We start from the raw sequence: 288358 nt of genomic DNA, 5'->3' as shown, positions 1-288358 counted from the left end.
TATGACTTTTGTAAAGCTTTAACAGGCTAGGCTCCTAACAGGGTGAACTTCAAAAGAGTTCAAATAGTTATCTTGTGAGTCTCATCTCACTGTGGTTTTTCCCATTTGGGTTTCCACATCAAAAATATTGTGTCAAGTGGTGAATGTTTTTGTGGTTATGTTCTTATGGTTGATTTTCTTAACTACTTAATCTACTTTGATAAGTCATGATAACCAGAAGCATTGTGAAATGAAGTTTTACTGACATAAGTAAAAGCATTTGGATGTTTATGAGTTTGAAGTTGTTTACTGTTAATTTGTTGTAACAGTCAACCGGTTTATCTTGAGGGTTTTTATCTTGACAGTAATATTGCATTGATAGTTCTAAGTTTACTTTGAGAGATTGATTTTGAGATTGGTGAAGTTAGTATTAGTTTTCTATCTATTGATTCACCCCCCCTCTCAGTAGTTGACCAGATTCTTATTCTTTCATCATACCATCAAGATGTGTTACCAAAGATCAAGGTGGACCCAAATTCTTTGGCAGCCTCCTCCTTGTTCATCTATGGTTTCAATAACAGTGGTAAGACCACTGTGGGGACTGTCATATTGTCGTTGAAGGTTGGACCAATCACTATTCCAACCCTTGTGCACGTTATTCCAAACCCTTTATCATATAATATTCTTTTAGGTAGACCATGGCTACATGCTTTGGGAGCTTTTTCATATACACTTCATGGATCCGTGAAATTCATGGCTAATAATCAGGTTGTTTCAGTTAAGGTTGATCTCAAGGCTACGCCATTATGTCAAATAGCCACAGTCGATCAAGCTTCTGTTACACCTTCATTTCAAAATTATGTACCCACCTCATCTTCTTCGATCGTAACTTCTGCTTCTGTCTCATCCCCTAAAAAGGAAGAGTGCAAGAAGGAAGAAGTCACTAAAGAAGTTGTTATAAAGGAGAAATCACCGAAGAAGTAGGATTCTTCGAAAGAAAAATCCCCAAAGCTAGATACTCCTAAGGTGAAAATGTTGGAGTCTACACCTATAAAACCTTCCTTGGCTAAATCACCTTCAAAAGTGAATGCATGTTTAGGTGATGATTGGGGTTCTTTGGATTTTACCGAATCTCATGTTGGTGAGTACAAAGTAGACTTTGTCCATCTAAGATTTCCTAAGATTTCATTCACCTCGGCTACGAAAGATGATTATGCATCTATAAAGCCAGGTGATGCTTATCATGTCGATCACCTTTTCTAGATGAAACTGCCATCATTCAAAGAATTACAAAACATCTATGGCCCTGGATACAAGCTTGTGTCTCAGCTTGGGCATGATGGAAAAGGATTGTGGACCTAATGAACAAGATACTCAGATTCCTTTTTGAGCCTGAGCCTCATCACCACAACATTGGACTAGGATACCGTCATACGGGTCGAAAGGCGAAACCATGGATAATTGTTAAGATAATTTCAGTTGATCCCCTTCCTTTAAAGCTTGTTCATCCAGAACTCATTGATGTTGGTGTATCACCTAATGAGATTCCCTTGGATCTTTTCCCTTCATAAGAATCCTTGAATAAATTTTTGGGTGCACACGATGGGCTGCCTTCTTACCATCATAAACATCAATTCCCCTATTGCTTGAATGCTCAGGCATACTTTGGGGAATCTATTTTGTAGGGGGCACCTCTATCTCACAATGGGGAACAAATGTCTACTCCTCATCCGAAAGATTGTAGTGCGCTCCTTAGTGGAGAAACTACTAACATCATCATGAGCGATAAGACTCCCGACAAGGTCATAAAAGTGGGAAAATGCTTATCCTCAAAAGAATTCAAAGAATATTCCAACTTGTTACATCAATTCCCTGACATCTTCGCTTGGTCTTACAAGGAGATGCCTGACATTAAGGAGTTCATTGTGGTACACAACATTGTGCTTAGTCATGATGCTAAACCAGTGAAGCAAAGATTCAAAAGATGAATCCTAAGGTGACTTTATTAGTCAAGGTCAAGATAAAGAAGCTCCTAAAAGCTAGCTTTATCCCCCCCATTGACTATTCACCTTGGATATCGAACATTGTCCCGGTAAAGAAACTCGATGGTCGCATCCGTATTTGCATTGATTTTTGGGATGCGAACAAAGCCTCCCTAAAGCATGACTTTCCTCTCCCAAATATCAATATGATCGTGGAATCCACTGCGGGGTATGCTTTACTCTCATTCATGGACGGTTTCTCAGGTTATAACTAGATCCGTATCAACCCAGAAGATCAATATAAAATCACTTTCACAACCCCTTGGGGGACCTTTTTCTATGTCATCATGCTGTTTGGGTTGAAGAATGCGAGATTGACCTATCAATGAGCCATGACCTTGATATTCCATGATTTCATCCATAAGGTCTTAGAATACTATGTTGATGATATCTTGGTAAAATCCTTAGCATGTGAAATTCATATTGAAAATCTTTGTCTGGTCTTTGAAAGACTCTGGTTGTATAAAATGAGATTGAATCCTCTTAAGTGTGTCTTCGGTGTTGATGTCGGGAAGCTCCTAGGATTCATTGTCTCCAGCCGAGGAATCAAAATAAATATACATAATATCAATGCTATTGTGAACATGAATTCACTTGAGAATACCTCTTAGCTTCGTAGCTTGCAGGGGAAGATCTAGGCCATTCGTTGGTTCGTGGTACAATTGGCTAATCGTACCCTCCCTTTTAGATGATTGCTGAAGAAAGATACCCATTTCAAATGAAATGAGGAATGTCAAAAGGCATTTGATTCCATCAACGATTACCTAGCTAATCCTCCTATCTTAATGTTGTCTATGTCTGATAGACCTTTCTTCCTGTATATTTTAGCCTCATCTCATGCTTTGGCGGCATTATTGGCCCAATGCGATGATGAAGGGCGGGACAAAGCACTCTATTACTGTAGTGTCATAAAATTGCGACCTTGCAATTTTCGACCGCATTTGGGTCTTTACATTGGTGAATGAATCCCTAAGCTTGATTCGAGACTCGAGACATGCTCACACCTCCCAAAACCTGCATTTCCTCGTACCCTGCATTGCCTATTCCTTCTTTTTGTCCTAAATTAGGGCTGGACAGGGACATGGTGCCCCTATCCTTGCCCTATTTTGGGCCCCCTCCACTTAAACTTTGCATTGGGCTTATCAATTTTGAAGTGGGAAAAGTTTCCCTATGTCGGCCTAAGACGAAAAGTTAGTAAAATAACCCTAATTGATGAATATATAAGATGTATTTTTCCCCTCCTATTGGCATAAGTTCGATAAGTGGAAATTGCAATCCTAAGCGAAATTGCATAAGCAAAATCAAGCATTCAAGCATTCAAGCACTCAAGTGTCCATTCAAGCATCCATTGAGCATCTCAAGCCTCCTTTCAAGGCTAAGTGTTACATTCAAGTCAAGGATTCAACCATTGAAGTGGAGATCTCTTTTGATATTCAATTCTACATATCCTTTCAAACAACTCTATCAACATTTCAATTGCATTCTCTCTCGAGGTGAATTCTACTTCAGTCATTTACTTTCATTTACTTGCAAGTACTTTTCATCATTTGGTTAATTCCAAAACCAGAGTTTGACCTGAAGGCAAACCCCCAATCCCAACAACATTTCCTCTCTTTTCTGTGTGTAGGTTACAGGTGCGCAACTGTATTTGCAGATTTGGACTTCATTTTCAGAGACCGAAAAAACCCTTTTCGATGCGCAGTTTTTTTCAAAGGACCGAGTACACTTTCAGCACTGTCCCAATGAATTTCGCCCAAATTTTCAAGGGAGATTCATCTCAGCCTTTTACTACTAATTCTAGGTGAACAAATTCATCCCACATTTCTATCTCAAGTTATAATCATTTCTTTGTCATCTTTACACTTAGTCTTAAATCGCATAATTCAACTTATCCATTCTAAAAGAGGGGTTAATATCACTTTCTAAATTCATTGTCAGTTCATTTAGCATTCAATCTCCTTTTGAGATTGGATCTAGTGAATTTCCCACCCTCTTTTAAATGTAATGTGTGTGAGAAGTTGAAGGGAATTCTTTGCGAAACTTTTACTCCTTTTTTTGAGGAGAGAAAATCTTTCCATTCGATCTCCTCTCATCACCTTTTTACACCCATTACATTTTGGTGAACTCGACCTCTTACGTGCTTGACATTACAAATTATTGCATATTTTTCATATACAAGTTTAATTTTCTTGCAAATTTACAAAACTTGGTGATCAAAACCCTAGTTTTCAAAAATGGAAATTGAACTTGTGTTTTACAAAAAATGCTATCTATTGTTTTAGATTTGAAAAATTGTGTTTCTTATAAAATTCAATTTCTTCATTGTCTTGTTCAAATTGCAAATCAAATTTACAAAATTAAGTGATTAATTGTCAAAACCTTAATTTTCAAAAATCAACTTGAACTTGTGCAAAAATTGAATTCACATTTAATTTTCAGATTTGTCCTCTTGTCTAAAATTCAAATTTTCAATTTCCCTCCTTTTTTCAAAATTCAAAATTTAAAAATTTAGTGGTTAGGTCTTAAAACTCTAATTTTCAAATTTAATTGGATTTTGTGCAAATTTCAATCAATTTCAGTTTTCTAAGGTGACCTTATCCATTAGGTTTGACCTTTTTCAAATTTACCATTCAATTTCTTATCTTTTTCAAAACCCTAATAAGGTCCTATTTTGAGATTCAAACCTTAATTTCGCCTATCTAAAATTTGTAAAATTAACCAGTTTTTTGGGTTAGCTTTAAAATCATTGTAACTTTCATCCTTGAAAAATTTTCGAAAAAGTTGGGAGGACTGTGTGCAGCTTCAACCAGAGAGTTTTTTAGTGGCGAATTCTGCATGTTTTTGTGTTTATTTTTGTTGGAGGAAATGGCGAATAGCCTAGGGCAAAAATCGTGGTCAAATCGCCTAGAATTTCGGGGTTAACGGTACACTGTATTCTGGCTTCGCCATTGACCACACACCGTTCGACGTGCATGCCCGTAATATTCACCTGGAATCACTCGAACATGGGTTTTAGATAACCTTCATTATTCGCTAGCAATAGTAACATGACCTAATTCGCCAATGGTAAATTAAATGTTCATTGCACGCGTCGGCCAAATTCGCCAATATCAATTAAAACATTATAAGCATTCGAGGACCCATTTCACCCCGCTTAAATTAAATGCTCATTGCATGCCTGCGCAATTCACAAAAAATGCAATCATGGATTGATATAAATACACACTTTCTTACAATTTATTCATGTCTGATTAGTAAATTTGGGAGCTCTCGATTCACATTCCGCAATTTGAGTTGGAATGTCAAAGTTCATTGTAGGGCAGAGGGCCAAAGTTACAATCTTGCAACACAGGCCCAGGCATTCTTGATTCCTGATTCAGAGAATTGAGAAGGCATAAAGGTGAGTAATCATTTCTTCATACTTGATAGTATTAGTTTTAACTTTTAATTTGTAGTGAGAGGTCAAGACTCAAGATGTCTCAGTCAAACATGGGTGAGACTCCTCAGGGTGGTGAAGGGATTGAGATGTCAGACAAGCGTGAGACTGAGACTCCTTAGGGGGGTGAAGGGATTGGGATGTCAGATAAGGGTAAGACTCCTCAAGGCGGTGAAACTGAAGGGATTGGGAGGCCATCAAAATGCCCAAAACTTAAACTTAAAGGTACTACCATAAAGTCTTTCTTTGGAATTGGCAAAGTTTCTGGTCCATCAACTTCTACAGTTGCAAAAGCCATTCACAGTAGCTCACCACCACCACAAGGTGGGATTGTCATTGAGTTAAATGCATCAAATGAGGATGAAAATATCGACACGGTAGAAGATGTTCTAAGGGATACACACAATGATATAATTCACTCGGATGCAAATGCTAGTACTGAAGATGATGTTGGTAGGAAGAAAAGAAAAAGGAAAGTAAAACTGGGGCGAGAGTGGGAGATGACAAGGAGTTTTAAGATTGATTGGGTAGCAATGTACCCATTCATTGAACCAGTCCCAAACAATGATGGACAACCCACAGAATGCAGGTGTAAGATTTGTAGCTGGAAAACTAAAAGAGAAAAGAAGATGCAGCTAAAGCTTGACACCATAAAAAAACATATTGGTAAGGTTTATGAAAAATAGATCATAGATGGAAAGGAAACACCAGTAGTAAGATGGAAATCAAAGGAAGAATGTCTTCATGTTAAGTATGTCACGGAATATGAAGAGCATAACCACAAAATGACACTGATTGGTAATAGTGGATTTGGAAATACAATCAAGGCTGGGCTTGAACATGCGGCGAAAGATGCAAACCTGGCAAAGACTGTTCAGATGAGTGTTATTTTTCATATTCTGTCGAGAGGGCGTCCTATGAAAGATTTCCCAGAATTTAGTATTTTATTATCTTTTTTGAATGTTTCTCACTATCCTATGTCACATTGGTCAATAAACATTGGATGGAAAATAGCAAATTGTCTCGCTGAGGTGGAAAAGAAAAATTTACAACAGAGTGTTAAAGAGTCAAATTTCCTTTCATTATCCATAGATGAAGTTACTGTAGTAGATAACAATGCTTGGGTTTGTATGCATGTGTATATCATAACAGAACATGTTCGCCAAGCTCATCTACTCCGTGTTCGTAAAATGAGGGGCAATTCAAGAACATAAAATTTATATTTGGAAGTTAAGAAAGCTTTGAATGAAGTTGCTGGTATAGATGACTTGACAATTGCCAAGAAGTTGGTGTGTTGGAGCTGATGGAGCTGCAGTAATGCAAGGTCAAAGGACTGGTCTTTGCGCAAGATTGCAAACTAGTATTGCACCATACATGCTTGGAATTCACTGCATGACCCATCAAATGAATTTAGAATATAGAATTGTCAGCAATTTCCCTACAGTGTCAAAAGTTGAAGATCTGGTCCACGAGCTCCACTCATACTTCTGTCGAAGTCCTAAACATTTTGCAAAACTTCAGATTTTTGTTGACAGAGTAACAATAGGAAACAGACTTCTCAAGGATGTTGAGACCAGATGGATCTCCTTGCATGGACCAACAGAATGAGTTCTAACAGAATATCAATCCTTGATCAAAATAATGTATGAGCAATGCCTCACAGTAGACAAAGCTCCTGATCTCTTACATAAGTTATGTGATATAGACTCTGTTAACTTTAGCTAGTCTTCTCCCCATGCTGGATTCAATGAACAAACTTGTTAAGAAATCCCAAGACATAACTATGTATATCAATGAGTATAGCACTCTACGTAAAAATGGCATGCTTGAGCCTGGATGGTCTATATTTAGATCTAACAGGGCAAAACCCAAATTTTTTTAGGTGGCAAATAATTACAGATTTGAATCATGCTGAATTTTTTTTACATTTCAATACAAAAAATGAGTTATGTGTCTTTGTAAAAGGATTTTAGATACCAATGCACCAATCTAAGATGGGCAAGCGAGACAGAGCTCTACCAGTTAAAAAGGAAGATTTTGACAGGATTGTTAAATCTGTTAGTGATAATTTGAAGTCTATTGCATATGAACTTTCAACTGAGATTCATGAAAGATTCCCTCGAGAAGAAATACTTGAAGCCATGGGTTGTGTGCATCCTTAATTTTGGCATTCAATTGGAGATAATCCAAATGACACAAAGATGTTTCATAAAAAACTAGAGGAATTGATATTGACATTTTCAAAAGATGCATATTGCAATGGACAGCCAATAGAAGGAATTTTAAATTCAGATCATCTTAAAAAACAATGTAAACACTTTGCATTTTTTATGAAACAACAGTTAGTTAACTTGGATAATCCATTTGAACCTGGATCAATCACAAGGCTTTGGAAAAGGATAGATCAAAGTGAAGGATTGTGTATTGCAATACCAGAATATTTGAAACTTGCTGATTTATGTCAAACAATGATATTGGGGTCGGTGGAAGATGAAAGAGTTTTTCAGTGCATTAGGGCTTTTGAAATCAAAGATCAGAAACAAATTAGACAAAAATTTGGAAACTTGCTTGAGGTTGTTTGTAACTCAGTATAATGTTAGAGATTTTCCATATGATAGGGCACTGGCAATCTGGAATTCCATGCGTGAAAGATGAGGGTTGTGCAACACTTTAAAAGCTGGCGGTGCTAGTGCTAGTGCTAGTGCTGAGACAAATGATGGATCGCAGACTCAGAGTCAGCATGAAGATGAAGAAATTTTTGAATACCTGACTCAAAACAAAGATGAACCTGTTAGTACTATTCAGTTTCTGGATCTTGAGTCGATTTGGGATATATAAGCCTCGCACTGAGTCACTGAAGTGAATTAGCAGTCAGTTTATAGGTATTTATAATTATACTACAGTTCTTGAGTCATATTACAATTTCAATTTGCAATACTATAGTTGTCATTGATGATTTTTGATATTGTATTCCTTGAATTTGTCAATCAGAACAGATACTTATTTCATATTTTTAATTGTGAATTTGAATTATTAGTAAACAATTATAATTTATTTTCTAAATTATTAGTAAATAATTAAATTATTAGTAAATTGGTTCCACATTATGTTCAACATGAAATGCAACAATTTGTGTCACAAGATCCATAAAATTATTCATATTGCATAGCTTTTAGAACCTTTCTACTATTCTACATTAAATGCTTAACGTGATGTTCATGGTGATTAGGGTTTTGTGTTTTTTTTTTGTCTTAGTTGGCTAGTAAACCGAAGTTGTCGTGCGTTGAAAATCTGAGTTGTCCTCTCTTTATTTGTCCGTGTCAATGTCAAGTGTGGTCAAACGGTTGGTCAGACAATGAGACATGTTTAATGTTTCATCTCTAACTCGCAGATAAATTTCATGTTTAACAATTTAAGTGGCGAGTTAGCGAGTGTTGGTTTGGGTTTAAATAGCGAGGTCTCTAGTTTTTTGAGTGTTAGCATTTTATGTTAGCGAGTTGGAGATTGTTAATGAAATTGCTTTGGTCGCGAGGTCTCAAATTGGTTTGATGCCATGCATTATAGCCGCGAGAATTAGCGAGTAAGTCATTAAAGGTATGTGTGTCACTGCTCGTGCCTGTTTATGACGGTAATTAACATAAAACATCAATTTTTGTTGGTACTCGCTGGGTCGCTGTGGTCAAGAGAAAAAGTTTTGAGATTTTATGGTTATCACTAGCTCGCAGGTCCTTTATCATCAAGTCAGTTTAAGTCACGAGCTTGTGAATACTAGGAGATTTTAGTTGTCGCTACCTCGCAAGATGTTTTGCACTTGATCATTTTATGTTGCGAGGTTGTGACTGGGTATGATTTTATGTTATCGCAAGGTCACAAGGTGTTAGTGGTTAAGTCATTTTAATTTGTGATCATGCGATGTGGTTGGTATCGCAGCCTAGTTGGTTTCGTCTCTTGCTCGCAGGTTTTGAAGTTGTTTAGCATTTTATGTTGCGATCTGGCGACAGGTAAGTTTTGGTCTGATTTTGTGGTCATCTCATGCTCATGGGTTTGTAAGTCCTAAATCAAAAAGTGTTGCGAGCATGCGATGGTGGTTAAGTGTCTTGTTGTCGTGGGGTCGCAAGGGTTTAAGTCAAGTTAAGTTTCAAGTTGCGAGCTTGCAATGAAATAAGTTGTTTTGATAGATTCGCAATGGTCGCCAACTCATAGGTAAAGAAAGAATATTACAAATGTTGTTGCGAGGTTGCGACTAAAGGGCTTGATGAAGATCAACAGTTGTCACTCACTCGCGAGATTCTTTGAGGATTTGTAAAAAGGGTTGCGAGCTTGCGATTAAGAGGATTTGGTAGCATTGTCGCTAACTCACCGGTTACTTTCCAAATTGTTATAACCGATTGCGAGTGTGCGATTAAAGATGGGGATTGACATGTGGACTTGTTTGTTGGGTTTTGTAAAAGTTTTGAATGGAAATCACCAATCAAATAGAAGGGCATGAATTCAAATTTCGCTCAAGTACTTCATTTTTGAATTAATGCCACAGTAGCTAGTTCATGCAAGTGCGGTAATTAATGAGACTTGAGAGAAGTGATGGTGCCCAAATACCATAAATTGCATGATCAAGCCAAGATTTTGTATAATTACATTAATGCATTCTATCTTCGAGGTAATCCAGTGAATTGAGCTTTGCAACAACATTGGAGAATTCAGAGTGTTGGGTGTGGAAAAATTTCAGAAAATTGGTTAAGTTTTTCTCCTGTAGCTAAAATGAGCAAGGCGACGAGTAGGACTGGAGGTTCCAAGCCCAAGGCCACGACAAGTGGAGGACCTGGAGGTTTCAAGGCCAAGGCCACTGAGGAAAAGACGGTTTAGAAATACAAAGAAGAATTTGTAGACTTGCTGCCAGGGACTTCCGTCGCTTTGAATACAAATAATTTGGTATGGAAATATTTATGGAGCCAATGCAGAAACCCGACCATGCTTCATATGACTGGTTCTGCTCTGTTTCATTATTTCTGGAATAATAGGGTTAAGGGTTTCCCGATGTCAAACCCTTGGTATTTAAATATGGCAAAGTTAATTGTGCTAGATGTGTATGTTGATGTGGATTTGGTCAAAGAGTTGGCCAAATGATATTGCCCAGTATCTAGGGTAATCAGAAGAAAGAACCAGTCTGACCTAGTTTCAATTAACAGAGCTAGCTTTCTTGAAGCTTTCTAGATTACTGGTGCTGCATGTACAGATATAGATTGGAGTGGATTGCAGAGGATTATGACAAATACAAAGGTGTTATCAAGAAGCATGCAATGCCTAGATGCATGCCTAGGGTGAATAAGAAATCGGTTATAATTACAGATAGTATCGAACCACCATTTGACATCACACCTTTCCACCATTATATGCATTTTACAATCTATGTATTATGTAGAGTGTTGGGTTTTGATGGAGATTCGACAGTGTCAGCTGAATTACTGATGATGGCTATGGACATTCAACACCCAGATGTTAACAAAGATTATGATTATGTGGGCTATGTGGTTGAACACATTCATAATGCTCTAGTTGAAATTCAGAGTGGTGCACCCAGCCCTACATTCAAGCATTATTCATTGTTGATGCATTTAATCTTGTTCTATAATGTTGAGTTCATGGATAAAGAATTAGAGCTTTTCAAAGAAGAATTGGGTGTCTTAATGCCAATACAAAGATGGACCCAGCTTTGGGACAGTAGTTCTCCCCATACTTCTTTCCTTTTCTTTGAAAATTGGATTGTTTTGCCAATTATGGAAATGCTAGGAATAAGTAGGGAACGATTGTCAATTAATGTTAGGAGAGTTTTGAGACCATACTAGTATGTTACAAATTGGTCTATTTCACATAATTGGGGGGGCTTTTTTTTTGTTGATAACTTTACTGTGGTCAGAGTCTATGGGTGTCCTCAGCCTCCCCATATTTTACCAAAAATTGTTCCAATTAGGATTGCTTTTATGGAGTTTATCTGGTAATTGACCCTAGCTGAAAAGAATACCCTGACAAACATAGGAAGGGTTCTCTTCTTCCTAAGATTTGGGTTGTGTCTGATTTTACCATTGGTAGGAGTTCCTTTGATGAAGTAAACAATTTCCTTAAACAATATAGGTTGGTTAATGATGTGTCTAGATTCTGTGATCCTGAATAATTTATTAAATGTGCATTGCCAAAAATGACACCTTGGGACACAATAAAGGACCATGAACCATTGGATGATGAAGATGTGGTTAGAAATTTGCTGAGAAAAGAGGAAGTACAAGAAAGGAGAAGAAAATGGAAAAATTTGATGAGTTGAAGCAAAATTGAAGGTTGTTGACCCTAGTTTCTTAGGTTTTTGCCCTGATAACCCATACTTGGAGAGGATTAACAAAATGTTGAGTTTATATGAAACTCTGATGGAACAAATGCCTCAAATTCCAGAAGTGGTTGCTCAACAGCAAGACCCCCAAGATGGATATTCTTCACATTGCTAGAGGCCACTTAGTGTGTCTGTTGATGATGTAGAGAGTGGGGATGAAGTTCAATCTACACGAGTGCCAGTTGCAAAGAAACAAAAAACCAAAGAGGTCGGTACAATTGTGAGGAGAGACCCTGCTAGAGAAATTATTACAGAACAAGAACACTACTTTCATCAAATAAGGACACATCTCACAGAAGCAGGACATAATGAAGAACATGGAGAAACAAACGAAGCCCTTGCTGAAGGCTTTGATGAGCGTGTGATGTTGTCAAATGAGTTCATGAAAGATGATGACTTTATTAAGTCAAGTGAATTTAATTTTTTTTGACAAGGTTGAAACAAAATCAATTCAGACAAAATCTGATCATAGAGGAAGGAAATGTAGAAAAGAAAGAGGATATCATCAAGGCATTACAGAAATATGATCCTTACAGGGATCAAATATCTGTGGAACATGAAAGACAATTCATTAAGAGTACTAGTATGATTATGATGCATGACTGGGATATCCAGTCTATTTTTATTATTGATCAGATTAGGAAGCAAGAGGACCCAATGTTTAAAATTGAATTTGAAATTGGAGATGTAATAAGAGGATCAGGATTTAATCCTAAGTCAAAGACACTTGTTGCTTGGTCTTTGGCCCCTTCCACTCAAAAGCCCCACCTTCTAAATATCCAAGTAGAAAATAAAGCTGACGGAATGATCTGGAATTTGTAGAACACAACTGACACGGAGATTGCCTCATTTTTTACTCAAGTTTCTTTCATGAATTTATCAAAAACATATGACTTGTCAAGAAGATACATAGAAATATATAGCCAATTGATTTCATTATCTAAAAAATATGAAGAGACACTGATGAAGAAGGGCGCTCTGGAGGAAGCGTTAGTGGAGTTGAAAGAAAAAATTGCAAATGAGCCCCCTCCAATACAGATTACAGAACAAGTACAGGAAATACAAGCTAATGTGACAGAAAAATGGAGTAATACACTAAGAAAATTGAAAATCTTGAAAAGAAACAAAATGTCAAGGCTATCTCTGTTGTGTCAGGAATTCTGATACACAGGATTAATGTATTGAAAGGAAAATTGATGGTAGTGCATGTTTTGCACATTTCTTTGAAAGAGGCAAGTAAAACATCCTCTGAGGCTGTCGCTTTTCTTGGATGTTTGTTTAATGTTTGGTCAGGAAGAAGTAGATTAATGGATAAGCTAGATACTGCAATGATGTATAGTGACGAGTTCCCTCCCAAGATCAGTGACACTAAAGACATGGTGGAGGTAATGAATGTAGCTTATGCATTTTTCACAGGGAAGGATGTGCTTATAAATGAAAAATTACAGACATTTGGGGAAGGTTATAGTAAATTGGTGCCTTCAATTTATGGTAGTAATGGAGATTTGAAATCAGTTTCTAATTGGACCAATGAATTTGATTTGATTCTGGAGCAAAATCAAGCATATAGATGAACAGGTTGATGTTGATTTCCTTAACGGTGTGCTTGATTCACTGTTCAAGGTTGAGGTTGACCATGCAAAGTTTATTGTTGAGGCTTGGGTAGTTACAGATGCCAGATGGACAGATTCAATTGCAAAGTTGGAAGAGGTAAAGGCATTCAGTTGGCCAATAGACAAAGAGGTGGATAGGTGGCAAGCCATGCTAAAGAAAAAAAAAATGTCAGGTTGCTACCTAGGATTCCTCACAGTAATTCCAAGCTTGTTGAAACGTCATCTTATAAAAGGATTCCAAGATTAATTTGAGAGGGATGGTCGCTTTTTCTTTTTGATCGGTAGAGAGGGATGGCCAGTTGGCCACTTTTATTGATGTTGAAAACTTTGATATAGTCATAATAGTTCAACTGTTCAAGAATTTGATAAGTGCATAGTTGAATCACATTCTAAATTTACTTTCTGATATCATTTTGAATATAATATCAATATCATTTGCAGTTTGAGATCTTCACATAATTCTCTTTGTGTTGAATTTATGTTTTCACTATGAATTGAATGGTCAAGGGTTTTTTAGTTTACGTATGAATCTGGGTTGTGTATGTAATGGCATATTCATTCCTATTTATCTGCAAATGAATCTTATTGAAGTTTATTATCAGGTTGTCTTTGAATTATAAGTGACTCTATGATAAGTCACTGGTCTATTGTCTTGATGTTGACTTGGTGAAGTGACCTTCCAATTATAATAGTTGATTCATTATGGGTGAATATGTTTTCTTATTTGCCTTTTATTATGAAATTGTGATTTGTCTATAACATCTATCATGGAATTGGATCCTCAAAGGATATTCCCTTTAATTGAGTTGCATGCATGTTTTACTAATTATGTTGTATTCCTATCTATTGTGGTGTTTGATACTTTCATTCTTAATACTCATGATTTTATATGCTATGGATGTTTATGTAATATATATGGAGGTGTTCTATGACTATCATGTACATGTTTTCCCTCATCCATAAAGTTGGCATTTACTCATACCTATAATCCGCCCACCAATTACAATGAGGTGAATCCTTAATATGATTCCAGACTAACAAAAAATTTGCATTCCTGGGCATTAAATGAAAAAAGTTAAAACTCGTGATTTTGATCATTTGAAAGAGATAGAATTATACATCAGAGAGAAATAGATCATAATTTAATTTCTATTGAATAGAATTACTACTTTCGTCGACCGCCACAAAATAAATTTATATATAACTCCTTCAAGAACCTGCACAAAGCTTGACACTAAATGCTTTTCATTTTCTCTATAAATGACTATACAACTTGCTCCCTTCACCTAGAGTTTTGAATCACCGCTGGAACCAGAAAAGGAACCCCAATGACTATACAACTTGCAAAACTACTTGAGCCTTGAGCCACGCCATTATCACCCTGATGCCTTCGGATGGAATATGAGATGTTACATTATATCCAACAGATCATTTTCATGCCCAGGAACATAGAAAATGGAAAGAGGAGCTGGAGCCTTCATGCCCACGATCAGGGAAATTGGAAAGAGGAGCGTTAGGGTAAATGTAATATGTTCGGGAGGGGTTTCAGCTTCCATGTCGTCACAAAGATGATTGGCTGTCACTCCCCTCCCAAACAAATCCTTCTTTCATTCCTCTTTGGGCTCCTTCTTCAAACCCCCTGCCATTATGTGGCAAAGTAGAAGCAGAGGATGTGCCATGCTTGTCCTTTCTTGATAAGAAAAGGATTTCACACCCCCTCTGGCAATCCTTCTCACTTTCACAACCCCTCTGACAATAAACAAACTCACATAGGAGAAAATTAAAAAACACCCATCCGATATCACAAAGAATACAACAACTCCATGCATGATCCTCCCCAAACATCATCTTCCTTTCTGAGGAAAAAACCACTTTCAGAAAATGAAAAAGGTTTCTTTTCTCTTCTACCAATTAAGTCACCACTCCATTGTATTTATAACCTTTTAACACTTCATTTGGTGATGCTCATTCACGTGAAAAATGATCATTTTGGTGTTTTTCAACATGAATGTAGACTCTAGAAGTCATGCCTATCAAATCCATTGCATCTTGCTAAGGCTCATCTATTGTGAATGATTTTGTTCTAATTTTATTCCTCCTTGATTGGACAAATTTTGCTTCAGAATCCCTGAATGCAAGCAACTTGAGCTCTGATTTCTCAGAGAAATCTGTGATCTCCCATCTCTAACTCAGAAGCTATCCAATCCTTTTACGCCTCTGAAACTGTCATCCTCGCTTGTCTAATCAACCTCAACTCAGGAGAAACCTTCAAACTAGTCCCTCAGGAATGAGTCGGCATCCAAGCCTTAAAAATTCCTCGTACATATTAGCTTGCCACCACAGTTGTCACTAATTCTCATGTTTGTTTAATGTTAGCATTTTTAGGTTGCGAGCTAGCGACCAGATAGTTTGTGGTTAAGTTTTATGGTTATCGCCAGCTCGCGAGGTAAAATGTCTGAAGACGTGATCAAGCCGTGAGTTGGTGACAAGTTATTTTGGGTTTACATCGCGTGGTCTCTAGCTTTTTGGGTGTTAGCATTTTATGTTACCGAGCTGGAGATTGTTAATGAAATTGCTTTGGTCGTGAGGTCTCGAGTTGGTTTGATGTCATACATTATAGCTGCGAGAGTTAGAGAGCAACTGATTTCATATAGTTGTCGCTAGCTCTCATGTTTCTTTAATGTTAGTATTTTTAGGTCACAAGCTAGCGACTAGACAGTTTGTGGTTAAGTTTTATGGTTATCGCCAGCTCACGAAGTTAAATGTCTGAAGACCCGATCAAGCCGCAAGCTTGCAAGTGAAGTGCTAGCAGTTAAGAGATAAATAATTTTATGTTGGTGAGTACGCAAAAATGGTTAAAGTTACCACTATCTCCAAGTCGTTGCGGTGACGAGGACTTAACATTTATGGTCAAGAATTGGCGAGTGGCAGTTCAATTTCCCTCAATCGCAGATCTCGAGGTTTTGAAGGCTTGGCATTTTCAGCTTGCGAGTTGGAGATAGAGTCGTAAGGGCTTGTCGCTAGGTCACGAGATTTTCTAATGGGCAGTCTTTCAGGCAGAGAGTTGATGACTGTGTGCCACATGTTTTAATGACTTAATATCTTGAAATCGCCAGTATATTTTTTTTATGGTTTGAAAATAGCTTGAAATAGCCAATATTTTATTTTTATGGTTTGAAAATAGGTTGAAATCGCCAATATTTTTTTTAATGGTTTAAAAATAGGTTGAAATCGCCAAGGCAAATATTTTTCTGGTTTTAAAAATATTACAATTCACCCATGCAAATATTTTTTGATTTTAAAAACATTACATTTCAACATGATTTTTCACAAACTTTGAGTGATCATGGCTAATTCGCCAATGGAGATTATTATTTTTTCTCCGTAAACTGCAAAAATTTGCGAGTAAAATTAAAATTTTCCTCGGGAATTATACAGCTTTCGGCAAGTTTTTACACCTTGTCCAAGGGGGGGATTTCTTAAAGTTTTCCCTATTTATCAATGTGTGTGTGTTGTGTCTGTATATATATTCCACCTACTAGTACCAGGCAGGTACGGGGTATCGATTCCACCTGGTTTCATAGGTCTGAGCATGCCTTATATGTCCGATGGGAGTGGAGGAGATAGTTGTTGGACCCTAACTTGAGCCGTAGTTACACTCGTGTGAGTGTTGTCAGTCGGTTATCTTCACCATCTAGTCGATATGCGAGTCGTAGTGCTTTGGTTTGGTCATTTGTGAGTCGTCATTTGATCATCCTTCGTTGTGCATGTCTTCGTTTATTTAAATGGTTATTTAATTGAGTAGATGATGCTATTTCTATGTTGGCGTAATTAGTTAATTAATATACCATGAGATTATTCATCCAATTAATGATTGCTAGATTAAATGGTTAAATGGCTTATTTTATTGTGTAAAGTTGCATTAATATATTTTGTGGAAGGAAATAAATGATTGCCTAGCCATTTAAGTTTTATATGCTTATGTTAAAGGAATGTATTGTGAAAAAGGAAATAAAATAAAATAAAAAGCTTTTCTTTTTTTACCTTTCCATTGACTTTTGTATTTTATTTATTGGAAAAGTTTTTTTTTTGGAAAAAGAGTAAATCTGATTGCTTTTTACTTTTTAAATTATTTAATCTGACTAGTGGAGGAAACTTTTAACCTAGAAAGTTTAGGTTGGAATTATTTTCCCCATATATTCCTCGAAATTCATGGGAAGAGAAGGCAGAAAATTTGGAAGAGAAATTTGGAAAACCATTTTGAGGGAGGAGTTGGAATTTGATTTGGTTTGCAAGGACTGGGATTCTTCCATCATTTTGCTTGCTAGTTTGCTTCAAGGTTGGATAATCTCTTCTTGTTTTGAAATTTAAATTTGAATATTTCAGTTGCTTCCTGTGTGTTAAAAGAATGCAAATCTCTTTGTAGATTCTTGTGGAATGATTGGAATGGAAGAAAGAGTGCCTATTATTGTTGATTTTGAGAAACTTATATCATATGTTTACTTATAAGAAATAAATGGTTCATTTCTCTATTTGTTGTATGTCTTTGTTCTTGACAATCAACTTCTTGAATTACCTCTTCTATTGGGAATAGAAAGAATTAGATTTAGATTGTTGTGTGCTTTCTAGTATCTAATGGCCCAAGATTTGGGGTTTATCTTGGCAAAAATTGGTTATTGCCTTTTTCTAGATGCAAGGAATTCTTATCGTGTATGGAAGTAAGGAAATTTATTTTAACCCTTCTCCTACCTATTGAATTATTCTATTGTTGCCTAAATCATTATTTATTGGGTTCTTGTGTGATTTTATTTCACAATTTACCTTATTGGTAAATATCCCTTTGTAATTTAGATTTTGGCACTATGTGTGTGTCGTGAAATGATCAAGGGAATGAATCATTTTCATGTTAAATCGATTTTGTATCATATTGATTTTAAATGCTATGGAAGCATGAATTTATTTTATTAGACGTCCTTACCTTACCTCGTGGTGGGCTAGTCCCACCACGCGGGTCGGTAGAGTTTGCTACCTGCAAGTAGCAGTACTACCGATCGATAGAATTGCTACGTGGTAGAAGCATTACCGGTCGGTAAGACTGCTACCGGCGGTAGCAACACTACCAGACGGTAGGCCTACTACCGATCGACAATAGTACTACCTGCAGGTAGTGCCTACTACCTCGATAGTAGAACTACCGACACGTAGTGATTGCTGCCTCGGCAGCAGCACTACCATGGGTAGGCCTTGGCCCCCGCGTGACCTTGTACCCTTCATGATACAACCTTTTTCATGCACCGTGAATTTAATTTGTTATAAGTGAACTATTTTTAAAGTTGGTTTTTAATGTTAAATAATAAAAATAGTAATTTTCAAAGTGATTTTATTATGTGGTTTAATAAATTTATTTACGAAAATCAAGGCATGAATTAGTAATCCAAATTGGTAAATTTGGATATATTTTGGAAATGATTTAAAATGCCTATTTTGAATTCATGTTTTATTCGGTTGAATATTTAATGTGGATTTTATTCTTGATTGAATATTGATTTGGAAATTGAATAGATGTGAATGTCGTAAAAGAGAGTTTTATTTAATTTTCAATCAATGAAATTGCAAGTGCTTATGATATTGATTTTCTCAAAGATTGTCTGAGTGCGGACTTAGTGAAATTAGCTTTCCTTGCAAAGAGTTATAATTGAGTTATTTCTCATTTGTGGTTCACTCGTCCTATGGTGGCGTATATGGTACCCTTGACCAAGTGATATATGATGACTTCATTGTCTTAACCATATAGTGTCTTTTCCTTATGGTTAACGAAGAGTTAGTATGTACTTTTTTTGACCACTTGTTTTTGGATAGTGGTGTTATGGCTGTCTGCTTCGCCATAGGGTCCTCGTGGGGTGACCATGATTGCTTAGTGTCCTTTGAGAGAGTGGCTTTCGAGTGGGGGTTGCACCCAAAGTGGTTGGCAGGATAACCCATCGAAAGTGAGATAATAAGTGATAATATAATTAATTGATTGAGTGGGTAGTTCATAACATCAAATAAGATGTTGTACCTCGCGCGTAGGTGAGTTCTTGTACAGGGCTCATAATGTAGTGAGAAGGCCTGGAATGGCAAACCGACCACCTTGTCTTCACAAAAGGCTTGAAGGGTTCACATGAGACTTAGTTGGAGCCGGAGGTTTGGGAAAGGTTACCAGGATAAACCCAGGATGGGGACTGGGACTTATGGAGGCCGACCATGGTAACCATCATAAGCTATGCGATGACACTCTCTCTTTAGGTTCACTTGTGTTTTGTGATGTCGAGTCACTTGTGTATTTGTGATGTTTAGTCACCTAGAATATTATGGAGTCATATTATTTTGTCGACCATGTCATGCTTTTTCCTACTTGAGGGTCCTCTACTATCTCCTAGCATGGTGGGGTAATTTCCAGTTTGGGATCACATGGTCCGGTGGTAGTGCCACTTCCCATCGGATGTTCTTTTTGTACCTTCATGCAAGGATTGGCTTCATAGGTGTTTCTGTGGTTCGTGGCTCATGCTTTATCTCATGTTTGGAGATTATTGTTATTTGGAGACCTATGTGGTCATTGTATTTGGTTAAGCTGTAACTTATATGTATATTGAGAGCCATGTATTGGAAGAGCAATGTAATGCTTAGTTTGGGATGCTATTTATCAATTTTCTTTATGATTGTGTAAATGCTTATTGAAGAGAGATTATACTGTATCCTTTCAATCTTCCAATGGTGTAATCTGTTATAGTATATGGCTTAATCTGTTCTATAAGTTTTGGTGGATAATTGGATTAACTTTAATTGTGGAATTTAACTTTTGGTTTTAATTCTTCATTGGTAACCCTTAAGGATTTATGGTGAAGTCTTCCGCTTGTGTTATTATCATTCATGTTGTTTTTTATGCACTTATTATGTTTATACTTAAAAAAAATAAAATTGTTTCACCCTTGATGTGGGTTTTCCTTTGGGGTTCTTGGTGAGGCATTACATTTGGTATCAGAGCCCATGTTTCAACACTAGGTACTCTGGGTTTGTAGTGAGCCCATCCACCTTGACCTTTTGTGTAGGTCTTAGTGGTTGTGACTTCCTTGTTTCTTTCCTTGCCATTGATCTGAACCTTTTTCTCTTGTGCAGTGTTAGGTCATGGCTAGGAAAGCCAAGGGAGGTGGTTGTGTTGGTGGCTGCACTAGAGGCAGAGGAGGAGGACGGGGTCGAGGTTTCGACCGCCATAGTCCTTCATCACCACCCACTCATGTGAGTGTAGATCTAGATCAGTTTGTTCATCAGGAGGAACCGCATTTAGGAGAACAGGTTCCTGAAAGGGAAGAGTTGCGACAGATGTTTCAGGAGGTGCTAGCTAGACTAGGCCCCAGACCTGAGGTGGATCAGCCCATCCATGCCTAGGTAGAGGAGTCGCATCAGCAGATTCCAGAGAGAGAGAGAGAGATATCTCAGAGGGAGAAAGGTTCCAGTGGACTAGGATCCAGCTAACATGGGGTACATGAGGGACTTGATGAGGTCCAATCCTCCTTTCTTTGATGGTAAAGGTACCGGTCTTGAGGCAGAGACCTGGCTTATCAGTTTAGATCAGTGTTTCTCCATGTATCCATATGGAAGCAACACCAAGGTGAGATGCGCTATCATGCATCTTGAGAGTTTTGCATCTATCTGGTGGCAATTAGAGGAGGAGAGGATCAGTGTAAGCATTAACACCGTGTCATGGGAGATCTTTCTGGAGAGATTCAGGGCACGATTTGTCTCACCCCAGTGGAGGCAGTCACGCACATATGAGTTCTATGCTTTACACCAGTTTGGGCTGTTAGTAGATCAGTTTGAGCATAGGTTCTATGAGCTCAAACAATATGTCGCGATAGGTAATGATGAGGCTATGCTTGTTCAACACTTCTTGAGGGGTCTTAACGACCGCATCAATGGAGGAGTGAGAATTTTTGAGCCTGCTTCAGTAGAGGTAGTCGTGGCAAAAGCCAGGCTAGTAGAGAAGAGCCTTAGTCATTCTCATGGTGGCCAGTCTAGAGTTCAGATTGACAGTTATACTTTCAGTGGGTCTAGAGGGAGAGGGAATCAGTCCTAGACTAATGCACCTCTTAGGGGTCATCAGGCACCTGCTAAGGGTGGTCAGCAACAGTAGCAGTCGTGGAGACTGAAGCAGCCTTAGGGCCAGCAGGGAGGCAACTCCTAGTTTTAGAAGACCAGACCTGGAAGAGAAATAGGCAAACCTTTCCAAGGCAATCCTCTCAGTGTGCATCTCAGGCCCCTAGTGGGGAAATATTTCAGCAGTCCAGTGGGTCGTCTGGGAGTAGAGGACCTGTTAGAGGGGCTTGCTTCACCTGTGGTCAATTTGGGCACAAAGTCGCTCAGTGCCCTTAGCATCCTCACCAAATGAGTAGTCAGAGGCTAGCTGCATCAAAGCTGACAATGGGGGATGCAGGTAGATCCCATAGATTATTTGCAGGGGTGGATGACTGCTAGGATGAGCATCAGAGTATAGTGATTAAGACTACATGTGTGTTATGTGGTATCCCTATCTCTATACTTTTTTATTCCAGTGCTTCAGATTCTTTTATTTCTTCATCCATTGAGGAGCGGTGCAGGCTCGCGTTTGCTAAGTGGGTGGATAGGTGGCAAGTAGAGTTGGCTATTGGTGTGCGTGTGTTTGTAGATGCCTTCGTCCCTAGTAGTGAGTTAGACCTAAGACCCTTTGTCACTTCAGTTGACCTTCAAGTGATTCCTTTGGGGTCCTATGGAGTTGTGTTGGGGATGGATTGGTTATCATCTCACAATGCTCGTGTAGACAGTTGTCTGAAGACAGTAGAGTGTTTAGATGACCATGACAGGAGAGTGGGGATCATTGGAATTTAGCGATCGATATCCTCACGTATGATTTCCGCTATGCAACTTAGGCGGTGCATGCATCAAGGGTGTCAACTTTTTGCAGTTGCTCTTGAGGATGTGGATGAGGAAGAGAGTTGATAAATCGCTCTTGATGGTCACAATATTCTTCGAGAGTATGCTGATGTGTTTGGATATTCGGGTATGCCTCCGAAGTGAGACATAGATTTTTGCATTGACTTGGTTCCTGGTGCAGAACCTATTTTGAGAGCACCATATCGGATGACTACTCATGAGCTGAGTGAGTTGAAGTTGTAGGTTGAGGAGTTGTTGGCCAAGGGGTTCATTCATCCTAGTGTTTCTCCTTGGGGTGCACCAATTATCTTCATTAAGAAGAAGGATGGTTCTCTTCGGTTATGCATTAATTACCGACAGTTGAATAAGGTAACCATCAGGAATTGATATACATTGCCTCAGATAGATAATCTTTTTGATTAGGTGAAGGGAGCCAAGGTGTTCTCTAAGATAGATATGAAATCTGGGTATCATCAGTTGCGCATTCATGATGCAGACATTCATAGGACGGTGTTTCATACTCGTTATGGTCACTATGAGTTCGCAATGATACCATTTGGGTTGATGAACACGCCTTCAGTGTTCACGAGTCTTATGAATGGGTTTTTTCACAGCTACCTTGACCATTTTGTCCTCGTGTTCTTGGATGACATATTGATTTATTCTAGATCTATGGAAGAGCGTGAGGGTCACTTGCGTTAGGTATTGCAGTGATTGAGGGAGAATCAACTTTTTGCGAATTTGGTGAAGTGTGATTTCTTTCAGTCAGAGGTGATCTATCTTGGTCATATAGTTTTGAGAGAAGGTGTATCTGTGGATCCTTCTAAGATCCAAGCCATTGAGTATTGGCCAGTGTCGACCAATGTTTCTAAAGTTTGGAGTTTCATGGGTTTGGCCGGATATTACCCTCGCTTTGTGAAGAGCTTTTCTCGGATAGGCCACCTGATTACTTCTCTCTAGAAGAAAGGAAAGAAGTTTGTTTGGTCAGAGCAGTGCAAATTATACTTTTGTACCTTGAAGGAACTCCTTGTTAGTGCTCCGATTTTGGCAGTTCCTGAGCCATCCAGAGATTTCATGGTATGCACAGATGCCTCTCCAGAAGGTATAGGTGTGGTGCTTATATAGGATGGACGTGTGGTTGCCTACAAGTCTCGCAAACTCAAGGATCATGAGTTGAACTATCCAGTTCATGACTTGGAGTTGGTAGTGGTAGTGCATGTGTTGGTCAGATTGAGACATTTTCTATTGGGGCATCGGTTTGAGTTGCATAGTGATCACCGCAGTTTGCAGTATATCTTCACGCAGCCGAACTTGAATGCTCGACAGCGAAGATGGATGGAATTCCTCTATGAGTATGATTTTGAGGTTCATTATATTCAAGGGAAAGAGAATGTGGTGACGGATGCTTTGAGCTGTAGGCGGCATGAGGTTGCAACATTGTCCCTTGGTGTGGACTTGAGTGAGAGAATTCTTGGAGTTCTTCCTCAAGACACAAGGTATCAGGATGTTAGAGCCGTGGTGGAGTCTGGAAGACCATTGGAGGGTAGATATTCTGGATATACTCTTGAGTCAGATTGTCTTCTTCGACATCTTGAATGGATCTATGTACCTCCTTTGGAGGGTCTTCGCGTTTTGATCATGATTGAGGCCCATCATGCACCTTATTTGGCACACCCTTGTGTCAAGAAGATGCACACAGATCTTAGATAGATATATCATTGGGCTGGTATGAAATGTGACATTGCTGATTTTGTATCGAAGTGCTTGGAATGTCAGCGGGTGAAGGCAGAGCATCAACACCCTACAGAGCTTTTACAAGTGAATTTGATATCGGATTGGAAATGGGATATCATTTCCATGGATTTCATTGTGGGGTTGCCTATTTCTTTGCATTTTCATGATGCCATCATGGTCATTGTTTATAGATTAACCAAATTTGGTCATTTTGTTCCTATACGATCTTCTTATACAGCAGCAGTGGTGGCGTGAGTCTTCTTGGAAGATGTGGTCAGGTTGCATGGGATCCCTAGGTGGATCATTTCTGATAAAGACCCTATCTTTACTTCAACACTGTGGACCTCACTTCAACATGCTTTGGGAACCCAGCTGAACTTCATTTCAGTTTATCACCCAGAGACCGACGGTCAGATAGAGCGTGTGAATCAAGTTTTGGAGGACATGCTTCACATGTATGTTATGGACCAGTAGTCGCACTGGGAGGAATATCTTTGCCTTGTGGGGTATTCTTATAACAATAGATATCATAGCTCCATAGGCATGTCTCCCTTCCAGGCATTGTATGGTTGTCCTTGTCGTACTCCTTTGAGTTGGGATCAGTTGGAGGATAGGGTTTGTTTAGGCCCAGATATGCTCCATGAGATGGAGCAGCAGGTTGAGAAGATTTGTGGGCATTTGGTTTCTCCTCAAGATAGGCAAAAGAAGTATGTCGATGCCCATAGAGTAGACCGTCAGTTTTCTGTTGGCGACCGTGTGTTCTTGAGAGTGAGTATGCGGAAGAGTCTGATCCGTTATGGAAAGGGTTCTAAGTTGGCACCTTGTTTTGTAGGCCCTTTTGAGATCTTTGAAAGGATAGGACCTGTTGCCTACTGTCTTGCCTTGCCACCAAGTCTATCATGCATCCACGATGTCTTTCATGTTTTTGTTCTTCAACCTTATCATCCTGATGTGACCCATGTTCTTGATTGGAACACTTTGCAGGTCGAGGACGGGCAACTCTCCATGGAGCCCATATGCATTCTTCAGTGTCGGTATTTGACCCTCAGGGGTCGTACCATTGAGTTTTAGGCTTCCAAGAGTAATCCTAGGCTTGGGGGGAGGATTTAGTACCCCTCTTTGATCAGACTCTTTTTGTATGTTTTTGATTGACTTTCGTGGAACATTATTGTATATTGATTCAGATTTTATGCGATGCTATTTCATGCTTTATTTGGATTTGTGGTGTATGATTTTATGCAGTATCTTAGTGCTTATGATTAATGTTATTTTATAAATCATTATCATGGACTGACACTCTTACCTTATATGTGCGATGCGTTATTTATACGTTGCGTGTTTGCAAGTGTATTGGGATGAGAGGAGATAATTTTCCTTCACTCACTCCGGTGAGACAGGGGATGTCACGATTCTCCTTCATCAGTGTGTGTGTTGTGTTTGTATATATATTTGTCTATATGCACATATGGATTCTTTGGTGCAGGACATTGTACGTACTAGTGTCAGGTAGGTACGGGGTATTGACTCCACCTGGTTTCATAGGTCTAAGTGTGCCTTATATGTCTGATGGGAGTGGAGGAGATAGTTGTTGGACCCTAACTTGAGTCCTATTTACACTCGTGTGAGTGTTGTCAGTCGGTTATCTTTCTCGCCTGGCCGGTATGCGAGTCATAGTGCTTTGGTTTGGTCATTTGTGAGTCGTCATTTGATCATCCTTCGTTGTGCCTGTTTTGGTTTATTTAAATGGTTATTTAATTGAGTATATGATGTTATTTCTATGTTGGCATAATTAATTAATTAATATGTCGTGAGATTATTCATTCAATTAATGATTGCTCTATTAAATGGTTAAATGACTTATTTTATTATGTAAAGTTGCATTAATATATTTTATGGAAGGAAATAAATGATTACCTAGCCATTTAAGTTTTAAATGCTTATGTTGAAGGAAAGTATTGTGAAAAAGGGAATAAAATAAAATAAAAAGCTTTTATTTTTTTACCTTTCCATTGACTTTTGTATTTTATTTATTGGAAAAGAATTGTTTTTGGAAAAAGAGTAAAACTGATTGCTTTTTACTTTTTAAATAATTTAATTTGATTGGTGGGGGAAACTTTTAACCTATAAAGTTTAGGTTGGAATTATTTTCCCCATATATTCCTCGAAATTCATGGGAATAGAAGGCAGAAAATTTGGAAGAGAAATTTGGAAAACCATTCTAAAGGGGGAGCTGGAATTTGATTTGGTTTGCAAGGACAGGGATTCTTCCATCATTTTGCTTGCTAGTTTGCTTCAAGGTTGGATAATATCTTCTTGTTTTGAAATTTAAATTTGAATATTTCAGTTGCTTCCTGTGTGTTAAAAGAATGCAAATATCTTTGTAGATTCTTGTGGAATGATTGGAATGGAAGAAAGAGTGCCTGTTATTGTTGATTTTGAAAAACTTATATCATATGTTTACTTATAAGAAATAAATGGTTCATTTCTCTATTTTTTGTATGTCTTTGTTCTTGAAAATCAACTTCTTGAATTAACTCTTCTATCGGGAATAGAAAGAATTAGATTTAGATTGTTGTGTGCTTTCTAGTATCTAATGGCCCAAGATTTGGGGTTTATGTTGGTAAAACCTGGTTATTGCCTTTTGATGTATGCAAGGAATTCTTCTTGTGTATGGAAGTAAGGAAATTTATTTTAACCCTTCTCCTACCTGTTGAATTCTTCTATTGTTGCCTAAATCGTTATTTATTGGGTTCTTGTGTGGTTTTATTTCACCATTTACCTTATTGGTAAATACCCCTTTGTAATTTGGATTTTGGCACTGTGTGAGTGTATCGTGAAATGATCAAGGGAATGAATCATTTTCATGTTAAATCGATTTTCTATCATATTGATTTTAAATGTTATGGAAGCATGAATTTATTTTATTAGACGACCTTACCTTACCCCATGGTGAGCTAGTCCCACCATGAGGGTTGGTAGAGTCTACTACCCATACGTAACAGTACTATCGGTCGGCAGTACTGCTATGCGGTAGCAGCACTACCTGTCGATAGGATTGCTATCGAACGGTAGCAGTGCTACCGTTTGGTAGCGCCTGCTACTGGCAGTAGCAACACTACCTATTAGTAGGCCCGCTACCGGTCTGTAGTAGCACTACTTTTCTATAGGCCCGCTACCGGTCGGTAGCAGCACTACCTGTCGGTAGGCCTACTATCGGTTGGTAGCAGTACTACCAACAGGTTGTGCCTGTTGCCTCGGTAGCAGCACTACCGCGGGCAGGCCTTGGCCCCCACGTGACCTTGTACCCTTCGTTGTACAACCTTTTTCATGCGCCATGAATTTAATTTGTTATAAATGAAATAGTTTTAAAGTTGGTTTTTAAAATAGTAATTTTCAAAGTGATTTTATTATGTGGTTTAATATATTTATTTATGGAAATCAAGGCATGAATTAGTAATCCAAATTGGCAAATTTGGATATATTCTGGAAATGGATTAAAATGCCTAGTAGGAATTCATGTTTTATTTAGTTGAATATTTAATGTGGATTTTATTCTTGAAGGAATATTGATTTGGAAATTTAATAGATGTGAATGTCGTAAAAGACTGTTTTATTTAATTTTTAATCAATGAAATTGCAAGTGCTTATGATGTTAATTTTCTCAAAGATTGTCTAAGTGCGGACTTAGTGAAATTAGCTTTCCTTGCAAAGAGTTATAATTGAGTTATTTCTGGTCTATGGTTCACTTGTGCTATGGTGGCGTATTTGGTACCCTTGACCAAGTGATATATGATGACTTCATTGTCTTAACCATGTAGTGTCTTTGCCTTATAGTTAACGAAGAGTCAGTATGTAATTGTTTTGACCACTTTTTTTTGGATAGTGGTGTTATGGTTGTCTGCTTTGCCATAGGGTCCTCGTGGAGTGACCATATTTGCTTAGTTTCCTTTGAGAGAGTGGCTTTTGAGTGGGGGCTGCACCCAAAGTGGTTGGCAGGATAACCAATTGAAAGTCAGATAATAAGTGATAATATAATTAATTGATTAGGTGGGTAGTTCATAACATTAAATAAGATATTGTACCTCACGCATAGGTGAGTTCTTGTACAGGGTTCATAATGTAGTGAGAAGGCCTGGAATGTCAAATCAACCACCTTGTCTTCATGAAAGGCTTGAAGGGTCCGCATGAGACTTAGTTGGATCCGAAGGTTCGGGAAAGGTTACTAGGATAAACCTAGGATGGGGGCCAGGACCTATGGAGGCCGACCATGGTAACCATCATAAGATATGCGATGGCACTCTCTCTTTAGGTTCACTTGTATTTTTTGATGTCGATTCACTTGTGTATTTGTGATGTTGAGTCACCTGGAATATTGTGGAGTCGTATTGTTTTGTCGACCATGTCATGCTTTTGCCTGCTTGAGGGTCCTCTGCTATCTCCTAGCATGGTGATTTGATTTCCATTTTGGGATCACATGGTCGGGTGGTAGTGTCACTTCCCATCAGATGTTCTTTTCGTACCTTCATGCGAGGATTGGCTTCGTAGGTGTTTTTGTGGTTCGTGGCTCATGCTTTATCTCATGTTTGGAGATTATTGTTATTTGGAGACCTATGTGGTCATTGTATCATAATCTTATGTAACCTTGTATTTGGTTAAGTTGTAACTTATATGTATATTGAAAGCCATGTATTGGAAGAGTAATGTACTCCTTAGTTTGGGTTGTTATTTATCAATTTTCTTTATGATTGTGTAAATGCTTATTTAAGAGAGATTATATTGTATCCTTTCAATCTTTCAATGGTGTAATCTGTTATAGTATATGGCTTAATATGTTCTATGAGTTTTGGTGGATTATTAGATTAACCTTAATTATGGAATTTAACTTTTGGTTTTAATTCTTCGTTGGTAACCCTTAAGGATTTCTGGTGAAGTCTTTCGCTTGTGTTATTATCGTGCATGTTGTGTCTTATGCACTTATTATGTTTATACTTTAAAAAAAAAAAATCACCCTTGATGTGGGGTTTCCTTTGGGGTTCCTGGCAAGGCATTATAGGTTTGGTCACTACTGGTTTACTCCTCTTTTAGACTCAATGGCCGACTATCGGCTGCCTCACTCTTACTGATTGAACACTTCAACCCAATTCTCTCTCACTCGGTCCCTCCTCTGATACTCATTGATCACTTAACTGTTTTCTTCTCTCACATGCAGCAATAACACTCTCTCATTTGGCAACAAAAGCAATATCTTTGGCTCACCTACTTATAGCCATATTTTCTCGCCAAGACACGAGTTTAAATATTGGCACGGTAGGGTTTATGCTATGCACTGAATCTGCATCTGATCTTATATCTGATCATCGTGACATATCAAATCAAATCTGATATCCTTTCCTTGATCAATTCTCAACACTCAATCAATGAGCATCGTCCATTTGTTTACCTTGCAAAACACGTCTTCTCTCTTTTGTCGACTGTAGCATGTTTTTCGGTGTTTTGTCTGATCGATCATGTGAGTGTTGTAGTTTTCTTTATCCTCCTCAATCTGCAAGATTAGTCTTTACTGGATCTTTGTTGTTTCCTTCATCTCACATCACAATCATCAGCTTTTCTTCCTCGAGCTTTGCAGTTGTCAGAAGTGTTGGACCAGACACCAACTACCTCACTGACACATCACACTGACCTGTGCATGCTTGCCACTTCACATCTACGTGGCCCCTTTATCAGCATCCACCTTTGCTAGGCTGGTTATGTCGATCTAGACAAAATCACCGACCAACCACGCACCTGGGTTATCTACTGGTTCACAGACTCTACTGGTTATACCCTAGCCAGTCTGCCATCACCTTGCACTTGGCTTCTCTTTTGATGGAGAACCTTTTTCGATTGCCAAACATATCATTCCTCCATATGCTCATCTTCATCGGGAAGGAGCACATCACTTGGCCTTATTGCTCTCTTACCGGTTCTCATACTTACCGGTAGGCACCCTTGATGACACCATGTCATCAACCTTCAATTATTTCCATCTGAGGCATCTACATACCGGTTGTACTCTTTATCTACAGCTTCTCAACCTTGCCTTCTTCATCATTAGCCCGGACCATATCTGAACTGATTTGTCAAAGTGACAAACCCATCACTTCTTTACTCTTCTTTCTTTGTCTGGTAGCACATCATGTCTTCACATGCTAATCCAGTGCACATCCCTGATCTTATGCACTTAAGGAAACTTAGTGTTTCACCTATTCATCTAGTGTGAGCCTTCAATCACCTGCCTTCTACTCTTCTCTCCTATCTCGATAGACTATGATGCAATTCATACATAATAGGAGATAAGCTCCACTTATCGGTGGGAGTGGATTCTTGCCATCTGCATCCTTCCATGCACCAATGTGGCTTCCCTTTTTGAGTAACATATCTTCAAACAGACACATGTGATCTAGTTTGGGCACTCTTACTGTCACTCTTCTCTTCATCTGGTGGGAGTCTTGTTGATTGACATCCACATAGCTTACCGGTGGCCTACACACACCTTCTCTTTCAATGTTGATATGATTTAGATAATATTCCCCCTCTTCATAACAATCAACCGACCAACATCTTTCTCTCTTACAGATGTCATCATTTACCAGTTGTTATATCATTCTGGTCTCTTGTCCATATGTACAACACAAGTCAAACACTAACTTGTGTACTAGTGACTCCAATGGCCATTGTGTTCAATGATATTCTCTCCCTTACCGGTGACCTACTAAGCTAGGTGACATCAAAGACATCACATCTGGTATGAATCAATGACAGTGTTGCGCATACATCTCTTATACTGGTATCCATCCTATACCAATTGACATCAATTACAACACAATGCCAACAATCTCTCCCTTTGGTATTGATGTCAACACATGTAGTATCTGACATACTACATATTCTCTCTCCCCCTTTGTGTGATCCATGGATTCTCCCACATGTCACACATGTAGTATGCAATATACTATAGAATCTCTCTCCCCCTTGGAAAACAATGGCAAAGGGCATTGTCAGGGTTTCTCTCCTCGTGTCTACCAAGCACTGACAGAGATTTTTCTCCCCTTTTGCTCTATCGGATGCATCTTCTCCTTTAACCATATTTTTGCATCCTCTCAAATCACAACATTTGATATGGAGGGCTCGACCATCAAGTAATACCAATTTCTCAGCACCCAAGTGCATATGCAAACTAGAACCCTAATGCATGTGCAAGAATGAAACCAATTGAAGGCCCATGTGTCAGTGAATACAACATGCCTGCCGGTCAAACTGCATCATCACCCTTCTTATACCAATTGATCTTAAGAATCAAATGTGATTGTACTATGAGTGCTACCAATTGGGAAAGTAGATACCCTTAATAATGAAACTATCTTGGGTATTTCTACAATAATTTCATCTTCTATAGTTGATGCAGCCAGTACATCCATAAGTTCAAGCATGTCGGTTCTGCCTAATAAGTACTTGAACTCCCCTTGAGTCATACATCTTAGGTCTTCATTTCCTGTCAAGTACAAAACTGGAGCTCCAATCTTCACCATATACCAGTTGAGTTGTGAAAATGCGATGATTTGATGATCTTTCAGCTCCATTATATCCACCATAGCCTATGACATTATCTTGGATGTACACAATGCCATACAATAGCATCATCATGCCATAAATCAAATCGGTTAGCCCAAAAGGATTCAAGCGTACATGATCAACAATTGGGCCAACATATGTCATTCAGGTCTTTATCAACACCATCTAAGACATAAACTCCTCATTCCATGCAACCAGAGTTAATGCAATGATCCTAGACCTCATTGTCTTACATAACTTGCAAGTACCTGTTAGCATTCATACTGGTAACATCCTGCACATACCGGTTTCTTGTAGCGGTCCATCATCACAATCGAAGCATCTTCCTGTAACTCCTAACTTCCTGTGTCAATTTGCATCTGATCCCAATTACAAATTTTCCAACCATTGACACATGCCCTAGTGATCCATCTTCCATCTTTAGGTGTGTAGCCAAGGCAACCTACACACACTTATCTTCTCATTTCCTTCCTTCTTACCGACAACATCTTGTTCTTCCATGTGACTTGTTCCACTGAGGGGGTGAAAGATAAGGTCAATGTACTACTCCCCCTAAGGTCCTTCATCTCCTTTAAGCCTTAGGATAAATTACATGTGCATTAAATGCACAGTGCCGATCCAAGGTCCTACTCTCTTCTTTCTTCCTCCATACCTCCATGACTTAACTTTTCTTCCTAATTTCAGTCTTTGGAGCAGGTCTTAGCTTCTTTTGTTGATGGTTCCTTCCATTTCTAGATCCTACATCATAATTGAAAGTAGTGCTATAGTAGCACACAACATCCATGCCAATCTCATGACTGGGGAACCTTCTAACATATCAATTTTCTCTTCCTTTCTTGATCATTCCACTGTAGTCAGTTGTCGATCTACATGTATTCCTTGCATGCGCAGGTACACTTATCATCTTGTCCCATGCATATCTTTGTCATTTATATGCTCTGTATCCATTTCTATGTTGATCATAGTTGATATACCGACTTCCATATGACTACAAGTTCTTCTTCCTGCATTCAAACTCTCTATGGCCAATTCTATTGCAGTTATAACAAACACTATTCGCATAACCGGGAGAGGAGATATGCATGTTTCTACTCCTTGATACATTTTTCTCATATGCATGATATCTATGAAATCCTAGATTATTCCTTCTAGATCCTTTTCTAAATTCTTCTGCCCTATTGCCATTACCATAACATGCAAAGCAATAACCAAAGAAGGAAGGTTTATAACTTACAAACTTATTCTACCATGCATGGGGAGATCTTACCCATCTGGCATCTCCATTTTGTTTTCTCTGAGGATGGATCCTAGGTTTTTCATGTTGATTAGTTCTTCCATCTCAACCTTTTCCCTTGGGATCTACATTATTTCTTCTTCTTGCAGCATCTGTCTTCATCCTTGTTTGCATGTCTTCACCGATTGTGGTTAGAACTACCTTCTTTTGGGGAGCATTTCAGGCAGTGAAGGTTTGTCCCTTGTTATCTCCATTGGAGGAGACAAACAAAATGTCATTATGAGGGACATTCTTGTTGGTGGAGTATTCACCGACACCACTTCCTAATCCTTCAGTGTCCTTGGCATGCTTTTGCTTTTTTAACATTTTGTCCAAGGTATCACTGTTGTTATCATACTAGATTCTTACCTTGAGTTCATCCTGACATTTCTCAAGGTCATGTCGGAGAATCTCCATTTCTCCTACCAGTTGTTGATATTCTTTATCTTTTACTTCTAGCTCAAATGCTATATCTTTACACCAACACTCCTTGGTGTCTTCTTGTTGAGTCTTCAACTCTAAGGCATTTCTCAGATTCTTCAAGGCATTTGATCAACCGGTTCTGCTCCACTACTGCAACATTCTTGAATAACTTGTATTCATTTCTTACTCTACTGAGTTCTTCAAGTGTACTTATAAGTTCTCCTTCAAGATCAACTTTTGCTTCTTCTTCTAATTCACCTTCACTATCACTGCCAAACACATCTTGCCAGTAGGAGTTATTTGCATGATCATTCTCAGATGTGTGCCTCTCCTCTTATGATTCTTGAGCCATGAAGAGGTGAGTTCCTTCTTCATCATTGTTTTGGTTGCAAATAGATCTACCTTCATCATTTGCAGATGCATGAGTTGCATTTCTCATTTTTCCTTCACAAACTAGTTCTATAGTAGTAGGCTCATTTCCATAGAGCTTTTTCAATCTGTCCCATAGGCTTTTTGTTGATTTGCACTTGTCCACTTGGGAAGAAACATAAATAGATAATCCACTGAATATAGCCTCCATGGCTTCTTCATTGCACCTAGATCTTCTTTCTACTTCAAGATCGGTGGGAGGACTCACTTTATTCGAGTGGCCATTCAATCGACATCCACACATCAAACCCTAAAGAGGATAGGTATACTTCCATTCTATAACTCAAAATGGAATAGTTTGAACCATCAAATACCAAAGCAGAGATTGACACTAAACAGACCATTGTGTCCTTAAGCTAGAATCTACCCAAGCTATAGAAAGTTATCAATCGGGAACCTATGCTCTAATACCAATTGCTAGACATAATGTGCCACTGAGGGGGGGGTGAATCAATGGTTTACAAACTTTTCCCTTTATCTATCCTATGTGTGTATACCAGTTATCAGATATACTAGAAAGCAAACTTACCGATTAGATGGGAGATTTTCAAAAATGCACTCACACATGAAAGGGACATCACATAACACCAACATACACGAGCAAAACCCAAGATGGGAAAAATCTCAGTGAGAAATGTTGCTAGAGTTTGCTACTCCAATCCAGCTTCACAATGAAACTCTGATTAGAATTTTTAGGGCACCAACCTAAGGAGCACCAACCCCTGATTTAGGGCACCAACTCAAGGAGCACCAACCTCTAATTTAGGCCACCAACACAAGAAGCTACAACCACTACACCGAGCTCCAACTCAGTGGTCTACTATGAGTATATTTAATTACAAAAGTAATAGTCTTATTACAAATGTATTTTGTAACTCTTCTGAAAATCTCTCTACCATTTCTCCTCTCTCCAATTCTTTGTCGGTTCTCTGCTTACCTCTCAGCTGCAACTCTATCTCTTGATGCAACTTATTCTCTACTGCACCTTTGTTGATTAAGTCTCTTCTTCTTTGTCATTTTATCTCTCTATCGGTTCTTCTCTCTGTCGATTCTCTCTTGTCTCTGTCACAGTGCTGCTATTCACCACAAGCCTTGATAACTTAGTCATATGTCTATCATCTGATCCTTGCTGGTTCTCAATTTTACTTCTTTGCCATCATCTATGATTCTTCTTTGTCAGTTTGGTCACTACCAGTTTAGTCCTCTGTTAGACTCAATGGCTAATTGTCGATTGCCTCACTCTTACTGATTGAACACTTCAACCAGATTCTCTCTCACTCAGTCTCTCCTCTGATACTCATTGAGCATTTGATTGATTTCTTCTCTCACATGTAGCAACAACACTCTCTCATTTGACAGCAAAAACAATATCTTTGGCTCATATACTTATAGCCATATTTTCCCGCCAAGACGCGAGTTTGAATATTGGCATGGTAGGGTTTCTGCCATGCATTGAATCTGCATCCAATCTGATCTATGATCATCGTGACATATCAAATCCTATATGATATCCTTTCCTTGATCGATGCTCAACACTCAATCAATGAGCATCGCCCATCTGTTTACCTTGCAAAACATGTCTTCTCTCTTTTGTCGTCTATAGCATATTTTTTAGCCTGTTGTCTGATCGCTCATGTGAGTGATGTGGTTTTCTTTATCCTCTTCGATCTACAAGATCATTCTTTACTGGATCTCTATTGTTTCCTTCATCTCGAGCTGCAATCCTTTGCTTTTCTTCCCTGATCTTCACAGTCGTCAGAAGTGTTGAACCAGATACCAACTACCTCACCAACACATCACACCGACCTGTGCATGCTTGCTACTTCACCTCCACATGGCCTCTTTATCGGCATCTACCTTTTCTAGGTCAGTTATGTCGATCCAAATAGGATCACCGACTGACCACTCACCCGGATGATCTACCGATTCACAAACTCTGTCGGTTATACCCTAACTGGTCTGCCATCACCTTGCACTTAGCTTCTCTTCCGGTGGAGCACCTTTGTCGGTTGCTAAACATATCATTCCACCATATGTTTATCTTCATCAGGAAGGAGCACATCACTTATCCTTTTTTCTCTTTTACCAGTTCTCATACTTATTGGTAGGCACCCTTGATGACACCATGTCATCAACCTTCAACTGTTTCCATCTGAGGCATCTGCATACCGGTTGCACTCTCTATCTATAGCTACTCAGCCTTCCTTCTTCATTTTCATCCTAGACCATATCTCAATCGATCTGTCAAAGTGACAAACCCATCACTTCTTTACTCTTCTTTCTTTGTCCAAGTAGCACATAATGTCTTCACATGTTGATCCAATTCACATCCCTAATCTTATGCACTTAAGGCAACTTAGTGTTTCACCTATTCATCTGGTGTGAGCCTTCATTCACCTTCCGTATACTCTTCTCTCTTGTCTATGTGGACTATGATGCATTTTATGCATAATAGGAGATAAAATCCACTTATCGATGGGAGTGGATCCTTGTCATCTGCATCCTGCCATGTACCGATGTGGCTTTCCTGTTTGAGTATCATATCTTCAAATAGACACATGTGATCCAGTTTGGGCACTCTTACTGTGAGTCTTCTCTTCATCTGGTGGGAGTTTTGCTGATTGACATCCACATAGCATACCGGTGGCCTACACACACCTTCTCTTCCGGTGTTGATGTGATTTAGATAACATTCCCCCTCTTCATCACAATCAACCGACCAACATCTTCCTCTCTTAGAGATGCCATCATTTACCAATTGTTATATCATTTTGGTCTCCTATCTATATCTTCAACACAACTCAAACACTAACTTGTGTACTGGTGACTCCCACGGCCATTGTGTTGAATGGCATTCTCTCCCTTATCGGTGACCTGCTAAGCTAGGTGACATTAAAGACATCACATCCGATATGCATCAATGATAGTGTTGCACATACATCTCTTATACCAATAGCCATCTTATAATGGTTGACATCAACGACAACACAATGCCAATAAAAATTGCATACCTCATAAATATGAAAGTGTCACCTTCATTCGTCACTTTTTGACTTTTTGACACTATTCACTGTAGAGGAGCCTACTTTTTTGCCATCATGCCTCAGTGCCGACCCAAGTGACCTATGCGGATAGAGATCCTGCACTGGTCCATAATCGCCAACCAATCCTTGGATGAGGTGAGTTGACTTGTCATGGACTTGTCTTTGACTTTTTATGTTTGAACTGAATTTGATGTTGAATAATGTTATTGCTAAGATCATGCTCATGCCCCTTGTTTGCACACCATGGTCTCCTAGGGCGCCATGGTTCTCCATGGGTGCCCTGGCCCCATGAGGATGCCTTGGTCCTCCTAGGGTGCCATGGTCCCACTTGACCACCCTGGTCCTAGGGGGCACCTTGGTCCCCTTAGGGCGCTCTAGTCCCTTTTCAGGGCAGCCAAAGGGTGCATGGGATCAGGCATCAAACAGATAGAATAGATTGATGATGTCTTTTATTGGATGATTATGATCAATGATTGATTACTAATGATTTGATGTTTCGATTTGCAGATTCTTCCATACATTCATGAGCACACTGCCAGTCACACCTTTCAGAGCCTTTGAAATCAGATTCTGAGGCTCACACCGGGGGAGAGAGAGTTGTTCCATGTTGTAGGCTTATGGTACGTGATGACTATGCCCGCCATCAAGTTTCATCTTGTGATGCTGATGGTGTTGACGGAGAGGTGGGATGTAGATACGTCAACATTCCTCCTACCTGTGGGAGAGATTATGGTTACCCTTGAGGATGTATATCGTATTCTATGCCTTCCCACCAGGGGGGAGACTGTTAGATATCGAGTCGATCTCTCTGCTAGCGAGTATAGAAGGGAGTAAGTCTACTGCATACGGATAGTGATGCTTGACAAGATGAGGGGTCACATCATGGTCAGTTGGCTCCTACACCCTACCGATGAGGTTCCACTGGTGAGGTGGCTCATGATCGCTACCATTGCATTAGCCATGTGCCCCAATGGGCACGACACCCACATGCATGGAGGTCTCACCTACACGATTAGGGTCATGAAGAGACATCAGAGAGTATACTCTTGGGGTTAGAAAATGCTTGCACATCTCTATCACAACCTTGGAGAGTGTGTGTTTGGACAGGGGTGCAGTCTAATAATCTGCACACTACTACAGGTGTGGATTTTTGAGCATATCACGTGCACTCGACCTGTTGGAGTCCCTATGGACTTAGTTCTAGAGCAGCCTAGGGTATTTTCTTATCCACTTACCCATGAGTGGTGGTTTGGGGATCTACTTCATTATAGATTGAGTCTGGATAGATTGACAATGGGTATGATCATATGGAGACCTTACCTAAGGATGTATATGTGGGCAGGGATACACAAGAAGTTATTTTGCATGCAGAGGAACCATCTACTTGAGGGACGGTATAATCACATAGTCATTCTCTTCTACTTCGACTGACTTCGGCGGTAGTTTGGATTCAAGTAGTGTGTTCCTACTGATGTGCATGTCTATGTTTGAAACTCACGCGTGACTCCTAGGTTGAGAGCTATTCCGAGGCCTACGAGAAATGAGATTGACATCACGAATTCAGATGGATCTGGTTGAGATGTTGTGATGGATTATAGAGATGATGTGGGTGCTCATTAGCAGTATAGTACATGGTGGGGGAGGATATACCTTGGAGCCATCATTCCAGCAGACTATCCTAGAGGGAATCTTGAACCATGGAGACAGATGGGGGACAAGGAGGGACTTTATACATCCGAAGAGGGCATAGATGATTAGGCTAACGATGCAGGTCATCATGAGGTGGGTAGTGATGGAAATGATTTTGATATAGGAGAGGGAGATCACGATGGAGATGATCAAGAGGATGGAGATGAGGAGGAATAGGATGAGGATGAGGATGAGGAGGAAGAGGACAAAGACGAGGAGGATGAGGAGGAGGTTGAGGAGGATGAGTCAAATGCAGTTCCTCATCACTGCAGGGACACCATCATAGCACTAGATCCATCGAGCCTCCCATCGTAGGCAGAGAAGGACCCTATAAGGGATCCTGATTCTAGTCCCCATCGAGCCATACCTACTATGCAGAGATAGTACGAGCGCAAAGAGCCTAGTGGGTCCTAGTCTCAGGCGGTTCCTTTCCACGACCCCTACTGCACGAGAGGGAGATCCAGGTAAGGTGTTTTATGATTTCCTTATTTATTCATCTTATTTATTTAGAGTTGATGAAATGGAATGTTACTGATGAAAACTTCTGCCTCTCTCTCTATAGCTAGCGTCTAGGAATGGTGCTCCATTATCCAGCATGCAGTGATAGACCTCATCATGTCTACACACATCCCCAATTCCTTGCAGATAGCACATAGATCATGGGGAAGGACAAGATGACATGAGGACCTATTCACCCCCATTCGGATGGAGATGGAGGTCTGGCGAGATACAAAGAGATCTTTGCGAGAGAGATTACAATAGACAGAGTGTGATCTAGTAGCATCTCAGATAGAGGCACCCACATACCACGATATTATGATGGAGAGGGATCGCAAAAACTCCTCACGGAGTTACTCGTGTTCCATATCATGATACACACCAATAGGCCCACCCCCACGACTAGATCAAGAGGGGACATCTAGTCATAGTCCTCCAGCTACTAGTCCTAGGGATAGGAAATGACTCTACTTTATTAGGAGACATTTTGTTGATGTATATGTTATGACACTCATGGATATCTATGTATTTATGCTCATGTTATATCTCAAAACATGTTATTTTAATACTTAAACAATGTATGCATTGCTTAGATTAAAAGTAACACATTTGGTGATGAACATGTATGTCTACTTTAATTTCCATGTGATTGATTTCTCAATGCTTCATGATTAAATTGATACATGTGTGATTTAATTAAATACCTAAGTATTTAAATACTACTTTGATGATGTAGAACAGAAATGTGTTAAGTTTAAGAACTATATGACTATTGTGATTTCATAAACTCTAATTAAACACAACATGATATAATCCTACTTAACACGTAAGAAATTGTATAACATGCTAGCACATATAAAATATAAATCTGTTACAATTTACATAAATGAATCCAAGACAAACAATAAAGTAAAGAAACATGCTTGTTAAAAATGAAGTAATGTAGACTAAACAATACAATATCATTTAATACCACATACTTTAATGAAGATATGCTAACACGATATCCAATTTTGAAGAAATAAATGGTACAAAGAGGGAGAACATAAATGAGAAAGAGAGAAAGAGGGAGAGAAAGAAAGAGATAAAGGTTAGGCATGGTATCTACGAAGGTCCATAGCATTTATAGGTTCCTTGAGAGGCATACCTTCCACATCTGCTATCTTGTAAGCACTTGATCCATAGACTTTGATAACAATGTATGGTCCAAGCCAATTAGGGCTGAATTTTCCTTTCTCCTAAGGTAGAGTATTCACATTACGTTGATTTTCATAAAGCACTAGATCACCCACTGAAAAGGAACGTGAAATGACTTTATCATTATAGATCCGTTGTAAAGTTTAATGATACGCTTGAATATGCTCGAGAGCATTTATACGTTGTTTATCGAGCATCTCAAGTTGTTGAAGTCTTTATTCTCTATAGGAATCATCATCCACTATACCCCTAAGAGAAACTCTCAAAGACATAATTTCTAACTCCAAAGGCATAATGGCATCAGCACCATAAACAAGATTATAAGCGGTAAAACCCATAGCAACATGTACACTTGTCTGATAGGCCCAGACAACATAATTTAATCGAGTATGCCAATCCTTACCATGCTTGTTTACAATCTTTTGAAGAATTTGTTCAATTATCCTACTAGAAGACTTGGCTTGACCATTTAACTGAGAATAGTAGGGTGTAGAAAATTTATGTTGAATATGATATTTCTCGAGGAACTTCTTCAATTCCTTATTTTTAAATGATGTTCCATTATCTAAAACTAAGACAGAAGGTATTCCAAATCGGGAAATAATGTTCTCTAGGATGAATTGACAAATTACCTCAGCGGTAGTGGATCGAAGGGGAACTGCTTCCACCCACTTCATAAATTAATCAGTTGTAGTTATGATCAAAGTATGTCCCTAGAATGAAGCGGGAGACATTTTACCAATGAAATCCAAACCCCATGTAGAAAAGGGTCAAGACGCTACTTGAGATCAAAATTATTGAGCAGGGGCATGGATCAAATTGCTACGTTGCTGACACTGATGACATTTTTTAGCAAACAGAAAGGAATATTTTTCCATAGTCTGACAATAATATCCCATTCAGAGCAAAGAGTCAGGAAAGGTACCATCATTTAAATATCTCATGATATGTGAGTACCATTCGTCAGAATCGATAATGCAACAATATGCCACATCACTAGGATTATCAGTGATAGCCGGTGTAGTGAGGTTGTGAATGATGAATTTAAGATCTACCAAGGGATCCTCTAAAGATACAAGAGAAGCTACACATGCCATTGCATCAGCATGTCGATTATCTTTTTTAGGAACAGGCTCCATGGTATAAGAATCAAATTTATGTAACAAGGATATAGCTAGATCTCTATATTGTGATAATTTGTCTTGCTTAGCTTGATAAACTTTCATCACTTGTCTTATGATTAGTTGAGAATCTCCATAGATATTTAGATGTTTTATATTTAATGCTAAGGCTACTTTAATTCCAGCTACAAGAGCCTCATATTCAGAAATGTTATTGGTACATAAGAAATTGAGACAATATGATAAGGGGATAGGCTTCTTTTTAGGAGAAATTAAGACTACCCCTACCCCTAATCCTTTATGACATCTAGATCCATCAAAATATAATTCCTAAATCTCATCAATCTCAATAGAGAAAATGTATTCATCAGGAAAGGACTCTGGATTAGGTAGGGAGAAGGGTGGAGGAGCCTCAACTAAGTGGTTAGTCAACGCTTGACCCTTTATTCCCTTTTGTGAGACAAACTTAAGGTCAAACTCAATCAACATCATAAACCACTTAGATGAGCATCCCAAAAGGTGAACCTTAGAGCAAAGATGTTTGAGAGGGTCAAATTTAATGATAACATGGACTTCAACATTCAAAAGGTAATGCCTTAAATTTTGGGTTGCAAAGACCAAAGCAAGGCACTGCCTTTCTATTGCAAAATATCAAACTTCATAATCGAGTAGAGTACGACTTATATAATAAACCAAACATTCTCTACCATCCTTATCACAATGTGCCAATAAGGTTGCAAGAGAATGAAGGGAAGCATCTGTGTATAGAAAAAAGGGTTTAGAAGGGTCAGTGGGTTGAAGAACATGAGGATTGGCCAAATAAGTTTTTAGGTCTTCAAATTCTTGATGACAATCCTCATTCCACTGAAAGGTGATATTATTTTTAAGCAATTGAGTAAAAGGAAAGGTACGATCCGCAAGCTAAGATACAAACCTATGAATAGCTTGAATCTTTCCTTGCAAACTTTTGAGTTGGGAGACATTTTTAGGAGGTGGCATATTAACAATGACATCTATCTTTTTCGTATCCACCTCAATTCCGCGATGTGAAACTATGAACGCTAATAGTTTTCCACTATCCACACCAAAAACACATTCGCAAGGATTCAAGCACATGTTATACTTACGAATTCTCTCAAAGACCTGATGAAGAATCTTAACATGATCTGTGCGAAGGACGGATTTAGCAAAGATGTCATCAACGTAATCTTCTAAGGTCTTATGCATATAGTCATGGAAGATGAGAGTCATAGCACGTTGATAGGTCACACCTACATTTTTTAATTAGAAAGGAATCATAACCCAACAAAACATGCCCCAAGGGTTGGTGAAAGCAATTTTGTATTGATCTTGAGGATTAATGAAGATTTAATTATATCTAGAGAAACCGTCCATGAAGGATAATAAGGCATGACCTGCTATAGAATCCACACTCATATCGATATTCGAGAGAGGAAAATCATCTTTTAAAGAGGCTTTGTTTAAATCATGAAAGTTTGTACACATCCTAATCTTATTATCAGAGTTAGCCATAGCCATAATGTTTGAAATCCATGGGGAATAATCAATAGAACAGATGAATCCAACATCCAACAATTTTTCAATTTAATCTTTAACAACTAATGCCACTTTAGGGTGAATCTTTAGAATATTTTGCTTCACAAGTTTAGCATCAGGAATTAGGACAATACTATGAGTGACAAGCTTAGGATCTATGCCAGGCATGTCAGAGTATATCCAAGCAAAGATTTCAGGAAATTCAAGTAATAACTCATAATATTGTTTTTGCTCTTCTTCGTCAAGACATTTCCCTATCTTAATGATTTTATCTTCAACATAAGGATCTATCTTGATATCAATAGTGTCACTTATTAGGAGATTTCTTTGTTGAGGAGTGTCTTTTAACTAAGGAAATTCTTTAACTATCTCATTGTTATTTCTTTCTTTCCCAAAGTAAGCTTCTGCATTTAGACAATTGGGAAAGCCACGGTTATGGTGATAACGACGAAGGTTGTCATAAGCTCCTATGAATTCGGCTAAGGAATCATCAGTAGGAAAAACATCCAAAGCGAGGACACTAGAAGAGTCACAGTCAATATATCTGGATATTTCATTGAGAGAGAGGTGAAAATGAAATTAACACTAATAGATGGTCTCTTAGAGACTTTAATACGCTTAAAAGGATCATAGCCAAGCCCAAATGTCATATCATGAAATTTGTTTTCTAAGGGAACCTTTATCCCTTGTTCTTGAGCACCACATCCATTACCATTATATCCACACCTAGCTAGGATGTGAAAACCACGACCATAAAGGTTAGCCATTTACGAGAGAGAAGGAGGATTTTCATAAAGTGAAAAGTCAAAGTCCTCTAGGTCGGAAACTAAGGGAGATGAAGTTTGGGAAGCCACCACAAAGTTATTACTCAAAGGCCCAGACATAGTGGATTGCTTTTTAGGCTCTTCTTCTTCTTCCTTTCTTTCGACCTTAGGTTCTCTAGGGGGAATTTTATATTCCCCTACGAAGGTAGGATTAAAATAAAGGAATCCCTAATTGTCTTCTGCAAGAACCTTTTCAGGAGAGAAAGTGTCCTTAAAAGTAAAATCAGGTTGAGAAGACTCTTCCTCAAGAACTTTAGGTCCACTTGAGGAAGTATTGGGAAGTGATTCAGAAGTAGGAAATTGGTTTGATGAAGTGTACACCCTAGAAGATTTAGAGGAATCATCTAAACTAGTTGGGGAAAAATCAATTGAAGAGGATTTGGAAGTTGATGTCTGCAGACAAGCCTGAAGATTTGTGTCACCTAGAAAGGTATATGTCTCATTGTTGTAAATGAACTTAACTTGCCTATGTAATGTAGAGGGGACAACTTGCATGCTACAAATCCAAGGTCTCCCTAGTAACAAGTTGTATGTTAATTCTCCAGATATGACATGGATAGGTGTGGGTAAAGTAACAGGACCTACCTTAACAGGCAAGGTGATGATACCTAATGAAGATTTAACAACATTATCAAAGCCTCAGATAGTGAGAGAATCGGGCTTAATAAGAGATGTATCAGCATTGATCTTATGTAACAAGTTAATGCTACAAACATTAAGGCAAGAACCATTGTCCACTTGTGTTCGTCTTATTGCACTATAATTTATAATACCCACAATCATTAAGGGATCATATTGATGTTGAATTTCACTAGTGGGTAGCTCATCTTGTGTAAACACAATTTGAGCCTTAGGAGCTATGATAGAATTAATCAAGGAGGCCATATTATTAGATGTCACTGCGGGTGGGACATTAATTATTTTCAAGGAATCTTGTAGCAATCCATGATGAGTTGAAGAAGTCTTAATCAAGTCCCAAAAGGATATCTTTTCAGGAGTGGCTTTAAGTTTTTCAACAAGATCATATTCCTTACCAAGAGTTTGCGAAATCTGAGGTGCTTGAGGAAGACTAGGTTGAGGATCAGGAAGAGAAGTTGGGATAACCAGACGAGGATTAGGTTGCCTATTTTTTCTTGTGTTATAAGTATGGGAAACAACATTGTAACTCTCTTTAGTTAATTGTTTAACATAGCTATAAGGACTCTTAGTGGGATTTCCTCCTTGTACAGTGACGATAGGTTTGTTCGAAGTGCTAAAGGAATCATGACTATATCCACCTTGAACTATGAAAAGGGGTTGATTAGAAAGAGGTGAGGAAGGATAAGCACCTTGGATTGCCAAAAGAGGCTTACTACATGTTCATTCACATTGATCATGTTAATTAACCATTTATATGTATTGTTTTTATTTGGAGGTTTAGGTAAAGACATAAAGTCATCAAGGGAATCTTCCAATAAAGCATGGTCATATCGATTGAAAGGTTTATCTTTGGACTCAAAAGGAGACATAACCTCATAAAGGAAATTGTTGTAGGAACTCATGTTGCTAGATATAGTGGAGGAGTTGATAGGAATGTACCCATGAGAGGAATCATTCAACTTATCTTTCTCATCACCACGAAATGGCATAGTAACAAGGTCGATTAGTTTTTGGCAAAACGAGGGTTTAGAAGGATTAGGGTTCAAAACTCATCTAGAGCTTCATCTAATTCATCCTTACTAAACTCATAATCAACAAAATTGCAAACATCGTCAAAAGCATGAACATCTTACAAATAAAAATATGACATTTTGAAATGAAAATTGAATGAGATTTAAACACACAATGCAAGCAAATAAAGGGAAATATCTCTTCTTCTTTTTTGAGTTTTTTCACTCTTTTTTTTTTTAATTTTATGTTTATAAAGTAAAATGGAAAGATACCAAATCTAGATCTAACAATGCAATGCAATGAAAATAAAATTGGATTCATGTCGGGTTCACCAAAATGTGTAAGGGGAAAAGTGAGACTAAGTATGGAAACCCTAATCCCACCCTCATACACACTCAGAATATGAAAGAGAGAGTTGTGGATTGCCTCTTAGGTTTTCTATTCATTTGCTACAAATGAGGGCGAGAAATGATTCAAAATGCAATTTAACGTAAAGTGCAAGTAAGCAAGCAAACCCTAATCTGGAAATACAAAATAGAAAACAACTGATACACTGCTGAAAAGTATAGATTAGGAAGAAAAATCAGAGGTGCACCAGTGTCTAAAATTTGAGCCAAAATGTCCGGGACCTAGGTGCCACGCCACTGTCCTGATTTTGCAAGTCTGAAGTTGCAACTGAAAGACTAGATCCTGGGATCTACAAAATATTGCATTGCCAAATGTTGCTGAAAATAGGCAGGACCGAGGCGCCACACCCCTGTCCTAGGGGTTTCTGATGAGTTTTGAACCCTGGGACAACCTCTATACGTTATGTCGGTCCTAAAACTTCTAGGGACACTCGGATCCGAACCTGTACCTGTAGCTGAAAAAGAGGGTTTCAGGTGGCTATGTAGGGTTTTGCCTTAGTCAAACCCCTATTTTGGTGATTTCCACCTCAACAAATAGCCGATAATGTATTGATAATGTGTGTGCTAGAATCTTGTGTGTGTGCAAGATCCTCAAATGAAAGAAAACAATCTAGAGCAACCCTATAGAGTAAACCCTAATTGCTTATAATTGACAAACTAATGCTCTAAATCCATGATGCAAAGTGATCTAGAGCATGAATATGAATCAAAATGAAGCTCATATAAAGACATGGAAACAACATGAAACTATGCTCAACCCCATGGGAGAGGTACAAGCCAATCTTCAGTCGGTGATCTCCTATTGCTCTCCTACATCTTCAAAATCACCCAATTGATGAAATGATACTTGATGACTGTTGAATGTTGTTGACTACTTCAAAGATCTACTCTTTCGCTGCAAAGAAGGCTCTTTATGCTCCAAAAACCTGCTCTTAGATTCTTAGAAGAAGACCCGTTCAAATGAAGAAAGAGAGCTCTTAAGTATGAAACCCTAGGTGTTAATTTCATGTTTAGGCCGACCTAAGATTTGAATTTCCCACAAATCTTTTGGGGTTAAGCATTATTATATCATAGGATTATGCTCCTGAAATTTTGGGAAAAAAGCTGAGGACCATGTGCACTTTTAACATGGTCCAATCAAACTTTCACCAAACTTTCGAGGCCGTTAGACATGATGATATTAGAGTGGGTCCCAAAGTTACAACTGATTTCGAGATGTTTTGATATGCGAAATTGGGCCTTAAAGATCGAAATAAGGCATAATTAGGGTTTATGATTAAATGATTTATTGAAGGAATAAAAATGGGCACACTTAGGATAAAGGGCGCAATTTTATAACATGTGAAGAGATGAAATATGAATTTAGATTAAATTAAATCAATTAATTAAATGCTTAAAAGAGATTAAAAATACAAGATGCAAAACACACTAAGGCGAGTGCTAAACTAAGTGTGAAATTGTACCACCCTAGCAAGGGTGTGCAATTTACGACACTACAATTAGTATAATAGATATAACTTAAATATAAGTAATTTTTATTTATTTATAATAAATGAGTGGGTCAATGTCATAATTCCTCTCCTATCGCAAGTGTTTCTCCACTAAGTGATTATTGCATGCGACCTCCTTATAAAAATTCCACTTGCCGACCATTATTAGTCTCCCTCACAATATGTTTCATTTTCCACCTTTATTAGTAATATCTTCTAGTTTAAATTCGTAACTAAAGCTCTTCAAATGCATGCAAATAAATAATCATAATTCGCAACTCAAAGAAATAATTGATAACAATAAATTATTATTATGAAGTTCATTTTTTTTTTCACGCAATAAATACAATTCAAAAATCATTTTTAATTTATTAATTAATAAAAGAAAAAGAAAAATCAAGGTTGTGACAGGCTAGGAGGAAAGTAGATAGGGGCAGATAGGGGTGATTTGTTGTTTGCGTAGCTAGTGTTGTTGGGAGGGGGAGAGAAGATTGAAAAGTTTATGAAAAAAGAATAAAATAAAAATTGGGGAGGATATCGTACCCCGTCCTAGACCCTACCAATGTAATCCTGCAAGCTGCAAGGTACCGACAATACCTTGCATTGTAAGTCAACAATGCCTACAACATAGGGTTGTCGATTTGCATGGTTGGCAGGGTTGGTGGGTCGTACCCCCTATATGCAGGCCACCATGGGTGGCAGGTCCCACTCCCCACTATGGTGCATTGTGCCATAAATAAAATAAAAAATATGTGTTCGCCTTTTTAAACATTTTTTTTTTAGTTATTTTTTTAATAATTTTTTTTGAAATTAAAATTTAATAAATTTCGCACAAAAATTTGTCGTTCAAATTTTTGTAGGCCCAATTTGATTTGTGGTCGGGTCCACTTGACCCTAATTAATATTTTTTTTTAAAGTTTGAAATTGGAAGTTAAGGCACATTGGAAAAAAATTTGGGATCTATTATTTGCAAATGTAGTCCAATAAGCAAAAAATTTCCATGGAGCATAACTCAGTTGTAACATGTCGAATTTTAAACTTCTTATAGTTGTTGGAAAGTTGACTTAGTGTACTACACAATGATAAGATCAATTTTCCTAGATTTTTTTGTTTGGGTAAAGAAATGTTAGTTGGAAGTGGAAAGTTCCCTTTTGACTTTGAGAGGTCATAACTTGAGAATATGGAGTTGATTTTTAGACTTTGAATAGTCAATGTAAGGTCTTGGAGAGCACTACACATTGGTTCATATTTGGAGCAGTTTTGGCATGCTTTATTTGTTGATACATTTATCTCAGTTGTTTATGGGTTCTTTTGGCTATGGTGACATTTTATATATATATATATATATATATATATTTGACATGTTACATATTGGAGATTTGGAGTTTATGTCATTGCATACTCAATATTGTATCTTAGATTTCCTTATGTTGACATGGTTAACAATATTTGATTTGAGTACGTATGTTGCATTGTTGGGTCTACAAGTTGCGCAATGTTGTAGGTGATCTATACTTACAAGATTGCATTTGTGGCTTGAATATGGGCAATGTCTATGCCCATAGACCTTTCGTTGTCGATGCATATTTAGATTGGTGATTTGGTTTAGTCACTGCGTTTGTTGATTTTGTTGTCATGTTGTGGAGGAGAGATATTGTTACTAGGTATAGTCATGATGGAGGACCTACAGTGTTGACTATGTGACGCTTACAAGTTGGACACATTGGGTGTTAGATGCTTGTTTTGTAGATGTGATAATGATGTCATAGATGTTCCTTATGTTTAGGTACTTTGGCATGACATGATTGGATTAGTAGGTGCTTTCATGGGTGATGATTTGGTTGGATTCCTGATTGGTTATGGTGGTGTATCTTCTTGTTTGAGGATCATGGTTAATTTGGCTTTTGGGAGCTCATGATGTGCACTTTGAGATCTTTGATTATTAGATGGATTTGGTTGATTCTCATGTTAGAGGATGGTCCTATTATGATGTCATGAATATCTTGTTTATTCAATTTCAGTGGGAGATTTTGAAGATGACAATGTGGTGGTGTAGGATTGGTTCCTGATTGGTTATTGGTTGTTTTGTATCTTCTTGTCTTGGAGCTCATGGTTTACTTGATGTTATTGAAATTTTAGTTGTATGTATGTAGACCTAGATGATCTTCATTTAGGAGATGATTATCATGATGCTATGGAGATCTCGATATCATGGTTCAGTGGGAGCTTATGGAAGTGATGTGTATTCACCATTGGATGGTGGATGAACTTAGTGTGCAGATGTTGGAGGATGCCTTAGATCTTATTGTTGCCTAAGGGTTTTTCACATTTGTAAGTACACTTGTAGGAGATGATGATCTTCATGATGTTTGAGTATGTGGATATCTTGGAGGATTCATGAAGTTCTTTGGTTGGGGTGTGGTTTATGCTTTCATTTGAAATGTTATCCTTGTTTGATAGGATGGTTGACCATATTGTTTCATGTTATACTCTTGATGCACATTTAGATTTTTGACATGATATAGTTATTTGATATCTTCATATGGAGCATGTTATCTCCTTGGAGGGGATGGCTAGATCATGTTGTCATGCTTATGCTCTTAGTTCTATGATTGGAGCTTTGACATTGATCTTTATGGTTCTCTTTGTACTAGGTACATGATTATTTACTTGATCACTTCATGATGGTTCTATGTTGCATTGGGTGATTGACATGGATTGATTGGTTTTACGTGCTCATGAATACATTGAGACATAATTGATGCTAGTATTCTCTTGTGATCAGAGATATGTGTTGAGACAACTGATGGTTTCAATAGGAAGACCGAGGAGCATTCACTTGGTATAGACTTGAGAGGAGATTGTTCTTAGTATGAGTCACATGTGATGACATTGGATAGCTTGATGAGAAATCTCATTTCCCACTCGTGGTCTACTTGGTGGTCTTCTGATTGAGAGGTATTGCCCATTGTTCCTTTCAAGTGCATTATGTCTATGCACTTATCTTTCATATATATGGATCTTGAGCTATGGATAGATGGTTAGTTCTTGAGGATTCAATTATGAGAGATGGTTGAAATTGGTTATCTCCTTGTGCATTTGAGTTATTACATTGTCATTCATTATTTATTGATTTTGGGAGATGGTTTATCGAGATTATTCCCTAGGATTGGAAATGGTATTAGTTTGATCTTATTGGCTATGAGAGGTTGAGTTATTACATTGTCATTCATTATTTATTGAGTTTGGGAGATGGTTTATCAAGATTTTTCCCTAGGATTGGAAATGGTATTAGTTTGATCTTCTTGGTTATGAGAGGATTACATCCATGTTGATAATATATTTGTTTGGTCCAAGGGATTGAACGGGTTTGGGTGTTGTTATGGCTTTTCATTTGGGGTTTTATGGAGGAGATCATACTTGACAAATTTGGCATTTAGAGGTGTATGTAGAAGAACATGCTATTTATGATGTAAAATGTCGTTTTAATGATGATGCTTAATATTGTTTGATTCTTAAATGTGATGATGTATAATTCATTTTTATCTTGATCTAACGAATTGTTGTCGGGTATGAGCTAGTTGCAGTTTGACCGTTGAAGGCGGACATATGACCGATGAGGAGTTTGTAGAATTTGAGAAATACAAATCCACAGAACCCAAAGAAACCTGCATGCAAGAAACCTGTCACAGAGAAAGAGAGATAACGAAACAAGGGTTTTGGCTCTGACAAAGTGAAAAGATATATTATCAAAGAAAAAATGAATCAAGAAGTAGAAATAATACAAGAGATCAATCCTTATAAAGGAGATCAACACCGAAAGGAAAACCTAACCCTAAGGTGAGTGCATTTATTAATTAAATATTAATTATTAAATGACTAATATATGCATAAAGTGAAATCTTAAGAGGAGAGTAAAGTTAATTAATTACTTTACTCTAACACCCCCCCTTAAGATGAGCTGCAATGTAGCTACAAACAATGCAGAAGAAAGCAAAGGAACTACAATGCAATAGAGGGTCTCAGCAACAAGGCCTGATCCGGTACCCGAATACAAGAAAATATCTATAAAGCGGAGTAAAGGAGAAAACCCAGTGGGAAAAAACTCCTCTCCAAAAAGAGATAAAGAATTATGCTGAAAAGAAAACATGAAGGAAGGAAGGCCTCACTGAGACCCCCTAAGGACAACTTCCTTCACCCCAAGCATGGATCGCAACTGAAGATAGCGCGAAGATGCCAAAGGTTTAGTGAAGATGTCTGCAACCTGCTCCTCTGTAGGAATGTACTCCAAGATGAGAGAACCATCCAAAATCAACTGTCTGATGAAGTGCATGTGGATTTGAATGTGCTTTGTCCGCTGATGCTCCATTGGGTTGCGAGAAATGTGAATGGCACTCTGATTGTCACACCAAAGAATAGTGGGACAATTTGAAGGAAACCCAAACTCTGTCATCAACTGCTGAAGCCATAAAACCTCCTGACTGGCTAACACTGTTGCATGATACTCAACCTCTGTAGATGATAATGCAATAGCAGACTGCTTCTTGCAAGACCATGTGATAGGACCAAAACCAAGGCAAAAAACAAAGCCAGAAGTAGACTTCCGATCATTGACATCACCAGCCCAATCGGAGTCAGTGAAGCCAATGATGTGAGGGGATCCTGAAGTGTAGTGAATGCCATAATGAGTGGTGCCCCGAATGTACCTCAAAATATGTTTGGTTGCTTGCCAATGGCTCTCATGAGGATCATGGGAGAACTGAGAGACAAGGCCAACCGCAAAGGAAAGATCAGGACGAGAATGTGTCAGGTACAACAAACTGCCAACCAACTGCCTGTATAAAGTGGGGTCTACTGAAGGAGTAGAGCAAGTGGAAGACAAAACAACACCTGACTGAAATGGAGTGGGGGCAGACTTGCAATCAAGCATGCCAAATCGCTGAAGCATATCAAGAGCATACTTCTCCTGAAATATGGAAATCCCATCCGAAGACTGAATAACCTGTAGACCCAGAAAGAAGTGCAAGAGACCAAGATCTGTCATCTCAAACTGCTCCATCAAAGCTCTCTGAACACGCTGAATCATGGAGGATGAGCTACCTATGAGGATGAGATCATCTACATATAGCACAAGAATCAAAAGATGACCCTCCTGATGCTGAATATACACTCTGTGATCGGAATGACAGCGTGTGAAGTGAGAGGAAAGCAAGAAAGAATCCATCTTCTCATACCAAGCCCGAGGGGCTTGTTTGAGACCATACAATGAACGTCGAAGTCTGCAAACCAAATAAATTTCCTACACAAATCCCTGAGGGTACTCCATATAGATCTCCTCATGTAGGTCTCCATGCAAGAAGGCACTCTTCACATCCATTTGAAACACTGTCCATCCCTGTGAAGCTGCAAGTGAAAGTACCAGGCGTATAGAATTCATCTTGGTGACAGGAGCAAAGGTCTTAGAGTAGTCAATACCCTCTACCTGAGAAAACCCCTTTGCAACAAGACGTGCCTTATACTTATCAATAGAACCATCTGCAGCATACTTGGTACGATACACCCACTTGCACCGAACCAACTTTCTTCCCTTAGGAAGAGGACAAAGATCCCAAGTATGATTCTTCATCAAAGAAGAATACTCCTCATCCATGGCCCTATCCCACTCAAGGTGTCCTGTCGCCTTTGAAAACTTTTGAGGATCATCTGAAATGGCATGACTCAAAAGACTAGAACCAGATGTCTGAGCACGAGTGCGACGAGTATCTGAAGGATCACCTGCCAAAGAACCAGCTGCATCAACAGTGACACAGGCCCACCTCGGCAAAGACAGAGCAACTGGTGGTGGTGGAGATGGTGGATCATCATCTACATCATCCTCAAGAGATAACTAATCCTCAAGAGATGAAGAGGAAGGAGTAGGCAATGAGGGAGAAGCTGGTGATGGAGAATCCATCTGAGGATAACGCTCATCAAACTGGACATCCCGTCGAAACAAGACCTCTCTGGAATCATTGATCAAACAACTTGTATGCCTTAACATCCTTACAGTAGCCAACAAATATGAGTGGTCGACTCTTCGTCTCCATGGCTTTCCGTTGAGCATCAGGAATAAATGCCCAAGCCTCACTACCAAAAACTCAGAATGTAAAAACATCAGGCTTGACATGGGTCCAAGTCTCCTCAGGAGTCATATGTCACAATGCCTTATGAGGCATCCGATTCTGAATATAATTGGCACAATTGACTGCCCCAGCCCAAAATGAAGAACTCATAGCTTGAGACTGTATCATACAATTTTCCATCTCCCATAAGGTTCTGTTCTTTTTCTCAGCAACACCATTCTGCTAAGGGGTGTAAGGAACTGTAAACTGATGTTGTAAACCATGCTCAGTGCAAAAATCTCTAAAAGCCTGATTAACATACTCCCCCCCATTATCTATGCATATCCTCCTGATAGAAAGTCCAGATTGCTTCTCCACAAATGTCTTAAAAATCCTGAATGAGTCAAAGACATCAGACTTGTACTTAAGAAAGTACACCCATGTACGTCTGGAGAAGTCATCAATAAAAGTGAGCACATAACGGGCCTCTGAAAAGGAAGGAGTCGGAAAGGACATAAGATCACTGTGTACGAACTCTAGGGCTGCCCTAGCATGAGAGGCTCGACCCTTAGGAAAAGGATCTCGATGATGTTTGCCAAGGACACAACCACGACATACACCATCAATACAAGAAATTTGTGGAAGCCCAATCACAAGTGTCTGTGTACTCATCTGTTGTAGATATCTGTAATTGACATGGCCAAAACGCTCATGCCAAAGCCTGCTCACTGAATCTACATGTGCTATAAGAGAGGAACCAACAGTGTTTGAACTCTCAAAGCCATCAAATCTATATAAGTGAGATATAGAATCCACACTCCCAGTAGCCACAACCAAGTCAGGATCATGAAGATCTCGAATAACCACATCATGAGGTGAGAACTCAACTGTCTTACCAGAGCCAGAGTGGCAAATCTGATAAATGGATAGAAGGTTTGTCGAAATGTTAGGAACCAAAAGCACATCCTGTAGACAACCACCATCTAATGAAATAGTACCGAAACCCTGAATGGAAAGTTGTGCTGAGTCACCAACTGCAATATGTTTAGTTCCTGTAGGGGCAAGAGCGGTGACCAAATCCTCTGTGTGTGTCATATGGTGAGAGGCACCAGAATCTAGAATCCAAGTGGATGCTGAGGACAATGCTCGTGCAAAAAGAGCATGACCTTTCCCTGTGGGCTGTGAAGGAGGCTGAGGGGCACTGATATTATGCTGCTACATGGCTTCCTCCAAAGCCTCTAAACGTTTCCAACACCTGGAAACGGGATGTCCTTCCTTGCCACAAAAACTGCAAGGATCACCAGATTTCTTCTTAGTCTTGGAGGAAGACGCACCAGACTTTGAAGATTTGCCTTGTTTAGAATTGGACTGTGGTTTTGAATCAGACTTAGGTGGTGGCTTGGAGGGATTCTCACTAGCCTCTGAATCTTTCTTAGGCTTTGGTTTTTGCTTCTGTTTTCCTTTGGAGGACTGGTTTACCAATGTTTGGTTCTGTGAACTTGAAAGTGAATCCAACTGCTTAAGCTTAGCTTGCTCACGAGTCAGACGATCACAAAATACCTCAAAAGAAGGCATGACATGTCGAGCACCCAAGGCATCCATGGTGGAATAGAAGGTCGAAGAGAAGATCTGAAATGGACCCTGAATTTTGGAGAGGATCAGGAAAATGCACTCTATATTAGTCTTAGTCTTACCACAACCCTGCAAGATAGATCTTTGCTGTTTGAACTTCATCAGAAAGTCCTCAATAGAGGGAAACGAATCAGGTACCAAGGAAGTTAACTCTGCCTCAAGCTGCAAAGCTTTGAACTTGTTGACAGTACCAAAAAGTCCATCAAACTTGGTCCAAATGGCTCGAAGAGTGAGACAACCCTCAAGATGAAACAGGAGACTATCAGAAATGTGTAAAGCCATCAATCCCATAGCCTGATCCATATTGTTCCTGTGTTGCATAACCTTAAAGGCACGTGTCAACTGAGGCTGAACCTCATCCAAACAGGACCATAACCCTTGAGACTGGAGAAGAGTCATCATGTGACCCTTCCAAGTGTGGTAATTATGCGGTGTGAGAGGTTCAATAGGTCTGTCAGCCATCCTGTGAACTGTGCCTCAACTGCTCTGAATTTTTTTAATTATTATTAAGTGGTCTTGCAGAACTAGATAGAAGATGCAGAAGGGGTTTGTTTGTTTTGTTTTGGTGTTTGTAGATTCTGGTTTTCTGATGTAAATAACAGAAAGCAAGAAAAAAAACACCCCCCACAATGCAAAAAACTAATCCCCAGTACGAACTGAAAGCCGGAAAATGATAGAAAGCAATAACTGGTTGAGACAAAATTTTGAGTACTTAAAGAATTTACTGATGAAACAGACTACAGATCTGGAAAGAGCACAAAACCACCTTTCCAACGCCTATTCGCTTTCAAAAAATGGAGCAAAAACGAGCAAGTTATGCCCCTCGGAGTGCAAAAAGGCTCATCGGACTTTGACTGCGAAAAAAGGCAATCAAACTAGAAAAATATGAAAAAATTCTTACACCATTAGAACGGGCTCGGAGCCAGCTTTCCAATGCCTATTCTTTTTCGAAAAACAAAGATCGGACGCCCGACTTATACCCGATTTTGTAAAGCAACTCCAAAAGGTCCAGTTTGGCCCTTCTAGCCCTCAGGGGCTTAAAAAAAATGGACCTTGGTCCACTGGGCGACCAGGGGCTGGCGCAAGAGCTGGTGGCGTGGGGGTGGCGCCACTAGTGCTAGTGGAGGGTGGGAGTCGCGCGGGCGGTGTAGTGAGCGGAGCTCTCACCGACAGCGGTGGCCGGGCAGTGGTCGTCGGGTTGCACACTGGCGGCGCGGTGGTTGAAACGGGCGGCACCTGATTTTTTTCAAAAACTTCGTTGTTTTTTTTTTTTTTTCTCGCCTCGAACTGCGTGCCCTAGGGCCGTACGGCCTTGGGGAAAAATTTTTTTGCCTTCTGGAGCAACTGTGTCCGAATCGGACGTATATTATATGAAAATAGGGGTTTTTGGGTACTGTGAGCTCAACGGTGAGGTCCGTTTGGGCTCAAAGTGCACCAAAAAAAAAAGTACCCCTATTCCAAAATAAAAAATAGAAGACAAACACAGATCTGATGCAACCAAAACCTAGATCTCAAAATCTTTCAAAAGACTGAACAAGCTGCAGCAAATCTGGCTCTGATACCATGTAGGATTTGAGAAATACAAATCCACAGAACCCAGAGAAACCTGCATGCAAGAAACCTGTCACAGAGAAAGAGAGAGAACAAAACAAGGGTTTTGGCTTTGACAAAGTGAAAAGATTTATTATCAGAGAAAAAATGAATCAAGAAGTAGAAATAATACAAGAGATCAATCCTTATAAAGGAGATCAACACCGAAAGGAAAACCTAACCCTAAGGTGAGTGCATTTAATAATTAAATATTAATTATTAAATGACTAATATATGCATAAAGTGAAATCTTAAGAGGAGAGTAAAGTTAATTAATTACTTTACTCTAACAGAGTTTTCTAGCTTGTCGATAATGACCTAAGGAATGGGACCCTATGCAAAACACAAATTAGATAGTAATTAATAAATTAAACTTAGGAATTTTTAAATCATTAAATTGATCAGAAAATTAAACAATTAATTAAAATATAATAATTAATTATTTGAGAGTTAAATTATAAAATTATAAAATATAAAACTATTTACGAGATCTAAATAAATAAAGTATAATAATTTTTTTAAAATATTTAAAGTTATAAATTAAAAATACTAAATTAGAGAAGATCAATTGTAAAAATAAATAAATAAATAAAATATAATAATTTATTCGAAGGTTAAGTTATTAAAATCTAAAAATTTAATTTTAAAGATTTAATATTATACATGCACGAATATTGATATTTAAAGAGTTAAATAAATAAAATATATTTATTCAAGAGATAAATTAAATATAATCAATTTTAAGATTTGCATGCATGGATTAGATGGTAAAAATAATAAATAGAGGATAAATTGTAAATTTAAAGGAGAAATTAATGATAATTAAATAAGACAACTTCCAAGAAATAATAATAGAATAAAATATTTGTTACAAAAATATAATTATTTTTCAAAAAAAACAAACTAAAACTTAGCATGTATATGCATTCGAAAATTAATTAGTACAAATAGTTTTTAATTAAAATTAATAAACTCATTATTTTAAATTCATGCATTGGAAATTATAAATCATTATTTAATTAATTTAATACATGTATCCTCATGCATTATTTCGAACTTAGCCTAATTATTTATAAATATAGGGATCAAACCTCTTATGGGATCATCCAATTCTTCTGAGCTTCTTGATTCTTATGATTGTTTTAGTTTGCAAGTTAATTTGGAGGCGATCGTCTAAACTTGGGAGAGGCTTGTTTTTTTTCCTCACCACTAGACTTCTTCTAGGAAATCGATTGTTTGGTAATTGTTTTGATTTTTTTATTTATCAGCAACATTAATTGTCCTTTTGTAGATTTTTTTTTACCATTATTGAGTTTATTGATTGAAAGAGTTTGTTTAATTAATTCTATTGCTAGATAGTTAAGATGCCTTGTTGATGTTTGCCAGTTGAATTCTTCCTGGAACATCACCCTTTCTCTCCTTGATTCCAATGGCTCTCGTCATCTTCCTTTCCTTCTAGCTAAATTGACTTTCTATTTAACACTAAGCACATTGGTGGATTAGCCTAATGAAAATTTCCTCTAACTATTTTCCCCGCCTCTCTACCTTCTGTCATGCCCTCTTCTTTTACCAAACACGGCGCCTTAGATTGTTGAAGCTACAGGTTTAAATTTTGGGAATAGGCGATATGTTTGGGCGTGGGAGAGTATGATCTCCCACACATTTCTCTTTTCGCTTCCCTCACGCCTTTCCCTCTTTCTCTTCCTCCCACCTTTCACTTGGGGTTTTCAGATAAAGTGGAGGGGAGGGAAGGCAATGAGTTTAGAAGGGGGGGGGGGGGGGGGGCGGGAGCGTTGAATCTCCTACCACGCCTCACCATAATCTACTACATCTTCTTCACCTCCCTCAATCAGCGCCTAAGTTAAATAAATTTGCAAGTTTTAATATTTTGAATAAGGCAATGGGTGTTTAATCCTCACAATTTCAGATTTCTTTGGGTTGCAGAGATTTAAGGGTTCGATTAGGGAGTTAGGAGGTTTATTTTTTAGTTTAATGTGCAGATTTTAAATCAGTAAGTGGTGAATTTTGGACGTCTTTACCGGTTTTCCCTTCTTCGTAATTGATTGAGGGTATGCCACTAACATATAATTTGTTTGATATGCTATTGCGTCTATTGGGACTTTTGTTTAGAGAATAACTCATTGACATAAATTAGTCAAATCAAATCTTGAATACGGAAGTATATATATATATATATATATATAACATTAATTGAATAAAATTATTTATTTAAAATTTTGGAAAGATTATATGAAATTTTTTAATGATATTAATTTAGGAGGGGTTAAATCATAACTTTCATGTCTATGAGGAATGTTATGAAAAAGTGTGCTTGTTTATGGGTCAACTAGGGAAGGGTTATTTTTCTTCACCTCCCCAATAGGATAATGATGGCCATCAGTTTATTTATTTTTCTGCCTACCATAACACATGTAGTTAGTTCAACATGATGGGTTGTTAGTTCTACATGCATGCACAGGTTTCGTTCCTGTCAATTGGTACCGACTTGTTAGGATACTCCGTCCTGAGGGACGAGAGCTTATCATGAGCACCAAGAAGCAAGTATGCTTCATTTGGTTGGGCGGATAAAATGTCTGGGTCATATGTTCGTCATCCAGTTTGCGGGTGGAAGTTTGTCTAGGGCAATGGAGACGACACATCCGGAGACAGAGAATCAGAGATTCTAGATAATTTTTTTATGTAATTATTATATGATGTATATTTTATCTTATTGTAAAAGACCAGAATCATCACACGTAAAAGTTATGTAAAAGACTTACAAGGTCCATGATGTAATGCGACAAAAAGTCACCATGTAATGTAACTAATAGAAAAAGAATATAAAAACTAATAACATACTAGCCTACTAACATGCATGATTTACTTTCCGTAGAATAACTTCCTTTTCTACATGCATGCATGATCATATTCAATGTTCGGTTAGTTGATTTAATTATGCATTTTGCATGTTAATTTAATGACTCATGCAAATGTTACTTCTATTTTATTTTATGATCGTATGCATGCACTTAACTCGATAATCCACTACGTCTTCTTCACCTCCCTAAATCAGCACCCGAGTTAAATAAATTTAAAGGTTTTAATATTTTGAATAAGGCAATGTGTACTTAGCAATGGGTGTTTAATCCTTACAGTTTCAGATTTATTTGGGTTGCAGAGATTTAAGTGTTCGATCAGGGAGTTAGGAGGTTTATTTTTGAGTTTAATTTGTAGATTTTAAATTAGTAAGTGGTGAATTTTGGACGTCTTTACCAGTTTTCCCTTCTTCGTAATTGATTGAGGGTATGTTGCTAACATATAATTTGTCTGATATGCCATTGCATCTATTGGGACTTTTGTTCAAAAAATAACTCATTGACATAAATTAGTCAATTCAAATCTTGATTAAAGAAGTTCATCAATATATATAGGATTAATTAAATAAAATTATTTATTTAAAATTTTGAAAAGATTATATAAAAAATATCAATGATATTAATTCAGGAGGGGTTAAATCATTACTTTTCTATCTATGAGGGATGTTATGGAAAAGTGTGCTTGTTTATGGGTCAACCAGGGAAGGGTGATTTTTCTTCACGTCCCTAATAAGGTAATGATGGTCATCAATTATTTATTTTTCTCCCTGCCATAACACATGTAGTTAGTTCAACTGGATGTGATGTTAGTTCTACATGCATGCACAGGTTCCGTTCCTGCCAGTTGGTACCGATTTGCTAGGATACTTCGTTGTGAGGGACAAGAGCTTATCACGAGCAACATGAAGCTTATACTTCATTTGGTTGGGTGGATAAAATCCCTGGGTCATATGTCCGTCATCTAGTTTGTAGGTGGAAGTTTATCTAGGGCAACGAAGACGACATATCCAAAGATAGAGAATTTGAGATACCAGATAAAATTTTATGTAATTATTATATGATGTATATTTTATCTTATTGTAAAAGACCAGAATGGTCACATGTAAAAAGTTATGTAAAAGACCTACAAGGTCTATGATGTAATGTGATGGAAAGTCACTATGTAATGTAACTAACAAAAAAAGAAGAGAAAAACTTAACATACTAATCCACTAACATGCATGATTTAGTTTCCGTAGAATAACTTCCTTTTCTGCATGCATGCAAGATCGTATTTAATTTTCAGTTGGTTGATTTAATTATGCATTTTGCATGTTAATTTAATGACTCATGCAAACATTACTTTTGTTTTTTTTATGATCGTATGTGCACACTTAACTCAATATCATTGATAATTACAGTTTATGCATGTTATCTTATCTTCATGCGCACTTTACTTCGCTTTTGTTATGTTGGATTAAGTTGCATGTTAGATGTGATTCACATAAATTTTAAATTTCACTTATTATTTGCATGTCAGATATCATGAATTTTGCATGTGCATTAATGGTTGTTTAATTTAATTGTGATCATGAGTTGCTATGGTGGTTAAATTAGGGTTAGGACAAGCAGGTCCTTACATTTTGGTATCAGAGCTTAGGGTTTTAAAACTAGGACCTTGAGGATTCTACGCTAAGACTTAGTTTGTTGACTTTTAGGATATTTAATAAGACAACATGGTGCAAGCAGGGAAGAAAGCTGGACCTAGTAGTGGACCTAGCAATAACTCTAATGAGAAGCCAGATCAGATATTTGAGCTCCCCAACCATCAGGAAGCCCAAATGAATGGTATGGAACAAGATATGCAGAGGGTTCTTAGTGGGAATCCTAGGATTGAGTTAGCTGCCAATGAACAACCTGCTAATGAAGAACCTAGGACAAAGGAGTGAGGCAACCTAGGGTGGAAGAGGAACCTAGTAGAGGAAAGATATCTGAATAATTGGGAAAGGACCTCAACAAGTGACCCCACCAGAATTTGACGAAAAAACCATAGGTGACAGTGCAAAGGCATGGATCATAGAGATGGAGAAATACTTTTAGCTTCGAGACTTATCTGATGAGAGTAGAGCTATATAGGCTGCCTACCAAGTTTCAAAAGAAGCCGCTACTTGGGGAGACAATGAGAGAGCACAACACAAGTTTCAACCTAGGGAACTCACTTGGGAAATTTTCCTTTGAATTTTCCAAAGCAGGTGGCTCCCATAGAACTTCTTCAACAGTAAGATAAACGAGTTTCAAAAACAAACTCAAGGAAACATGATAGTGACTCAATATTGGGAAAAGTTTTCTCACTTATTGAAGTATGTGCCACAATATCAAATGAATTAGAACTTTAGAATTTGTAAGTTCATCTTAGGACTAAAACCTCATATAGGAGTGGAAGTGGAAATGCATAGTCCTAAAACCATGGCAACAACATTTGAGAAGGGAATTATGTAGGAGCATGAATTAATACAGATATATGAAGCTAGAAACCACAAAAACTCAAAGTTCAAGAAAAGAAAGTTTCAAAAGAATAATCAGAAGGGTGGAACTCAGCATATCAGGAACTTGAAGAAGAACAACACCGGGGACAATAAGGGCCATAATTTCAATAAAAACTTCAATAACATAAGGAACAATAATTATGGCAATAACAAGTATAATGACAGAAATAACAATGGGAAGGATAAGCCAGAGTATAAGATGGGACCTAAAGGTGGATGTTTCATCTCTGGAGGAAATCATTATGCTAACTAGTGCGATCAACACATAACTAAGACATGAGGGAAGAGACAACCTCAACACTAGATTCATGCTGCAGTTGACAACCATCAAGAAGACTTCCAAGCCTCACCTATTCAGTTTAATGGTAAACGTTTTGGTCATGCAGTTTCCATTCTTATAGATACAGGTGCTACATAATGCTTTGTGGATCCTAGAATTGTATCTAAGTTAAATATTAAGCCTAGTTATATGTCTAAGCCTTGGATTGTTCAATATGGAAACTTGGCAGAGCGAAGGGTAGACAGATGTTTGGCATGCAGTGAATTACAACTTCCTAACTGAAGTCAATCTCTATGTAGCCCCATTACGAAGTTATGATGTCATTCTAGGAATCAATTGGTTGACTGAGCATAAGGCTATAGTAGATTGTGAGGATAAACTTGTAGAGTGCCTTGACGATTTAAGCAATCAAGTGGAGATAAGAGGGGATAAGAAGCGTTTACAACTTAGACAAATTTTTTGCAATGCAATTTAAGAGGGCCCAAAGGAAGGGTTGTGAGATTTATTCAGTTCACATCAAGGATCTAAGGGAGGATAACACTGGACTTGACACACACCCTATCCTTCGAGAGTATCAAGGTGTCTTCCCTGAGGAATTGTTAGGATTGCCACCAAAGAGGGAATTTAATTTCATTATTAATCTACACCCAAGGATTGAACCACAATCTAAGGCACCTTACACAATGACAACCACAAAGTTATATGAGCTGAAGGTACAATTGTAGGAGTTGATGGACAAGTGTATAATCAGATCAAGTGTATCACCATGGGGAGCACCCGTAATCTTCATCAAGAAGAAGGATGCCCCGATCTAGTTATGCATTGATTACCGAATGTTGAACAAAGTCACCATCAAGAATAAACACCCACTCCCTATAATTGACGAGTTGTTTGATCAGATGAAAGGTGCAAAAGTATTCTCCAAAATTGATCTCAAGTCGAGATACCACCAACTTAGGATAAGAGATGAAGATATACATAAGACGGCCTTCCAAAATCGATATGGACATTATGAGTTTGTGGTGTTACCCTTTGGACTGACAAATGCTCCTGCAACCTTTATGAACCTTATGAAAAGTGTTTTCAAAGACTGTCTAGATGACTTTGTCCTTATTTTCATAGATGATATCTTTATCTACACTAGATCTTTAGAAGAGCATGAGAAGCACTTGAAGATAGTTTTGTAGAGGTTAAGGGAACACAATCTCTATGTTAAATTGTCTAAATGTACCTTCTTCCAAAAGAAAATCCACTACCTAGGGTATATTATTTCTGAAGATGGAGTCTTCATTGATTCTGGAAAGATCGAGGCAATCACAGAATGGCCAACCCCTCGAAATGTTCCCGAGGTCCGCAACTTTAAGGGGTTAGATGGATATTATAGGAAGTTTGTAGAAGGGTTCTCCAAAATTCCAGCCCTTATAACTGCACTCTGAAGGAAGGGAAGAAATTTTGACTGGACAAAGGAATGTGAGCAAGCTTTCAACTTATTAAAACAAAAGTTAACCTCAACACCTATACTCACCATACTCGACCCAAATGGACCATTTACAGTTATCATCGATGCATTAGGAGAAGGAATGGGACGATTATTAATGTAGAATGAATAGGTGGTAGCTTAGGAGTCCAGTAAGTTGAAGCTACATGGAGTCAACTATGCACCACATGACTTAGAATTGGTTGGTATTGTCCATGCCCTCCAAATGTGGAGACACTACCTATTAGGTAAGCCATTTGAACTCAAAATTGATCATCATGGGTTGAGGTACATCTTTACCCAGCTAAATCTAAATGGAAGGTAGAGAAGATGGTTAGAATTATTGAGTGAGTACGATTTTGGGATATACTATGTCAAAGGGAGAGAAAACATAGTGGTTGATGCTTTAAGCAGAAGAAGGCACCTAGCAGTGATAGCCACCACCAGAACTACCTTGAGACAATAGGTGTTGGATAATCTTCAAGGGGATGAGCACTATGACTTAGTAAAAAATGCCTTAGAGACTAATCCTTCTGACCACCATTTTGATGGGTATGCCTTAGAACTAGATGGACTTCTTAGATACATAAGGAGAATATATATTCCCAATAAAGGAGGATTAAGGGATTTGATCTTGGAGGAAATGCATGACATTCCTTATTCTGGACACCCTGGTGTGAATAAGATGGTTGCAGATATAAAACCCTTATACTTTTGGTCTAGAGTTAAGAAGGATGTTATTGCCTATATGAGGCAATGTTTTGAATGCCAAGGAGTCAAGGCTGAGCATATGTATTCGGTCGAGTTGTTAATTTCACATCGTGTGCCGAATTACAAGTGGTAAGTGATCAGTATGGATTTTATTCGAGGACTACCTATGTAAAGACATAAGCATGACATGATATTGGTTGTAGTAGACAATTTGACCAAGGTAGCTCACTTCATACCTGGTAACCTTAAGGATGGATCAATAGTTTTGGCACAAAAGTTTGTTCAAGAGAGTTTTTGGTTACATGGGGCACCTGAAACAATAATTTCAAAAAGGGATGTAAGAATAACCTCATGATTTTGGACCACCCTGAACGTAGCCTTGGGGACAAGATTGAACTTTAGCATAGCCTATCATACTAAATAGATGGACAGACTGAGAGGGTAAGTCAGGTAGTAGAAGACCTACTGAGGATGTACTGTATGGATCAACAATACAAATGGGATGATTTTCTTGCCTTAGTTGAGTTTGCATATAATAACTCTTATCATTCCTCTATAGGCATGGCACCGTTTGAGGCTCTTTATGGGCGTAAGTGTAGGACACCTGCAAGTTGGGACCGAGTAGAAGACATAGTTTTAGTTGGACCAAAATTACTTAAGGAGATGGAAGAGCAAGTGGTGACAATAAAATCTAGACTTAAGGAAGCAGTCGATAGATAGAAGAGTTATGCAGATAAGAATAGGACTTTTTGACAGTTTTCAGTAGGAGATAAGGTCTTCCTGAGAGTGAGACCTCAGAAGAGCTCCATTTCCTTTGGGAAGTCTTCGAAATTGGCACCTAGATATGTTGGATCTTTTGACATCTTAGAAGTGGTTAATCCAGTTGCTTACCGACTTGCCTTACCACCTGCTCTCACCCTGATCCATAATGTTTTTCATGTTTCACTACTTAAGCCCTATCATCCCAATATTTCTCATATCCTTGATTGGCGTTTACTACAGGTACAAGACCCAGGGGTGGTGCTAGTGGAGCCCACTCGAATCATTGATAGGCACACTATTAAGTTGCGCAAGAGAGAGATCTTACAATATAAGGTCCAGTGGGACCAATATTCAGAGGGCAGTGCCACATGGGAAAACGTTGAAGATATTGAGTGTTCTTTCTCACATTTACTTTGATAGACTCAGTTATTACTTTCATGCATGTTTTGTTTTGTAATAAGACATCGGGGCGATGTCTCTTCCTAGTGGGGAAGGATGTCATGACCTAATTTAGACCACCTAGTTAGAGATTACTTTTATATCTCAGATACTTATACTGTTGACATTTTTGGACGTGATGACTTTGAATAGATAAATTAATGATGTTAGATGATACTATGTTGCTTATGATGTTAATGATGATAGATACTATTTATGATATTTCATGTCATTTTAGCTATTTAATAATGATTAGTTATTTTTATGATGATGTTTGATGCTATTTATAATGTTAAATGTTGTTTTAAAGATGATGCTTAATATTGTTATATTCTTAAATGTGATGATGTATAATGCATTTTTACCATGATCTGACGACTTGTTGTCGAGTATGAGCTGGTTGCAGGTTGATTGTTGAAGGCGGACATATGACCGAGGAGGAGTTTTCTAGCTTGTCGATAATGACCTAAGGAATGGGACCTTGTGCAAAACACAAATTAGATAGTAATTAATAAATTAAACTTAGGAATTTTTAAATATTTAAATTAATCAAAAAATTAAACAATTAATTAAAATATAATAATTAATTATTTGAGAGTTAAATCATAAAATTATAAAATATAAAACTATTTATGAGATCTAAATAAATAAAGTATAATATTTTATTTAAAATATTTAAAGCTATAAATTAAAAATACTAAATTAGAGAAGATCAATTGTAGAAATAAATAAAATGTAATAATTTATTCGAAGGTTAAGTTATTAAAATATAAAAAATTCAATTTTAAAGATTAAATATTATACATGCGCGAATATTGATATTTAAAGAGTTAAATAAATAAAATATAATTATTCAAGAGATAAATTAAATATAATCAATTTTAAGATTTGCATGCGTGGATTAGATGGTAAAAATAATAAAAATAGGATAAATTGTAAATTTAAAGAAGAATTTAATGATAATTAAATAAGACGACATGCAAGAAATAATAATAGAATAAAATATTTGTTATAAAATATAATTATTTTTGAAAAAAAAAACTAAAACTTAGCATGTATATGCATTCGAAAATAAAATTACTACAAATAGTTTTTATTTAAAATTAATAAACTGATTATTTTAAATTCATGCACTCGAAATTACAACTCATTATTTAATTATTTTAATACGTGCATCCTCATGCATTATTTTGAACTTAGCCTAATTATTTATAAATATAGGGATCAAACCTCTTGTGGAATCATCCAATTCTTCTCAGCTTCTTGATTCTTATGATCGTTTTAGTCTGCGAGATAATTTGGAGGGGATCGTCTGAACTTGGGAGAGGCTTGTTTTTTTTCCTCACCGCTAGGCTTCTTCTAAGAAATCGATTGTCTAGTAACTGTTTTAATTTATTTATTTATTAGCAACATCAATTGTCCTTTTGTAGTTTTTTTTAATCATTATTGAGTTTGTTGATTGAAAGACTTTGTTTAATTAATTCTTTTGCTAGATAGTTAAGATGCCTTGTTGTTGTGAACAATGCCTTTTCTCTCCTTGATTCCCACGCCTCTCGTTCTCTTCCTTTCCTTCTAGCTAAATCGACTTTTTATTTATCCTCAACGCATTGGTGGATTAGCTTGCTGGAAATTTCCTCTAACTATTTCCCCCACCTCTCTATCTTCTACCATGCCCTCTTCTTTTACCAAACATGGAGCCTTAGATTGTTGAAGCTGCAGGTGGGAAGTGTTGAATCTCCTACCACGCCTCACCATAATCCACTACGTCTTCTTCACCTCCTTAAATCAGCACCCGCGTTAAATAAATTTGCAGGTTTTAATATTTTGAATAAGGCAATGTGTACTTAGCAATGGGTGTTTAATCCTCACAACTTCAAATTTATTTGGATTGCAGAGATTTAAGTGTTCGATCAGGGAGTTAGGAGGTTTATTTTTGAGTTTAATTTGTAGATTTTAAATTAATAAGTGGTGAATTTTGGACGTCTTTACCAATTTTCCCTTCTTCGTAATTGATTGAGGGTATGCTGCTAACATATAATTTGTCTGATATGCTATTGCATCTATTGGGACTTTTGTTCAAAAAATAACTCATTGACATAAATTAGTCAATTCAAATCTTGATTAAAGAAGTTCATCAATATATATAGGATTAATTAAATAAAATTATTTATTTAAAATTTTGAAAAGATTATATAAAAAATATCAATGATATTAATTCAGGAGGGGTTAAATCATTACTTTTCTATCTATGAGGGATGTTATGGAAAAGTGTGCTTGTTTATGGGTCAACCAGGGAAGGGTGATTTTTCTTCACGTCCCTAATAAGGTAATGATGGTCATCAATTATTTATTTTTCTCCCTGCCATAACACATGTAGTTAGTTCAACTGGATGTGATGTTAGTTCTACATGCATGCACAGGTTCCGTTCCTGCCAGTTGGTACCGATTTGCTAGGATACTTCGTTGTGAGGGACAAGAGCTTATCACGAGCAACATGAAGCTTATACTTCATTTGGTTGGGTGGATAAAATCCCTGGGTCATATGTCCGTCATCTAGTTTGTAGGTGGAAGTTTATCTAGGGCAACGAAGACGACATATCCAAAGATAGAGAATTTGAGATACCAGATAAAATTTTATGTAATTATTATATGATGTATATTTTATCTTATTGTAAAAGACCAGAATGGTCACATGTAAAAAGTTATGTAAAAGACCTACAAGGTCTATGATGTAATGTGATGGAAAGTCACCGTGTAATGTAACTAACATAAAAATAAGAGAAAAACTACTAACATACTAACCCACTAACATGCATGATTTACTTTCTGTAGAATAACTTCCTTTTTTGCATGCATGCATGATCGTATTTAATTTTCAGTTAGTTGATTTAATTATGCATTTTGCATGTTAATTTAATGACTCATGCAAACATTACTTTTGTTTTCTTTTATGATTGTATGCGCACACTTAACTCGATATCGTTGATAATTACGGTTTATGCATGTTATCTTATCTTCATGTGCACTTTAGTTCACTTTCGTTACGTTGGATTAAGTTGCATGTTAGATGTGATTCACATAAATTTTAAATTTCACTTATTACTTGCATGCCAGATATCGTAAATTTCACATGTGCATTAATGGTTATTTAATTTAATTGTGATCATGAGTTACTATGGTGGTTAAATTAGGGTCAGGACAAACGGGTCCTTACAGTGACTGGTTGTGTGGCTTTCTCTTTGGATGACCTCTTCTATGTGCAGTGGTAGTGGCATGGTGGAGGGTGAGAGCACTCACGTATGGGATAGTGGTCACTTTATTTCTTGTTACAAGTTTCTTGATTTAGCATATGGAACACTTTGATTCCACGAGGGTATATGTGCTAGAGGGATTGTTCCCTTGTTAATGTTGTGGTTAGCTATTGCCCCTTATGCAATGTATACAACAAGTGGGAGAATGTTTGGAAAATAGGTGTTGTACACGTTACACAATGATGTTTATTATTGTAATATTTTATTTATTATGTGAGTTACATACAGACATGTAAAGTGTAGAGATTCCCTTGGAATATTCTCGGGGCCACTTGATGAGTTGTATTGTAATATCCAGATATATATTGTATTTGTTTAATATTGGATAAATTAATTTAATAAAGTACCCAATATTAGATGTGGGGTCAATGAGGTAGTTAGCCCATGGAATTAGCATATGATTTTGATGTAATACCACTTAATGGTTTTGTGGGATATTGTGTCCATAAAAACAACCATAGGGGTAGTTGTTTGGGTAAGCCAAGTTTAGCATTTGTTTTCAAAAGGTAGGTATCTAATCCCTCCACATTTAATTTGCTTGAATAACATTCAAATATTTTAATATTTTACCCATCTCAACTATTTAGGCTATCAGGTATTTGTTGATTGCATTAATTAGTATAGTAAAGAGTATTTTTCCTTTACTTATATATGCATCTTGAAGATTATATATACTTATTAACTTGGAAACACAATATTTAACTATGGCATCAATGGGAGAGAATGAGAAATAATCACATAAAAGAGCATACTAGAACTTGTTATAAAGTGAATTGAGTCTTGTGTATAATTAGGAAAGAAAAAAAGAATTAGATTTAACAACAACAACAGAAAAAAAACCCTAGAACACGTAAGTTTATTTAGGTTCCATAATATATATATGAAAGATAAATTAAATAATTAATGATGATAAACAACTCACCCTAAAATGAAATGCTAGAACTAATTACATAAAAAACAAATTTATGAATACACATGGAATTTCATAAATAAAACAAGGATAGTTAGTTTTCTATGTTTGATGTGACTAACATTGTTATAGATGGTACCTTGTGATTCACCTTTTTGTCTATGTTTGAATACTTTATTTGATTATTAATGATAAGTTGCTAAATTCATTATTTCTTTAGTTAGCTTATTGTCATCTTGTAAATTTTTTTTATAAGTTGCTATCCGATATGGGGGCACGAGTCTATAGACTAAAACCTCTCTGGCTAATAGCCAAAGATTAAGGGGGCACGATCCTGACCTCATCCCTTATGAGGTCGGAGCCTTGCATTCAACATGAATTGATCCCAAGTGGACTTATTTGGAAGCATTCAACTTCACTAGTAGACCAAAAGCCCATTGACATATCTTATAAATTTGAATCAATTATATTTATACTTTTTTTCATAAATTTGACCTTCATTTTAAAAAACCTATATAGTTTTAAATGCTTAAAATTTATTCACTTTCATATTCAAAACTTGTAACGTTAATGGACATCTTCAAAAATCTTCCCATCAAATTCCAAATTAAAAGACATGCCAAACACATCTTCAAAAATCTTCCCATCAAATTCCAAATTAAAAGACATGCCAAACACTCAATACAATATTGCCCAATATAGAGACCTTCATGATGTTGTTAAGGTACTCTTTTGTGTTCTATTTAGTCAAAATCTGACAAAGTTGTTGAAGGAAAACAAGTTGTCATCGTTTTCCAGGGGCAGAAACAGGAACACAGAGCTTCATCAATAGTTGTACTGCAGAATAAAAAGTCATAAACCAGTTATAAACCTGAATAAATAGTTGTACTGCAGAATAAATAGTCATAAACCAGTATAAACCTGAACAAATAGTTGTACAGTCTTATATCTCTGTACCGCGAATCGAGCTAGCAGGGAGCGGTACGGTCTATATGAAATTGGTGGGCTTATCAGCTCTAAAAAATAATACAGAAGAAATGGCGTCTATGGCGACCAGAAGATTAGCGACCAAAACATTAAAAATAGGAGCAGCATGGAGCCGCCCAATTCGCTACACGAGGCCGGCTGCTTGTCTTCTTGTCCAGGTCCTTCCTTTTATTTCGATTATAAATGTAAGGAAATGTAACTGCAAAGGAATCGATGCTTAAATCAGTTTTTTATTTTAATCTAACAGATGCTCGCTGCACTATTATTATTATTCCAGAATTTGCAGAGTGTTTCTGGAAGCTTTGGGGTGGAACGGGGCTCTATTTTAAAGACTGCCTTGCAGTTTCCCCACGTTCCGGCATGTTCTATTGTGGGTTCATCTTTTTCTCGATGTGCAATGTCATCGTCATCATCGAATGATGCTACTGATGACTGTGTTATTTCCGCTGACTGGCTTCATCAAAATCTTAGGCAATCCCATATTAAGGTACATTTCCTTTCCCTTTTTGTTGAATAAGGTTAAAAATGTAATTGTTTTGAGGTTGGATTCGATCTCTGGATTTTCCCCTCTCGAACAAACCCTGGATTTCGTCTTTTTTTGTATAAATTATGGCTATCCAGCTAAACGTATTTGTTAGATCTTATTAGGTAACTCTTTAGTTAATTCCTTCGGTGCTTTATTTGTTTTCTTATGCAAATCTTTGGGCGACGTTACATGCTGCCCTTTGGTACCTTGTGGGGTAAGCTGGTATGTTTAAATTAGGTTTAGTTAGATTATTGATATCCACTGATATCATAGTGCTTAACCAACTCTGAAATTATTTTAAAAATGATTCAAGAAAGCCAATGGGAGTTCAAAAGAGAAAATCTATAGTAACGGAACCCAACTCCAGAGTGTTGTGATTTGATCTAATTCTCTACCACGCAAGAGCGGGAAGAAGCTAGTGCCGAAGGTAAGGCTGTTTGCAGAAAGATCTGCAAGGTCTCACGGATCTTATATTTGTATCCTCTTCCTGCTAGTGTTGGGCTTCGTTTCAAGTGAGTGGTAATAGACCTATTGCTTGTAGATAAAGAACAATCTTTGAGAACACTCTGCTACAAATAGAATATCACATGAAGAATCAAAGCGTATAAACCTAGTGCTTGTAGGGAAAGAGCAATCTTTGAGAACGTTTTTCTAGAAATCCAGTAGAGAAAGAACAATCTTTAAGAATGCTACGAATCGAACGCCACATGAAGAAATAAAACATAGAATACTTAAGCTACAAATTGAACATCAAATGAAGAATTAAAACATATAAACCTAGTGCTAGTAGAGAAAAAGCAATCTTTGAGGATACTTTTCTACAAATTGAAATCACATGAAGAAATAAAATATATAAACCTAGTATTGGTAGAGAAAGAGCAATCTTTGAGAATACATTGCTACAAATTGAGCTCACATGATGAAATAAAACACTTTTTGGTTATTTGGGAGTTTGTAAAGAACTATTATATCTATGTATATGCATATATGCATCTAGTTATAATGTATGCATATATATGCATACGTTTATTTTGGTATATATACATATATTTGCAACACATACTTATTTTGCATATATATATTGAAAAAGTGATTGCTCAAAATAATCGGATCCTCCATTCAACGATATACAATTGTATATAAAGAGTTTACAAGACGATGTTCTAAATTAAGAACTAGTCATTTACGTGAAAACTAAAATGCTTAAAATACTAAATAATAAAAAGCTAACTATGCATCTTTAATAAAGAAGCAATAGTTTCACTTAACGCATTGAAAAAGATAAAAAGCTAAATAAGTTGACTAAAAAGCTAAATATGTCGACAACTAAGATGACCATTAAAGAATAAGTATTAATATTATTTTAATACCCTCCCTAATGGTCATCGTACTCAATACCCTACATAAGACACTGCAGGTGTTTTGATCACAAATGCAAAGAACACTCTACTGCTATGGAGACCCTCCTAGGATTTGTAGAATGTATATGATCAAGAGTTCCAGAAGCTATCCAAGTTGATGTTATCCTCACACGCGAATTAGAGATCTGGCACACATGAATTACTGAAGCTTAAAACCATGATTTTGAGGAAAAATCAACAAACCCTTTTGTAGAAGAGTACCGAGCACTGTGTGCTCTAACAACTCCAAAACAAACGGCAAGATACCACGGTTGCAGATGTTTGCCCTGGCAACTCCAGGTGCAACACAAAACTGACTATAATAGAGCACAATTTTTGTGGAAAAAAACCATCAAACCCTGAGAACTTCGTGTATTACATATGATTTTTGAGGAAAAAACCGAAAAAACCAACAAACAATTTTTATGGAAAAAATAGTGAAAACCAAGAGATATGAGACAAATCATCGTTTTTGTGGAAAAAACGGTAAAACCTAGATAACCAAAATCACACGCAAACTTTGCGGATTATAGATGATAATTTTTAAGGAAAAATTATAAACCTTACGAACAATTTTTGAGGAAAAAATAATGAAAACCCTGTAAACAATTTTTGAGGAAAAAATCGTGAAAACCCTAAAATGTCGTGCGGCAAAATACCAGACATCACGCGGCAAAAGCCTAATTTTTGAGGAAAAAATCAAGCAAAACCCTCTAATGATTTTTTGTGGGAAAAATTAGAAAACCGATAGACAATTTTTTAGGAAAAAATCGTGAAAACCTTGGGACCTGTAGGACGAGAGGTCTGGCCCAAATCAATCTAATCAAGGCAACGATATTCAAGTATCGTCAACATGCGTTGTTTCCAGGGGTTGTTGCAGCTGTTGAACTCTTGATTGTGGTCCAACATGATGTTGGTCAAAGATGCCATCACGGAAACCGAGGTTGAACAAGGTCAACCTAGTGAAGGCACGAGACAAAAGAATTTGATTTAAAATCAGAATAGAAGCAGCTGCAAAATGAATTTGAAATCCTAGAGTGGAATTTGAGGCATGAACCCTGTTGACGTGTTTTTTGTACACTATCAAACACAGAATAAAATACCTAAAGGGTACCTTATCCTCTCTTGAGTAAAGCCTCTGAATGCTGAAGATAACGCGAAAAGGATCAATCAGGGTGACTTCAAGGTTCTTGTATGTAGGATCTCTACGTGTGGATAAGCTCTCTGTGGTATGATGTGATTTGCTGGAATCACAAGGGGACTTACATTTGATGATTGAACTTCTGATTTGCTTTGAATATTGCTGGAACACAGGCTCTTACTAGCTTTGATTAAAAAAAAGGAAAAAAGATGAGGGCGAGGAAAGGATCTAATCCTAACACTAAGAATGTAAGAGCAATGAATGATCTTTGATGAAATTCTAACTAAGTCTTGTTTTGACATCACAGGACCATCTCCACAAGGTTAGTGCGATCTTCGAAGGAAAGCTTTATGATGTTCAAATCATCACTGCAGGCATAGACACCATCAGGTTGATGCATATCAATGAAGAAGCGACAATTGAAGTTAAGCTTAAGCTGAATGATTCTAGTTGACTACACAAGGCAAGTCTGCAATCAACAAACTGCTAGTAGTATGGATACACGAATTTCACCATCAATCAAGCACATTTCTTCCATTCATCTAATCATAAAATCAAACATGAGAAGTATAAAGACCATGCAAATTGTTGAATCGACCCATAAATTTCACCATTTCTTCAATGAAGTTACAAGTCTTTTACAACAACATCTTGGCAACAATCTTTGCCTTCTCTCTCTATTCTACTCTAATTGCTATTCTATCAACTAGCTAACTACTCTCTATCTGTCTTCTAACTGCTTCCAACTATTCCCTTTACAAAATGAAGAGCCGGGGCTTATATAGTGCCCACAATACAATTCAATGGCTAAGATCAATTTGAGATCAATGGCCAAGATTTAATAATGAAAACCCTAATTAGGGTTTGTTACAACCATTACATAACATTTAATGCTTGACCAATGAAATAATTGTATTGCTTGGACACATGTCCTCTCTGGAAAAATCGACCAATGGATAGCCGGGGTAGGTACATCGAAGTTTGTGCTACCTTCTATGAGTTAGGTACATTGAATCTGGACATTGTTGAGGTGGACCAATCCGACTGGAGGAGTGATGACTAGGATGCCAACTCGTCTGACACTTGTAGCTTGGTAGATATTCAATTTGATGTTGTTGAGAAGCTAGCTTTAATTAACTCATCTGGAACTATCTACTTCTTCAACGAACCCTTGCTCTGACTTCTTGTGTCCTTGATGTGCAGGATGATTGATGTACCTCACCTTGGAATGCTGGATTGGAAGAGGTCGCCCTTGTTGATGTTTGATCGAAGAAAGCCATCCTTGTCGATGCTAGACTGGAGGAGGTCGCCCTTGTCCTTGCTTGATCTTCTTGGAGGAGACCGTCCTTGATCTGGCTTGATTTTACAACTTCGGGATCTCCATTTGATGCCTACACAAAATATTAAAGTTAGTCTTTTGAGCATCAAACCTCAAAGCATGAAATTTAAGACCTTTCAACGGTAAAACTTAAGATATTAATTTGAAAAAAGTCATGATAAATCAAGAACTTCACATTTTCAAATTAATAATGAATGGAATTTGGATCTTCAAGACTTAGACTTTACAAAATTGCAATGGGATCATAATAAGTCTTGAATAAGAACTTCAAAAAATGATTCTTCATACCTTCCCTTTGAGTATTTAAGTACAAAACCTTGAAAAATGAAGGAAGAGGACCGGATTTTGTTGGGCAAGATTTATAGTCCTTCCTTGGATGAAGTACGCCTCCTCTAGTTTGAAAAAGAATAAACTCCACTAGCCTCTTCAAAAATTTGGAAATTCGCCTTCAAATGTCTTCAAAAAATCTGGAAATTATCCTCCAATCTAGCAAGAAATTCGCCTCTCCAATAGCCTTCAAGATGAATTTCACCCTCCTTAGTCTCCACACTTTCGCACTTTAGAAGGGATGAATGAATGATTTGAACTTGAAACAATGCCCCCCCTATTATATAGAGCGCTCACCTTCTTTCCTCCAAGAGTCCGACCTAGCAAATAAGCCTTAAAATAAAATATAAAAAACACTAAGAAGAAGGCCGACTTGATAAATAAAGACAAAATAATGCCTTGTGCGCTCAACTTTTAATTTTTTATTTCACAAAAATTAATTTTAAATGCCTTTATAATAGAAATTCAATTTTTTGAGGCCCAAAATTAATTTATTAAATGCCAATTTAATTAATTTTTTCAAATATTCCAAAGTTAGCAATTTGGCATCTAATGCGGTTTGGAGGATATTAACGCCCAAATATGGTAAAAAATAATGAATGCCATTAACTTCGCTCTGGTCCCTTGGAGAGGGACAGGAGCACTTTTTCATTTTTAGGCTAGGATTCTCAATTTTTTGAAGTCAAACCTTTGTTCACCATGCTTTAGAAGATCTTTCCCATCTCACACAACTTTGCCTTAGCATAATCTCGGAGGGAAATTGTTGTTTCATAAAAAGCGCCCTGGTCCTTCAGTGAGGGACGGGAGCACTTTTGAGTCCATTGCATGAATTCTTGATCATATCAACTTCAAATTATCCTCCAGGCGTAGAATATCACATTTCACTCCATCTTGAGCCTTGGTAATAAAAATATCATTTCAAAATGCAAGGTAAATAGTCATATTTGGAAAAAGCGCCCTGGTCCCTTGGTGAGGGACGGGAGCACTTTTGCCAGTTGTCGTCAAAATTTGCAACTCTCGCATCTTAATTCCACTTCAAGGCATTTTAAACACTTTTTCAAACTTGCGCCTTGGCCTCAATTTGTCCAAAATTGGTGAGAAAGGCTAGATAACATGTTAAGCGCTTTGGTCCTTCAGTGAGGGACAAGAGCACTTTTTCCCTTTAACCTTCAAAATTCACCATTTTCATGCCTTCAAAATCTTCAAAAGTATCAAGTCACGTCCAATTATCACTCCGGGAGACCCTGCACAAAACAAAATAGAAAAGTCAGTGACAAATATGCATTAAATAACATTTTCGCCCTGGTCCTTCAGAGAGGGACAAGAGCGCTTTTGTCCTTTCTAGCTAATCTCCATCATTTCATCGTCTTTGATCAAGTCTGGATGCTTTATCATGTTCATTTCGTCCTTCACTATGCCTTTGATGTCTCAATTTAACCAAACAAGGCCAGGAATAACTCCAATAAGCCTTTTCGCCCTGGACCCTTGGTGAGGGACAGGAGCGCTTTTGCCTTGGTCCTCCTGAGAGGGATAGGAGCGCTATGCGCTTTGGATCCTCAGTGAAGGACAGGAGCGAAATTTGACTTTTCGAACTCTCCGACAGGATAATTTTTATGGAATATAACATTTAAGTATAAGAAAGAAGAAAGATAGAAGTTTTCTTATACTTTAAGTTATATTCCATATATACTTTCAGGATGTTTGAGAGTGGTTTCAGACCTCCAGGAGTTATATTGCAAAATCTATTTTTTTGAGGTTTTTCAGTTTCCAGACTTAGTCAAATTTCAGGATCAGGACATTCCAGACTTAGCCAATTTTCAGGATCAGGACTTCACTCAAGCAGGACCTACTATCCATGATCTCCCCGACAACACTCAAAAATGCAAAGGCCAACTGACAATACCCTAAAAGACCTAGAAAACAAACCCTAAAAAGCAAAAAACATGGGTCCCCATTTGCAATGGGGCGATGTGTGAAAACGTCACAACAAACCCCAATGCGCAAATTTCGAGGTTTGCTGAAAAACCTAGAAATTAAAATTTCCCGCAGACTTAAAACCTGAAATTTTCCTGAACCTAATCAGAAAAATAATAATTTGCAGAAAATAAATACCTTTGATTTTTGTTAAAAAAATAGAAAAAAATAGCCGACTTTTTGTTAAAAAAAAACATAATAAAAAATAGGAGCAGGAAACCCATAAGTGCAAAACAGTAGATCGTGCCCTAGATGCGAAATTTCAGAGGCACAAAATCACGTGAAAACCCTAGCCGCTACCTCAGAAAGTTTGCAGAAAGCGCACCAAAAGGCCGCAAAAAAAAATATCCCACCTCTGCCCATAAAATCTTGCTGCGTAAACCCTAGTTGACCCACAGAAATTGTGAAATGAAAATCGCGATCTCAGAAAAATTGCGCAGGAGGATGCAAAACGCAATTTTTACCCGCGAAAATCGCGACCAAAAAAAACGCGTCGCTTAGAAATCGGGAAGGGCTGAGAGTAGATCGAAGGTCGCGGAAATAGCACGAAAAAAAAACAGTTGTCTAAAAATCACACCAAATAGAAACGTGACCCTACACAAAAAAATCTGCAAAAAAACCTACAAAAAAATCTGTAAAAAAACCTTCACGAAAATCTGCAGAAAAACCCACGAAACCTGCGATTTTTTCAAAGGAATAAACCTTAAAAAAAAAAATTCTAGAAAAGAATGCCCTAAAAAATTCATCTAGAAAAGAAACCCTTAATTCAGATTTTTTTCATAAAAAAATCTTTTAAATTTTTTATTTCTAGAAATTAAATCCAGGTAGGAAGCCTTCAAATTTTTATTAAAAAATTTGCCAAACTCTAAAAAAGCCCATCGACCTGCTCTGATACCATGAAAAATTGATTGCTCAAAATAATTGGATCCTCTATTCAACGATATACAACCATATATAAAGAGTTTGCAAGACGACGTTCTAAATTAAGAACTAGTTGTTTAAGTGATAACTAAAAAACTTAAAATACTAAATAAAGCTTAAAAAACTAAATAATAAAAAGCTAACTATGCGTCTTTAATAAAGAAGCAATAGTTTCACTTAACACACTGAAAAGCTAAAAAGCTAAATAAGTGGACAACTAAGATGACCATTATAGAATAAGTATTAATATTATTTTAATATATATTCATATACATATATACACACACATATACATATGGTTATATATGTATGTATATATGCATTCATTTATATTTGTATATATATTCATATACATATATATTTTGGTCGGTAATATAGATTTTTCTTTATTAATATATGAAAATATACGATTACAATTCAAAAGGGGCCTATATTATGCCCAGAGTATTACAAGCAAGCTATAAAGAGATCTGCCTATCCCTATACATTACAACGATACTGCAAACAAGGCTGAAATTTAAACGCCTATGAGGGCTTGGGTCACAAAAAAAAAAATCATGGGTCACCATCCATAACTACAAAAACTGTCTTGCTAACACAGTGAGTTCAAATTGGCAAAAAACGATTCACTTCATAGATGACTGGAAATTGCATCTGAGACTGCGCTAGAGACACAAAAAACTTGCAGGCTAGACCTCTCCTATTCAGGCCGTAGGAGAAAAAACCTTCCACGCTCAAAATTCAAACCTGGGGTGGTCGTTGTCTTGCACTTCGTCGTTTCCTCGGGATGAAACTCAAAAACCATGGCCTCCGCCTCTCTTGCGCATGCTGATATGTTCTGATCGCTACCATTAAAGAATTCCACCCCGCCCTTATATGACTTAGATAGAGTCTCTGGTTCACCATATTCGGCCAGCGGACAAACGACACGAACCCCAACTCTTCCATTGCGATTTGACTCTTGAAGCACTCACTGAAATTAAAGCCATATCCCGAGTGCACCCATTCAAGAACATAATCCATCCCAGATATTAGTTCTTGTTCAAAAAGAGAGTTCATGACCCAACGGATATCCTCCTCGACAATCCCCAATTCTAGGCCCCAGGCCAAAATCATGGCAGCTATATCCACATTGCATTTCCACCGATGTGTGGCTTGCTGGAAGAAAAAGCCCAGTGTCCCCTGCACCGCTTGTATAACTTCCTCTGATGGGCATTTGAGCAGTAGTCCAAGTCTTCGATTTTCCACCGGTCCATAAAGAGCTTTTTGCTGCTTCTTTTCTTTGGAAGGTGAATGTAGCCTCCATCCTGTCGCCAAACAGTACCTGCACAAAAAAGAGCACACACACCAGCTAATAGAAGAACGATGAAATGCATCAAGTTTGGCTTCTTAAAAAAGGAAGCCGGCTCGTGCGAGTAGTTAATCACAATACTGCCACGGCCCTTGATAGTTATTACTTGACGCTGTGAATATCACGTCATCACCCGCTCGCATAGATGGAAACATTATAAACGAGAGCTTGTTGTAAGGAAGTACATGTAATGGTTCACATCACTGCCGTCATTGCTATCATTCACGCTCACAAAAACAAAGAAGCCGAGGAGTAACACGCTTGAGCTGCCAATCATTACAAAGCAAGAGTTAATGACCATCAAAATTGTGATTAACACACATCATATATGTACTTTGGGAAATAGAAATTATCATATGTTGTTTGAGATCATGATATGACCTTGTCACGTCATCATTTAGAGTTCGAGTTTTAGCTCATCTTATTCTAAATGCAACTTGCTGTCAAAAACTTCAAAAACAAAATCCTCAATTTGATTAAAGGACATAGCCCATTTAGACAATTTATCTGCATCTGTGTTGCCCTCCCGTTTGATGTGGCTAACCATGACTTCTTCAAAATGACTCAAATCCTCTAAAATTAGTGAGATAAAATTTTGTAGGTGCCATGCTTTAATTTGGCCATTTTTTATGGCCTGGATTATGATCAATAAGTCCCCTTCCAGATGTAGTTTTTTAATCCCCATTTTTCGAGCACATCTAATTGCCAGCCACGCTGCATAAACTTCCGCCTCATTGTTGGTGCCCTATTTGATACGCTGTGCTCCCAATTTTACAATGCTGTTGCTGTGATCTCGAAAAACCACTGCCACCCTTGACAGGCCCCCTCCACGTTGAGCTGCCCCATCAAAATTGGCTTTGATCCACCCCAGCTGAGGTGGAGTCTAGACTGTGGGTGAGTTACATTTCTTACTCATCTGCCTAGAATGCCAAGGCCCATGTCTTATTTTGATATTAGGCCATGCTTTTTGTATTTTCATGTCCTCTATGGTGAAAGGGTTTTTCGTTGAATCCATCTGAGAAGCTGCAGCCCCTAAAGTTTCCTCCACTACCTGATCAATTCTACTACACATCCTTCTAACATCCTCAGCCTTGTCTTGGAAAATCCTTTGATTTCTTTCCTTCCATATTTCCCATATCACAAGTGATGGGCATATGTTCCATATGCTTGAGAAAGTTGATTTCTTGTTTTGTCTTGGCCAACTATCAAACACATCTTTGAGCGAATTTGGCAATGGGCTTTGCCATTGCAATTTACCTTTCACCAAATGCCAACATTTTTGCGCTATCTTGCATTGTAACAGGAGGTGATCAAGATCCTCTTCAACTTCCCCACACATAAAGCACTTGGTTGGTCCTGCCAATCCAAGCCTTTTCCTCCTCTCCCTAGTTAGAATTCTCCCTTTTAGGGCCAGCCATGCAAATGCCCCTGCTTTGGGTAGATAATGCTTATGCCAAATTAAATCATTAGCTGTCTTGCAGTCCCCTACCATGCCTTCCAAAAGCTTATAACTTAATTTAACCGAGTAGTTCCCATCTTTTGAACCACACCAAATTACTCTGTCTTGACCTTTTGTGAGGTAAATCTTTCTCTGATCCAAAACTTGTTTTAACAGCATTTGTTGTTGATCCGATAGCCCTATGTCTAAGAGGTCTTTCTAGCACCAAACTTCTCCCAGGTGACTTTGTTTGCTCACCAAATAGTCACCGACCTTGTCACCCCAAATCCTGCATAAAAGAAATTTTGCTTCGGAAAAATCGGCCATGTGTTTTATAACAAGGTACGCCACCCAAGAATCATCCTAGAATTTAACTGACTTTCCTTTACCAATATGCCATGAAAGATGATCTGTGAGTACTTTCCTGCTGCTCACCATGAAGTTCCAAATTGCAGATCCCCTGGGTGGGTTTTTGATTGTGAAAATTCTGTGATTCTCCATTGTGTCCAGGTATTTGGCCCTCATAACCTTTACCCATAATTGATTTGGGTTAGTGTAAATGCTCCAAGAGAGTTTAGCTCCTAGAGCCTCATTCATAATTTGCCAATTCCTAAGCCCAACACCACCCTTCACTTTCGAACTGCAAACTTTTTCCCAAGCCAACAGAGGGATCTTATCTTGTTCATTAGCTCCATTCCAAAAGAATTTTCTCATTTTCTGTTTAATCACATTGATGATTTTGCCGGGAATTTTTAGACATGTCATTGAGAAGATGGGGATGGTTGAGACAACTGTTTTTAACATCAAAATTCTGCCTGCCAAAGTCAGCCATTTACTTTTCCATCCCTCCAATCTGTTGAAGCAACTTTTTACCAAATTTTTCCAAATTGCTGACTTATTAGTGCCTCCAAATAAGGGAACACCTAAAAACTTACTTGGTAAAGTTCCCAGCTTCATGCCAAGAATTCTACTAATTTCCCTCTGTTTGAGAGGTGGAGTATTGAAGAAAAAAATCTCAGATTTGAGCCAGTTCACTTTTTGACCTGACACTTGTTCATATTTATCTATCACTTGTTTTACAACTCGAGCTTCCCTTGCCGAGGCCTCTCCAGCCAGGAAAGTGTCATCAGCGAATTGTAGATGAGTCAGAGGATCCACCCCTGCAACAATCCTTATACCCTTCCATCGGCCAGCATTACAATCTTTCAAAATCAAACGCCCCAGCACTTCTGCCATAATAATGAAAAGAAAAGGGGACACTGGGTCCCCTTGTCTTAAACCCTTGTTGGAAGAGAAGAAACCCTGAGGGCTTCCATTGATAAGGATTGAGAACCGAGGGGATTTAATACAACTTTCTATCCAGGCTATCCAAACCATGTCAAAGCCAAATTTTGCAAAAACTTTTAAGAGGAAATCTCTATTAACCTCATCATAGGCTTTCTTGATATCCACTTTTATCATCATATTCTCCTTTTTAGATAGATGGATGGAATGAATTGCCTCATGTGCCAAAATAATACCTTCATAAATCGATCTACCGGGGGCAAAACCACTCTGTTCTGGGGAGATAACCTCTTCCAGATTACATTTTAGCCTGTTAGCTATCACTTTAGAGATCACTTTATAGATCGTGTTGCACAAAGAGATGGGCCTGAAGTCATGGAAGGTAGATATGTTTTCCTTTTTTGGGATCAGTGCTATAAAAGTATTGTTAAAGTCCTTAAGGATGAAACCACTTGTTCTAGACCCCACTACTTCCCATAAATCATTTGCCAAAATGTCCCAGAAATGTTGAAAGAAAAGAGTTGGGAACCCATCCGGTCCTGGAGCTTTGTTTGCCCCCATGTCAAAAATTGCAGCCTTTACTTCCTCCATTGACACAGCCCTGAGTAACATTTTGCTATGTTGCTCCTTCACACAGGAGGGTAAGATATCTATGATAGAATGCAACTCTTGGTCTGCCCTTGCCTCTCCATTGAAGGCACTCGAGAAGAAGTTCACCGCCTCGCTGTTAATGGAATCCTGGTCGGTTAACAACTCCCCTGCCATATTGTGCATTGAGAAATTTTTTTTATAATTCCTCCTAACCTTTGTAGAAGTGTGGAAAAATTTGGTATTCCTGTCACCTTCCTTCAGCCATGTCTCACGGGATTTCTGTCTCCAAAAGGTTTCTTCTCTTGCTAAGACTTCAGAGTACACCTTATTAAGCTGTTTCTCTCTCAAGAAGGCCGATTCATCCATGCCTTGTAAAATAATTTGTTCGTGAAGAGTTTTTAAATCTTCCTCTAGACTCAATTTCTCATTGAAAATGTTTTTGAAAGACTCTCTGTTCCACTTTTTGAGTTGTTCTTTTACAAATTGAAGTTTTTGGAAGAACATAAAAGCCTTATTACCTGGATTTTCGGGGGGCAGGTTCCACCATGTCTCCACCAAAGATCAAAATTTGTTATCCCTTAGCCACATAGCTTCAAATTTGAAAGGGCATCTATCAGGGGCTCTTTCATCCTGAATTCAGATGCCAATGGGGTAATGGTCTGATCCCGTGAATGGCAAAACATCAGCTCTACACGTCCACAAATGAGAGGACCAATCACCAGCTACGAAGAATCTGTCCAGTCTTTCTGCTATGTTTAAAAATCCACGTCTTTTGTTTGTCCAAGTGAATTCCCCAGTTTTGAAGGGGATTTCTATTAATCCTGATTCGGTGATGAAAGAGCCAAAATCTAAGTTACTCTGCCTCATCCAACCATTGCCACCCATCTTGTCCGATGGTCGAATCAAGGCATTGAAGTCTCCACCTATAAGGAAAGGTGTTACAGTGTCCTGTCTAAGGCACCCTGAGATATCATTCCACAGTTGTTTTTTTAAGGAGGGGCTATTTGGGCCTTAGACATTGATTAAAAACAATTGCAGCTGAAGTTGCTTCGAGTAAATTCGCACCCACTGCCACTAGTGTCCCTGGTTAATGCTGCTGACATCCACTAGGGACTCGTTCCATAGAATGGCTAAACCACCCGAGGCTCTTTGAGCCTCAACTAAGACACATTTCCATTTTTTGAATCTACTATAAAAGGTTTCAAAATCTTTAGACTTAATTTTGGTTTTCTGTAGGCAAACGAGATCCAGGCGAAACTGATCAAGGCATCTCTTAATCAGTCTAACCTTGTCAGGGGCATTGCAGCCCCTGACATTCCATGAAAGGAACCTCATTGCTTTCGGGAAGAGACCACGTCCCTTCCCGATCTAAGCCTGAGTTTGCTTTGGCCAGCAACCTTACCTGCAATCTCCAATCTAACTTTGTTGGATTTAGGTCCTCTTTTCTTACTCTCGCCTGTCTTTACCTTAGCATTTTGAGCCAAAGTCATTTTCAGAGTTCTCCTCTTTGAAACTCCTCCTATAGAAAGAAGTCCCATGTCATCCTCTCCCTTTGGATTATCAGATAGTTCTCCCTCAGATTTTGACGAAATCAGGTTACCTCCACTATCTTTCACCCCTTCAAAGGATGCGTCTAGGTTTCAGATGGGAGAGATTTGGATATCCTTAAGGACCGTTTCCTCCACAATCTGATCAATTGTTAGAGGTGTAGAGGGGAGCTTGTCATCTTGTAAGTGTGTCCTTTCTTGAGGCACCTCATTATGTTCTTTAGGAATATCCTCCATCTGAGTCTCTGGGACTAATGTCTCTTCCTCATCTGCCATGGAAACAATATGAAAAATTTGTGGGGACACATTGCATTCCTCTTCAGTATGGTCAGCATTTTGCTTATGATTCTCTGATGAGGTTAAATCCGGAGCACTTAAACCAGTGACAGGGGCCCAGATGTTTCCCACTGCATCCATCACCTTACTCTGCAATTGAGGATCATTATATTGGTTTTGGATCGTTACTGAATCTGATCCGATAGTGTTTGTTAGGGTTACCAGGTGCATTGTAGATGACTCAGATGCAAATAGATCGTCAATCAGTCCTTTTCTAGAACAGAGAGATGCTATTGTGTTTAGATCAGACCCATAACTCTTCCTAGAATGTTGCAAAACATCCCAATCCAATGTTTCCCATTGATGTTCCCAGTCCTTGGATTCCGAAAGCTTGATTATATCCTCTGCGTGTCCATCTTGGATTTTAGACTTAACTTTGTCTCCGATTTTGCAATCCCCTTTAGCATGGGCAAAGGAGTTGCAATCTGAGCATGTTGCCATCCTTTCTTCCAGGACCACCTTCTGCGCTTAGATCCCCGAGCCAGTTTTGATTTCTATTGTGTCCGGTAAGTTTGGAGCGTAGGGGCATATTGAAGGAACCATCCTCCTTCAATCTCTTATCTTGCTTCCTCGACACTACCTTCCACCCATCCTCTTGGGTTTCAATTATCTAATCCACTCCACAATTTTCCCAATAGGATTGATTTTCCTTTCTTTCCATTCACCTTGAGGTTTCTAGTCTATCCACTTTCTCCTTCGTCAAGTCCCTCACAACAATATTGCTGTCCTGTTCTGGTCTGTTTGCTTTCTCCATCCTCGAATCCCTCATAGCAACACCTTTGTCCTGTTTTGGATTCAACCCCCTACTCGAGTCATTTAGATCTTGTAGTTCATCAAGCTGTCCTCCAATACAAACATTCTTGTCAAGCCCAACCTTTGGATTGCTGTCATGACAAAGCTCTTCCTTCTCTACCAAATAATGAGTGGGAGAGACATCTTTCCACCAAGGCGCCAGTTTATCTGACTTATGCTTGGCACAAACAGCAGCAATATGCCTTGTCTAGAAACATCTTCAACATCGAAATAGAATCCCTTCATAATCCGAAGGTTAAATCCAACATCCTTTAGCTGATTTCAACAAAACCTCCTTTGGGAATTCTTTATCCGTATCCATTTCCACCAAAATATGGGCATAAATAGTGTGCAAAAAATTTGAAGAATCCTTATCCACAACCAAAAATCTGCCCAAAGAACTACCTACAACAACAAAGAAAGAATCGAACCAATATTGCAGAGGAAGATTAGGGAGTCTTACCCATATTGGAATCTTATCAAAAGATTTGGTGGCAAGGTTAAAAGTCGGGTATCAAGGTTTAACCATCAATTGGTGTTTGTCTTCCCAGCTCCACTGGTAATCATAGAGAACCTTTTTTCTGTCTAGAACATTGTCAAAAATAACCACAAAGAACCCTTGCACACCAGGATAGATTTGAACATCCCCATTTAGGAAAGGGTCCCAAATTTTTGAAACCATTTATTTAAATCACTGAGGCTCGGCCAGAAACCTTTGAACTTCCCTATCAAACCTAGTCCTGCAAAAATGTCGCTCATTTTCAACCATCTCATTTTCCATCTCCTCATCTAAAATAATCATTGCACAACTGACATTTTGGTTTGGCATAATTTGTCATCCTCCTCGGGTTCATGCTCTTTACTACCTTGCCTCCCCATATCCTCTACTTGCCCTCTTTCTTTTTTCCATCTGTTCCAGTTTGGCTGAAACTTTGTGTGAGTCCTATATCTTTCAGCTCTAGCACTCAAAAACACCTGATGCATGTCATTCTCCCGCTGCAAGCTCCAGACCTGCTGTTGCTTTCTTCCCCAAGGTATTTTCACCCATTTTCCACCATTGCTTGTAGACTAGCGAAAAATCCTGACATTCCCAGATTTAGCATTCCTTCCGAATGAAACCGCTGCAGCATAAGATTGAATGCCCATTTTGGGCAGAAAACGATTCTCGTTGATGCCACCAAAACAATTTGTTGCTCTGAAAGTGCAGGTTCCTTGGAACCCTAGAAGCCACAGTAGTGCGGAACGACATTATTTCTTCTTCAGTTCATATATATATATATTCATATATTATTTGTATATATATTCATACATATATGTACGTACACATATATACATAGGTTTATATGTATGTATGTATACATCCATTTATATTTGTATATATATATACATATTACATACACACATATATATTTACATAGGGTTATATATAAGTATGTATATATGCAAACTCTAAGAGTACTTTGTTTTTTTTGTTGGGCAAGTTTTTACAAGTTTAACTTGCGAGTTTTTACAGATGTAGGGAAAATGTGGGTAAAAATGCCTACGCAGGTAAATTTTTGGTTAAAACATGTTTTTTGCACATTTTTGTTATAAAACTATGCATTGTCTCTTTCGAGATGTCAATGTTTAATTAATATACTGTGTAATTGAATTTTGCAAAAAAATATGTTTTCTTCAAGAATATTAGTTTTTAGTACTTCCTAAATTGCCCAGTTTTTGTCAAGTATTTGTTGAGTTTTTGCCGAGTCAAGATTTTTGGGCTTGCTGAGTACTCTGTAAGTCTGAGTCTGCAAACTATGATATATACATTCTTTTACATTTGTATATATCATAGTTGGTACACTTTGACCCAGCAAAACCCAAAGTTTTTGCAAAAAATTGCTTAAATTTCTTTAGAAACACATTTTTTTTGCAAAATTCAATCATAAAATGTATCCAATGAGTCCATAAAGGAGTAGAAAAGTGTTTTATAGTAAATTTGATTGATTTGAATACAAATTTAGTACAAAATTGCATCATTATGTAGAATCCTAATATAATAGATTGCTGACAATTGTTATGATTTATGAGTTTATTATGATTATCCTTAATCTACATGATGTAGAATCCTAATATAATATATTGCTGACAATTGTTATGATTTACGAGTTTATTACGATTATCCTTCATCTAGTGAAAACTTGGGGAGTGGTTGAGGTTCTTATCTTTGGAGTTTGTTGTGGCTTCTCACTTGGCATAGAAGTTTGTGCTTGTGGGTTTGGCTTGACCTCCATCCTACTAGTATATGGCAATGATTCCTCCTTTGCCTCATCAATGTCATCCAATCCTATAGCTCCTGGTGCACTCACATCCTCCATTGCTTGCCCCTCAAAATCAAGAATCTCATCTTCAGTAAACATTGGTAACTACTTATCTCACCTTGTCCAATCACTATAAGGATCAATGTCATCCAAATCAAGGATCTCCTCTGATTTGTACTCTACCCTTATTGTGTGAAGCCAAAGGTACATTGCACAAAGCCAAGGTCATTGAGGTGTTTTTGAGTTAATTTGTTCCTCTTCTTTGTGTGGATGGCCTCAAACCAACTCCAATTGTGCTCGTGGTTGACACAAAATGTAGAGGGCTGACCTTTGAAAATTTGGGGTATTTGTACATGTAACTATCCGCCAAGACTCTACAGATAAAATATTAAAGAGTTAGTAAGCAAACCATATTTTATTGGATTATCAATAATTGTAAATTTGAAATTTGTAACTTGTAAAATGCATGTGACGTAAAGACTCCAATTTTGTTACCTAGTGACTAAGTCGTTCTTTCTCAAATAGCTAGTTTTGAAGAAAAGAGCATACCCTTACTAGTCATGTTATTGTGCAATTTTTGAATAATGAGGTCTCTTGTCTCTACTTGGGGTGTCATCTTCTAAATGCAGGTTGTGAGGCCCTCTATAACCTCTCCATTAGGATCTAAGAAGCTATTTGAATGGAAAAAACCAGGGTTGAGGAAGTACCCTATTGCATGGATGGATCAGTGGAGTTGATTGTTCCACCTTTGATCAATGATCTCCCAAATGGGATCAAATTTAAGGTTTTTCCTCTTGTAATTGTTTTAGATGGACTCTTTGGACCTAATAATGGCCTCATAAATGTACCTATTGGATTTTTATTGCCATCTACCAAACAAAGAACTCTAACCAAGGGCTCTGACACCTACAGTTTACAAATATAAAAATACTAAAGTTACAAATTTATAATGAAAGACTAAAATTAAAAAATAAAATATTCTATTTGAATTTAACATTGAAGTGTTCAGATTACCTTCACGATCTCCGTAGCTCTTTGTGTAAAAACACTATCAAAGACTATCCTTGCGACCCTCTTTCCTTCAAACTTCTTTGAATATGATAAATCTAGCCATGATTGACTCCCAAACATCTATTTTAAGGAATTCAGCAAACCAATAATGCTTTGTAATGTTAGGAAAATTGTTGCAAACCTTGAGACACCCATTGCAAACTGTAATTCCCCTCTTTCCTTCAAACTTCTTTGAATATGATAAATCTAGCCATAATTGACTCACAAACATCTATTTTAAGGAATTCAGCAAACCAATAATGCTTTGTAATGTTAGGAAAATTGTTGCAAACCTTGAGACACCCATTGCAAACTGTAATTCCCTTTTTTTAGCACACGTTGTATGATGTCGTCGTTAGCCTATTTCTCCATGATCCCGTAGGCTAACCAGGACTTTAAGGGATCTTGGTGATATTTGGCCTAGGTAGTTTCAATTATAGGTGATTCTGAGGTGTTTTGATGTGTTTTTTTTGGGATACTTACTTTTTATAGTAAGTCAGTTGGGCCAGGTCAAGATCATCAGTGGTTCATGAATGATATCCTGTCAATGGTTATTGATGATATTGAGTTGATATTTTAATAATCATTTGCGATTATAAATAAATTTATCAATAAAGTTAAGTTAAAATATTTAACTTTATTGATGTGGGAACTTAAATTAAAAGGGAAAGTAATTTAAATATTAAAAGTTCTCTTTATTACATTGATTGTAATTAGGGAATGGCGGATTCCAATTGCCTTGGGCAACATTGGAATCCGCCCAAGGGGCTAGCCCCTTCTTCAACATGTAGGGCTGAGCCCTATATCTCACGACACTTCATAAAACCCCACGCTACATGCAAGATAACGTGCTAACATGAATAGGGCCGACCCTATCTAATAAAGCATTTTGGTTAAAGAGATACAATAAATTAAAGGTTATTAATTTGTCATAGGCCGACATAAATGGATCTTGCATCACATATAAGTAAAGACACATTCACCTCATTCAACACACAATCAATATCCTTCTATGCGAAATATATCTCTGCCTAAATGGGAAATTGAAGAAGCAATATTAGCGAACTATATCTGCCATTAAAGGTGCGAATTTCAAGTGCAAATATCATCATAAGGAGAGCAAACTGATATAGGTCAAGGTGCTAAGGTTGCAGTCCAGCAAAGGTGCAGACTTCAGATGCAATATAATGCAGACCTAGGGTGTGGACCTGATTGTTGTTTAAAGTGTTAAAGGGGGCAGACTTGAAGACTTGATGTTTATGAAAGTGCAGTCTTGTGGAAGACCTTATCAGCCCTAAGTGCAAACATCTTCAAGTGTTTGAGATAAGTGTTGTAATCATTATATGACTATAATCCATAATCAGATCTGAGGATCTTTTCTGGTTGGGTTTTTCCTCCTAGGAGGTTTTCCCAGGGTAACCGTGTCTTGTTCTTATTTCTTTGTTCATTTCTATGTTATGTCTAAATCTAGAAATCTCTAAATCTTTAAGCTAATCAAGCTAGTTAGAAACTAAATTTTGATTTATGAGTTTATATTAATCTGAAAGTATTAAAATTAACATGGTATCAGAGCTATAGGCTAGATCAACTTTCAGATTTCAGAATTTGGTACTCGTTTATTTCCAGATTGTTGTCTCATTCACAGGTCAGGTCAATGGGGCTGAAAGTTGAAGATAGGCTTGATGGAAATCTCAATTTTGCTGCATGGAAGGTTCGAATCATGTTGGCTCTAGAGGAAGAAGATCTTCTTCACTTCATAGAAGCAAAAGAGCTAACTGAACTTACGGATGCAACTGAGCTAAAACAATTCAAAAAGGATGCTGTCAAGGCTAGAAAGCTTCTCATTGATTCAGTTAAAGACCACCTAGTCACCTCCATTGCCTCATTCACTACTGCAAGGGAAATGTTCAGTCATCTACAAGGTACCTATGAAATTAACAATCTCAGTAGGGCAATTATTTTAAGACAACAACTACTTAATATCAAAATGTCAAAAAAAGATTTTATTATTTCCTATTTAATGAGAATTTCAGAACTAAAGAATCAGCTAGGTTCAATTGGACATAACATGGAAGACAAGGACCTTGTCATGATTGCCCTAAATGGTTTACCACACTCATGGGAGTCTTTTATACAAATCATAAGTGGTAGAACTGAGTTACCTACCCATGATCGCCTTAAGAATGATTGCATTCAAGAAGAGTCTTGTTTTATCACAAGAGGGCAAACCAAAAGTCCTCATGTAGATGACCAACACATGCTTGCAGCCCAATGCAAGAAAGGCGGAAATTGGAAGAAGCATTATCCAAAGAGAAATAGAGAATTCAGACCACCTAGTTCTCAGCACTCTTGGAAGAAACCAAGAGATATCTCTCGTGTTCGATGTTTCAGATGTGACAAATTTGGTCACTATGCTAAAGAATGTCAGAATGATCCTACTCAAAGAGAAGCCAACCTAAATGAAGTCTCAGAACAAAATGATGACTTCTTATTCATCTCTGCCCTGTCAAGTAGCATACCTACAGACAGTAATACATGGCTGATTGACAGTGGTGCTTCCAGACACATCAGAGGCTACCGTGATCATCTTTCAGACTTAGTAGAAAATGATACTAGTCTTCACGTGGTAATTGGTGATGATGCTCGATATTCGGTAAGAGGTTCTGGCACTACTTCTTTAAATTTAGGCTCTGGTATTTCACTTCACCTTAGTGACATCTTGTTTGTTCCTGGAATTAAAAGAAACTTAATTTCCATTTTTGCTCTAGAAGATAAAGGTTATCAAATTGCATTTTCTGAGGGAAAAGTACTTGCTTGGCCTAAGAAATCTAGTTTTAAATTTGCTCGTGTAATTGGTAATAGATATGATAGTTTATATAAGCTCTCTACTAACCCTGTTCAAGCCCTCAAAAATGAGGCTCCCGAATCCTGTGAGCTATGGCATAGAAGACTTGGACACTTACACTATCAAGCACTTCCCTCCCGTGAAAAGTTAGTCAAAGGTATGCCTAAACTCAGTCAAATTCATGATAATACTTGCAAAGGTTGTGCTATAGGTATAAATGTTAAAAGCCCCTTTCATAAAAGTGAAATAGAGCTAAAGATAAACTAGAACTTGTTCACTCCGATTTATGTGGTCCTATGTCTATAGCATCTCCTAGTGGATTTCTTTATTACGTAATCTTTATGGATGATTTCTTTAGGAAAACTTGGATCTACTTCCTGAAATCTAAAGAATCCGATGAAGTCTAAGTAAATTTAAAGAGTTTAAGGCATTGATTGAAAACTCCTCTGGTAAAAGAATTAAATGTTTAAGATCTGACAATGGAGGTGAGTACACCTCCGGTAGCTTTTATGATGTTTGTGTTGAGTCAGGAATTAAGAGGGAGTTTTGTGTTCCATACAATCCTTAGCAAAACGGAGTTGCTGAAAGGAAGAATAGAACTATTGTTGAGGCTGCAAAGGTTATGATTCATGATCAAGATTTGCAGACCTTCCTATGGGCTGAGGCTTCTAGAACAACGGTATATATTCAGAATAGATGTCCACACCGTGTTCTAAAGAACATGACTCCTGAAGAAGCCTTCACAGGTTCCAAACCGGACATCAGTCACCTCAGAATTTTTGGAAAACCTGTTTATGTTCATGTGCCCAAGGAAAAGCGAACCAAGTTGGAGCCCTCCGGGAAGAAAGGCATGCTAGTCGGATATTGTGAATCCTCTAAGGCCTTCAGGATCTATATTCCTGGTCAAATGTATGTTGAGGTAAGTAGGGATGTTACTTTTGAAGAAGATATTGCTTTTATGAAATCAAAAGGTTCTTCTGTTATTGATGAAGCTAATGACAATCAAGATATGAATGTTGATACTAACCTTGAGATTCAGAGGGAGCCTGTTGAAACTCCACCTCAAGAAGAACATAATGATCCACCAGAGCCTATGGATCCCACTGACATACCTAGTGACATTGTTGTTACCAAAAATAGGCCACTTTGGGTAAGGAACACCATTCAAGAAGCCGAAAGATTTGCTGCTCCCAGTGGCACCTTCCGAGTAACCAAGAGACCTCAAGTATTTTCCAACTACGTTGCATTGATGTGCAATCTCATTGAATCTGAACCTTGCAATGTTGAAGAAGCCTTGAACCATCATGTCTGGAAGCTTGCTATGGATGAAAGGTATCAATCAATCATCAAGAATGATGTTTGGGACATTATGCCCAGACCCAAAGGTAAATCTGTTATTTCCTCTAAATGGTTATTTAAAATTAAACATAATGCTGATGGTAGTATTGAAAGATATAAGGCTAGATTTGTAGCTCGTGGTTTTTCTCACAAGGAAGGCATAGATTATGAAGAAACATTTGCTCCTGTTGCTAGATATACCTCTATTAGAACTATAATAGCTATTGCTGCTGCTAGAGGTTGGAAGCTACACCAAATGGATGTTAAGACTGCCTTCCTTAATGGTGTCATTGAGGAAGAAGTCTATATTGAACAACCTGAGGGTTATGAGATTCAGGATAGAGTAACTCATGTGTGCAGATTGAAGAAAGCCCTGTATGGCCTCAAACAGGCCCCTCGTGCTTGGTATGAAAGAATTGATAAATACTTGTTAAGTTTAGGATTCTGTAAAAATGATGCCGACTCTAACATCTATTTTAAGTTATCCAAGGATGAAATGCTAATTCTAGTTCTATATGTGGATGATTTATTTCTTACCGGTAAAGATGAACTAATCATTAGATGTAAGAAAGAATTAGCTTCAGAATTTGAAATGAAAGACTTAGGTCTAATGCATTATTTCCTAGGTCTAGAAGTATGGCAAATATCTAACGAAATTTTTCTAAGTCAAGGAAAGTACACTATTGATATTTTGAAAAGATTTAGAATGATGGATTGTAAACCTATGTCTACTCCTATGGAATCTAACTTAAAGAAGTTAAGTGTTTCTGCAGCTAATTCTGATTTTGCAGATCCATCAGAGTACAGGTAGTTGATTGGATCACTAATGTATCTAGTTAATACGAGACCAAACATATGCTTTGCAGTGAATGCTCTCAGCCAGTTCATGAGCATGCCCAAACATGTTCATCTTGTTGCAGCCAAGCATATCCTAAGATACTTGCGAGACACAGTTGGTTATGGGCTGAAGTATCCACTTAACACTTCAATAACCTTGGAAGGTTATTCAGATGCAGATTGGGCTGGAAGTGTCAAAGACAAGAAAAGCACCTCCGGCATTTGCTTCAGCTTAGGATCCACAGTGATCTCTTGGGCTTGCAGAAAACAATCCTCAGGTGCACTAAGTACTGTTGAAGTTGAGTATATTGCAGCAAGCCTAGCTTCTAGAGAAGCAGTGTGGCTTCGCAAGCTTCTTGCTGGGTTGTTTGGTTAGCCTTGGGATCCTACAGTTATTCATTGTGATAATCAGAGTTGTATCAAAATGTCTAACAATTCAGTGTTTCATGACAGGTCAAAACATGTGGAAACTCATTATCACTTCATTCGAGATATGGTGCAAAGAGGTGCCATCCAGTTGAAGTATGTCAACATTGATGAGCAGGTTGTAGATATTCTCATCAAGCCTTTGTCCAAAGTGAAGTTTGTGTACTTCAGAGGCAGACTTGGTGTTTTGGAAAATGAAACCCTGATTGAGAGGGGGTCTCAACCTCAGTGATACATTGTGTTGTATCAAACCACCTTCTGCAGGCAATGTAAGGTGGTATTGTAATCTTCTCAGGAAGAAGAGTTATTGTTGACCATCCTCTGCGGGCAATGTAAGATGGTAGAAAAGATCCTCTCCACCCTCTGCGGGCAATGTAAGGTGGATTTAGTCTATACTTGTGTGCGAACTGGAAGATTATATCATGTAGTTCCATTGTATGCTTGTGTGCAAGATGGAAGACTACAATATTCTGATTATGTAATCCATTCTTTGCTTGTGTGCAAGATGGAAGATTATGGTTATGTTTCTCCTCCCTAATTAAGAGGGAGTGTTGATTGTAATTAGGGAATGGCGGATTCCAATTGCCTTGGGCAACATTGGAATTGGAATCCGCCCAAGGGGCCAGCCCCTTCTTCAACGTGTAGGCTGGGCCCTATATCTCACGACACTTCATAAAACCCCACGCTACATGATAAAACCCCACGCTACATGCAAGATAACGTGCTAACATGAATAGGGCTGACACTATCTAATAAAGCATTTCGGTTAAAGAGACACAATAAATTAAAGGTTATTAATTTGTCATAGGCCGACATAAATGGATCTTGCATCACATATAAGTAAAGACACATTCACCTCAATCAACATCCTTCTATGCAAAATATATATCTGCCAAATGCGAAATTGAAGAAGCAATATTAGCGAACTATATCTGCCATTAAAGGTGCGAATTTCAAGTGCAAATATCATCATAAGGAGAGCGAACTAATCTAGGTCAAGGTGCTAAGGTTGCAGTCCAACAAAGGTGCAGACTTTAGATGCAATATAATGCAGACCTAGGGTGTGGACCTGATTGCTGTTTGAAGTGTTAAAGGGGGCAGACTTGAAGACTTGATGTTTATGAAAGTGCATTCTCGTGGAAGACCTTATCAGCCCTAAGTGCAAACATCTTCAAGTGTTTGAGATAAGTGTTGTAATCATTATATGACTATAATCCATAATCAGATCTGAGGATCTTTTCTGGCTGGGTTTTTCCTCTTAGGAGGTTTTCCTAGGGTAACCGTGTCTTGTTCTTATTTCTTTGTTCATTTCTATGTTATGTCTAAATCTAGAAATCTCTAAATCTTTAAGCTAATCAAGCTAGTTAGAAACTAAATTCTGATTTCCGAGTTTATATTAATCTGAAAGTATTAAAATTAACATATTAAAGTATGTGGAGAAATGAATGTTAAAGGGATTAAGTATATCTTTTATCCTACATTGGCTGGAAAGTGTGTGAGCTCTCCTAAGAAAGTTATAAAAGGCTCTTAAGAGCTCATTTATGGATATGCTTGGTTTATTGTTTCTCTCTTGGAGAATTTGGGAGCTTTGGTTTCCAGCAGGTTTGAGGATGGAAGCCCTCGAGCGTGGAGGCAATGGATGGAAAACCATTGTTAGTTGGAGATATCATTCAGGTTTTGGAAAGTTTTTTAGGTTACATTGAAGGTTCGATTGTTTCAAGGGGTTTTGAGGATGTGTTGACGTGTATTTTGTACACAATCATACACAGAATAAAATACCTAAAGGCATCTTATCCTCTCTTGAGAAAATAGTCTCTAACTGCTGAAGATTCGCGTAAAGGATCAGTTAGGTAGACTCCAAGGTTCTTTTAGTGGGGCCTCCACGTGTGGACAAGCTCCAGTGGTATGATGTGATTTGCTGGAATCACAAGGGGACTTACATTGAACTTCCGATCTGCTTTGCTGGACACAGGCTCTTACTAACTTAGATTTGAAAAAATGAAAAAGGAAGGGCGAAGAGAGGATCTAATCCTAATACTAAGAATGTAGGAGCAATGATTGATTTTTTGATGAAACTCTAACTAGGTCTTGTTTTGACATCAATGGAACATCTACACAAGACTAGTGCGATCTTCTATGGGAAGCTTTATGATGTTCAAATCATCACCGCAGGCATAGACACCATCCAAGTTGATGCATATCAATGAAGAAGCGACAAATTGAAATTGAGCTTGAGCTGAACGATTCCAGTTGACTACACAAGGCAAGTCTGCAATCAACAAACTGCTAGTAGTATGGATATACGAATTCCATCATCAATTAATCACATTTCCTCCATTCATCTAATCATCTACCATCTAAGCTTGAAGACTCAACAAGAAACCATGCAAATTGCAAGAAAAACGACATATTTCACCATTACTTCAATGAAAATGGAGTTTGTTTACAATCAATGGCAACAATTTCTTGCCTTGTCCTCCTATTCTACTCTAATTGCTATTCTATCAACTATATTCTAACTCTTCCAACTATTTACAACTCTCTCTAATCATCTAAAATTAACCCTTACAAAATGAAATGCCTGGGCTTATATAGTGCCCACAATACAATTTGATGGCTTAGATCAATTCAAGATCAATGGCCAAGATTTTACAATGAAAACCCTAATTAGGGTTTGTTACAACCATTACATAACATTTAATGCTTGACCAATGATAAAATTGTATTGCTTGGACACATGTCCCTTTTAGAAAAATCGACCAATGGATAGCCGGGGTAGGTACATCGGAGTTTGTGCCACCTTCCATGAGTTAAGTACATTGAATCTGGACATGCTGAGGTGGACTTCACTGACTGGAGGAGTGATGACTGGGATGCCACCTCATCTGACACTTGAAGCTTGCTAGATATTCAATTTGATGTCGTTGAGAGGCTATCTTTAATTAACTCTTGTTCTAACTCCTTTTGTCCTTGATGTGCAGGATGACGATGTACCTCGCCTTGGAACGCTGGATTGAAAGAGGTCGCCCATGTCTTGGCTTGATCGTCCTGGCGAAGACCATCCTTGATCCGGCTTGATTTTCCTCGAAGAGACCTCCATTTGACGCCTACACAACATTTCAAAATTAGTAACATGATTTCGCAATGAATAGATAGAGAGCAAATTTTAGGAAACTTAATGATAAGTCCTTTATTAATCATTTCCTAAAAACAACTGAGCTAAGGCAAAACAAAATTTCAAAATCCAAAATTAAGGAAATGACGATCAACGTTCAAAATCAAAACAATAAATCCATATCGTCATACCTCTTTGAGAGCTTAACTCTAGAATGCAAAATAAAGGAATTCGCCTAGGCAAAATTTGAAATTCGATAGTCTTGATGTGATCTTCAAAAGAACGTTCCTCTTATCAACTTCGCCACCCTTCAAGTCTTGGACGTGATTTCCTCTTCAAGTTAGCAATTTCGCCATCTTTGATATGTCTTTGACGTCCTAGGCAACTTCGCTCAAATGGAAACTTCAAGTTCGCCTCTCCTTTGGATAGTAGTTTCGCACCACCTTTGATTGAATTCGCTCCTCTTCTTGAATGATAATTTCGCCCTTCCTTTGTATGAAATTCGCTCCTCTTTTGCCTTCTCCAAGTTGCATATGAGAGATGATAAATGATGATGTGAAAATGAAATAAACACCTTCCTTTATAGGCGCTCACCTTCATATTGACCTTAGGCCGACTTTTTGCAAAATATAGCAATTAAAACGATTTTTAAATAAATAATAAAGGCCGACCTTGACAAAATAAACCCAAGCGCTCCCTTTTGATTTTTATTAAATTAATAATTAATTATTAAATGCCTTTATTTTTTAATTAATAAATTTCGATTTTTTACAAAGGCAAAAAATAATTAATAAATACATACCATGCGCTATTTAAATGCTTTTAATTAAATATCGATTTTTTTCTAGCATTTAAATAAATTTAAAAAATGTTTGTTTAGCGCCCAAAAATGAAAAAGTGGGAAGATACGTACCTCATCGCCCTGGTCCCTGACTGAGGGACAGGAGCGATTTTGCTCTTGTGGGCCTCATTTCACTTCATCACCTTCGAAAATTATATTCAACGGATTCGCAATGCCTCCTTTCATTCATTCATGCCTTGAGATCGGTTGAAATTTGGCGAGAAAATCATCTACAACAAAAATCGCTCTGGTCCCTTCTTGAGGGACAGGAGCGAACTTAAGCATTTTGGTCCTTTGTTGACGTTTGATAATCTTCAATTTGTCTTCAACGGGTTCGATTGACCTCCTTTCTTGCCTTCGAACATAAAATTTGCTTGATCTTTGCCCAGATCGTACCTTATGAAGAACTTCGCTCTGGTCCTTCAGTGAGGGACAGGAGCGAATTTGACCCTCTAGGCAAAACTTCATCATTTCATTGTTTTTTGATCAAGTCTGGATGTTCTATCATGCTCATTTCGTCCTTCACCATGCCTTTGATGTCTCGATTCGTCCAAACAAGGTCAGGAATGGCTCAACTAAGCATTTTCGCTCTGGTCCCTTGGTGAGGGACACGAGCGATTCGCCTTGGTCCCTTGGAGAGGGACACGAGCGCATTTCGCTCTGGACCCTTGGAGAAGGACACGAGCGAAATTTGACTTTTCGCACTCTCAATCAGGACAATTTTAATGGAATATAACATTTAAGTATATACTTTCAGGATGTTTGAGAGTGGTTTCAGACCTCCAGGAGTTATATTGCAAAATCTAGTTTTTGGAGGTTTTTCAGTTTCCAGACTTAGTCAAATTTCAGGATCAGGACATTCCAGACTTAGCCAAATTTCAGGATCAGGACCTCACTCAAGCCGGACTTGCTACCCTGTTGATCTCCCCGACAGCACTTCAAGTTATATTCATTTGATAAAATGTACCTCTTTGGACCTTCTCACATCGTCAAGACGTTAAAATCTTGCAAGGACAAAGCAAAATTGGATTTGTAGCTCCGGTCCTTCACTGAGGGACAGGAGCGATTTAGGCAATTAGCACTGTTATGGACGTCCCAAAAATCTTCAATTTATATTCAACGCATTTATCTCATGTTTTTCCTTGTTTTTGAACGTAAACTTGCCTTGACCTTTGTCTGGATTTTGCATAATGAAGGAAATCGCTCTGGTCCCTGGGAGAGGGACGAGAGCTACAAGGTACCTCGCCCTGGTCCCTTGGAGAGGGACAGGAGCGATTTGGTCAATATAGGTCATTCTCCTTCGTTTTTGCATCTCAAATTATATTCATTTGGCAAAGCATCTTCCTTTGGACGTCCTCAAATCATTAAGTCATCAAAATCTTGCAAGGACAAGGCGAAATTGAATTTGTAGCTCCGGTCCTTCACTGAGGGACAGGAGCGATCTTTCCCCTGGAGGCATTTCTGTGCTCATGAAAATCTTCAATTTATATTCAATGGAAAGATCTCGCCTTTCTCCATCACTTCCAATTCGTAATTCATCTTGACCCTGCAGGAATAGTAAAATATTTGAAAACGAGCTCCCGTCCTTCACTAAGGGACAGGAGCGATTTTGCTTCTACAGGCCAAAATAACATGATTTTACACATTTTAACACTTCACAAGGCGAAAACAAATCATTTGAGATGCCTAGGATCAAAAATCAAAAATGTCAAAATTTGGTCAAAAATATTCAATTGGACAAAAATTCACATTTCATCTTCAACACTTAGACAAATTTAAGCTCTGCATCAACATTCCAATTGAAAATTAGACCATTCTGGCGAATTCATTTCATTCAAAATTTGCATTCTAGAAAAGGAAATTCAAAAAGCTCCCAAAACTGACTGGATTTTGGTCCGAAAAGACGGTAATTAAAACCCTAAGGCTTGACCCTAAATCCAGACAACTAACAAACTAACCAAACCCTAAAAAAGCAAAGCGAAAACGAACAAAACGAGCAAAAGAAACATGGGTCCCCATTTGCAATGGGGCGATGTGTGAAAACGTCACAACAGGATGAAATCCCTCATTGCTAACAATCTCTACGTTGTTGTAATACACAATCTGGGGATTCATACCATTTCAGCATTCAGGTGATGTTTTGGAGTTCAGTTTGCCATCTTTTAGTTTGTTATTGTTGTATTTTCGAATTGGATTGGTGGCATGATTTACTAAAGAGGAAAGGAGGACCGTTTTTCTATCCATTACTGGCTGTACCATTTAATACTGGGTTGTACCTCATATACCTGGGCCTTACATTCTGCTGTAGCTGCAAATCTATTGCTAGCTGTCCCAAAACTATCTTGGCCGTCCTCCATATTGCTGGAGTCTGAGCTCAAGGGCTTAATGCAGGGGTTGGAGGAGGCATTTAAAAATGTCTGAAGTCTTTCTTTGCTGCTGCTAACTTCTTAGTAGGGCTGTGTTTATTGCTGGAGCTGATTGTATTCACAGGCTGTCCCAGTCAGACTAGCCACTCCATGTAATGCTGGTAATATTTTGGAAATTTCTGAAGTTTGAGTTCTGTAGCTGAGTTGTATCTGGCTGTACCCGTGCTAGAGTTTACAAGGACTGTGTTTTGGGTCAGAGCACACTTATATGAGTTGTTGTAAGGTCGACTAGAGGGGTTATTGTCATTTCATCAACAGAATGTCTGGAGTTGCTGCAAGGGTGTGATGGTTATGACTGATTTTGGTGAACAGCTCCGTGTCTTCCATAACAGCAGTTAATGGGTTGACTGTGGGCAGAGTAGTGAGGGTGTTGGAAGAGAGCTGAAGCAGCCACAAACTCACCAAAGCAGCCATGTCTTTCTTGTTGCTGACCATATGCCTATTGCCTTCCATTGGAGCTGAAACCCGTAACTAAAGGGAACTGCAGGGATGTAGGAAAGGTTAACACAGCAGCAGTTCAAAGTATTAGTGACTGGTTTTTACCAGCTGGGTTGAGCATTGTTAGCTGCAACCCTTCATTTGGTGTCTACTACTGGTATGTGAACTTGTGCATGAGTTGGGCACATCATTGTAGAAGAAACTTGAAATTTCCAGATTGTAATAGGACTGAAATTTGAAGAGATATTTCTGTTTCCAGTTTGAATTGGATTTGAAATAAGAGCAAGCTTATGATTTTAGCTTTATTATCTTGTCATTGTTATCTATTAGTCATTGTATTCAACTCTTTTTTAAAGCAAACATTGCACAAACTAAAACCACTGAAACAAAGGAAAACTCAGAAATCAGTCCTAAGAAGAATACATGCCAAGTGTTTGACAAAATGTCAAACCACTCAAACTGAAAAAATAAGTGCAGACAGGACAGGGGTTCCTACACAAACCTTATGATGAGTCTAGCCATGCTTGATCTGCTCGATTGCTGGAAGGAACTTCATGCCTCCCTTCAAACAATTTGCTAGCTGCCACATATGCCATTGCATTGTCAGTTATGTATTGAAGTACATTCTCTGTTTCCACCTCCATGACAACTTCCAACATTAAATTCAATGTTTTTGCATTGATTTTAAAAACATTACCTCATTATTTGAAGCTACCAAAAAGTTGATGATGGTGTGGTTTTTTCTGTCTGTCCACCCATTTGAAAGAGTAGTGCAACCATACTTGCGCTATTGCTTCTTCTATTTTTCCACTATTAACTTTACCTCTTCAGTTGCATCCATGAGCAAGCTCCCACTTAAGTCTTTTTCGAAAAAGGTGCCTCGTAGACTTTTCTTGTTATTGTCAATGTAATTACCAAATTCTTCCATTAAGGATTGCTTGCGATTTTGAAGGGAAGGTTGTTGAAGTTCCAAAAATTGGCGCATGCCTTATTTGCTTCTTGATGCACCTCCCTATTCCACCCTATACCTTCTAATGATGATTAAGCTCCATGTATGTCTCTAGGTACAAAAAATCTATGTGGTGTGCATGTAGGTGTTGTTGCTCTACTTGAAGTAGATGAAATGGATGTTGATGTGGTTTGTATGCGTGGACCATGAGCCCACTATGCCTTCACATGTTGTATCTTCATTTGTTTCTACTTGCATTTGAGGACTATGACCACTAGCTATGGATGCTGCTATGTCTGCCTTTGTCTTCTCCCTTTGTAATTTTGGTCTTCTGTCAATGCAAGGTGGGCATTCATCTCTTTTTAATCTCTTCAGTGGTGTCGATACAAGGCTTGTCATCACGACGAGTAATTTTTGGAAGATGGTATTTGAGGCTATATATGCCTCCATTATATAAGTTTTGGGATCTTATGCAAACAATTGTTCCAAGTTCCAGTCCTTGTATGACATATTTTCAAGCAAGGTCTCTAGTTCAGCAAGATGAGTGCTTGTTAGCGACGTTGATTGGGTTGACTTGAGATTGAGCCTAATCTAGAAGCCTTTTTATTTGCTAGTGTATCTAACTTGCAAGGACAAAGTGAAAACACTAACATTTTAAATTTTGGCATACAAAATTTTTTGCCTAAATTCAACATAAATTACTAAAAATCAGCATAAATTTAGCATAACATTAGTTTAAATCAGTATAAATTCAATATAACCTAATCATTTTATTCCCAAAAGAGGGTTAAAATAAAAGAATAACTTGTGTGTACATAAAACAATGAATTCATTAAAAAAATCAATAAAAATGATAAAAAAAGGGTGATAAATCATTGTTTTTGGAAGTTATGAAATTGTGAATTGTTTTTAACCTACATGCTAGATTTTAGCACCAAAATGAACTAAAGTGCTTTCAAAAACAAAAAACAAAAAATTTATTAATCTGCCCTTGAAATTGTTCATATTTGTGCTTCAGATTTGCCAAAAAAGCCTTACAATCTTCTCACAAGGATGCGAGAGTTTTGTTTTACATAGTGTTATCGGTGACTGTATCTTTAAAGGGCAAAAAACTGTGTCTATATAGCATTTATGGTGAGTTTTTGGTGCCTTTTTTTTTCTTGATCCAGGTTTATTTAGCGTCCTGTGAGTTTTTTACTCAAACTTGTCAATTTTTTGGCAAGTACTCATTAGAAACTCAACAAGTTTATTTATTGAGTTAAAATGGCGATTACTTGTTTTGCAAAAGACTTAGTGAGTACTTGCCGAGTCTGCAAACTATGGTATATATACTCATATATATACAACTCATGCTTATATTTTTTACTCATATTATTTGCATATGTATGTGTGTGTGTACATGAACATCCACACTCAATGGCAATTAGGTATACATATATAATTACTGTCACGTCCTTTACTTCTTTCTTTTTAGATTAGGTCCTCCATCTTTGTGTTATACATTTTCTGCCCCTTTCTTGATTTTTAAAATTTTTCAGTTTATTGTTCTGTACCGTCTAATTCATTGTTTTATCCTTTGGATGTTTGTCATTTCTCATCATTTTGGGCTTAGATTTTTTTTCCTTTATCAATATTGCATTTTTGATTCTCTTAATTTTTTCTCATTTTAATATGCTTTGTTTCCCTCTATATTTCCTTGTTTACATTTGCTTATTTCATTATTGTCTATCTTACCTTGTTTGATTTTTCTCTTACGTATGCCTTTCTCATATATGTTTTTTTGATTGATAAGAGATGTATTTTATTAATAGATAAAAAGCAAGTACATCAATGTATGCCCTTGACCCAAGGGGTGTAATAGAAACACCTGGGCTGTCAACATATCCTACTACAATAGCCATACTAAATTACAACAATCATTCAATTGTTGTGTTCTCATTGGGCCCCTTCTCTAAGAGGCTTCCACCCTGCCCATAAAACCCCCCTTTTGTGGCAGATCTGAGCTGCATTTGTTGCTTACCGGGTTGAGATTTCTTCCTTTTGACCTCTATCCATCCATGCTCAGTGTGAGAAGAGACCAAAGTGTTTTGGTAAACTTCCTCAAGGAGATTCTTCCCCTCCATAACTCTAGAAATTTGTTTTGCTGTGCCACTTTATTTGGTAGCAAAATCCCCCATGCAAGCCTTCGTAGAGAGAGTTAGGGAACTGAAAGAATCAGAGATGTCTTCCTTCCTGTAGTGGACAATCTTCTATGGAGATTTTGGGGTTGCTGGAGTCTATGAAGAGATAGCCTCTAATAACGTTTGCATATTGCACCCATCCTATACCTTAGCTTCTTGTGAGGAAGCAGCCTGTATGACTTGAGGGGAATCAGGTTCCTTCCCATGAAATTTTGAAGGAGCATCCATTGTGTAATGTAGTGGAAAGGCATTGGTCCACCAAGACTGATGCTCAACTTTGATCTTGGGTTTGGTGCAGCAGTTGGCCACGTGGCCAGTTTCAAAGCATCTTCTACACTTGAAGGGCAAACCTTCATAATCCAAGGGCTGAGTCTATCTACGATCAGCAATCTTGGAAGTATTATCTGCCAGAAGATCTCTTGAAATGTCCATGTCCACAAGGATGTTGGCCAATGTGGTGTGAGCGAAATTAGAGGTGTCTATGGCAATAGCCAAGAAGTCTCCCAAAGAATCACTAATAGCTTCGAAGCAATCCTCAAACCAAAATTGTAGTGAGAGGTTTGGGAGGCGGACCCAAACAGGTTTTGCTAAAAGAGATTGCTTAAGAGGGTTGAAATTTGGATACCAGGGTTTGAGGAGTAGGTTTTGTCCCCAACACCATTGTACCTGGAGGATGGCATCTCGATCTTGTTTACAATCAAACACCACAATAAAAAAACCCTGCGCACAAGGGTGAACTTCCACATTACCTTTGAGTAGAAGCTGCCATGCACCTGTGATCCATTTGTGCAGATTTGCAAGATTTGGCCATAATCGATTGAATTGGCCAATCAAGCCTTTGGAGATGTAGAATTGCTCTCCTTCAAAAACATCCTTTTTTAGATCCTCAGTGAAGACTAAAATGATGGTGAGGCCTGCTTGAGGGGGGTTTTGTGTGAATCCTAGAAGCCCTCGACAAGTCAGAGGCCGACCCACCCTTTGCAGGCCGAGCATCCCAGGCCAATATTCTGAACCTAGTGAGCACATTCTCGTGGGTGATGACATTGTTGTACGAAGAGCCTTGTGCAGTAGTATTCGTCACAATGCCAGAAGAGTCGGTAGCTGTAGATGGAGGGCCAAAGGAAGCATTCTTCCCACTAGAGACAACCCTAGGAGAGGATAAACTGCACACAGGGAGAAAGAGCATTGAGGGCTTCCGGCTGAAGCTAGGGCACGACGTAGGCTGTTGCGCAGAAATGAAACCCGCGTAAGCATTGTCGACAACATCATCCTTTCCAGATCATGAAGAACCATTGTGAAATGTTAATGCAAATTGAACTTATTATAGATATAGATAGATGTGAACTAAATCAAATTCAGTCTTCTATTTGCAGGTAGGTATCTTTAAATTCAGTTCTTTAACTTCTTTAGACTCAAGTAGAGAAAGACAAATCACAGGTATGTAAAGATGTCTTTAGAATCTAATATCAAAGAATGCAGTAGATGATTTGCAACTAGTATAGAATCAGTTACTTATCTGTACTTTGACTGATATGAAGCAGTGCCTGATATATAATATTGCTCAAGTCCACCTTGATCACCGATAGACCTCGCCCAGGTAAGTATACAGTAATGTCTGATATGATGATTAATTCACTAATAGTGAATGCCCAACACTTGAAAATATATATTCAATCTGCAGTATAAACTGCCCTTAATATGATGTTGATCTGCGATATAGAATGCCTTGGATATTGTTATCAATCTGCAATATCAAATGAATATATAATGTCGAACTATATCTTGTGAATATATGAGTCGCTGGGATTATCTCTGCTGAAGAATACAAGTCATTTATCAATTTCGATGATTGCATTCTTCCATCGAATGAGGCTATATATGAATTGTAGAACCGATCCATGATCGATTGTGTCTCTTCAATATCAAACGGTATGTCTTAATAATTACTAACTAACCCGAATCATATGAATCTGATTAGTTAGTAAGTACTAACTAACTATTAGTATGTGAACAATACAAACATGGATCGAACTATAATTCAATCGCATCTCTAGCACTTAACATTTGATATTGATTCATATATGTCTCAAGTTCATCTTAGATGTGAAGATATTAATCCAAGTCTTACATAGGTATGGTCTATGCTTCAGTTTGTATATATATATGTGAATATATGCAAGGCATATGTTCACATATATATATACAAATAGATCTCAGTAATCTGACCATAGCTACAATATCTTCAACACTCCCTCTTAGCTAGGGAAGATTAACTAAGTATGAACAAGTTTAGATATCACACTACTCGTGATATCAAGGAGTATATTAAATATCAAGTCAGCATGATATTTAAATATCTTGGTTATGGTATGTGTACTGACATCATGATGTCTACCATAACTCATCATGGCATATTTATGGATATTAAGTCTGCATAATATCCACCATGATTCATCCATAAGGAATATTGATACATACTCGATATCAAGTCAGCATGATATCTATCAATAATTCCAAAGGATGATAACTATCAAGACATTTCCATAAATATCAAGTCAGCATGATATTTGTCGTGATAGTAAGCATTGTAAAGTCGTCACCTTACAATACTGAATACAAGTGTTCATTATTAGAAAGATCGCCACCTTCCCATAATGTACACAGGAGGGCAGGCCCATTAAAGTCATAGAGTCAACACATATGACAACAAAGAGTTTACACATTAAACAACTTTATATATATATAAGTACAAACAAAACAATTTTGAGACTGTGTCTCAATTACATTTCAACCATACCAAGTTTCTACCTGAAGTGCTCCACTTTAGCTCTTGAAAGAGGCTTGGTGAGAATGTCTGCCGTTTGATCGCTTGTACTAACATATTCCAATTGAATAGCATGTCTCTCCATGTGTCTCTTACATAGTGATAGGGGATATCAATATGCTTGGATCGATCATGGAATACTGGAATTTTAGAAAGCTTTATACAACTTTGATTGTCACACAGAAGAGTGGTAGGTTTTAGAGGCTTTCCAAATAGTCCCACAATCAACTTCCTAAGCCACACTGCTTCTCGGGCTCCCATAGAGGCTGCTATGTATTCTGCTTCGGTAGAGCTTTGAGCTATAGAGGACTGTTTCTTGCTTGTCCAAGAGATCATGGCAGATCCTAGACTGAAACAGTATCGAGAAGTACTCTTACGGTCAGTCACACTTCCAGCCCAATCTGAATCTGTGTATCCATGTAAGTCGAAATCAACTTTCTCATATTTAAGGCCATATCCAATAGTGCCTTGTAGATATCTCATGATATGTTTTGCTGCCACAAGATGTATTTCTCGAGGTTCACACATAAACTGACTTAAAGCATTAACTGCATAGCATATGTCAGGTCTAGTGTTATTAACCAAATACATAAGTGATCCAATGATCTGTCTATAATGAGTAGGATCCACAAATTTGGACTTTGTTGTAGCTTCCTTCAACTTGTGCAAGTTTGTTTTTATGGGTGTAGACATCGGTCTACAGTTCATCATTCCAAATCTCCTCAATATATCAATGGTGTATTTTCCTTGATTCAAGAAAATACCATCAAGTTTTTGCCATACCTCCAAACCTAGGAAGTAGTGTAAGAGTCCCAAATCCTTCATATCAAATTCTGTAGCTAGATCCCTTTTACACTAGACAATGAGATGGTCCTTACCTGTGATTAGGAGATCATCTACATAAAGTATTAGGATCAACAAGTCACCATTAATAACCTTAAAATAGAGATTTGGATCTGCAACATTCTTTGAAAATTCTAAGTTCATGAGATAGCTGTCAATTCTTTCATACCAGGCTTGGGGAGCCTGTTTTAGCCCATAAAGAGCTTTCTTCAGTCTGCACACGTGTTGTGGCATCATGAACTATAAAACCTTCAGGTTGTTCCAAGTAAACCTCTTCTTCAATAATTCCATTTAGGAAAGCAGTTTTAACATCCATTTGATGAACCTTCCACCCTTTGGATGCTGCAATGGCTAATACTGTTCTAACCGAGGTGTATCGAGCTACTGGTGCAAAAGTTTCTTCGTAGTCAATACCTTCTTTCTGTGAGAAACCTCTAGCAACAAACTGTGCCTTGTGTTTTTCTATACTACCATCTGCAGCATGTTTAATCTTGAATGACCACTTGGAGGACACAACTGATTTTGCTTCAGGTTTGGGCACTATGTCCCAAACATCATTTTTCAAGATGGATAGGTACTCTTCCGTCATGGCATCTCTCCATGCTTGACTCTTGAGGGCTTCACTAACACTTCTAGGTTCTGAGTCCAGGATTTCATTCATCAGTGCATCATAAGTTAGTTTCCGAGGCCTCTTGCTTTCTCTGAATGTACCATCAGATGCCGCGAAGCTTCCTGCTTCCTCTACTATTTTCCTAGCCCATAGTGGTTGTTTCTTTTTGTTGATATTTGGATTTTCTTCTTGATACTCCCTCTGAATTTCAGCTTCAGGTGGGTTTTCATAAGAAGTGTCATCAAGAACTTCTGTCTGAACTTCAGGGAAGGAACATGTTTCCTCGTTTGAGGGAGCAATATCCTCCTCAAATATTACATCCTGACTTAGCTCTATTTGTCTTTGTCCAGGAATGTGGATTCTGTAAGCCTTTGTAGTCTCACTGTATCCCACAAAAATACCTTTCTTTCCGGAAGGCTCCAACTTTGTTCTCTTCTCTTTTGGAACATGAATATATACAAGACAACCAAATATCCTTAAATGACTTATGTCTGGTTTCCGGTCTGTAAATGCCTCCTCTGGAGTTTTGTTGTTAAGATGAGAATGTGGACATCTGTTTTGGATATAAATTGCTGTTCGAGATGCTTCTGCCCAAAATGAGGTATCTAAGTTCTGATCGAACATCATTGATTTTGCAGCTTCCACAATAGCTCTATTTTTCCTCTCAGCTACTCCGTTTTGTTGGGGATTATAAGGTACTGTAAACTCCCTCTTGATCCCTACGGTTGCACAAAACTCTTTAAACAATTCTGAAGTATATTCTCTCCCATTATCTGTTCTCAAAGTCTTGATTTTCTTCCCGGATGAGTTTTCTGTCAAGGCTTTGAATTCTTTGAATCTATTTAGAATTTCTTTAGATTCTTTGCACTTTAAGAAATAGATCCAAGTCTTCCTTGAAAAATCATCCTCAAAAATCACATAGTATAAGGCTCCACCTATGGAGGGTTTGGACATAGGTCCACACAAGTCTGAGTGGATTAGCTCCAATGTAACTTTGGTTTTGCTTGAGCCATTTTGAAAAGAACCTTTGGTGTTCTTTCCTAGAGCACATCCTTTGCAGGTCCCACAGTGCGAGGGGTTTAACTTAGGTAATCCTGTTACCATCTTGTCTTAAGAGTTTAGAGCGTGAAAATGTAAATGCCCTAAGCTTCTATGCCAAATTTCACTCAAGTTTGTAGTTTCATGAACAAGGGCTTGTTTAGGTTCAGTGCACAATTTGTAAAGATATCCATGCCTCTTTCCTATAACTCGAGCTTTCTTGAATGTAGATGTTTTAGGCCATGCCAGGACTTTTCCATCCATGAAGGTGACCCTATAGCCATTATCCTCAAGGGCAGAAATGGATATCAGGTTCCTTTTGATTTCTGGTACATATAGTACATCCTTCAACTGAATAGTTATGCCTGATTCTAACTTGATTATACAGGTCCCCACTCCTTTCACTGGATGTGCGGAATCATCTCCAATGGTAACTTCCTCATCAGTTTCTTCCACCATATCTTCCATGTTTTCTCGATATCTGGTGATATCTTGGGATGATCCACTATCAATCACCCAGGTGCAGGATTTGTTGGAAACTTGATTTGAAAGTGCTGTGTAGAATGTGAGCATTTCAGATTCCTCTTGAGAGTATGTTTTTCCAACCTTGGCATATGTTGCTTGCTTCTTTGTTCGATCTGGACAGTTAGCAGCATAGTGTCCATATTGGTCACATCGGAAGCATTGAATTTGAGAGACATCTTTTCTTGGTTTGCCCTTTCCATTAAATTTTCTCTTCCTCTTGAAATTCTTCTTCTTTCCCTTCTTCTTAGAGTTGGAATTAGTGTTAAGAACATGAATGTCCTCATCTAAACCCTTTTGTTTGCTTCCTTTGGTGAGTAGTCTAGTTTCTTCTAGAAGACAGTCAGATCTTAGTCTGTCCAAGTTAGGAAGTTCAGGTCTTGCACTTATGCCTTGCACAAAAGGTTCCCATGAGTTAGGTAATCCACTTAAGGCAGTTTAGGTTAATTCGTTTTCATCAATTTTACATCCAACTGAAGATAGTTGATCTCAAAGTGCTGTTATCCTCGTGAAGTAAGCATTTATAGTTTCATCTTTATTCATGCTTATGTTGTTTATTTGCCTCTTGAGTGCGAGTGTCCTGCTGGTATTATTGATTTCAAATGCATTTTCAAGTGATTTCATCATGAGATGTGCAGTTTCTTGTCTTGCTAGGATTGGAACAGTGTGATCTCGAACAGCATCTATGATCAATCTCATGGCCTTCTCATTGTTTTCTATCCAATGAGATTTTAGGTTCGGTGATTTTATCGTATACATATGAGTATACTTTGTTTTCCTTTAGCAACATAGTGATTCTTAGCTTCCATGTTGAAAAGTTATTTTCTCCATCTAATCGATCCTCGAATCTGATCGTGCTTGCCATGTTTGATGAAGGAATTTGATTAGTCTTCAAATTATGTTATCTTTAGTTACTCAAGTTCAATTTAGGATCAGATTATATCCTAGCTCTGATGCCATGTTAATGCAAATTGAACTTATTATAGATATAGATAGATATGAACTAAATCAAATTCAGTCTTCTATTTGCAGGTAAGTATCTTTAAATTCAGTTCTTTAACTTCTTTAGACTAAAGTAGAGAAAGACAAATCACAGGTATGTAAAGATGTCTTTAGAATCTAATATCAAAGAATGCATTAGATGATTTGCAACTAGTATAGAATCAGTTACTTATCTGTACTTTGACTGATATGAAGCAGTGCCTGATATATAATATTGCTCAAGTCCACCTTGATCACCGATAGACCTTGCCCAGGTAAGTATACAGTAATGTCTGATATGATGATTAATTCACTAATAGTGAATGCCCAGCACTTGAAAATATATATTCAAATCGGTATGGTCTGTGCTTCAATTTGTATATATATATACAAATAGATCTCAGTAATCTGACCATAGCTACAATATCTTCAACATGAAAGGCAATGCTAGAAGCCGCCAAATGGTGAGTAGATCGCATAGCAGGAATGGAGCCGAGGGCACGCAAAGGCACAGTGTGGAAGATTTACCTTTCTCAAATATGTTGCATTATATTGTTGGTTTTTTTTTTCAGCTTCCTCTTCTCTTTTGTGTTTCCTTTTATTTTAGCCTTTTTCCTATGTTCTACGACGTTTCTGGGACAGCTGGATGGTAGGGGACATGTTTTGGGGAGTTATATATACACAAAGAGAGAAAGAGTGATAATCAAATCTCTACAAATTAATGGACTACAGTATAACAACAGCAACATGACATGACATTGCTAAAATGATGTTAGATGATGTTTGTAGAAGCTTGCATGTTGACCACATTCCAAAAGGAAATTGTTTGTTTGCACTTCTCACACAATGCCGCACTGTACCAGACTGTGGCAATGCACCTTTAATCTCTTTTGCAATTGACAAAAATAACTGACTCTAATACCATATCAAGAATTTTGAAGTCTGAGACTGTTTTGAACAATGAAATCAGAAATCCAAATTATTTGCTGTTAGTGTCAACTGTTATATAACTTATATCATTAGCTATGAATCTGAATCATGATATATTTATTGCCGTTACACTACTGTTATTGCGCACTGCAGTTACGAATAATTTAATTGCTGTTTACAGCTGTCATGATATGTTTATTGCTGTTGTTATAATACTGTCATGTCATACTGCTGTTTTTTAAATATATAATGTTGTCACGATATATTTAACAGTCTTTTTTTAATGTTATGAATGATTTTCTTTTAAATATTATACAAAATTGCTTTGCTTTTGGGGACATCTGGCCATCCTTGGGATGGTTGAAGGATGTCTTAGATATCCCCAACCATCTTGAGGATGGTCAAACTTCCCTGTGGTGTTTTCTATTTCTCCAACATGTTTCGAAAACATATCAAAGATTTGAAGATTTTGGAGACAGCTAGGGAATGTCCCTTTCTGTCCCACTGTACCCAAAATATCATTGGGGATGGGGACAGGGACAGGGGGTTTGAGGGCAAGGAATGCATCCCTATGGAACACGCCTTTTTTTCTATTTTAATCATCTTGATTACTCTATACATAACATTGATATGCATATTCTAGTTTTCTATATCTCTACTCTCGTTTGCCTTTTTTCTCCACTTTATTCCTCTTCCATACATGGTCTCCTTGACTATTTTCGTATCTTTCTATGTCTTATTCCTTTTTGGTACATTTTTATCATGTTTTTCACCTCATTATTGTTCCTTGTTGTATTTCATCATATAATGTTGGTTTCTTATAATAGATAGATTATATTACATAGCAATATTTTTTTATAATTTTAAATGGTTATAGATTCTTGGGATAATTTATCCACATTTGTTTGTGTCATGCATGCATTCATTCATTCCTTGTTTCTGATTTTTTATATTTATTGGTTTGCATTATCATATATTTCATATCTTTTTTTTTTGCTAGGTAAATAGTGGGACTGGGGCCCACACCCACTAATATAACAAATAAACATATAGACTGCTTCAGACCCACGAATGGGGAGCACACAGAGTAAAGATCTAGCTGAATATACCTAAACAGACCTCAAAAAACTGAAACAGCGCTAAAGCCGAGACAACATAAAAAACAATGCTACTAAAACGCAAAACCTTAAAGAAACACTACCAATCAGGGGATCCTCAAAAAGCCTTTTTGCCTATCCCCTTCCTCTTGCTCCTAGTGAGGAGGGCATCCATAGTCCATTGTGTGCCATCATCAACTGCATCACGACCTTCAATACGAATCTTCTCAGTTTCAGATTTGCGTTTCTTCCTTTTTTTAAAAGAGATGTTAGGTTTAGAGATGGCACTAGCTGTTTGTGTGATGGTGCACTTTTTCACAGGAACCACCACATCATCTATGTCACAATAGTTAGCAAAATCGTTATCCAAATCATCCATAAAGGGATAAGAGCCCTCAGAGTCAAGCCCATTATCAACTCCATCAACCTGATTAAGACCGGGAGGGTCTTCAGTAGGGATGGGGACATCAATGGGATGAGAGGGAGTAGGATCCACAACAGAGGCAACCAATTCAGAAGCCGCAAAAGTAGGGTTGGAAACCCCATTATTATTAAAAAATTTCTCATGGTTCCACCAAACAAAATCAGGACTAGGGGTTCTTGGCTTCTTGAGCCACTTTTTGAAACTAAACCTCTTTGAAGCAGATTTTGATGAAGAGCACCTGACCACTTTGTGACCAAGCATGTTGCAGCAAAAGCATCTGGAAGGAAGGCCTTCATAGTTTAAGAATTGGGCCCAGGTGTCGTGAGAAGAGTGGATATGAATAGAATGGTGAACAAGTTTAGATATGTCAACGATGGCACAAACTCTAGTGTATCTGCAGAGTGGTGCTACCGATTCTGAAATCAGCTTCACAAAAGTGCCGATTTGCCTGATCAAATCCTTAATAAGCTCTGAATCTCGCATAATTAAAGGAATATTATATAATCTGATCCAAATGGGAACAAAAGTGATAATAGCAGCAGTTGGGTCAAAAAATGGATGCCAAGAGGAGATAAATAGGTTCGACTTCCCAAGAAACCAAGGGCCATTTTGTTTAACAAAAAGCAATCTTCCATAGAGGCGAAATGAAGCTAGAAAAAACCAAAATCAAGGATGTCAAATTCGGGAGTAGTCATGTTGCACTAGGTAACCTTCATCCACTCAACAAATTGGTCAATTGGAGGTCGCCTACTCATGCAGTGAATGAGAAGGGAGCGACACCCGATATTGACAGAGATTGAATCGATGCAAGAATCTGAAATGTGGAAAGTGGTAGGTTCAATAGCCATCCACACCTCAAAGTCTTCCATTGTGCAAGTTTGCAATTCCACCGGGGTCTTATTAGGAGAGTTGCCGAGGCCCGAAAATGGTGGGTCGTGTGAAAGATTTGGGCTCTTCTTAAGCATCCGCAAATGGCAAAAATCGTTGCAGAAATGGAATGGATTGCTTTGGTTCTTGCAGCCATCGACAAATAATGGAGACAATGTAGGAGTTTTGATCGGAGCAGACAAAGGAGTTGGAATGGTACCCCCCGCAAAAACCCTAAAAGTCTCTGCAAGCTGATCTCATTTCTTGTGCTTGCTTGAGCGATGACCAGTGCCCTTCTTATCCACAAACTTTGGCTTCCCTTGCTTGACAGCTTGCACCTCCACCTCCATTGAAAAATCTTGCTCCAAACCCATGTTGGGTGAGCCTTCTCCCAGCTTTCCATGCTCGTCGCTTGCTGCCACTCCTCCTTCGTTGTGTGTGCAAGTATTTTCGCTCATCTCCAAGTTAGACAATGCTTCTACTCGATAAATTGAAAAGATTTTATATATTTAATATCTTATTTGTACTATGCTTTATCATATCTTTTTAGTTATTAATTTTCCGATACATTTCATCCCTATATTTCTTTTTTTGTTATATATTCAATCCTATTATTCCCTCCTCTATCTTTACCCCACTTTTTCCTCCTTTCTTGTCCTTTGTTTTCCAGTCCTATCTACTCCCTACTACTGCTATTAAAGGTTATGTCTGTAATCTAAACCATTATTCTCTTCCTGATGGATCATTGAGTGTGATTCAAAATGTTGACAGAAAAATATGCACAGTTGAATCCAAAAGCAATCTTATACACAACTTACTGGACTTTGGGAAACTTATGCCAAGTACTCCTATTAACCTTATGTCACAGGTGAAAATGAGCCTCACTAGAGGACTCAAGAGAGAGTGGTAGTTTTATATCTATATTTATTTTCCATAGAAGAGACAAGCCTCTAACATGCCAAGATGTGCCAATGCCTTGTTGTACAAGTTACATAGAAGATTGAAAAGCCAAATATAGACCCCTGTTTTGTGTTGTGTGGGAATCATCCCTACATTGAGTTTGATAAATTATTGTCACTGCATTGAAGATGATAGAAATATCAAATAAGAAATGGCTCAACACCAAGTCTTGCAAAAATAATAAAAAAAGGGATTGATATTGTGGCATGAATATGCTTTGCAAATATGTACATGAGATATATCTTTATGTGGTTACTCTTAAGAGGATTAGTAAAGTATGGAGTCCAATTATCATAAACATAGAAAAGAGATTACCAAAATAAAGAGATGAAGTATGTAAAATGTATCCTGAAAATGTAACTGGAAGCATTGTCTAAACAAACTGCGTGAAAGGGCAGCTTTTTGTTAGACAAGTTGAAAGCCACAACCTTTGTTTTTCAAGATAGACCTCTGCTCCATTCTTAAAATTTTTGAAGACAACAACACAATGTAAATGCACAAATACGTCCCATAGGTGTTACACAATGATCTAACCACATGCTTGTTAGTGTTGTGGACCTTCGTATTGCATTTAGGATGATTCAGTGAGAGCTCCCTACTACCATTACACCACAATACCTTGCAATACACTTAATACACTTATTCAATGATGGGACATGTCATAACACTTTCAAGTTTCAACCATTGCTTTTTTTTCATAGTCAATTTTAAAGACAAAATACCTATGTTACCTTGAGTTTCCGGGATGGGGGGACGGGGAAACGGGTTTCCCAGATGGATTTTTTTTTTTGGCATTCTAGGGGACGAGCAAAGGGGACAACAATATTAAAAAAGGGAAAATTTAAAATATATAGGGAAATTTCAAATTTCAAATTTATTCATATGATACTATTGACAAATGAGAGTTGAAATTCATAAATTCGTAAATTCATATTCATGATGTAACTTAATACTATGTAACTATAGTTAATGAACACATCATATATGAATATCAAAATGCCCATCTTATATGAATATCAAAATGCCCAAAGGCTGCAAGTTTCACATATCAATGTATCATATGTCAAGACTCAAAATACTAAAAAGTCTCAAAAGAGTCAAGAGACTCAATACTCAAATGTAAAACGAAAAGGATGCTGCTGCCCCCTATCTTCATCAAATCAGCATCACTGCCATTGTCAGCCTCAACCTCAAAGGTTGCATCATCCAATGGAACCCCAACCAATCCCTCTCGTGTCTCCTCCTCATCCACCTGTGTGGCATCTTCGAGATTAATATCCCACCGTAAAGTTGGACTTCGTCGATACTCTGGAGTCTGACGATCCCTAAATCGCAAAGCACTATGCAAAGCCACTAATTTCTTCGCTTGTCTAGAGGTAAGCCTATTCCTCTTGACAGAGTGGATAAAGCTACATGTAAACCAATTCCTCTTTGTAGCAGAGGAACTAGCAACCTGTGAAAGTAGGTGAGTGGTAAGCATTCTTAACTCTGCTGCATCTTCCCATGCCATTCCCACCATCCCATAGGGGCTTTTTGTGCCAATACTGCTCTATCCATCCTCGCCTTTGGTGTGTTGAAGTTTGGACCATCAAGATTTGAGAAGGCAACCCATTGCCCACAAAGTATACCGGCCTGCTTAGGTAAATACATCTTTTGAAGTGCCTGCATGAACCCACATGTCACCTCAATATCATCAGGAGTGCACCTTCTTGGCATGGTCTCATACCATATTGGATTTAGTGCATAGACTGCCATGTGAAGTGGAGGGTTCATATTGTTCCACCTTTGCATGACAATGGGCTTAATATACTCCTCATATAAGTCCAAATTCTTATCATTAGCCAAAATGACATGCTTCATCTTTTAATTCATGTTGTCAAATGTCTCATATATCTCTTGAAGATTAGGAGAGTTCATATCAGCATATTTGGTGACATCTACAACAGGTGAGATGATGGAGCAAACATATCTGTAGAGTGTAAAAAAAGATGAAATTTCAAATAAGAATAAGATTAAAGAATAAGAGTAAGTTAATTGACAACTAGGAAACTTAGAAACTTTGAAAGATTCAACAATAAAATTAAAATAAAAATATTAAAATCTGAATCTTTTTTAATAAAATATGAAAATCAGCAATGTCTTACCTCACAGTGGACCACCAATCATCATTAAGGATCCTTTGTTTGACGGTTTTTCCTTCAGCAATGCTTGCATTAGGCCATCTATTCAACTCTACATTCATCACCATCGATTGTAGAGCATCATACACCTCAATCATCCTCTCTAACATAATGAAGTAATTGACATATCTCGTCTCTATAGGTTTGAGAAAATCCTTCTTTGAAAGTCTTGAAGCGAGCAAGTGAAGTGTGATAATTGCCAATGAACATTTGAATATTTCTACCTTGTGCCACCACTTCCTTTACCCAATCTAATTTCCCCATGTCCTGGAATGCATGAACACAAGGAGTCCAAAAGATGTGCTTGTAAGCACCCTGCACCATCAAGCCGGCCAAATTGCACACATGTGCTGAATTAGTGATCATGTAAACAACATTTGAGTCCCCAACCTCCTCTATGGCCTCTCTCAAAATGCTAAATTGAAAGTCTGCATCCTCGTGTTTCCCTGAACAATCAATGGCTTTAAGGAAATAAGAGCCAGCTGTGCATGCGACTATGATGTTGATAAGTGGCAGATGTCTAATATTGGTCCACCCATCTATCACAATAGAACAACCTGTCCTCATTCAAGCATGCCTCATGTCCTCCGTCATCGAACTCACCTTAGAATATGCTTTGTCAAGGAGGGTAGTGCATAGTTTATGATCTCCAAGGGGATCAAAAGAGTGATCTACATTAGCCATTTCTTTGACCATTTTTTTGAAATAAGAAGAATAGGCCACATGAAATGGGATGGCATGGGCATGAATTATTCACTAGTGGAAGTCTCTGTCATTTCCTGTGTCTGCACAGTGAACATATTTGAAATTGACCCTAGCTGCCCACTATCACTAGCCTTACTCTTTCCTTTTTTGACATCCACACTATGAATAGCACTACCACTGGATGACGTAGGCTGAAATGTGGATGGCTGTGAAGGAAATTGCATTGGCATGGGCACATTTTTAGTTTTAACCTTGTTTTGTGCCTCCATATGTAATCCATAACACTATCTTCTCATGCTCCTTTATATCTTCACAAATTTAACATTGTTGCTCGAAACACCCAAGAAATGAACCACACCCTTGTGTAGCTCCCTTTAAAATTAGTATTGCATATGACATAACCACACCCTACTCCCTCCTGAGTTTTTCTTTTTGACATTTGTGCTATGAACAAGGCAAAGAAGAGGTTTTTTGGGGTTAAAAGGGCCCTGTGCATAGGGTCTTAAGGTAGCCGAAGGGCACTCAAATCGGTTTTGTGGATTTTTTGCTTCAATCCCAACACCCTCACTCCCACCCCGAGTTATATTTTTGTTAGTTTCAACTTCTTCAACTTCTTGGTCACTACTATTGCGGCATTGCCAATGGTGCTGCTAATGTTTTATTAGTGTAATTTAAGTTTAAAGTACTGAAATATGAGGAAAAACAAAAAAAAACAGACATTTGATGGACTTTTCTTCTTTAAACTTTGAAAAATATTGAAAACAAAAACCCTTTAGTTCCTCCTTTCTTTCTATCCTTCCAAGTTTCAAACCCTGCGGGCTGCTGCTTGTTTCTCTTTTTTAGTTTCCTTTAAAATGACAAAATGAGACAGTAATGAGCAAATTAGGTTATTCTACCCATGTAGGGTTACCTAGAGGGTGTGGGGGCCACTAAACAAAACAAATAAAACTTTTTTGTTTTAATTGCTGAGCATTAGTTTCTTTTAAAATCACGTTGAAACTGTGGGGGATGGCCGGTCGTCTCCGGGACGGTCGAGGGACGTTTGGGACATCCCCAACTGTCCTTGGGATGGACAACAATCCCCCATGTTTTTCGATGCCGTCCCCTCTTGAAGGAAACATCCCCACTATTTTCTGCCTATCCGGAAACATGGAGGAAACGTACACTGCTGTCCCCCCCATCCCCGGACTCCTTCCTGTCCTCGGAACTCCATGGATTCACCCAGAAATGCATCCCCGGGTTTTACAGCAAAATACGTTTTTACATATATGATGTTTGTTCAACTCAATGTCTATTTTTTGATCAATAGAGAAAGACAGTTTATGTTATGTTTACATTAAAAAAAATACAGTAATAATTTCTCTTACCACAAATTTAGAGGAAAAATAGATGTGATGGAGCAAATGTCATGTTCCCTTTCTCCATAAGCTATGTTGTAGTCCAAATTGTCCACTTCCTATCTCCAACGTCTCCCATGATCCAAACTTATGTATGAGTTCTTCCCCTTCATCCCCCATGTGTTTGCCTAAGGTTCCCAAAATTTCCAAGTATGACTGCACGGCCAATCTTGTAAGTCTGTGTAAGCTGTCAGCAATGCAGAGTCTCCCTAACCAACATGATTTTCTTCCCAAGGCCGCTTTCTCTTCTAGCCCTTTTGGAGTGTTAGACTTCATCCAAGCATACTGTTTGTCCATCCCCTACTCATTTCCTTGGTATCTCTAATCCCCAAATTTTGAAATTCCCACCATTTGCACAATTCATCCACCAATCTCCTTGCATGATCAGATTGCCATTAAATTTTAATGCTTAGGTGGATGATGTATTTAATAGAAGGTTTATTGTAGGCATAAAATAACCATTTAATAATGGGCATGTGGGTCCATATGTACCTCCAACACCGCTATGGAAGATGTGATCTTCGGTTGCCATTAATGAGTTAGGGTTTAAAACCCCAAGGGACCCTCACCATTATGGTCGAGGACAGTTGTAGTTTTCAAGGCACATTCCTCGATGCTTTCCAAGCACATGTTCATGCATGTAAGCACAATTTTAGTCATGAATCAAGGGGGAAATAATGCTTGATCAGTATAGGCTTCCTTGTTGCTTACTAATCTTGAGATGGCAGTTGTTGTAGATTTCGACACCCATCTTGGGTGTATAAGGGGCCAAAAGGAAAACAATGAAGGGCCTGGAAACAGAAAACCACAACAAAGACTAACCTGAAATTGTAGTGAACATTCTTGTTGAGGCGTTTAGATTTGAGGATGAAAAACCATAGGTTTGTTAAGGATATGAGGACGAAAAACCCTTCAGGATCATGTGCGATAGAGGAAAAAACTCCTTTGGCTAGAGGAAGAGCTCATCCAAAGTTTGTATCATAGCTTCATGGTCATGAATCTCATAGGCATGGAGATCCCACACTACAACAGTTGTGCGTGTGAGCCATCATGTTCTAGTCTTTAATGGTTGTAGCAGCGTAATGTCATGTATATGGTCCCTTTCATGCAGTAGTATTTCCATAGTGTTCTATGTACTTGGGAACTTGATTATTGCGGGTTAAGCGTTGTAAGTTCAAACGGTTTATGTCATTGTGATTGCTATGGTTATTATTTTTTGTAATTGTATGTAGACTTGTGTAATGGGGAAATCTTTGTGATGTGTGTAGCAATCTTTTGGACGGTTTTGTAAAATGGGTATTCATTATTAATGCAAAGTTTCGTATTTCGTAATCTGGGTTCAGTAGAGTAGGGCAAATATCTATTCTGCAATCTGTCCTCCATTTGTGAATCTGATCTGCAGTTTAGGTTTTAATGTTATTTGCATGGATGTAAGACAGATGTTTTGGGTTTGCTAGAGTTCAGCAGAAATCGATTAGGGTTTTTCATGTTCAGTTAAATATTGAAGTTTGAAATGTATAATCCTGAACTTCAAATATTGCTGTGTAAACATTAATTCATTTAAGGGGAGTATTATGAAGTCTGAAGTATACTTTTGAGTTTTGAGTTGTTAATGTGACTTTTGAACATTGGTGTTAATTTTAGGGTTTGTTTGGTGCTGACTTAAATATTATTAAATTTGTCTAATATTCACCCTGTTATAAGGTATATCTGGCAGCTGTTCATAAACAATATTTGTAGAAGGTTTTTTGAAATATTTGCATTAAACTTAGCTTGGAGGATTATAATGGTATCAAAGCATATCACTAAAATTCTATACCTTGCGAGGGATTAAGGTATATTAGCATAAAAATTTGTTGAGGATTTTAGAACAAAGCTACAATTGTATGATAATGGTCAATCAGGGGCTGGGAGGAGGCGGAATTTAAAGAAAGGGGATAGCTATACTAGTTATAGAATGGTTGGTTAGTAAGTCTATTTTGAACATACAAAAATTATACACTAATCACTAATAAATATGAATTTGGTGAATTCAATAAATTTATGTATATTTTACATAAGAAATTAGTAATTGGTTAATATTTTTAAAGTGCTTTGCCAGCTGGTGAACATAAGTTTTGAAATATTAATGAGAAACCAGTCAATTGGAAAATACTAGCTAAATATTCTTCTCTGTCCAAAAGGCCGTAGACCAACTTTGCCAAAATGCTAGCAACAACTAGACATGGACCAGAAACAAGGAGAGAGTAGCAAACTGGTCTGTTGGCCTGGTTATCCTCTTTGTTAGGGTTCTCCAAACTTCATGCACTTGCAGCAACTTCACCTCTCTAGATGTGCATCACTGATGTTGGTATGTATTAATATAACCGAACTCCTTTTCTGCAACCTTCATATTGTGCCATAAATCCACTAAGTTATTATAATATTATTTGGTCCCCTGCCTAGATGTTTTGAACTTTTTTGTAAGCATAATGGAATTAATAATACAAGGTTTTCATGATCCACAAAATATGAGTAAAAAGCCCTTTGCAAAAGTTTCAGTAGAAGATTTTGCATCAATATTTCAGATCACACTCTGTGATCCATCATCATGATGAAAATTTATGGATCATGGAGTGTGATCCAAAATGTTGATGCAAAATCTTCTACACAGTTTTCTCCAAATGCTTTTTACTCAGTATTGTGATATTTTCAATTGTGCACTTCTGTTGATTAGGTCCATTAGAATTTGTTTTCATTAGGCATATCTTTTTGGTTTATTGTGACCTTTTGTGGTAACATTGGGGTCAGTATTGTGGTCTCAGTAGAAAGTATCCAATATACGAGAGCCAAAAGAGTTCCAGTAGAAAAATGTCACAAATACATTCTTAGATAGTAGAGGAGCATGCTTGGAGGAAAACAATTCTGCCCAGTCTGAAGACTGTTTGTATCCAAGTGTTGCATACATACTGCTCTTAGACTAGGCATGTGTTGGACTTGGTATCTATACCTTCTCAAGAAACTTTTTCTATCTTCTATCAATGGTTCATATCTATTTTATAAAATACAAAAGCTCCGTTTCTTTACTGTTTTATAAATATGAGTTTTATTTAGCTTTCTATAATTTCAGATTCAAATCTATACTGTTACAGCAGTTTCCAGTAGGCTAGTTTTTAAACCTTTCATTTTTTTTTCCAGCTGTTATAGTTGTAGGTATTTCAAATACGAGAATTTTTGTTATGGAATCAGTTTTTATTGAAATTTTCTGTTTTGGGGAATATAACAGTGGTTCATGGAGGAAGCCCCATCATCCGTTGATGCTTACAAACAAGTAGAAATATATTATGCCTTCAGTGACTAGTATCTGGGTATGTGGTAAACATATAGTGGGAAATCTATTGAGGATTCTCTTCTCAGTCTACGTCAAGCTTTATGAATCAGATAACAAGAAGTAGTTATTGGAATCTAAAGAGATTTCTGAGCCCATGGATAAGGATGAAATAGTTCAGGCTATGAAGTTCTTGATAAGCATCCTGATCCAACACTAGGGATAATCTTTATGAACATGAGGCTAACAATGAAGAATTGGCTAAAATTGTGCTCAATAGTTGTGGCAATCATCCTGTTACAGTTGTGGCAGTGATTCTCTCATAGTTGTGGATACTTGATATCTCTAGTAAAGAAAAAGGAAAAAGTAATTATGGCTCTATGGTCAAGAAATATTTTTGTTGGATTTGCATTACATCTAGGGGATGAACCGATGTCTAATGTTTTCCTCAAAGTTGAATGGCCAGGTCTAGTTCACGAAAAAAACCTAGCAGGAGTCTATGCTCATCACAATGCATTTTTTGCAGTAAAACATATTTCAAACTTTGTATAAATGCTTCGCGAGGATCAGTGATTGTATTGACTTCTAATACATATTTTTGGAGGAGGAAAGTAAATATGAACTCTATAGCTGATAACATGAAGATAATAAGGTCAATTCATAGAAATGTGAATATTTGGTTGTCAATTTACATTTATTTTGTAATTTAAACTTTTTTCTGACCTCTGGAAAGTTTGCAGGTTGTAGATGCTTCTTGGTACATGCCAAATGAGCAGAGAAATCCACTGCAAGAATTTCAGGTTTAGTTTCTTATCAATAATGTGTCTTTTTGGTTAATAACTGCTAAAATGTTTACCGTGAGCATGCTATCAAATATATCCAAATTCTATGTTCCAACTTCATACATTCACAATATATTCTCTTTTGTGCCACGATTCACTTCTTAAACTGAAAAAATGATTTTTTTATTACAGAGAAGAGCTTACGAATTCCTGGATATATTAATAACATGAATAAGCGGTTCATAAGATGGAAAAATCTATATATATATTCTGTAATTGGCTTGGATATTTCAATGTCTTCCAAGAATCAAAACAGATCTAGAATGCTGATCTGATGAAAATTGCTACTGAAACCAATATACAAGACCAAAAATTAATGTGCTACACATCTATGAGTTGTCATCTACATCTTTTATTCAATTTGCAACTTGTAGTTGCTCATACACATGCATAAAATGCCATGAATGATGTTAAACTTCATATGCTACTGGCAATACATTATTCTTTCCCTTGCACAAATTCAGTGGTGTAACAGCAGATGTATGCTGGTGCCTTAACTTGTGGGTCTCTGATTTTTACTTCCAAATGTTGTTGTAAACCCAAACATATGCTTGAAATGAAATCATCTTTGGTTACAATTATAATGTTTGCTTAAAGTGCTGTAAATGAAAACCACACAGAGGAAGTGAATAATTGAACAAGTAAGCAACAGAAAACAACATCACATAAGAGTAGGGACACATGATATGCTCTGGAAAACCCTGTGTGGAAAAAGTTAAGCAACACGGGGTTGTGCTTTCTCATGTCAACTGAAATCAGCAATATTATAAGCCAAAGCTCTTCTTTGGAATCATCAAGAACACTCTAGGTTCACATCAACACCTCTAGAGTTTCCTGATAATTGAAAAATTCTTTATCTATTAGTTTGCTGAGTTATTCCCTCGAAATATTTTTGCTGCTATTCTTCATACCATCCCTTACACTCAGCTGGAGTACATGTGGTGCCCATTGATGCCATTGTAAGAGTGCAATGAGCATATATATGCAAAATTGAGTTTACAAGCAGTCACAATTGAATCCAGCAGCCTATACATCATATCAGTAAGTAGTATTGCTTCATCTTCTGATCTTGGAAGTAGTTCCTCAACTATGTTGTATTGGAGAGCTTTTGCAGTGGCATATGTATATAACATGTGGGGTTGAATTTGTCAGTTTTCAGCTTGTTTACACCCTATGTTACTGGTTCACTATTGTTACCCCCGGATCTGGGTCTAGTTCATTTCTAATTAGGGATCCAGGTCAATCCATGTTCAGATTTAGACGATCGCTTACGAACCCTGTAAACCTAGACAGAACCATGATGAACCTGGAGTGAATCCACTGTGTTTTAGCCACTTTATTAATTTTTTTCCTCATATATTAATCACTCTTTTTTTGTCACATTTTACAGACACAAAAAATAATATTAACCCACCATTGTAGTAAAGTGTCCAAGAAAACCGTGGTGAGAATATAGACAGTTTCTCTGTTAATGGCACCATCATACGATACACCCCAAAGCTTCTCCTTCATCTACTTCTCTGTCCAATGAAGGTGGATGAGTGTGCATAAAAAATATGGAGTTTTAGAGGTGTTATTATCTTGTGTCGCCACTGTTTTGAATTTGTCGAGCAATTATTTGAGCCTCTTTAGGGGGTTTTTGGAGTATTAATGGCTTCACATTATTAAAAACAATGCATGCTTTACTTTTTACAGCTTTTAAGTGTCCAATGCATTAGTAATGGAGTTAATTTTTTTTATTTTTATACTCTTCTTGGGGTCCACTCAAACAGGTTTAAGTTTTTTATATAGGCCACATATGAATTTATGAAATTTTATTATTTTTACGATTGTTTTATTTATTAAGTGCATGCTATGTTGTTATCTCCGTTTATTGGTTAAATTTTTTTATATTTTTCTAATTTAAACGTGTTTTACTTTTTGGTATGGATGAACCCAAAACAAACCCAACTCCAAAAAGACTCTGCTGGATCCGCAAACCAAATCTATGAACCCAAACCTGGTTTTGAACTAGAATTGGCAATTTATTGTGCAAGTGATATATTTTGCTCAAGCCAAATAAGTCACTTTTAAAGTGTTTTTCCTATTATTTCAGAATGAGAAGAGATGAATCAACCTCAAAGGTTTCGAATCATCCTCGAGGCTTTTCCTTCTTCTCTGGACTTCATAGTATCATACTATACCTTCGACAATGTGGATTCATTTAAGTCATTTGGAGTGTGAGTGCAATCAAGTATATGTGAGTGTCTTTATGATCATACAGACCATAAAAGCACTTGAAGAGAAGTGGCAAGGAACTGCCATATACCTCTTCCTCTTCCACATCTGTCTTGTTGTAGAGGACCTTTGATTACTTTTAGTTGCCCTCTCATTAGTTGGTATAGCTTTAATTATTCTATTTCAACCTCTTCATTAAGTGAAGCTGGGTTTCCTCACAGAGGGGATTATCCACTATTTATAATAAAATAATTTCTTTTTTTTTGTCTGTTTTACTTTTTGAAAAAAATATGCACAACTTTTATCACTCATGTGAGGGTCTTTTGTTTCTCATTTGTTGAGGATGCACCTTCATCTTTGCAGAGTTCTTTTTCTGTATCCTAGGCTGGAGGCAATTCTTTTCAAGAACCACGAACCGGATTTTATTTCCTAATAGCCTTTATTCCAATAGCTGTGTCTAGGTCTTCCTTAAATCTGATTGTCTTTTGCCTATGATATTTAGCAGTCGCATGCAGGGTCAAAATTTGCTATTTACTTGCCTGAGGATTGGATTTGGGATTTGCTGTCTCCTTTTTTTTATGTTGGAATGTGTTTTCTCTTTCTGTCTGAGGGGTAGGGTCTGCACAGTGCTCACTGCCATATGACAAGTATGGTTGCTTCCCTTTCAACCAGTAAAGATGGGATCTCTTCCACTTTAGGCTTTTCTGGGTCCTCTGCTTTGTCATTTTGAGACACACCAGCAATGATTGCATAGTTATTCATTCAAATAGAATCATAATCAAAGTGTTCTATCATCACAGCCAGAATCGTAATGGAATTTGCCTTGAGTTGCCGTTTCTTTAGGCTAGCTATCTCTTGAATGCCTTAAAGATATTTGTTTTCTTGCATTCCTTTTTGTTATTTCCATCATTAGCTTGTCTTGCTTTGGTTTCTTGTCACCATTACCATTCATGATCCCCAAAAAGAGAAAAGACAAAGTGCCTAGGAAGACTATACAACAGGAGCTTATGGCAGGGATGAAAACCCCATCCATCTATGCCTCCACTGCCATTTGCATAAGAACCCACTCGGGGAACCTATAAAATTAGGACATTTTGATTTTACATTTCAAAGCCAGAGAACCATAATCTGCCGATTGAGGGAAATTAACTCCATGAATAACCTCCTTATGCTGAACCAAATGGGGAAGAACTGCAACCAACAATGGGCGAGTGAGAACCTGGTGACATCAAGTTCCCTTGGAGTGAGTAACCAAGAGATGTTGTAGAAAAGAGTGAAAGTCCAATCACAAGGATTGCATATCCATTAAAACTGAAAATGAACCATGAGAATTTCCTCGTTAAGCACATTGACATCACCCATGGAGATATCTTGCAAAGTAGACTGAGATGAGAAAGTAGGCACTGCCACTGAATTCACAGCTAAATACTAAGGAAGCAGGAACCATTTGTTGGCATTGTGTTGTCATTGATGTCAACCGGTATAGCATGATACCGGTACAGCTTGTCACCGGTAAGAAGAGGATGTCAACCAGCATTGTGGTCATTGGAGTCACCAGTATACAAGTTATTGTTGGAGACATAAGTTGATGTTGACCGGTGAATAGGCATTGGAGATAGTTGGCATTATGGCAATGCCAACCGGTGAGTGATGAGTTGGCAGTGTGTTGTTGCCAACCGGCAAGCATGTGACCAGTAAGCAAGCAAGGTTGAGCTAATGAAGAAAGTGTAGGCAACCGGTATGCAGTTGGGTGTCATACAACAGGACTCCCACCGGATGAAGAGAAGAATGATAGAGAGTGTGCTGCCTCATGTTAGCAAGGAAGACATATGGGAAGGTTACCGGGTGTTGGCATGTTTAGTGCATTGGTCCATCTACTCCCACCGATAAGTGGTAATACTGAGCTTATCTCCCAACATGCATGGAATGTATTATAACTCTCTGGGATAGGTCAGTCAAGAAATATAAGGCTGTTGGTTGAAGATGACCAAAGTGAAACATCAGAAGCCTCTAGCATGTGAAATCAGAGATGTACATCGGATCAGTAAGGGAAAGTATGATGAGCTACCGGGACAGGAAGAGGAAGAGTAAGGAGTGATGAGTTTGTCACTTTGACAAACCAAGTGAGAGGAGAACTTGTCAAATGAAGAAGAAGGTAAGTGTTAGCATTTCTGGACATGGACTCACTCCGGGTTGTTGATATCAACAGAGATGCCTGTTGATGATTGATGTCTGAGATTATCTTGTAACCGGTATGATAGGAGGTGTGCATTAGAGACTGTTGACATGTCAATGTCAACCAGTCAGAGAGCAAAGAGTGCAGAAGTGAAAGGCTCCTATCAGATGGACATGTGTCTGAGTTTGGTGACTAGGCTAATGTGTCTCAACCGACAAAACAGTGAAGCATCACGGGTAGGATAAGATAACCGGTAGTGTAAGGGATACACTGGTTGCATGCATGGTCGGTGACTAAGTCTGAACCGACACAGTGAGTTGAGTTGGATGTTGACGGAGAACACGTGGACTCCAGGTATGAAACATGAAGTTGCAAATGAACCGTGCTTTGTTGGTGAGGTAGTTGGTGATTGTTTAGACATTTAATGCTGACTGCGAAAATCATGAGTGAGTTGTAGGGGTTTGCGACTCGATGCAGACTGAAGATCTAAGTGATGCAATGATCAAAGAAGGACGTTAGGTTGCAATCTGATCTGGAGAAAGGGACTGCGAGATCATTTAATGTGATTGATAGATGCAGGGTCGGTGATTAGTTTGCAGGTTGCTAAGTATAGAAAACGTGTACTGGAAGGAAGACAAATGGCGTGTTGAGTGATCTGCTGCATGCGGTCAATCCCAGGAACAAGATTTGATTGGATTTGGTACGCCTCGTGGTCGATGAAGAAACCCTAGACGTGTGAAGATTGAATTCGGTTTTGGCGGGAAAGCCCGTGTATAAAGATGCAGACCAAAGACCTCAGTTGATTGATGCTGCCAGATGCTGTGGTGCCAGATATTGAAGAACAGAGTGTGAGTGTGCAATAGAGAGTTAATCAGTTAGAGAATTCAGCGAAGATCATTGAAGTGATTGAGTGCTTGAGAGAACCGATAAGAGGATTTAACCGGTGAGGTTAAAGTGACCGGTGAGTTGTCATAGAAACTAACAGATCATTCAATTGGTTGTGTCCAATTGGTAAGAAGGCAACAATGAGTGAAGCGGTGAAGAGTGAGTGTCAGAGAAAATCCGACAAGGCAAAAGTTGAGCAGAGGTAGAGTGACAGTAAGAGATTCAACCGGAAAGGGTTGAGGTAACCGGTGAAGCAGTTGCAAAGTCTGTCAGTTCTCCTAACCGGCAGTGTCTGAACCAGTAGGACCGAAGCAAAGAAGCAACGAAGAGATAAAACCGGCAGAGAGAGGATTCTACCGGTAAGTTAGAGGGAGAGTGAAGGGAGATCTGACAGAGCTAATGCAAAGAACATAGAGCATCAGATAGAGATATGTGTGAGCGTTACAAAGCTCATTTGTAACAAGGTTATTACTATTGTATTGATATATTTCATTGTAATCACTGAGTTGGAGCTCGGTGTAGGGGTTGGTGCTCCTTGGGTTGGTGCCCCAAACTTTGTATTCTGTTGTTTATTGTGAGGCTGGATTGGAGCAGTAGACTCCAACAACATTTCTCACCGAGGTTTTTCCCAGATTGGGTTTTCCTTGTATATCCAGTGTTCTGTGATGTATCCTTGTGTGTGCTTGCATATCGTTCTCTTCCCTTATTTCACCGGTATGTCTTCTTGTTCTTAGTGGCATCTTGTGTTCTACACCATTGTCAGTGACTTTTGCCTCCAAACAATGCAGGAATTCCTCTTGAATAGAGGATTTAATGCGCAATCTTCTTGAATCTTCAACACCTTCTAAAACTAGAATATATTTCACTAGGCTTAGAGACCCATGGGTTCATAGTTTTTCAGCCTTTTTTCTTGCAATCCATATTGGTTGTCGCCTAGAAAAAACCGCAACAGGAAGCTTTGAAGCCCCCACACAATCACCAAAGGGAAGTGGAGAATAGATTAGAAAAGCTCCAATAACATAACAACTAGACACACTGACAAAGAAAGGGAGGAGCTGACTTTTAAGAGTAGTGCCATGTGCCAATGTCTTCAATCTCAAATCACGTGCCACAAAACAATCACCACTCAAGCCTGCTTCCTCCACATTTAAACCTTAATAATGATAAGAGCATGGGAGATGATTGACCGTCAAAAGAGGACACAAAGGGAATGATGCCATAACATAGGTCGAGATAGGGGTCCACACAAAACATGTCCCCTAGAGAAAATAGAGGACTCACAGAGGGAGGTCTAAGTCAGTAATATCAGCCAAACCATTCCAAGTCTCTACATGCTTTGCCACCAAACATGGAAAAGGAGATAGGTAGACACCTATATTAGTAAGCAAATCCATCCATTTGTTACATTCATGATAACAATGAGAGAAAAATATCCTCAAAATTGCAACAAATGCCAAGAACTTCATCTAGATATTTTTTTACTTAAGTTGGGACAACTGATTTAGTCAAACCTTGAATGACAATTGAAGAGTCTCTTTTTATAATCAACTTTTAGCAACCCAACTATGTTGTGCAGTAGAGGACTTTAACCATAGCTAGCTATTCAGCCTCATTAGTGTAAAGTTTCACGCAAGATGTTTGAAGTGCTAATGTTTAATAAACGAAATTATTCTTCTAACATTGCATTAATCACAATGGTTGAAACTTTAAATGTATAAACATAAAATAGATACACAAATAATTACACCTTCAAATCAGTCTTTTATTCCTTCAAAAAGCTTACAAGGAAACCTCTACAAGCTGTTCAACTCACAGTTGCACAGAAATGCATTGTAATATTACATTCTTCTATCTTGCTCCTATCTTTATTCTAGTCAACTAAAAATCTAATCTTCTGAAAAGAATCCTTATCTCTTACAAGAGATGAGTTGGAAGATAAGTCTTAAGATTAGTGTTTATCTTCACTTTATTAGACTTAATTAACTAACTAAATTTTCTTCACTTTAATTCTTAATGATGAAATACAAAATAGAATAACTTGAGTCACTTGAACCACTTTCCAACATGTTCACACTGAATCTGTGTGGAAGTTCCTATTTGAGCTAAAAACTCAACACTCGCTCTTAGCGAGGAAGGAATTCTGCACCAATCCAGGTTTGTATCTGAGAACTTCAGACTCCTTTTGCTAAGGGCTTTGTCAGAATATCAAGTACCTGTTGATCTATGGAAATGTATCAGAGCTTCACTGCTCCCTCTTTATTCTTGTTTGCATTGATGTTATATCTGATCTATATTTGCTTGCATTGGCCATTAAACATTGGATTCTTTAAGATTTTGACACAACTTTGATTATCATAGTAAACAACTATGGGTTCAACTTTTGATCAAATAACCTTGCGAGTAACTTGAGAATCCAAATGACCTCATGAGTTCCAGTACTAGTTGCCATATGCTTTTCCTTTGAGTAAGTGCTGCTGAAGTATTCTTCCTTCTGAACTATGATATCATCATCGAATCCAAGCTAAAGCAACATATCCTGCAACTTCACTATCTCCAAGGTATCTCAAACCATACTTTACTATGCCCTTTAAATATCTAAGCACATGTTTCACTGTTACCCTCTGCTCTTATTTCTTAGCTCTACCATGAATTGACTCAAGGTGTTTATTGCAAAATAGATATCTGGCCTAGTGTCGAGTCTTGACCATAATATGAAGCCTTTTGGAACCTATCAGTTGCCTATGCAAGATGGGATCAATCAATTTTGAATTTGAAGTCACCTTCTTTAGATTAGTGATCATAGGCCTAGCTATAGGTCTGCAATCCTCCATCCATAATCACTTCACAGGCCTAGCTATAGGTCTGCAACCCTCTTGCCACAAACCTTGCTTTGAACTTCTCAATGCTGCCATCTATAGCATGCTTGATTTTGTAGAGCCACTTGGATCTCATAACTAATTTCCCTTTCAGTCTTGGCACAATGTCCCATACATTTTTTTTGTGATGGAGGTGTACTCTACCATCATTGCATCCCACCAAACCTGCTGGCCTACAACTTCTTGGAAGCTATAAGGCTCTAAATCCATGATGTTACTCATCATTGCTGCTAGAACTGGTTCACCCTGTATCTTGTACATATTTTTCAACCCATGTAACCTGTGCTATATCTGGGTTGGATACTTTTAGTTTGATAAGAACTTGCTGATCCTTGTATTCAACCACATAGCCCTTATCTTTTATAATCAAAACTGAAAGTAAATTATTATTGAGACTACGAACATACAACACATCATCAAACTCCAAAGAGTTACTTGACTATAGTCGAAAGAAAATTGCATCAACTCCTACTATTGGATACTTGTCATCATCACCAAGCTCAACTTGAACTTTAAAGTTATGTTCTCTTAAGTTGGTAAAACATTGCTGGGCTGATGTCATATGCCTAGATGCTCCATTGTCCACATACCAAGCATTCCCTGGAGTCATGTTGGTAGAAAGACAAGGTGCCATTGAGAAATTCTCAAACTTGGCAGCAAATTTTTTCATCCGAATCTCTACAAAGGTTGCCACTTCTTCTTGCTGTTGCTTCCTTTTGTCCTTCTTCTTATTTGAACACTTTGATGCATAACGAGCAAACTTATGACAAATGTAGCACTTGATTTTACTTAATTTCTTCTTCCTTGGCTGTGAAAATGAATCCTCCTCTTTATCCTTCTTGTTCCCTTTTCCTTTATTTCTTCATCTGTCCAAAAAGGGCTAAATTATCATCACCACCCTTCTTGGTGGGTTTTGACTCCATTCAAGTTTTGTCTTAGATAGAGTCATCCCATAGTCTTTTAAAGGAATAAAGGTTTACTTGGACACAAATTTATTGAAAAAATGCTTGCCATGAAGATCGGAACCCAACCAAATCCAAGTTCACTAGTTCTGCATCTTCAACCTTCTCTCGAACTATTGCAAGTTGGTGAAGGTAATTGGTAATTGTATTTGATTTAGTCATCTCTGTGGATCTAAGTTTCTTTCACAGTATTATTCTCCAATTTTTTTTTCATTCTGGAAAAGACTAACTAGAGCATCAAACATCTCTTTGGTGGTTTTCTTTTTTGATAAATGAGGAACTAAATGATCTTTTGCCACATCCATGATCATTTGCTTTATTAGAATAATATCTTTATAATTATTTAGATAATGGTCAATAATGTAACATATTGTACATATTAGATAGTTTCTAATTTCTTCAGATTACGATTGTTTCATAATAGAAACATTGTTTTTGTAATTGCTATATGTACATCTTCATTCATTTTAATAAATCATGCAATTACTTGAACATGGTATCAGAGTGGGAAAATATACAATACTTTTCCAAAAAAAATTCGTGGAGGAATTTATTTCTGTTTTTTGAAAAGTTTTTTGCTGCTAATTTTCTGGGCGCCTTTAATTGCATTTCATGGGCTTGTTTGAAGAAAAAATATTGTGGGCACCGTTTTCTACCCGCGTGACCTCATTCTTGGTTCGTTTTTCTTCTTCCATGCGACTTGGTCTCTACATATTACATCTTTGCTCGCGAACGACCGACCCTTTTTCTCTTGTTCGTGGCTTCTCTTCTGTCCGTTAGGCTTCCACATTTTTAGACGCGTTTTTCTCTACATTTCGCGATTTTTTTGTGTCCCTGTTCGATGGATTTCACGATTTATTTCGTGGTTTTTCCTTCCTTCCGCATCGGATTTTTGTGCAATTTTTAAACAAAAATCGCGACAGGTCTTTCAAATGGATTTTTTGGGCTGTTTGTGATTTTTTCCGACAGTGACAAATTTTCAATTTTGTGTAGGTCTGTCCGCGATTCCCTACAACTGGTGCTAGGGTTTTGCAGAAAACCCTCTAATTTTTCAGCCAAATTTTTTTAAAGACCAGATTCTTTGTGGGTTTTTCCCATATTTTTTGGGTCTGTCAAAAGTTCAAAACCCGTACCTTGGGATTTGTACCAACCGTACCTTCAGTCTTAAAGTTTGTACTTGAATGTGGCTTAGTTTTTGCATTGGATCTGTGCCTTGGGTTATGTGCTCTTCAGAAATCAATTTTTTTGCTTCTTTAGTGAATCTCGTGTCCGTGTCTCGAAAAGCGTGCAAGATGGCGTCTTTGACCAACATAATGTTTGAAGGCAGTCACCAATTTAACGCCAAAAATTACAACACATGGAAGCAGTGGATGATGACGATCTTTGAATGTTGTTGCTTAGATGATCTCGTTCTGGGTAAAGAGTCTCGTTCTACATCGCCCCCTCTTTTTGCTCGGTTTTGCCTGTTTCTCTCTCTGCTTTTAGGGTTTTGGGTTAGTGAGTTAGTCGTCTGGACTGGGGTTAAGCCTTAGGGTTTCCGTTTTGATGTTTTCAAGCCGGTGTCTAGTCCAAATTTTGAAGATTGTTGAGCTTCCTCTCGTAGGATGCAATTTTGAAATAAGGTGAATCTGTCAGGAGGTCAAATGAGTTTGTCTAGGTTCAGTCAGATTTTTGATGCAAGTCCAAATTTTGCCTAAGTGTTGATGATGGAATTGTAAATTTTGTCCGAGTGATTTTTTGGCTAATTTTTGAGAATTTTGATAATTGAGCCCGAGCATTGGAAATGGCCTAATTTTGCCTTGTGAAGTGACTGAAGTCTTAAAATCTTGGTATTTTGGCCTATGGAAGTAAAATCGCTCCTGTCCCTCAGCCAGGGACCAGGGCGAAAATGATATTTTATGCATCTTGGTTATTAATTTATTACATTTGTCTTGTGCAGGGTCGCCAGGAGATGCAATAATTGAAGATTTAGAAGATTTTTGAGACTCAAAATGACAAATTTTTAAAGTTTAAAGTCAAATCGCTCCTGTCCCTCAGTCAAGGACCAGGGCGAAATGACTTACTTAGTTCATTTTGACCTCATTTTGATCAAATTGAAGCGTCAAGGACGCAATGGAAGGTGAAATCAACATGATAGAATGCCAGGATTTAGCCGTTTGCAATGAAAAGTTGAGATTTTGACCTCAAGGACAAAAATCGCTCCTGTCCCTCACTGAAGGATTGGAGCTTGTTTCTCAAAATTCAACTGTCCTTGCCGGACTAAGGCGATTTTTGGATTGGAAGAGGTAAAGGAGGACATCTTTTGTCCATTGAATATAATTTGAAGAAATTTGCAAACAAGGAAACATGCTATGAAGACAAATCGCTCCTGTCCCTCACTGAAGGACCGGAGCTTGAAATCTAATATTGCCTTGTCCTTGAAAGATTTGAATGATTTCGCGATTTGAGAAGAACAAGGGAGGTACATTTTACTCGTTGAATATAATTTGATTGTACCTCGAAGGAGAAAATTGGCCCTAGAAGCAAAATCGCTCCTGTCCCTCTGCCAGGGACCAGGGCGAATTTGAAAAGGTAGCTCCTGTCCCTCTCCAAGGGACCAGAGCGATTTCCTTTTAAGACAAGTTTTTGATGAAGTGAAATGAGTTTTTAAGTTTGAGGCGAGTAAAAGGAGGCGTAACAAATCTATTGAATATAATTTTGAAGAGTGCAAGACGCCAGTGAAGCCTATTTTGTCTTAGGCGCTCTTGTCCCTCTCCAAGGGACCAGAGCGATTTCTTCCTAAGACAAATTTCTCACCAAGTTGAAGCAAATTCCATGTCAAAGATGAGTGAAGGGGAGCATAGCGGATCCATTGAAGATAGTTTTAAATGTTGGCAAAGAGTGATTGAGCCTATAAATGTAAATTCGCTCCTGTCCTTCAGTCAAGGACCAGGGCGAAATCAAGGCTATCTAATATTCTCCTCCAAGTTTAAACCACTCCAAGCCAAGGTACAAGGTGGCAATGATGTTTGGAACGCCTCGAAGAAGAACAAAGTTGCAAGGACCATGAAAATTGATGAAATTATCCAAGTTCGCTCCTGTCCCTCACTAAGGGACCAGAGCGAAATAGTCAAATATGCTTAAAATTTGAAGGCCACTTTTGTTTCAAACGTTCAAGAAGGAGTAAGGAACACCATTTTATACTTTGAAGGCAATTGCAAGTTGATACGAACAAGGATTAGCCCAATGAACAAAAGTTCGCTCCTGTCCTTCAGTCAAGGACCAGGGCGATATTCATAAAATCAATCATTTTTTTTCCTAGATCACATCAAAGCAAGGTTACACAAGATCCGAAATGTCATTTGAAAGGTGATGAACAAAGAGTTAAGGTTAAAAGATGACAAATTTGAGCTAGAATTCAAAGTTCGCTCCTGTCCCTCACCAAGGGACCAGGGCGATATTCACTTGAATATCAAATTCGCCTTGTAAAGGACAAGTAAAGTACGCGTGGAATGAAAGGATAAAATTGTTACTTGCCTTGTGATGCAAATTGGTGATTAAAGAGGCAATGACCAAGGAGTAAATGCAAAGTTCGCTCCTGTCCCTCACCAAGGGACCAGGGCGATAATGACCTTAAGAGGCATTCATCTACAACATCGAATCGTTCAAATTCAAGATTCCCAATGAAGATGCCAGTTTCAATGTAGAGGAAGTGGTTTTGAACGTAAAAGGGGAGAAATTGAAGAGCAAAATGCTAGATCGCTCCTGTCCCTCTCCCAGGGACCAGAGCGATATGGTTTGTATCCTTTACATCTCTCACGTGTTTGGCGCCAATATTTTTGAATTATATTAAATGCTAAAATTTGATAAAACTTGAAATATTTAATTAAAATTAGCATTTAATGGGTGCGCACAAGGCATTTAATAATTAATTTTGCCTTTTAAAAATCGAAGCTATTAAATACAAGGCATTTAATTAATTAATTATTAATTTAATTAAATAAGAGGGAGAGCGCTTGGGTTTTATTTTTATATTTTTACAAAGTCGGCCTCCATTTTTATTTAAAATTTGTTTATTATTTGCCTATCTTCAAAAGTCGGCCTATGGGGGATTGAAGAGGTAAGCGCCTATAAAGGGGAGGTATGATATCTCATTTTAAATCATCATTCAATCCTTGTTGCATGCGATTTTGGAGAGCAATAGGAGAAAGTGCGAAATATCATCAAGAGAGGAGTGCGAATTGTGTTCAAGTGGAGCGAATTTGCCTTCAAGGCATTGGAAGACCCCAAGGGTGGTGGAATTGACAAGAAAGGTGCCTTTGCTAAAGGAGGATCACGTTGAAGACTTCAAATTTCGTTTTGCCTAGGCGAATTTCATATTTTTGCATCTTTTTAGAGTTAGGTCTCAAAGTGAGGTATGGCGAAGTTTTCTTTTGTCTAAATTTTGAATTTTGATCGTCATAGTCTTAATCTAAATTTTGAATTTTGAAATTTTGAATTTCCAGTAGCTCAATCGTATTTAGGAAATGATAACTCAAGGACTTATCATGAAGTTTCCTAAATTCAATCTTTAATCTAATTCATGTTTATACATTGCAAAATCTATTTCTTATTATGAAATGTTGTGTAGGTGTTACAATGGCGACCCCAAAGGCGGGAGCATCCACCAGTCGTCCAGCTCTCATGAAGGAGGATCAGAAGAACGAAGAATTGGAGACCAAGATCGTGTCGAAGTGGAGCAACATTGGAGATACCAACTTGGGAAACTTCAGTGTGAAGAAGTTTCGAGTGGTCCCTTACATTGGCAAGCCATCACCTGTCGCAAGGAGGATAATTGAAAGTGGCATCATTAAGGCGGCCGGCTTCCCTCCAGCAATCCAGTGCCATGAGTTGATGATCGAGTGTGCTCGCCATTATGATCCACAGTCCAGATCGATAGTGTCCAAGGAAGGAGACACTTTTGCTTATCTTTCAGAGGAGGCTATTAGTGAAGCTCTTCACTTGCCAGAACATAAAGATATGATTTATAAAAGCATAGAAGGAGCCAGGTCCATGTACGAAGATGATCCAGACACTTGCCTAAGCATCATCAACAAGAATTGGTTACTCAAGAGTCGTCCTCGCCTGAGCAAGATTCCGAACACACCACATAGGATCGACTTCCAGGAGGAGTACAGAGATTTGATAACACTACTCAACCGAGTCACAGGAGCCCCTCAAGCCTTCTATTTTGAGAAGTGGATGTTCTACTTCATCCAAGTGATAGTTCAGGGAAAAGGAACAATCCATTGGGCTAGAATGATTAGCCATTGCTTGGACGTACAGTTAAGGAGATTGAAGGCTACCAAGTCTTTCCACATGAGTTCATACATCATATATGCCTTGATCAGGAGCTTTGAGTATGCAGGATTGCCTCACAGAGGAGTGATTGGAAGAGGACTTGGCGAGGTCAGAGTTTGTGATTCCTATGTTCACTTGCATCATCCGCCAGGAAGTAACTACAACTTAGTCAATGATACATTCACGATGAACATCACCAGGATATTGCAAGGCGGGATTCACAACCGGCTATCTCAAGATGCACAAGAGCTAGTAAAAAGGTACAGTGCTTGGTTCATCCAATTTCAGAAGTTTACATATATTAGAGTTCAGGGATGTCCTTCACCTCCTTATATGTTGCCAAGATATCCGACAGACAGAATTGTGTTACTTGAGGTAACAAGACAGTTGGCAGCTTATGTGAAAGCATTCAGACACAGACATGGAAATGGAGTTCCTGTGCCTATCATATTAGGGAATTCAGTTGAGGTATGTCCTAATGCTCTAGCCATGGATGATGCAGAGAAGGAGTTAGCTTTATATTCATTTTCATTCTTTGCCTTGAGAGAGAGCTTTGATCCATATGGGTATATAGAGGAGACAGTCGGAAGAAAATATAAGCATGAACCTCAGGTAGAGGACTTTGTGATGAATCTCTTGGATGACCTTGAAGTGAAAAGAAAGATGCATTCTAGATTGCCTTTAGACTTCATCAGGAAATGCAAGATTTATAGAGTGGCCGACCAAGCTCAGGACAGTGGCAGACATCTCCAATCATCTTATGATCGAGAAAGCAAATCAGTGAGGCTAGATTGGAATGAACCCGAGGTTGTGGATCTAGATGCTTTGATGGCTCCAGTCTTGTCTTGTACTCGCAGATGGGTTGATGTGCAGCATCAGAAGTTGAGAGAGCAACGCATATCTATGACTTTCACTTTGGAAGAGAAACCAGTTGAAGGAGGAGCAAGTGTAAGTGAGGGTAATCCTAATCCCAGAAACACAAGTGAAGGCAACCTTCGAAGCATAAGTGAAGGCAACCCCCATCCTAGAGGCTCGAAGAGGAAAGAGAGACCTGAGAAAAGAGAATCTTCCAAGAAGAAGCAAGAGGCCAACCGAGATCGTTCATCCAGCACATCTTCTCAACCTGAGAAGAGGACACTTGAGATAGAGGAGTCTATGGAATCAATGGTACAGAACGATAAAGAAGGACAGGCACCTCGAAGGTCACCAAGTGGGTCTCTCCGAGCTAATGAGCTACATGAAGATAAGGAAGATAATGAAGTAACATCTCCTCCCAGAGAAGAAGAAACATTGCCTAAGGAGATACAGGTTAAAGAAAAAAGATCTGCCATTCCAGATTGGTTAAAAGAGAGACTAACAAGGGTGATTGTGATCGAGGACGAAGACAGTGTGATTGATTTAGAGAGCCTTGTTGGAAATTCTCGAGAAATGACAGAGAAGAGGAAGGCTACTAAGATGTCCAAGATGATCAGAGATGAGACAGGATCCAGGAAATTGCAGATAGCTACACCAGCAGTGGACAAGTATGAAGGTAAGATCCTCGCAGAGGAATATGATGTAGAGACATTTGAGCTTGGTCCACTCACAGCTGAACAGACGTTGGATGATGCCACTGATTCATTTGAGGCACTTAAGGATAAGCTTAGAGAAGAAATGGAGAAGAATAGAAAGCTTGAGCGAGAGGTCAGTGCTTGGAGAGGCTACTTTAGCCATCTCAATCAGCCTTTGAGACGTCAGGATCCAGCAGTATCTCCTGCACAGGCACTTCCCCTTGAATCAGTTGGCGAGGCAGAGAGAGTCAGGAGTTTGGTTCAGCTTATGAGCTCATGGATTGACAAATCCCATACAGTTGCTATTGAATTTGCAACAAGGATGATGCAGACCATTCACCGAGCTATTCAGGTTCTTGAGGTCATCCACAACTTGATGATAACTGTAGCTGCTTTTGCTCATACTAAGGATGTTATCATTCCTGTCCTGCAAGTAATCAGACAAACATCAAGGAAGGTCCTAGTGCAAGAAAAGATAATGGATGGAGGACCTCATAGTTTACTTCAGTGGTCGACTTTACTCCAGATGAAGGAAGTTCTCTTCGAGGACATCAGTACTAGATGCAATCATGTTGAGGAGGTTATCCGCTTGATCCAGGACAGAGTGTTTGAGGTACTATGTACTATTCTTGGCAGGAGGATCGAAGTTGAGACAGATGTGGATTTGCAGGAATTGGAAGATAGAGTCAAGGTCATCTTTTGCAAAGATGAGAATGTTATTACAAATGAGCAACGAGACCAGATGTTTGCCACCATGCTCCTGATTGAGAAGACCAAGGAACTTGAACCTGAATGGGACGCTGCTCTTCTTAAGGCTTTCGATCAGGTCATCCACTTGGAGGAACGAATGAAGAATCTTCCCGAGATTCCAATTGCTGAGATCGAAGGAATCGTGTCTAGATTCATTGCATATGCTAAGAAGGAGCATTGGAAAGGGAATAAGATTCTAGATGAGAGGTTGTTATAGATGATGTGGCACCTTAATTGTCATTGGTCTGTCTCCTAGATTTTCGTGCCAAATTTAATATTTGGCTATGCATTTAATATTGTTCAGTAAAAAGGGGGCTATTTGTAATAAACCCTAATTAGGGTTTAGGTGTCATAATCTTGGCCATTGATCTTCTTTTTGATCTGGACCGTTCATTGTAATTGAGGATGCTATATATACCCTCATTTCTTTTCATTTTGTAACTAGAAAAACTAGAGATTAAGGAGAAATTGTAGAATTAGAGAGATATTAGAGATTAGCAATTTGATTTGTAGCAAGATTGAGCTTTGAGGAAGGAATTTCAAACAATTGTTGTTCATGATGGCTTTGAGATCAATAGAATATTGAAGTTATGGTGTTTTATTGCAATTCTTATGGTTATCTTCATGGTTGTTCACTTTCTTGAATCTTTCTCAATCAAAGTAGTATTTTAGTTTGAAGGATAAAGTGTTGGACTTGATCGTCGGTGAGATTCACTCTCCAAACCACTGGCTTCTTGCTGATCGTAGGAATGCCTTGCGTGGTCAACTGGATAAACTTGAATCACTTAAACCTTCAATCATTATTGTATCTTGGATATGTGCCTTTGTGGTAGTGTCTATGATCCTTGATGAATTGAAAAATCATTTGTTACCTTAGAAGATCGCATCAATTTCAATTGAGTTGTTATTTTATGGCAATATTGAAGTTGGTAGAATCTTGCCAAGTCTCGTCCACATTGAGTCATTCTTAGGGTTAGATTAGACTAGATCTCTTGCAAGCCCTACTCTTTTGATGTTTTTTGGAATTCATTAGTACTAGGAAATCTTGTTCCTGCATTTCGGATACGTAAGGCCCCTTGATGACACAACAATCACAACGACCACTGGTGCTTATCCACACGTAGAGACCCTACTTAAAAGAACATTGAAGTCACCCTAACTGATCCTTCTTGGGATATCTTCAGCAGTTAGAGATTTTATTCAAGAGAGGATAAGGTACCCTTGGGTATTTTATTCTGTGTATGATTGTGTACAAAATACACGTCAACAGTTCCGAGCGGCGGAAGTAGGGAAGGTCTGAGCCTAAGGCCAATGCCGCAGAGCACTCAGAGCAGAAAGAATTTGCGTTTTATGCTTTCATGGCGAAAAGATGTGCAGATCATGTGAAATCTTCTGCTTGGTACATAGGCTTTGGTGCATCTCGACACTTCACTCATCAGCGTGATTGGCTCACAGATTTCTCACCATTCACTGATTCAGAGTTGTGCACCAAACTTGTGCAGTAGGATCGTTGGAAACAACAGTTTGGTAGTAGTGCTACTTCGTTCTCCACAGAACAAGCCTTCGCAGCCATATCCTTTCACAATGATAAAGGCAAATCTCAGTCCTCTCAACAGAAAGGCCCCAGTTAGTCTCAAAATAGCTCAAAGAAGAAGAAAGTCCAGTGTAACTATTGCCACAAGTATGGTCACTTGATAAAGGACTGTCGGAATCGTTTGGGTTCCGAGTGGCGAAAGCAGGGAGGGTCTGAGCCTAAGGCCAATGCCGCAGAGCACTCAGAGCAAAAAGAATTTGCCTTTTATGCTTTCATGGCGAAAAGACCTGTAGATCATGTGAAGTCTTCTGCTTGGTACATAGGCTCCAGTGCATCTCGACATTTCACTCATCGACGTGATTGGCTCATAGACTTCTCACCATTCATTGATTCAGTCATTTTTGGAGGAGGTGAAGAGTATACTGTTGTCGGCAAGGGCAATGTTCAGATACAATCTGGTGGGAGGAATCTCATATTCCTCAATGTATACTACGTTCCTGGCATGGAACTAAATGTTCTCTTTGTGAGTTGGATTATGCAACACTTTCCTCAACTTGATGTGGTTCAATTCACACAAGTGTTTGATTGTTGATTGTGCGACTCGCACTAGTGTGGTTGTTGGCATCGAGGATCATGGTCTATAAAGACTTGTGGATATGGGTGATTCTATGGAGCATGCCTTTGCAGCTAAATCATCTTCTATCAACAGTCTCTAGCATCAGTGGTACGACCACTTGAACATTCATTATCTTGCTTAGCTTGTTCGGGAAGATTTAGTTCATGGCTTACCTGAGATTTAGACTCAAAATCAACGAGTTTGTGGAGTTTGTCAAGCTGGGAAGTAGCATAGGACACCATTCAAGGATGGTGACTCATGGTAGGCCTCCAAGGTACTACAATTGGTTCATGTTGATATATGTGGACCAATGAATACACCTTCTATTACTAGGTCCAAGTATTTCTTACTTTTTGTTGATGATTTCAGTCGTAATGTGGGTGTACTTTCATAGACAGAATTTAGACGTGTTTGCTGTATTTTAGAATTTTAAGGCCTTAATAGAAAATGAGTTAGGCTGTCCCATAGTCACTCTTAGGTTAGATAATGGGGGGGAGGGGGTTTTGTTGTACCACTTTCTCCAACTTCTATGATACACACGACATCAAACGCCAGCTAACCACACCTTACACTCCTTAGCAGAACGATGTTGTAGAGTGTTGCAACCGCACTATAATTAAGATGGTTAGGTCAATGTTGGAACACAGGAGTGTTCCCAAGACATTTTGGGCAGAAGCTATATACACCACAATCTATCTCCTTAATTGGTCTCCCACACAAGCCATTAAAGGGAAGACCCCTATGGAAGCTTGGACTGGTTGCAAACCTAGGATCAGTCATCTGAAAGTCTTTGGCTCTTTAGCATATGTTTAGATTCTAGATGCCAAGCGCTCCAAGTTGGATTCCAATAGTCAAAAACTTATGTTCATAGGGTACAATGACAACCACAAGGCGTTTTGAATGATTGATGTAGACATTGATTGTCTCATCTTGAGTCGCGATGTTGTTTGTGATGAAGAACAAGGACCTTTTCAGCTATCCTCGTCTGTGCAGAGTTCTGAGGATCAACCTTTGAAGGCTACTGATTTGGGTGTCCGTCTTCCATTACGTTCACCTGATGGGAGGGACAATGCAAAATCTGAATTTGATGATCCTCAACTTGATTTTCCTGTGGATGATGTTGATCTTCCACTTGTTGAACCTGTTCCAGATACAGTTCTAGTTATTACTCCCGCATCTGATATTGGTCCTTCTACTCTCCGGCCTAAATGGTGGGTTGAGACCATAAGTGATCTTCATGCTAATGAGCTCATTGACGGTAGATCATCCAGAAACAAGAGCAAGTAGCACAATATAGTCAACTTTTCTCTCATGGTCAACATTCATAGTATTTTTTAGCCCCAAACATATTTTGAGGCTAAAGGAATTCCTGAGTGGAAAAGGCTATGGAAGTTGAACATTATAGTTTTCTAAAGAATAACACTTGGGTCCTTTTTGATCTTCCTCCAGGGAAGAAGCTCATTAGTTGCAAATGGGTGTATAAAGTTAAGGACAAAGTTGACGGAACCCTTGACAAGTACAAAGCTTGTCTCGTTGCTAGGGGGTTCTCATAGAAGGAAGGCATTGACTATGAGGAGACTTTTGCTCCTATAGAAAAAATGAGTACCATTCAACTCGTCCTTGCCTTAGCAGCTTAGTTTGGTTGGAAAATCCATTAGATGGATGTTAAGAGTGCATTCCTCAACGGTGAGTTGCAAGAAGTCTACATGACGTAACCTCCAGGGTTAAAGGTTGTTGGAAAAGACCACCAGGTGTGCAAATTGGTGAAAGCACTCTATGGGCTAAAACAGTCTCCTCGGGCTTGGGACATCAAAATTGACAAGTAGCTCACAGATCATGGCTTTTAGAGGAGTCCATCTGATTTTAATTTGTATGTCAAAAACATTGGTGGTGATATTCTTATTCTTGTTGTCTATGTTGATGCCCTAATTATCATTGATAGTTCGGCACTTTTGATCGATCAGATTAAATAGAGTTTGTGCTAGTCCTTTGACATGATAGACTTGGGACTTTTGCACTGTTGCTTAGGTGTTGAAGTTTGGCAGACTGAAGGTAGTATCTTCATATCTTAGTCAAAGTATGCCCGCAGTCTACTAGACAAGTTTCAAATGCAATACTACAAACCCGCATCCACACGTATGGAGAAAGGGCTGAAGCTGATAGCCAAATCAGATTCACTTGGGGTGAATGAATCAGCATTCAGGCAACTGGTGGGTAGTCTCATCTACCTTACTCCTACTAGGCTTGATCTCAGTTTTATAGTGAGCTACATTTCATGCTTCATGACAGCCCCCAAGGTTGATCACTGGGTAGTAGCGAAGCATGTGCTGCGTTATGTGAAGGGCACTTCTGATTTTGGTCTTCTGTACAGTAGAAGTCACGATCCTAGACTCATTGATTTTACAGACTCAGATTGGGCAGGTTCTGTTGATGACAAAAAATTAACATTTGGGTATGTTTTCAGTTTGGGATTTGGTGCAATCACATGGACTAGCAAGAAGCAGCAAGCAATGGCTCTTTCCTCGACATAAGCAGAGTATCGAGGAACAGTTAAGGCAGCTTGTGAGGCAGTTTGGTTTTGGAGGATGCTTTCAGACATGCAGATGTCTCAAGTAGGTTCTACTCCCCTTTACTGTGACAATCAAGGGGTGTTCAAACTCGCCAAGAATCCGGTCTTCTACGAGAGAACCAAGCATGTTGAACTTCATTGTCACTTCATTCGGAAGCTGGTTTAAGACAGATCAGTTCAGTTGTTGTACGTTTCGATAGAGGATCAAACAATAGATATTCTTACCAAGTCTCTGAGCCCGGATAAGTTTGTAAAATTTAGGGGGCAACTTGGTGTAGTTGACAGATTGACCATTAAGGGAGGGTATTAGTATAATATCTTTATAATTATTTAGTTAATGGTTAATAATGTAACATATTGTACATATTAGATAGTTTCTAATTTCTTCAGTTTATAATTGTTTCGTAATAGAAACATCGTCTTTGTAATTGCTATATGTACATTTTCATTCATTTTAATAAATCATGCAATTACCTGAACATGCTTGGCCTTTATCTCTTTCATCTTGTGAGCTACTGATTGCTAAGCATTTGGGGATGTAGTACCACATCCTTAATGATTTTCCAAAGATTGTTTTCCTCCATTAACAAACTCATCCAAACTTTCTAGGGTAGTCAATTCAACTCAACATCTAATCTATCCTTGAATCTAAGGCCAGCTAATGCTATTAAAATAATCTTTTCTCCTTTTATTAACAAACTCCAAGATTTGAAAATAAACAAATTGCTCAAAAAAATGAAAACACTTGTTTCAAACCCTAGGTTACGTACTGTAAAACCTAGTTCACTTCTATCCTGGCTGCAGCTGCCCTAGCTACTGGAAAATGTCTGGAAAACCTAGCTGCCACAGATTTGCAAAAAATGATGAAATTTTGCGTTTTCAAAAACACCTGAAATAAACTCTAGTTCGTTTTCAAACCCTGGCTATGATCTTATTAACCTTGAGTTATGATCTGATAAACCCTGGTTGCTATAAACTTTGCAAAAAATTGGCTTAACACTTTGTATAAACTGAGAAATTTGATGTTGATTTAAAACAAACCCTAGCATGAATTTAAAATATGACCTATGATTTATCAAGAATAAAAAACTATGTTTTTTCAATAGAGAAACTCCATGCGATTTCTACCTTGTGGAATTTTTCACCTTTAAAAATTCTGAGATATTTAAAGAAAAAGCAGTTGTGAAATTTTATACAAACTGGTAGTCAAGATTTATTAAAATAAACTCATGATTTTCCTCTAAAAGCCTACATGATTTCCTCCAGAAAAAACATGTGAATTTCTTCTTACTTCAAGCTCTAATACCATGTAAAGTTTCAGGCAAAATGGCTGAAGTCTTGATGTCTAATAAACAAAATTATTCTTCTAACATGCATTAATCACACAACTGTTGAAACTTAAATGCGGAAGCATAAAGCAGATACACAGATAATTACACCTTCAAATTAGTCTTTCATTGCTTAGGAAAATTTACAAGGAAATCTCGACTAGTTGTTTAACTCATAGCTACATGGAAATTAATTGTATATTACATTCTTCTATCATGCTCCTATCTTTATAATACTCAACTAAAAAAATAGTCTTCCAAAAGGCACCCTTATCTCTTACAAGAGATGACTTGGAAGATAAGTCAAAGTCATTAGTGTTTAACTACACTATTAGACTTAATTAGCTAAATAAAAGAATTTTGCTTTAACCCTTAAAAAAGTTAAAAGTGATACAAAATAGACGAACTTGAATCACTTGAACTGCTTTTCAACACGTTCACGTCGAACCTGTGCAAAAGTTACTATTTGAGCTAGAAACTCAACAATTACTAGAATAGACACCCAGAGAAAAATAGCCTCCAACAATAAAACAGCATTGGTCATTTCTCAAAATTACACTTGCAACTGCTGAACCAGGATTCCCTTTCAAAGTACCATCAAAGTTTAATTTCAGGAAATATCTAGATGGTTTAGTCCTTGCTCCCTAGCTACTTTCTTGACTCCTACCCTGTTAATAATGAGGCCAAATGGCATATTGATATACAACTTGAATTTAATTGCTCATGGAAGCTTTCTATCTAGATCTACTTTAGAACAAATTTTTGTACAAGAAATATTCCAATGCATGGGATCTGTTTAGTTTTCAATTTTTAAAATTTCCCTGTTTTCATACCTATCTCAATTATAATTTATTTCTTGCGAATATGCAATGGGAAAAAAGGATGACAATCTCAAGCTGGATTAGTGGTGGGGTAAACTCATTAAGGGATCAAACTTCAAAGTCTTTAGAGATGTCTAAATAAATGCTGTTGGATGAGGAAACGGGATCTGCTCTGAAAATCATCATTTTCTAATCCAAATTGAAGAGGAAGGAAAGTAAAGCCACTTGCTGTAGAACTAGATTCTGATAGGGGCCATTAACTTTGACCTCCAAGTTTTTTCCTAATCCAAACTTTTGAAAACCAGTCTTATTCCCATTAAATCTTCCAGATTGGGAAAATCCAATAGCCTTAGAGAAATTTCTTAAACTGAATGAGGAGGGGGCAGATATAGAACTGGAGACTTATGGTTTCTAACCAATCAAGATTTGGACATTTTGGAGGTGTTTTCACATCAGATTTCAGATCAATGAATTGATCTGAGGAGGAACCTGAGGGCATGCCATCACTAGATAAGTGGGCAGCCACTTCCTGCAACACTGGCATAAGCAGAAACCCATGCCTTTCCACAATTACCTTTTGATCTATAATTTCTTATCCCATTCAGAGGTGCTTTTAATGTATATTGGTCATTGCAATCTCACAGTTGTACTTTGTATTTTTTGCTTTCTTACCAGGTATAGATTATTTTTTACAATTATTCACTTGAAAATTTCTTGTAACAAGAATCAACTTTTGCATGCTATGAATCTGGTATTTTTTCACAAGTTATGATTCTGGTATGATTAATATATTTTGGTATGATATGAACGAGTGGGTTTTTGGATGGTTTTACAGGGTGCCCATATCCCTGGTGCAGTCTTCTTTGATGTGGACAAAATATCTGACCAGACTTCTAATGTAAGTTGAACTCTTTCTACTTTTTAATTGTTAATCCTTACTTTTTGTTATATTTCCTTTTTCCCAGGTTTTTAATAATTCCATGTTCTCCATTAATACGTTAAAGTTATGTTTTCATCTTGGACTAAGTAATGCCTTTAGAAGTAGAAGTGTGAGGAACGCATTGTGAAATACTATATTAATAAATATATACTTATTGTAATACTAATATTTTCTGTTCCAGATGCCTTGAAGTCTTTCAGAATGGTTGGTTTTTGATATTATTATGACAATACTGCTTTCTATTCTGTTTTCATGTTTGAATCCATTGCATTTTTTGTCATCCTTTTGGATCCTAGCATGATATTTGTAAATGATGCTTTCAAGCAATATTTTAGAATGGTATTGATTGGAAAGAACATTATAAGTGAGAATCCCCTTGAATTGTTTAATGAGTCTTGATCATCATCTTGTTCTCTACAAATGATTTAGCCCAGGAAACTTTTTTCTCATATTGAGGCAAATAGTTTACAAATATGAGTCTAGATAGGAGACTAGATACACAACCATCATGAAAAATTTCTAATGCAAAAAAAAATTACTTATATAATGTCGTGAATCTGTAATGGCTTCCACCAAAGAATGAAACATAGCAGTAAAAATCTTTTGGAGGAAAATTGGCAAACCAAAAGTACAAGTTTTTTTGAAAAAAATGGTATTTAAATGAGATAAAAAATGGGGAAAATTTGGAAGAGACCTTTTTCATCATGATCAACAACATTGTCGCTCCAATACCAATGAGCCAAAAATTCTGCAGGCATATTTATAGGCCAAGGAGAAGGAGAATAGCCAAGGCTGATCCTCTTAGTGGCATTAATTTTCAGAGACTCTAGATCGTTACAGATGCTGTACATTCATTATCTCTCAAGTCAACTTGGAGATGGAGATGTGAGCTACAACAAATTCAAGCACATGATGACATCTGTAGATAAGCGACATTCTTTGCATTAGATCCATTGCTGCCTCCATCACCTCTGATTGTAATTGGATACCCCTTTTCAGAGTATGAGGTTGACTATTTGATTGCAATGAGCTTTGGTAAAAGGATAAAAACACCCCCAACTGAATCCATCGCCCACAAAGCTCCTTGTTAATGCCTTAGATCCTCCTGTGTGGCCTTGTTGTTGTCGGTCTAATGAACACCTAATGACCTATGAGCTCATGAATTGCAGGCTGGTCTTTTTTAAATTATGCATTCAAAACTTAATCAAATACTCATAAACCTGAGATTCATTTACCTTGTAAATAATTTCATCAACGATGAGCAAGAAGAAGAAGACCTTAATGCTAGAGTCGATCCTAAGACGTTTTCTGCACACAAATAATATTCTAATTTCTATTTCTCTTTCAACATTCAATAATACATACTACATATATATAAGATTCTTATACCCCCAATAACCACTTCCCTTGTTCTAACAACTCTATACAAACAGACAAATAAACACTCCCAAATTCTCAATTAATAATTATTAATCTAAGTGCTAACAACTATGGGAATGATGTGATATTCCCAACAAGTACTAAGCTTGTTGTAGCAAGGACATATTACTGATTGTTCTTGTATGTTCACAATATCTTAGAACATCCTTTATAACATGATAATGCTCTTAACTGTTGTCACGTGTGCTCCAGTTTTGCCGAAGGTGCACTCCATAGCCATACATTCTTCCAGCAACACTTAGTTCAATATGTTGTTGTGAGTTTTCCTCCAAATGATCTGCAGTTGCTACCACAATGCTTAGAGCTCATTGCATTTTGCTTCATAGACAAACAAAGACGTTTTGCTAGTCCACAAATAAATTCCATTAATAAATCTTTGCAGTTGAATAGCACACCTAAGTTCTAATAGTTTTTACCTAGTTTGGGGTTTTCCATGGTACATGGTGTGTTTATAGGCATTTCCCTTTGGTTTTAGTACTTATTTTATTGGTTATTGGTATAGTACTATGCTAAATGGATACATGAAACCAAAGAAACAAGACTTGGACTCGGCTCGGACTCGGACTCGGGACTCAGCGTCAGACTTGGCTGGACTCGGAAAAGTGAAAAACTCAAGAAATTTAGAGATTTTTAAAGATTTAAAACTTGTTTCAGACACCCTTTATTGAATACACCTTAAAGACACAAAAACATCATCAAACTCGGCTCATTTGATTACATACACAAGTATACATCAATCACATAAGCATAAACGCAAATTGTAGCTGAAGAAAATAACAAACATAGATATATAAATATTGTCAAATGTATACAATATTACAAAACTCATGGAATAAAAAATCCATGTCATCATATGATCATCATCAAATGTTTCATACAAATACCAAAGGTAAATAGTAAATACTAAATACAACTACAAGTGTACAAGCCTATGGCTTAGAGGGCCGTGCACCCTCGTGCCCTGACCCCCTGCGAAGGCGTTTAAAGTAGGTCCTGGATGATTCAACAGCCATAGTCGCTCCCCGTGACACCATGCCATGCTCACCAACATCAGGAACAATTGTGTCATGCTCACCAACATCAGGAACAACCGTGTCACTCTGAGTCTCAGTATTTCCTGTCCCTGCTCGTGCTCTCTGCTCCTCTGCCATGGCTACAGCCTCAACCTCTATATCTACCTGGTCGATCCAATCAATGTCATCATCACTAAATACAGCTCTAGGAGTCCCAGGAGCTGTCTGATTCTCATTGGCCCACTCTGCTTCAAGATCAACCTCATCTAGAATGATAGGAGACATGTCAACTAATGCATTCTTTCTCATTCTCAGGCGGAGGTTGTAGTGAACAAAGACGAGACCATTCATCTTCTCCACAGATAATCTATTGCGCCTCTTGGAGTGTATGTGCTCCAACATACTCCAATTGCGCTCACAACCTGATGCGCTGCATGGTTGGCTCAAGATGCGAATGGCCAACTTCTGAATATTTGGTGTCTCTGGGCCAAAAAAGTTCCACCAATGATCTGAGTTTGAAATGAGAAAAATAAGTAAAATCAGTCTCACTCATGAACTCATTTAACAAGTTACAATATAGTATTGAATAAAACTAAAATTAAGCCTTACAATTTATTTTTACCTGGCATCATAGTTGTCCTACCGTCTTTGGCAACAGGACGAGAGAAGGTCTCCCCTTGTGCATCTGAGAACAACTGTAGCTCTTGAAAAAGGTCTATCCGAGATGTACCAGGCTACCAGCAGGTTCCATCTTCTCCATGATTGCATATAGCCCATTAAGGACCTCCACATCAGCCTTGAAAGAAGGGATAAAACGGAATGCCAGATTCAGATAATACGCTGCCGCATGGATGGGCCTATGAAGCTGATGATGCCATCTCCTATCAATGATCTCCCAAATGGGACCATACTTGCTCTCATCTCCTCCATAGATGAATCTGATGCCCTCCTTCGCCCTATCCATGCCCTCATATATATAGCCCATTGCGGGCTTATCTCCATCCGCAACTCGCAACAAAACCACCAAGGGCTTAACAAACTGCAAAATTGAAAATATTGTGTAATTTAGAAAAATGAGCAAATAAGGGAATACATATAATAAGTTATAAAACATGAAGTTAAATTGTAGAATTTATAAAAAAATTACCTTCACTATCTCATCACAAGGGACCCAAAAGCCTTGCTCATAAAAAATGCAGTCTGCCATATCTTTCCTTGCAGGGGTGGTAGCATAGGATGAGGAAGACCACTCCTCACCAACAATCATACGTCTCAAGGCAGACTTAGACCTGAGCATGGACTGCAATGTGAGGAAGTTTGTGGCAAATCTTGTGATTGCTGGACGAGCTAACTCCTTCAACTCTATGTATTGTCTCATAAGAGCCAACACCCATGAATAATTATATACAAATTTGCAGACATTTCTTACCCTTTCTAGACATCTCTTGACCCATGAGATTTTTCCAATATCCTCCAACATGAGGTCAATGCAATGAGCAGCACATGGAGTCCAAACTATAGATGGGTGCCTCTCCATCAATAGTCTACCTGCAGCAACATAATTTGTTGCATTGTAATTTGTAATTAATGGAGATACAAACTACAAGATAGTAATTAATTTGCAAACAAAATTAGTTTGTAATCAAAAGTTTACCCGCAGCAACATAATTTGCTGCATTGTCGGTCACCACCTGTACCACGTTCTCCTCACCCACATCTTCAATCACCTCCTCTATCCGCTCACATATGTAGGTGGCATTCTTGCAACGGGCGGAGGCATCAATGGACTTGATGAAAACGGTGCCCCCTGAAATAAAAAAATAAAGCTAGGTCAATGATCATTCAATAAACCATTAGATATAAAATAAAAAATTAAAGACTATATGAAACTAAAATTAATCAATCACCTACGGAAGAAACAAGAAAATTAAGGAGAGTTCTATTTCTCCTATCCGTCCAACCATCAGTTATGATGGTGCAACCTTTAGTGCTCCATATCTAGCGTTGTTCATCTAAATCCTTCTTCACATCATCTACCATTTGAGACAAAATGGGTCCCCTCAAATCACTCTCACTAGGGGCTTTGAACCCCGCCCCGCATATGGTAATGGCATCAACCATTTGTTGCCAATAAGGAGACCTATCGCAAAGAAACTCAATGAGATAAGTTAAGTATAAAAATTCAATGAGATAAGTTAAGTATACAAATTAAAACAATCAAAGTTATCAAACATAAAAGTTAGTAAAACATTCACCTGGCTACAAAGAATGGAATACAACTGTAGCTCCAAAACCTACCAATTGCCATTTTAGCAGCATCATGGACCTCCTTGTTCCAACCCATGCCCTCAAGCGACGGTTGGGACCCAGGAGTAGTGCAAGGCACAAAGAAGGAATCCAACCTAGATTTACGAATCCTAGGTCCAATGGTAACACTCCCACTACAACTACTAGTGGTAGGAGCATGAGAAGTGGTGGTGGCACCGCCACTTATAGAAGTAGAAGCAGAAACAGAAGCACCAGCAGTAGCAAACTGAGTGGGACGATATGGAGGTAAGGAAGAAGGGCCTCTAACACAACCTAACCGTGTCCCTCTTCCAAAAACTGTCTCTCTCCCAATGGCCGCTCGATCCTCCTTCTGTTTCTTTTTCCTTTCAATCTCCTCAACCATTACATAACATTCATGTATGGCCTCAGGGACTGCTTTTAGGCATGGTTCGGCATCATGTCCATGCACACCAGCAATATGGTATTTCAGCCTATATATACCTCCATGGAATATTGTTTTGCAAAACATACATTTTGTTTGTCCCTTTCCTTGCCCTGGAAAATCTTCATGATATTTCCAAGCAGGGTCCTTTCTAATGGGGGGTCTAGAAGCTGAAGTAGACATTTTAGGATAGTTTTGCGAAACTTGAAGTTGAGGCAAATAATAAAGTGAAGTTTGCTGCAATAAAACATTACAAATACAAAATAAAATTAATACATATCACATACATTCAAAAAAACTAAAGTAGGGTTTGTCAAACCCTACTTTAAAAAAAAAGAAATTTACAAACACTACATAGTACAACACTACAACTACATACTACATGCTACATACAAACATACAAAAGATTTTGAAAGAAAATGTAAAACTTTCAAAAAAAATGAGTAGAAAATGGAATTTTTGTGTACAAGAAAGAAACTAATCTTCAAAAAAACAATCGTACCTCTTACAACAAGCTTGAAACGAGCTGCAAAGTCTTCCTATCCAACTCTTAGTGCACCAAATCTAAACGCAATGCAGCTCCAATGTGACAAATTGAAGAAAACTTGAGCTTCCTCCTTGCTGGTTTTTCTTCTATGCACCCTTGTTTTTCTTCTCAACTCACTTTACTCCTTTTTTTGCAAGTGAATGAAATGAAAGTCACTTTTAGGGATAGAAGATAATTATAAAAAAAATACGGACTTAAAAAACATTGCAAAATAATTTTTTTTTGTGTTTTTCTTTGGCTTGACATTGGCCGAGTTTGGGGCTCGGGACTCGTCGAGTTTGGCGAGTTTGGGCCAAACTCGCCAACTCGGCGAGTCTGAGTCCGAGTCCGAGCCCCTCGGACTCGCCGGGCCTGACTCGTACTCAGACTCGTCGAGTCTGGGCGAGTCCCGTTTCACTGCATGAAACATACGCGTATGTCAAAATCGAAACTATTATAGAGAAGGGTATCATTGCATATTTGTAAGTTGGTGATGGATGGGGGTACAACTCCAATCATTTACAGATCAAGTGGAACACTTAAAAATTTATTTTTGCTCAAAACTCACAAATCTAGATTTAAGGTTTGACGTGGATAGTGCAACCTTTGAATGAAGGACCTGTTGTGACGTATTCGCACATCGCCCCATTGCAAATGGGGACCCCTACTTTTTGCTTTCTAGGGTTAGTTTTCTTGGTCTTTTAGGTTCTTGGCTATTAGTCTTTGCATTGAAGGGTTGCCAGGGGGTTCATTAGGATAGCAGACTCTGCTTGAGTTGAGGTGGGTCAGTAGGTGGTCCAGGTCGGGGTCTCTGTTGAAAGCTTCCTCTTGGTTAGGCCTGGGTCTTGCCTCGAAGGTCGAGTCTTGATTGAGTTTGAGGAAGTCCTTATTGCTGGCATATGTGCAGAGTGTGATGACATGATGATATTGTATGTTGTCATTGATGTCCATATGCTGAAGTATGAACCGGTATATTGAAGTAAGCAAACTGGCAAGAGAACCGGTATGATGATGTGAACCAGTATATGTGAAAAAGTGAAGCGGTATGTTGGTTCAAGTGAACCAATATGTTGGAATGTGAACCGGTATATGGAAAGTTTTGTATCGGGGTTTCATTTGGTATACCGGTTGGTAGTCTCAACTTCAGGGTTTCCGGTTGATGCATTTCAAGTCTGTGTGATTCGACCGACGACATCCTGTGATGGGTTAGTATTGAAATGAAGATCAGATCGTGTTGCCACGTCAACCTTGTGCGTGTGAAGGATTTCCTTGAGGATCTTGCATGAAGAAGATTGATCCTATCTACCTCGGGAATGTGCGAAGTTTCAGTAAACGGTGGAGAGCGCGTGATGGGTTATCAGCTTCCAGAAGCGGCAAAGAATGAACAATGGAGAACGTCTTGAGATTTGTTCAAGATCAGTTTACACTATGCAATGTGATTGAACGGTCAGGATTGGACCGACTGTATTGATAACCTAAATGTTTAGGGTTTAGGGTTTATGCCACCGACCTATCTATTGTCTATAAGGTCGATGATGATTTGCATTGTGAAGTTGTTGGCAAATGTTATGTGTGTATCCAAGTGAAGAGATACTTAATTCTTGCCAGATCGGAGAAGTGTGTTGATACCTGCAGAGTGTGATTGTAGAAGCAAAGGAACTAAAGTGGATCTGCATTGGCATTGAGTGCTGTTATCAGATCAGTGTATTACCTGTTGACTTCTAACCATTTCAGCAGTTGGAAAATCCCTTAACTGGGTAGCTTTAACAGGCTTTGTGTAAATCCTTTAACAGGGTGACTCAAAATCATTGAGTTCTTCAAATCCTCTTGCGAGGTAACCTTTAACAGGGTTCTAACCTTTAACCGGGTATTTAGCCAACCTTTAACCGGGTATTTAGCCATCCCTTAACCGGGTGATCCCTAGCAGGATCGGTTCCTAGCAGAACCTATTGTAAAGTCCTTAACCGGACTAGGCTCCTAACAGAGCGGACTTCATAAGAGTTCAAAGAACAACTTGTGGGTATTCATCCCCATTGTGGTTTTTCCCAGTTGGGTTTCCACGTGAAAAATCAGTGTGTTATGTGTGACGCTTTTTCATGTGATGTCTTAGTGTTTTCTGTCAAGTGGTAAAGCATCCTGATCCAGTGGTCATTATATTTCTGATGATGTATTACTTGCTTATGCATATGGGGAAGTGGAAATGAGTTATTAGGTTTTGTGAAGATCTAAGTGTTACCGGTTTATGGGTTTCACAGTCTCACTGTGTTTTACCGGTAGTGCCCTGTTTTAGATCAGTGATACTGTTTACTAGTGTGTGCAGTCTTTATAGTCAAAGTGGTTTAAGGAAATTTTTGTCTATACTGATTCACTCCCCCCCTCTCAGTATTTGTTGAGTAGTTACTGTTCATCATTATTTGTCACATATCCTTTGAATGAAGGACCTGTTGTGACGTATTCGCACATCGCCTCATTGCAAATGGGGACCCCTACTTTTTGCTTTCTAGGGTTAGTTTTCTTGGTCTTTTAGGTTCTTGGCTATTAGTCTTTGCATTGAAGGGTTGCCAGGGGGCTCATTAGGATAGCAGGCTCTACTTGAGTTGAGGTGGGTCAATAGGTGGTCCAGGTTGAGGTCTCTGTTGAAAGCTTCCTCTTGGTTAGGCCTAGGTCTTGCTTCGAAGGTGAGTCTTGATTGAGTTTGAGGAAGTCCTTATATCATGCTAGGAATCTTGCCTTTTGTAGGCCATGTCATTGAGTTAAGGAAGTGAATGGAGGTATGTGAGCAGGTGTTCTCAAGAATTCTTCCCTTTGAGGGTTTGAGATTGGTCCAATTGATGAATGATGAAGTTCTAGGCATTGATTGATGTGATACTGAGCTATTTTGCCCTTAGAAATGCCTAACAACCAAGTCTACACTTGAAAACTTGGAGAAAGGTCAAGAGTTTGAGCATTTTAGGAAATTTCGCTCCTGATCCTTCCAAAGGGTCCATAGCAAAATTCCTGGATAGGTCTTGTCCTTCCAAGGGTACCTAAGCAAAATGTTTAAGATGCACTTTTGATCCAACGTTTTGGGCTAGATGCCTCCTTAAGGTGATTTGTTGACGTGTCCTAAGGTGAGAACAATGTGATTGAGGGAGAAGTTTGAGTGTTTGGATGGCATCTAAGGCAAATTCCTCAAATTCGCTCCTGACCGTTTGAAAGGGTCCAGAGTGAATTTTTGCCTAAAGCATTATACTTTGCTCAAACCTACAAACTAACTCATTCCCAAGCATTTTTTGAAGGCAAAAGACTTGTTTTTAATGATTAAAGGATGAGAAATGGAGTTTTTGAAGGAAAACCAAGTAAAACATGAATTTCGCTCTTGACCCTTCCAAAGGGTCCAGAGCGAAATCCTTAGGATAGATTATTTCCTCACCAGAACCTTGAAATGGACACCACTTTGAGAGAAAGTTAGCTTAAATATGATAAGATAAAGGGGAATGGGCAAGTTCAAGGCAAGTTGGATGTGGATTGAGCCTAAAAATGTCAATTTTGCTCCTGACCCTTCCAAAGGGTCCAGAGCGAAATTCCTAGCAAGACTGTCTATTTAGCCTAATGTACTAAATTAACCTTGTTTTGATGGCGAATTGACTTGATTATGGTAAGAGGAGATTTGATAAGTCAAGTTTGAGGGGAGTTGAGAGGGAAAGAAGTGTGATTTGAGCCTACAATGCAAATTTCGCTCTTGACCCTTCCAAAGGGTCCAGAGCGAAATTTCTTAGAACACTATTTTTCTCCTTGTTCAAGCCAAGATCTTTGTTCCTGGGAGATGGTTGAGGGAGGATGGATATATACTCGCCTTAGGAACCAAATGGAAGTGAAGGCAATGATGGATTTGAGGGGAAAAGACAAAATTCGCTCCCGACCCTTCCAAAGGGTCCAGAGTGAAATTTAATAAAATACTCCCTTTGCTTCAAATTTGAACTAATTTTGTGCCTTGAAGCCTTAGCTAGGATGTCATCATGCCTTGGAAGCAATTGAGGGGTGAAAAGGTGGAGGATTTGGGCCTAAAATGCAAAATTCGCTCCTGACCCTTTCAAAGGGTCCAAAGCGAAATTTTTTTCCAAGCTCCTGACCCTTCCAAAGGGTCTAGAGCGAAACCCTTAGGAGGACTCCTTATTTCATCTAATGCACCCAAGAGATCTTGTTTTAGGCTAAATTGAGGGCGAATTCACTTGATGATGATGGAGGAAGATTTGAAAAGAAGAAGAATGGTGTCAAAATGCAAATTTCGCTCTTGACCCTTCCAAAGGGTCCAGAGCGAAATTTCCTATAAACTATGTTTTGCTCCTTGTTGAGATCAAGATCTTGATTCCTAAGGCATTGTTGGGAGATAATTGTTAAGTCTTGCCTTGAGAAGTGATTTGGAGCAGAGGAAATGGTAGAATTGAGGCTAAATCACAAATTTCGCTCCTGACCCTTCCAGAGGGTCCAGAGCGAAATTCATTATAGGTCCTGTCCTTGGCCAAGGTCCAAAGCGAAATCCTTCTTTTAGGCCTTTTTGGGGGTCAAATCATTGATGTCTTCAGGAGAGAGGGATTGAAAGGTGAAAATCAAAGCAAATTGAAGTGAGAGGAAGGAAGAATTCAACCTAAAGGAAGAAATTCGCTCCTGACCCTTCTAAAGGTTCCAGAGCGAAATTCTTCAATGGACCTTGTACCTTGCCTTAACACTTGGATGACCCTGTCCTAAGCAATTTTTGAGAGAAAATGACTTGTCTATACCTAGAAGGAGCACAATTATGAAGTTTAATGCCTTGAAGAATGAGTTATGAATAGGGAATTAAGTGAGATTACCAATTTTGGTCCCGACACTTCCAGAGGGTCCAGAGCGAAATTCATTATAGGTCCTGAACCTTCCAGAGGGTCTAGAGTGAAATTCATTATAGGTCATTTCCTGGAGAGGGTCCTGAGCGAATTTCATTCTAATGCCTTCTTGTTGATGATTTAAGGTGAGAAATATCATGTTAGAATGAATATATCATGTATACTTAATCATCCTTTGTTTGTTTGCAGTTCAACAAAACCGAGCTAGAAGGAAGAGCATACAAGGAGGACCTATTCAAGTTTCATCATCACTAAGGACGCCTTGGATGGATGAGAAGGTACTCAAGGCGCTACTAAATTGAAGGACTTCAAATGATCAACAATTGCAAGCAATGTGTTAGAACTATCCTCAAAGAAATCACAGGATGACAGAGAAGAAAGATCTTGTAAACATTTCAAAGCGATATAAGCTACTAGAGGAGTGACTTGACCGTGAAGAGGCCTCATCAAACATAGGAGGGTCAAGGAGAGGTACGTGTTGACATGTCTGAAATCGCATTGCTGCAAACTCCATACGGCCAACAGAGAATAGAATAGCCAACTGATTATCCTACTCTCTCTTGAGATAAGGAAGTCTCTAATGCTGTTTTCTAAGTTTGATCAAAGGAGACTACCTCAAGGTTTCTTTTGTCAGGTCTTGACTGCGGGATTTTTCAGTGGCTTGATGTGTTTATGCTGGAAACACAAGGGGGAGTTACGTTGAACTGGTAATTTATAGATAAGTTCCCTTGAACTTTTATGATCTTTCTATCAGATGATTTCGGTTAATTTGATACTGTTTTAATAGGACTGCAGATTTTCTGAATAAGAAAGGGGAAAAAGGAGGGAAGGATAGAGAGAGAGAGACATGAAATGTAAATTCTAACTAAAATAGCAAATTCAGTCAAGCAGACAGACACCTCCAGGAAACTAGATTAAACATTACTAGCTGCTCAAGTACAATGTTTGCATAAATCTAGTGCAATCTTCAAAGGAGAAACAAGATTTTCATGTTATCAAGTACAATATTAGAACTTCTACATTCATAGTATGTGTTTGATAACCGAACTAAGCATGAAAGGTCCAGATTAACCATGTAGAAAGAAAGGCAATCAGCCGTTCCCTAATGGTGTGGACTGCAAGGATTTTATCAGATGCTTGATTGAAAAACGCTATGCAAAATAAATAGACATAACTGAAAGATTTCTAAATTAAGTGAAGAAGGAGACCATGCCCTCACAAGGAAACTTGAAAACAGTCTTAATTCTTTGCATTAATTCCTGTAAATTTCTCCAAAGCTTTCGCAACAATCCAAGAACTTCTTCCAAAAAAGAGGGAAAATGAGTCCCTTAAATAGGCTTCAAAAAGGATGAATGACCTAGATTTAAACTAAACAAGTGGCCAGATTCATCCATAAAGCATGGCTGCCCATACCCATAAATGGGGGGCAAATATCAACAACCACCCCAAAATGGGCAATAACTACCCAAAAAGGGATAATTACAGCAATTTGAAATAATCCAAAAAGGTGCATCAAATAAAGCTTTACATTTTTTGACCAAAAGTCAACTGTCACCCTTTTGTGCACAAGTGCACTTTTAAGATTTAGAGGGAAAAAAGCACTTTTGAGAAATTACTTTCTCTATTTCGGTCTCACACTCCTTTTCTAGAAATTGATCCTTGCCATGCAGGTATTCCCGCCATAAATCACGACTTGCGGCCCGTTCCTCACGAACGTATTCCTGGAACTTGATACATAATTGGAAGAGCAGACTGAATGGAGGCATGGGAGGATGGCGAATTTTGTATTGCATGCCTTCGAGATACTGGTCCACGTGTTTTAAACCGTCCTTCCAGTTGGAGCGATTACGCTCAAAGCATAATATGTCTGAATGGAATTGACCAACAAAACTCAAGTCCTTAGTGGAATAGGAAATCTTATCCGTCCCCAATCTTTCTTCCCAGTTTGGCTGGATTGCATTATCGGACAAGTCGTTTATCCATCCCGAAACCATTGATCGGAGGATGGTCTTACCTAGTTCTTGCATGTTTCCCAGAATCACTTCACATGTGTCACTTTCCTTGTCAATAATTTCTTTGGTGTCGTTCTTCATGGTGATAGTCCAGTACCACTCCTTAAGAACACTGATGCTATGAGGATCTAGGATGGCGGACAATGTAGGAATTTGCGCGTGTCTAGAAAAGAGCTCTCATGAGGGGAAGGGTAGTGGCTGCCACTTCGTGCATGTGAAGGGATTCCTTCTTTACCTCCAATAACTTGACTAGAATTGGCGCTAGAAGGACGGCCATGAGTGTTTTAACTACTAATTCAAGATCACATCAGCGTGCATTTGTAGAGAGTGGCAGAATTAGCTTTTACCCTCTTCCGCGCCCAGCAGAAACGATACTAGGAAGACAACTCAGGATGCAGTATGGTATTGCTGCATGAATTCCCGTTCAACCTTCCCCTTGAGTAGCCTGATCAGGGATTAAATCAGTCATATATTGTAGACCAGTTACGATCCCTCGCTTGGAATCACAAGGGGACTTACACTTGATGATTGCTTAAGATGTCGCGAAAAAGGGTACCTTATCCTCTCTTGAATAAAGTCTCTGAATGCTGAAGATATCGCGAAAAGGATCAATTAGGATGACTTCAAGGTTCTTTGTTGTAGGATCTTTACGTGTGGATAAGCTCTTTTTGGTATGATGTGATTTGCTGGAATCACAAGGGGACTTACACTTGATGATTGAATGTCTGATCTGCTTTGAATATTGCTGGAACACAGGATCTTACTAGCTTTGATTTGAAAAAAGAAAAAAAGATGAGGGTGAGGAAAGAATCTAATCCTAATACTAAGGAATGTAGGAGCAATGAATGATCTTTGATGAAATTCTAACTAAGTCTTGTTTTGACATCACAGGAACATCTCCACAAGGTTAGTGCGATCTTCGAAGGAAAGCTTTATGATGTTCAAATCATCACTGCAGGCATAGACACCATCAGGTTGATGCATATCAATGAAGAAGCGACAATTGAAGTTAAGCTTAAGCTGAATGATTCTAGTTGTTTACACAAGGCAAGTCTACAATCAACAAACTGCTAGTAGTATGGATATACGAATTCCACCATCAATCAAGCACATTTCTTCCACTCATCTAATAACATGAAATCAAATATTAGAAGTATAAAGACCATGCAAATTGTCGAATCGACCCATAAATTTCACCATTTCTTCAATGAAGTTCCAAGTCTCTTACAACAACATCTTGGCAACAATCTTTGCCTTCTCTCTCTACTCTACTCTAATTGCTATTCTATCAACTGCTAATCACCTTCTAACTACTCTCTATTCACTAACTCTATTCTATTGCTTTCTATCTATTCCCTTTACAAAATGAAGAGTCGGGGCTTATATAGTGCCCACAATACAATTCGATGGCTAAGATCAATTTTAGATCAATGGCCAAGATTCAATAATGAAAACCCTGATTAGGGTTTGTTACAACCATTACATAACATTCAATGCTCGACCAATGAAATAATTGTATTGCTTGGACACATGTCCTCTCTAGAAAATTGCACCAATGGTAGCCGGGGTAGGTACATCGAAGTTTGTGCCACCTTCCATGAGTTAGGTACATTGAATCTGGACATGCTGAGGTGGACCAATCCGACTGGAGAAGTGATGACTAAGATGCCACCTCGTCTGACACTTGTAACTTGGTAGATATTCAACTTGATGTTGTTGAGAAGCTAGCTTTAATTAATTCATCTGGAACTATCTGCTTCTTCAACGAACCCTTTGCTCTGACTTCTTTTGTCCTTGATTTGCAGGATGATGATGTACCTTGCCTTGGAGTGCTGAATTGGAAGAGATCGCCCTTATCCTGATGATGCTGGATCGAAGAAGGTCGTCCTTGTCGATGCTAGACTGGAGGAGGTCGCCCTTGATGATGTTAGTCCTTGCTTGATCTTCTTGGAGGAGACCGTCCTTGATCTGGCTTGGTTTTCCTTGAGGAGAGTCTTCCGACTTGTAGATCTTTCGAGCTTGGGAGTCGCCATCTTGATACCTACACAACATTTCACAAATAATAATATATCTTGAAGTGTAGAAATTAGGATTCAAAAGGAAGATTTAAGATTTTAATTAGGAAACTTCATGATAAATCTTTAGTTATCATTTCCTAATAACTACGCAATTTTCAAAAACTTGAAGTTCAAAATTCACAATTTCAACATTGGGACTAGGATGATCTCGCCATACCTCCACTTGAGAATTAATTCTAAAAAATGATGCAAAAATAAGGTGAATTTTGGCTAGGCGAAATGTAGATTGAAGTCCTTCCTTTAGCAAAATGCGCCTCCTTTAATCTTCTCAATCATCAATTCCACCACCTTTAGTCTTCAACACTTAGGATAATTCGCTCCAACTAGACCAGATTTCGCACCTCCTTCCTTGCTCCTCAAATCGCACTTGAAATAATGAATGAATTATGATTAAAATTGTTCAAAATACCCCCCATTATATAGGGTGCTCACCATTTCATCTCCCCATAGGCCGACTTGGCAAAATAGGCCAAAAAATAAATAAATTTGCAAAAAAAAACAAGATGCTGACCTAATAAAATGGATAAAAATAATACTTCAAGCGCTCCTTTTTCAATTTTAATTTAATAAAAAATAAAAATTTCGATTTTCTAAGGCTCAAAATTAATTTATTAAATGCCATGCGCCTTTATTAAATGCCAATTTAATTTAAATTTTTTAAATATTTCGAAGTTAATGATTTTGGCATTTCATGCGATTTGGAGGATGTCAACGTTGGGATATGGCAAAAATAAAGAATGCACATGTTAAGCGCTCTGGTCCCTTGGAGAGGGACAGGAGCACTTTTTTCATTTTTAGGCTAGGATTCTCAAATTTTGAAGTCAAGTCTTTGTTCAACATGCTTTAGAAGATCCTTCCCATCTCATACAACTTTGCCTTAGCATAATCTCGGAGGGAATTTGTTGTTTCATAAAAAAGCGCCCTGGTCCTTCAGTGAGGGACAGGAGCACTTTTGAGTCCATTGCATGAATTCTTGATCATATCAACTTCAAATTATCCTCCAGGCATAGAATATCACATTTCACTCCATCTTGAGCCTTGGTAATAAAAATATCGTTTCAAAATGCAAAGTAAATGGTTATATTTGGAAATTGCGCCCTGGTCCCTTGGTGAGGGACGGGAGCACTTTTGCAAGTTGTCGCTAAAATTTGCAACTCTCGCATCTCAATTCCACTTCAAGGCATTTTAAACACTTTTTCAAACTTGCGCCTTGGCCTCAATTTGTCCAAAATTGGTGAGAAAGGCTAGATAACATGTTAAGTGCTCTGGTCCTTCAGTGAGGGACAGGAGCACTTTTTCAACTTCAAGCTTATCCGTCCTTTGCTAGCTTCCCAAATTATCTTCAATGGGCTAATCATGTCCTCTTCCATTCATTTCAATCACAAACTTGCCTTGGCCTTGCAGGAAATTTACCCTTTTTTGGAAAATCGCTCTGGTCCCTTGGAGAGGGACGGGAGCACTTCTTACATCTTGGCATACTTCTTTGTTCTTTAAACCTCTCAATTGCGTCTAAGGCATAAAACATCATTAGTCCTTCCCATCCAAGTCAAGTTTTGCCATAAAATATCAAACAAAGAAGAGAAACTTGAGAAAGTGGCATGGTCCTTCAGTGAGGGACGGGAGCACTTTTTGTCATTTGGGTTGATTTACTCCTTTGTGAACCGCTTAAATTATATTCAATGAACAAAACATGCCTCCCTTAACCTCTTCAAATCATAAAATCACCTTAACCTTGCAAAGATAGTGCGAATTTGAAATTCAGTGCTCCGGTCCTTCAGTGAGGGACGGTAGCACTTTTTGCCCTCTTAGCCAAATTGTCTCACTTTTCGTCTCGAAATTCCTTTGCTAGGGAAGATTTCATCTTACTTCATGCTATGAATAGAAGTTAATGTCCAATAAAGGTCTAAAATTGTGCATATAAAGAAAAGTGCTCTGGTCCTTCAGTGAGGGACGGGAGCACTTTTTACCTTCTAGGCAAAAACTTCATCATTTCATTGTTTTCAATCAAGTCTGGATGCTCTATCATGTTCGTTTCGTCCTTCACCATGCCTTTGATGTCTCAATTTAACCAAACAAGGCCAGGAATGGCTCAAATAAGTCTTTTCGCCTTTGTCCTTCAGTGAGGGATGGGAGCACTTTGCCTTGGTCCCTTGGAGAGGGACGGGACCACCTTTTCCTTCAAAATCTTCAAAATTATCAAGTCATGTCCAATTATCATTCCGGAAGACCCTGCACAAAACAAAATAGAAAAGTCAGTGACAAATATGCATAAAATAACATTTGTGCTCTGGTCCCTTGGTGAGGGACGGGAGCACTTTCGTCCTTTTTGGCTAAAATATTCAAAATTCAGGTCTCCAATCATTTCACAAGGCAGAGTTAGGTCATCTTCAAGGCCCGGAATCGGTTAGCAAGCTCTTGCAAAACGAGAAATTGCACTTAGAATGAAATTCGCCTTGGGCCTCCAGTGAAGGACAGGAGCACTTTCTCTGTTTCAGGCATCATCTTGCCTCCGAAAATTGATCAAAATTTACCTAGGCAAGAATATACAATTTCATCTTCAAAATGCTAACACTTAGACAAAATTTGAATTTTACCCCAAAAAATTCCCGAATCTAGACCTAACCTGGGACATATTTGACTTCTTGACAGACTCACCGTATCGACTCAATCTCAATCCTCGGGAGGACGCTTAATAACTTTCAAAATTTGACTGGACTCAGCTTGAAAAATATCCAAAAGAAACCCCTAAGGTTTAGCCCTAGCCCAGACAGACAACTCACTCATTCAAAACCCTAAAAGCAGAGAGAAGAACAGGCAAAACAAAAGCAAAAATAGGGGGTCCCCATTTAAATGGGGCGATGTGTGAAAACGTCACAACAGGTTGGTAGACAATCCATCGCCCATCCTTTTCCCAACTTATCATGATATGCCTAAGAGCCTGGACAGGTTTTGTTCCATTTTTCATGGAAATGATTCGAACAGAACAACAGAACATATTAAGATATTCGAGGATGCGTTACGCAATAGGCAAATTGAGTATGCAGATGTTGCATGTAGGCTTTTCCCTTACTCATTGGGAGAAGACGCTTTTTACTGGTTTATCCATTTGCCAGTATCCTCTATTGACTCTTGTGAGAAGCTGAAAACAGCTTTTGCGGGAAAGTATGGTATCCCTATAACCTCGACAGAGCTATACAGGCAATTTGTAGAAGTCAAGAGACAAGGACATGAGCCTATCAGTTCCTTCAATAACAGGTTCCATAAGGCCTTCACCCGATTGCAAGATCCGTACATGGTAAGTGACGCTTCGGCAAGGGAAATCTACTATTCAGCTCTGGACTACCTAACAGCTATGTTTGTCCGACAGTCACACCCCGCACCGACCACATTGACTGAAGCCTATGCCAAGGCTATGGAAATCAGTAAGGGACTAGGCCAGAACATCACCGGACCCTTGATGCAATTAGGACCCCTTGCTGTGCCTAGCAAAGTTCAAGAAATCAGCCAGGCTTTGGCTCACCAAACGCCCATTTTGAATCCAATTCCGCAATTGGCATATTAGCCTCAACAATCTACCAATCAGTTGGTACTTCATCCAAGACCACCTATATCCCAAATCCCTCCTAAACAGCCCATATATTTGCAAAATACCACGGTGTCGTCTAGAACCCAAGAGAAGGATGAAATGCGGGAGCTGACTGACCAAATGAAGAAGCTTTCCTCTGAAGTCACTTATCTGCGAAATCAGGATAATCAATTGCAGAATAGTCAAAGGAACCAGCAACAGGGTCAGCACCAAGGTCAATACCAAAACCAAGGATATCAAAGACCCACGAGGACATGGAACACCCGTCCCAACAACGGGGGAGTGCCTACTCCACTTGATAATCCGCCAGCATCAGAAAGCAGGCCAACAGAAAGGGTATTTTTGGCAGAGGCAGCACTTTCTAATTGGTGCAGGTTGCACAATACCAACCAACACTCAGAGTTACAATGCGACGAATTTCAGGTTGCAGCCAATATATTCTAGCAGGAAGTCGAGAACACAATGCCTCAGCCTGTGCTTCCTCCCTCCGGATTTGAAATAGTGCCGTCACCAAGGTATGATACTGCACTTGTCCTAGAAACTTGCATTCCCTCGTTCTTCTTCCCTAATCAGGATGAAAATGAGGTGGCCGACCCGAATCAGCCGGCAGACGTAAATGCATTTCAGCAATACCAGTGCGGAAATCAGGGATATTACATCAATAATAACCAGAACAGCAATAGCGGTCCTTACACTACTTCCACGCCTCCCAAGGACATCCAAGTTCCTCCAGATCAGAATGCCAGCAATAACCCGAATTATCCTAAGGCATCGCAGCAGTATGCGAGCGAAGGTCAGTCGCAGAAGGCACAACCCCCTCCGAGAATACTTACTCCACAGAATCAGCCGACTGCTGCCACGAATCAAGGCTCCAGTGATAAGCCATCCAGCAACATAGAGATTACTAAGCCAGTTGGTGGCAGATGAGTTCAACAAGATCAAAGTCAGCTTATCCCTTGCTGAACTGATGAAAGTCTTCGAAGTTAGAGACGTGGTCTTGGGTAGCCTTAGGGAACCCTCGCCAGTTGAGTCCAAAGGAACCAACAAGCACTCCGGACAGAGAGTACTGCAAGGACAACCCCAGAAGATCAATAGTGAGGTAAGAGGACCAACAAACCCTAGGAGTGCAACAGTAAATTATGCTGCACCACCTGAGTTCTCAAATGATCAACCTATGGAGACTGGCTTTGGAGTACGTGCACGAGGAAGAACTCAGGACATCTCAATTATGAATAATGACACTGCCATCAGAGCCTACTATTAGTTTGTTCACTGAAAAGCTAGAACCCTCGCCTTTCCTATTAACTCTCAGAATCTTCGGTAAGAATTTGCACAACTGTCTAATTGACTCGGGAGCTTCAGCTAATGTTATGCCTCTATCAGTGTGCAATGCTTTAGGCCTAACTCCCACCAAGACTAACCGAAAGGTTACTCAATTGGACAAATTTGAAGTGACTGTAGTAGGGGAGTTAAACAATATACACATGCAATTGACAGCAGATCCGCTTATTCAGATGTACATTGATATCCAAGTAGTGGACATCCCGGGAGCCTATGGCATGCTGCTTAGTTGAGATTGGACCCGCGTCCTTAACGGCTGGCTGCATTCTAGTTTCACTCATATGTGGCTACCATAGAGAGGGGTAGCAAACCAAATCCAGATTGAGTCCGAACCCCGGCTCAAACTGATGATTACAAAATATAATCAGGCCAATGAGACCCTATTTTTAGAGTCAGACATGGGCACATATAGGGCTGACATCGGCTCAATAAATGAAGTTTAATTGGTACAATGCTCAAATCCAGTCCAAAATTTGGAAGGAATTGCAGAGAGTTATGATAAAGAGATCCCGTCGCCGGAAGAAGGTGAGTTATTAAGCAGCCTTAAGGAGTTTTTCTGCAAATACAAAGAGCAGGTGTCCCATCTCAATCATGAAGATTCTATTAAGAATGTGCTCCTAACCGGCTGGTGCAGAGTTCACAATGCCGCCCATTCAGAAATAACATGTTCATTATGCTATACAGCGTTGAATCAGGCACAAAAGAGACATTCAGAGGTGCTGCAAACTCACACTCTCAGGCCAGAAGACACTGCATTCCCGGAGCTCCATGAAAGGAGGCCCCCCGAGCAAGAAAAGTATGAAATAATAGGCCCAACAACCGCAACGAATAAGGTTGCCAGCCCAAATCAGACTTGGACTCTAAGGTTCGATGGTTCAAAGTCCAAGCAAGGAGCTGGGGCAGGGGTGGAACTGATAAGCCCTACCGGTGAGACCTATTTGGCCTCCTACCGACTACAGTTTCACTGCACCAACAATATAGCAGAGTATGAATCTTTGATTCATGTTTTGCTGCTAGCCATCAAGAAAGGAGCCCAGATCCTGCATTGTTTCGGAGATTCCGAAGTGGTAGTCCGGCAAGTACGAAAACAATATACCTGCCACGACAAAAGACTCAGTGTCTACCGCAACCGCGTGTGGGATATAATGGAGAGTTTTGATGCTTTCAACATCAAGACCATATTCAGATCGCAGAACCAGGTTGCCGATTCATTAGCACAGGCCACAAGTACGCTTGAGCCTCTATCAATGCAAAGTTTAAAGAAATTTATAGTGGAGTTAACATCAGTCCCATCAGTCCCGGACAATGTTACTAATTTCCAGGTGTTCGATGATGATAAGTACATCATCGACTTCATTACAAGCTCAGATGTGTTTGCAACACAAATTATTGATGAGGAAGAACTTCAAGAAGCCGAGATCGACATAGAAGGAGTCTTGAAAAGGATTTTCGACTGGGACCAGCTCAAGTCCCGCAAGGAAGGTACTTCCGAAGGAGGCGCCTACGATAAAATCAATGTCGGCACACAAGAAAATCAAAAGAGCGTGCTGATTGGCAAGGTATGTACATCCCCGGAAAGAGACGAAATTCTCAAAAATATGAGGGAATTTCCAGATATCATCGCTTGGGGGTATGAGGATCTCAAAACGTATGACACTTCAGTGATAACTCATACCATACCCCTTAAGCCAGACTCAAAACCTTTCAGGCAGAGGCAACGTCCAGTGAATGCCCTCCTCGAACCATTGATATATCAAGAAGTAAAGAAATTGCTGGCTGCCCGCATCATCTTTCCAGTGCGACATTCTACTTGGCTCGCTAACCTAGTTCCCGTAAGGAAGAAGAGCGGTGAAATCAGATTGTGTGTCGACTTCCGCAATCTAAATAGAGCATTAGAAAAAGATAACTACTCGCTGCCCTCCCTTCATGAAGTCTTGCAAATGGTCAATGGATCCCAGATGATGTCTTTCCTAGATGGTTATTCCGGGTACAACCAAGTAATGGTCGAGTATGAAGACCGACTCAAGATTGCATTCACCACTAAGTGGGGAATATTTGCTTATAGAAGAATGCCTTTTGGTTTGATCAACGTAGGAGCTACATTTCAGCGCGCCATGGACATCGCATTCAAAGATCTTGTAGGCCGCTGCATCATTATTTATATGGACGACTTGACCGTTTTCTCCAAGCAAAGGGCGGACCATGTGAGTGATCTGCGAAAAGTTTTTCAGCGCTGTCGTCAGTTCGGGATATCTCTAAATCCCAAAAAATGTATGTTCGGTGTGACCAAAGGTAAGCTTCTCGGTCGTGTTATCTCAGAAAAGGGCATCTCAATCGATCTTGATAGAATCAAAGCCATATTGCAAATCAGTCTCCTAGCAAGCAAAAAGGAACTTAAGTCATATTTCGGGAAGATAAATTTTGTCAGAAAATTTGAGAAAATTTATAATTGGATTTGCTGAAATAGTTCGCCCTCTCAATGACATGCTTAAGAAAGATGCCAAGATAGAATGGACCCCAGTGACCAAGAAGGCGTTCGAAGAGATCAAACAAGCTATCATCCAGGCGCCGGTTTTGGTAAGCCCCGACTACCTAAGGCCGTTTTACATTTATTCCTTCGCTTCTGAACACACCTGTGCAGCAATCTTAACTCAGCGAAAGGAAGAAGAGGGAGAACACCTGATAGCATTCATGAGCACTCCGCTGAAGGAGGCTGAACTAAGATACCCAAACATTGAGAAGCAAGCGTATGCGCTTGTCAAAGCCATTAGGAAATTCCGACATTATATACTCAGGAGTAAGATATATGCCATAGTGTCGAATGTTGCAGTAAAGACATTGTTGATGCAGAATGAGCTAGGTGAAAGGAGAGGCAAATGGGTAACCATTATCCAGGAGTATGATATTGAAATCCAGCCCATGAAGCTAGTACGAGGTCAAGCTTTGACGTAGACCCTCGCGTCCAAATGCTCAAGAATCGTGCATTAGCAGTATCTGATTGAGCAAGTCTCGCCAGATGAGTGGTATGATGACATAACCTTCTACCTTCTTAATTAGAACCTTAACCCAGTACAAAAGAGGGCACTAAGGATGAAGAGCAGCCGTTTCATGTTGCAAGGCGCCGTCCTGTATCGAAGAAACCACGAGGGCATCTACCTAAGATGCGTGAATAAAGATGAAGCACGCCAGATTATAGAACAGTTCCATACTAAGTTTGGAACAGGTCATGGGTCAGGCTTAGCAACAGCCCACCAGATCCTCAGGGCAGGCTATTATTGGCCTACCTTATTCTGGGACACCCATGAGCATGTTAAGATCTGTCATGTGTGCCAAGTATCCGCAACAAGGGAGCGAACCCCAGCTATGCCACTCCGACCAGTCATAGAGGTAAAACCGTTTGGCCAGTGGGCGCTCGACTTCATAGCTACGATCAACCCGCCCTCGTCTGTGCAACACAGGTACATACTAACCGTTTCTGATTATTGCACAAGGTGGTTTGAAGCTCAATCGTTGAAGCAATGCAATGCTGATGCTATTATTAAATTTTTAGAAGAGAACATTATTACACGTTTTGGCTGTCCTCATGCTTTAGTCTGTGATAATGGTTCTGCTTTCGCATCATTAAAGTTTTCGAATCGGGCCTTTGATTATGGGATTACCTTAAAATTTTCATCTAACTACTATCCCCAAGGTAATGGTCTAGCTGAATCCACTAACAAGAATCTGTTGCAAGTGATTAAAAAGCTCCTAGACAAGAATCCGAAAGATTGGCACACCCAGCTCCGATTTGTCCTTTGGGCAGACCGCACCCGATGCAAGGCCGCCATTGGAACTTCATCGTACCACTTGGTATATGGCCTCGACCCCATATTTCCAATACAATTAAGAATACCAACTTTGCAATTCATGAGCGAATATCTAGGAATCAACAACGTCGTAGAAGCCAGGTTGTCCCAGCTGTTATACTTAGAAGAAAAAAGAGACAACGCCATAGATAAATTTGCCAAACACCAAGAAGTGGTCAAGCGTTGGTTCGACAGAAGGGCGAAAGTAAAGGCCTTTCACATTTCTGACCTCGTCCTTTGTTGGGACAAAGCTCATGAAAGGAAAGGGGAGCACGACAAGTTTGATAATCTGTGGCTCGGCCCTTTCCAGATTTCCGAAATTTTGGGAGAGAATGCATTCCGACTCAGGACCCTTATAGGTGAGGACGTCCCCTTGCCTATGAACGGTCAATTCCTCTAGCATTATTTCCAACCTTAGGCTTCCCGAAGCCTTTCCACTGTATATAGTAGTTTAGCTTCCGTTTCCTGTTTTAGTTTAGTTTCCTGTTTTCCTGTTTTGCTTTGGGACCCCTGTCAATTTTGAAAGGAAGCCTATGCCATGTACAACTTTGGCGCGATGCCGGATTTTTGTAACCTTCTGTTTCTAAGATCCAAGCTCGGGAAGGACTCTTGATTGACGGAGCACCCCATGATAAGGTCGGTTTAATCTAGATGACCTTTCTCTGCAAGATCTTGTTCTTGTCAAAACCTATCTCCGATATCATGATTATTGCACAAACTCACTTTAAAAATCGCATACAATCAGTTGTTAATCAAAGGGACACTACATCGATGAAAGGTCCAAAGCTATGCTTCAGCGACCACTGTTACGCTCAATCCCGCGTAGGCTTCGCTGCCTACTATGCCAAGAAAAAAAGAAAAGAAAGAAAACAATCACGAGCGAAGCGCTCTGAAATCAATTTGGTACTAAGCATAAGATTGGCAAATGGGAATGTAGGCATCTCTGTCGGTATAGAGCAAAAAAGGTAAAACTTTCTTGCCGGAAACAGAGCAATCTCTGTGAGCTAACAGGCGATAACTCCGTCGAGGCTATGAATGCTTGCTGGCAGCGGGGCTCTATCCAGGTTGCTTTTGAAGTATTAGTTCGCTGGGCATCTCGACACGGTGAAACATTGATGCCTCAACTTTTTCTAAGCTGGAATAAACTCCACTTGCACACACTAGTTAATCCGATTTGCGTGTGATTCGATTTGACTTTTAACATTATCTCGTTTTGAAAGACTCTTCTCCTTTTCTCGTCTCAATCGTGGTGGTTAACCAGAGATCCTGGGTTCGATCCGGACTTGCGTCCCCGAAATGATTGGGAGCATTTCTCTAGCAGAGTCTCCATTTGTTGTGCGTTGCACATGCTCCTTGTCGCTGACAGGGTCCCCCTTCCTGTTTTGAGCTTTTCGTCTTTGCCCTGTTGAGTTTCGCGCAGAGTGTCTCACGTCTTTTCGAGCGAGTCTGGGACTGGTCCGTAAAGTGATGATGTCACGGAAGTGAGCCGATGAATCCTCCCGGCTAGTCTAGCCCTTGGGCGTGAGTGCCGAGAGTTTTGTTCGAAGTTTTAAAAATCGCCTTGGATAGGCGTAAGGTAATAGGAATTGGCGAAGCTCGCCAAGCAAGAGCAGTGCGCCTAAAGGTCGCACGAAGACCAAAGTCACCGTTTTTCGGACAAGAGCTACGAAGCGTATTGTATAAGGTTTATTCCCGCAAATGTTTGTAAGGATTTGAATGAAGGATGATTTTCACCTGCTGATGAAGGATCAAACTCCCTGACCAAAATGCTGAAGTCGCGAAACTTGCTCGAATGCCTTAGGATTCCGAAGCTTCCAAAATCCAAGTTTGTGGAATCTGGCGAAGGCTGGTCTGAGGTCCGATGTTTTACGTAAGTTTTCAAAATTGCCTTAGGGGCCAAATTTTGGACCCAGAGGCCCAAAGGGGTTAAAATTTCACTAAGTTAAAGTTGCCAAAATCGCCCAGGGGGCCGAATTTCGGATCCTGGGGCGAAAATTTCAAAATTTGATGTTTCCCATTTGGTCCGAAAATAATGTGAAATGCCTTTAAGTGTCACAAAAGATAGCTCCAGGTCCGAAAATCACTAAGTATTTCCAAATTTGGACCTTGGGATAAAAACGTTAAAAACGCAAAGTATTCCCAAAAGACCTTCAAGGTCCGCAAATGCCCTGAAGCCCCAAATTCGGACTTTAGCTCCGAAATTTAAAAGATGGCAAATCGCAAAAGTGGCATTGGAGCTCCAAATTTGTAAAAGGAGCGTTTTGGCCCGAAACTCGCCATGAGACCCATCTTCGGACCCTGGAGAGGTAAGTGAAAGTGTATCGAATTTATAAAGGAGAGGCATTTAGGTCTGAAAAGCACGTAAAATCTCAATTTCGGACCCTAGCTCCGAAATTTCGAAAAAAGGAAAAAGTGCGAAATCTTGCAAAAGGTGGGCCAAGCCTCGAAATTCGCCTTAAGCTTTCATTTTCGGACCCTGGGGGGTAAACCAAAGTGTGTCGAGTTTAAAAAACGCATTGAGGTCCGAAATTCGCAAAAGGTGCTTCAAGCTTCGAAAATCGCTTGAGTCCTCATTTTCGGACCTTGGGATAAAAATGTAAAACACGAAATATTTCGAAAAAGACCTTGAGCCCCGAAAATCACTGAAGTCCTCATTTTCGGACCCTGGGGCGATTTTGGAAAATTTAAAAAGTGTCGAAAGTTGCAAAAGGTTCCTCCAGGTCCGAAGTTCGTTGTATAACCCCATTTTCGGACCCTAGCCCCGAAATTTCAAAACATATCGAGTTTGTAAAAAGCGCCTTTTAGGTCCGAAGTTGGTGCGAGTTTGTAAAAGGTGCATTTGAAGTCCGAAGTAATCGCGAAGGGCATTTAGGTCCGAAACCCCCTTTGTTTTAGATAGCGAAAACATCTAAGAGCGAAAGTTGCAAAGCGCTTAAAGCTCTGAAGAAGCCTGAAAATCGCGAAATATACTTCAAATGCCCAAAGCCCCAGCAGGTGAAAATCGCAAACTTTCCGAATCGCAAAAGAGGCGTTGAGCTTCAAAATTCACCAGAAATTGCTAAAATCGCGAAGGGTGCCATGATTCCAAGGTTTTGCGGAGCTTGCAGATAGCGTTAAATTGCTTGAGGTAGGTCTGAAGTTTTCTTGCAAACAGTGTGATTCCTCCGAAAACTTCAGTTCGCCAAAACGTTGAGAGCTCCGAAATTCGCCAGAAGCCTGCAAATCGCGAAATGTAAAACGTGAAATTTGCGAAACTTGCAAAGAAGAAAGCGTTATTGATCCGAAGTTTGCCCGTGGGATTGAATAGAAGGCAAAATTTAAATTTCAAAGGGGTCCCCAAACTCTCCAAGGTCCGAAGTTGAAAGGTGGCATCATTCGAAATTTTAAAATCCTCCATTTCTCCAAAATAGCTGCATGTAGGCCCAGATTGGGAAATCCAAAGTTTGATAAACCCCATCCATGCTGCTGCATTTTGTGCGAAGGAGATCACGACAGATTTGAAACAAAGACAGAGCCATTTCTTGTAAATCATATTCAAGGATCGTCCGTTCATTTCACGCGGCAAGATCGGGCAACTCTCATCAGGTAAGTACGCTTTGTCTCGTATGATCATTTGAAAATGCTTAAATCAAATAGACAAATGCGTGAAATTTGATCAAAATGCTTGAATTCTTGAAATCTGCATCTCTTTCGCTCATAAAACGTTGTTCAAAGCACTCGAAATTTAGAATTCACCCCTAAGGCTTCACCAGAAATTTCATCTCTTTTCAAACTTAGGAGAACTTTTCATGCTTTGTCTCTGTTGAAATTAATTCAAAATCCAGAAAGCGTCAAGTATAAATTCGCAATCAAAAATCTTCATGAATGCTGTGGTTAAAATTGATCAAGCCCTTTTTAGCTAGAAACGTCGCCCCATGTTCAATCTAAATTTTAAATTAATCCCGACATGCTGGAGCATTTTTCTATCTAACCCGCCTTGCTTTTCTTGTATCACCTCATAATCCGCGTCCGGTTGCACAGGATAAATGCCTAAATCGGCGGTGGAATCATCAAAAACGCCCGCTGCAGTCGAGACCTCATGAGCATCCAAATCAGATATCCCGCGTAAGGTTGAAAGGATGAAGTATCAATATCTGAGGGGAGGATTGAGGGAGTCGAAGGTTCAGAGCGTCTGGGACAATATCGGTGATACCGACCTTGGCCATATCGATATTCATGACTTCAGGAATCGGGTCTTCTCACCCAACGCATATGGCAGGCCTAGGCAGATGGTGGAAAGTGGCATCGCCCAAGCTGTGGGATTTCCTCCAGCAATACAGAACTATGAATTAGTAGTAGAGGCTGCCTGACATTATGAACTGAATTCCAGACTAGTGCTCCTTGAGAATATGACCATTGCTGACTTCTCTCCTGAGGCCATTGGTGATGCATTTGACATCCCCTTTCCAAACAATCCCACAGCTACAACCATAGATGAAGCACAAGGGGCATATGATATGAATCCGGCCCGATGCAAAGCACTGATCAACGAAGAATGGTTCAAGGAGAAAAGGCCTTCAAGCGCCAGAATTGTGAAAAAGACCCCCAGGAGTGATTTTCATAATGAACATGGGGATATGGTCACATTACTCAGCCGAGTCATGGGACTTCCTAAGTCCAACTACTTTGAAGAGTATATGTTCTATTTTACAGAGCAGGTCTTCGCCGGGAAGTCTAAGTTTGACTGGGCCTAGATCATAAGCGATAACATCCACACTCAGCTGATTGAGCTCGAGACGAAGAAGTACTTCACCATGACCTCTTATTTGGTCTATATGTTCGCCAAGAACCAGCCACTCCCAGAATTGATAATGAAAGGTGAAATTGGGAATGGGCCCGGTCAGGTGAAAGTCTATGATTGTTACCCGCAAGTGTACTACGAAGATATAGCTCAGAGGGAAAAGAGCAGCCCGGCTTATGCAGTTGGTCAATATGAACGCGTCAATGACACCTTCACAATGCGCCTGGTCAGGCTAATGCAGGGAGGATTACACATAAGGCTCTCAGAGCAAGCTACTACTCTAGTACAGAGGTATGGAGCCTAGTTCATTCAGTTCCCAAGGTTCTCCTACATCCGAATAGCTGGCTTCGATGGTGCTCCCCTCCGACTTCCACGGTATCCAACCGACAAAGTAATTCTTATGGAGGTTGCAAGGCAGTCACGCCCGGCCAGCATCTTACTCCGAGAAAGAAAGCAGGCTTGGTTCACATTCCCTATGATCATAGGCAACCATGATGTCCACTTGAAGACCCGTACCCTAGCAGAGGAGTCCCTTGCAGAGCTGGCCTCTTATGGCCTACAAGACCATTTTCCAAGAAAATATTTCGATCATGATAATCTGGCAAAAAGAGCTTATGGTAGAAGATACAGAGCAAAGGAATCAGTTGAAGACTATTGAAAGAATTGCTCTGATGACTACGAGGTTAGGTGACGGGAATATTCCAGATTGAGTGTGCAGCAAATGCGACTCTTTGAATACCGTCGAGTCCCAGATCAGCTCACAGATTCAGGGAATTGCCTCCAGGTCCGAGAATTTTAAGCAGTAAGGCATCTCTTGCCAGGGGTTGATTGGTCCCAGGACCCAATCACTGATTTCGAGGCAGTCATAGCAGCCCCAGCAAGGTACATAGATTAGTGGTTGCATCAGCAGATCGAAAGGCTAATCCATGAGGGAGTCCAGTTCACTTACCACTTAATGGTTAGCCTCGATTCTCAGTCTTCAGAAGATGAAGGAACGTCTAGTGCGCCTCGGGAAGGAACTGAGAAACCAGAGAAAAGAAAGAAGGCTAAGGCTTGCAGAGGGACTCGGACGTCCAAAAGAACAAGAAGGGAAAAAATTTCCTATAAAGAGACCAGAGGTCACTTCATCTTCAAAAGACCCCAGTTCAGCCGACGATGCTGTAGAATTGGATTGTATATCTGCTCCGCCTTCCCAGAGCGACATCGATGCATTTGAAGCCAATGATCCTCCTGCGCTTGATGTACTAGACACTGAGCTAAGAGCCCTCGAATTGACCGAACTGGGTAACCAAATAGAAGGAGAGATTCCATCCACCCAGGGGATCAAAGTGCATGAACCTACTCAACAGAGCCGTCACGAGTTGCTGCTCCACCATACAGCCAAAAATGACTCCACCGTCGAAGGAGAACAAAGGATAGATGAGACTCATGAGCTCGAAAGAGCTGAAGAACGACATTCACATGAAGATGTCAGGCAGTTGTTCAGCGAAATAGGGGAGAATTCAGCTGCAAGCAAAGGGCTTCACACCTCTTTCACTCCTCTGGTGGCAGGGCAGCTGCGAATCTATGGTGAGTCAATTGAGAACGTCAGAGAACAAAATGCTGACTTGACCTTATCATCAACCCAAACAGTGCCTCAAGAGTGGCTGATTGCCAGAGCCCAGCGCAAGGCCGCCACCAAACCACCCATTGATCTAGAGGATATCTTCTCGCGTATAGATCAAGCAAAAGCTAAGGGGAAGAAAAAGCCCAAGGTATATTCTAGAGTGACCAAAGACGAACAAAGGAACCGCACTCTTCATATTGCCACCTTGCTTGTAGACAAGCCAGCAGATCAGATAACACTGGCAGATTATAGCATCACAACTGTCCCCATCGGACGAGCCACTAAAGAGCAAGAAAAGGAAGAATTTAAGGATTCAGTGCAGAATATACTCAGGCAGCTCGAAGAGATCACAGCGGAAAAGGACATGTATCGGGCTTGTGTTGAGCAAGCCGAGGGATACATCAATTAACTCCTAAGGCCATTGCACAATGCCTCCGAATCCCATATTCCCCCGACAACATTGGCGCAAAGGACAACAACAGAATTTGAAGGAGTATGGGACACCGCAAAGGCCGTCAGGGAATGGATGCAAGACATCAAGAAAAAGGGAGGGCAGATCCTTAAGGAAGTAAAAGAAATGGCCCTCCATCGAGAGCTCACTCTAGTCAAGTTATTGGAGGTAAAGAAGGAATCCCTTCACATGCACGAAGTGGCAGCCACTACCCTTCCTCTCATGAGAGCTCTTTTCTGGACACGCGCAAATTCGTACATTGTCCGCCATCCTAGATCCTCATAGCATCAGTGTTCTTAAGGAGTGGTACTGGACTATCACCGTGAAGAACGACACCAAAGAAATTATTGACAAGGAAAGTGACGCATGTGAAGTGATTCTGGGAAACATGCAAGAACTAGGTAAGACCATCCTCCGATCAATGGTTTCAGGATGGATAAACGACTTGTCTGACAATGCAATCCAGCCAGATTGGGAAGAAAGATTGGGGACGGATAAGATTTCCTATTCCACTAAGGACTTGAGTTTTGTTGGTCAGTTCCATTCAGACATATTATGCTTTGAGCGTAATCGCTCCAACTGGAAGGACGGTTTAAAACACGTGGACCAGTATCTCAAAGGCATGCAATACAAAATTCGCCATCCTCCCATGCCTCCATTCAGTCTGCTCTTCCAATTATGTATCAGGTTCCAGGAATACGTTTGCGAGGAACGGGCAGCAGGTCGTGATTTATGGCAGGAATATCTGCATGACGAGGATCAATTTCTAGAAAAGGAGTGTGAGACCGAAATGGAGAAAGTAATTTCTCAAAAGTGTTTTTTTCCCTCTAAATCTTAAAAGTGCACTTTTGCACAAAAGGGTGACAGTTGACTTTTGGTCAAAAAATGTAAAGCTTTATTTGATGCACCTTTTGGATTATTTCAAATTGCTGTAATTATCCCTTTTTGGGTAGTTATTGTCCATTTTGGGGTGGTTGTTGATATTTTCCTCCCATTTATGGGTATGGGCAGCCATGCTTTATGGATGAATCTGGGCCACTTGTTTAGTTTAAATCTAGGCCATTCATCCTTTTTGAAGCCTATTTAAGGGACTGGTTTTCCCTCTTTTTTGGAAGAAGTTCTTGGATTGTTGCGAAAGCTTTGGAGAAATTTACAGGAATTAATGCAAAGAATTAAGACTGTTTTCAAGTTTCCTTGTGAGTGCATGGTCTCCTTCTTCACTTAATTTAGAAATCTTTCAGTTATGTCTATTTATTTTGCATAGCGTTTTTCAATCAAGCATCTGATAAAATCCTTGTAGTCCACACCATTAGGGAATGGCTGATTGCCTTTCTTTCTGCATGGTTAATCTGGACCTTTCATGCTTAGTTCGGTTATCAAACACATACTATGAATGTAGAAGTTCTAATATTGTACTTGATAACATGAAAATCTTGTTTCTCCTTTGAAGATTGCACTAGATTTATGCAAACATTGTGCTTGAGGAGCTGGTGATGTTTAATCTAGTTTCCTGGAGGTGTCTATCTGCTTGACTGAATTTGCTATTTTAGTTAGAATTTACATTTCATGTCTCTCTCTCTCTATCCTTCCCTCCTTTTTCCCCTTTTTTATTCAGAAAATCTGCAGTCCTATTAAAACAGTATCAAATTAACCGAAATCATCTGATAGAAAGATCATAAAAGTTCGAGGGAACTTATCTATAAATTACCAGTTCAACGTAAGTCCCCCTTGTGTTTCCAGCATAAACACATCAAGCCACTGAAAAATCCTGCAGTCAAGACCGGACAAAAGAAACCTTGAGGTAGTCTCCTTTGATCAAACTTAGAAAACAGCATTAGGGACTTCCTTATCTCAAGAGAGAGTAGGATAATCAGTTGGCTATTCTATTCTGCGTTGGCTGTATGGAGTTTGCAGCAATGCGATTTCAGACACGTCAACAGTACGTCATCGATCAAGTACATCAAGGACATAAGAATATCAACCGAGGTTAGTGCAAGTGTATGTTGAAGAAGCAGATAGTTTCAGAAGAGTTATAATCAGAGTTAGCTTCTCAACATCACCAAATTGAGTATCCAAAGAGATATGAGCAAACGCAAGACAGGGTGGCATCCTAGTCACTGTTCCTCCAGTCAGATAGCTCCATATCAGCATGTCCAGATTCAATGTACTTGACTCACCAGTGATGGCACAAACTTCGAGGCACCTACCCCTGACATCTATTTGTCCACATACATTAAATGTAATTTTCTCATTGGCTAAGGAGGTTTTGTTGTACTTAGGGTTTCTATCTTGTAATCCTAGGCATTGATTGTAAATCAATCTGAGCCATTGAGATGTAAAGAGCTCTCTATATAAAGCTCCGACTCTTCATTTGTAAGGGTTAATAGTTAAGAGTTAGCTAATAAGAGTTAGTGAATAGTCAATAAAATAGAATAACAAATAGAATAGCAATAGAGTAGATTCGGAGGAGGCAATAAATTGTTGCCTAAATTGTAAATGAACTCCATTTTCATTGAAGATATGGTGAAATATGTCGTTTCTTTGCAATATGCGTGGTCTCTTGTTGATTCTTCATTTTAGATGATAGATAATTAGATTGAATGAAGGAAGTTTATTGAATGCACTCGCGTGGAATCCGCCTAGTCCAAACCACTAGCCTCTTGCTGATTGTAAGTGTGCCCTACGTGGTCAACTGGCATAGAATGAGCTTAATCTCAAGTCGTTACGCATCTATCGTTCATGCATTAACTTGAATGATGATCAGTGTTTGACAGTAATGATTTGAACATCTTCAGAACTACCCTATAAGATCGCACTGAGCTGGTGTTGAATTGTTTAGTTTGATGGTGAGACTTAGCCTAGTAGGACTCCACCTAGTTCTTCATCCATCTTCTTGCATTCTAGGCCTTAGATTAGATTCTGCAAAACCTTTATCTTTTGATATTTCTTTATCTTCCAGCTAGTAGATAGAACTTGAGTTCCAGCAAATCAAACACTCAAACATTCGAATGTAAGTCCCCTTTGTGAATCCAGCATAATCACATCAGACCAAATTGACCTTATCCACATGTAGAGACCGTACATACAAGAACCTTGAAGTTGCCTCGATTGATCCTTAGGCGAAATCTTCAGCATTCGGGGAAACTTTGTTCAAGAGAGGATAAGATACCTTGGTATTTTATTCTGTGTTCGCATGTGCATAAAAAACACATCAACGGGACCTTGCTAGGTTGTACAACTATGTTATGTAGTTTCTTCTCATTGCATCTGCATTCATATTTTTTGGTGATGAGTAGCTCCACACACATGCCTATATTTGTTGCAATACATCTCCTAGATTGTGTAGGCACAAGTATAAGTCCATGCTAGCGTTGAAGTACTCCATGAATATTACACCATCATTTGCAACTTTTTTGTATATTGTTAAGATTAGCGAGGGTGGTTGTACAATAAAGTTGGTTAGAGTCCCATATTGTTGAGTCCGAGCTGCTGTTATTGACTCTAGTATGTGTAAAGTGATGCTTATCTATGATAGGATTGTTGATGGTCGCACTGAAATATGTCTTATGGGTTGGGTTGACACTCCTTTAGCATACTTTTAATTTATGGCCAGTTACTATTAATACAACTAGCATCTTTATGAAATATCCCCTTACTTTTTTTTATAATTTTTTCAGTTTTCAAACATCACAAACATCTGTTAAGGTTAGGAAATACAAACACAATACTGCTGAAAGAGAACCCTTCCACTTTTTGATCACCAAGAGCCCAATGTGGGAAGGTGAGAGCATACAATGAATAGGGGATCGTTAGCTCCAATAATCAACTGAAATTACAATGTCGGGCGGCAAGCCAGCCCCTTTCGCTTGTCCAACGGGCAAGAACAACTAAAAGGGAATCACTCAACCACTTTTCAGTGGGAGGATGATTATTACAACAAGGAAATAAATCACTCAACCACTTATGCAGTGGGAGTACTGAAAAACTTAATAACAATCCACTCAACCGCTTATTCAACGGGAGTACTGAAGTACAATGAGATAAGATAGGCGGCAAAGCCAGCCTCTTCCACTTATTCAGTGGGTCTTGTGATACAATTCAAAATAAGATAGCTGTTAGTACTACTAATCAGCTTTACATTACATAGCATGAATTTTCAGATTAAAAGATATCACTGTACAAAGCTGCAAATAATGTTTATTGCACTCCACAAGCTACAAAAGACCAACTACCCCCCAAAACAACCTCACACTCCAAATTTCAGAATCTGATATACTTTTCCAGCAAGCTGAATGTTAGTAGCCTATGTCGATCAAGACTATAACCATAGATATATCAAGTTCAATGATGGCAATTCAAGTACAAGATATTGCAGTCATGAAGCATACATCACAGAATATAAACCAATCGTCGAATAAATGCACTAGAGATATATTTCATTCATTCCAAAAACCCACACCTTCAATGTGCTACAAGGCTGCATATAAAGAGTCTGCGGTTGGTTGAGCCATCAACCGCCAACAACTACCAACTACCCACCCGTATAACAACTTAATTATTACTATTACATTAATATAACTATTTTACGGCTTACATCACCCCCCCTTAGAACTTGTCGCCTTCCAGACAACAACCAACCAAAACAGAATTAAAGAACTATCTATTGAGAGGGACAAGAGGGCGTCCCTATTCCTGTCGTGGTCCGCTCCCGAAGAGTCCGTAGGTCTCTCTTAGCAGCCAGTTGCTTTCCCCTGGTGGCCTTCAGTAGACGAAGAGCATCCATCTAATCTTTCTCCGAAGTCGCCAATTCCTGTTCCTTAGCCACCCGTGTAGTTTTTTCTTGTGCCACTTCGAGTTCAAGAGCTTTGATTCTTTCTTGCATCTCACTCTCTCGTTGCAGGGATAACGTATGTTCTCTTTCCAGCTTGCTTGCCTTCCCTGTCACTTCCTGGAGGTGCAAAAAGGTAGTGCGGAAGGTCCGTTCCATGGTAGTGAGAGCCCTCATCACTCCTGGATCTGCTACATATCCTCTCAGGGTTTGTGGCACCACCCAGTTTCCTGTCATTGCTGGAGTTGCCTTGTCCAGCCATCCCTGGTCTCTCATTTTCTCGGAAAACTCCTTCTCGCAGCCCTCCATCATAAAAGCCAGCAGTGCCTTGGTTGCTACTACTATAGTACTCACATCGGATCCCCGAGAATGGTTAATTATCCTCAAGGTGGCTGCTCTCATGGCCTCCAATTCTGAGACAAATTGCTGCGTAGCAGCCTCGAACCGTCTGGTGCCTTCCTGAGGTGTAATTGTGCTGTATCCTTTTCCAGTTCCGTCATTCTTTGTGCTTTCTTCCTGTGCGGTTCCCCCAATTCCTGGGCTCTCCTCCTGCCTGCCAAACCCTAGGGACGATGATGGTGGTGGGACTTCTACGTCCATCTCAAACCTGACAAGTAGGCTATCTGCTTCGGCCTCCATATCCTCTTCCCCTTGTGGATGCTCTTCTGTCTCCTCCTGTGGGTGAGTTACCACCTCCATACCCTTTCCTTGGTGTGTCCCTCCCGTCTCCTCCTGTGAGTGAGTTACTACCTGGATTGACTAATGGTGCCACCACCAAAGCTATGGCTCTTGCTGCTTCCACCCCTCGAGATGTGTTTATGTGAAGAGTGTGAGCCTCTGCGTTGTGTTGCCGTAGGTCCACTATCCTCGACTGCAACGAGGCACCCTGAGCTCCTTGTGCCAGGTGTGCTGTGCATGGAAACTGTAGTATTCTTTTCTTTACTCCCCATCCAGGTGCCACCATCCCCTCTCCTGCTTCTACTTCTCCATGTGCCATGCCCAAAGCCTCCATATTTGCTGTATGTCCACTTCCTTCCCCCTCTACTGCTCCTGAAGGGGTTGGCCCCAGCTGGAACCGAAACTCTCCTCCCTCTTCCTCTGATGAGGATACTACAAGTGCCTCTTCTTCCCTTGTTTCCTCTTCTTCCTCTTCGGAGCTACCTTCTCCTTCCAACCCTTCCTTCACGCTACCTGATGGTTGTAGCCTTGCCCTTTTTCCTAGTGCCTCTGCCTATGCACATGTGTCCAAGTGTACCCAGTAGTACATGGCTGGTTTGCATGGTTCCACCCGACTTGCAGCTACAAACTCCTTTCTGTGTTCAGGTGCCACCTGCGTCCTCAGTGTTTCCAGGAATGGGGCAAAAATGTGGTGCGGCATATAAAATGTCTTATGCTTCAAAAGCATAGCCTCTTTTACCTGACTGGATAGGACGCGACCCCAGTTGTATATTTTTCCATTGTTCAGTCCATACATAAGGCGCAACATCTAGATGGCCACATCTGATGCTCGGCTTGCCGTAGTGAGTTTGCTTTTCAGAATATCCATCACGCATCTCCATTTTGGAGAAGTAATATATGTTTTCTTCAAGCCTCTTCTATTATTGTTCTGCCACAAGCTGTTCCATTGGTCCTCCGTGAGTGTATCACCACATATGTGTTCCAGGAGCCTCTTTTTTTCCTCAATCGCCATTCTCACGGATGGTTTTATGGCCGAATCCCCACTGCTAGGAATGCCAAAAACTTTCCTGAACTCCTTGGCTGCGTATGAAATGACCACTGTGTGCCCCAAGTAGTCGATTACTGATCTATGCTTGTCCTGCTCGTATCCGTGGACCATGGCTCTCAGTATGGGCTCGAATTCCCTGAAGTTGAATATAGGCATAAATATGATTCTATCCACCTCTGCCCTCTTTAAAGAAACTTTTAAAGCATGATCATCTCCGGTAATTTCCCACCACCTTCTGTATTCCGACCCAGTCACTCCTTCAAATACCAGGTTCGCTGCAGACACCTGTTCCTGTGTCTTCTCCTGACCTCTCTTTCTGGTATTGGTGGTGTCCATGGTTTGTTTGTTTGAATTACTTCCTCTGAAATTTATCTCGTAGCTTCCAGTCTTAGGGTTACCCAGACTAGCTTTCACCATATCGAACCCGAATTGTTGTCCAACTCGGCTGCCTTTAATTATTTTGCTCGGCACAATGCTCAGTTTGCGGCTCAACTCGCTTGGTACGCCATGCGTAGGTTTCTCTGTGTGCAACTTGCTGGTGGTCTTCCCACGGTGGCTGCTGTGCGTACGCGTACGCCTGGAGGTCGTGTGTACGCTCCTCGGCTAGAGGTGTACGCAGCTTGGCTGCGCCTGTGCAACCCGTGCGGTGCATGACGCGTACGCTGTTGTGCCACTCCGCACGCACCTCCTCCACCCTCTATCCCGCACACATCGCTGCCACGTCCTGCCGGTGTATGTGTCGCCCGAGGTACTCCACACCCCGCCTATTGTGCCGCCCTGCGTACGCCACACCCCGCATGTGCGTGTGCCGCTCCGCGTACACTCCGCCCTGCCTGTGTGCGTGCTGCCCAGCGCACACCACCTCTTCGTCCAGCCGGCGGATGCGGTGCTTGTGTCGCCTTGTATGCACCATGTCTCCCTTCGCCTTGTGCCACCCTGCGTACACTCGGTCCACGTCTCCCTTCGCCTGGTGCTGTCTTGTGCACCCAACTCCCCCCTTTGGTTCACGTACGCTGCGCCTGTGGTATGCCACCTTTTCACGTTGTCCCTCTCCTTCACATTTTTAGCGTACGATGGTAGTACGCTCCACCTTCTCCCTCCGTGCTTTAAGATTTTATTATGATTTTTTCCTTCTAGCGCTTCCTCTTTAATTCTTAATATTTTGTCTTCAATTTTTGATATTTTGCCTATTTTCTCCTAGCCCTTTATTTTCAAATATTTTTGCCATGTATTTTTTCTTATTCCTTTTCTCTCTCCGTCCTCTTCTCTCTTCATTTTCTCTTTTTCCACTTTAATCTTTCTTCCCATATTTCTTTTTGGACTTTGTGGAAATCTGATACGTTATTTTTTTCCATCACCTTGTCCTTGTGACCACCTGTGGGTTCTAGCATATTAATGGCCACCATATTAATGGCTATCGACTCTCTTTCCTTATAGATTTTTAGTTTTGATCCATTTATTGGATCCTTGATAGGACTGTCATCTAGGTTAGACAATTTAATAGCTCCATTTTTTCCCACCTCCCTTATTTTGTATGGTCCTAACCATCGGATGCAGAATTTACCTGGTCAGAGTTCATTACAACCATTGTACTTGAGTACCAGCTGCCCGGGTGAGAACTTCATCCGTCGTAGATGTTTATCGTGCCAAGCTTTTCTTCTGTTCTGAGCGACTTCTGTGGCCCATTGTGCCATTAGGTGGCGCTCATCTAATTTCTGCAAGGTCATGAGTCGTTCATTTAGGCTTTCCTCATCCCCCCATCTGTTCTGTACCGCTATTCGCAAGGTTGGCACAGTGTATTCTGTTGGCATCACTGCCTCTTGTCCATACATAAGCTGAAAAAGGGGTGTGTGCCGTTGTAGCTTTGTACGTTGTCCGGTAGGCCCACAATACTGCAGGCAATCACTCCTCCCAGTCCCCTTGCTCTACTCCACATGTCTTGTAGAGAATAGATACGAGTACTTTGTTGGTCGACTCCGCTTGGCCATTCGCCCTAGGATAGTGTGGACTAGACAATGCATGGAAGATTTTGAATTCTATTGTCATATTGCGTATCACTTAATTGACAAAATGTACTCCCCTATCACTGGTGATTTGCAGGGGTATCCCGAACTGGGTCACAATCTGTTCATAGAGGAACTTGGCGGTGCTAATGGCTGTGTTGTCAGGTAAAGCTCTGGCCTCGGCCCACTTAGTGAGGTACTCTGTAGCCACCACTATGTAGTGGCATCTGTGCACCTTGCTTGTCCTAAGTGGCCCTACGAAATCCAGTCCCATCTTTCGAACAATTCCTGTGGTTGGGATGGAAAAAGAGGCATGAAGTCTCGTTTAAGTGGCTTACCTGCCCTTTGGCATGTGTCACAACTTGTCACCCATTCCCTCGCATCTGCATAGAGTGTAGGCCACCATAGCCCTGCTAGCAAGATTTTCCGTGCCGTGGTATCCGGCCCCATATGTCCTCCCGCTATTCCTTCGTGAGATTCTCTGAGGACTCTAGGGATTTCTTCCTCTAGGACACATCTCCGCAGGATACCGTCTGGCCCCAACTTATATAGGAGTCCTTGGATCAATTGGAACGTGGTGCTTTTCAGTGCCAGCTTCCTTCTCTCGCTTGGGGACATGTTGCCTGGAAATGTTGCTGTAGAAAGATACTGCCCAAGTTTCTCGTACCAGGATGGTAACACGGCTATCTTGAATAAGTGACCATCAGGGAAATCTTCGCTCACCCCTCCTTCCGCTAGCTCCCCGGATTTTATTCTGGATAGGTGATCAGCCATTACGTGACTTTTCCCTGGTCGCACCACAACTTTGAAGGTGAATTCCTGAAGCAAGATCAACCATCGGCTTACCCGTCCTTGAATAACAAGTTTGTTCACCAAGTACATGAGTACTTGGTGGTCCACGAAGAATGTGAATGGTCTGGCTAAAAGATAATGGCGAAACTTTTGTACTGCATATACCATTCCCAAGGCTTCCCTTTTTGTGGTGCTATAGTTTCTTTCTGCCTTCGACAGTAATCTACTAGCAAAATATATTGGGTGGTCCAAGCCTGAGGATCCAGGTTGCGTCAAGGTGGCTCCAATCGCAAAGTTAGAGGTGTCCACATGCACATGGAATTTATTCTCCCAATTTGGGTATGCCAAAATAGGTGCACTTACCAGTTTGGTTTTGAGTTCTTCGAACGCTTCCTCCTGTTCCTTGTCCCATACAAATGGTTCCCCTTTCCTTGTTAGGCGTTCAAGTGGAAGGGACACTTCAGCAAATCCTTTAATGAACCGTCGGTAGCATCCCACATGGCCAAGGAAGGATTTTATCCCTGTAACATCCATTGGGCTGTCCATGTCGAGGATAACTCTGATCTTATCTGGGTCTGTTTTTAACCCCGCTTTACAAACTATGTGGCTGAGTAATCTCCCTTGTGGCACCAGGAATCGACATATCTTTGGATTGAGTGCAAGTCTTGCTCGTCGGCACCGGTCCATGCATTCCCCCAGTATCCTCAAATGGTTCTTCTTATCACTATATACTGACCAGTCATCCAGAAAGGCTTTGAAGTTCCCCTTGGCCACTTTGTCAAAAATGTGGAGTATGATCCTTTGGAAAGTAGCTGGGGCGTTGCATAGCCCAAATGGCATACGGTTGTACGTGAAAACTCCATCTTCTACAATAAATGTGGTTTTAAGTTTGTTCTCCTCCACGATGCTGATCTAGTTGTAGCCGGAGAAGCCGTCCATGAAGGGGTAAATCTCATGCCCCGCTACCTCTTCTAGGATACTATCAATAAATGGTATCGGGAACGGGTCCTTAATGGCTACCGCATTAAGGTTTTGAAGTCCACGCAGATGCGGATTTGGTTTCCTTCCTTCTTCAGGGAAATAACAATGGGAGAAACCCATTCACTAGTTTGTACCCGGAAAATGATCCCAGCCTCTAGCATTTTTTCTATCTCTTCTTGGACCTTGGCCGCATAGTTCTTATTCATACGATAGGGGCGTTTCCACACTGGCCTTGCCCCCTCCATCAAAGGTATTCGATGTACGCATAATTCTGGGGGTACTCCCTTCAGATCCTTAAAGTCCAAGTGAACACATCTTTATACTCCAAGAATATCTTAAATGCCGCCGTCTTTAGCACAGGGTCCCAGTCATCCCCAACCATTATTACTCTTGGGTCCTTTTCATCCCCCAGGTTGGTGCTCTGAACCTTTGGTTCCTCATATTGTACCACCTCTTTATCAAATTGATGTGTCGGGGTTCTGTCTACCTCTGCCCCTCCTTCCTCGTATTCAGCAAATTGTGGCAGGTAGGTGTTATCTTCTTCGAGCTCGAGGATTTCTAACACATTGCACTCCGGCTGGAAGATCTTGTAGTCCTCCATCTGCCAGTGGAATAACCCACTAAGAGAGCTCGTTTCATATTCTGAACAATTATCGAGGCGGAGCACCCCTTCTTCATTTGGCTCTATCTCGCCTTTTTCCCTTGCGGCATCCTCCTCCGATCCGCAATCTGAGGCCACTTCTTGACTCACATGTTGGTTCCGAAGGTCAATGACATATTTGTTCCCCTCACTTTCAATGAAGAGGGTATTTTTCTTCCAGTTATAGTCTGCTTTGGCCATGATAAGCCATCCCCTTCCTAAGAGTGCATCATATCCCTTCCGCTCCCAAGATGTGACCATGAAATCTAAAAAGAAGTGTTGTGTCCCGATGGTTACCTTTTGGCCCATAAGCATGCCCAGTGGTTTTATGCCATGCGGATCGGCTCCTACGAGGTGGAAGGTAGGTGGCTAGAGTGTCGGCTTCCCCAAGGTTTTCCATGTCTCCTCCAAGGTTTACCGCAGACCCACCATCTACAATGGTGTTAGTAAGTTTGTAACTGAGAATCTCCATTTCTACTACGGTTGGTGTCCTGCCTACCGCTACTGTCATCAACATAGGGTTAGTGGTCTCCTTTGAGTGGGTCCTTCCTTCCATTTCCTCCCTGTGGCTCGACGTCTTTCCCTCCTTTTTGGTCTCCTCCACTTGGTTTATAGCTATTCGCAGTTGTGGTAGTGTCTGCAACAGATCCGCTACGCAGACCAACACAGTGGTTTGTAGCAGCTATTTCATTATGGTTGCTTCGGAGTCGGCTCGTATGGTGTTGGTGGTTTTGTGGGGTACTGGCTTCCGCCATTCCTCACTCATTTCCCTTTCTACTTCCTTTTGTGCCTGCTTTAGTCTTTCCTTTTCTGTACTTGGGTTAGGGTACGTTAGTTAGGTATGGGATCGGGTAATGGCCAGTACTTCTGGTTCCGACCGTACTACCTCCAGCATGTTCACACCTACATTCCGCATCTTCGTGATTGCCTGACCCACACCATTTGCAGAGTAGCCCTCCTCCTTGTCCAACACCACTCTGGCAGTCGCGTGCAAAATGGCCCCATTCGTTACATCGTCGACATTGTATCATTGGTTTGCCTTTTGCATCATATTGGATGCGACCTCGTGGGGTATTATTATTGCTGTTGTTGCTACTCCCCCTTCGGCTGCTCCTATAGCCACCTGGTGATGCGTCTGAGTTTGTGTTCTTAGAGGGTGTAGTTGATGGTGTTGCTTGTTCTTGAGTATATAGTACCTGGGCAGTCCTTGCCTTCAAGTTGTAGGGGCATTCCTTAATGGAATGCCCCAACACTTGGCAGATGTCACAGAAAGCTTTCTTTGGACAATTGGTTTTTGTGTGTCCCTCTAGTTTGCACTCTGTGCACCAGAGGTCCCTGCCCTCCCTACTTTCTTCCTTCTGTGTTCGCATTTCCCGCATCATTTGTCTCATATCCTTCCGGAGTGCTTGTATCGTCCGGGGCTCCTCCTCGCTTCCCTGATCGCTACTATCTTCATCACTTGTGCGCCTCTTGCCCTTCGATGTCTTGTTCTCGCTTTCAATGTCCATGGCTCTATTGTACGCGTCCATGAAAGTAAATGGAGGTACTACCTTCATCTTTTTCCGCAGGGATGGCTGTAGTCCCTCTATGAACCATCGCTTTTTCAAACCATCGGCTGGCGTATTGTCCATTTTTCCAATCAATTCTTTTAGTTTGCGGTAGTAGGACCTTACCGTCTCACTCTTGCCCTGTTTGGTGTTGTATATTTCTGCGACAATCTTGTCATTGTCCCGAAGTAGCCGAAACTCCTCCTCAAACGCCTTAGCAAGTTTTTTCCAGGTATCCTTTGAAGTGGTGGGCAGGTCTGTGTACTGGTCAATGGCAATTCCACGGAGGGTGGCTAGGAATGCTTTCAGCCAGTTATCCTCATCATCCTCGCCATTGGCTTGCCATATGGTGACACAAGTTCTACAGTGGCGAGCGGGATCCTTTGATCCTATTCCATTGAATCTGGGAAGTTTCTGTTTTTCGGGGTTATGTGCCATCTTTCTCGTACTCCCCGGGTTACTCTAGGAATTGTTGAATGACTCGGTCGGTGCGGTTGTTTGCTTCCAATTCTCACTACTTTCTATTGCTTGTGGGCTGTTGTGACTCCTATCCCACTCTTGTGTATGTTGCTGAGAACTTTCCGCCAGGCTCTCTCTTTCTTCAACTATCCGGTAGAGTTTCAGGCCCCTCTCCAGTTGCTCCTGGATGCGTAGGGATCTTCTCACATGTCTTCTTGGCTCCCTTCTTGTTCTTGCGAGGGTTGTCGGCTTCGATCTTTGTTGAGTGTATTTGGCATTAATTATTGGAACTACGGTGGTTTCGTCGTTGTGTGGAGTCCCTCTGCTCTTCTTCCCTTCGATTCCTTTCTTTGTACTGTTGAAGCACTTGCTGCCTACGTTGCTCCCTTCATATGTTCTCTCGTTCCTCTTCACGTTCCACGAGTACACGTGCCAACAACCGTGGAAGACTACCCAGGAGATCATGTACCGCCTGGTTCACGTTGAGTTCCGCCTGTACCATACCAGCCGAGACAGCGCTCAGTTCCGCTTCTCACTGTACGTATCGGTCCACGGAAACGTCCCACGCATGAATCAGGTCTTGTGTCAATTGATCCTCCTTGGTTACTTCGGTGTTATCCTCTACGTCACTCTCTGTCACTAGGATGTTTTGGTCGAATGGACGACCCATTATACTTCCATCCCGCCAGCTTTCCCTCCCGAGACCTTCGGATTCGACGTAGGCAACGGCGCCAAAATGTTAGTAGCCTATGTCGATCAAGACTATAACCATAGATATATCAGGTTCAATGATGACAATTCAAGTACAAGATACTGCAGTCATGAAGCATACATCACAGAATATAAACCAATCATCGAATAAATGCACTAGAGATATATTTCATTCATTCCAGAAACCCGCACCTTCAATGTGCTACAAGGCTGCATATAAAGAGTCCGCGGTTAGTTGAGCCATCAACCGCCAACAACTACCAACTACCCACCCGTATAACAACTTAATTATTACTATTACATTAATATAACTATTTTATGGCTTACACTGAATAACACAAACCAGCAACTAAATTCACACTAAATCACTCATAACTTCATCAAAACTTGACGGAATGACATGAAATTGAATGCAAATGACTCCTAGGAGGTAGGCATCCAAGCCTAGAACAATAAATGACTGCAAGCTGACCCAAATGATTATTGCATGCTTCCCGAAGCATTCAGCCACATGGTACGACCAGCCAAGGAGGGCGATTTACAATATAAAATTCAAAACTCCAAATTAATCTCTGCAATCTTGCAGAATGCATCGCCCAGTCCATAGGAAAAGATAGAGAAAGTACCCAGAAGCACACAAAATTCCTCCTAAAACTTATGATGGAAAAACCACTTCAGCTCTACACCCAATTGGCAACCTGAAAACTCACAAACACACCAAAACACATCAAAAAACATCAAATGACCCTACTACAATGAATTCCATCTGTTCTTCAGTGTAAAGAACAATCCTCAATCTCAACCAGTTGCTATCTTTCAAGCAAGAAGCCAAGAACCAGCTAGGAGGCATGCATTCCCCGAAGCAATCAATCGAAATTTTGTCAGCACTTCGTTGCAAATATTCATGGATCCCGCCAAATGAAGGCCAAGGCACATATTTATAACTTCCTCCCCAAATCGAACTTCATTTCCCTCCAATATGGGATTAAACGACGACATTCAAATTTCCTTAATTTGCATTTCATTTCATTTTTCCCTAAATCGCCCATCACATGATGGCAAATACACTTTATAAAAAATACATCAATAAAGTGTATCACGGCATCCAATAATAAAGTGAATTATATCATAAAATTATCTTATTTTCCTTTGAAGGCGTCCATCTTGCCTTTAACAATAATTCACATAAAATATTTTTCTCAACCATGAGTCGCCCAACATATAATTAAGGAAATGACTTTAGATATCAATATAACTTAAGCAATCCCCCTTAAATAAATCGTCCAACTTTGCCTCAAGTTATAATTTAATTTAACACACCATTTTTCATCAAATATTAAACTCGCCGAAACAAGCTCCAAGAATATGGAGAATCAAACTGAGAGAATTGCCTTGCAGATACCTACTAAAAATAGCATACTGCTAAAAATAGTAAGCGTGTCCAAAGGCATTTTAACCACATTCTGAGCAGCCGTCGCAACTTACTAAAAATAGTAAGTCTGAAAAAGTCTTCAGATTCATTTGCATGTTACACCATCGCGAAGCTCTTAGAAAACCCAGAAAAATGAGTTGTCCTTGCCCCCACTTACTAAAAATAGTAAGTTTACCAAACTCCACTGATTGCTACGCATGTACCAACATTGCGAAGCTTTTAGAAAACCTAGAAGGAATCCATAATCAAAACTGTAAAACTCCAACAAACAAGCCACCAAAACTGCCAAAGTATCCTCCTAGAAAATAGGAAACCCTAATTCTGCCTCTGACTGACCAATGGGTCTTGAGATTGGCCAACAGTCCCCAAAACATACTAGAGTAGAAAAGGGGACATTACACTTTAGTTTTCAATTAGCATTTCTTTTGTATTTGTTTTTGTTGTTGAGGGACACTACAGAGCAATTATGTTACTTTTAGAATTGATAGCAAAATAAATAGTCCATATAAAACCTTAGCTGCAACATTGTGAGTTCTTATGAGAAGAACTCTTACTTTTAGGTAATTCAAAAAGTAGAGAGAGTTCAAAGAATGTCTAGAAAATACAAGTGATATATTTGGCATGAGCATCTTTAATGGCATTAGTTAGTAGTAAATAATGTATACGAAACCTTAGCTGCAACATTGTGAGTGCCTTTGAGAAGAATCCTTACCTTTAGGCTATTTTTAAAAGTGGAGAGAGTTCCAAAGAATGTCTTGAAAAGACAAGTGATATCTTTGGCATGGACATCTTTAATGACATTAATTAGTAGTAAATAGTGCATATGAAACCTTAGCTGCAAATTGTGAGAAAGTGGAGAGAGTTCAAAATAATATATAGAAAATACAAGTGATATCTTTGGCAAGTGCAGCTTTACCTTTAGGTAATTATAAAAAGTGGAGAGAGATTAAAAGTTTGTGTAGAAAATACAAGTGGTATCTTTGGCACATGCATTTTTTATGGCATTAATTGATCTGGGGATTGGATTCTATCCAATTTGATATTTCCATAGCACTGTGAAGTCCATCTTTACAAATTAGAATTCATTTTTTAATTTTGTACTCATTTTACTTTTGATCTATTGAACTTAGGGATCCAACCGACAGATTTTGTTGCTACTCGTTGATGGTATTAGTGAACATACCTGGATGCTTATTGGAACAACATTATTTCTTATAGGTCAGACTGAAGCAAAAAAAAAATTCTTAAATGGCAAAAATTTAAGATTACATGCATAGGATGTCGAACTATTTTTTCTCAAGCTGAACGAGGGCTTAAAAGTGATTTTGTTGGAGAAGGAAGTGTGTATGGTCATTAATGATCAGGATGGCAGACTGGGATATGAGAGAGATTCATTAACATTCATCACAAATTCACATGTTCAAATCTTTTTGTGTCCATTTACAAAGGAGCAAATTCAATTTTTTGCTGATGCCAGTCTACAGAAATGAGCAAATTATATTTAGTTTAGTGTTAGAACACAAGTAATGAGAGAACAAATAATGAGGCTTTATTCAAAGTAATCTAGGAGTACAGTAATGTGGTTTTGAAAAGATGATATGACAATCTATACTTGGACAATATGTTATCTTTTTGGACTTGCTGTAAATTTTTTTTTTCATTCAAAAACTTCAAAGTTTAACATTGTTTGTCTAGAATGTTGCATCAATTCAACTTATGTGAGAAGATGTTTTGTTGTCAGTTGCCACATATGCTACCATCAGAGAAAGCATTTGCTGCTGCAGTATCTGCACTTGGAATCGAAAACAAAGATTCAGTAATTATTTATGATGGCAAGGGAATTTTCAGTGCAGCTCGCGTGTGGTGGTAAGTTGCACCCACAATATTTCATGAGCAGATTTTTAACATTAGCATTTACACTTGTTTATTGTCCTAAGGTAGGGTTTACTGAAGCATCCCGTCTTCTTCTGCAGGATGTTCAGAGTGTTCGGTCATGATAGAGTTTGGGTTTTGGATGGAGGCTTACCAAGATGGCGCGATTCAGGCTATGAAGTGGAGTCATGTGCCTCTGGTGATGCCATTTTGAAGGTTATGGAAGCCTGTGAAGTGATTGAGAAAGTTTACCAAGGGCAGATGGTAATGTAACAATGTAAATAGTTTTTCAATTTGTTTTTCTTCTTGTATGCAAGTGAAGTTGTGAAAGAAAAATTTACCTTCTTTTAGACGTACACTTGCAAGTCCATAGCTTTGCTTTGCATTTAAATTTCAAGTGGATTAAGCACAATTTGTTTAGGTCACCACCAGCAATTTAGAGGTTAACACAACATAATATGAATAAAACTGTGATTGCCTCAATTCCTTAATTTGATTGACATGTTCTCTATTCTATAATTACTGTCGTGTACTTCATTTGTATGACATTTCTGGCATTGTTGTTTCTTTAAGTCATTTCTTTTAGATATACTCTTTCAGGTTCATAGTTTTGTATTGGAATTATGTACTTTTTGATGGACATACCATAGACAATTTAGAGGCTAACACAATGCCATTTCAAGAAAACTGTAGTTATCTCAATTTTGTCTGATCTAGATATGTCCTGTATTCTAGAGTTGATGTTGTTTATAATTTTGGTGCTGCTGCTTGTACAAGGTCATATGAAGTAAAATGTATGGTCAACAGTACGCATTGATGATGGTTCACTTAGATAGAAAGGGAGAAATAAGTTATATTAATTCCCATGGATGACCAAGAATAGGTCGAACGGACTGGCACTTACAACTAGTATAGTAGCAAAGAACTAGGGCAAAAGGGGGCCTAGACTTTGTTGTGACGTTTTCACACATCGCCCCATTCCAAATGGGGACCCCCTACTTTTTAGGCCCTCCTGGTCTTTTGGCTTGCGTTTTTGGGGTCTTTTCGCAGTAGTCTCGTCAGTCTCTCTGCTTTGCAAGTGTTTGGCTGTCATATTGATCAAGTCTTCTCTTCGTTTGGGCGAGTTTGGTGAAGTCTAGGGCTTGTTTTGTCTTTTTTTAGGGTTTCTGCCTTTTTTCCTAGATTTTAGAGGTTTCTGTCAAGGTTGCACGGGTACGGGGGTACTTGGAGACTTTTGAGTTTGGTGCTGGTACTGGTACGACTATTTTTTCAAAATAGGAGACGTGGGTACTTGGAGACGCCAATTTCTTTTAAATATAATTTAATAATTTATAGAAATTCTGAAAATATAGTGACATTGAACATTAAATATAATATAATAATTTAGTAATGGCTGTTGCAATGTTTTAAGAAATCCTTGTGACCTGCATTTGTTTTGAGCATTGTTTTTTTCCATTTGTACTACATTTTGATTATTTTGTTGCCTGTGTTTTTTTTTTTTTTAACATTTTAAGGTTTCCTTTTTTTTTGTTTGGCGTGGAGACGGTGGGAGATGGGCGGATACGTTAGCGAGAAGTCTCCTCTCTATGGAGACGTTTCCAATGAAGTTTCCGGTGCGGGAGACGCGTTCGAGTCTCTGGTACGAGTACCCATGCAACCTTGGTTTCTGTTAGGGGTTTGGAAAAACTGAACATACGACTGGAATTAGGACCCTTAAAGGAACCTCCCAGTAAAATTTGAGCCAAAACGGAGCAACTTTCTATTTTTAGAAAGTTCCTATTTTTTAGGGATTTTACCGAGTCCCGGATTGGTCTAATTTTGCCAAAAATCAAACTTACTATTTTTAGTAAGTGCTTTTTTGACCTATTTTGCCCAAACCTTGACATTTTGAAACGCTTACTATTTGGGAAAATCTATTTTTGGCAGGTTCTTCACAGGATAACACTGAAAACTGAACATCCCTGAAGACACTGAAGACTGAACGCTCCTGAAGATCATTTCTAAATCCAGAAGAGTTAGAAGGCAGACAAGTTGGATCAAATAAAATGGTTGAGTATGGAACTCCTATTCCAAAAGAAGAAAGCATGCAGAATCATATAAGTCTAGAAATTCACATCAATCCACCAATGTCATCCTGATCCGAAAATGGCCTGAAATTTGACTAAGTCTGGAAATTTGGAAGATCTTCCAAAATCCAGAATTTGCATTATGATTCCTATGGACCTGAAACCACTCTCGAACATCTTGACAATATATATGAAATATAACTTAAAGTATAAGTGGCATCTTCAATATGTGTGGCATCTTCAATATGTCTTCAATATGTGTGGCATCTTCAATATGTCTTTTTCCTTTCTTATACTTAAATGTTATATTTCATATATATATCCTTACGAAGAGCCTGGAACTTGTGAAAAGCATCAAAATCCTCCATGCATGAAGAATTCCGCCTAGCTGTGGACTTGGGCGCCAAAATGAGTCAGGCAAGGATAGACGGAAAATTCCATGAGTCCATGGCATAGTGAAAATTCCGTCCAAGGATGCAGTTGGGCACCAAAATGAGTTAGGCAAGGATAGATGGAAAATTCCATGAATCCATGGCATAGTGAAAATTCCGCCCAAGGATGCAGTTGGGCGCCAAAATGAGTCAGGTAAGGATAGATAGAAAATTCCATGAATCCATGGCATAGTGAAAATTCCGCCCAAGGATGCAGTTGGGTGCCAAAATGAGTCAGGCAAGGATAGATGGAAAATTCCATGAATCCATGGCGTAGTGAAAATTTTGCCCAGGGATGCAGTTGGGCGCCAAGATGAGTCAGGCAAGGATAGGTGGAAAATTACATGAATCCATGGCATAGTGAAAATTCCACCCAAGGATGCAGTTGGGCGCCAAAATGAGTCAGGCAAGGATAGATGGAAAATTCCATGAATCCATGGCATAGTGAAAATTCCGCCCAAGGGAGTGATTGGGCACCAAAATGATATACCCATGGAAGGTGTAAAAAATGAAAAAATTCCAAGGCACAGTGAATCCTACGCCCAAGCTAAAAAGTTGAAATTTTGCCTAAGGCATGGAATCTAAGGGGTCAAGGAGGAATAGAAAGTAAAATTCCCTTCGGGCAAATTTTTGAATTCGATAGTTTTAGACACTGAATCTCGCTGGAATGAGGAAATTGTTATAGATTCGGAATCGTGGCAGAATTCTCCATCCAATGAACCTGGCTCCCAACTTTTAGGAGGATCCCTAAAAAATAGGGATGTTGAAAAGAAGGCATGGACAATTCACAAAACAATGAATTCCTTCCTCAGGAGGAATTTCCGCCCCAGCCTTGTGGAGGGCGCCAGAATGAAGGGTGCATGGAGAAATAGACAAATTGCAAGAGTCCTTGACCAAGGCATTTTAGCGCCCAAGTGAGAGAAGGAGCGCCAGATAGAGGGATGTAAGGAATCCATGGAATTAAAAGAATTCCCCACCAAGTGTAAAATGCCGCCTAGGAACACAAGAGTGCGCTAAAATGATCTTCTCATGGACAGTGCACAAAGAGATGAATTCCTTCATCGGGGAAGAATTGCACCCAAGAAGAAGAAATTCTAGGAAAGGTAAAAAATTGACTAAGTGTTTGAAATTTCTTCCTTTAGGACATAGTTCTTGGAAATCATGAAAATTAGCTATGGTATGAAGAATTTCCTTCCTCAGGGTAAGGAACTAATTTCTTTCCAAAGGAGAATTCCTGCACAACAAGAAATCACATCCAAGGATGAATTGAAGATAAAATTTCTAAGCCAAGGAAGGAATCAGGGATGAACTAAACAAGATATTTCCCCCAGGAAAAGTTTTTAAAAATCCTTTCCCAGGCATCAAATCACATCCAAATTTCAAAACTTTTTGCGGATTTGGATTTGTAGGAGAATTTTCTCTCTCCTGGACCGTGGAACCCTAATTTGGAAAATTTCCTAAAAAATAGGAAATGTGCAGAATTGATGAAAAACCTTCTCTGAGCAAGGAAAGTTGAAGAGACTTAAGGAAAATTCTTCCTGAATCGAATTTTCCCTCTCCAACAATTCCAGATGTGTAGGAGCGGGTATACGACGGTAGGGTCCACTTGCATGGCGAGGATCTATTGAACACGTGGCAGTAGAGTGGCGCACTCATTACCGGAATATTTGACCAAATGGCGACCCGGTCATTGCATGTTGAATTTATGGCAGATTCCTTTTGCATGCAGTTGCCGCATGTGGAAATGATGGATCATTTATGACATAATGGGGTGATTTACGCATGGATGAATATTCAACGCATGTTGGGCGAATTTGAAGGAGGTGGTGCATTCAATGCGCAATGGATGCTATTTTGGGTACTTTTGAATTAATTGTATATGGGCATGATGGGTTATTAATTGGAGATTCCCACCTTGTTGCATCTTGAGTGGAGAATCTTTTAGGGAAAACCCTAATTGGGGTTTGCATGTAATCATGGCTTGAGGCCTATATAAAGGGGTGACCCCCCTCATTTGTGATAGGAGGGAGCTTTGTATGAAATTGTTGTGATAAGTTTTGAGATAATAACAGTGAAACATTGTTCTCTGATGGTGTCCACTTAAATTATTTTTTCAAAGCTTGCATGGTTTCGCCTTCCTCACTTAGATTAGAAATAGTAAAGTGCTTTGATTTCAATGGAGAATGTAATGGTGTCTGATGAATTTCCATGGTTCATACTTTTTGCATCTTGCTGATTGTAAGTTGCAGTGTAAAGTTAGCTTGAACCCCCTAAATTTGTGCCCAGTTCGATTGTGGATAGTTGTTTGGATTGCGCCGTTTTTGGGTATTCAAATGTACTTTCTCGATTTGAAAATCCTCTAGCATCCCCGGAAGATTGCACCGGTTCTTGCGGAGTTGTAGTTGACCTTGACGAAGCAGAGCTTGGTTTATTTGGAATTTGTCCACCAAAGCACTATTCATTGTTATCGCTGCCCTTAGGAGTAGATTTAGATCCTTCTAAACCCTTTCCCTTTTACTTTCAGTTCATTTTAGTCCGTTCGAAGCAGCAACATTGCAAAATTGCCCTATCCGATGATGGAGTTCCAGCCACAACAAAGAAGTGAAAGAACGATGCAAATGTAAGGCCCCTTGGATTACCAGCAATCACATCAGCCAACTGGGTCACGTCCGTAGCATAAAGGAACCTTGGAGTCGATTGTCTGATCTTCCTGCAATCTTAGCAGACAATCGTACTTTGATCAAGAGTGAGTGAAGTGACCGTTAGGCAGCTTTATTCTGTGTTTGACGCTGTCATAAAAAACACGTCAACAGACTTGACATTAATTCAATAAAGCAAGAAAAGCGAAGAAATAGATAATTGAGGGTTGACCCAAAATGGGTAACCAATAAACTAGTACATATATGAATACTAATAGAAGTGTGGAGGGGAGATCCCACAAAGTAGTTGAAGCAAATGAACTAATGAAGACCACCTTGAAAACCTTAGGTACTAGTATTTTTGGATGTATTGTAGGAGCCAACAATATTATCATTGATCATTATAGGAATACCATTGTAGAGTTTGAAAATGGCCATCAACAAAGTGTAGGGCTAAGGGGGCTAGAATGGACATCCTAGGAGATAGTTGATTCAACGTAGAATCTTGCTCAACACTCAAAGTTAGAGAATTATTGGTGGTAGTGAATCAATTGGTAATATGAGCACACCCTTGGGATCTGTGCTACGAAAGAGGGCTGTTAGAGGGTCCTTGTCATTGAAAATAGATAGAGCCATGACAATTAGAATGAGAGCTGAGGTGTTGAGGAGTCTTAGCTGTAGTAGATTGCAGGGATGAGTAATGTTTCACTGATCAATCTCCACCTATATGTAAATCAATATTATCCAAAAGGCTGATGTCTCCAACATTTGTGTTGAGTTGAAACAACAAAGTAATCAATTTGGGAAATCTTGGACCATCATAAAGAAATTTATTCTTGAACGTGGTAACCTCATCAAGAAATAGGGCCAAGAATCTCTAATCAAGGAATGGAAGGAAGTGGATACAACATCTTCAACATCACTGCAGAGACTATGGTATGTCCCATAGATTTCATAGTAGATTGAACACCAATAAATAAAATCCTCCTCAAAGTCGAACATCTTGAAGTGTTAAAGTTGGCAAACTCTTTCACTCTATAAAACATGGTAGTTTGTTTCAACATGAAGTTGTGCAAGCACGCTTGCAATTTATCAAGAGGAATCCTAAAACCACGACATTAATGATGTTGAAGATAGTTGGGTTGAACAATGTTCCCATCAACAATTTGTAAGAAGTGCTCAACATTGAAAGCTAACTTGGTTTCATTGGTGATAAATCTCCTCTTTGAAGTAGTGCTTTCCGAGGATGCATCCCTTGCCCTTTTACCCTTTTACCCTATAGGGGATGTTTTGGGTTCACTTAGGAAACATCCCCCCAATCCCATTTTTTGTCAAAATTTAGAAAACATCCTTGGGACTTGAAAAAATTCACAAGGCATGTTAGGGGACGGCAGGCCATCCCAGGATGACAAGGGGACTTCCAAATGTTCCCTGTTTGTCTCAGGAATGACTAGCCATCCCCTAACATACCTAGGGAATGACTAGTTGAATATGATCTCCTTTGTCTGTCATACTTAGATACATATTCCCTAGTTGAATATGATCTCCTTTGTTTGTCATACTTAGATACATTGTATTGTGAAGTGATAGTAGAGATTTACATTATAATTTGAAACCTCTCAATATCTGTTTTAATATGTTCAATTTTGTTTGGAGCCATCATTTACTTGACCTTATTGTAATATAGGCAAATTCTCATAGTTTTTGTACCTAAGCATGAGTGGGACTTTTAAAATATCCTTACCATATTGTATGTGTTTAATCGCAAGTTGATCATAATCATTAGATCACATTTAGTTGGAATTAATGGTTATGGCTTCATAATGTTAATGACATAAATATTGATCTTTTATGCAGGTTGCTCCAAGTTTTATCACAAATTTTCGGCCCCATCTAGTTTTGTCTTTGGAGGAGGTCAGTTTCCTACATTTCTTTTGTGAGGAGTTCGAAATTTAAAACATTTGGTATAATTTAGAATCCTAGGGATCACCTTTTATTTTCTAGCTCCTCTTGATTGGATGATAGAGTTATGAAGCTTTGTGGTTAGAAATCTATAACGTTTGTTTCTTATCTTGCTTAAAAGTTTAAAACAGCTAATAAAAATAAATCTTCCCTGTGCATTATATGCAACATGTCGTGGAGATCCTTCTTGACATGAATTTTGGAACTAAAGCTAAATGCATTGATATATAATGAAGATTTCACTGTTTTAATTGGTTTTGGGTGTATGCTTTGTTGTTTAATCATATTGGTTGTCTGTCTTTATCTTTGCACCCAACAACAAAAAAATGTATGCAATTAGTACTTGATAGAAGAAGAGAAATTAACATTAGTGTTATTAGTTGATTTGAGATTGGATACATGTGGAGGGAATTTCCTCTAGATTTGCAAGGAATGGTCCAGATCATAGTTTACATACTTGTGGAGTACTTAATTTTTTCTTGTGAAATGGGTAACTTGAGTTGAAATTCACAACTCGTGAGAGGTTGGAACTCTTGACATTGATTTTTCTCTTTTTGATTAAATAGACCATTGAACATAAGATGATTGTAAATTAACCTAAGAATAAATTGATTTGGGATGACTATAACCCAAGGCACTTAGGATTTTTGAATTCATTATTTGGCCAGGTTTCTTTTTTGTTTAAGAATTGTGGTGTTTTTGAAAAGTGGGAGATATGGTATAAAAAGTATCCACCCTTAGTAGGCTTTTGTGTTGAATGAAATCCCATCATCATGGTAGTCAATCTGGTCCATAGTTGAAAATCTCGGACTCACCACGGACTCGGCAAACCAAAAATTTGGACTCGGACTCGAACTCGTGAAAGACTCGCGAAAGACTCGGCAAAAAAAAAACCCGTAGTTTTACAAAAAAACATAATGAAATTAATGCATTTAGAGAACATAAGAGCCATAATTGAAACATTACACATGTCATATGATCAACAAACGCACAATATTTGAAATTTCATCATTCATACTCATAGTTTCAAACTTTCAACTCTAAAACATATAATACCAAGATTTCTTCAATGCTAATTTTGTTGTTATATGGAGCCTAATTAGACTCAGTGGTTAAATTTTCCCTACTTCCATCAGTGCAGTTTCGCCCTATATTTTTTGACGGGGGTTTGGGGGCAGCGCCCTGTTGATGTGTATTTTGTACACGACCAAACATAGAATAAAATACCTAAAGGTACCTTATCCTCTCTTGAATAAAGTTCCCGACAGCTGAAGATCTCGCGAAAAGGATCAATCGGGATGACTTCAAGGTTCTTTGTTGTAGGATCTCTATGTGTGGATAAGCACCAGTGGTTGTTGTATATGTTGTTTCTTCAAGGGGCCTTACGTACTTTCAAAGAAAGCTTGTCCACGTTTTCTTTCCAAATGTAGGAACATGATTTTCCTAACACTTAACGGATTTTCAAAAAATGTCAAAAGATAAGGGTTTCTAAGAAGGGATACTTGAACTAATCCTAAGAATGACTCAATGAAGACTGGACTTGATAAGATTCTACCAATTTCAGTTTCGCCAAGAAATTACAACTCTACTGGAATTGATGCGATCTTCTAAGGGGATTCAATAGTTTTTCAAATCATCAAGGATATAGATACTATCATGGAGATACATATCAATACTTCCAAGAATGATTGGATTCTTAATCAATCTCAAGGTTTCTAGTTGACCACACAAGGCGTCCTTACAATCAATAAGAAGCTAGTGGTTTGGAATATGAATCTTATCAAAGATCAAGCACAACACTTTGTCCTTCAAACTTAGAACTTAAATGCTATTTCAACTGAGAGTGATTCAAGAAGATAAACAATCATGAAGATAGCCACAAGTATTGCAATAAAACACCATAACTTCAATATTTTATTGATCTCATAACCAAATGGACAACAATTGTTCAAAATTCTTTCTTCACTACTCAATCTTGCTACAACAATAACTTTCTAACTTTCTTCTCTCTAAGCTCTCTCTCTTTTTCTAACTTCTTTCTAACTTCTCTAACCTCTAAAATGAAATGAGTGAGGGTATATGTAGCATCCTCAAATACAATGAATGGCTCGGATCAAAAGAAGATCAACAACTGAGATTTTGACACCTAAATCCTAATTAGGGTTTGTTACAAAAAAGTCCCCATTTAGATAAACATCATTAATCCATAGCCAATAAAGAATTGGCACAAATATCGAGGAGACAGACCAATAGGAATTAAGCTGCCACATCATCCTATAACAACTTTTCATCTAGAACTTTGTTCCCTTTCCTATGCTCTTTCTTAGCATATTCAATGAATCTGGACACAATTCCTTCAATCTCAGCAATGGGAATCTCAGGAAGATTCTTCATTCGTTCTTCTAAGTGAAGGACTTGATCAAAAGCAGTGAGAAGAGTTGTCTCCCATCTAGGTTCAAGTTCTTTGGTCTTCTCAATCAGGAACATAGTAGTGTACATTTGATCTCGTTGCATATCTGTGATGATGTTCTCCTCTTTGCAAAAGATGACCTTGATTCTATCCTCCAACTCTTGGATGTCCACATCTGTCTCGATCTCGATCTGTCTGTCAAGAATGGTACACAACACCTCAAACACCTTATCTTGAATTGGATGAATGATACCTTCAACTCGACTGCATCTAGTGTTGATGTCTTCAAAAAGGACCTCTTTCATCTGGAGCAAAGCTGACCACTGTAGGAGGTTATGGGTTCCTCCATCCATTATCTTTTCTTGTGCCAGAATCCGTCTTGGTGTTTGTCTTATCACTTGTAAGACAGGAATGATAACATCTCTGGTGTGAGCGAATGCAGCTACAGTTATCATTAGATTATGGATAATCTCAAGGACCTGGATAGCTCGATGAACTGTCTTCATCATTTTTGTTGTAAATTCAACGGCTACCGTGTGGGATTTATCAATCCAAGAACTTATAAGTTGAACCAAGCTCTTCACCCTTTCTGCCTCACCTACTGATTCAAGAAGAAGTGCTTGTAAAGGAGATACTGCTGGATCCTGACGTCTCAAGGGCTGATTAAGGTGACTAAAATAGTTCCTCCAAGCACTGACCTCCCTTTCAAGCTTCTTATTCTTTTCCATTTCTTCTTTAAGTTTGTCTTTAAGTGCTTCAAATGAATCAGTTGCTTGTTCCATCGCTTGCTCAGAGGTAAGTGGACCAAGCTCAAATGTTTCTAAGTCATACTCTTCTGCAAGATCTCATCCTCATATTTGTCCACCACTGGTGTAGCTACCTGCACTTTCCTGGATCCTGTCTCATCTCTAATTACCTTAGACATCTTTGTGGCCTTCTTCTCCATTACCTCATGAGAATTTCCTATAAGGCTTTCCAAGTCAAACACATCTTCTTCCTCTTCAACCACAACTACCCTTGTCAGTCTCTCTTTCAGCCAATCAGGAATGGCAGATCTTGTTTCCCTTACTTGTATTTCTTTAGGTAGTGGCCTATCTTCCCGGAAAGGAGATGTTGCTTCATCATCATTCTTTTCTTCGTGTTGTTCATTAGCATCAACTTGGGGAGATTGACTTGATGAATGTTGAGGTGTCTGTCCTTTCTCTTGTTTATCATTCTGTACCATGGATTCCATAGACTCATCAACTTCATATACTATCTGCCTCTGATCTTCCCCTTGACTCGCCTCCTTTTTATACCTAGAAGATGTGCTTGGTGGGTGATTAGGATTTGTTTTTTGCTTCTTCTTGGAAGGTTCTTTCTTCTCAAGTCCTTGTTTCTTCTTTGAGCCTTTGGAATGAGAAGTATTCTCACTCACACTTGCTTCTCCTTCTTCTGGTCTTGCCTCCAAAGTAAATGTCATTGATACATTCTGCTCCTTCAACTTTTGATGCTGTACATCCACCCATTTGCGAGTGCAGGATAAAACGGGAGCCATCAAAGCTCTCAAGTCTAAAACCTCGGGTTCATTCCAATCTATCTTCACTTCTTTATCCTCTTTCTCATAGGACGACTGGAGGTATCTACCATTATCCTGGGCTTAATCAGCTACTCTATAAACTCTGCATTTCCTGATGAGATCTAAGGATAGCTTGGAATGCATCTTTCTTTTAACCTCTAAATCACCTGGGAGATTCATCCAAAAGTCCTCTACCTAAAACTCATGCTTGTACTTCCTACCGACTGTCTCCTCCATATAACCATGAGGGTCAAAGTTCTCTCGCGAGGCAAAGGATGTGAATGAGTATAAAGATAATTCCTTCTCTGCATCTTCTGTGGCTTTAGCATTAGGACACACCTCAACTGAGTTCCCTAGTATGATGGGCATGGGAATCCCATTTCCATGCTTGTGTCTGGATGCCTTCGCATAAGCTGCCCAACTGTCTAGTCACCTCAAGTAGCACTGTCCTGTCTGTTGGATATCTTGGTAACATGTAAGGAGGTGAAGGGCACCCATGAACTCTGATGTATGTGAACTTTTGAAACTGGATGAACCATGCGCCATACTTCTTCACAAGCTCTTGTGCATCCAGAGACAGTCGATTGCGAATTCCTCCTTGCAATATCCTAGTAATGTTCATCGTGAAGGTGTCATTGACTAACTTGTAGTCACTTCTAGGCAGATGATGCAGATGAACATAGGAATCACAAACCCTTATTTCTCCGGGTCCTCTTCCAATCACTCCTCTGTGAGGTAGCCCTGCATACTCGAAACTCTTGATCAAGGCATATATAACATATGAGCTCATGTGGAATGATTTGGTGGGTCTTAGCCTTCTCAACTGCACGTCCAGACAATTGCTAATGATTCTGGCCCAATGAAGCATTCCTTTTCCTTGGACTATCACTTGTATGAAGAAGAACATCCACTTTTTGAAGAAGGCGGCTTGAGAAGCACCTGTAACTCGATTGAGCAAAGTTATCAAGTCTCTGTATTCCTCCTGGAAGCCAATCCTATGTGGTGTATTGGGAATCTTGTTCAGGCGAGGCCGACTTTTGAGCAACCAATTCTTATTGATGAAGTTCAAACAAGACTCAGGATCATCTTCATAGATCGACCTAGCTCCTTCTAAGCTTTTGTAAATCATATCTTTATGGTTCGGAAGATGAAGAGCTTCGCTTATAGCTTCCTCTGAAAGGTAGGCTAAGATGTTCCCGTCTTTGGTTACGATCGTCCTTGATTGTGAGTCATAGTGGCGGGCACACTCGATCATCAACTCATGACACTTGACTGCGGGAGGGAAACCTGCCGCCTTGATGATGCCACTCTCGATTATCCTCCTTGCAACAGGTGATGGCTTGCCAATATAGGGGACCTCTCGAAACTTCTTCACATTGAAGTTTCCTAAGTTGGTGTCTCCGACATTATTCCACTTGGACACGATCCTCGTCTCCAATTCGTCGCTCCTCTGATCTTCCTTGATGAGAGCCTGTCGACTGGTAGATCCTCCGGCTTTGGGGGTCGTCATTTGATGCCTACACAAAAAATTTAAAATTAGTCTTTAAGCATCATACCTTAAAGTATAGAATTTAGGACCTTTCAAAGGGAATGATTCCAAAACATTAATTTGAACATGACATGACAACTCAAGAATTATGAATTTTCAAATTATGAATGAAAATCAGATTGCACAAGACTTAGATTTTCAAAGGATTGCTATGAGATCAAAATAAGTCTTGAATAGAAACTTCAAAAGGATTCTTCATACCTTCTCCTTGAATGCTTAACTATAAACCTTGGAAAATGGAAGAAAGAGGATCAGATTTTTGCTGGATAAAGATTGAATTTCTGGTCCTCCTTGGATGAATTATGTCTTGATTAACCTTCAAAAGAGCTTCACCCTCTCTAGCCTCCAACGCTTAGCAAAAATTCGCCTCCAATCTGCTGGGATTCGCTCCTCTAATCTGCTCCTCAAAATTCGCATAAGAAGAAATGAATGAATGATTTGAATTTTGAAACAATACTCCTTTATATAGGGCGCTCACCCTAATTAAGCATAAGGCCAACCTAGCAAATAAGCTTTAAAATAAGATAAAATCCAATAAAAAGGAGGTCGACTTGCTTGTAAAAGCCAATAAATGTGTTTTGAGCGCCCACTTTCATTGAAAATTTTAAAATTAATTTCAAGGCCTCCAAGGTGGATTAATTAATTCAATTATAAAGGCCTCAAATTATGTGAATTTGATCTAACCACCCCAGATGTCTTAATTTTGGCAAATTTGGAAAAAATTTGGGAATATTAAGTTTTGATTGAGGCTTAATAAAGTTTCCTGATGATTTCGCCTTGGACCCTTTGGAAGGGTCAGGAGCGATTTTTCAAATTAGGTCTTGAATACCTCATTCCTTGACTCCAAAATCTCTTGGAAGGTGAGTTCATGTGTGTCTTGACCTACTCTAGGTCTTTCATTTTGAATTTATATCATTTTTCATGAGGAAATTAGGTGAAAATGTGAATTTCGCCCTGGACCCTCTGGGAGGGTCAGGAGAGATTTTTTCATTTTAGGCCAAAATTCACCTTAGTTTGATCATTAAACTCCTCCGAAGCAATCTCCAGGGTTCATTTCCTTCCATCACTGGGTTAGCTCATCAAAAACTTTGAAGGAAATATTGCATTTTAGGGAATTTCGCTCTGGACCCTCTGGAAGGGTCAGGAGCGAAATTCTCTCCTGAGCTCAAAATTCTCATTTTTGTAAGTCCAAAACCTCACCAAGGCATTCCAAATGGCATCTTTTACTGTAGTTCAGGCTTAGTTTCACTTGAATTTTGGAGGAAAAGGTGTCTTTAGTGTTTTTCGCCCTGGACCCTCTGGAAGGGTTAGGAGCGATTTTTCTTGCTTAGGCTTACTCCTCCATCATTTTAACTCCAATCCACCTCACAAGGTTAGGCAATGATCCTCTTCATTCACTTCACACATGCTTGGTTTGTTATTGGAAGGCAAAATAGGTGTTTGAAGGATTTTCGCCCTAGACCCTTTGGAAGGGTCAGGAGCGATTTTCCTTCTCTAACCTAGAATCATCAAATTTTGAAACAAACACCTACTCACAAGTGGTCTCAAAGCCCTTTTCTAGCTTGGTTTAGCCTTGTCTTAGCACAAACTTGAAAGGAATGCACTGGTTTTGGATTTTTCGCTCTGAACCCTTTGGAAGGGTCAGGAGCGATTTTTAGGTTTTAGGGCAATTCCTTCATCCTTTCACCTTCAAATCATTTCCAAGTGATAGAACATCATGTCTTACTCTTCTTTGAGTCCTGAAAACCAAAATCTAATCTTGAACTGCAAGGAAAATAGGAGGATTTGGAAATTTCGCCTTGGACCCTCTGGAAGGGTCAGGAGCGAATTTCCCTCTTGGCTTCAAAATTTTCATTCTTAGCATTCCAATTCCACTTCAAGGCAATTCAAATGTCCTCTCACACCCATGTCCTAGCTTGGCCTTGCCCAAAATTTTGAAAAAACAATGTTTTCAAGGATTTTCACTCTGGACCCTTTGGAAGGGTCAGGAGCGAAAATCTTGTCTAGGCTCAATTCCTTCAATTTCAATGTTTCCTAGCAACTTGAAGTTACTCCTAAAAGACTTCTTCCATCCCAATTCACTTTAGTTTGCAATTGTCTTGTCACAAAATTTGGAAAAAAGATGGTTTTGGTGAAATTTCGCCCTGGACCCTCTAGAAGGGTCAGGAGCGAATTTCTTAATTTAGGCTTATTCCTCCATCATTTCAAGCTGAATTCACCTCAAAAGGCTAGAAAACACTTCTCCTCTCACATCCAACCCAAGTTTGATTTGATTCTGCAAGGGAAAAGGTGATTGAGGAATTTTCACCCTGGACCCTCTAGAAGGGTCAGGAGCGAAATTCTCCATTTGGGCAAAATCCTTCATTTTTCCAAGTCAAAACAACCTCAATAGGCAAAAGCAAGTTATTCTTGTTTCATTCATGCCAAAAACTTGACCTTCTTCATTGCAAAATAAGAGCCTTTTGGGAATTTCGCCCTGGACCCTTTGGAAGGTTCAAGAGCGAAATTTCCCTTTTTGTCCAAAGTTCTCCATTTTTTCATGCTTCCAAATCTCAAGGATGTCCAATCTTTCTCCCAAGATACCCTGCACATCACAATTTAGCCAAAGTTAGTGGGAAATAAGCTCAAATAAAATTTTCGCTCTGGACCCTCTGGAAGGGTCAGGAGCGAAATCTCCATTCCAGGCCAAATTGCTCAGTCTTCAAGTATTAAACCACCTCACAAGGCAAAGTTAGGTCCTTTTCCAAGCTAGGAACAAGTTTGCAATTCCATCTAAGGCAAGAGAGAGTTTTTAGGATGAAATTCACTCTGGACCCTCTAGAAGGGTCAAGAGCGAAAATCCTCTTTTAGGCATCATCTTGCTCTTCAAAAATCCATTAATTCCATCTCCGGGCAAAACATATCAATTCACCTCCAAACATGCCTTAGAAAGTATCACTTAGTCAAAAATGAGGAGAAAAAGAGCTTTACAATGATTTTCACCCTGGACCCTCTGGAAGGGTCAAGGGCGAAATTTCCCTTTCAGGCCAAGTCTTACCTTAATTTGCTTCATCCTCCATCAAACTTGATCAAACCTACTCCTTTTCTTCACTGACTCTGCTCAACTAACTCAGACAGGGAAACAAGCAGGACTCTGACAAGAAAACCCTCAATCTAGACCTATCCTGAGACCTATTCTCCCTGTTCCTTGATATAACCAACTTGACTCTCCTGAAAGGCATGCTTCGTTCTAGTAAACTTGAGGTTTCAGGCAGACGGCTAACAACTCCCCAAAATTAGGCTAGACTTAGCTTGAAAGAAACCCTAAAATGAGCTTCTAAAGATTAGCCCTAATCTAGCCAACCCAGGCAAACCACTCACTCACTCAAAACCCTAAAAGCAGAGAGAAAAACAAGCAAAGAGAAAACAAAACCTAAGGCAAAAAGAGGGGGTCCCCATTCTAATGGGGCGATGTGTGAAATGGTCACAACACACCCCCAAGTTGGGGTCAAGGGGCAGCGCCCCTTGCGCGCTCCCTGTTGTGATACAGGGCAGGGTCGAGGGGCAGCGCCCCGCGAGGCCAAAAATACTTTTATTATTTTATAAAGGCGTCGGGTGTTATTTTTCTATTGGCCCACGTCCAATTAGGGTTACCCCTTAACCCCCAAAAAAGTCAAAAAGGGGGGGAGTTACGCCAAATGAAGGAAAAAAAAAATCTCATTTTTAAAGCTTGCTTGATGGTTTTTCTGGGTCACGCGAGTCCATCTGAAAGACTCGCGAGTCCGTGCAAAAGACTCGCGCGAGTCCTTTCAAAAGGCTCATGAGTCTTTCAAATGGACTCGCCTCGCAAGTCCTTGGCGAGTCGACTCGTGGCTCCCATGGACTTGCGAGTCCGTGGCGAGTCCACAAGTTTTAAAACTATGATCTGGTCAAATGGTTTGGTTTGTATTCTTGATTAGGGCACTCCTCTATAATGTTGTGAAGTCCTATGATTTTTATGTGTTGAGTGAAGATTTTTTTGTGTATATGAGTAGTTGAGAATCGATTTATATTTTTTAAGTTGTCAAGTTTTCCAAATTTGAAAATTTGTGGTTTCCCAAATTTTGGGAATGCAAACTATAATCTAGAGTTTGACCATCAACAAGCATATCACAATAGGTGTTCCACAATGCTTATCGTGATCCTCCCCTTTGGAGTCAAGGCAGGTGTACTTTCATCTCTCTTGATCAACTCAAATGTGTTCTACATCTCCCGAGTTTTTAGAGAGTTATCAAGCTATAGAGACTTGTTGGCTACTAGAGCTCACTACTTTTGAGGGACTTTTGAAGTTCCTTAGCATTTGCTTTGTCTTTCTCCCATAGTCTTCCTCTCGCTTTTCTTTCTTTCAGCCATCTTTTTTTTAACTAATATGTAGTCCTTGCCACTTCAACAAGCTTATCACAATAGGTGTTCCATGATGCTTATCATGATCCTCCCCTCTGGAGTCAAGGCAGGTGTACTTTCATCTCTCTTCATCAACTCAATTATGTTCTACATCTCCCGAGTTTTTAGAGACTTATCAAGCTATAGAGACTTGTTGGCTACTAGAGCTCACTACTTATGAGGGACTTTTGAAGTTCCTTAGCATTTGCTTTGTCTTTCTCCCATAGTCTTCCTCTCGCTTTTCTTTCTTTCAGCCATCTTTTTTTTAACTAATATGTAGTCCTTGCCACTACAACTTGTGTTCTATCATCTTTTCAAGTTGATTATTTTAGATACTAATCTATCTTGGGCTTTGATTGTAGATGAAGTTGCCTCACCTCATAGGATGGATATTGGATATTAGTCTTGTCCCCAATGAGGTCTTTTGGGACCTTATGGATTGCAAAAACTTCTTGTTGTCGTAAGTCAATTGGAGAATGATCTCATTACCTTACTTTTAATTGTACACACAATCAGCCCAGAAATCTTCAATATATGGAACATGATTATAGTGTTTACCAATTCATTTCTCCATTATTCCTTTTCAATCGAAGGATAGTCTCTAGAGATTCACCTCTAAAGTAATATTTTAATGCATGCATACATATTGTGGTTTTCTAAATAACCAAAATGTGACCCAATATATTGCTTCAGTATTGGGGAAAGGGGATAATTTAATTAATGTGAAATTGGTAGGTATTGGGGCTTGGGAAACATGCATAGAAGGGGATGGGGTGTTTATAAGTGGCATTCCTAATCCTCTACATATTACATTACATAGGTCAATTAGAGGAAATACCATTCACTTTATTCATCTTGTGAGGTTCATGTAGTTGTCTTTTTCTACACCTCAATCTTGTATTGTGTTAGAGAGCCTACTTAATCCCAACTAGAATCTAGTTAACAAAGGAAACAATGGTCACACTAAGGTCGTGCAAGCACAATACATCCCTACCCAAGTTTCCTAAAATCAGTCATTAGACACCTTTTGTTAATGCTAGGATCCTAGCCAAAACAATCATTAGGTATCTCTTAAACTTTTGCGTTATGATTTAGATTAATATTATTGAAATATTTGTTAATAGAGGAATTCAGTGTTAGAGTTGGTGAGGCAAGTGTTCGGAGGTTGAGATGGTTAAGTGCTTTTAAATCAAAGCTTTCTGTAGGCTAATATTCTTGTGTGGGATCACAATCAAAACTGTTTGAGTCAGATATAGGTGTGGGTAGTGTCTTTGGATGATACGGTATAAATAATAAGGGAATATAAAAATGTAGCAAAAACTAGGTACATTGGATACTTTGTGAAAATAGCGAGGTATTTTATTTATATTAGTGTATTAGAGGGGATATCCAAAAACATAAATTTGAGAGATAAAGATAAAATCAAAGGTATGCCATTGGTTTATTAAGTGAATCCCTTGGAAGAGTAGTCTCTTCTCATATAACTGAAAGTTCAACATGGCTAATTCCTTGATGCCAAAACTCCATTAAATACACCTTATTATTGACATTCTTGGGAAATTTATATTAATGTGACTCAAAGCCTTGGACGAATGTGCAGTTGAATTAAGCAGATTGTATCAATGAATTTCCATTATTATGCCAAAGGCGTCTCTTTATTTGAAATGGATGAGCTAATATTTCAAATCAACGATTTATGTTCCCTGAGAGACGTGCAAGACAATTGAGATGAGAATAACCGTTGGATCATTTTTTTCATCGATTTTATTTTTCCTGTGGCAAAAACGTCGGAGGGAAACCAATCTCACATGCTCCCCTGAAAACCGCTGCCATCGCCTGCCTTTACCTATCGCACTGTTAATGTCAGATAGTACTTTTACGGTTTCATGTGCAGAAAAACGTGGGGATAGGAGAAAGGACCTAGTAGTTGTGCACCCTAACTTTGCACTTCTCAAAATCTTTCTTGGAAATTTCAAATCACTTCGATTTTTTTACAGCAGCTTACTTGGCAAGTCCCCTGCTTATAACTAAGATTTCAGGGCCACATCAGCATGCTTTTTGCCAAGGTGTCCAAAACAGCCCCCCAAAAAAGTGAGACCAATAGGCGTGCAAAAGAGACCCCAATAGTTGTGCAGCTGATATGGCATCACCTGATTGGTTACTTTTTACAATATTAGTACATTTCTTAACAACTATTGGTACATTTCCTAACAACTGTTGGTACATTTCCTAACAAAAATTGATATTTTTTGTTTCAAACAATAGGTTTTATTTGTTCAATTTTTGGAACAAAAGGTATCAACAACCCTCACAACAATTGGTACATGCTCAACTACTGGGTCCTTTCTCCTAGTAAATATATTTATTTTAAACCAAAACTTGATTATATTTGGGGGCTCACACATACCTATATGATTAATGACAAGTACTAATACTGGGCACAACGAACAATGAGTAAAGGGATGTCAACATATCAATGCTGCTTTTTGTCCTTGTGTGGGGTTTAGTTGAATTGTTTTTAAATTATTATATGTTTTTAATACACAGTTACACAGTTTTTATTATATTAGAAGAATTGTTTAATAATTAGAATACAATTTAAATATTTATAATTAATTACAATTGTAATAAGTACGAGTGGTTCCTAACCACTCGCAGAATATTTTGCCTTTGACCTCTTCTACAGTGCTGTTTTGTGTGCAGCCTATCTTTTATCATCTGCTCCTTGCATTATATTCTTAGCCGTATTATTTTAGTTTATTCATGAATTGCACTGCTCCTTTATACTTTCATTTATTCTCAATGAACTTTTTTAAATTTATAAGTAAATTAATTTCTTTTACCTATTTCTTTTCAATTCATATGAGTTTTCCAATTTTTAAAAACTTCTCTTTAATTTATAAATAATTTTCGTCTAAATTGATTAATTCTTCTTTTTGTTTGATTTTGTCCTTTTCAATGAATTAATGTATATAATATCATATTGAAAGATATTATAAATCAATTATACATCATATTTAAATTATACAATTAAATAATAAATGTGTTAAATATTTAATATATCTAATATAAAAATAGATAATTTTATAATAATATTATGATATTGCTATGTAAAATCATAATTTGATTTGCTATGAAAAATATCTTATTTATCAATATAATAATATTTTTAAAATACATTTAATAATTTACATTATATAAATTAAAATATATAATAATTATTTCATTATTTAAAAAAATTATATATTTCTAGTTATTTAAAAAAATATGGTGGCTATGTTTTAGTTTTAATTTATATTTATATCATTATAATAGGAGAATCTATAATATTGTTTTAGATTGCACATGAATAAATTATTTTTTTCTTTTACTAAATAAAGACATCAATATAAAATGTAAGGTTATTTTAAAGAATTTTTAGACATTATTTATTATTTTCTTAATATCTTAAATATATGTGATTATTTTCAATAATGGCCTAATGTTTATTAGAAAATAAAGAAAAAACAAATAACATATAACTTGTTCCTATAATGGGCCTAATAGAGTTAACTTGTGTTATATTAATGAAAGAAGACTAATGGAATATTTCAAGACATAGATGGTTCAAACTAAATTTGATGGAACTTTGAAAGGTGATTCAAGAATATCAAGAGAGGGATGTATAATCAAAGATGAGCAAGACACATTAGCAATGTCCACATTGAAGAAATTGGACGAAGTGACCAATAACAAAGTAGTGAAATTGATTTTGTAGAGGTTAAAATTGTTCTACCATTTTTTTATGATACCTTAGAATTTAAGAAATTCATCAAAGAAAGGTAGTCTCTGTCTCTGTCTCTGTCTCTCTCTCTCTCTCTCTCTTCTTCTATCTAGTTATATCTCTCTCTCCCTCTCTATCTCTCTCTCACACACTCCCTATCTCTATCTTTCCCCCTTTCTTTATGTAATGTCCCTACTAGTTAGAGATCACTATCCTGCAAAATAGATTGTTAGAATACAACATATATATATATATAACTTAATTTAACTTGCCATCTAACTTTAAAATTCTTAATTACATAATCATAATTTTCATCTAATAAAAAAGGATACGAATGCCATACGAAAGTATGTCCTTAGGCGGCCGTGAAGCTCGCCTTCTTGGAACCCCTTGGTTCCAAGCCTTCCAGGAAATTGAAGATGAGTTCGAATCCTGTCTTGGGTGTAACCTCTTACACCCAAGCCATCCAAGGAAGACCCTAGTCTATTCCTTGCCTTGGGTGATGCCTCCATCATCCAAGTCCTCAGAGGGGACCGGCCAGATCCGTCTCTTCTTGTTGAACTTAGTCAAGCAAGCCATACATATGCATATAGGTATTCAGTATATATACTGCCCTAGGGATTATCATAATCCCTTCCTTAGTCTAAGGGAGTTTCCTCCCTATAGCCTCCAACATGTGATTACATTTATAATACATTTTTGCATTTTATTACTATTTTCCATTCCATAATCCACATTTACATATTCCTGATTTAACATGTATTCCCTAACATATATTCATAAAAATGTTCATTATCCAATATTCACATTTATTTCTTAACGTATATTCCTACTATTCATTGATATGTATTTATTACTTATGTTTATACATGTTTATTAACATCTAAGAACTTTTCATTAACATATGTATTAAAATTGTTCATTATTTCTATTCATTAATATATATATTTTAAACTATTCATTATTTATATTCATTAATATATATATTAAAATATTCATCATTTATATTTATTAATATATATATTAAACTATTCATTATTCATATTCATTAATATATATATATTAAAGTATTCATTATTTATATTTATTAATATATATATTAAACTATTGATTATTTATATTCATTAATATATATATTAAAGCATTCATTATTTATATTCATTAATACATATATTAAAATATTTATTACTTATTTATATCTACATTCTGTGACCCCTTACCTGTTCGCAGATCGCAACCTGTTGTCGAAGTTCCCACTGTGGTTGTCGTCTTCAAATGGGAGTCTGTAGTTCCTGGTTCCCGTCCTCCCGTCTCCTCTTTTTTTTTTTCCCCTTCCCCTCCCCAAATGAATCTCTCCCCTATTTATCCTTCGTGATGGGAGAGTCTCAACTCTTTTAAAAAATCTCTCCCCTATTTATGCTTCATGATGGGAGAGTCTCAACTCTTTTATTTTCTAGATCGCACCTTTTGGATATAATAAAGTACTTTATTATTTCTGAATTAATCATCATACATAATATATTTTCTTAATCAAACTGTGTGTTACATCAATCCTAGAATCACACCATTTTAGAGTACTTAATTATTATTTGTTTGACTAGCCATTATCGTTGTTTACGTCTTGACCACTTATTTACCCTTTTTGACTGATCGCTGCCATTTAATTTTAATTAACTGCTAGCGATGTCTTAATTGGACTCAAGATAAATGTTGATAAGGCTTCACGTATTATGTATTGCAGTTTAGGGGAAAAGTCAGACAACTTTCTTGTGTCAGAAACCGTGTCAGACATTGTCTCCTATACCAATTGATACCACTCTGCAGTGATTGGATATAATGGTCTCAAATGAATCATGTTGTAGTAATATATTGTTTACTGGGTAAATGTCATGGAATATAATTAATTTCACAGCAGCGACTTTACACAGCTGTTATATATATATATATATATATTTGTCTATTTATTTATTTATCTGGATATGTCCTTAAAACTAGACTCTATAAGTTCATATATACGATGATCAACTGCAATTTAAAAATCTCTATTTCATGTCTTTTGACCATTCATATTTTAATTATGTTACATTTTAATTTAAATTATATTTTTATTTTTATTTTATTTAAATATATTATTACTATTTAATATTGAATCTTATTTTAGAAAGGGGACATTACAATCCACCCTTCCCAAAATTGCTTGCCCTCAAGCAATACCAATTTCAAATGAGTAGCTTCTGCCGCATTACTTTGATATCATCTCAACTTGCAAATTTGAATCCAATGACCCAGATTTATGAATTGCAAGGTTTGTAATTTAAACAAATGTGCCACTGTGTTTCTTTAATAATTATTTAATAGTAATTAATATTAATTGCAAATTAATATTTTATTTAATAATTTATTATTATAGATATAAACTATTCTTCATTATTCAATAATAGATTGTTGATAATAATAAATGGAGGATTAATCAATATTAAATAAGTGTATTGATATTTATTTAATTTTTAGGTTTATTCTTTTGTATTTCAATTTTATTATCAGTATTTATTATTATATTTCTAAGTGGGGACATCACAGTCTCCTCTCCTTGGAGATGCTTGCCCACAAGCATCTTAAATTTATTATGAGGGTTTTTGACACTAATCCTTAGTATATATATATATATTCCATTGTAAGAATTAAGCAACTACATCATTAATAATATAAGCATGTTAAGTTTGGGAGGGAAAGTCGTGATGGGTTTTATACATTCAATCTTTATGCATTCCTTCTTATAGGATGGGGGGGAAGACGTAAGGGGGTGACTTGACTCTTCAATTGTAAGTACTTGCTTTTAGGTTACTTACGAGCCCCTCGTGACCCATCACTTACTCTTCAAGCCCTTTCCCATAAGAGGATCACAAAAAATATTTAGCATGCATGTGAATGCATAAAGTATACACTTGTACAAACACAGAGCATACACTTGGAAACACGAAGCATACACATAGATATCTACATACACGGAGCATACATGCGAATACACATATTGTTAGATTCTTTTTCCTTGTCTAGAATGATCCATTGATTCATCTCTAGATTCTTTACCCTGCAGGATGGCAGGATCATGCTCTGATACCATTGTAATGTCCCTACTAGTTAGAGATCACTATCCTGCAAAACAGATTGTTAGAATACAACACAGACACACACACACACACACACATATATATAACTTAATTTAACTTGCAATCTAACTTTAAAATTCTTAATTACATAATCATAATTTTCATCTAATAAAAAAGGATACGAATGCCATACGAAAGTATGTCCTTAGGCGGTCCTGAAGCTCGCCTTCTTGGAACCCCTTGGTTCCAAGCCCTCTTGGAAATTGAAGATGAGTTCGAATCCTGTCTTGGGTGTAACCTCTTACACCCAAGCCATCCAAGGAAGACCCTAGTCTATTCCTTGCCTTGGGTGATGCCTCCATCATCCAAGTCCTCAGAGGGGACCGGCCAGATCCGTCTCTTCTTGGTGAACTTAGTCAACCAAGCCATACATATGCATATAGGTATTCAGTATATATACTGCCCTAGGGATTATCATAATCCCTTCCTTAGACTAAGGGAGTTTCCTCCCTATAGCCTCCAACATGTGATTACATTTATAATACATTTTTGCATTTTATTACTATTTTCCATTCCATAATCCACATTTACATATTCCTGATTTAACATGTATTCCCTAACATATATTCATAAAAATGTTCATTATCCAATATTCACATTTATTTCTTAACGTATATTCCTACTATTCATTGATATGTATTTATTACTTATGTTTATACATGTTTATTAACTTCTAAGAACTTTTCATTAACATATGTATTAAAATTGTTCATCATTTCTATTCATTAACATATATATTAAACTATTCATCATTTATATTCATTAATATATATATTAAACTATTCATCATTTATATTCATTAATATATATATTAAAATATTCATCATTTATATTTATTAATATATATATTAAAGTATTCATTATTCATATTCATTAATATATATATTAAACTATTCATTATTCATATTCATTAATATATATATTAAAGTATTCATTATTTATATTTATTAATATATATATTAAACTATTCATTATTCATATTCATTTATATATATATTAAAGTATTCATTATTTATATTTATTAATATATATATTAAACTATTCATTATTTATATTCATTAATACATATATTAAAATATTTATTACTGATTTATATCTACATTCTGTGACCCCTTACCTGTACGCAGATCGCAACCTGCTGTCGAAGTTCCCATTGTGGCTGTCGTCTTCAAATGGGAGTCCGCAGTTCCTGGTTCACGTCCTCCCGTCTCCTCTTTTTTTTTTTCCCCTTCCCCTCCCCAAATGAATCTCTCCCCTATTTATCCTTCATGATGGGAGAGTCGCAACTCTTTTATTTTTTAAATCGCACCTTTTGGATATAATAAAGTACTTTATTATTTCTGAATTAGTCATCATACATAATATATTTTCTTAATCAAACTGTGTGTTACATCAATCCTAGAATCGCACCATTTTAGAGTACTTAATTATTATTTGTTTGACTAGCCATTATCGTTGTTTACGTCTTGACCACTTATTTGCCCTTTTTGACTGATCGCTGCCATTTAATTTTAGTTAACTGCTAGCGATGTCTTAATTGGACTCCAGATAAATGCTGATAAGGCTTCACGTATTATGTATTGCAGTGTAGAGGAAAAGCCAGACAACTTTCTTGTGTCAGAAACCGTGTCAGACATTGTCTCCTATACCAATTGATACCACTCTGCAGCGATTGGATATAATGGTCTCAAATGAATCATGTTGTAGTAATATATTGTTTACTGGGTAAATGTCATGGAATATAATTAATTTCACAGCAGCGACTTTACACAGCTGTTATATATATATATATATATATATATATATATATATATATATTTGTCTATTTATTTATTTATCTGGATATGTCCTTAAAACTAGACTCTATAAGTTCATATATACGATGATCAACTGCAATTTAGAAATCTCTATTTCATGTCTTTTGACCATTCATATTTTAATTATGTTACATTTTAATTTAAATTATATTTTTATTTTTATTTTATTTAAATATATTATTACTATTTAATATTAAATCTTATTTTAGAAAGGGGACATTACACTCTATCTCTCTTCTATCTTTATTACTTGTCTTTATCACCTTCTTTATCTCTCACTTATTCCCTCTTACTCTCTCCTTTGATCTCCCCCTCTACATATTTATTTTTCTTATACCCACTCTGTATTTCCCACCTTATATCATCTCTGTATCTCTCCTTCCTATCCCTACATCTCTCTCTTTCTATTCATGTCTCCTTTTCTCTTCCTTTCTCTTTCCGTCCCCTATCAGTCTCTCTTTTTCTATCTCTCTCATCTCCCTATTTCTCTCATTCCCCCTCCATCTCTCCCACCATATTTCACTTGCTTATATGCACACATACTCTTGTTGTTTCTCCATGCATATCTCTATTTATATCTATCTTTCCCCACTCTATCTCTCTACCTATCTCCCTAGACATTTCTCTATTACTAATCTTTCTCGCCTTCTATCTCTCTCACTCTCCTTGCCCCTCCTTATCTATATCTTATTATTTCAAATCCCTCTTCCTCTCCACTTCCATCTCTTCTTGTTTATATATTTATCTCGTTCAAACCCTCTCTATCATTCCCACATGATATCTATATCTTTATCTCTCCTTTTTATCCACATCTCTCCCTCTTTATATTCATAATTCTCCCTTTCTTTCCCTTCATCACTATCACTCCCTTTTTATATTTCTCTTTTCTTCTCTCTCATCTCCGTATTTCTCTACGCCTCTCTCTCTCTCTGTGTCTCTCTCACACACACACACACACACACTTGTTGTTTATCCCTCCCTATCTCTATCTCTATCTATTTTTCCCCTCTATGTCTCTTTATGCGTCTCTATTTTTAGAATATTTCTCACTCTTGCCCCCTATATCTTTAGCTCCCTCTCTCTCTTTATCTATTTCTTATTATCTCTACCTTAGCTACTTCATCTCTTGTACTTCGTATATTCTCTCTATTACTTTCTATCTCTCATTTACTCACTCACTCCTCTCTCTATCTCTTTCTATCTATATTTCTCTACCTCTATCGCCCTATCTCTTTATCTCTCTCTCTATCCCTCTCTACTGATTGGGCTATCCATCCCTCTGCATTAATTGACCTATCCATTCCACTCTCTTAATCACTCCATCTTTCTCAACCTTTCCTACTCTATGTCTATGTCTATCTCTCTCTCACTCCTCTTATATATTTCTACTCATATCTTTGTCTACCTCTATCTCCCTATCTCTCTATCTCACTCCCTATCTCCCTATCTCTTTTCCTATCCCTCCTCATCTATCTATATCTATATTTATCCCATTCTCTGTCTATATATTGACCTATCTCTCTCCCACTCTATTCCCATCTTCGTCTTCCTATACCTCTATATCTATATCTCTTTACCTCTTTATATATCTCCACATTTCTTCCTCCATCTCTCCCTCTACTTTTATCTCATTATCCTTTTATCTCTCTATCCTTATATCTCTACTTTTCTCTACCTATCTCTTATATAACTTCCTATCCTTTTAAGTGGATGCATAGTTGATTTGAAGATATCACTCCTCTATTGAGACCGTTTTTACACAAATAGCATCATTTTATAAATGGCCTACTAATTCACTTCATGTGTTGTGCAAATGTATGTAAAAAATAGACCAATTTTTTTCTAACCTACCTTCCACACTTTTCGGTGTACCTATTGCACACCAAGGTGCAATTGCTAGTTTAGAGACATCTTCCATCACTTCCTTTACCTTAAAGTGAGCTAAGTTATCATTTCCTTAACTTTTGGTTGACAAATTGCATTAAAATGGTATGGGTTCTAGTTTTCGGGTAGGATAGCTTGGGGTTGGCCTAGGCACCTCGGAGTGTGTAGGGTGAAGCTTGGGTGAACCTCGAGCAGAATGAAAGGCCGTCAATGCTAAAATGGGAAATTGGATTTGGGAGTGATGGTCTGCACATGTGGTCCCATTAAAGAAAACTGAAGAGCTACGGATTAGGTGATGTCAAAATGCGCGACGTAATGAGAAAGAGAACTTGGTTACTAGTTAAACATCTCGTGGGTGATGAATTTTGTTCACTCTAGGGAAATTGGATGGGAATATATATTAACATCATTTTTATTGTAGACATTGCTGTTGGGCCTAAACACTCTTCACAACCAGTTGATCTTCTCTTGGGCTGAATTCTTTATCCTTGAGGTTTTAAGCTGGTCCCACTTGGATCTAAGGTGGATGCTGTTTGACAATGCTTACCTCTGCAATTTTTGGAAAATTTAGTCCAATAACATAGAAACAGAACTTCTGAAACTTGACTCATGCAAATAGTTCCTGTTGTTGTTGCCATTTCAAGATGGATTTCTGATTTTTAGCCCAAGCATTTTAGTTTTAAACTTTGTTCCACTGCACTTCTTGGAGGTGAACTCTGGTTCTTGGACAACTTCTGGTAACTGTAAATACAGCATACAAGGGACATTGCTCTCGCAACGATGTGGAAACCTTAATCCATTCTTGATAATGTGACTGTCCACAATTCACCTTCTCATTAGGATGCATGCTGACTATCCTTGTGCATTTAAGTTTAACTCTACTTCTGGCCCCTTGATCTTGTATACCATATATGCTTGTTGGATTGTCTTTCCTTTTGATTCTTGGGGTGAAGTTCAAGTTTAAGTTTGCAACAGTTAACATTTATGTGCCCATTGATATTGCAATGGGCACAATTAGATTCTTTGAATAATTGTCCTTCCTATTATAGATGTGGTGCCATTTTTCTTTTTCCTCATTATTTGGAGGTCTTTTACTGTTTCCTGATTTCACACCTCTAATGAATGTTTATATAATGTTCTCTTCCCTCACCATGACATGAACAAAGATCCAAGCAAAAACAAGACAAGTGCTCTTTTCTTTTAGAATGAAATCAATTGATGGGAGACCTCGAAGATTTCTTTGCACACCTTTGTGGGTCAGTCCTAATGCTTTGTAGCTTGCATAAGGTATATAGGGTGGTGATAGCTTACCTCTTTCAACATTCAAAAACAACTTCCTCTCTGGGGTTGCTTCATCAGAACAACATGCTCTATTTAGAGTTGCTTTTGATTCCCTGACCACTTTTCTTTGGGCTTTTTTCATCGGAACACCTCACTCCATTTAGAGTTTTTTTTCCATTCCCTGACAACTTGATTGGCTGTGCTACTGCTTTGTGCTCTTTCTTGGCTACTGCTTGGTATGCTTCCCTCTCTTCAGAGATACTTTGTGCTCTTTCTTGGCTATTGCTTGGTGGTGCTTGTACCTGCTTTGTGTGTGTTATGATGCACTGGCATCTTGTTATTTTTCTCTTTGGAAGACACTCTTCCTTTGCTTTAACCTTAATTGGGTTCACAATGCCTTTACCTAACATGCCAATTCCTTTGGCTGTATAGCCGATCTTATTCGACATTGAAGACACTCTTGCTTTGCTTTAACCAAAAATTGGGTTCGTAATGCCTTTTGCCTAACATACCAATTCCTTTGGCAGTATAGCTGATCTTATTCAACAATAAATCCATTTAATGTGCAGCTCAAAAACTAATGAATGAGTTGCACAATGTTTTATTTTGTTTAAAAAACACGTGATGAGGAGCTTAACATGCTATCTTCCATCATTGTTTGGCATCTTGTGCTGAGGACAGGTTGAGTTTGTTTATATAGATTTTTTTCATGATATTCTTGAAGCTTGAACAACATTTTCTCACTTGTATCTAATTCTCCCTGTAATCATAAATTGATGTTGTAATGAAAAATGCAATAGTTTGTGAGTCAAAATTTTTAGTACAGTACATGTAATTGATAATATTTTTGGCTTAAGATCTATAGTCTATGAGTTTCATTCACCATGATTTTATGTATTTATTTTTATGAAAAATGAATAGACAACAGAACTGATTATACAATGCTATGTAGGGGAGGGTTTATTCATCACTCTTGTGCTAGATGCAAGAATTCCAAATATAAATCCATGTATTATTGCATGTTTTACAAATGATTGTTTGAACTTTGAACTTTGTACATGTAGATGATATGTGACAATATATGCATGGGCATGCACCCAAATACATGAGAGAGACAGACTTGAAATTTGAGGGAGAAAATATTATAATTTGATTCCTATTAAGTTATTAAGATTTATTCAGCCCCGTCTTGATATGTATTTTAGTGTACCATTTTAGGAATATTTTAAGTTAATGTTATGTAGTAAGGACTTGTCTATGGCCTCCTTAATTGCCTCAAGTTATAAGAGCAAATATATTAATGATTTGGATTTTTATTTATTTATTTCTGTGGAAACCATTGAACCACACATTCAAAAACTTTTGATCTATTAAAGAGATGGTGGCACCCGAGTTGATTTAAATACTTGAGATACATGCCTAAGTATTTATTATACTAATTTAGCTGCAAGTAGCTATGAGTGTTATATATTTGCCTATATTTGTTGTTTTCTGTGTCCTTATGCATTAAATCTAACAATTCATAATTAAATATAGGTGAGACAGAATATACAAGAAAGAAAATACCAACACATTGATGCACGTGGCAAGCCCAGGTACTATTTTTTGATCCTTGGTATGTATTCTTTGCCATATTTTGCTTCCTCGAGATATAGAGTGACTATCATCTTCTATATGTGATGTCCCCATCTAAACAATCAAAACATGATAATGCCCGCTCTAAAATAAAATTTAATAATAAATAACTATATATATATGAATAGAGTGAACTAAATAAAATCTTAATGATAATAATAAACTAGATTTAATATATAATTTATATTTATTAAATATTAATTTCATATTTATCAAATAATAATATAAAGCTTACAATATTTTTTTTTTTGGTCGGTAATAATATTTTATTTTATTATATAATATCTTTCATACATCATCAAAATTTCAGGCTTTCATATGTCCAGTTAGCCTGATATTTAAACTTACAACCTACAAGAGCCTCACACATCGGGCATTTACAACCATAACACCACTAAAATAACAAAAAACCACACACCTAGTCATCTCCCCCGAAACCCATAGGATGATATATGATCCTATTACTGATATCTAATTCTACTAATCAGACCCATAACGGGTTTACATTGATAATGTTACTCTTATAATCCCTATTTGATCTTTAAAAACAACTTTCATTACTTAACAAAAAAACACCCACCAAGCCCTTCGCCTTCATCAACCTCCAGTCGGATATCTGCTGAGATTCTTCTGCTGCAGCCAATTGCCTTGGAATATCCTTCGCTTCCTCAATCCTCAGCGCTTTCATTTAGGGGGAGCCTTTGGCCATGCTCTGACCAGGTCATTTTCTTCCATCTCATGCTGCTGAATCAACCTCTTTAGGTTCTCCCATGCTCCCGCCCTTTCCAGCACATAAACTTCCTTATCTGCCTTCCCTATCCAGCGAACAAAGGGAACCAGTCCAAACTCTTCAGTGTCTTTAGCCTCTGCAAACCCTTCTGAGTAATCAAACCCTACCCCAGGCACTGCCCATTCCAGGATGGAATCGAGCCCTTCCAGCATAGCATCATCAAAAATTGATGTTGCAGCCCATTTCACTGTGTCAATGTCTTCTCCAAGTTCTAAGCCCCATGCTATCACCATTGATATGATATCCAAGTTTACCTTCCAACGCGCCACATTCTCCATAAAAAATGGGCCAACCACCTTCAGCACAGTGTTTATCATTTCCTCTTTTTTAAAACGGAGGAGCCCTGCCATTCTATCCCTGCTCACCACCCCTTTAAATCCTTTTTGCTGTTTTTTAGTAGTGACTGTAAATGTCACTTCCATGGTGGCGGCTCCTCCTTACCCTTTTTCCTTCACAGCTGCCTCTACTCTAAAACTCTAACCGTAATTTATTTCTCCACAGTCCTTGCAAACATTGCGTCTCTTGATTTAAACCCCGCATTTACCCTATTTATGAGCATGGCATGTTAACCATCTGATAATGCATTCACACGTTTTCTTCAAAAGCCCTGTCAAAAACATTTAAACTCCACTTGCACAATCCAAACACTGATGTTATTTCATGCGTGTCGAGGGGTCGCTCATCATTATTATTGCTACTTTCCCGATTTGCCGCCGCTTTGAGCTTTCCTTTATGTGCTTTTATTGAGATTGCGGGGCTTCCCCCATGCGAACATTCACTTCGGCCGTTCCACACATAGAGTCTCATATGAAATTGACGTCGTCCTGCTTGACATCATTCCTTCTAATTCGTCTCTCCAATCATTAACTTGTCATCTCACCAAAAAGTGATGATTCTTGAAAGCCATCCATTTTCAATATACCTTCAGCATCAAAAGACAAGGCCCATTTGGATAAACTATCCGCTGTTTGATTGACCACCCTTCTAATATGACTGATTTTGAATTTTTCAAAATAATTAATTTCTTCTAATATTACTGTTAAGAGGCCTTGAAGATGCCAAGCATTTATTTCCCCATTTATAATTGCTTGAATTATGATTAAGGAATCTCCTTCTAAATGCAGGTTTCTAACCCCTTCTTTTTTTGCTAATTCTATATCTAGTAGGGCTGCTTGGGCTTTTGCCTCATTGTTGGTGCTCCTCTGAAGTCTTTTAGCTCCATATTTTAAAAGATTTCCATTGTCATCCCATAATGCAAATCTAGCCCCTGCTAACTGCCCAGATTGTTGCGCTGCTCCATCAAATTTTACTTTTACCCATCCCTTCTCAGGTGGTTTCCATTGGACCTTTTCTAAGTTTCCCTTATTTCTCTTACTTGTTGATGTTGATCCATGTCTGATTTTGATTCCTGGCCATGTGTTTTGAATATTTCTATCCATTAAAGAAAAGGGGTTGGATAATGAGGAGGATTGTGAAGTTGTTGATCCCACCACCTCTTCAATAGCTCTGTTGATTCTTGATAACAATCTTCTCTCATCCTCTATCTTGTCTTGAAATATTCTTTGGTTTCTTTCCTTCCAAATCTCCCAAACAACTATAGATGGGCTTATTTTCCAAACACATGAGAGGGTTGACTTCCTTGGTTGTTTTGGCCAGCTCTCAAAAACCTCTTTTACTGAGCATTGAAGTGGCCCCTGCCAATTTAAATTCCTCTGAAGTTCGGACCAGCATTTCTGTGCTACTTCACAAGTTAAGAGCAAATGGTCCACTGATTCTTCTGCCTGATTGCACATAACACACTTTGAAGGTCCCTCCAAGCCGAGCCTCTTCCTTTTTTCCCCTGTTAGGATTCTGCCTTTCATCGCCAACCATGCAAAAGCACCTGCTTTCGGGAGGCATTCTTTACTCCAGAAAAGGGTCCATGTTTTTGAGGGAGCCTCCTCCCTACCTTCTATCAGTTGATATCCCAGTTCGACTGAATACTTACCATCCTTAGCCCCACACCAAATCACCTTATTTTCCTTACCTGCGAGGAAAACCTTCCTCTGATTCAACACATTTCTTAGTCTTTGTTGCTCCTGAGAAGATATGCCTATTGAGGATAAATCTTTCCAATGCCATTCTTTTCCTAGGTCACCCTCAGAACTCTGCATGTAGTCCTTTACTTATCACCCCATAACTGCACTAACACCTCCTTTGCCTCTGTGAAATCTTCCAGCTCTCTCAGAGCCGGTAGTCTTGCCCAAGAATCCTACCAGAATTTGGCCTTAGCCCCATTCCCAATCTGCCATGTTAGATGATCTGTTACTACCTTGGGACTCTCCAAGATGAAGTTCCAAATTGTTGACCCTTTGGGAGGGTTTCGAATCGTGAAGATTCTGTGATCCTCTGCTGAATCAAGATACTTTGCTCTCAACACTTTAACCCACATCTTATTTGAGTTTGAGTATATATTCCAGACCAGGTTTGCTCCTAGGGCGTTGTTCATTTTTTGCCAGTCCCTCAGACCAGCCCCTCCTCTTTCCTTGGCTTGACAAATTTTATCCCATGCCAAAAGTGGGATTTTTTCTTGATCATTTGCCCCATTCCAAAAAAATTTCTCATCTTTTGTTGAATTGAGTTGATGACCTTTTTCGGGATTTTAAGGCACATCATGGAGTAAATAGGGATGGCTGACACAACTGTTTTCAACATTAAAATTCTGCCCGCTGAAGTTAGCCATCTGCTTTTCCACCCTTCCATTTTATTAGTGCAGCTATCTATTAGTTTCTTCCACAACTTCATCCTATTTGCTCCTCCAAAGAAGGGTATTCCTAAATATCTGCCCAGTAATGATCCCACTCTCATTCCCAAAAGTCTGCATATATCCCTTTACTTGCCAGGATTGCAGTTGAAGAAAAAAATCTCAGACTTGTGCCAATTGACTTTTTGACCTGAGGCTGATTTGTAGATATCTAGGGTTTCTTTCATGACCCTTCCTTCCCTAGCCGATGCATCTCCTGCTAGGAAGGTGTCATCTGCAAATTGTAAATGTGTTAAGGGGTTTACTCCTGCTGCTATTCGGACCCCCTTCCACACACCTAATTCCCATTTTTTCAAGATAAGACGTTCGAGCACTTCTGCCATTATTATGAATAAGAACGGTGAGAGAGGATCTCCTTGCTTTAAACCTTTTTTAGATTCGAAAAAACCTTGGGGGCTGCCATTTACAAGGACTGAGAATCTCGGGGAGCTAATGCAACTTTTGACCCAGGAGACCCAAGCTTCACTGAAACCAAACCTCTGAAGGACTTTTATAAGAAAGTCCCGATTGACCTCATCATAGGCTTTCTTAATGTCAACCTTAACCATCATCTTCTCTGACTTTGCTGTCCTAATGGAGTGAACAGCTTCATGGGCCAGAATAATACCTTCAAAAATAGACCTGCCTGGAGCGAATCCACTCTGTTCATTCGAGATCACTAGGTCTAAAATTGGTTTTAACCTATTGGAAATCACTTTTGTAATGATTTTATAAATGGAATTACAGAGTGAAATTGGGCGAAAGTCATTGAAAGAGTTGATTTCCGCCTTTTTTGAAATCAAAGCTATGAAGGTGTTATTGAAGTCTTTTAACATGAATCCTCCCCTCCTTGATTCCTCTACGACTCCATGAATATCTTCCGCCAATATGTCCCAAAACTTTTGAAAGAACAAAGCTGGAAAACCATCCAGCCCAGGTGATTTGTCTGCTCCTAAGCTCAAGACAGTCTTTTTAACCTCTTCCATTGAAACCTTCTCCATTAACCTTTTGTTGTGATCCTCCATTATGCATGGGGGAATGACCTCTAGAATGTGAGGCATGTGTTCTACCTGATTGTCCACCCTGTTGAAAATTTCAAAGAAATGCTCTATTGCTGTCTGATTAATTTGTTTTTGATCTGTGAGTATGTTTCCACCTCGGTTTTTAATTGAGAAGATCTTGTTGTGAGCCCTTTTTACTTTAACTGAGGTATGGAAGAATTTTGTGTTTCAGTCACCCTCCTTCAACCAGGTTTCTCTTGATTTTTGTCTCCAATAAATCTCCTCCCTAGCTGATACTTCCGCATATTGGTTATTGAGAGATTTTTCCCGTTTATACAGGTCTTCATCCATTCCATTGTTAATTATTTGCTCATGTAAGTATTTTAGATCTTTCTCTAAAATAATCTTGTCTTTGAATATATTTCTAAAAGTTTCTCTATTCCACTGCTTAAGTTGATCCTTTACAAATTGAAGTTTTTTGAAAAAAGTGAAAGCTTTATTACTTGGGTTTTCCGGCTTGTGCTGCCACCATTGGTCTATGAGATTTTTGATGTTGCCATCTCGAAGCCACATTGCCTCAAATTTAAAGGGGCACCTCTCTGGAGCACTGTCATCCTGCAACCTGTTGACGTGTATTTTGTACACAGCCTAACACAGAATAAAATACCTAAGGGTATCTTATCCTCTCTTGAGAAAAAGTCTCTAACTGCTGAAGATTCGCATAAAGGATCAGTTAGGATGACTCCAAGGTTCCTTTTAGTAGGGTCTCTACATGTGGATAAGCTCGCCGTGGTATGATGTGATTTGCTGGAATCACAAGGGGACTTACATTTGGTGATTGAATTTCCGATCTACTTTGCTAGAACACAAGCTCTCTCTAACTTAGATTAAAAAAAAGGAAAAAGGAAGGGGGTGAAGAGAGGATCTAATCCTAATACTAAGAATGTAGGAGCAATGATTTGATTTTTTGATGAAACTCTAACTAGGTCTTGTTTTGACATCAATGGAACATCTACACAAGGCTAGTGCGATCTTCTAAGGGAAGCTTTATGATGTTCAAATCATCACCGCAGGCATAGACACCATCAAGTTGATGCATATCAATGAAGAAGCGACAAATTGAAATTGAGCTTAAGCTGAACGATTCCAGTTGACTACACAAGGCAAGTCTGTAATCAACAAACTGCTAGTAGTATGGATATACGAATTCCACCATTAATCAATCACATTTCCTCCATTCATCTAATCATCTACCATCTAGGATTGAAGACTCAACAAGAAACCATGCAAATTGCAAGAAACGACACACTTCACCATTACTTCAATGAAAATGGAGTTTGTTTACAATCAATGGCAACAATTTCTTGCCTTGTCCTCCTATTCTACTCTAATTACTATTCTATCAACTATATTCTAACTCTTCCAACTATTTACATGCTATCTCTAACTTATTGCTAATTAGCCTTTACAATGCCTGGGCTTATATAGTGCCCACAATACAATTTGATGGCTTAGATCAATTCAAGATCAATGGCCAAGATTCAACAATGAAAACCCTAATTAGGGTTTGTTATAACCATTACATAACATTTAATGCTTGACCAATGATAAAATTGTATTGCTTGGACACATGTCCCTTCTAGAAAAATCGACCAATGGATAGCCGGGGTAGGTACATCGGAGTTTGTGCCACCTTCCATGAGTTAAGTACATTGAATCTGGACCTGCTGAGGTGGACCTCACTGATTGGAGAAATGATGACTAGGACGCCACCTCATTTGACACTTGTAACTTGGTAGATATTCAACTTGATGTTGTTGAGAAGCTTGCTTTAATTAATTCATCTGGAACTATTTACTTCTTCAACGAGCCCTTGTTCTAACTCCTTGTGTCCTTGATGTGCAGGATGATGATGTACCTCGCCTTGGAACGCTGGATTGAAAGAGGTCGCCCTTGTCCTGGCTTGATCGTCCCGGCGAAGACCGTCCTTGATCCGGCTTGATTTTCCTTAATGAGATCTCCATTTGATGCCTACACAACATTTCAAAATTAGCAACATGATTTTGCAATATATAACATAGATTAGAGATTAAATTTAGGAAACTTCATAATAAATCCTTGAGTTATTATTTCCTAAAAGACAATTGAGCTATCACAATTCAAAATTTCAAAATTCAAACTTTAAGGCTATGACGATTAAAACAAGGGATCTTGCCATACCTTACTTGAGGGCTAACTCAAAAAATGCAAAATGAAGAAAATCACCTAGGCAAAAATCGAAATTTGAAACTTTCAATGTGATCCTCCTCTAGCGAACGCCTTCCTTGTCAATTTCACCACCTTTGGGGGGTCTTCAACGTCTTGATGGCAAATTCGCTCCACTTCAAACCAAGTTCGCACTCCCCTTGAATGGAAATTTCGCACCTTTCCTCAATGAAATTCGCACTTCCTCCTTGTCTTCTCCAAATCGCATGCAAAGGAAGTTTGAATGATGATTTGAAAATGAAATAACTCACCCCTCCTTTATAAGCGCTCACCTCTCATTTACCTCTAGGCCGACTTTGGTGAATAAGGCAAATTTAAAATAAACTTAAAGGCCGACCTTTGTAAAATGAAACAAATTTTAAATCAAGCGCCCCATTTTATTTATAATTAATTAATTTAATGCCTATAATTTTAAATAAACTCGATTTTTAAAAGGCAAAAATTAATTAATAAAGACCCATGCGCTAATGTTAAATGCTAACTTTAATTGGATTTCAAATTTATCGATTTTTTCCTAGCATTTAATAAAATCTAAAGAATGTGTTTGAGCGCCAAAATATTTTGAAGATGGAAAGATACGTACCTCATCGCCCTGGTCCCTTGGAGAGGGACAGGAGCGATCCTTCAACTGGGTCTTGATTCTTGCAATTTCGACGTCCAAAGTATTTATTTCCACGTTGAATTAGACATTTTTGCTAGGATCTTTGAGCTTAATTGACTTGTTTGTGCGAATGAATGCATCTCATGACTATTATCGCCCTGGTCCCTTGGAGAGGGACAGGAGCGATCCATCATTTTTTACTTGAAATTCTCCGTCCTTGATATCAACTTCTCCTTTATTACCTTTCAAACAACGCTTTGAACCCTTTGCAAGTTTGTTTTGTCATGATCTCCGAAGGAAAATGAGTGCTTTGGCAAATATCGCCCTGGTCCCTTCCTGAGGGACAGGAGCGATCCTAGTGTCCTGGCTCAAATTTGCAAACTTTTGATCTTCGTTCTTCGTTTATTGCCTTCCAAAGGACGTCCTTGACCTTACCTATCCTTGCCTTGTCTTGGTTTTGATGGGACATGAGTGTTTTGATGAAAATCGCTTTGGTCCTTGTCCAAAGGACAGGAGCGAATTAGGTGTCTTGATGCAAATCTTTCACTTTGGTGATCTTCGTAACTTTGTGCTTGATTGAGACACCTTAAAACATCTTTGCCACCTTGTACTTCGCCTTGAAGTGTCTTGAATTTGGAGGAAAAGGCAACATAACTAAGATATCGCCCTGGTCCCTTGGAGAGGGACAGGAGCGAATTTGTACTTGTAGTCTCGATCACACTTCGCCAGCTTCCAAATTTATCTTCAACGGTCTCGTAATGTCCCCTTTCATTCATCCATGCCTTGGAATTCATTGTAACTTGGCAAGAAATTTGTCTAAGACAAAAATCGTTCTGGTCCCTGCCTGAGGGACAGGAGCGAACTTGGGCATTTGGGTCCCTTGTTGACGTTTAATAATCTTCAATTTGTCTTCAATGGGTTCAATTCATCTCCTTTCTTACCTTCAAACATAAAACTTGCTTGATCTTTGCCCAGATCGTACCTTATGAAGAATTTCGCTCTGGTCCTTCAGTGAGGGACAGGAGCGAATTTGACCCTCTAGGTAAAAACTTCATCATTTCATTGTTTTTGATCAAGTCTGGATGCTCTATCATGCTCATTTCGTCCTTCACCATGCCTTTGATGTCTCAATTCGTCCAAACACGGTCAGGAAAGGCTCAAATAAGTATTTTCGCTTTGGTCCCTTGGTGAGGGACAGGAGCGCTTCACCTTGGTCCTCCTGGGAGGGACAGGAGCGAAATTCGCTCTGGATCCTCAGTGAAGGATAGGAGCGAAATTTGACTTTTCGAACTCTCTATCAGGATAATTTTTATGGAATATAACATTTAAGTATAAGTTATATTCCATATATACTTTCAGGATGTTTGAGAGTGGTTTCAGACCTCCAGGAGTTATATTGCAAAATCTAGTTTTTGGAGGTTTTTTGAAATGTCCCTAGCCAATTTTTTTTTTGAAAACACTTTAAAACAAGATGGTTTGCAATAACTTAGATGATTGTACGTTTAAGTTAGAATATAATTCCATGTGCTGAAACAACTCTACCCAGAATGCGCCGTGGATGGCGAGCATTGGTCAGAGGATCTTTAAAACAGTTGCTTATGCAAATAACTCTAACCAGCATGGCGCCGAGATGGCGAGCATTGGTCAGAGGATCTTAAAACAGATGCTTATGCAGAAAACTCTAACCAGCATGGCGCCGAGATGGCGAGCATTGGTCAGAGGATCCCCTATTCTAAAACTGGAATGGGAACTCTATGCCAAGTATGTGCTACCCACTCCAAACGGACAGGGGCGACCATATGACGGAGTGAAAACTAAAATGCTTGATTGATTAGTAATGCAGAAACTGAAAACACTCAACACCCGGAATGTGCTTTCCGACCCAAGAAGGGAGAGTAGCTACCATAGGGTGGAGGATTAACTTATTACAACAACTTAAATGAGTTTGAGAACTACAACTAGAAATGAAGCATGATACCAAGACTGCCAGTACTACTGTCAGCCTTTACAAAGAGTGGATTCTTCTTGTTCAAATCTTGTAGAATTTATAAGGGATCACATTACATTATGGAGAGCCATTATGAACTTAAGTGGCAATACAAAATCCAATAGCTTCAAAGATCAATATACTGGATCTTCCGATTCCTGTTACAAATCTGCACATTAAATTCATAAACAGCAGTCTATAGGACTACTTCACATGCTCATATTCTTCTCATATAACCTCCAAATGACCAGCAATCAGATGCAATAACCCTTATTAATGGAGATGCTTAAGACAAGACAAAGAAACCAACCCAAAAACCATGCATACAACCTGCACTAATTCCAATGCACTCCCAAATGGTACGGTATAGCAGAAAGGTACGATTTGCTCTCAAAAATTAATGCAAGCTTCTAAAATGCTACAAACTTAGGAAATGCAACGCCTAGGACAAACAAATGCAATGGGCTGATACCCAGAATGATATTTTTGGTGTTTTCTGTTTTATGAATGAAAACATGCAGTCGCGGATTCCTGGATGCAGAAGACTGAATACACTACAATGCTTAAATGATTAATAATGCAATATTCTGAAGATAAACTACTATCAAATGCAATACATAGAGATTAAATCACCACTAGTTGTTGTCTTTCAAACAAGAAGCGATGCCTGTGCTAGAAGGCCTTCATTCCTTGAAGCAAATCCCAGAGCCAGACGGCAGCCAGACAAAATTCTGCAAAAAGATCCCTCCATGATGCACAAGACTCCAATATATAGATTCCTTGAACTCCACGAAACCCTAAATGCAACTTCACCTCAAACCCTAATCTCACCTTCAACATGGCGTCCCATCTTTCCTAGCGCAAAAGTCAAGGTATTTAATAAAGTCTTCACCTTGGTAAGTCACGCCTTGGTTTTGACTTTGGCTTAGGACAAAAAAGTATTAAATCTACTCCATGAAAGCGCCACCCTTAGAAACCCCCTTTTAAGTTGTCATTAAGTCATTTGACTAGGCCAAGGGGTAAAATAACATTATAATTATAATGTTATTTAAAATTGCAATTACTTGACTTCTCAACCTTGCATTCTGGAGCTCGAATCTGTCTACGCCCTTTTGAGTCGACTGAACAAGAAAAGGAGATTGCCTGATGTCACCTGGATACTGCCAAAAATAGAACTTACTAAAAATAGTAAATTCTAAGAATTGCCTCGAAAGCAGAGATGAATATACTGTTGCGAAGCTCTCTGAGCAACCAGAAAGAAGCCGCCAAGGAAAACACCCAACATGAACAAAGTCCTCCTCAAAAATAGGAAACCCTAATTATACCTTCCGACTGGCCTCCGAGTTTCCAAACAAAAGACCAACGGTCGCAGAGAAAATCAGGTCCAAGAAGGGGACATTACATTTTTTCAGTTTCCAGACTTAGTCAAATTTCAGGATCAGGACATTCCAGACTTAGCCAAATTTCAGGATCAAGACCTCACTCAAGCCGGACTTGCTATCCTATTGATCTCCCCGACAGCACTCAAAATGCAAAGGCTAACTAACAAAACCCTAAAGACCCAAAAACAAACCCTAAAAAGCAAAAAAGCAAGGGTCCCCATTTGCAATGGGGCGATGTGTGAAAACGTCACAACACAACCTTAGACATGTTGGATAATGGTCTGATCCCGTAAAAGGTAAGATCTCCGCATTGCTGGTCCAGTGACTCTCCGACCAATCTCTTGCTATGAAAAACCTATCTAATTTTTCAGCGATATTTAGGAATCCACTCCTCCCGTTGGCCCATGTGAATCCTCCTGTTTTAAAAGGGATTTCAATTAGACCTGAACTTGTGACAAAGGAGCTGAAATCTCTTTGACTCTGCCTGTTCCACCCCATGCCCCCCTTCTTGTCTGAAGGTCTGATTAGTGCGTTGAAATCTCCTCCTAGAATGAAAACATTTTCCTTGTCATTAGACAAAATTTCAGATAACTCACTCCACACTTGCTTTTTCAAATTTGAGTTAATCGGCCCATAGATGTTGAAGAGGAAGAAACTTGTCTGCAATTGCATTGATTTAATTTTCAGCCATTGCCACCAGCGAGTGGCCCTAACAACAGTCACATCAACAGCTGAACCCTTCCAAAGCACGGCTAGATCTCCAGAAGCGCCTTGTGCTCCTACCAGACTACAATTCCATGATTGAAATTTCCTAGAAAACAAACTAAATCCTCCTGTTTGATCTTTGTTTCTTGTAAGAGAAGAATATCCGGTCTCACTTGATCAAGACATCGCTTGATCAAGCGAATCATGTCAGGGGCATTGCAGCCCCTGACATTCCACGAGAGGGTCTTCATTGCCCTCGGGAAAAGGCATAGCCTGTTCCCGATCTCAATTTGCTTTGCCCTGTTGCATTGCCCGCCAATTCCAGTTTGAATTTTTGAGACTTTCGACCTCTTTTCTTTTTCTCCCCAACTTTAGCTTTGGTTTGGAGGGATAGAGTGGTTTCCAAAGATCGCTTCTCTAGCACTCCTTCTTCTGCTGTCAGGCCCAGTTCATCCACTTCATCCTGAAATCCTGAGGATTCATAGTCGTAATCTGATCCAGTAAAATTTCCACTGCTATCCTCTACCCCTTCAAAAGTGCTGTTTAGATTTCTGATTGGGGATATTTGGATATCCTTGAATATTGGTTCTTCCCCTGGAGGGTCTAAACTTCTTCCCGTCTTTTCTGAGTTGCCCATAGATTGCATTTGTCCTAAATTTGTTTCAATTTCCTGATTGGGTCGGACTATGCTGTCCTCCATTAAGTTCGTTGCATTGGGTGAGAGATTAGTTAACGTTATCCCCTGTTTTGTAGTCTTATCATTTACCATGCACATTAGGGAGTCTGATGTGTTCTCCTCTTGTAGTGGGGCCTTGTTTTCCTGAGGGTGATGTTTGCTGCCCTCCTCTCCTGAAGTCGTCTGCCTCCAACCACCTTCCTGAGTGTTCATCTCTACCAAACTTCCTTCCCTCCAGTGTTTAGGAGGAAGCATTCTTCCCTGCCTTTCTCTGAGAGCTTTTTCCTGTTAATATGAGCAACGGATTGATCCTCTGCCATAAAGGTCTCATCAATGATAGATTTTTGATATTCTATACTATCCATCTGTGCCCCTTTTTCACCATATCCATAATATTTTCCAATTAAGTTTATCTCCCAATCTTTTTCTATCCACTGACTTTCACCATAAAAACCTTCTGTCAATCTAATAATCTCCTTTTCCAGATGTTGTTGCATGTTTTCTTTTCCTTTTGTGTCTGGATTGCAAAAACCCAAAGGATGCATTCTGTTGGAGCATTTCGCACAAGATTCCATTTCTTCCTCTAACTCTATCTTTTGATTCCATATTCCCATCCCTGTTTTAATCTCGAGTGTGTCTGGTAGGTTATGAACTGTCTGCCAATTTACGCATATTCTAGAAATCATACTGAAATCTGATGGGTCAACAAGCTCTTCCGCCTTTACAAATTCGCCCAAATGTTTACCTATTTGTTTCAGGGTTTCCGCATCCTTATACTCTTGTGGTAGCCCCGGAAGCTTAATCCAAATGAGGGTTTTTTCTATTGTGGCTTCAAATGGATTAAAGTTTGGGGACCAGACAGAGATGTTTAAACCTTTTCCTTCAATTAAAAAGGGGTCATTGTCTAAAATCCAATCTCTGTCCTGAGCTGATGGGCAAACTACTAAACAATACCGATTGCCCAATGTTCTTAAGTCCATGCCTTCCCCCCAGTTCTGGTCACACCAGCTCCTAAATTTGGAAAAAGCCAGCCATTTCCCAGCCCATTTAACAAAAAGGCCTTTATTTTTAAGAAAGTCGAGAGATTCTTTCCAGGCCTCATTTGAAAGTTCAAATGTCATAACTCTATTAATTTCGGAATTAGGGTTTACCTTTAGGGTCTTCGCCGCTTCTATGGAAATCTTTGGCCACCAAAACTTCTCTTGCACCATTCTGAAGTCCACTTTTGGACCGGTTCCGAGATCACGATATCCGCGAAAGGAACTTGCCTTTTGTTTCCACGGTGAATTGGGATCCTCTTCTTGCCTTCGGTTCCAGGGCATGACATTCCCTGGAGCCTTCCATGCCCAAGAGCCTGGTCGCTGGGATTGTCGGCCAGACGCCTTCCATCCGTGGCCGTGGCTTCTCTTGAAAGACCATCTCCTCTCCGCGTCTTTTCTGTAAGTAAAACTCTCATGCCTCCGAAAGCCCGTGAACCTGCTCTGCTCCGCCATTTAAGAAATGGATTTCTAATTTTCTCTAAAGCTTACAATATTATATTACTGACAAAATAACAAATTAATTAGAAAACAAGTATAATAATAAATGAATTCAGAAAAACAAATTGTTCAATAAAAACAATATGTAATAGAATCATCCTAAACAATAAATAAGGTTAATTTTAAAATTAAAGATACTACTGGTGTCAGAGATTGTCTCCTCACAATAGACCAATCTGTATAATTCTTGGAGTGAAACAATTAATTAAGGGGGTAATGAACGTTAGCATCAACTAAGGATTAATATCCTTAAAAATATTGCCAATCAAACATATTTAACTGATATTATAAAGACATATAAACAAACCGTATAAATCATCATTAGAATATTCACCTGTCTAATCAGTTGTAAGCAATTCTGATGATATTGGTTAACGCAAGATTAAATATCGATGACTAGATAATTTATCAATGATTATGATTAAGGTAATACGATGTCAACTGTAGATCAGCAGTCGCTGATTAGAAACTAATTAAAAGATCCATCGATCATTAGTTTATAGATTATTAATGAAAGGAGGAAGGAAGGCGATCACAATGAAACATGAGGCATGCCTTATTCACATGACTTCTCACTCATAGCGCATGATATAAGAGGAATATAATAGAAGGACATTAGAAAGAAAAAGGGCAAGCATTACTGTGGATGGACACGATTAAATTCCAAGATATGACATCTGTATTAATATTAGTCATTCATTGAGAGTGTTCGGCAGAGACAAATCACCTTGGGAGAATTCATGGAACCTCGATTGTAAAAGGATAGAGAACAGGGCCGTCTTATATTGGCAACTTCTTGAATCGGTAATCGACTTCTTAATAAGTTATCGGACCATTCATTAAGAACATAAACCGTTATTAATAGGGAGAACAGTGAGTAATGGTGATGACGTAATTATAAAGTATAAACCATGAAAGCGGGTCTCAGGAGAATAATGGAATAGTCTCAGATCTCATCCACATCAACTTCACCAACACTAAGATCATTATCTCTGTTGAATACCCGAATTATTATATCAAATATAGCAGCGCCCTGTGATTATTCAAGTATATTGACATAACAGACACATCATTGAATTACCAGACATTATCAGACCAGCAGGATAGCAAATATATCACGATCATATCCTTGATCTGACAAATACATCAGAATTAACGTGGAGGAGAAAAACGATCAGATCAATCAATAACTGACAATTCAAATATATATAAAAGAGAAGAGATTTCTAAGTAAAAAATAAGAGAGAGGATATAGAATAAAAAGAAGATTTTCAAGAGCAGTCTTGAAGGTCTATAGTGAAAGGAAGAAGATGAATTTGATCATTTACACCTAGAAAGGAAGAATATGTATTAAGTGGACTATTGGAAGATCTACAAATGATTTTGGGAGCGGACTTCTGAAGCATTTATAGAAGGATTATAAAGAAGAATGCTTGCAGATTGGAGTATAGCAGAATTCATCATTGCATAAGTCCATTTGTCAAATTAGGAGATAAGTCCTATCCTTTGAACTATTCTTAAATTTTTAAGTTAAATATCATAATAAAATGTCTTCAGTTTGGGTAATTTTTGTATTACAGTTCTCACCTTAAGTTGGAATTGCTGTTTCAGGATAAAATAAAGGTAATCCCAAACGGGGACATTACACTATATTTATTGTGTTGGGCTAATTGATAATCTTAAATGTAAATATTTCCCTGTTGTTTCACACTATCAGTTTTTTGAGTCAAGAGATTACAAACTTCTTCGTTTTGAATAAGAGCATGCTTGACATGGGAAAGTCGAAAGCATTATTCCTGGCAAATTCTTTATTCTTTGCACTATTTATTTTTTTGTTCTCAAGTGATGTTGAAGTAAGAACAAAAGAGAATGGAATAGTAGGATCATGCTTGGTATGCATGATCGTGGCTTAGTTGAGGATAAAACACGATTCTATGATGTTAATAAGCTGATTTTAAACAATCTTCAAAAAACATAATAGAAATGTTAATCAATGTCCTGGATTGCCCTCTTATTGTTCTCTGGTTAAAAATAGCCACATTGTGTTGTAATTGAATGCTAAATTTGAAATTTTAACGTATATTCTTAAAAAATATTGTATGACTATTAGAAAATTTAGACAAATGTCTACTGCATCATGTCGATGATGTACTTTGGGAAATTCTGTGTGAAAGTTTAAATTCTCACAGCTATCCCAAAAGCACACCATCAGAAACATGTATGTTTGGAACACCTGAAACAATTACTATTCCATTGTTTTAATCTTGTTCTTAATCATCATAAAAAAAGAGAACAATTTCTTACTCTATCATTTACCTTGGTGTATGAGAATGACACGGATGATATAAGTTTGGTTAGGATTTACTAATTTGCATCATTTGCATTCACCTTTTATCACCATGTTAAATCATTAGGGAGACGATGATTGGCCTTAATTTTAATTGTGAGCTTGATTCAGATTTGATGGTGTAACTGCGGAGCCTCGCAAAGGCATCAAAAGTGGTCATGTGCCAGGAAGTAAATGCATACCTTTCACTGAGGTAAGAAAGCTTCTCTTCTTCTCAAGTGTATCATCATGGATGGTAAATGGATAATTAGGGGCATTGAGGATTATTTGTATGATGATAAGGGTTTTGTATCATAAAACTATTCATATGATTCAACATTTCATCTTTATTGTTTACCCACTATTAAAAGATAATGTGCAAAATGAAAATGTACAAAGATATAAAATAAATTTTACATAAGATCAATGTTCAAAATGATTTTATAAGAAAGACCAAACATTCCTATTTATAGGTTTTTATCTCGGGTGCTTTCATAGATAAGCAAAATTGGCAAAGAAAGGGATAGTACAACATTTGTACAATGAAAATCTTAAAAAAAAAAATCTCCGTTCATGATATTTATGCTTTGGGTCTCCTTGAGATTATGGAAGATGTAGTTTTTCTTTCATAAGTTTATCTAACAACAAATTTTTATGTTTGACTTAGCATGAGATATAATCATAACCACGTGCTCGCTTTATTGGTAACTTTCACTTTCTTTCAAAATACAAAGAACACTTGTTCTTTTTCATCATTTCTTTCTTGCTTGTGTGAAATTGTGCTCATTTTATGCTGTGAGGGGAAACAGTTACTTGAATTTCCGATCAAGAGAGTCACGGGGCTTACAAATGTAAGCCGCCTCTCTTGCCTACAAGATATTTGACTATTTACTGTCGTCCTGTAACTCATGCAAAAGCTGATTCTAGGAAGTAGAAGTGATAATATGCATTAAAGGAAGCTAACATGTGACTTGTAATGGCTCCTCAATTTGTGATGGTACAGGTTTGGCATTGTTAGCATTTACTACATCATGAATGCACAAATGGGTTGGAAAATGTAGCTTAAAAACATTTGTACTAGCAGATATTGTGTCCATAGTTAATGCTCTTAGTTTATAATAATTTAATGCATCGCCTGCATAAAAGTTTGTAAGACAAAAGCCAAACCTTATCCTCAAATGAAAAATGTGAGTAATGTCATGCAAGCCAAGCATCTGCTAATGCTTTTCTTGTGTGTTGGACAAGATATTTCTGACTTTGTCCCCTTTTTTGATTGCGCTAAATCTTTCCCAAGCACCTATCAGAGGCTGCTGACTTTCCCTTGGTTAATTCTGAAATCAGATATTCTGTTTGGATTGATTGACTTGCTTGTCTCTTTCAATGCCTGGTCTGCTTTTTATGAGCAGTGATGCTAATTGAATTGTTTCTCTTCTTTGATTTACCAGTCTACTAATTACTAATTGCAGATCTGCATGTCTGATCCGATCTCTTGCTTTTTCATTCTATTGATCATTCAATATAGACATCTTCATTGATGATTTAATCGTTCTATGGCTGAGAATTTAACCCCATTTGCTGGTTGATGATTCTGCTGATCTGCTTATTTTATCATCCAATATAGTGATTTAATTCCCCGTGGCTAATCCATGCCCTCCTTCAGACATTCTACATCCCTTTGCAAGGGGTAGCAACTTCCAATTTATAGGCACCTTTTCATATTCAAAATTGGGCACTCCATTAGGGAGGTCGGCCCTTACAAAATACAATCTTGTTTAATTTAAAACCATTTTTAACACCAAGATGGGGTAGGCTTGATTAACTAGAACGGATTTAATTTAATTTTTAAATTGGGTCTGCCCTTTGCTGGTAGTTATTATCATTACTATGTTTTCTAAAAATCTGGGTCGGCCCCTATCAATTCCTTTGCCCATTTTCTATTAATAGGTCTTTGGGGTTTGCTCTTTATGAAGGGGCATGAGAGTCCACCCTTCCCAAGATTGCTTGTCGTCAAGCAATGCCAATTTTAGTTTTGATTGAACCAACATTACGAGAATGTCATGGATATCTCTTTTAGTCAAAATTAGTTCATATCTCTTTTGATTCACTTTCATTATTCTTGTATTCTAAATCAACCAGAAAGAGTAATCATAGATATTCATGGAGTAGACATGCTGGAAACATATCAGGCATGAACCAAACGTGAAGAATACACAAAAACACGGAGCGTACAAATGAATATATGTAGACACGAAGCGTTCACGTGAATGCACTTATTGTTAGATCCTTCTTATTGACTAGAATGCATTCATTGATTCATTTTTACCTTGTAGGTAGGCAGGATTAAAGAAGAAAGAAAGAAGTATTTGGATCTGCAAAAGACAAGTGAATTGAAGGGTTTGCTAGGAGCTAGGAAAGGGGCCTAACCCCGCCTCACTACTCCCATGAGCCGGGAAGGGGGCCTAACCCCACCTTGCTGGTTATAAGCCACTTAGATCCAGAAAGAGGGCCTAACCCCACCCTTTGGCTCCTATGAGCTGAGAAGTGGGCCTATCTTGACCTTGCCGCTCGTAGCCACTTAGAGCCAGAAAGTGGGCCTAACCCCATCTTGCTGCTCGTAAGCCACTTAGAGCCAGAAAGTGGGTCTAAGCCCATCTTGCTGCTCCTAAGCATTTAGAGCCAGAAAGTGGACCTAACCCCACCTTTCTTCTCCCATATGCTCATAAATATGTCATAAACTTGCTCCAATATGCTTCAAACATTTGCTTATGAAATCACTTTGGATTTTCTCATAACCCTCTTTTACAAATTGCTATACATGTTGATGTTTTTTTTAGGCACAATCAAACACAGAATAAAATACCTAAAAGTATCTTATCCTCTCTTGAGCAAAGTCCTTCCAAATGCTAAACTATTTGATCAAGTGGAAGACTCCAAGGTTCCTAATGTCGGGTCGCGACTTGTGGATTGCTAATGTTGTGTAGCTTCGGTCAGATAATTCTGATCGTCGAAATCAAATGCTTAAGTGGCCAATTGGCCCTAAGCATTTGATAGTTGCTTTATCCTTGCGAGTTATGTTAAATTAGCTTATATGTATTGTCACTGAAGTATTTGTAATTGGTGATTGGATTTAATACTCATATATTAATATATATTACAAATGTATATATGTATCTATATATCTATATATACAATAATGTTTGTGATTTACATTATTGATATATATGTATATATAATATATACATACATTTTTGTAATAAAGAAAAAGCTGATTATTAAATATGTTTATTAAAACCAATAGGCGATATAATTGACTTGTTACATTTAATCGCTTGACAAACATTAGTCGACTTAAAGTCAAATTGGTTAATTATACCATCTTGCATCTTAGCGTATTGTCTTTAATGTTTATCAGTCTAACCCTCACGGGTTCGTGGAGACATGTCTCCGTAGAGACATGTCTCTACGTGGATGTTATTCCACGTAGAGGCATGCCTCCACTCCATTGTATATATGGTGTACAGCTGCGGTTAAGGGACAATATATAAATTGGAAATATTGAACCGACCGGCCTGCACAAAAAACGAACATTGCTGTTACATATTCATTGAAATACAAATCATAAATTCCGATTGTTGTTTCTTACTTGCTTATATTCAAAAGAGATCAAATCAATATATGATAAAAGAAGTACTTTGATAAATAAAATAACCCTTAGCATTCTCAAATCTGAGAAAATTAACATGGTATCAGAGTCAGTCTAAGGAAGATCATATCAGATTTAAATCAAGAATATAAATTATATTGAAATCACATATAAACTCCCCTATCTCTTACTTACCTCAAAATGGCAAATGGGGTTAGATTTGAGGACCGCCTTGAAGAGGCATCAAATTTCATTTCATGGAAATTTAGAATCACAACTACACTAAGAGAATAGGAATTAGAAACCCTTGTGCACAAAGATTCATCCATGCCAGAAGATGAAGATGAGCAAAGACTATGGATTAAAAACAATAACAAAACTATGAAGATACTGGTAGATGCAGTGAAAGGTCACATAGTGCCTATCATCTCCTAATTGGATATAGCAAGCAAAATGTTTTCAACATTGGAAAACATGTATGAAATTAACAACACCAACAGGGTACTATCCTTAAAACAAAAACTCCCCTATCTCTTACTTACCTCAAAATGGCAAATGGGGTTAGATTTGAGGACCGCCTTGAAGGGGCATCAAATTTCATTTCATGGAAATTTAGAATCACGACTACACTAAGAGAACGGGAATTAGAAACCCTTGTGCACAAAGATTCATCCATGCGAGAAGATGAAGATGAACAAAGACTATGGATTAAAAACAATAACAAAACTATGAAGATATTGGTAGATGTAGTGAAAGATCACATAGTGCCTATCATCTCCTAATTGGATACAACAAGCAAAATGTTTTCAACGTTGGAAAACATGTATGAAATTAACAACACTAGCAGGGTACTATCTTTAAAACAAAAACTCCCCTATCTCTTACTTACCTCAAAATGGCAAATGGGGTTTAGATTTGAGGACTGCCTTGAAGGGGCATCAAATTTCGTTTCATGGAAATTTAGAATCACGACTACACTAAGAGAAAAGGAATTAGAAACCCTCGTGCACAAAGATTCATCCATGCCAGAAGATGAAGATGAGAAAAGACTATGGATTAAAAACAATAACAAAACTATGAAGATATTGGTAGATGCAGTGAAAGATCACACAGTACCTATCATCTCCTAATTGGATACAACAAGCAAAATGTTTTCAACATTGGAAAACATGTATGAAATTAACAACACCAACAGGGTACTATCCTTAAAACAAAAACTTCATCATATAAAGATACATAAGGGTGAATCTATCACCTTATATTTCATGAGAATTACGGAATTAAAAGACCAACTCTCTACAATTGGTCATACCGCAGATAGTAAGGAGCTAACCTTGTTAGCACTAAATGGACTACCAGGATCATGGGAAGGATTCATACAAGGAATCAGTGTTCGTGCCGAACTACTTGATTTTGATAGATTAAAGACTGATTGCATCTAGGAGGAATCAAGACTTATTGTAAGGGGAGATAATCAAACCACTTCAAATGAAGACATTTGTGTTCTAAATTCTTCCTCACACAAAAAGGGAAAGAAAAGAAATTTTAAAGGGAAGAAGGAGAAAGAACCTAAAGGAAATAAAGGAAAATATTCTCACAAAAGGAAACGAGATATGACCAAAGTCCAATGTTTTAGATGTGATGAATATGGACACTATGCCATTAAGTGCCTAGACAGATTAAAGACTCAAGTCTCCATTGCAGAAGTTGGAAAATCAAGGGAAGATGAAAAATCAAAAAAGCTTGTATTCTACTCTACCTTTTCAAGTCAAGTTTCAACAAGCCCTAATACTTGGGTAATTGACAGTGGAGCATCCAGGCATATTACTGGATTCAAAGAACATCTTGATGACTTAAAAGAAAATTCAAATGAAGAAGTAACCATTAGGGATGATTCAAGCTACCCTGTGAAAGGGATTGAGACCTGCACCATAAATCTGAAATCAAGGATTTCTCTTCAACTCTCAGGAGTACTATATGTACCAGGGATAAAAAGAAATCTAGTCTCCATTTCAGCACTTGAAGACAATGGTTATAGAGTCATCTTCATGGAAGGAAAAGTCGTGGCTTGGCCAAAGAATTCAACCATAAAGAAAGCCTACACAATTGGAGTAAGGCATGGATGCCTTTATAAACTATGCACATCTCTCCCTCAAGCTTTGTTACATGAATCACCGGACTCAAATGAAATCTGGCACAGGAGGTTAGGGCATCTACATTTCCGAGCTCTTCCCACAATTGAAAAGTTGGTGATTGGTCTACCCAAATTAAAACAAAATCATGAAGGTATGTGCAAAGGATGTGCTCTTGGAAAGAACACAAAAGGTATGTTTCACTCCAATACTAGCAAAACTACAAATATATTAGAAATTGTTCATTCTGATTTATGTGGACCAATGTGTGTAACCTCCTTAGGAGGATTTTTATATTACATTTTTTTTGTTGATGACTATTCTAGGAAGACATGGATCTATTTCCTAAAATGTAAAGGGTCAGAAGGAATCCTTATGAGATTTGAGGAATTCAAAGCCCTTGTAGAAAATCTATCTTGTAAGAAAATAAAAATCTTAAGGATAGACAACGGGGGGGAATACACTTCAGAAATATTTAAGATTTTTTGTAAAAATGCTGGGATTAAGAGGGAGTACACTGTTCCCTACAACCCCCAACAAAATGGGGTAGCAGGAAGGAAAAATAGGTCTATTGTAGAAGCTACTAGAGCCATGATGTATGACCAAAATTTAAACACCTTCTAGCAGAAGCATCTAGCATTGTTGTATACATTCAAAATAGGAGCCCTAACTCTCTCCTAGATAATAAAACCTCCGAAGAAGCCTTCTCTGGAGTTAGGACCTGAGAAGCAGTATGGTTAAGGAAACTACTTGTGAGCCTGTTTGGTCAACCATTGAATCCTACTCTTGTTCATTGTGACAACCAGAGCTGTATAAAGCTATTTGTTAATCCAATATTTCATGATAGATCCAAACATATTGAGACTCCTTATCACTATGTTAGAGACATGGTTGAAAGGAATGCTATCCAGCTAAAATATGTGAGTACAGGCAAGCAGATTGCAGACATTCTCACCAAACTTTTGTCTAAAGCAAAGGTTGAGTACTTTCGTAAGAAACTTGGCATGGTTGAAAATGTAAGTTAAATTGAGAATGTAATTTTTGATCTGTTGTACTATCTCTTATTTGTCATGTGTGAAACTATATGACTATTTAATCTTTGTGTGACTTTCAAAGATGATGATTTTTCAAAGTTTCACTTATTTTGGTTAATACTGTAGAGTGACGACTTCACAGTACTCTAAACTCACTATTATGAATAGATATCATGAGACTTGATATCTGCAACTTTGTCATGATAGTTTGCATCTCTTCATGCATTATGATTGATATCACGAGACTTGATATCTTGAGAAATCATAATGATTGATATGATCATGGCGAATATTATGAGATGTAATATTCATGGATAGGCCATGACCTATATCCCCATGATAGGTATCATGCGACTTGATACTAGTGCACATATCATGGATCTTGGATACTCTTTGAGAACCATGACAAAATATCACAAGACGTGATATTTGTAGTTATGTCATGATTCTTTGATATCACGAGAAGGTGATGTCATTTGTTTGGGATAGAATTATTCCTCCCTAGCTAAGAGGGAGTGTTAATGTTTTGTAGCTTCGGTCAGATAATTCTGATCGTCGAAATCAAATGCTTAAGTGGCCAATTGGCCTTAAGCATTTGATAGTTGCTTTATCCTTGCGAGTTATGTTAAATTAGCTTATATGTATTGTCACTGAAGTATTTTTAATTGATGATTGGATTTAATACTCATATATTAATATATATTACAAATGTATATATGTGTCTATATATCTATATATACAATAATGTTTGTGATTTACATTATTGATATATATGTATATATAATATATACATACATTTTTGTAATAAAGAAAAAGCTGATTATTAAATATGTTTATTAAAACCAATAGTCGATATAATTGACTTGTTACATTTAATCGCTTGACAAACATTAGTCGACTTAAAGTCGAATTGGTTAATTATACCATTTTGCATCTTAGCGTATTGTCTTTAATGTTTATCGGTCTAACCCTCACGGGTTTGTGGAGACATGTCTCTACGTGGATGCTATTCCACATGGAGGCATGCCTCCACACCATTGTATATATGGTGTATAGCTGCGGTTAAGGGACAATATATAAATCGGAAATATTCAACCAGCCGGCCTACACTAAAAATGAACATTGCTGTTACATATTCATTAAAATACAAATCATAAATTCTGATTGCTGTTTCTTACTTGCTTATATTCAAAAGAGATCAAATCAATATATGATAAAAGTACTTTGATAAATAAAATAACCCTTAGCATTCTCAAATCTGATAAAATTAACCCATCTTGCTGCTCGTAAGTCATCCACCATCATCTCTTAAGAAAGTGGGCCCAAACCCATCTTGCTGCTCATAAGCCATTTAGAGCTAGAAAGTGGGCCTAACCCCACCTTTCTTCTCCCATATGCTCATAAATATGTCATAAACTTGCTTCAAACAGTTGCTTATGAAATCACTTTGGATTTTGTCATAACCCTCTTTTACAAATTGCTATACATTTTGTTGATGTTTTTTTTAGGCACAATCAAACACATAATAAAATACCCAAAAGTATCTTATCCCCTCTTGAGCAAAGTCCTCCCAAATGCTAAACTATTTGATCAAGTGGAAGACTCCAAGGTTCCTAATGTCGGGTCATGACTTGGGGATAAGCACAGCTGGTTGATGTGATTGTTGTTCCTCCAAGGGGCCTTACGCATATGCTTCTTAAGAGATGGATATCTTGACTTCAAGGAATGCTTTATGAATGATACGCAATGAAGCTCTTTCCTATTTACTACTTCTATTTCTAATGGTTGGATTAAAAAAATGCAAAAGCTGAGGGTTGAGAGAAACTAAGCTATGCCTAAGAATGCGAGGATGGCGGATGACTTTAGTGAAACTCAATTAGTCTTTGCTTAGACATGCAAGAACAACTCCACAAAGGCTAATGCGATCTTCTAAGGGTATTAGATGACTTTCAAATCATTACCAAACATAGACACCATAAATCAAATGCATATCAATGATTAGGTAACAATTGAACTAAAGCGCTTTCAAGGATTCCAATTGACCACACAAGACTAATTTGTAATCAACAAATTGCTAGTGGTATGGATTAGGAGTTTCACCATGAATCAACACAACATGCTATCATTCAACTTAAATACTTAAACTAATTCTGAAGATTGATTTGAGAAGATGAATAACCATGCAAGAAGCTTCAAGGATTGAATAGAAACACCACAAATTCAATGTCTTTATTTATCCAATAGCAAAATAGCAACAATTGTTCAAGTCCTCTTATCTCTCCTATTCTCTATATCTCTAATATCTCTTTCTCTAATCTTTCTAATCCCTTTACAAATGAAATGAGTGGGGTTTATATAGCACCCCCAAATACAATGAATGGCCAAGATCGAATGAAGATCAAGGGCTAAGACTTCGCCACCTAAACCCTAATTAGGGTTTGATACAATCAAAAACCTATCTAGATAAACATCATCAAAAATATCAGCCAATGAGAAAGTGACATCAACCTATCTAGATAAACATCATCAAAATTATCAGCCAATGAGAAAGTGACATCAATTGGCACAAATAACGAGGAAGCATCCTCCAATAAGAAAATGAATTGCCACATAGGATGACATCAAGCTGTCATCTAGAATTTTGTTCCCTTTTTCCTTTTCCTTTCTGGCATATTCAATGAACCTGGTCGTCATACATTCAATCTCAATTGTCGGAGCTGCTGGTAGGTTCTCAATTGCTCTTCTAAGTGGATGACTTCTTCAAAGGCTGTGACGATGGCAACATTCCATCCAGGCTTAAGATCTCTTGTCTTGCTAACCAGTACCATCAGTGCATGCACGTCATCTAATTGCTTCTCCATGATCAAACCATTTGTTCCATGGAAGATGACCTTTATTCTTTCTTCTAATTCGTTGGTGTCTATATGCATTCCGGGATCTATCTTCCTCTCAAGAATGATTTGTGTTACTTCTACAATCTTATCATGAATGAGGTGGATGGTTTCTTCAACCTGATTACACCCATTACTGATATCTTCAAAAATGACCTTCCTCATGCAAAGCAAGCTTGCCCAATGTAGAAAGCTCGGTGATGGCCCATCCTTCATTATTCTTTCCTTTATCAAAACTTGCCTAGATGTCTTCCTTATTTCTTGCAAGATTGGGACAGCGATGTCTCTAGTGTAGACAAGTATCAAATGCTTCCATGAGAGCTTGAGTTCTTCCAAGAACTTTTATAACTCTATCCAGTGTCTTCATCATGTCTCTTATGAATCTATTCGCCATCTTGAAGGATTTGTCTATCCATGCATCCATTAGTTGTGCTGAATTTCTTACCTTCTCCGCATGATCCATTGATTCTAGAGGAAGCAGTGGTGGCGGTGTAACTGATGCATCAAGTTGCCTCAACGGTTCCTTGAATTGCTGGAAGTAATTTCTCCATGCACTTACTTCTCTCTCCAGTTTCCTATTCTTTTCCACTTCCATCCTAAGCATATCATGCACTGTCTTTACCGAATCATTCATATTACCTAATGCTTGTTTAGTGGTAAGCGGACCCAAATTAATAGTTTCCATGTCATATTCATCCGCTGTGATTTCATCTTCAGATTTATCAACCATTGGGGTGACAATTTGTATCTTTCGAGAACCTGTATCATCCCTTATTACTTTAGACATTTTGGTCGCCTTCTTCCTCTCAATGATTTCTTGAGTCCGTTTTAGGAGACTATCCAAGTCACCTACTGGTTCTTCATCCACTGCTATCACCTCTTTGGCAGGCCTTTCTCTAAGCCATGCAGGGATAGATGATCTTCCTTCTCTCACTTGTGTTTCCTCAGGCAATTGCTTATCTCTAGGAGGGGAAGTTGTCTCATCGTTATCTTCTCCGTCATCTTCTTGACCTTGTGATAACTTTCCTTTATCTCGCCTTTCACTTTTGTCATTTTGAACTGTGAATTCCATGGATTCATTCACCTCATGACTCAAATCCTTATCAAGTCCCTTGTACTGATGGTCTTCATTTGGATTCATCTTTTCCTCATGCTTGGAAGAAGTATTAGAAGGATGACTAGAATTTAACTTAATGTCTCTTTCTTGATGATTCTTTTTCTCCATGATCGTCCTTTCTCTTTGAACCTTTAGAATGAGTTGATTGAGAAGCACTTCTGCTTGCACTTGCATCTTCTTCATCATCCACTCTTGTTTCTAAGTTAAATGTCATTGTCATATTTTGTTCCTTCAACTTTTGATGCTGGACATCTACCCATTGGCGTGTGTAGGCTAAGACTTGCTTCACCAAGTCTTTCAAATCTGTGACTTCCATCTCAACCCAATTGATCTTTATCTCTGTCTTCCTTTTTATAAGTGGGTTGGAGACACTTGCTCCTATCTTGTGCTTGATCGGCAACACTAAAGACTTTGCACTTCTGAATGAAGTTGAGAGGTAGTCTGGAGTGCATCCTTCTTTTCACCTCAAAATCATTTTAAGCATTCATCCAAAAGTCCTTCAACTGCCATATACGCTTTGTATTTCTTCCCAGCAACTCCCCTTATATTATCATAAGGATCAAAGTTATCCCTAGGAGCAAATGGTGTGAGTGAACAAAGAGATAATTCTTCTTTGGCACTGTCAGTTGCAAGTAGGGAGGGGCAAACTTCTATCGAATTTCCAAGTGAAATAGGGAAAGCAATGCTGGGCCCATGTTTATGCCTTTGTGCCTTGACATATGCTGCCAATTTCCTTACCACCTCAAGTAGCACCACCCTATCTGTCGGATAGTGTGGCAACATGTAAGGAGGGGAAGGGCATCCTTGAATTCTTATGTAGGTAAACTTCGGGAATTGAATGAACCACGCACCGAATTGTTTGATCAATGCTTGTGCTCCCAGAGACAACCGTTGATGAATTCCACCTTGTAGAATCCTTGTGATATGCATGACTAAGGCATCATTGACTCTTCTATAATGTTGCCTAGTCGGATGGTGTAACTGTGTATATGACTCACAAGCTCTTATTTCTCCAGGTCCTGTTCCAACTACACCTCTATACACCAATCCACCATACTCATAATTCCTAGCAAGAGAGTATATGACATAGGAGCTCATATAGAATGTCTTAGTGCGGACAAGCCTCCTCAGTTGTACAATTAGGCTATTGCTGATAAGTCTTGCCCAATTGATTGTATCCTTGCCATGAGTGACTGTCTCTATGAAGAAGAACATCCAATTCTCAAAGTAGAATGCTTGAGGTGCACCTATGACTCAATTGAGCAAAGTGAAGAAATCCCTGAATTCATCCTTGAAATCAACTGTATGTAACCTTCTGGGCATCTTGCTCATCTCGTGTAATGTCCCCAACTTCGTAATCTAAAGAAAACATATAAACAATGAATTTCAATGATTGATTTGAGGTATGTCTTATTTATCTATAGTGAAATTAGCCAAATTCACTTGAGATCATTTGTTATAAATAAGTCAATTCCCATATTCAATCCCTAATGGGATCGAGAGGACTAGCTACCATAGGATGCCCGTAGCGCTTATCAGGCCCAAGGGCGGTACACTCCCCCTTGGCCCAACAACCAGTAGCCCTTTGTCAACTGTAGTGGGTGGCCTACCTGACAGAGGCCTAGTTCCTGCTATCCCTGTTGCAGATGTATTCATTTTGTATGCCCGATATATATATATCTGTTAATAGATTATATTTGTATTCATTATATAATTCCCATTTATGTAAAAAATTGTATTTTACCTAAGTATGTGTAATTATAGTGAATTTACAACTACCAAAAATTTATGTACCTATGAATTAAATGTTACATATTTATAAGTACGAAACCTCATTCCTTTATTAAATATTATTGCAGATTTAAACAAGGGTCGTAAATGTCTTACCTGTGTCTCCTGTCGCTGCTTCCCTTTATCCCGTTTCCCGTGCGTCTCCTTTTTCTCCCCACCCTTACTCTCGGCTTGCGCTTGAAATACCCGTGGGAAGGGTATGTGAGCGGGTGCCTTTAGGGATCGTGGTTGCTGCGGTGAGTGGTGGTGACTGTTGGAGTCATCGCTCCTGCTCCAACCGCAACCTTTGGCGCTTCCATTAAAAGTCACCAGCGTTAAAAACATTGCGTCTTTTATGGTAATATGCCCTTATTACGGTATGCGTTTAATATAGTTTGTTTAGTAAATACTTTATATTGTATGTATTAGAGTTCCAATATTATCGTATTATTTCTTGGGTGATCTATATTGTCTATTAATATATATTTTTATGTTTATTTTATAATATATATTATATGATAAATATAACGTTTTATATTATGTATTAATATAATAATTTATATTGTATATTAATATTGCATTTGTATGATAGATATAATATTATATTATATTATGTATCTATATATTATGATAAAGCTCAATTAATAGTTAACATTAATAATTTAAAAATATGATCAATACATATATTAAAAATAAAACGAGGAGTCATTTCTCTCTTTCTTTTAAATAACGGAAAATATAAATGTTATCTTTTATTAAATAATTACAAAAATGTGGGGTTATGACAGCCCTCCCCACTCAAAATTTCTTGTCCTCAAGCAATCTGGGATTTAGATGATTAATGGTCTCATCTCCCTCCCATGTGGCATCTTCCCTAGGAAGGTTCTTCCATTTGACTAAATACTCCGTTATGGTCCTCCTTCTTAATTCTCTTTCTCGCTTGTCAAGGATAAGCTCAGGCTCCAAAATCAACTTCCCTTCATTATCAATTGGGGGTAGCTCGGTACAAGGGGAAATGTGTTGACCGAAAACCTTTTTTAGTCGGGATACATGAAATACATTGTGTATTTTACTGTGATCTGGTAGCTCCAATTCATAGGCCACTTCTCCTATCCTTCTCAAAATTTTATAAGGGCCATAGAATCGTGGTTTCAATTTCTCAGCTCCACTGATTTTAATGGATGTCTGCTTATAAGGCTGGAGCCTTAAGAATACCAAGTCTCCTACTTCAAAAGATCTTTCAATTCTTTTTTTGTCTGCATACATTTTCTGTTGATTTTGTGCTTGGTGAAGGTTATCTTTAAGGGCATTCATGATATCCGTGTTTTGCTGGAGGAAATCTTTTGCACCTGGTACATGACTTTCGGAGCGGATGAGATCCCCAAAGGATGTTGCTTCATACCCGTAGAGGGCTTTAAAGGGACTCATTCGAATGGACATATGATGGGTTGTGTTGTAACAATACTCTCCAAGATGCAGCCATTTTACCCAAGCATTCTGCTGACCTGAAACATAATTCCTTAGATAACCTTCTATCCATTTGTTTACGATTTCTGTTTGCCCATCTGTCTGTGGATGATATCTGGTACTTGGTGTTAACTCTGTCCCTACTAGTTTGAATAGTTCTTGCCAAAATATGCTAAGAAATCGTCTATCTCTGTCACTCACAATATTCTTGGGTAAACCGTGTAACTTGAAGATTTCTTTAAAGAAGATGTCGGCTACGTGAGATGCTCCGAAACTTGAAGGAATGGCCATAAAATGTGCATATTTTGTTAATCTGTCTACTACTACAAAAATACAATCTTTATTCTGTACCTTTGGGAGTCCTATTATGAAGTCCATGGATATACTCTCCCACTTTTGATTTGGGATGGGTAGTGGTTGGAGTAACCCCGAAGGAAAAGTGTGTTCTTCTTTATTTCTTTGACACACCATGCACTCTTGGGTATGCCTCAATACATCTTCCTTCAGCCCTTTCCATGAAAATCTTTCTCTGATCTGCTTGTAGGTCTTATAATACCCTTGATGACCTGCTAAAGGAAGGTCATGGTAAGTCTTTATAATGTCTACTTTCATATTGGATCCGGAGGGAATATAGATTCTGTTTTTGTAGAGGATGAGGTCATCAATTACCCGATAATTTTCATCTGTTTCTTTCCCATCTAGAATGTTGCTAGAGAATTCGTCTTTAGCATATTCGGTACTTAGAGCTGCTTTCCAATCTATAGATAGGACTGATAAAGACCCCAAGTAAGGTTTCCTTGAGAGAGCATCTGCCACAACATTATATTTCCCTTTCATATATTCTATGTCGAAATTATATGCCTGAAGTTTACTCACCCATTTCTGTTGTCTATCATTCAAATCTTTTTGATTGAGAAAGAACTTCAAGCTGTTATGATCAGTTTTAACTATAAACTTCCCACAGATCAAGTATTGTCTGAGCTTCTCTAATGCATGCATAATAGCTAGCATTTCTTTATCATAAACTGAATAGGTTCTTTCTGTGTCTCTAAGTTTCCTGCTTTCAAAGGCTATGGGATGTTTCTTTTGCATTAAGACAGCTCCAATGCCTTCTCCTGAGGCATCACAATAAAGCTCAAAAGGTGCTGAAAAGTCCGGAATTGCTAAGACCGGGCAAGAACTCATTACCTCTTTAAGTTTTTCAAATGCGGATTGGGCTTCATCTGACCATAAGAATGCTCCCTTCTTAGTTAAATTGGTTAAGGGAGAAGTTAGCTTTGAAAATCCTTTAACAAATCTTCTATAGTAACTGCATAAACCTAGGAAACCTCTAAGATGAGTGAGGGTTCGGGGCTTTGGCCAGTTTTTGATAGCTTCAATTTTTTCTTCATCCACCTTAACTCCATGGGTGCTGATCTTATGACCAAGGTACAAAATTTCTTCCATCCCAAACTCACATTTTGACATTTTGGCAAAAAGAGAATGTTGTTCAAGTAGACCCAAAATTTCATCTATATGTCTCAAGTGTGCTTCCCAAGTTTTGCTGTAAATCAATATATCATCAAAAAATACTAACAGGAACTTCCTTAACTGTCCCCTGAAGATGTGGTTCATGCATGACTGGAAGGTGGCAGGGGCATTTGTAAGGCCAAATGGAAGGACCAAAAACTCAAAGTGGCCATAATGGCATCGGAAAGCTGTTTGGGAACATCTTCCTTCCTCAATCTTATTTGATGGTATCCTGATCTCAAATCTATTTTTGAGAAGTATACTGCTCCATGTAATTCATCTATAAGTTTGTCCACCCTAGGGATGGGGTATCGGTTTTTTATAGTCTTCTTATTGAGTGCTCTATAGTCGATGCACATCCGCATGGTCCCATCCTTCTTTTTCACCAGTACAACGAAGGAGGTGAAAGGGCTGGAGCTAGGTTGAATGTGCCCCATTTCTAGAAGCTCTTTGATAGCTTTCTCAATTTCTTCCTTATAGCCCCTTGGGTGGCGATAAGGGGTGGAGATTACTGGCTTTGCACCTTCTTCAAGTTCAATAGTGTGTTCAAACCCCCTCTTGGGTGGCAGTCCCTTTGGGATGTCTTCAAACACCCTTTTATGTTTTCTAATAATGGGTTTAATATCAACATGAATGGCTTCCCCTTGGTTTGAATTTTGGTCTAGTATCAAGCATTGGGCAGCCCACTCTCCTTGATTACGTCTAAAAATCCTTTCCATTCTTTTGGAGGTTACCATTCTGGTTGTGCCATCATGCAACCCTTTGATTAACACTTCCTGTCCATTTTGAGTAAAACATAGTTCTAATTTGGGGTGATCGAGATAGAAGGAATGTATCCAAGGAATTCCTAGGATTACATCTGAATCCCCTAACTCGACCACATAGAAATCTTCTTTGGTAGGGTATTTCCCTAATGTTATGTTTAATTGAAGGATTTTTTTGTTACATGAGAAAGTGGATCCATCTGCAAGGGCTACTTGGAAACCCTTAAACTCTTGTGTTGTCAGCTTTAACCTTATAACCAAGCTTTTATCAATAAAGTTGTGGGTAGCCCCGCTATCCAGTAGTGCAATTACTCTCTGCCCTTTGATCGCACTTTTGATTCTAAAGGGATGGTGTTTTGAGGCTACGGAAATTGCTGCTAATGATACTTGTACATCTTCGGTAAGTTTTTCCCTTTTGCTTGGGGGTTCATTGAATTCTTCTTCTTCATCACTAGATAAGGCTTCCAAGTTGTGGGCTTGGTTCTTTCTCCCACATATGTGACCTGGTTGCCACTTTTCTTTGCACTTAAAACACAGATTTTTTCTTCTAAGCATATCTCTTTCATTTCCCTCTTTGCAATTGTGACCACGTTCCCATTTCTCATGACAATGGTAACATACGTTCTTTCTCTTAAGTTCTTCTCTTTCTTTAAAGGTGTTTCCCTTCTTAGGCCATCCTTTAGTATGTGTATTTTTAGCGAATGTTTTGGAGGGTTTCTCCCAAGTTGAAGTGTCTTCTAGGCCCAAAGCTTTATCTATGGCATCTTCTAGGGTAGGAGTTTTCAATGCTCTCATCAATCCTTTAATGGAGTCTTTGAGTCCCTCCACAAAAAGATAGGTGAGCCTGTCCTCATCCACTCCTGAGACCCCTTACGGAAATTTTTTGAAATTCAGTGATGTATTCTTCCACTATTCCCCTTTGTCTTAAGAGGGTTAATTCTTTGAAATCATTTTGTGGGTGTTTCCTCTCAAATCTCTTAATGAGTTTCTGAGTGAACTCGTCATATGTTGTTATACCATCATGACCTTGTGTGAGGGTGCCATGATACCACCACTCATGGGCTAAACCTTCTAGGTGTAAAATGGCAAATTGGACTGCATCATCTTCTGTCATGGGGCTGAGATTTAAATATGTATTAAGTTTTTGTATCCATGCTTGGGCTGATATTTTTTCGGAGCCATCAAAGTTAGGTATTGATAGTTTATTTACTTTGTGTTTTAGATCCCTGCTGAATGGTTTTCTTCTAGGGGTCTCATTTTTCTTTGCTTCACAAAACTCCTTAAAAGATACAACCTCTTACTTTTGGGCCTAATCTAGCATAGGCCATGGCCTTTTTTTCTGTGTTATTCATGGAGGAGTTATTTGTTTCTTCCCTATTATTTCCCTCTCTAGGTAGGAAATTGGGTTTTTGTATCCTGGAGCTAGAAGATGTATTATGAGTGTTTTCAGAATGATTAGAGTTTTCTTCTCTGCCATTGGAATGATTTCTAAGAGTATTCATGGTGGTATTCATATCTTGTAAGGCTTGAAGCAAAGCCTGACTTGTTTTTTCATTTTGCTCTATTAGAGCTTGAGTTTTTCTATCATTGTTTTCCATGAATGTTTTAAGTTCATTTTCCAATGGTTCACCCATGTGGTTACTACTTCCTCTGGTTCTCCTTTGATAAGTTTGCATTAACAACACTTAACAGGATGGCAGAATCAGGCTCTGATACCAATTGTAATGTCCCCAACTTCGTAATCTAAAGAAAACATATAAACAATGAATTTCAATGATTGATTTGAGGTATGTCTTATTTATCTATAGTGAAATTAGCCAAATTCACTTGAGATCATTTGTTATAAATAAGTCAATTCCCATATTCAATCCCTAGTGGGATCGAGAGGACTAGCTACCATAGGATGCCCGTAGCGCTTATCAGGCCCAAGGGCGGTACACTCCCCCTTGGCCCAACTACCAGTAGCCCTTTGTCAACTGTAGTGGGTGGCCTACCTGACAGAGGCCTAGTTCCTGTTATCCCTGTTGCCTAATTCCTCATCTATCACACTAGGTTTGGATATACAATTGATTTATTCATCATCTTGGTAATATCTTAATTTCTTCCTACTTATCCTTAATTGAATAATGCTGTGTATTCCTCAAATTATAGTTGTAATCTACTTATTACTTTAGCATATGCAGATGTATTCATTTTGTATGCCCGATATATATATATATATATATATATATATATATATATATATATATATATATGTTAATAGATTATATTTGTATTCATCATATAATTCCCATTTATGTAAAAAATTGTATTTTACCTAAGTATATGTAATTATAGTGAATTTACAACTATCAAAAATTTATGTACCTATGAATTAAATGTTACCTATTTATAAGTACGAAACCTCATTCCTTTATTAAATATTATTGCAGATTTAAACAAGGGTCGTAAATGTCTTACCTGTGTCTCCTGCCGCTGCTTCCCTTTATCCCGTTTCCCGTGCGTCTCCTTTTTCTCCCCACCCTTACTCTCGGCTTGCGCTTGAAATACCCATGGGAAGGGTATGTGAGCGGGTGCCTTTAGGGACCGTGGCTGCTGCGGTGAGTGGTGGTGACTGTTGGAGTCACCGCTCCTGCTCCAGCCGCAACCTTTGGCGCTTCCATTAAAAGTCACCAGCGTTTAAAACATTGCGTCTTTTATGGTAATATGCCCTTATTACGGTATGCGTTTAATATAGTTTGTTTAGTAAATACTTTATATTGTATGTATTAGAGTTCCAATATTATCGTATTATTTCTTGGGTGATCTATATTGTCTATTAATATATATTTTTATGTTTATTTTATAATATATATTATATGATAAATATAACGTTTTATATTATGTATTAATATAATAATTTATATTGTATATTAATATTGCATTTGTATGATAGATATAATATTATATTATATTATGTATCTATATATTATGATAAAGCTCAATTAATAGTTAACATTAATAATTTAAAAATATGATCAATACATATATTAAAAATAAAACGAGGAGTCATTTCTCTCTTTCTTTTAAATAACGGAAAATATAAATGTTATCTTTTATTAAATAATTACAAAAATGTGGGGTTATGACATCTCGAGTCTACTCTTCAATAGCCAATACTTGTTGATGACTCCCAAACATGTTTCCGGATCATCCTCATAAATTGCCTTAGCTCCTTCTATGATATTATAGATCATGCCTTCCGGCTCAGATAGGTGGAAGGCTTCACTGATAGCTACTTCTGAAAGGTAGGCAAGCACTCTTCCATTGGGTGCCACTATAGTCCTTGTTTGGGAATCATAGTGCTCGGCACATTTGACCATCAATTCTATACATTGGACGGCGGGAGGGAAGCCAACCGCCATGATGATTCCAGTATCCATCATCTTCTTTGCTGTCGCTGTGGCTTTGCTTGTATATGATGAGCTTCAGATTCTCTTGAAATCAAATTTTCCAAGGTTGGTATCTCCCACATTGCTCCAACGGGAGGTGATCTTAGTCTCCATCACTTCACCCTTTTTATCTTCCTTGATAAGTGCTTGATGTGTGGCGGATCCACAAATTTTTGGCACTGCCATTCTTCATCTAAGAGAGTTGTCTAAGTTAGGGTTACGGTGGAGAGCATGCAAATTATTGATTCAAAGCCCATAAGACCTTAGAAATGACAATAGATGGCTATAATATTGACTGAAATCTATCTTAAGCCTCAGCAAATCTGAAAATGCATGATTTAGTATCACTAATTTCCTTATTTCAGTATGCCTATCTTCACTTTACCTACTAAATTTATGACATGAAAGAGGTCTAATTTTTAAAAATGATAAAAAATTAGCATAAATCAGACCTGCACCAATTGTTCATTGCACATACCTCTGATTTTTAATGATTTTCACCTTAGTTTGATGCTCCCAATCAAAGATATGTCTGCAAATGTTTGTGTATTTTGCTGATGCTGAAGGTGGATCAATGAATCTGCCTTACACTTGATCAAATTTGCCCCTTTTGATGGCTGAATTTGCTATCTTTATGCTGGAATTCGCTTCTCCTGTGAGTAAATCTGCTCCTTTGCTGAGTAAGTTCGCTTCCCTTGTTGATTAGATTCGCTACCTCTGCTCTTAAAGTTTGCTGTTCTGCTATTTGGAAGGAGAATGTTTAGATTTTATGATCAAATGAGTGAATTAACCTAGCATTTATATGTGTTGGAAGGAAAGGATGTGTCTTTTGGATCATAGGCCGACCTCCCAAGGCTCTAAAAAAAAATTTGATTTTGTTTCCCTAGATGGCCGACTTGCTTGGCATTCAAACCTTTTCTTTTCAAATTTAAATTTTGGTGCCAAAATGTGTTAGCTTGTGATGGTGTGCATGGTTATCGAGGAAATCGCTCCCTTTCATTGGCAAAGGAAGTGAGCGAATTTCCTCATTCAACCATTCCGGATTGGCTGAGGGAAAGAATAAAAGCCAAGGCCCCCAAGGAGGCCTGTTCCGAAGAGGTCACTGTAGCAATTCTGGAGAGGGTGAATGAGCCCACTATAACTAAACCACCCAAGCCCGCCAGAAAGTTTTCTCTAATTCAGAGAGACAGTGCAGGGTTCGGGACAATCCAGGTAGCGGTGCCCAAAGAAGGAAAGACTAGGGACAATGTCGCCGCAGATGATTACAAGATTACCACCATAGAGCTGGGTAAGCCCACCCAGGACCAAGAGGTCCAGTATTTTGATGACTCTTGCAACGCTCTGAGGGCAAGTCTAGCCCATGAAAAAGAAAAGAGGAAGAAGGTTGAAGAAGAGAACCAGCAGTGGAGAAAGTACGTTCTCCATCTTACCAAACCACTCAACTGTGAGATCTCGGTTACTCCGTCACAGCCTCTTCAGCAGGGATCGATGAAGGATTATGATGATATGAAGGGCTCGTACACTCAAGCAAAGGAGTGGATTTCAGATGCTTCGGCGTGTGCTGACATACTGGTAGAGAATTTAGTATCAGCACATGAGTCAGCCTGTTCACTGATCAATCCTATCCAGGATCTAGCCACCAATTGGGAGGATGTGGATGAAATTCAGAATGAAATACTCCCACATCTGAAGGTTATCTTAGAATGAAATTCAGAATGAGCAATTGAATTGATAGGGGTATCAAATCAGCCAACCACAATCAATGGCTATAGCTTCCCCCCATTATATGATAGTGTTCTAGTAGAAGGGACTAGGGAAGTGCAAGCGTCCCAACATCTCGATCATATGCCCAACCCATCGAAGATTGCACCGGCTTTGTGTAGTTGTCCCTAGTGTGGTGAAGCAAGGTTTGGTTTCTCGAGAGCATCCAGTTGATACCGTCTCCAGAGTTCATAGGATTAGATTAGCCTTCCTAAACCCTATCCTTTTTCCCTTTTTTGAAAGTGTAAATCCCCGGAAAATTCCAAAACAAAAAAGAAGAGCCTAAAATTGCTAAATCCATCTAAGTCCAACAGTTCAAGACAGTTGTTAAATGTAAGTCCCCCTTGAGATTTTCAGCATACACTACCCAAGAAGCTATTCCACTAAAGTCGCTTGTTCGCACATATAGACCTTGGAATCAGTAGTGATTTTTCAGGAGAGGATAGAATACCTTCGGGTATCCTATTCTAATGTTTGGTAGATGATAAAACAGACACCAACAGAAGCCAATTGGGATCGTGAATGGATTGAACGAGCTAAGAGAGGCTCTCACCCGGGAGCTTCATCATCAGAGCCTTCTAGCATGTCATTGTCTACAATTGATTTTTTGGAATTTTTTACTTAGTTTATAGGTTGACTTTGTACAAAGTCACAAACTATATTGTAATCGACATTTTGACATCTATCACCATCTAGATATTATTTATGTTGTGGTATGTTTTTGTGCAATGTAATTAGCGATATGAATATAAACAACGAAAATCTATTTTCTACAATTCATGTGTTGAAGTGTCTATTTCATTTGCCTACAATATCTCTATGCTATGGAAATGCCCTTAAATATAAAAAAGTAGTTTTTGATTATTTTTCTGCAATTTTTTACGTTTTTTTGTAAATCCGATTTTTCCTTTTTTTTCAAAAAATCATGTACTTATGTTTTGCCGATTAATACCCCAAATGATTAATGCTTCTTTTTTATATGGCATAATCTACTTATTGCCACACTACCAAAAATTCCTACACCAGCCGCCAATTATAGGGCATGATATTCTAACAAAATTCATGCTTTCAGTAATAGTGTATGAGAGTCTATAGTGCCCTATATGGCACTTACAGAGAACAAGCTTGTCGCATCTAAAACATATAAACTAAACAAACCATACTAACATAATACCGGAAGTAAAAACTAGACTAGGCCTTATCTGAGGAGGAGCCCCCAGGTGCTGGACCTCGCTTTTTGCCCTTACCTTTCGCCTTCAGCATGCTCTAATCATCATAAACACAATCCCGATGAGGGGGAAGGGGTTGCTTGGCAGCACGAATTCCCTCCCTCTGAAGATCATTCTGGTTGGGCCTATCATGACGCTTCTTCATATGGTGCTGCGGGACCTCCAAAATTTCCTCCTCTTTGGATTCAGCCAACTCAGGGGACCAAGGCATATATCCTTCAGCAATCATATACTCCTTCCACCAGTTACCATCGGGAGATGCTTTATGACCTAGCCACATTTGCAGGAATTCAATATTTCTTGCAATGCTCGACTTCCTTTCTTCAAAGGCTGCCTCATCTTTGATAATGAGAATAGGCTGTTTAGGGATTTGGTGCCCAATTTCCCTCGAAACCCTTGCCCATCTCTAACCATGTAATCTTCAGGATACAAGGCCTTCATTTCCTCATCAACATTATCCACTACTAGATTAAGGTCGCCCAAGATCTCCTTTAGAAAGAGAGCTCGACAAAGCAGAGAAGCTTCAAATTTTTTCAAACCCATCACTAGGAGGATGGAGACAAATATTGTTGGGATGTTAGTCTTCACCTGATAGCAGTGTTCTATCTCAATGAAATTGTCCCCCCAATATTTTCCTTACCACCCTATTAACAAGGTCATCCTCTGATTCCAGTATCTCCCCCCACCTCTTATCCTTAATGGGCCCAAGGAAAGATATTTGCCAATTTTCCGAAAGCAAGCACAGAGTGGACTCCATGAAACCATATGATTCTGAGCAAGCAAATTCTTCTACAAGCTTCTATCATAAGTCGGATATAAAAGCTCTCCGGGAGGAAGGACACTGTCTCACAGTGATGATAACAATCTCGAGGCGATCATACACATGTGGAACCTTTACCAACTTGCTAATATTAAAAACCGAGCCCACATGGAAATCAATCCGCGATCTATTGGGAATGATTACTATGTACATCACATTGAATGTGATTTTCAAATCAAGCCCTGGCAATGTCATATCGATTTAATGATATTAGAATCACGTCCACATTATGTGGCAAAGGGAGCTGAAGTGGCTGCCACATTATCCATAACTAAATTCTCACCATCCGCACCTCGATTGGCTAGATTGTTAGCTAATCTATTGGCCTCCCAATAAATATGATTTATTGTAAAGTCTTGATCAAGTCCATTATTTCAAGAGCACCATCAACAAGACCTTCTGAGTTTCCAGGTTAGGGATAGCTCGTGTTTTGACTGCATTAAAGATAATAGCCAAGTCTCGTTCAATTTCCACCTTTGAGATGCCTAGTTGCTTACATAGTAAGAGACCTTCAATCAGGCCTTGGAATTCAGCAAAATTATTGGTGGCTTGACCTAGCAATAATTTTTTTCTCCCATGAATGAGTGATGCAGCCCGCCCCAGACATTCTTGGATTACCTCTAGAGGCTCCATCGAAAATGAGCTTATACCAACCATGCTTTGGTTCAAACCACACACAAAACTTCCTCACTGGATGCTTGTCCTCACTACTTTTACCAAAGAAGTGGGGAATACTAAGACCTTGCCAATTCTTCCTCATTAGATTGTCCCATTCCGAGAATTTGCAGTCTTTCCTAACATGCTTCCAATTTTTACTATTTACCACTTCCACAATGGCATCCTCTATCTTGCTAAGGAGCCTATCAACTTCTAGCTCTTTATCCTTAAAAATTCTTATGTTCCTCTCCTTCCACAACTCGCATATTGAAATTGAGGGGCTACTAATCCAAAGGTTTCCAAACAAACTTGATTTATAGATAATTGGCCAACCATCAAACCATTGGAGAATGCTTGAGGACAGTGCAGTTGACCATCCTAGATTGTTAATGAGACAATCCCAACAATATTGGGCATATGGGCAAGTTAGCAATAGATGATCAGGGTTTTCTTTTGCCTTTTTGCATAAAACACACCTTGATGGTCCTGAAAAGCCAATTCTCTTAAAGTGATCAGAGGTTAGTATCCTACATTGGATGGCAGCCCGGGCAAAGGCTCCTGCTTTAGGTAAGCATAGCTTGTCCCAACTGAGAGAGGTTGGCAAGTTATCTCTGATCTGTTGAGCCTCCTTGTATATCACTTGAAAACCATCCTTGAGTTTGTTGATGTGTTTTTTATGCACAATCAAACACAGAATAAAATACCAAGGTATCTTATCCTCTCTTGAACAAAGTCTCTCAAATGATATTGCTTCACGATCAAATGAGACAACTCCAAGGTTCCTAACATGTCGGGTCATGACGTGTGGATAAGCACAATTGGTCGTTGTGATTGTTGTTCCTCCAAGGGGCCTTACGTTGAATATGAATACTCGAGTTGCTGGAACTTTTATTCTATCTACTTGCGCGGAGAATTAAAAAATAGGCAAAAGACATAGGGTTTGAGAAGATTACACTACTCCTAAGAATGCAAGAGACTGTTTGCCCTCTCGGGTGAATAACTTAAAGCACACAGATAAAGCACGTAATGCAAAATAATAATGCCATAGATATCAGATGCAATATATCAGATGTTATTCCATTCAAGTGTTTCTTCACAAGTTACATTCGGAAGTATATAAAGATACCGAGGGGGTGCGAGCGCCAACCGTCGCACCACAACTGCCACCCCTCGGTTGCCAACTAACCAACACAATTACAACTTAATTAACTAGTTTTATTTCCGTGTACAATATTGCCGCCAACATCATCCCCCCCAAAAGAAAAGAAGTCGTCTCCAGACGACTTAACACAAAATAGAGATGACATTAAACAGAACTACTGACGCCAGTTGAGCCCGGAACGTATACACTTGTTGCGTCCTCACCTGAAAACCCTTTTCTGCTACCATCCGATGCTCAAGTGCAGATTTCACCATTATTGCTTCTTTTGACATCAAAGTCCTCCTGTGCCTAAACCAAACTTGTCTGCAAAACACGCGTTTCAGTCTCAGCCTCCACCAATTGCTACTCAAATGATATTGTCTCCCTAGCCAATTTGTCCTTGATAGCCACCCGGGCTGCCCTCTCGGCATCCTCCTGGGTACGCTGAGCTACGTCTCACGCTAGTACTGCCTCCAACCTGGTGGTTAGCTCGTCCCGAGCCCTCTCTGCATCCACCAAGACAACCTCACGTCCAGTCGAGACATACTCCAAGTTCCTCAAAGCGTACCATTCCTGCCTGGAGGTGGCCACAACCCGCTGGCACAAAGGCTAGGAGACACCTCAAATCCTCCATCACACTCCCCAAAGGCTAATAACTGAACTGAATAACTCCCTGGTGTCATACAACTTCGCGTTCTTGCAATGCCTTCCCTCAAACTCTGTTTGTTCGCAACCTCCAAATCCGTCTCCCTCTACAGCTTATGGCTTCGCTGCCAATGCTTAGCTGCAGGCTTCTTTCTCACAATACGGGACAACCCAACACTTACCGTGCCTTCTCTGATGCCCTTCGCCCAACTCAAAAAGTGTATTATAGGTCAAAAATAAACTGGGTGTCTGGGGCAGTGCCCCCAGCAGGGTCGAGGGGCAGCGCCCCAACAGGGTTGAGGGGCAGCGCATCATTTCTGTGATATTTTAAGATGTCAAAACCCTTCTTCTCCACTCTAATATTTTCAGCGTCCTGGCTCTAGATGTCATTGAAAAATCTTTTTCACTTTGGTCGTCGTCGTCGTCGTTTTTTTTTTTTTTGTCCACTATAATGTCCGCGATGGCACCCCGGCCATACAACCTCCCCGTATGGTCAACAACAGCACTGACACCTCCAATCATACGACCACCTTCCCGTGCGGTCAACACCCCTCCACCGTTCGGCTGTGTTTGTTTGTGCGGTGTTGTGCGCGTCTCTCCTTTTTTTTTTTCTCTTCATCCGTTTTTTGGCGTGGTGCGGGGTTTCCTTCTCCTTCTTTTTCCTTGCGTGGGCTGCATGGTGCGGGGGTTTGTTTTAAGTGCGGCGTGCGGGTGTCCACTGCACGGTGGCATCCACCGCCGGTGGCCCCATCGTCGGTGTGACCACCGCACGGTGGTTCCACCGCCGGTGTGGTCACCGTACGGTGGCCCCATGACTTCTTTTTTTTCTTTTTTTCTTTTTTTTCCCACGCCATACGATCACCTAGCGTACAAGTTGTTTTTTTTGTTTAGTTGTCCAGATTCGGCTCGGGTTTCGTGCCTCCGAAATTGCCTTTTCTCGGTTTGCCTTGCTCAAGGGTCTCCCGCTGTGGTTCTGTGCCTCTCAAGTCACCTGCCCGGCCTCTCGAGTCCCCTTCCATCCTCTCGGGTCCCCCTCCGGGCTCTCGGGTGCCCTTCTGGCCTCTCGGGTCCCCTGGGTGCTTCACGTGGTAGGGTTTCAATTTGGACCCGTTGGTGGCAAGTCTATTTGCAATGGCCATCTGAAGACCTAGAACCACAAATTCTACAGGGACCACGGTCTCATTCCCGTACATAAGAAGAAGAAGAAGAATAAAGATTTTGAAAGCTGCGGCCTTCCACACAGGGTTCCAATCATTGCCGACACAATTGATCTTCAGATTATCTACGTCACCGAGGTTTGGGGCATCTCCCTTCCAATATTCTATGTATTCTGGCAGGTACACCTCCTCTGTTACAAGAGAATTTTCAATTCTGCTCCAGGTAGCCATCCAGACCTACATCCGATGAGAGGTGGCGAAGGCGGAAATCCCACCAAGTGCCATGTGGACAGCGCTGGAGGTTAGCCCGGCCGTAAACCGGTTGATGAACCACCTCCCCCGGTTGCTTGCACAGGCATTGCTGGCACAACAGGCTCGCCTGGAGGAGATTGCCCAGGAAGAGTGACGCCAACAAATCCTTCAACACTATAAAGAAAACAGCCGACGAGAAACCGAACGAGATGGCGCCAGGCCAGGAGGGAATTAAACCTTGAACTTTTTATTTTCAAATAAAAGTGTCATTGACATGAGTTGTATTGGAGGAAATGAATTAATAGAGACATGTTTTGATTTATGTATTGTGAAAATGGAAATGTGCGACAATTAATGCCCAACCTATTGAATAAAGATAGAAATAAAAAAGCAGAAACGGACGAGTGGGAGGCCGCACAGAGGGCCTTGGTTCTGGAGCAGCGAGTAGAACGGAGACGGAGGCTGAGGCAACTTGCCGAAGGACGACCCGAGGGGAACCAAGGAGGTGTCACGGAGGGTGCAAAAGCCGACGGAAATTTCTACGCGTCGCCAGAACACCATAGGGTGTGGAGCCACGAAGAGTTTTTGGAGGAAACAAGGTTAAGGAGAGATCTAGTCGAAGAGACCCGGGATCGGTTCAGAAACTTATCCCTTACACCACAAAGTGAGGATCATCAAAGGGAGCCAGGAGTGGGCGCGGGTGACAACGAAGGGGAGGATAACCATACGGTAGGTGCCACACTTGGCAGGCAAAACACTGTACCTCCAGTCACCCACGCAGGACACACCACCGACACCGGAGGGACCGGAGGGAGTGGCGCAGGGGACCAGACACAGCCACAACCACCTCCAGGAAGATGACCCCCATCGATGGGGAGTAAACAGAAATTGCCGAAGTTCAATGGCGACGGGAAGGAAGATCCCGTCCGCCATTGTCGAACGTGCGAAACCATATGGTCAACGAACGGTGTTACCGTCCAAGATGAATGGGTAACACAATTCCCAGCAACCTTGAGAGGAGTGGCCATAGACTAGTACTCAAATATGGACAATGCCAAAGTCGACACGTGGCCCGACCTGAAGGAGGAGTTTGGGATAGAGTTCCACCTCCTGAGAGATGACAACGAAATAGTCGCTGAGATATATGGAACAAAGCAGAACAAGAACGAGACTGTCCGAGCCTATAGTCGGCAGCTGAAGGAACTATTGGGAAAAATGGAGAGTCAACCAGCAGATGGGTTGAAAAAGCGATGGTTTGTGGAGGGACTAAAGCATTCCCTCCGAAAGAAGATGAAAATCGTTCCACCTACATCGTACGAAGACGCATACAATAGAGGGATGGATCTCGAGAGCAAGACAAAGACATCGAAGAAAAAGGAGGAGGAGGATAGCTCGTCCGAGGAGGATGACTCGTCACAGGAAAGCAGTAGCGACAGTGAGGCTGGCAAACGGGTGCAAGCGCTCCAGAAAGACATGGAGCGAATGAGGAGGGAATTCAAAACAATGAGAAGCACCGGTCGGACCAAAGGGGACATATGGTGCACTGAGTGCAAAGAGGAGGGGCACACAAAGGGTACTTGCCCAAAGAAGGCATTCTGCGAGATTTGCCAAGTGATGGGACACTCCACCAAGGAGTGCCCATACAACATGAAAACCCGGAATACGCAAATGAACCAGGTGTTGTTCACAGAGCAGACCACAACTGCCACCCCTCGGTTGCCAACTAACCAACACAATTACAACTTAATCAACTAGTTTTATTTCCATGTACAATATTGCCGCCAACAGAGACAATGAACGATTAGGTGGAATTCAACTAAGTTCTGCTTCACCATCAATAAACAACTCCACAAAACTAGTGCGATCTCCTAAGGAAGGTAAAATTGATGTTCAAATCACTATCAACAACAAGGATACCATCAAGGTGACACATATCAAAGTGTGAATAGCAATTGAAGTTAAGCTTATGTGAGGATTCTAGTTGACCACACAAGGCAAACTTACAATCAACAAATTGCTAGTGCTATGGAAATAAGAATTCCACCATTGATCATGCACAAAGATCTTCCATTCATCTAAACAACATGAAAATGAATTGAGAAGTAAAGACCATGCAATTTGTTCAAATAACAAATCAAACTCACCATAACTTCAATGAAATCAGTTGCCCTTTACAACAAAGTTTTGGCAACAATCTTTGCCTTCCCCTAATCTAACTTCTATTCTAATTACCAACTACTAACTATTCTACTATTAACCTTCACAAATGAGGAGAGTGAGCTTTTTATAGATAGCTCTTTACAATAGTTGGCTCAGACTGACTTGAGATCAATGGCCGAGATTACAAGATGAAAACCCTAATTAGGGTTTGTTATAACAAACTTCCTTCTAGCCAATAAGATCATTACAATGGATTGGACACATGCCCATTTTGATTTCTAACCAATGAGAGAATAGGTTAGGTACATAAAATAATACTTGATGAGGCGGCATGTGTCACTTGCTCCACCATGAGATGCATCAGGTTTATTGAACTTGAACTTGCTGATGTGGGAGTAACTTGATTGGCTTGAATGCGAATAGGATGCCACATCAGCCTCTTTTGAAACTATCTTCATTCCTTGATCACGTTCACTCATCTTTGCTCTAACTTAGAAATTTTACTTCTTGTGATGCATTCCCAACTTCAACCTTTGAATCTTGAAGTACTTTCTTCCTTAGCCTTCTTTGATCTTGAACTTCTTTGCCTTGGACTTGGAACTTGAACTCCTTGATCCTGAAATGTATAGCTTGATGTAGTTCTTGATTTTATTATCATCCTCACGTCACAAACTTACCTTATCCTTGATGTACTTGAATGGTGGAACAAGTTGCAAAGGTGTAACTTGATATCTCTTTCATTGATTTCCTTGATCTTCTTTATTGCAATTGACTCCTCATGTTCTTGATGGATTCCATCTTGAAGTACTTAGACTTGTCAATTCTTTGTATTGCAGTGTTGAAAATGTGGGGTGTAGGTGTCACTTTTCTCCTAGTCTTGAAGTCTTGATGTTGCCTTGGAATGAATCCTTGATGTCACAACTTCTTCACTCCTTTGGAATTCCTTCTTTGTGATTCCCTTCATGTTGTTGATTCTTTCATCCACGTCCTTGAATAGCTGGATCATGTCCTTGTATTAGTGAATCCTTTCCATGCCCTTGAGGTGTCCCTTGTGAAGTTCTTTCCATGCATCAAACCTGAAAGACAAAAGATTTACACCAAAACATTAAGCAGTTAATGAGAATTATACTAATACTTCAGCAAATTACTCTTCCTAAAACCCCTCCCAATCTGGAAATCACATTGAAAAGTCAGAAGATGCAAATCTGGAAATGATGTGTCATATTGCTGTCCAATTGGACTTTGGATAAGATTTGCTGGAAATTTTCTTTCAAACGTATAAAATCAGAACTTAGAGTCATCCATGTTAAATTCTGAATTGTCATGATAGTGCATGTAATTTATAACCTTAAGGTCTGATTATTTCTCAGAAAATCTGAGTCATACCTTTCCCCTTTGATGATTTATCAAATTCTGAAGTTAGGTTTCTGAGTAAAGGGGATGCCTGAATTTTGATTAATACTCAGAAATCTGGCTTAAACCTCTTAGGCCTTGGTCTTTGACCAGCCTTTGGCTCCTTCTTCCACGAGTTAATGCTCAAAATCTTCCTCCAAACTACAAAGAATTTCACTGTATATGGTCTGCACTTTGATCTTCAGTCTTTTAGGATGAATTTAGGATGCTAATCAAGGCGAATTTGTATGCCTAAGACCAGCGAATTCTTTTTACTTCCAGCAATATCACCGAGTTTAAGCAAATTTTCCCTCTCCAATCTGCTGAGCGAACTTCTTTTAATTGGGACTGTTGGGCGAATTTCTTCTCTGCATTTGAAGTTATCCATGAAAGGCATTTCTCCTTATACTTGTACCATTTGAAGTTTAAAGTCATACCTTTTCATATTCTTTGAGGGCCGACTTGACATTTTAATGATTCAATTAATGAAATCGCCTTCCTTTAGCCTCCCATGCTGGCCGACTTATCAAGTAAAGAAATGAGCAATTTTCTTTGTTGAAATTTAAATCGCCTTACTTCAACTCCCAGCCGTCTAGGTTCAAAATGATTTTATCATTGTCGTAACCCGCTTCTTTAGAGGTTCTATTTTAACTGGATGACTTCTAACCCTTATCCTTGGAGGTTCGATTTTGATTTTAACCTTCTTCCTTGGAGGTTCGAATTTGATACTTGATAGTCTCAACTTCCATCATTGTGACTTAGGAGTCTCATCTTTCTCACCAACTTAAGTTGATAAGCATGTTTTATAATTTCGCCAACTTGCATCTCTAGAGGTTCGATTTTAATTTTTAACTATTTCCAACCTCCATCTTTGTGACTTAGAAGAGCAAATTTCATCTCCATATGTGTTTCAACTTCCAGCCGTGTAGGTTGAATTTGCCTTGTCATTTGTTTCAACTCTCATGCTTAGAGGTTTGAATTTTTATTAACTTCAAACTTTCACCCTTGGGACTTAGAAGTCTCATGTTTGTGAGGTGTCAATTTTATCTTTTCGAATTCACCCTTCATCTTTTCCAAGCGAACTTCATCTTCCTTAATTTACTTCTCTCTAACCTCTATCTGTCCAAGTTGGAATTTGTCTCATTCAATCTCGAAGTGTATGCATCCCCTTTTGACCTTGCTTAGTAATTCGCTATCCTTCATCTTTTATAAATTTGACTTTGTTACTTGAGCATTTCAACTTACGTCTTTGGAGGTTCGATTTTTGCAATCAATGATTTTAACCTTCAGCTGTGTAGGTTGGAATTTGGCTTCAACTTGCTTGTCTAGAGGTTCAGCTTTAACTTGATGATTTCCAACCCTTACCGTTATAACTTAGAAGTTTTACTCCTTTGTTTTAGCAATTTTACCTCTATTTCTTTTCCAGCGAACTTTATATCATGCAAGTTACATCTTTCGGCACCTTGGTTTCATCCTTCCAGCGAACTTGGGTTGATGCACACTCTCCTTTACTGAATAATTCATCAACTCATATCCTTGCGACTTGAGGGTTTCATCTTTTATCTTCTTTCCAGCGAGCTTCATGTCTTGCTTTATTCAACTCTCAAGTGTAGAAGTTCGCCAGCCTAGATCTTTAGAAGTTCGACCTCTATATTTAATGATATTAAAACACTTCATTGTTACTACTTGGAGATTTCACCTTTCATTCACCTTTGATGATTGGAAGTTGTTATTTTTTATTGTCCACCCTTCTTACCGACTTAAGTTGATGCACAACTTTCATACTTAGACAATTTTGACAACTTGTCATTAACTTGGACCAATCCGCGAGGTATCCTCTATTACTCCTTTTCAACCTAACTTGATCCTTGCAACATATTGGCATTATTGACAACCTCTAAACCTCAAGCAATTTTGCAACATGACCTCAACCTGACATCTCTTACTCATTAGCAAAGGTTAATGACTAAAGAAACTAAGAAACTAAGACACCTAACCTAAGCAAAAAGTGGGGGTCCCCATTTGCAATGGGGCGATGTGTGAAAACATCACAACAGAGTTATATTGGCCATCTCTCGATTTGGTCCATATAATTTTGTCACATCCTTCTCGGAATACCAAAGTTCTATGAGAAAGAATATCCTTCAAAATATCCCAGTCAGCCTTACTCATATGAGCTGAGAAATCTTTCCATCTCCATCCTAGAGGGGAGTGAGAAGCATCCAACTCTACATAGCACCGAAGATTTGAGCCCCAAAGCTGAATGAGGAGATCCTTGAATGCTCTGGTGTCCATCAATTTGTCAATTGGGGGAAGGCCTCCCCATGAGTCTTCCTCCCAAAAGAGAGAAGTCCTGCCATCAAAAATGTCCCATGACACATGATAGAGAAGCACCTTCCTGCTGTTAAGGATGAATTTCCATATTCTAGAACCTTTCGGGGGGTTTGCTACTCTGAAAATCTCTTCCTTGTTGCTTGGATTAAGATACTTTACCTGGATGACTCTGACCCACTTGAGGTTTGGCTGTGAGTAGATTTTCCAAGCAAGCTTTGCTCCCAAAGCCCGATTTTGCCAAACCAAGTTTTTGATGCCTACAACCCCATCCTGCCTTGATCTACGAATTTTCTCCCAAGAAATTAAAGCTACTTTCTTCTTTTCTGAGATGCCTTGCCAGTAAGAACAAGGAAGCTTACCTATCTTGAACCTCAACCGGTTGGCTATCTCAAGTTCCTTCCTTAGATCCATATTGAAGAAGAAAATTTTAGACTTCTTGTCCTGATGCTTTTTCATACTGCTTAAGGATCAACCTGAATTCCCAAGCTAAGCACTCCTGATCCATCCCTAACCTAAGCACTTGTTCATTCAAGAGTGACATCTCATTTTCTATTCTTATCTTTTTTGAGATGTCCTTCAACTGTTTTTTGTTTTACTCTTGGTGGCTTTGAGGTTAGACATGGGGCAAAACAATTTTGAGCCTGAAAATAGATCCTCCTTCCACCAGTATTGAAGATTATTAAAGAAGTCTTTGTGTTTTAGCCACATTAATTCCAATTTGAAAGAAGACCACCTAGGTTTCTTGTCTCCCAGAATTTCTAGCAAGATTGGATAATGATCAGAACCTGACCATGGTTGAACAGAGGCTTTGAGATTTAAGGGGAGGGTGGATAAATCCCCTTTAATAAAGAACCTGTCTAGTTTCACGACAATCTGACTGAAACCAAGTCTCCTGTTATTCCAGGTGAACTCACCTCTACCTATCTCAATTTCGAGAAGATTATTTCTACAAACCCAATTGCTAAAGTCTTCTTGGGATCGGCCAATCATCTGTGAGCCACCCCTTTTTTCAGAGCAGTGTAGGATGGCATTGAAATCTCCTCCCAGAATGATGTGGCAATCTAGAAATCTTACTAAGAACCTTTCAATTTCTATCCAAACCTCTCTTTTCCGTATGGTGGGGATGGTACCATAGGCATTGATCAAAATGAATTGCAGATTACTATTGAGGGATTTAACATATCCTCCTTGCCAATGCCTTTCTTCTTCCACTAGTTCAAAGCTTGCAGCACTTCTTCTCCACAGAATGGCCAGACCCCCAGATGCACCTTCAGCATCTACTGCCTCTGCCTGACATGGCCCAAGTCTATGTGTGAATTTTACTACATCTTCTGCTTTTAGTTTTGTTTTTTGAAAGAGAATTATGTTAGTTTGATTTAATAAGCACTTGCGCTTGACCAAGCGCTGCTTGTTAGGGGCGCTCAAGCCCCTAACATTCCAAGACAACATCTTCAGAGCTCTTAAGGGAATTTCCCTTCCCCTGAGGCAGCAGAGTTGTTATCTTCGTTTGCCCTTCTGCTTGTCCATCCAGAGTTCGAAGCTCTAAAAAAGACTGACTTCCTCTTTTGCTTGGGGTTTCCTTACCACAATTAGGCACTTTTTTAGAAGACATGTCCTGATTCAAACCCAAACCAGTATCAGGGCAGCTTGTGATTTGATCATTAGTATCCTCCAAGTCCTCTTCATTTATGTTGTCCATTTCTCGAATTTTTTGAATCAGGACTTGTCTTTCTAATTCCTTTTCATCTTCATTCAATATCTCATCATCAGGGTCTTCCACAGACTCAGTCTCCAAATCTCTTGCAGTGCGGTCCTCAATGGCAATCTGATTTTGTGTGAATGGTGGATAGTTTATCCACTTTGCTGCCTCTGATTCAGCCAATTGATGCACTGAAGCAAGATTGTTGTTGATCTCATCCTATAGGTTTCCTACCTCATGGCTCAGTTGAACTAACTGATCTTTCACCCCCAAATCCTTCTGCCCAAACACATATCCCATTTCCGAAAATGGAGCATCACCAATGTTATGAATGATGGGAAAGGATGGATGGCATTCCTCTCTAATTACATGCTGGCTGTTATGGGGAGAGACATGGGGATGCATGTCAATAATGGGAAATTGTTGAACTTTTTTCTAACCAGTACTGTTGGAGATCTGATCTCCATGATTCTGAGGCTCTGTTTCCATTCTCCCACTATTTTGTTTTGCAGCAATTGGGCACTTATTTTTTTCACCCAAGTTGATGTTATTCATCCAATTATCCGTAGAGGGAGCATTTTCCTTTGGCCTGCCATCATCCCCAAAAGAGACATCTACTGATTTTCCTTTGCTCGTTGAACAGCTAGCAATGTAGCTCTTACTAATGATGCATCTGCTTCCTGTGGATTCTACTACAATCCTTTGATACTAAGATCCTTTATTCTTTAGAATCTCCAGATTGTCTAGGTATATAAAGTTCATGTCAAGATCAATCAAGATCTTCACCATCCCTGATCTTCCTAGATAGAATTCTTCTTCGTATCCAATAACTTTCCCCAAGGAGTTCCCAATCTTATCTATCACCTCTGTGCTCTAGCACTCAGGTGGGAGATTACCAAGGGACACCCAATGTGGGAAGCATGTTGGGCAGTGAGTCGAGGGATTAAAGTCCAGCTCCCAATCCAACATGTAAAAACAAAATCCCTCAAAAAAAGATGGGCTCCCCGATCAGAATTTTCCATTTTAATTCTTTATCTATGCATTCAAGAAGAAAGAAACCTTCAGCTAGGGTTTTAATACATACCCGATCAACAAAGGTGATCTTGAACCATTCCAAAATCCGCTGGATTGGTGGATCCTTGCCTGTCCACTTTATGAATAATGTGCAATCTCTTAAGTACTCCCTGCGCAATTGAAGGTAATATGAGGAGATCGAGATCAACTTACTCCTCTTCTCCGGTGGTGAATAGGGTTTACCGTTCTGGATATTGCTAATGGTTGTTTGGGGTTTTGACTTTCCTCCAGTTATTTTAAAAGGGTTTACCATTTTTTGTGAACCCCCGCCTCCTATGCATAGAAGGCTTTGCTGGAACAGAATTCCCTATCCTCTCATGCCAGGTAATTTGACCAACATTTCGACCATCGTTCACCACTTGGAAACTCCTTTCGATGCTCAACCCTAGCTCCTTGCCCGTTTGAAGTATTCTTGTCTGAATGCAAATTTACTGTGACTCCACGATCTCCATTGGATGAGATTGGCGCCACGTTGGAAGATCTGTTGCCAACAGGGATTAAATTTGCCTCAGAAAGTCCACCAAACCTGCCATCGCTGTCACTCTGACCCTGCCATTGAGATATCCTGCACTGATCTGTCCTTCTAGGTTGGCCTGCAAGTCTTCGCCTCCGGTGGAATTTGCGAGCCATTTTTCCTATTGTTTAAAATTCCATGATATAATATTTTATAGTATAATTAAAACTTCATGAATTTGATGTAATATTATTTTTAATTAAATTTAATTTTATAAAATATAATATATAATAATATAATTTATATTATATGAAAAATTATTGTTAAGATCATAATGAAATAGAACAGCGGAGAGAGATAGAACACAAATGAAATTGTTTACTTTTGCTATTGTGGATTATTTGCTTATTAACATTTCATTCATAATGATTTATAGGGTCCTAAGGTGGGACTAATATTTAATGGTGCATTTTTTAAATTTAAACATAAGATAAGTTACATGTATGGTGATTTATTTGTTTTCTAATTTGCTTTTGGTTTTTCCAAGTACCATTTGTGTGAGATTCCATTTTTATGATTATCTTAATATAGATGATGCTTTGCTGAGATTGCTTCTGTATATTGATTGTGTTGACTACGTTGACTTAAAGGACTTAAAAAATCATCATCATCATCACCATCATGAAGGAACAAAGATATTTTATCGAAAGGAAATAATATTGTTATTAGTGCTTATGTTTGTAATATGATGTTATGATTTCTGAGCAAACGATGGCCCTATTTATTTTGGACTTACATGATCGTTGATTCTTCTCAGGTCTTGAATGATAAGCATGAACTTTTGGAACCAACTGACCTTGCGAAAAGATTTGAAAAAGAAGGTAATTGTTTCATTACTCTGTCCATTTTATATCGAGCTTCTTATCACAAGACACAATAGTATGAAAAACATTACTTTAAGGTCACAAGCTTTAATATTAAAACATAGCAATAAGGTCATGTTTACACGTGCAGGTGTTTCACTTGATAGTCCAATAGTTGCATCATGTGGGACTGGAGTTACTGCTTGCGTCCTTGCACTGGTAAATCATTCATCTTTAGAATAATATGGAAAGCTTATTTCGTGAGTTTATGCAGAACTCATTTTGCTTGGACTTTGCAGGGTCTCCATCGCCTTGGCAAGGCCGATGTTGCTGTCTATGACGGCTCTTGGACAGAATGGGGTGCACATCCCGACACACCAGTGGAGACTGCTGAATCTAAAGTAAAAAAATAGTTTACAATATGCTTTGGCTATGAGAAATTGTACAGTTCAACTTGAAGTCACAAAATAATAATTGGAGTGACACAAACATATGTTAGTAATTGATTTCATCTTGGGCTAACATGTTCATTTCTTCATCATTTTTTATTATTGTTCAAGAGATTGCTAACTCCCAAGGTCAGTTGGATAGCAATAGCAACTTTTGTTTTCATTAAAAAAAAGTCAATGGAAATGGCATTGAATCAAATCTGTTTGGCGATCATAAGTCAAGCAACTCAACAAAATTGAGAATTTTTCAAATACTGTACATTCCTCACATAAAACTTACAAGTGATCTAACACTCAAATAGTTAAATATAAAAAAATTGCACTTTAATTATGGTTATTTCATCACAACAAAATTCTTTCAAAAAATTGTAGAAGCAAGGATGGACAATTGCATCCAGATAAAGTTATATAAATATCTTGAATATGTAATATCAATTCTTGTTAACGCATCCAATTCATTGACACTGTTGAGTTGATTTCATCATACGATGATATATCTTTACACCCAGCGGCATGATTCTCACTGGGCTACTGCTCCTTACAAATACTAAATATTGAATATCATATGGAATATGATAGTAATACAAATATGGGAGAAACTCGTGGATGAGCATTTCTTGAATTTTTTAACAACAGAAGAAATTGAAGAACATTTATAATGGACTGTGTAAAAGAATATAGTGTAATGTTCACAAGGAAAAATAATACTCTCAAGGTTCCATTGGCCACTGCCTTGATCATGCTTTTTCAATGACCCATCAAGGGTAATTTGGGCTCCGTTGGTGGTTGAGTATTGTTTGAAATCTTGCAAAGAAAACATTTCTACTTGCTAGTTGCTACAGTTGAATCGCTGAAATAGAGGCTGTGAAGCTTGAGCTTAAATTAAACTAATTGGCGTTCAAAGACTTACTCTAGAAAAATACCAGGAATGGTTAACGTTTAAATCAGGTTAGTGGAAGTTTATCCAAGAGTATCTGCAGGCGTAGACGATACTCCAATGTCTCTGTTTGTATTCTAATACCAGTTTACAAGTGGTTTTATAATTATCTAATTGTTTGGGAACGATTGCACTTTCCATTTGTGTGCGGGGAATAATATCTAACATGTATTTTTAAATACTTTTGGAACTTAATTTATTTGCGCAAAAAGCTAGGTAAATTTTTGAAATAGACGACCTTTGTGTGCAAATATCTACATTGTGGCCTCTTAGATGAATAAGTTTCGCGATCTCTGGATTGCAGAACCATTTGATAGAGAATATGCCCATTTGGATCAAATTCGAGTTGAAGGAGGTGATTAAGAGAATGCAAATGGAGAGTCTGACACTTAAAAGTTGTCTATAAATATATCTTCAATTTGTTATTGTAATAGAGGAGAGTAGCCAATACGTGTGCGGGGTCCAGAAGGTGATATAGAACATGCGCACCGTGGCCCCATACATGACCGCCCTACCTGACAAAACTTGTGCAACCGCACACCAAAAACATTACCAAAAAAATCGCATAAATATTCAACTTAAACATAACATTTTGGGCCATACATGTATCCATTACCAAAAAAGCATAAAACATTGCATAACATTTAGAAATATTAAAACATAGTCTTCTGAAATAAAAACATCAACGTGGGCACTTTCACGTGCCACAATGCCAAAGGGTAGGCCCCTCTAACAAAAAAAAATGTCATTGTCAAACTTGTAAACATGAACAAGTTTCTTTAATGCGGCCTCAACCACCAATAAAACAAGCATAACATAAACATTAATATGGCCAACACGACATGCGTGAACCCAACCGCGACCCCTCACACAACACATTTTGGCTGGTTTGGGTCCACGTCTGCGCCGCGACACCTCCTTCCCCTAGCACAGTACCTAACACTTTGTCGCCTATGTACAACCCGTCCCGTCTCCTTCACGTTTCTTCACGCCAACTCCCACTTGCAACCATGACAAAAATCGTGTAAGGCCACCAATTTCCAGCCAAAAACAATCAAATTAGGCTTAAATGAATTACTTCTGCAGATTCAATGGACAAACAATGCAAATTCAAATTTCAAATTCGAAACAACACATTAAAAAGGGGGAAACCACGCAATCCATGTATAAAACATAAATTCTCATCTCATTGCAAGAGCTGGATTTGAAAGAAATACAGTGCAAGAGAAAAACAAAAAGAAAAAAACATGGAGTGACAAACACGCACAACAATCAACCAGATTCATCAAAAGCACACGGGTGTTGTTCTTGTTACCATACATATTTTTCTACATCACACTGTTATTTCACATTTTCTCCTTTAAGAACTGTATATACTATAACGTTTAATCCGACACATTTCGAAGCATTCCCAAGCATTCCTAGAAACCATTCCCAAGCATTCTCAAAAACCATTCCCAAGCATTCCCAAGTATTGATAGGCATTCCCAACAACCATTACCACTAAAATTTACGTATTCTGTTACTTTTAAATTAAAAAACATTGACAAATATAATGTTTACCAAAAATGTGTCACACATACACACATATTCATTCAGTCCCACATTCGCTTCTTTTGCTTGGGCGAGGGGACGTAGTCTTCGTTGTCGTTGGAGTCCGCAGGAACCTCTGGTACTTCATACCAATAACCAATGTCATTTGCAACTCCTGCCTCACTTGCACCTCCCAGCGTTCCCTCTCCTGTCGCCTCACCTACACCTCCCGACGTTCCCTCAACTCCCGCCTCACCTGCACCACCCGACATTCCTTCATCTGCCTTCTTCCTCTCAATGAGACACATCTCTAGCATCGTCCATTCGAGTGTGGTTTCAGTAGAACCTGCCTTGCGGTCCCCCCCCCCACTTCCCATCAAATGAAGGGCAAAAGTTTAGGAACCCCACGACTTGGTTCTTGCTTAGGCACTTCAAAACCTAGCCCTGGAATAGCCGTTATGACAAGTTCATCGAGATTGAGCAGCCATTCATCGTCCACAATTTCTTTCAACAACCATTTAACTTTCAGTGAACTTTTCCCAATCTGCCAAGCCCAAGCTGCCACCATGGCCACGATGTCTGCATTCGTCCAATATTGGTGATCTGTGTTCATGAAACAGTCACCCAGAAATAATTTCAAGTATCGAAGAAATTTTTCATCCCCGAACTTGAATATGGCCTTCAACCTTTTATCGGTGATCTTGCCCCTAAAGGCCAGCTGTTGTCTCGTTGTGTAAAGGGTGAAGGTGGCTTCCATGTCTTTTGCAAACACTACACATGTATACAAACCTTCTGGATATATGCAGAGAATGTTTTTTTAACTGACTGAAACTATATCCCACCAACACATTAAATAGCAACTTCACTGCTTTTTTAATAATTGCCTCCAGATTTATTCTATCTCGTTGTCTTGTTTTGTTTATTGACCAATTAATAAGTGTCCCTTCGCAATTGTCATGTGTATTAAATTAATGCATGCACAATTGTATAGGAGATGGCTGCCACCTTTCACCCTTTCCCAATTGCCATGCACGTACAATTAATACATGCACAATTTTATAGGTGGTAGCTGCCAACTTTCACCCTTTCCTAATTGCCATGCGTATACAATTAATACATGCATAATTTTATAGGAGATGGCTGCCAGTTTTCACCCTTCGTAATTGCCATGCATATACAATTAATACATGCACAATTGTATACAAGGTGGCTGCCAACTTTTACCCTTCGCCATGTATACAACTTAGTTGGCTCCCTCCTATCAATAGATGGGTTCCACATATATATGGGCCGTATATGTATGAATACCTTTCTATGGGGTCCACATATCTAATGGGCTCCAATTATGTATTAATACCTTTACGAACACACATACACATATTTATATATATACGCACACACAAACACACACACACACACAATCACAGACATACATATACACATATTTATATATACACACACATGTGATTACATATAAAGTCAAATACATATGCATACATTTATATATTGAAACATATTTGCGTGTGTGTGTGTGTGTGAGTATTTACGTATATATGTGTATGTGTGTGATTGCATGCATCACTATTCATACATATATATGTCTGTCAATCCGTATAATGGCATACGACTTGTGCAATTGCACACCAATTCAATATTTGCATTCACAGACATGTACAAGTGTTTAGCAATTCCATACCAATCTAGAAATGCATGTCAATTAGTCTACATGTATGTATATACATATGATAATGTGCATGTATGTATATACAGATTAAAGTAATGTTTTGAGGTCACATGCAAAGATTGTAATATATATCATGATGCAGATTGACAATGATACATTTCAGACAACACACATGGATACAACATAACATGGAAATGTCAAACACAGATCAACACTATCAGATTGTAAAAAATTATGAATATGAGAGGCAAAACTATCTCAAGGTCTAGGAGATTCTAACAAGTGAAGGTCTTGTCAAAACCCTATTTCCAAACGATGTTGATTATGAAATCCTAAACTATCTCCATGAAACTTTCCCCACCTCACACTCTGACATTCTCTATTAACATCCCATATCCCCAAATCCGAGCACAGCAAGAGTGGTTAGCCAAGCATGGTCATCATGTTGACCAATTCTTTCTCTGTCCATACCCCTGTGATGATCTTGTCTTCCCCACAAGATCTTGTTTCTTTTCAAAATTATTCAAACTCAGCTTCCAATCATGGCAAACCAACTATATCAATAGATTTTTCTTAAAAAACTATGGTCCTCGGGTCCGAGAATGCTCTCAAAATCTGTCCTGGCAATGCCTACTTCGTACAGTAGTGGATGAACAAATCCCATCATAGATTTTTACCAAAATATACATCCAACCTAATTGTAAGCCAAGCACCCCTTCTCGTCTATTCAGTCAAGTAATTCTTTGGAAAGAACACACTCTAGCTACACCCCCACATCTAGAAGACCCAGAAGGTTTTTGACCATGAATCCATAGCGGAATAGCTGTCCAATACAAAAAACAATAAAACAAGTGTCCAATACACAAAACAATCAAACAATTGTTGAAATTTTGAGTTTCGTTAAAGGGAACAATAGTCCTATTGTTCAAGCTTTGCTGACTTGTTGCACCTTGTTGTCATTCAATATGTAATTGCACATTCATTCCATATCAACCATCATCATTGCCACTGATCAACACACATCGATTTACAAAATGACATGGTTAGTTGGTTCGATCTCGGAGTATTCGGATTCAAAAGAGTATAGCTGATATTAATATTCAGAAAAGGTTGAATGACTAACATCAACTTATTCATATCAGTTGTGGTGGCCTATATTTATTAAATGTTGTTTCCATGGGTAACATTCATGTTCATGTTGTTCTGTGCAGACAAGATGCCTTGTCGTGCTTCAAAGATATCAGCATGCACAAGGGTGTGTTTAGAAAAAAAGGGTTGTCACTTTCAATGTTCAAGCAGAAGCCTTGCCTCCTGTTTAGACCCAGGCAGACCCTATACCCCCACCAGTAGACCATCCAAGTGAACGTCCTATCATGGCCACGGTGGACCAACCTAGTCCACCTTCAACTACAAGAAAAGTAACAATGCAACATAAGTTGTGGTCAGCAACTGATATGGAAGGTGCACTCCGAGATGTTGAGGACAATTACATGTCCATACGGGGTGCATCAAGGAAGTGGGGCATCCCAATTGCAACGCTGTCAAAATGGTTGGGTGGTCTGACCACCACGTCCAAGAAAGGTCCGCCAACCATCCTCACGTATCAAGAAGAAGAGCAAATTGTGCAGTGGTGCCAAGAGATGGCTAGCTGTGGTCATGGCCTTGAAATCATAAACTTGAAGGCAGTTGTCTCTCAGATTTGTGAGGGTAGACAAACCTCTTTCAAGGATGGCATGCCTTGCAACTCATGGAGGTCTGGATTCAAGGCTAGACGTCGTGAACTTAGCTTGTGGACGGTCGTAGGCCTCAACAAAGACCGAGCATTGTGTCTTAGACCAACAGTTGTTTCTTCTTTTTACGAGACATTGTCAAAAGCATATGCTGCTAATCCATATGGTCCTGCCCACATTTGGAACTATGATGAAACGAGAGTTATGGCCAGCAAAAATGGGGCAATGAGGGTGCTTGCGAGGAAAGGAAGTCGAAACATTTCCTATATACTTCTGAAGAGCCATGATTGGATCACAATTCTTTGCTATGTTAATGCTTCCGGACAAAGCATTCCAGGGTTCTACCTATTCAAAGGCAAGAGGCGGATACAAAATTACATAGGTAAATGCGAACCTGGTGCTCGCATGGCAACGAAACAACATGTGTGGATGACCAAGGAACTATTCACGAGTTGCTTGCACCACTTCAAGCACTCTGTCCCTAGGGATGTATCACCAATGAACAGGTGCTTGTTGATATTCGATGGCCATGACAGCCATGTTGCATTGTCAACCATCCAAGAGGCAAGGATGTTGGGCATAGACTTGTTGACATTGCCAACTCACACATCTCACAAATTGCAGTCACTCGATGTGAGTGTATTCTCTCCATTCAAAACATACTTCAAATCGGAAAGAGTTGCATGGATAGAAAGGTTCCCCAATCTAGAAATCAGGAGGGTTGAACTGGCAGAATTGAGCAGCAAGTCTTTGGCCAAGGCATTGACTATTTCAAACATTACCACAGGATTCAAAAGGACAGGGATATGGCCCCTCAATTATGATGCCCTCACCCAAGACATGTAGCCCAACACCACATTCCACATTAATGATGGGGAAGATGCATCTACAGTGCAAAACATGCTTAGCCTTTCGGGAGTCCATGTCTCCCCAGAAGTGGTTGCGGAAAACATTGCAGCCAGCAATCAAATGGATTCAACTACACCAGTGGACATGAAACAGGTAGCCACCAACATTGATGAAGATGCAATTGACACTTTGGACGAGAGTCTTGGCCTTCCATCCGAGCGAATTGCACCATCCTGGGTGGTGGAAGCGGCGGTGAATCTTGGTGTTGAGTTGAAAGGCGAAGACAAACGGGGGACATCTAGCTTGCCTTCACCACCAGAAGGTGTCATTTCGGAAATGGTGCATTACTATGCAGACTGTGGTGACTCTGACAGCGGAAACGATGCAGGTTTGACACAAGATTGTAATGTGGAAGAGGAGAGCCTGATGTCACAAGTAAGTGAGACGCCCTCAATCACAACAACATAATACACTTTCACGATTCTTAAAGTTGTCTGTTCACATTGTGAACCAGAGAAGTGGTAGGGGGGCTTCAACTAGCATCTGTTTGGCACAAGAAGGGCAGTTGATAACTTATGATGAGTTTGTCGAGGGTATCGAGTTTGCAGAGACGAGGAGTAGAGAAATAGAGGATGGGAAACAAAGAAAGAGAGAGTAGATTAAAGCAAACAAGGCAGCAATTTTGTTGGCCAAAGAAACTAATGCATTGTTGAGAAAGGAGAAGGCGATCTTGCGGCAAGAAAAGGAAAGACTAAAGGAATTAGAGAAGAAGGAAAAGACTGAAAAAATACAGTGAGATAAAGCGAGGAAGGAACACGAGGCTGAGGAAAGGGCAATCTCATAGCAGGTCCATGAGCTGGCAAGAAAGAAGTTGTTGAATAGCGAGTCCAGTCTATCCATGCCTTTTACCAACCGACACCCTATTATGCAAGATCTAATCAATACAATGTTGCCCAACTTTTCAACAGGCATGAATTATTCACCTACTGCCCCCTCGCCTACTTTTCCTGGTACATCGAAATATATTGCAGGGGTGCCACCATATGGTGCCAGCCCCAAATATTGCAGCCCAGTTCCACTTGAATTGAGTACCAGTGACTCTATTGATGTTGACGAGAACGTGGCACCCGTTGTAGCACCGCGGCCATTAGGCTCAAGGTCAAGAATTTTTTTGCCTCGTTTTTTCAATTGAAGTT

General features: G+C 38.7%; 2 protein-coding genes across 4 annotated transcripts; both read left to right on the top strand.

The window, feature by feature from the left end:
- The first annotated feature begins 70599 nt into the window (after nucleotides 1–70599).
- LOC131068570 (thiosulfate/3-mercaptopyruvate sulfurtransferase 2) lies at nucleotides 70600–280757 on the top strand. 3 transcript variants are annotated; one of them, XM_058003796.2, is made up of 12 exons: nucleotides 70600–71100; nucleotides 71190–71429; nucleotides 124080–124139; nucleotides 148620–148682; nucleotides 195835–195959; nucleotides 196067–196229; nucleotides 202959–203015; nucleotides 226433–226491; nucleotides 242717–242798; nucleotides 279935–279998; nucleotides 280132–280199; nucleotides 280280–280757. In XM_058003796.2, exons 1-12 carry the CDS (start codon nucleotides 70948–70950, stop codon nucleotides 280391–280393), a joined length of 1248 nt encoding a protein of 415 aa, XP_057859779.2. In that variant the 5' UTR covers nucleotides 70600–70947; the 3' UTR covers nucleotides 280394–280757. The 3 variants fall into 3 exon arrangements, with proteins under 3 accessions (XP_057859779.2, XP_057859780.2, XP_057859781.2); XM_058003798.2 differs by having other exon boundaries at nucleotides 70638–71100; nucleotides 71220–71429; XM_058003797.2 differs by lacking the exon at nucleotides 202959–203015 and having other exon boundaries at nucleotides 70631–71100.
- Nucleotides 280758–285956: 5199 nt separating this feature from the next.
- On the top strand, nucleotides 285957–287159 carry LOC131068557 (MFS-type transporter clz9-like). The gene has a single exon (XM_058003770.2). It carries the CDS (start codon nucleotides 285957–285959, stop codon nucleotides 287157–287159), a length of 1203 nt encoding a protein of 400 aa, XP_057859753.2.
- Nucleotides 287160–288358: the final 1199 nt, after the last annotated feature.

The sequence above is a fragment of the Cryptomeria japonica genome, chromosome 11 (assembly GCF_030272615.1).
Source record: "Cryptomeria japonica chromosome 11, Sugi_1.0, whole genome shotgun sequence".
NCBI lineage: Eukaryota > Viridiplantae > Streptophyta > Pinopsida > Cupressales > Cupressaceae > Cryptomeria > Cryptomeria japonica.
The sequence above is the reverse complement of the archived record's forward strand: the minus strand, read 5'-3'. Positions and strand labels throughout refer to the sequence as shown.

Bases quoted from the DNA above. Each gene is read 5' to 3' on its own strand.
- LOC131068570 (XM_058003796.2), top strand. From the start codon at position 70,948: ATGAAATTGGTGGGCTTATCAGCTCTAAAAAATAATACAGAAGAAATG. The intron at 196,230-202,958 runs GTAATGTAACAA...TCTTTTATGCAG, and splicing joins AAGTTTACCAAGGGCAGATG to GTTGCTCCAAGTTTTATCAC. The intron at 203,016-226,432 runs GTCAGTTTCCTA...AATTAAATATAG, and splicing joins TAGTTTTGTCTTTGGAGGAG to GTGAGACAGAATATACAAGA.
- LOC131068557 (XM_058003770.2), top strand. From the start codon at position 285,957: ATGGCCACGGTGGACCAACCTAGTCCACCTTCAACTACAAGAAAAGTA.